This window comes from Rattus norvegicus, chromosome 2, assembly GCF_021556685.1.
Source record: "Rattus norvegicus strain SHRSP/BbbUtx chromosome 2, alternate assembly SHRSP_T2T, whole genome shotgun sequence".
NCBI lineage: Eukaryota > Metazoa > Chordata > Mammalia > Rodentia > Muridae > Rattus > Rattus norvegicus.
This window is the reverse complement of record NC_141535.1, coordinates 63,875,208-64,163,565: the sequence shown is the minus strand read 5'-3', so window position 1 is coordinate 64,163,565 and position 288,358 is coordinate 63,875,208. Positions and strand designations below refer to the sequence as shown.

The 288,358-nt window shown below is 41.2% G+C and overlaps 1 protein-coding gene and 1 long non-coding RNA gene across 2 annotated transcripts; one reads left to right on the top strand and one right to left on the bottom strand.

The window, feature by feature from the left end:
• Positions 1-136,361: 136,361 nt before the first annotated feature.
• Positions 136,362-282,561, top strand: Cdh6 (cadherin 6). The gene is given in 12 exon segments (NM_012927.2): positions 136,362-136,478; positions 216,843-217,206; positions 251,341-251,635; positions 255,486-255,605; positions 258,088-258,255; positions 261,121-261,308; positions 263,558-263,811; positions 270,768-270,904; positions 273,285-273,406; positions 274,456-274,573; positions 274,714-274,965; positions 281,058-282,561. Coding segments are annotated over 11 exon segments (2,373 nt in total). The 5' UTR covers positions 136,362-136,478; positions 216,843-216,978; the 3' UTR covers positions 281,549-282,561.
• On the bottom strand, positions 276,139-288,044 carry LOC103695100 (uncharacterized). Its single transcript, XR_015674235.1, has 3 exons — positions 287,948-288,044; positions 278,922-279,002; positions 276,139-276,437 (listed from the first exon to the last, which is right to left on the bottom strand). It is a non-coding gene; the product is annotated as an uncharacterized LOC103695100 (long non-coding RNA).
• Positions 288,045-288,358: the final 314 nt, after the last annotated feature.

The window sequence follows — 288,358 nt, the reverse complement described above, 5'->3', positions numbered from 1 at the left end:
TGTTATCACTGTTCCTAAGGGATGGGTGGTACCGGGCTTTATATGTTTAAGTGGGCAATTATATCTTATCAATTGGGTCAAAGATTATTGTGTTGTGTTTTCTTTTATGTGAGGGTTTGAGTGTAGGAAAGTGTGCGGCTGGGATGTGTTTCCACCAAGATATCTAGCAGATATATTGGGGCACCGAGATGCGGACCTAGCAGGGTAAAAGACCATCATTACTTTTTATTTTTATATTTTTACAACAACAACAACACACACACCTACTGTAAAGTGATATTATCCAATTTCTTCCTCATCAGAGTCTGCTCCATGTTACTTAGACTCCTCTTGACTATCCTCTACAAGTAAGTGTGCAGTGAGCTATGTAGAGCTGTTTCCTTTGTTAATACCCTACCTTAAGAATTTCATTATGATGAAAAAGTCAACTGATTTTAAAGTCATGTTTCTATATAAAAAGTATGAAAATACAGCATAGAGGGGCTTTATCTGGATTTTGAAATATTACTGGAAACTCTTAACACAACTGGGAAAGTGGTATCTATTAATAAATACCTACTACTTTGAACTACTGCTGACTAGATTCTGGTTTTTCCCAAGTGTCTGAGAGACAACGACAAATTCAGTCCATTTCAGTTTGGACAACATCACAGATTTTTTCCTGAATAACTACTCTAGTAATTTTAGTGAAAGTGTTTGATTTGCTTTATACACAAAGCATCAACATTTATCCAACCAAATGGAAGAAAAAATTGGGCCATTGTTTGAGCATTATATATTCATAGACAGTGTGATTAAAGCGCCTTTATCTTCTAAGAATAACAGCTCCTTATCTGTTTATTTTAAACAGTCAACTTTCTGTCATTGAGGGGAAATAGGAATGGGAATATCTTTATGATTGAAATCTACAAACAATCTAAAATTTCACTCTAAAAAAAAATGTTTGGCCTCAATGCCAGGAATCAAAAGGGACAGATTTGAACTTCCCCATGGAATCCTTCAGTATCTCCATGACCCTTGTTGTTATGGTTCCCATTAGCACAGGTAATTGAGAAATATGTGTACCTTGCCATTAAGTGATGAAATCTCATTCTTTACTCCCCTCCCCCAGGACAAACTGCTGAATATTCTTCCATATATAGCTGAGTATCCAGCTATTTACAGAAATGACTACATATAATGGTAGCATCCAATTTTAAGATCAGTATTATGAAACTGCTCCCCATAAAAGCTGTCTTGAGTAGGGAGGCTAATATTTTAAGGGAGATGTTCTCCACAAAACATGCCAGTGAATTTTGTTCCATAGGGCACAGTTACACATAATGAGTGAGATAATAAGGACCAAGAAGCAAAAAAGCACTTATGTTTAAGCGGGTCAAAGGCAGAAAAGGACAAAAGAAGGAAACAGCTAATTAGGAAGTGCTCACTTACCTGTTTCATAACCCTGTCTGGTTTGCCCTAAAAACTAGCCATGCTACCTAGGCTTAGCACTCTGCAGAAGCCAGGAACTAAGAAAGAGATTTGGTGGGAAGGCGGAGAACATCTTAAAAAGCCTGCCTGAAAACAGCCATGTCCAAAGAAAACTGTGACAGGGGAAAAGAGTCACAGCTCTTGCTGGCTTCTAGGAGACTTAGCTCCAAGCAGAAGCAGATGGAGACATCATTTCGGTTTTAGCCTTGGGAATAATTAAGGATCCCGGTGTGTTGATACAAAACATAAGGCGGAGGCAGGAAGATGGCAGAAGGAGTGTTTCCAAGAAATCCACAAAACAGTAGAAATAGTGGAGTGAGTCCTTTGCCAGGATTAAGTGAAAGAATCTATCTTAAAAATCCCTCATATTTCAGGATCTCATCCATGCACATTCTTATTCCTGACTCACTCTTCTTTGAGCCATGTCACGGTCACGTTTACCTTTTCTTGACATATTCAGTTGGCAATAGCTCGGCAGTCCAGTGGCCTGGAACCTTTCTCTCTCATATCTAGCATGTTACGTCCTCTGTCCTTACAGAGAGCCTCACTGCCATCCTGTATTAAGGGGTATGTTGCATCCACCTCACAGGGTTATCAGTAGAATCTAATGACACTTATAAGTTCCCCATCAATAGCAGAGGATATAAGAACTTTTCCTTCTTTCCTCTGTAGATTATCTTTTCTGAGGTCTTCCGTCCATGGTGGTATGAATGAGAAGAACCTCATGGACTCATACATTTGAATGTAGTTTCCCACACAGTGGACTGTTTAGTGAGTATTAAAAGGTATGGCATTGTGGAAGGAGGTGTGTCATCAGTGTTCTGAAACCTCAAGGCCCAGTCTCACCTACCCCCCCGCCCCACTCTGCCTGCCACATCTGGATTGAACATGAGCTCTCAGCAGCCCCTTCAGCACCATGCCTATCTTCCTGCCATCATGGTTTCTACTTGGATGATCACAGACAAACCTTCTGATACTGTGAATAAGCCCCAACCAAATGTTTTCCTTTATAAATTGCCTTGGTCATAGTGTCTCTTCACAGCAACTGAATAATAATGGCGACCCCATTGTTATAGTCACCAGACCTTTCTAATATCTCCCTCTAAAGCCCTCCAGGACTTGCCTTCCCATCTTTAAAACAATGCCCCAAAAGCACTCAGTAAGTTCCACAAACCTTTATGTGATTACTAGATCAGAATCCAGAGGCACAAATGCCTACTCCTTTATAAAACTGAATCTCCAGCCTAGAATGGGGATGGGTGGACCGTCTTTCCTTTAGATGCCTGGACTTGGGCCCTGCAAACAAGAGCATCTGAGAAGGCGTTAAATGTAGCAGACAAAGTCTAGCCAAGATGGTTTCTTATCTCTCCTCCATCTGCTTCCAGTTGATGCCAGGAGATGTTGAAGATTTTACAGGTTAAAATCAGGAAGACATGGCTTTTCTCTTATTGAGTTAAATTTGTGTTTTTTTTTTCAGATCATTTAGCATTTTAACCCTTCTAGGAAGAACTCTCTGCTGTTAAAGGTTTCTGTCCAGAATGGCAGGTTTCTTAAATGAAATTTCTTGTGAATTGGGTTTTGAGAAAGTGCTTGTATAGATTTAAGACTTACAATTTCCCATTCAAATGTTGTGCTAGTTTTAACCTGTCAGGCTATAAATACCCAAGACAGCTCTTCTCTATTTTTAAGTAGAATTATTTTCAATCAGTTGCCCCAAAAATAAAGTCAGGATACAAAGCCAGCAAACCTAGTAAATTCTTCTGACTTTTTTTTTACAATAATGAATCTGTAGATTATATATTCATTGTGAATAAAAAGTAATAACAAGCTCATACAATTACTATAACCAATGCTGGAAATTAATTAGATTCATTTACTTATTCACTCAGCAGCATATAGAAAACCTTTGTAATAAATACTAATTACCTCTAGGATGTTCTCTGAGGGTAAATGTCAAAGGCATGGGTAAAGGTCCTTTCCATGTCAATTTCAGTCCTGTGCTCCAAGACTATGCTTCTTGGAATGCAGTCCTGGACCCAGGTGTCTGCATCATCTGGAAACCTGTTAGAAATGCAAATTCTGAGGACCTGGGGCAGATCTGCCAAATCAGAAAAACTAGGGCAATGTCCAGCCATCTGCTTTAACAAGACTTCCTGGTGACTCTGATGGACACTAGAATTTGAGGATTTCTCTAAGACACCTTCTTTAGTAAATGATGTTCTGTTCATTTTCCTAAATAACCCCATAGCCGGGTGATAAAAACACTTTGAACATTTATCGTAACTGAGTTATATAACACTTGAAATATTGTTTTTCTGGCCTCAGATGGGACTAACACAATTGTTCTTCATGTAATCCCATGACACAGATAACCCATGCCTACCTTTGATGGCACAAAGGTCTCCTCAAACTTTTCAGTTGTTGTTTTTCCCACAGTAGGAATTGCTAAATTTTTTGGTAACTTCTCAGAGAATGCAAACTCTGCTTTTCTCTCCAAAGGATGTTGGAGGCCAATATTCTGCTAAATGTATTATTACACTTGATCTACAGATAATGATTGAAAAGCACTTTCTCTGATCAGACAGATTTTGTCATGAGGTTCACAACTCAGGCACAATACCAATTTTATAATCTGTTTTCTAGAAGTATAGGATAAAGAAAGCCTTCATTTAAGAAGGAATAGGAATCTACCATTTTCCCTCCATCGGGACGCCATTCTGCTATATGACTTTTATAAGGCCAACAACTCAAAGATATATTTATCTGAGTCCAACTTTTGATCCTAAGGAAGTCAGTTTTTCCTGTGAATCTTCAATAATAATTTAAACTGGTGCACAGTTTGATTTTATCAACATCAAAAAGCTAGTGGGAGCAGTAGATGAATGATAGAGAAAAAGAACACTGACAGATTTCCGTCTGCTCTAATGCTAATAATCCGTCTTATTAGTCAGAAGTCAACTCACCTCGATTATTTTATATGCAAGATAGGATTTAATGAGGTAGGTGAAATTCTCAAGGTAAATAGTACATATGGAATTATTCCCAGAGTTTAGAAACACTGTGTAAGCATGGCGTGACATCATCAGCTACCATTGCAAAAATGTTCCAGTTCAGGCAGATAAATCTTAAACAGCTTGATCTGTGAAAATGAAGTCAAAGCCCCAGAAAGACACAGGCAGGCTCTCTCTGTGTCTTGTGAAAGGAACATTTGGCCTATTTATGCAAAAGATCTAGAACTTCCCTGACTAATCTAGTCTTTTACAAAATGACTATTTTTTCTCAACTTCCAGCCCTAATATCTTTTAAACCTTTCTAATAGTCTTTGATTAGTAACCATGAGCCCCTGCAGAGATTTTAATGAGAATTCTAAACTAAACTAAATAACTGAGTTTTTGTTATACTCCATTTTTTCAAAAATATCAAATAGAGTAAATAGAATGTGAATGTGAAAGTTATAAAGAAGTTACAAAATATTCCGGAATTATGCTATAGTCTAATCATATTTTAAGCAAAAAAAAAAATAACTGGATTCTTCTTTTTTAATATCTAAATTCTGTATGTATGTCAAATTTATTATGAATCTCTTTTTACCATAATGTTTCCTCCCTACACACTCTACCATCCCATAATAACATCTTCTTTACATTCTATTATCTTTGCTCTGTGGTGGAGATAGTTACGGTTCACTCAACAATGATATTCAGACATGTTATTTCCAAACGCTCCGCAAAGGTAGATGGGGATCCCAAGAGCATCGCTGGGCAGTGGACTTTAGAGAAAATGTCACCCATCTTCTTTTTCTCCTTTCCCCTGAATCAGAACTCCAGGGGCCATTTCCTTAAACCACATATACAAACTATACCCCAAAATCCATTATACTCTGAGAACTACTCTCAGCAGATACTGTCTTTCTGTGTTTGAGATATATACTTGAATAATCTATGGCCACCAAATCCAGTAATGAATTCATTGCGGTAACGTAAGCTGCCTCAACAATGGAGATACATAAGAGCAGGTTCTGCAAAATGTTGCTATTCACTGTGTCATCCTGAAGTACACCCAAGTTCAGACACACACACACACAAAAAGAATAGCAGTCATCTCTATTGTAAAGAAAGAGAAACCTATAAATAAATGGTAACTAACAAATTATTGTACAGACCCATGAGTGTGTACAGGGGATTAGAAAAGATGTACAATGGAAGGGTCTTTAATTCTCCATGTAATAAAGAAATGAGAGAAATTCACAAAACAAATCAATTCTAAGTTTCCATTCCTGTGATAAAATATGGTGAATACTTGCTTCATACCAAGCCATGAGCTAATTGGAAAATTTTCAAGGACAAGTTTTCACAGAAAAGAGAAACATTCTTAAGCACCAGACATAAAATATACAAAACCGTAGAGAAGAGACACAAGCAGGTCTATAGTGTGTAACACGGTTGATTTTGTCATGCGTGAAATACAACAATGATAGGAAACTAATATGGAGATGACTTGCACTTAAGAAGGGCCTCACACCCGACAGGAACCAGATGTAGATCTCTCCTGAGAGACACAGCCAGAATACAGCAAATATATAAACAAATGCCAGCAGCAAACCACTGAACTGAGAATGGGACCCCCGTTGAAGGAATTAGAAAAAGGACTGGAAGAGCTTGAAGGGGCTCAAGACCCCATATGAACAACAATGCCAAGCAACCAGAGCTTCCAGGGACTAAGCCACTACCCAAAGACTATACATGGACTGACCCTGGGCTCCAACTGCAAACGTAACAATGAATATCCTAGAAAGAGCACCAGTGGAAGGGGAAGCCCTTGGTCCTGCCAAGACTGAACCCCCAGTGAATGTGATTGTTGGGGGGGGGAGGACGGTAATGGGGGAAGGATGGGGAGGGGAACACCCATATAGAAGGGGAGGGGGAGGGTTAGGGGGATGTTGGCCCGGAAACTGGAAAGGGGAATAACAATCGAAATGTAAAAAAGAAATACTCAAGTTAATAAAGATGGAAAAAAATTTTTAAAAAAAGGGCCTCACACAACATAGCATGAAATTGTGAATTTAATGTTTATTTTTATTTTTAGGATATGTGTGTACGGAAATGTGTGCATATGCACCCGTGCACACATGCACACACACATATGCTGGGTATGTGCACAGGAATGTCTGTACCCAGGGAGGCCAAAAGTGGTCAGTAGATATTCTACAGCTGGACTTAAAGGCAGCTGTAAGCTTCCTTCTGCAGACTGCTCAGCCACCTCTTCAGTCCCCTCAGGTATAAACAATAGAAAGAAAGCAGAAGATAAATAACGTATTTGTTTTAGAGGATCATAGTCATCATTTTTGTCTATGATGCGCACTCATGACAAAGATGCAAATCCAGAAGCCGGTTCGAGCTGGGAACCTACAGCCAGTTTCCCAGTACACTGTGCAGTTAAACCATGAGATCTGAGAGGACTTGGGTTAAAAAAAAAGTCAGGATAGAAACATCCAGAAAGTAAAGCTTCATGATGCATTCCATGTGCAGGGTAAGAGAAGGGGCCTGCTTCTAATTAGAGAGGGAGGCACAGTATCAGTGAGAATGCTTGGGAAGGATGTAGGTAAGGGTATATAAAGGCTTATTTTTGAACTTGTTTTCATAGATGCTCAGAAGCCAAGCTCAGGAAGTCTAAAGCTCTTATAAAAAGCTCCTATAAAAAGTTCTTCCTACCCTGTGTCTCCTTCACACAATGACTTCGGCGAGCTTTTCACGACTATTTGACATCAACCCCTAAGTTCATTGTCAAGGATCACAAGAGAGCATCAGAGGTCGCTGGAAAGAGGGGGAGAGGTGGACAGAAATGAGTGTGTATTTCCACCACGAGAGAAAATGGCTTTCTCTGTGTGCTGAGGTGAATTTACAAAGATTTAAAAGACAATGTCCTAGAGTGTTTCTTTACTTTTCTCTTCTTCAATTCTAATCCTACCTTTGGAGGAGACGAAGGGAACCTTGTCCATGTCCGTCTTCACATAGACCAGATCCAGCCTTACAGATAATAGTTTCCTGGGCAGCTGTTCAAAACCAGAAAGTGGGACAGTAGAGATCGAAGAGGGACCATTTTTAAAGCATGCTTATTATAGCCCACCAGGCATATCATCTGGAATGGCAACACAAAGTCTTTACAGAGAAATGTTCATTGCTTATTTTATAAACCTCCCCAAAGCACCTGAAGCCTAATTCTATTCTCACCCGGAGTTCAAAGCCAGACTACCAGACAGGATGGTTTGAAGTGGCAAAGTAGAATGGAACAATTTCTCTACTTTGAAGTGCAGGGAAAGGAGGATCATTTCAGGGGCTTGAAGCATGCTCACAGGGCCTTCTCTTTCTGAGCACCACTACAATCAAAGGGCAAGAGTGAATGGAGCAATAAAAACCTTAGGTAAAAATTAATTTGCTTCCTCTCAAATTATAATTCTTTCTCAATGTGGAAGGTCCATCTCCACTGTATGAAAACATACCTAAATTATTTTTAAAGCAAAGCAAAACATTGTTATTTCATATATCTGGAGTGGCTGAATTTTTTTTTTTTTTGCAGTAGCTCTGTTTCCAGAGGAAAGTAAATATGTCTATTTTAAGCCCTAGAGATATACAAGCTACATGTTTTGTTACAAAGGACCACCATAGCAGCATCATTCAGCAGCTGCTCCTTTACCCAGGCCACAGTTCCTTGTCTGTGCTCCTAACCCACTCGAGGCATGGGGTTGTTAAATGAGTCTCCCATTTTCTGGTTTCCATTCTGCGGTCTGTCTTTTCACAAGGAACCTTGATTTGAACTGAGCACCTTTATCACTAATGGCTATAAACCAACTCTCGAGAAGTTGCAGCCTCTCTAGAAATGATGTAACCATGGTAGTGTCAAGACAATAAGATGTATTTGACTACTGAATCTAGTAATGTCAATGTAAACTCTCTCTCTCTCTCTCTCTCTCTCTCTCTCTCTCTCTCTCTCTCTCTCTCTGTGTGTGTGTGTGTGTGTGTGTGTGTGTACTTGTTTGTGTATGTATATGGGTGCAAGTGTGTGTTCCCATGTATGTGGAAGCATTCCTCAATTACTTTCATCACATTTTTTTTCTCTCACTAAATCTGGAGGTCACTGATTTTGCTAGACTGCCATGGCATGGCAGCAAACACCAAGATCCTCCCGCCACAGCCATTCCAGTTCTGGGATCCCAAGCATGGGATTGATGGCTTCAGGTGGCTTTTACAAGAATTCTGGGGACTCGGCCCAGATCTTCATGCTTGCCCAAGAAGCACTTTACCCGCTGAGCTATCTCCTGGCCCTCGGTGTAAATTGATTGATGTCGCGAATCTGAGTGCAGTTTCTTGGGTCCACATAATCAAAAAGCCTAGTCTCTTGCACATACCTGACACTAAATCATATAAAGAGACAAGCAATCCCATTTAAAACCTGTCCGTGCATCTCAATGAGCCATTATGTGGCATCCTCGAGTCTCTCTTCTTTCAACAGAAAAGGTTTAAAAAGAAAACCATGTTTCTGGCTTTGGCATTTCTAGTTGCCAAACCCAGAAAAAACAAGACTGGCATTAACTGGGTGGATGGCTAAGCTAGGAGAAAAGTGAAGCAAAGGGAGCTGTGAGATCAAGTGGCCATTAGCACAAAACTTTAAAGGGAGAATGCAACTTTAAAGCAGCATGTGAGTGAGCTGTAAGTCTCTTGTGATGCCTGCCTCTGGATGCCCACTGATCTCAGCGTGATTGACATTCACGAGAATGACCTTAAGGCAAGTGTGAGGTTGGTGGGGTGTTTTTTTTGTTGTTGTTGTTGCTGCTTGCTGTTTCCATGACTTAAAGGGAAGTAGTTTGAGGTGTCAGTTGCTGCCCTGCTAATCTTCTCGAGGCCAGCGGGAACTGAGCACTAAACTGGAATTCCTACCTGTATTTGACAAGTTACTAGAATAGCTGGCTGCCCTCAGAGCGTGGTGCTTTCGGGTGTAGCTTATTCATTTGCTGCTTCCTCCACAGCCCTCCCCAGATCTGCCAGTTTTCTCATCGGGGCCACTGCCAGAATGTTAGCATCAGATCTGCTTAATGTCATTCTGCTGAAAATGGACCACAGCAAACATATTGGGCAGTCTACAAGAAGTGGTGGAGATGAACAATTTAGGCTTAATATCTGTCAGGGAGAGTCAGGACCATCTGGAAAAGGCAGTTAATGACCTCCATTAGAGCAGCATGCATTGCTGGGCTTAACTGTAATCTCCCGGCCTCAGTTTAACAGATACGAGTGAACCAAGAAGGGATTTGAGCAATGTTGCCAAGTAGTCCCTGTGGTCCTGATGGGATAAGATTGAGTCTCACCTGGCGGTAACTAAAGTATCCACACATTGTCACTCTCGGACAACCATCTAGTGAGTGGCAAACATGGGAGAAGATTAAAGTAGCTGCTTCAAAAATAAGTGTGTTCTGTCTTTCTCTCCCTCTGGCAAAAGAGGGTTTTTGCCTGAGTTACTGAGACACAAGAAATCCGCTCTTGACCAGAGAGAGCTGATGAATTCTTACAGGACTCCTGTGGAGCAGAATGTCAGAAAAGAGCCCCTATTAATTCATTAGTGTTTGCCTGTGGATCAGCCGCTCGAAGAAGGGTGCGGGAAGATGGAGGTTTTTACCCAGATAGAGTTCAAAGACTGAAATTCACTGTCAGTAGCTCTAAGGGTCAAAGGAAAATGACCCCAAATCATGAAAATCATTTTCTAAGGCATGCAGTAATGCATCAAAAAAAAAAAAAAGAAAAGAAAAAAAGTAACACTAACATGGTGTTTAGTCATTGGTCATTTTCCTCATTATGCTACAATGGAGTTTCAAACGCATTTGTCCATTTGGTTTTGCAGATGGAAAACTGTCGAATGGAGGAAGGGAGATGGTGTGTGTGCTGAAGAACAGACATCGTGCTGTTCATCCTGTTGTAGGTACTGACAACTATTGGCTGACTATTATCATGGTTTTGTCCGGTTTGTTCTTCGATTTCTTTTTTTTACAACAGAATCATTGGTCTAAGCAGCAACAGAAACACAACTTTATATATACATATACAATACACACACACACACACACACACACACACACACAGACCTTAAGCTTTTATGGTCTGTGTATTTAACAGAATGTTGCCCTGTACCATTTCAGGAACATTGGCACAAAATAAAGAGCCACGTGTCCTCTACATACATCAAGGATGGAAAGCACATTGCTTGCCTGCTGTCACTGCACATAGCATTTCCATTAATTGACTACAGAACCCTTTTCCTGAGACATAACATGGTTCTCAACCCAGACAATCATAATCATTGTTTTGTATGAAGAATAAACCCTAGTACCCTAGTATGTCGCATTTTTATCAGAGACACTTTATTGGAAACAGAACTCAAAATAGTTTTATTCTTATATAAACAGTAAAAGATGCCCAGAAAGATGAGTTCTGAAACCCTGACACATCTCTAGTAATAATACCAGATTACAACAATTGCCACTAAGTCATAAAAGTCTTCCAAAAATATACATTCCTGAGGAAAAATTCAGCCAAGATAGAACAAGCTACAGGATTTGGGGGTGGCCATGAAAATATGGCCATCCTCGGTGGTGAAACCAAGAATAAGGAGCTAAACATAGAAAAGAAGAAAGTCATTTAGTCAACGTGCAGCCATACGAGTCTCCCATGCTTTCTGCAGATTGACAGTCCCGTAGATTGCAGGTTTGGTGAGAAGACAGACTGTGTCAACACTAATCACCAACCTAACGTCAATGACACACAATCACAGCCTGGGACAGCTGGAGTAACATCTGAAAACACTTCCGTAGAGCCCTAAGTGTACTGAGCCCGCTTCATTTCACACACAAATCAATACCCCTCCTGTCTTTTAAATTTGCTAGTTTTGCCCACTAAAACAGTAAGACTTCACAACAATGATGCTTTCTGTTAGGCTGAAACCAGGGCTGTTGTGTTTTACTAAAAGATAGGAGTATGTTTGGTAGAGGTGCCTTGGCCAGTTCATGCTGAGGCATCCCTTCCAGGGAGGGGAGCTGAGAGGGTAGTAGAGACAAAGAGAAACACAGTAGAGAAGTAGAGGCTGGCCGTGGAAAGAGAGGGGGGAGGAGAGAGGGAAAAGAGGAGAGAGGGACTAGAGGACAGAGCGGGAGCAAGAAGGCAAGAGAACAAGAGAGAGTGAGTCAGGCATACCTGGCTGTTGCCAGGTAATTGTGGGGCAGAGCTTAGACAAAATGTTAACAGGGACAAAGACCAGCATGTTTAGGCCTGGGAAGACCCATTCTCCTGATTGCTATATCCCTGCCTGCACTGTGAAGCCCTTTATTTAGACGGTGCTGAAACTGAGTTTCGGATGGCACTAACCACCCCCCAAACCCCAACGCCCCAACACTACCACCACCAGGCACCAGAACCGGTATCTTACATGGAAAAGAGCCATCTCTTACCTGATATGTCACCCTTTCCCTTGCCTGGGACTATAAGAACTGGTTATTTTGAGTCCCAGGCATGTCTACTCAGTACCTGTACCCTGGGACCAATGAAACTCACACTAAAGCTGCACCAGTAAACAGGAGCTTGTTTGGCACCAATTCTGTCCTCTCTGGCCACCTCACTTTCCACCCAAGTCTCACACTTTTCACTCCAGAGCCTTGCAAATCTTCACTGGTGAATTGGTTTTTTTCTTTTCTTTTCTTTTCTTTTTTCTTTCTTTCTTTCTTTCTTTTTTTTTCTGGAGCTGAGTACCAAACCCAGGGCCTTGTACTTGCTAGGCAAGCGCTCTACCGCTGAGCTAAATCCCCAACCCCGGTGAATTGGTTTTATAGAAGTGGGAAATAGACTCCTAGAGGAGAGGAGGAAAAAAACCCAACCAAATCTGGTCTCTATAAAGGTGGAACATCTATGGAAGCAATGCTGATATGGTTACTGTTCCCCATTTGATACAGGATGTTGTGTCTATAATCATAGTTACATGCTTCCGGAAAAGGGTTATAGAACATGCAAACCAGGCCATGTCTCTAAAAGTAGAGCATCTTTGGGGAGAGGGGTTATATGTCTCCATGAATATGGGCATGCCCCTGACACAGCTGATAGATAAAAGAATGTACTGCATTCCCCTTGAGTGGAATGTATCATGGGATTGATTGTTGGCAGACTATGGTATCAGGTGTCTAGTCTTTGTTCTCGGTGCTAGGTCATACACCTGAGGGTCAGTCCCCAAAAGGACCTGCCCTGTGATGGAGGAATTATAATGAGAAAACTAGACTGCTAGGGCCCTCCCTGTTAGCCTCTCTTTGGCAAGTAAGTTGAATAAACAAGAGAGCAAGATGGAGATCTGAGCTTGCAATTTCTTATGGCTGACATGGCATCCGAGGAGGGGGTGGGGGGCAGGAGATAGAAAAGGAAAGAGAGAACAAATTAGATCATGTTAAGGCCACATGAGAAGAGTCAGATAGTGAAGAAGGAAGTGAGATGGAGGTGATAGAAGATGCCCTCAGACCTGACCTTTAACACAGAGGAAAGGAAAGATCCACGATTCCACGTGCAGATACAGACCTTAATAATGGCCCAGAGTACGAAACTCTTAGAGTCAGAAAGCTGTCAGCTTCTGAACCACTTGAGTTGAAAAAGATTTAACCAAGAAGTGAAAGGTTTATCATAATGCTGCCTTCCCAGGCAAATGGTCAAATGGAGCCAGTCTGTGGCTGTAGATGCAGTATCACAGTAGCTGAGTAACACAACTACACCTTTCCTGTCTGAGGCAAAGTCTGCTTAACCTAAGGCAGGAGGAGGAAAATGAGTACCTAATGGATCAGCTTATATGAGCCGTCAGCAGCACTGTTATTGTCAGGTGAGGGCCCCATGCATATCAAGGACTAGAAGACAATGCAGGAAGGGTAGGCATCACTTGGAGAACTGGGGATAAGATGGGTGGTGGTTGGTGCTCATCCCCCAGGCTAGATGGGACTATATTCATGGTATCTGAGTTCCTGTTGATTCAGCAAGGACCCGAGGGATAGTGTGGAGCTTTAGTAGCTTTGCTGAGCTCCAAGTAATCTTTATTAGGCAGAAGCCTTGACATTTCTGAATGGCTTTGATCAGCCTGTGAATAGTGTTCATAAAACGCAAACATAATCAAGAGATGAGAGAAGAGAAAAGCAGACAAAGAGGTCTGTCCAAGTCCCTAAAAGACAAGTGTGGCAAGATTTATATTGAACTGGAGTATCTAGGAGGAAAATGTTAACGTAGAGTCAAATAGTGCGCTGTGGAGCCTTCTGGAAGACTTTAAGCCTGAACAGTAGCTCAGAGAAGAAATTACTGAGCCTGCCCTAAGGGCAAACAATTAGGCATACGGTAAGTACATGGAGAATTGAGAACATTCACATAGGCCAGGGCTCTTTCTGTAGCAGTTATGCCAATGAAAAGACAAGGGACCACAGTGCTGGCCCAGAGCACATCAGGACCCCGGAGACAGCCACAATGACAAACACAGCAATTAAGAGCATGGCTTTGTTCCCCCGTGGGCTTGAGTCACATCAAGCAGGGGCAAGAAAATATGCAGTATCTCAGTAGCAATAGCAGCAGTACCCCCTGGATGAGGCTCTCAGAGATTTGTAAAAGTACATGAAAAAGTAGACAGTACGGTAGTTCAGCAAGTTAAAACGAAAGCACCCTGTGTGAGTGACAAAAAGGAAAGCCATTGATTGAGTCTTGAGTGAGAATTCTCAGGGCAAAGGTGACTTACTTTCTTATAGGTTGTTGGATATGGAGCTAGTGGCCCTAAAGCCCACAACTCATAAAGGCTATTGCCCCTGCTGTTGGTCGTGTGCCAGAGCTAGAGAGCAAGTCTCTGTTAGTGAACATGCCACACATGCTGGCTGTGGAATATGGAGAAAACGGACTGAGAATGAACCAGAAATTCCTTCCCTGTTCATTTGCTTTTATAATGCTAAGAGAAACCCTGCAGGTTTCTGAGGGAGATTTACACTGATCTCTCCAGATGCTGGCCAGTCATCTGGAAGTCTACAATGTTTGTGAGGCATTGTCCTTGATAGGGTAAGCTCTATGCTAATGCTGCTGCCACTGAGTCAACCACGTTGCTGTGAGTACCCCCCACACACACACACCAGAAAGCCTACTGGATCACTAAGTTAGACTTGTGTGGAATCATTTCTTCAGTCTGTCGTTGATGCCCTAGATGTGCTGACAGATGCTCCTTCACTTCCCTCCAGGAAAGGTCATCGGACATATAGAGAAAGTCAAGACTTTCACCTGAATAATAACAGTAGAGAGGACAAAATCTAGAATCAGTTGTTGGAGGAAAAACAATAGCTTACTAATATACCACCACTTGAATTATCTTAAAGAAAAGAAAATATATTTTAACATGTACATAGAGACAGGAAAGAATATCAGGTAAAAAGTAGAGGAAATCAAAAATGTTAATGTACTTCAGAAAGGCTGTTAATAACTGTCAGTCTACAGCGTCCTTCCTATGATGGCGCTGGGTGGAAAATTAACAAAATAAAGTTTGTGACAGATTATGAAGGGGAGTATACCATGCCAAGAAATGTTGACATTTTTTGTAAAGGATTTTAAAAATAAAACTATAATAAGTGGTTTTACGTTTGAGGAAAATGCCTTACTTGTGGAAATAAAATGCCTATGTGGATGATACAGTACAATGAGCCTCTGTGGCTACTAATACAATAAATGCAATATTAATACAATAAAATATTAGATGAGTCTGAGATGAACCACGGGCCTTTTGAGAGTACAAAACTAAGGGACATGAGGACAAGAGTAAAGATAAGGACCCTGAAGTCCACGGTTATCAAAGTAATGATGAGGTGATTATGTACAGGGGTGTGGGCAAGTTAAGGCATAGAAGTAAGCACCGAGTCGATGCTTTTATCCAGATAGGTTTGGGTGATATGGAACCCAGAGCCCATAGAACCAAAGAAATGCATATGAATTCTGGAAAAATTACTTGGATATTATATACAGATTGCAAAAACTAGTATTTGACACTAAAGATCATATACAAATGAGGGGGCTTCGGGGGTGGTAATGTAGCTAACAATGTAATGAATGCAAGGGAGTTCTTTAGGCAAAGGATTTTTATAATAGTGAACCTCAGACTGTTAACCCCCAAACCTTAAACAAATGTCTGAGGTGTTATTTAACATATCAAAGTGGACATGGTTGCCAGTCTCTCCCAGCGTCCTTCAGTCAGTCCCCTACCTGTTACAGGGTATGGCTTGTATATCCTGCTCCCTACCCTGAACTCTCCAGCCCAGGGGCTGGGCTGCCCTTTCCCTAGATGCCCTTGTCAGTATAATCTAGCCATTTGGATTACCTGATCCTTTTTATCCTCCTGGCATCCTGGCCTCATGGCCTCATGGCTTCCCTTCTCCCCTCTCTCCCTCTCCTCACACAGCCTAGCTTAGGATCATGTTCATTCTGGACTCTCCCAGATATCCCTGCCTTGAGATATGTTCTCCCTTAATCTACAATAAGCCTTCTCCTCCACCATACCTGGGAGCAACATGTCCTCTTTTGTATTAATTTTTTATTTATTACTTATTTTTTATTCTTTATTCACAGCTATGTATTTGGTTGGGAAGACCTGAAGTCAATCCAGCACTGAGAACTAAGGAGAAGGTGGGTCCGGGCGTATTCTGGGAGCATGCCTATTAAAAACAAGTACAGAAGGTGTCCTGGCTGCTGGCCCATGTGCAGCCTGTGCATTCACTCTCCTCCCTCATAATAACAGCACTCAGCCTCACGGCACGGCACGTTTTCATTCTTGGAAAGAAGTTAATTTCCAAAATTAGATTGTTCTTCTAAAAGGTTTCTGAGTCCTAGAAGATAATTAGGAAGCCAAACCTCCAAACAGAGTCTGATGTCACCCACTCTGTCTTCCCTCACAAAGAGACAGAGACTGAATCTATGAAATGGACTAAGATCACTGGTTTTACATTTCAAGGGACGGGGGTGGGGGGGAGATCAGTAGAATATTTTATTTCTCATGGGACCTAGCTCAAAACGGTTGAGAAATAAATTAAAGAGAAGACCAAATCTTGATCGTTTCAAAATTAAACCTTATTGGCAGATTATGCTGAGGGATGAGGATCTTGAGAGACTAAGTTTGGACAGGACAACTACATAGTTAGAGAACAGCTCTAACATGGGTTTTGTTGATACTGCAAAGTGTCCAATTGCTGCAACTTTTTTTTTTTTGTCTATTTGGAGCAAATGCTAAGCTCGAAGTGACAGGATTCTGTGCCTTCAGGAAAAGTCTGTGCCTGTTAGAGAAGAGTGTTCTGTTACCACCAAAGCACACGTCACCAGCTGGTGACTAGCACTGAGGAGGAAAAGCCGAGCCCCACCTGGAAGCAGAAGGTGTTTCTCCTTAGAATCCTGAAGTAAAGAGAAACACTGCAGGGAGCTGCCCTTACATTGTGTTCTGGCTGCACGCTTTCAGGAGCCTAACATGGGATTCCTGTCATTGTCTGAAACTCAACATGTTTATAACTGCTGTAGCTGAGATCCCTCGGTCTCATGCCTTCCCCAAGCCCTTCCTCTATTCACTCAATTCTTCCCTGACCTCGGACACCACTTTCCCCGGGGACATTAGCTGTAACTTCTCTCCCTTCTCTCTGCCTTCTTCTGCTCCTCTCTATCTCATTTTTCACTACATCTGAAGCCATATTCTGCTTTCTCCACTCAGCTTTCTCAGTAGTCCCCCCCCCACGCCCAGCAAACTTTGAAGCTGCTTGAGGAAGAGTGTGGGATCCCGTCTTGCTTTGTAGAAAACCAACAGTCGTCCAAGCGCCAGGAACTAACGTTCCTAATCTTCTTCCTGAGATGATAACTCACAGACTTAGCAGCAGTGTGAGGATAAACCACTTTCTGAGGAACAGTTAAGTCGTATAATGACATTCCAAAGTGGATGTTTTCTCAAATTAGGTAAGGAGGGGAAACAAGGCAAGTCCCCAGTGGGCGGTGGGAGGACCATGCACGAAACCGAACACTCCTTGGTGTCTGCGTTATAAACTCAGTGGTAGTCGGTGTTTTAGAAAAAAAAAATTAAATTCCTTCTGCGTTTTATGACAAATGAGACCAGCTACGTACATATCACCACAACCACAAGACCTGTGGGCTAACTATACAACAGCAATGTGGAGGGTTGTATTCCCTCTCCAAGACCATTTGAGTTTCATTATTAAAAGTAGCAGAACATTCACGCGTATAGTATCTTCAAAATTCTTTGTATCTTGACCCTGGCCATATGTTTAAAAATACGCTAGACTGTAGTACACAGTGTTTTGTTCTGTTTCTAACAACTGGAGTTCCCAGTCCACTGGAGGAAAGAGGAAGGGTAGGGTTCCTTCTCCCCTTATCCTCACTTCCAATTAACCTATAACAGGAGGGTTTTGTTTCCCTGGCTGTGCTTCAGCCCCTGGCCCCACCTCAGGCAATGCAAGCAGTGGCCCTGGAAAAAGTAGGGACACTTTCTCTGCTTAATTGGAAGCGAAAAGTCCACATGCCCACTCCTCCCCTTCTCTCGAAGCTGCAGGAGCCCGGCAATAGGGCAGCTTCCGCTCTCCCTGCAGTGTTGAACTTCAGAGAAAGCAAGAAGAAAATACAAGAGGACAAAAATAAACCACCGAGCAAATGTAATAAAGATGTGGCTAGGACAAGCATCGTCTCTAAGCACTCACCATTATCCTAACGGAGGAAACAGTAAATGACCCGAAGCACATTGATGTTTCATTAAGGCAGACGGCTGCTGTTTTGAATCAAAAGCTGGGTTATCTTTCTGTGGGTTTTCATTATAAATTTATACTTACCAGGCCTCCTTGAGAACCCTGGGAGGCAACCTCAGTTTCTTATTGCTGCTATAGCAAACTACCACGGGCTTAGCACTTTAAAACACACAAAAAAAATGTACCTTTACTGTTCTGGAGGTCAAAAAATTAAACTGAAGGCATTTACAGAGTTGCGCTGTGCCCCTTCCTGTGTTTCAGGGAAGAATCCGTTCCTTGATTTTTTCCAGCTTCTAGCTGCTACCTGCTTTCCTTGCCTCATGGTTTCTACTGCTGTCCTCGATGCATATTATTCTAACCTCTGGCTTCATAGCCATGTCTCCTTTGTCTCCTTGATTCTAACTCTTTGGCCTTGTACTTACAATGACCCTTAGGATGAGGACATGCCCACATGCACAGTGCAGGTGAATTGTCCCTCCCCTCCCCCCAAGTCCATAGCCACGCCCCTCAAAGTCCCTTCTGAGATGTAAGATAGCATATTAATGAGATGCACAGATTCAAACCCAGACATCATTTGAAGGTAATTATTCAGACCACCAGATTCAGCCTTAAGGATCTGTGTAGAGAATTCAAGTCCTATAGAAGTAATCCAGGGTTGGCTGCCATCAACTCTACAGTTCATGGATGTGTCAGGATGCTGTCACAAAGTACGCCAGATGGGACCTTACTTCCCAGCACTGAGGCTGGACATCTGAAGTCAAGGTGTAAGCATGTTGCCGTCTCCAAATTGCCAATTGCCAAACTTTCATTATGTCTTCACCTGATTGGACGAAGGTCACAGGAATCATTTCTATGGGGACTTTAACCATTTTTCTGAGGGCTCCAGTTTCAGGACTCCATCACTTCTAAAAAGCTCAGTCTATAACACCACCACACTAGAGATTAGGGGCTTGCATGCCAATGCGAAAGGGGATAACAGAGACATTCTTTCCCTAACATGAGGTCTATAAATCACATGATGTTTAAAACTGCAAGATAACACAGAAAAATGTTGCCAAATGTGGTCTCCTTTCTGCCCCAATGTTGTAGACAAAGAATCAGTAATAGTGGGGGGAAAAAAGAAAAATGGCCATCCAATTGATTTTGTATGTAGAAACTTTAGTATAACCTAATCCACATTTTTAAAGGAAGGAAAACTAGAAAAAAACGAATTTTGATGGATTGTCTAAAGCTAATTGTGAAGCCTCCTCATTTTTACAGAACAGAATTTTCCTACCTTTATTTACATCCTGGGTAATTCTGTTCCTGAATACACAGTTACAGTGGACGTATAAGCTCAGGGAAAAAAAAATAAGAAAAATACAGCAGATTAACCAAGGTGATTTAGATATATTATGTTGATTGAAGTAACAATGCACCCTCAGAGATCGCTTCCACTGATCACAGCAGCTAAGGAGAGACGGTAGGTATTCATCAGCTTGTGTCTGAGGCTCTTGGGGGGAGGGGCGGACAGAGGTAGTAGATAGAAACTGAAAATTATAAAGAGAACAAAGGGAGCATTAGTCAGACAGGTAGGAATAAGTAAACATCATAAATTAGGTTAATAGCAGGGCTCTACATCTTCCTTTCCCTCCTACCAAAAAAAATTAAATAAATAAATACCTTAAACCAAATGTAAAGCTGTATGTGTAAGGCCACATACATTCACTTTAACATAATCATTCTACAGCCATTCTGCAAAGTTGTTGTCTGGGATAAGGTCTGAATAAAGTCTTTACATTTTCAACCCATTTAACTCTTGGCCTAATCTATCTGGACTTGTTCTATTCATTTGGAAGTCAGTGCATGATAATAGACAGGAGACTTAGGTGTGTGGGTGACGAAGGGTGCAGCCTACCTCTTTGGCAAGCTGCCTTTAGCCAAACCTCTTGCTTCGGTGTGCTTCAGTGGTCTCACTGTTAAGGAAACGTGTTTAAATGAATTAAAAGTCATATTGTGGTCTCACTGTTAAGGAAATGTGTTTAAATGAATTAAAAGTCATACTATTAAGTCAGAAACTATGCATCTCTCTCTTTTTATAGTAGATATAATTTCTCCACTGCTGATTATATGTGCTTGGTCTGCCTAGGAAAATGCAAAAGATGCCAGTAGTGTGAAGTTAATACTACTAGGTCTTGTAGATGCATGATCTAATAACAGAAATTGGCAAACTACAGTCAGCAATCCATATTAGCCTACCAACCACTTTATAAATAAAGTGTTACTGGAATGCGGCCATGCCCGTTTGTTTACATATTGTCTGGGACTCATTTGGGGTTACACAGGCAGACTTAAATAGTTGTGAAAGAGGCCATATGGCCTACAAACCCGAGAATATTTACTGCCTCTCCGAGCACAGAAAATGTTTCCTGTCCCCATGTAATAAAATGAGATTATATAGAACAAGGGATAAGTTCTAAATCAAATAAAAATTCACAGCATGGTTTAACTGATCAGTGCTTTCACAGATGAATATTGTTGTGTGTTGTAGATAAAGAGAGAGCTCGCCAGCAAATAGTTCTTTATACAACTCTTCTAGTTGATAGTATCTTCTGTAGCCATAGGTAATCTGTTATTGCTTCTAATAGTAAGGTAAATCAGGATAGACAATGTGCTGTAATAATAAACAAACTCGTGTGTGTGTGTGTGTGTGTGTGTGTGTGTGTGTGTGTGTGTGTGTGTGTGAAAGAGAGAGAGAGAGAGGGAGGGAGAGGGAGAGGGAGAGGGAGAGGGAGAGGGAGAGGGAGAGGGAGAGAGACAGGGACAGAGACAGAGACAGAGACAGAGAGAGACTGGGGGAAATCAGGCACAGTCTGGAAAAGCAGCCCAGGCTGTTGTTTACCATGTAGTAGTCCTCCTACAAGTATAGGAATCTAAGTATATAAGAACCATAGATGCACACTTGGGTCAGTTTCTCAACTTTTAATGAGTTGCAACAACAGAACATTTTTGTCATATCTAGTGGGTCATCCTCCTCGGCCTTCTCTTTGCCTCCTCTTTGGGAACCAAGTTAGTCAAGACTATTCCAATGGAGAATCAACCATCACATGAAGAGAAAAACAACCTAGCAAGATACACTGATTTTCCAAGCTTGCAGTCAGAGAAATACATCCAAGCATCTCATTACTCGGAGCAAGTCACACAGTTGCGTCCAAGTTTACAGTGAGCGAGGTGATTCTACCACATGCCCAAGGGGAGGAGAGCCAGAACATCTAAGACAGGCTTGTACCACAGTTCCTGTCACCCTGCCAAGAACAATGAGATGTAGCTAAATGCCTCTACTTGCAAAGGCTATGCACCAAATATGGTGCCCTACGCAAAGTACAGCACCATAATTCACTAACATCCAGACTCTCTGACTCCACATCCATTGAACACTGGCAAAACTGCTCAACCCGGACAGCAAGGCTTGGAATGAAGAGTTCTTCAAAAGTATGGAGAAGAACTCCTTCAACTAGTATGCTACTTCTCACTTCCCGAACTCTTGAACATCTCCAAATTCCATTTATTTAATATTCAAAGTGACTGCTTAGTCCCTTGCAATTCTAAAACATAGTAGCTGAAGGTTGACCAGGGGTTGTTTTTTTAATTAATGTCTATAGAAATTTATTTGCCACATGGAGCAAAATGTACTTTTCTAAAAATCATTTTTAAATGCATTGAAATCATGGTCTATTTTAGTTTCTAAAATTACTTTCTTGCATTTTTTTTAAAAAAGCAAACAATCAAAATAGAACTCACAAATGATGTGCCATACTCTTTTCATTTAAAAACCTATTAAAATAGAATGAACTTGGCTTTACTTAACATATTCCATTTACATATTAGTTACTTAACATAATTTCACCTTATTGGAATGGTCAAACACAATCAAGACATTTATGCTGAGGCTCCCGTTGGAAAGTTACATCTTTAAGGTATGACTAGTCATCAGCATGACCTATCAAAGTTAGAGACCAGCTCCAATTTTTTAAAAAGAAAGATCTCTTTAAGCCTAGCCAGACATAATGACACTCTGTATCTACAGAAAAAAAATTCTTTCTATTTAATTTAAACTCTAATTACAATTAACATTTAACATAGTTTTGGAACAACTCTAGAACATCAGTATGCAGCATTTTCTGTAATGGGAATTAAGAAAAACAATTCAGCAATAAAACAAACATCGCCTTCTCGGTCAAATAGCAGTGGGTTTTATTTAATGCAAGATTATTTTCAGTCTGGGTGTCTTCACTATTGATAAAATAGACTGTAGATAGAATCCTCTAGCTAGAGGGACCATATGCATAAGAAACTGCTTGCAGGGAAGATGACATATGTCATCCCATGTGCCAAATACCATGCTAGATCTGGAAGTGACAATTTCTCATATACACTGGCACTTGGAGCTCGGTAGCTATGGATTTATTCTTCTCCACAAGCACTCAAATGCCATTATGTGTGTTTATATGAAAAGCTTGGTAAGCGATGCTCTGAAAATTTTCTCCATTAGCTACATTTTCTTCTTTATATGATATTTTTTATTAAGATGTTTGTGAGCTGATTCCATTGTATATCACAAATGGATCTTATACATTCCAATCTGCTATAGTCTCCAAATTTCCAAGGAACGTATACCCATAATGCATATATACTTAAGACACATATGCATTTTGCTGTTTTGTGATCAAACTTAGTCCATCATTTGAAAAATCGAGCGTACCTAATACATATATATGTTACACAAATACACATACACATATACATATACAACCATTCTAGTTATTTCACATCCACATCCACACAAACACACACACACACACACACACACACACACACACACACACAGACAACATGCTGTTAGCTAGCTGCTGTGTTTATTAGTGAGTCTATTTGTCAAATATTTACCATTTAAAATAGCCAATTCTCAAGCATATGGTAATATTACATTGAAAGAAATGGCTTCCGACATACTGAGGATTCCTAAGTTTAGTTGACTGTAGTTGGTTTTCACTGTAGAATTCCCAAGGAAATTGTGCGGCTTATGCTGATATCACCCTGATTCTCTTCTGTGTGACTTACACTTTTCTAAAATCTGAAGATTCATTTGCTAATATTCAAATGGCATATGAGCACATCCTAAACACACACACACACACACACACACACACACACACACACACACACACACATCACTAGTCCAGATCATAGCTAGTCTCAGCATCAACCTCCAATGGAAATTTCCAGACCAAGGTCTTTCAATATGAGTTTTTCTTTGAAGATAACACAGAGCAAACATTTCTCCATGGAAGCCCTGCTCCTCCAAAGTTACAAAGAACTGCAACATAGGAAATATAAATGTCACACAGGGCAATAAAGCTGAACTGTGCATAATTACTAATATTAAAATAGGACGAAGTGAGCCCTTCGGAAGGAGCTGTCTCTGACACTGTTCAGTGCCTGCTTGGCTCATCTTCTAGCCCCAGTCAAATCCCTAGAATTTCATGCCATCTTCCTTACAGGTAGTTCACTTGCTTGCTCCCTGTCCAGCATTCTTTTGTTCTACTGCAAATCCGCAACAGAGCACTGACATCCAGGTCCAGGTCTGCATCTAGATCAACTGGAGAGGTTTTTTTTTTTTTTTTTTTTAAGTGTCAGAATTTGAGCTTTAGCCAAAAATTATCATTTTTGATCTGTGGACCTAGAAATGGTTTTTGCTCATTTAAAACTCCCCAGGTAATCCTAAATAAAGTTTATCAAGATGTAAAAATTCCTGTCCAGACATGGTTTCTTGACATATCTACATCACCTCACATAGGATGATGGGAATATCCTGGAGACAATGGGCTCAGTGTAAACAGTTGCTAGACAGCTGAGATGCTGAGGTGGTGGGAAGTTCAAAGAGACATAACCATCAGAAACACCAATCAGATCAAACCCGAACTACCAACAAAGCCAACAGGCTTGAGATATTCTTGGTTAATTGTGAGACAAGTTTGAGTGTTGCTGTCTCTAAGAAAAATCATGGGACTTCTGTACATTGATCATGAGTGTTTATTTATACTTCAAGTGCTATAGCACTGTCTAGCCCAGGTCTTTCTAGATTGTTCCATTTGGAGATATTTACTGGTATGATAGCCATGTACCATTTTTCAAATATGCATGGGTTTACGATAAAATATACACACACTTATAAGGCAAGAAGTGCTTCCTATTTCCAGGCCTAAAGAAGTATTTACTAGTCACACACACACACACACACACACACACACACACACACAAACACACACATACAAACACACAGGGAGAGTGGGGGAAGAGAGAGAGAGAAAGTAATACATTAATACACACACATACACACACACACACACACAGGGAGAGAGAGGGGTAAGAGAGAGAGAGAAAGTAATACATTAATATATATACACACACACAAACACACACACACAGGGAGAGGGGGTAAGAGAGAGAGAGAAAGTAATACATTAATATACACACACACAAAGAGAGAGAAGCTGATACATTAATACAGAGAGAGAGAGAGAGAGAGAGAGAGAGAGAGAGAGAGATACATTCCTCATCCAGGAAGGTTGCTGACTAGGGTTTGAGCAGTTTCAGACATTGGCGTTGTCTACCTTAAGGTGGTTTTTCAGACATACAAAATGAAAGAACTATGTGATAATAAAGGCATCCATCCAGAGTTCAAAAGAAAATCCATGAGGCTGTGCTATGTGTGCTCAAGTCTCCACAGGAAGCCCCTGAGAAGGTCATGCATGAAGTAATTGGCAGTGAATCATAAGACACAGTGAAGACCTAGGGAACTAACTTCCCTAATGCTAAAGATGCCAAGTGCATTGGACTTGCCATGGAAAGATGCAAGATGCAAGAGAACCAGCCCAAGAGAGAGACCGTGCATAGCTGGGCAAGCTACGGGGCTGAGGCTACCACAACCCTTCCTAACTTACTTCACAACACCAAATGCTCCAGACGCCAGCCATGGAGACACCATATGCATCATGTGCCCTGTCTGCTTTTGGACTTTATTTGGTCATACATTTTCTCTGTAAGCATAGTTTTCTAACTTTTAGAAGAAGAATGGTTACTCTTTACCCTTATATGTTTAAAACCCTGTAACTTGCTTTTTAATATGATCCTAATCAAAGTCTAGTTGGGAAGCCCAAAGCTAAGGTGTTTGTTTCTTTGTTTCTTTGTTTGTTTTGGTTTTGGATGCTCAAGAAGGCTTTGAACTAGGGCTTTTGAGCAATTTTGAAACTATTAAGAGAGTGAGGTCTCAGAGAGATGGATTGTTTGCATTTGACATTATGTAAAAGGTATGATTCCACTAAAGCCAGGAGTGGAATGCTATGGCTTACAATGATACGTCTAATACCAAGATGACAAAGGCTAGGCTTGGTTTCATTGAAAAGTGCCTAGGAAACTAGTAAAGAATACTGCTATGTGTATCTGTGAGGGTATCTCTGGAGAGACTTGACCACAGAGGCAAGACCTAGCCTGTGAATAGGATACAGTATCCCATAGGCTAGAGGTCCAAAGTACATAAGAGGAGGAAAACATGGAAGCTTGCTAGTCCAAGTTCCCACTTGCCCCCCACCACTGTCCCCATGCTGCTGTGGTGTGGGTTTCTCTCCTTTTCTACACCCTCCACACCATGGCAAACTAAAGTGAGCTGAGAGAGAGACAGGCACATGGAGAGATGGAGAGAAGAGGGAAGTAGGAAGACTAACTAGGCTATAGCCTGATGAGTTTCTACAACAGAAGTGGGTTGAAGAAACGGAAGGGCAAAGATTAAAAGTTCAGATGTCACTATGTCACCCTCTAGTATTGTGAACTAAGAGCCTTAGGAGGAATCAGTGGCAGATTGTACAGGATTTAAATAAATTGCTTCATGGAGAGTGGATGCAACACATGTTCACCCATGGCTATGCCAGTTAGCACAGCAAGATACACAGCTTAAGCAAGAAATAATGTCATCTCTCTGTGATATCTCTTTACCTTGACCAATGCAGATGACCTTTTTGTCCTTATATATTGTATTAGATCCTTCAATATGGTTTAGACATTAACACAAGCTACCAGTTTAATTACAATTCAAATCCTTTGGCTAAAACTGTCTTGACATTATCTGGTGATTTTCTTTTCTTTGTTTGTTTGTTTGTTTGTTTTTGCTTTTTTTCATTTATTGTTGGGGATTTGGGGGTCTCTGGTCCATCTTTCCACAGATGAGCTTTATAGTCTCTGTAAGCTTTCCTATTACAATGGAGAATTGTGAGACTTACTGCGAGTGATAGTTTCGGGAGTAAACACGTTACATGGCTTGTAGGAGCATCACTCTACACAGGCCCTCATCCCTGTGTGTCTGTTTCTTCAAATATCTCTCTGTATAGAAGTTCTTATGTAGGAAGATTTGAACACATGTCCTAAAAGAACAAAAAAAAAAAAAGAAAAAAAGATTGGCAATTTGGGAATTAATACTTTCAACAAAGACTATTCATCAACAGGAAACAAGTTTGTCTTTCTATGACAAATTCAAATCTCTGTGTCCAGATAGCATAATCTACATGTAACCCCAACTCCCAAGGAAAGAAATATGCAGAGCTGGCATTTGCTGATAAAAGTTCATAGAAAGAGTGTAATTGACTTGAAGTAGGCAGCACCACCTTTCAGCTTCCTCATTTCCAATATTATATAGTTTATTGAAAGTTAAAGTTGCTATGCGTCTTGTTCAATCAAAGTATTGATCCAAGGAATTGATCTTCATTGTTTGTTAATGTTGAACGTCACCCTATTTTCTCTAATGAAACTAATGTGGCACATGTTAAAATAACTGTGAGCTATTGGATAGATGGTGAGAAAATGATTACTTGGATGAAAGTATGGGATTCCATGTAGGAAGGCTGTTGGCTACACAACATGACCTCATAAGGGTCAGACACAAATTCATCTCAAGTAGAACAAACTGAGTCCATGCACCCTGCCTTAGGCTATTCCCCCCAAACTTCCTCAGAGCCCAGTGAGGGCAATAGTATCCAAATCTTTCCCCAGTTCAAAGGAACTCAGATTGCAAGAAAAGAAAAAACTGGACCTGTTACTGTCTAGACATGAAAGGCCAATTCAGAAGGATGGGAACAGTCTTATGAAGTGAGAGTTGAGCACTCCACTGGTCCTTAGTCCCTGCTTTGAGCAGTTGTGAGTTTTTGAGTTACCCATCATCCACTGCACACACGCAAAAATTATTTCATATGGTCTGAGAGCTGAAAATAATCGATGGGTCTAGCAAGACAAGTTTGAAAAACAGTTTGATACCATGTCCATTTAAGTCCAGTTAGAAAAATAATAAAAGTAGGTTCATGCCTGAGGCCCATGAGTTCCCCAGTCATGGGTTCTTGGCCAGATTTACAATGCCAGGCATGACTTTCCTCCTTTGGGCTGGACCTTACTAATCAGAATTCAATTGGTTACTCCTATCACATTCACACCATTATTTGCCCATGGATATGTCTTGCCAGACTGGTAATTGTTGGATCTCACAGACCTCACACCTAGTTAAAAGTTGTCACATTTCTCCCCTAGAAACTTACATAGTGCCTTCTGGTACTATGAAATCTAGCCAGTGGGGTGTGAAAGGAACACCCTGGTCTGTATTAATTTGATTTCACCATGTCCTATGAGCAAAGTATATGATGTCTTTTGTAATAGGGTCTTCCCATCAAATTTGGGTGGACAACAAAGAGTAGTAGTAATAGCCTGTGTTGTTTGAGGGAATTTCTGGGACACCTGGCCAATGTATGGCTTCTGGGAAGAACATTAGCCTGTATAGGGTAATTTCAATAAAACTGTTAAGTGTGTGTGTGTGTGTGTGTGTGTGTGTGTGTGTGTGTGTGTGCGCGCGCGCGCGTGTGTGTGTGTGTGTGTGTGTGTTCTAAACAGTGGCTGACACAGCATCACAGAAAAAGAGGTGGAACTGAAGAGCCAAAGGTAAGAGAGTTCCCAGCATTAGTCTAAACGTGACAGGACAGCAGTACTCATGACAGTTAGCTGACAGTAACCCAACTTGACTGCACAAGACCTGCATAAGATGAAAGCAGTCAGCTTTCCAGGATGGAGATGGGAGGGCCTCATGAGCTTCTGTCTCTAGCTGAGAAGCAGTTAACAGTTGATAACTTCTAAAAAGAAGAGATTGGGTTTTCCTTAAGGATGTAGGCCTTGGTAGATTAATCACGTTCTAATGGATAAATGAGCCCACACCCATGAGTTTATAAGCAGCACAAATTGGACTCAGAAGTTATAAAAACACACAGACAGACAGATAAGACACAGAAATAGCATATGACATTGGAAAGGCTGGGAAAGTGGAGGTGGATCTGAGAGATGCTAGTGGTAAATATCCAAATATATTATATGCATGTATGAAAATTCTCAAAAAAAACAAATCTTTCAAAAGACAAGAGCTGTCATGCTTATCCCAAACAGTCCCAATTCCATTGAAAAAATACAAAATTGCATTATTAGCATTTTATGTTTACTCAATTGTTACAAAGTAGTTGACTGAGTTGTGAAAATGATTCCTATTATTCCATAGAGAAATGAGCCAAGGGCAAACAAGGGGATAACATGTAGCACCATTCCGAGTGTCTGTGTGTGGCGGAGATTGCAATTGCATCGGAAGAAGGAGCAGCCTGTTTTATAGAAAGTGGCAAAGATGCTCAGAAATGTCAAACCTCTGATTGTTGCAGGAGCTTGCAATGCCTGTATGCGAAAGACCCCACCAAAAAGCCGCTCTTTGTAGAAAGACAGGAGCAATTTTCTCCACACTCTGAGTGGAAGGTAAATTAGATGGTAGACTATGGAAAGAACATTCCAGAAATCAGCTACTACAGGATCAGAACAAATGCACAAATAAAGAAGATTTCTATTCCAGTTGTACCACTGGACTCCTTCTTGCCTAGTTCTGAAATGAGCTACAGTAGAATGAAATGGAGACAGGGACATTGCCATTGGGTATCTACACAATAAGAAGCAAGAACATTTCATTTTTAGAGGAACATATACAACTAACAGTACACAAGAAACAGAGAAGAGACCAGGCCCATGTGCACAAGGAGATAGATACAGAAATATCCATTAAAGCATTGTCTATTATAACTCAAAGCTGGAAACAAACTAAATGTCCATCAACCCGCTGAGTACGTTGCATGAATATTCAATAGAACATGATATGGGAGTCGAAATAAATAAAGTTGAGCCATGTGTCTCAAACTCATAATATTGAGAAGAGGGAAAATACAGTTATAGAATTGAGCTTCATAAAATGTCACTTGAGGAAAATGGCAATATTTTAATTCAAGAGTATTTATGAGATGTTGCCTATCTTTGGAGGGCCAGCGAGGTGTCAGCGGATAGAGAAAGGGATGGATGGTCAGGTGACAAAGCTTGTTTTTTCAGTGTTTCTTTCCTTTGAAATAACTGAAGTAAGTTTGGGAAGATGTAATGGTTTGATTGAACTCGGTAAGCGAGTCCTCATGGTTACTTCTGATAGTGCTCTGCGTATTGAGATATGGTATAAAAGCATAAGAAAACTGCATGTTAGGGGATTGGCAAGAGGACACGGAAGACAGCAACACTTAAAAAAAATGAAGAAGATTTGTGATGCTCAGAGACTGGGTTTAGCAATTATATCTAGTAGAAAGGATCTTTTTTTTTTTCTTTTTTTTTTTTGATTTTTTTTTTGATTTTTTTTTTATTAACTTGAGTATTTCTTATATACATTTCGAGTGTTATTCCCTTTCCCGGTTTCCGGGCAAACATCCCCCTCCCCCCTCCCCTTCCTTATGGGTGTTCCCCTCCCAACCCTCCCCCCATTGCCGCCCTCCCCCCATAGACTAGTTCACTGGGGGTTCAGTCTTAGCAGGACCCAGGGCTTCCCCTTCCACTGGTGCTCTTTCTAGGATATTCATTGCTACCTATGGGGTCAGAGTCCAGGGTCAGTCCATGTATAGTCTTTAGGTAGTGGCTTAGTCCCTGGAAGCTCTGGTTGCTTGGCATTGTTGTACTTTTGGGGTCTCGAGCCCCTTCAAGCTCTTCCAGTTCTTTCTCTGATTCCTTCAATAGGGGACCTATTCTCAGTTCAGTGGTTTGCTGCTGGCATTCGCCTCTATATTTGCTGTATTCTGGCTGTGTCTCTCAGGAGCGATCTACATCCGGCTCCTGTCGGTCTGCACTTCTTTGCTTCATCCATCTTGTCTAATTGGGTGGCTGTATATGTATGGGCCACATGTGGGGCAGGCTCTGAATGGGTGTTCCTTCAGTCTCTGTTTTAATCTTTGCCTCTCCCTTCCCTGCCAAGGGTATTCTTTTTCCTCATTTAAAGAAGGAGTGAAGCATTCACATTTTGATCATCCGTCTTGAGTTTCGTTTGTTCTAGGGATCTAGGGTAATTCAAGCATTTGGGCTAATAGCCACTAGAAAGGATCTTTCATAGAGAAAAAGATTGGAAAAATTATAGTGTCATAATAAATGGCCACAATGTTTTAGTATGATATTTTAAAGAACATTATGATATAAGGAAACAGTGACTAACCAAAAATATGTCATAAAAAGAGTCCTTTTAGTAGGGCAATAAAGCTGGGGAGATACATAAGTTAGCTGTTCTAGGGCAGACTAATCAAAGAGGAAATTTAAACCAGACAGGAAAACATATGAGAATTATTATAAGTATGAGCCTAGTGAACTTATGGAAGCCTTGACTTTCTGCACCAAAAAAGAAGGAAGGAAGGAAGGAAGGAAGGAAGGAAGGAAGGAAGGAAGGAAGGAAGGAAAGAAGGAGGCAGGGAGGGAGGGAGGGAAGGAAGGAAGGGGGAGGAGGTGGAGAAAGATACAGACAGACAGACAGACAGACAGACAGACAGACAGACAGAAAGACAGACCGACTGACAGGGTTTAGAAAGTTGAGAAACCTCAGGTTCCAGTTCTCCTTAAAGGCTTTTTGCAGCCTGCCTGCATCCCTCCTGTTGGCCTTGGCTGGGCTTCTCGGTTTTTCCATGCTGTTTTACAAAAAGGCAGAAAAGAACAGTCATAATTCTTTCAGAGGTGGAAGCCCTTGCTCACCATGGCTGCACCTGGCAGGGCAGTTGGACAAGCCCTTGGCAAGCACATGTGGTGAAACAGCGGGTCAAGCAGAGGACAAATGAGAAGGATGTCCAGGCTGGGGATGCAGCTTGGCCCGCTGTGCCTCCAGACCCATTCCTGTGAAGAACTCAACCTGGACAGCTGTGATTCAAGCTCCCGGTGTCTCATGACACAGCAATGTAAATGTAAACCAGCCACTGGCAAGAAGTGAAAATCCAGAGGACAGAAGGTGTCAACATCAGCCTTCCCACAAGATCCCACCCCATAGCATCCAAACAGACACAGACTTTCACAGACTGGGAGGGAGGAGCAGCCTGGAGAGAAAATCTGTTCACTTCCTCATCTTCCAAGGAAATGGGTTCCTCTTCTACCCACTGGATCCTTATTGCTTTTCCCTAAATGGCAAAGGGCAGCCATTTATCTCTTCCCATCAATTCCCTTGTGCATCTCAGGCCCAAGAAAGTTGAGGGACTTGATCAAATGCCACAGGAGTTCATGGCGGCTCTCTTGTTAGACTTCCCATTTACATGGTCCTACCTATAAAAATAACATGGCTCTATTTCTAGCACAAATTGGTACATAACTTATTGTCTCCTTCTTAAGTTAATTTGGCTAATTAAACAAAACAGAATTACAGGTTGTTGTTTGCCTGCCTGGCTCCCCTGTTTATTAAATTGGCAATGAGTCTTTATAGGCTTTATATTCTTGCTCTGGTAAATCGTGTGAAACAGGGGGAAAAAAATCAAAGGAATTTTTCTAGACTATAAATTTTGTATCAAATGTATTTTGAAAATTGTAAATGCCTCCTTTAAAATGGTCAGAATGCTGTAATTGCATTCAGTCTGCGAAGCCCATATGTTATTGCACAAGGAAGAGCAGACTGGCACTGAACAAGACACTGTGCTTTTAACAGAAGATCCGTCCACACCGAGAGACCTTGAAAGAATAGAAGCTGTTAGGTGCCATTCTGCTCTATCATTTATTTACCAGTCCTTCTCAGTGCTGGCTATACACACAAAGCAGCCAAAGAGCTTTTAAATGTTCTGATGTCGGGGTACCACCTTCAACCAATTAGAGTAGTCTCTCTGGGGGTAGAAACTAGGCGTTGGAAATTTTTTTAAGTCTCCCTGGTGATTCTAATACGCAGTCAAGGCTGAAAATCTCTGATTTAGACATTGCTGTCCCAATTAATATTTAAATAGTCAGAGCCTGTTGGCTCCACTAATCCAGCTGCATTACCCCAGCTATATAAAAGATTATTTTTTAAATACCATATGAAAAGGAAGATCAATGAGCTCGTGAAGTACAAGTTACTTTGTAATCCTTCTGATGAACTGTCCATTCTGGTAGCTCCTCTGTTCGAATCTGTTGGCTGGGCCCTTGTAGAACCGAAAGCGTTAATCCCTTTTCAGAGACTCCCAGTGCAAACTCTGATATTGAATAATCCACTAAGTTGTGTGTTTAAGATCTTTGCTTCATTAAGTCACCAGATATTCCTGGCAGCCAGAAGAGTGGCAAGATGTCAACCTGAGCTTTGCTGAGCCAAAAGAATTAGCTTTTACCGTATTTCTAAAGATGAATGTGCTCTTAGAGAATGTCCATTAGCCCCACTGCTCTAATGAATGTATGGCTTGACAGACACAATAATTGGCATAGTTCAGAGAGTAAGCGTATCAATTTGATGAATCGGAATAAGGTCAAGTGAAAGAAGAAACAAGGATTGAGTTTGCACATACTTCTAACTATAGCAACAAGAAAGGTGAAACAGTCAAAACAAGATTAGGTGGACTCTGATAATCCATCAGTGTGGGCCCCTCTCATCTCATTAACACTAATCAATTGAGAGGCTCCTGCACACTAAAACAGTGACACTTAAGTTCCACTGGTGTCCCAGTGTATCCTAGCAATGCCTTTTCTTTACCAAGTCTGGGAATCTTATCTGGTGTAGCTAATCTCTGGAATTTCTAACTTTATCTCTTCAATGCTGCCCAGAGAGATACCTAGTGAGTGAAATGCTTTAAGAGGTGTAGGATTTCATTTCCCCATGGGTTGACCATCTTTTTTTTTTCTCTCTCTCTCTCACTCTTAAAACACCAGCCCTGACCTTAAATGTACCAGGGCTTTCTCTGTGGGTCTGGAAACATTCATTGTGTTCAGACATAATTCTGATTGAAATATGTTTTGCTTGCAGTCTCCAGTGGAGCAATAAAGGTAGATTGCAGAGCAAGCCCTTTCTTTCTTCCTTGGGAGGACCTGCTGTGAAACACAAAGAAGAATACAAAAGTAAATAGCCTCAAAACTAACAGGAGACTTGCTTGCTCCTGCTGGGTCCTATGTACTAACAGATTCTCCCCCTTCCTGGCAATAGAGAGTGGGAGTCTAATTTTTAACCAAGCTTGACATGTATCTGAGACAAGACTTTAGTCATGCTTGGGTTCATCTTCTCAGGAATCTCTTGTTTAATTTTAACTCAGTGACTTGGGAATGTGAAGGAGGAGCTGATCTTAAATCTGAGGGAGATAAAAGGAATCTAAACAGAAACCTAAAACCAAGTCTGCTGCCCTCTTTGGTATGGACCTTCCCATAATGAAGACAAACAAATCAAGCTGGGTTAGAGTGTGATCTCTTTCTCTGATAGAATCACAGATTTGAGGGATGAAAAAGTAGATTGATATTTGGTTAACTGTCTCAGGCCCTTTTTTTTTCATAAGTTTAAAACAGAATTCTATTAAGAACACAGGCAGGAATGAAGGGGTGGGGAAAGTCTGGGACACAAGATGCCAGCAGATAAAAGAGTACAGTCTTGCTTGATATTCTTTAATTTTTTTAATCAGCATATTAACAAAGAAAATGTTTTAGAAGAGTGCTGTGTGTTCAGAATTATGAAATACTGCAAAGAATTATATACCACTCTACCTCAAGAGACTTAACATCTGAAAGATCAAAAGGACATCCCCCACACACACAAAAAAATTCACAAATTATCAATGGGCAAAGAACATGATGCTTCATTGTGGAAGAGGACACCTACACACAGGCAACTCGTTGAACATAGAGAAGTAGAGCTGGGGCTTGCATTTAACCTTCATGCCTACCACCTTCACCCCTACATTCTACACACTACCAAAAGAGAAATGTAATCACCAAGCTATCCACAAACCCTTGGATCTACAAGGGCTTCCTACCTGAAAGATATGCTAGAGCAAATGGGATTAACCTTGTGGGACTAACCATCCAATATCTGATTTGATGTAAGGCCCATGCCACGGGATGGAGCTTATATCAAATGCTGCTTGGATGACCAAGAACCAAAGACTAGACAGCTCAGGGAAAATAAACACTACCAGTCTGAAAAGAAGAACAACAACCTGGTGATAAAATGACTCCTAGTGGTATTCTGCCACGTTCATAGATCAGGGCTGCCTTGCTCAGCCATCATCAGAGAAGCTTCCTCCTGCAGCAAATGAGAAAAAATACAGAGGAGCACAGCCAGACAACATGCAGAGAGTGAGAAACCTTAAAACACTAAGTACTAAATGGGATGTCTCCAAATCCCTCCCCTTGGGGCCCAGGGAACACCAAGGAAGAGCCATAGAAAAGAGTCTATGAGCCAGAGAGGATAGAAGGCACCAAGCAAACAAGGTTCTACAAATCAGCATGATCAACGCTCATATGAACTCAGAGAATGAGGATATTCACAGGGCCTGAGCAGGTCTCTCTAGATATTATGGCTTTCCAGTTTAGTGTTCTGATGGGATTCCTCAATGTGAGAATAAGTAAGTCTCTGACTTTTGTGATTTCTGTTGGGCTCTTTTCCTTCTGTTTGTTTGTCTTGTCCAACTTAAATGTGATAGTTTTTATTTTATATTATATGTAATATAAATAATTTAATATATATGTATCATCCCTTAGAAATCTGGGGTTTTTTTTAATTATGAGATACAGAAAGGAAATGAATCCAGATGGGAAGGGGGATGGGGAGGTACTGGGAGGAGTAGAGGGAGAAGAAACCATAATCAGGATATATTATGTGAGAAAAGAATGTATTTTTAATAGAGGAGAAGAGTGTGGGCTTTCAGGAAATTTTGAACTTGGAATCTAACACTTTTATCATTATTTCATTAGTTTGCTATGCTACTTTATTATTAATTGAGAGATAATAAGTATATATACTTACAGGCTTGCAATATGATACTTTGGATAGACATTTACAGCATAAAATGAATGACTGGCTCCAACTTACATATTAAAGTCTTTAGATTTTAGATTTGTATCTTTATAACTATGTGTGTTTGTGTGAATGTGTATACATGTGCATGAATTTGCATGTGTGTGCATATGCGTACAGCAAACACTTAAAGTCTACTCTGTGGTCTCAAAATACACAAGGAATTATGATTTGTTAGAATCACCATTCCATGTAACAGTTTACTAAGAATGATTTTTGAGCTAATTAATGCATCGTGCCCTTTTGTCCATCCCTCCCCTACCTCATCTGTCCATCTCCTAGTAATTTCTAATTTGTAAGAGTTCAGGGACAATCCAAACTGCTCCTATTTGGGGACTGATCTTTCTACCCTTGGAGAAAAAAAGTCTTCTGTGAATCTTTTTTCTTCATGTCAGATAAACAAACCCAAGACTGTCCAATATCGTGGCTTTCACAGAATCTTGACCCCACTTACAGTAAGAAATGTATTTAACATCATAACACCAAACATACTACCATCATACGACTGAGGGGAAATTGCAATGATATTGTTTAAGTTTTCCAGTGTGTAGTATCCTCTGATACTCTCTATTTGATTCAATTCTATTATATTAAAAAAAAAACTGATCACGGCCCACTGAATTGATTTTGTGACTCACTAATGGGTCATTCTGTTATAGTTTGAAAAATATTACCTTGGAATCTAGAACTATACTGTAATAAACTGTGTAAAATGAGTCATGGCTTTAAGGACTGCACACCCCTGAAATAAATTACAACTGGTTTTCCAGAGGGGACTTTGGATTAGTCACCTTTTATTGCTATGAGAAAATGCTTGACAAAAACACCTTGCAATGTAAAAGCTTTCTTTCAGATAACAGTTTCTACCAGGGAAGATATGGCGGAGTGAGAAGCTCATATTATGGTAATGAGAAAGCAGAAAGGGCACGAGGTAGGAAATAAGACTAAGATCTAGCCCCTAAGAATGTGCTTCGAGTGCCCACTTCCTTCACATAGACCTCACCTCCCAAGTACCCAGAACCTCCAAAAATAGCATATCTACTTGAGGGTAACACTCCTGACACATGATCCCGAAGGGAAAACATTGAAACTCACGTCCTAACTTTCTGTTCCTGACTCCCAAAAGTTCATAATGCAGATATATTTCATCTCCCACTAAGAACAGTCAAAGACTAATGGCTCCTGAGTTGCCCAAACACTCAAGTCCAGAATATCCTCAAAGACTACAGACAAGAAGCACTTAGTTGTGAACCCCAGTAAAATTCAAAACACAAGATACATACTTCTAGGATCCCATGGGCAAAGTACAACAGACATATTCCTAATGCAAAATGAAGGAATGGGGGCGAAGAAAGGAAAGATGGGACCAAAGCAAGACCAACTTGGAAGAGGCAAATGTGAAATTCTGCAGTTCCATGTCTCATATCCATGGCAAGTGGTGAGTCCTCCTGTGAGTTCCAAAGGGTTTAGGCAGTTCTACCCCTATGGTCTTGCCAGGGGCAAATCCCATGTCCTTTCTCTTGCTATCCACAACATTCCTTGAGAGTTATTCCACGTTGCTGGCAGCCTAACTTCCTTACATCTCCACTGCAGCTTAGAACTCCCTGTCAAGCTTCACTTGTTGCCTATCACGATCCCAACCTTTCTACAGATTGCCTGGCCTCCCCAGTATTCATTTGAAATCTGTACGGAAGTTCCCCTGTCACTATAGTCATTGTGATCCACATGCCTATGAGGTTGGTTTTGTGTGGATATCTCTAAGGTCTGCTGCCAGCTCAAGTCACAGCTAGACTCTCTTGGACCATGGAACATTTGGACTCAAGGGAATGCTTTCCTGGGCACCTATGCAAGTGAGGTATCAGGGAAGTATTTGTCTCCAGGGAAAGTCTTTCAAAGGAGCTTACTTTCACGCCCTTGCATCTGCACTGGCGAATGTACCACTTCCTGGGGTGCCTACAAGGCATTGTTCTTATTGTCTCATTACAACACACTGAGTTTCTTCTTAATTATGGCAATACCCCAGCAGCCATGTTGTCCTTGATGCCAACTTTAAACACAATTCTTTTCTGGTAAGTTTCCTGTGTAGTCAAACTGAAAGCTTTTTGTTGTTTTTTGTTTCACTTTGTTTTGTTGCTTTCTGAGTCAGGGTTTCTCTGTGTAGTCTTAGCATCCTGGAACTCACTCGGTAGACCAAGCTGGACTCGAACTCAGAAATCCACTTGCCTCTGTCTTTAATTCCTAGTACTGGGATTAAAGGAGCACACCACTCCCACCCTGCCCTGAAAGTCTTTAAAAACAAAACAAAGCAAAACAAAAACAACAAAACAAAAACCCTTTGGTTCTGCCTTTGCTTATGATTGACTCTCACTATGAATCTATCTAAATGTAATAACCAATATTATCCAACAACTTGAATTGTGAACTGCCTTGGTATTTCTTCCAACATTAATTCATCACTTTTACATTTAATCTCACACAAAATCTCAGATCATTGATAAAATGCAGACAAGTTCTTTTTCAGAACGCATCATCCTGACCTCTAGTCCAGTTTCCAAGAGAGTATGCATTCCCGCTGAGCCTTCGTGGATGTAATCCTATTGATCACTTTCCTATGCACAGCCAGATCTGACTTTCCACCACAGTGACCAATTCATCTCTGCTTGTGGAATTCTAGTGCTTCTCCAAACCTTTCCAAATTCTACCCACAAGCCAGTTCCAAAGGCTTCAAAACTGTGGCAAGGACAGCTCCTACACCAGTGTTCTGTGTTCATCAGGCATTTCATTACAATGACAAGACACCTGTCAGACACAAGAGAGAAACTTATTTGAGCTCCCAGTTTCAGAGATTTCAATCCACCATGGCAGAAAAGTTATGGAGTAGCAGAGTAGCACACATACATCATGATGAGTTAGAAGCAGAGACAGAAGCAGTGGGGAGGAAGGGGCCGGGAACAAGGCACAGCTGCCAAGAATACATCCATCAGCCTCCAGTAAGACTTCACCTGGTAAAGTTTCCAGAACTTCCTAAGACAGTCCCACCAGCTAAGATCCAAGCCCTCAACACATACAGTAATACAAGCTATAAAACACGAGTGGCCTTCTCCAGCACACAAGGGTACGGGTCACAGATAAGGCCTTGACGCGGTCTGTATTTCCCATGTCCTTCCAAGTTGTCAATCAGAAGTTTGTTCCCAGCTTCTGAGAACTACTTTCAAAGTCTAGTATTAAAAACGGAAGCTTTATTAAACAAAATCGCCTTCCTGTTGTTTCTTAAGGTCAGGGAAAAGAAACTGCCCGTGGGCATGAACAATGTACTGGCTTCCTTACCAGACATCACAAACTCACAAGCAGGTTCTTCAGTGCGCTTATTAGAGGAAAGAGAGCTTTAAGATGCCTGGCCTTGTGAATCTAAAGTTGCAGCTGCATCTGATTAAAACTAAAAACTGGGAGGTAGAACGGAAGCATAGAGGGATCTATTTTGATGCTAATGGATAAATAGGATATTTCAATTAAATACATACATGCACAATGAAAAATATCAAAGTACTTTGAATTCAAGAATGGCAGACACTCATGGTTTAATGGAAGTACATTAGAAGTATTCTATATAATTACAGCAATAAAATATTTTCTCTCACTATTTTTTTAACTTTAAACAAAGTTTTATTCCACAAAGTTTGCCACATCATTGGACACTTCGAACTTTGTATATAATCATTCCTATCCACCACAGAAAGGCTGCTTCTGAACTTCTTATGTGGTGACACAGCGCTGCAGTCCTGATACTAACCGAAAAGTAGAGATGCCTCAGTGATTTAAGTTGAAAGCAGGACACTGGTATATGGCTCTTGCACCCAGCATCAGGAATGTACAAATGTCTTTATTCAAAAGTACAAAACAAATTATCTTAGGCATTGACAATGACAGCAATAAACCATTATATATTATCAAAGGAAAACAGTAACTGATGGTTACAGTGATCAGACAGCCGTCTCTTCAGCCATTTTCTTCAGGTGTCATCTCTGAAGTTATCAGTGAAGAACCTGCCTTGAGCTTCCTGCTACAGTTCATTGATAAGGGCAAAGCACTATTCTAGGAGTTAGAACATGCCACCTCCCATAGCCCCTCCTCTCCCATTCCACTCATTGCACCCACTCCAGGGTCCTTCTCTTCTTTAGGAATTTCTGTCACAACAGCTCCTGATGTAGTTAGCAAGGAGGCCACCCCAGTAGCATCCAGTGAAGCAGTTCTTACAACCTTTTGTGGATCAATGATTCCCTTTTCCACCATGTTCACAAAATCTCCAAGCATGGCCTCATAACCAACCTCGGAGGAACTCTGAAGAATCAACTATCAAAGATCTTTCAGCACACACAAAAAATCTGTAGCATCTATTGTATGTGGGTTGATTCCTCCTTATTGACCTGGACATTTGGCTTGTCCTGGAGCGGTTGATATACCCAGGGTCACTCTATTGGAGCAAACTGATTTTCCATCTCTCAGCAAGTATAAAGGAGAGTTCAATTGTTAGCCTTATCCTAGAGGCTAAGTTTTCATTCATTTTTTATATATAAAAGAATAAAATATAATAGGATAAACAAAAACTATCTCATCAAAGTTAAACAAGACAAAGAAACAGAAAGAAAAGAGCCCAAAAGGCACAAAAATCAGAGACCTACTCATTCTCACACTGAGAAAACCCATTAAAAAAAAATCACTAAATTGGAAGCCATAGCATAGACACAGAAAACCTGGTACTGGCTCATTCAGGCTCTGTGCCTGCTGCTTCAATCTCTTTGAGTCCATATGAGCTTTATTCATGTTGATTTAGAAGGCTCTGTGTTCTTGGTGTCCTCCATAACCTCTGTCTCTTATACTCTTTCTGCCTCCTTTTCTTCGGAGTGCCCTGAGTTCTGAAGGGAGGGATTTGTGAAGGTGTCCCATTCAGAGCTGAATGTTTCAAGGTATCTCACTCTGTGTACTGCCTGGCTATGGATGGATCTCTCTGATTGTTCCCATCACTGCTGGAAGAGCCTTCTCTGATGATAGCTGAATAAGGCACTGAACTATAAATTCTGCAAAATATCATTAGTAGTCATTTTATTGTTTTTAATACTAGTATTACTTATTTTACTTAGCCTAGGTGCCTGGGCTATCTAATCTCAGCTTTGTGGTCACTAAACCATCATGGGATACAGGTTCCATTTCATAGAGTAAGCCTTGCGTCAAATCAGATATTGGGTGGTTACTCCCACAAGTTCTGTGCCACCATTACCCTAGCATATTTTGCAGGCATGATGACTCTGTAAATCAAAGAGATTGTAGATGGCTTGGTGTTGAGAGAGTGCAGAGTATGTTACTCTACCAAAGAACATAGGGATGAAGGCTCTAAGTGGGCACTGACTCAACATCTCCATTTTCAAAGGCTTACGTAGGAGTCTTCAGCAATGGGACTTTTGCTGTCAGTCTGTAAAGAGCAACCTATAGTTTTGGTAATAACCTAGGTTTTATTTCTTTTGTGGATTCCCATGGGGCCCCTTTGGCCAACAAGGCAGTACAAAGAGAATGAATAGATGACCACTGCATCATTGTCAATAACATTGGATTTAAAAATCACCCAGAAGATTTGGGAGTTACATCTCTGGTTGTATCTGTGAGGGTATTTTCAGAAAGACTTAATGGGGAGTTTGTAAGACCCATTCTGAATATAGGTGACACCATTTCATGGATTAGAGGTGAGGATGAAATGAAAGAGTTAAAGAGGGGTCCAGTAAAGACTGGTATCCCCTTCTCTGGTTTTTCTGGAAGAGACATAAACAGCTGTGCTTTGCCATGCTTTCTCAGCCACAAGGGGCTGAATCCTCTGACATGGAAGTTAAAACAAAACTTCCTCTGTTAAGTTATATCTCAGGCATTTGATCACAGTGATACTGAAGTATTTAATACAACAATAGGCTTTTGGGAAATACTAGGAGGTATCCATCCAGCTGTATGACATCAGTGAGTTGTCATAGGATGAGTAGAGAGGAGAGTACTTATTTTCCATCAAGACATGGTACAGGAACACACAGAAAGCTGCTAGCTCATCTTGGAGTGTGATAAGGGTTAAAGGAACATTATGAGGTAAGAGGTCTGGGGTGGATAAACATGTATGGATTTTGAATACTATAGAAGGCCCTTGTAATATTTCAGACAAATCTATCTAAATGCTTTTTTAAAAGACTATTTTAATCACTGCTTGAGTTGTGACTTGCAGGGAGAAGGCAGTAGCAGGGGACCCATCAGAATACTGTTTTGTTAGTCATCAGAAAGTTGATGTTGGCTCAGAAGAGGGTGGTACTGGTGATAGCTTTATTGCCTGGTGATAATAGATGTTGCAGACAGACTGAAGGTAAAATAATGTCACATAAAACGTGATATGTGCAGTGTATCCTTGTGAAAATGCCTCTGGAAACAGGCAGACCACAAACACAGGCAATAGGGAAGATGTCACCTCTCATTCCTACATACAATTTCAGGTTGGAAACATTGAAAAGCAATTCTGTCTTTATAATGAAAAGTTCAGACACTACCATTGTTCTCTGAATCCCTGTTCAAATGGGATTTCATGCATGACATGACCCAGAAAGGATAAAAGGGATGAGCCTCCTTCATGAAAGACACTCAAGTCTATAAATGAATAAATAAACAATAAATAAATAAACAAACAAATCTCCTCACCCATACAAATGTATACATACATGTGCACACAACTCTCTCTCTCTCTCTCTCTCTCTCTCTCTCTCTCTCTCTCTCTCTCTCTCTCTCTCTCTCTCTCTCTGCTTGACCAAACAGGGAACAGCAGCATTAATGTATGGCATCTACAAAGTAGGATGGTATTTTTGAAGCCCCTCAAAACAATCCAGACTTTGAAAAAAGTAGGAGAATTGAAGTGATTTAAATTAAAATAAACTTTACAGTAAAAAGTATTTGTGTTTGTCTCATTAAGGTAACTTTTAGTGGTAACATCAAGTTCATAGTAACCACAAAAATGTAAAGAATTAAAATAATCCACTTTCAAACGTACCTGTGAGCATTGCTTGCCATCCACCTCTAAGGATGTATGCTCTAGAAATATTGTCTATGGTTTTCTTTTGTTGGTCAGAATATGAGGTTACACTTTCTTGTTCTAAATTAAAATTCATTGAGTTAAATTTCTACAGTGATTGGAGAGCTCTACACCATAGGTTACTATAGTGACCATTACTTAGATTAGCTTTTAGCTTCCCTACAAAGTTAAATAAATCATCCCCACTCCCTCTCCTTTCAGACTCAGTTTGGTTTTCTAAAAGCACTCTTCCCTGACATATATTCTTAGTTGCCCCTATTTTGGCTCACTGCCTTTTACCTTCATGATAACGTGAATTAATCAGAATTTTGCTTCTGTGAGTTTCTGTAACATCAGTGTGGTAGTAATAGGTTTCTTTTATTCCAAAAGGAATTTAGTTAGGGATCCTTATGCCACATGTACATAATTTCCTTAAAAGATGCTTTTATAAAAGCATGACCCCCTCACACCTTTTTTAAAAATCATTTTTAAAAATTTAGGGATGTAGTGCCATGGCTACTCAATGACAATGTCATCTAGCTCATGGATAGTAGGCTATTATTTTTACACTTGACTGTAGTAGTCAAAACACAAATGAAGAGATTTTCTCCTTTTTTAGCCAAGTAATGTAAAACAAATAAAATCTAAAAATTAAAACATCGACTTTCGATGAGCAACTGATTCCAAAGTTATAGCTCATAAAAGGGAAAATAATATGTCTTTAGAAAAAGAAAAGCTTAAATAGACTCTCTCCCCTCTAGGGGAAGTTAACAAATCCTATCAGAGGAGGGATGATGTGCAGAGAGAAGTTGGTAAGAACCATATACGTGGCCTCCAAGAGTCTAAATATACAGATCCAGGTTTCGGGAAGTCCAAGATGCTCCACTTAATAGAAGAGGTCAGTTGGAAGAGGTGATGGGTTCAGGGTTCAGGAGAGTGAGAGAGAAGCAAATTGTGTTAGAGGATTGCAAACCTGAGTTTCTCAATGAATTTAGAAATTATAGTAATCTGCCTAATGATCGCAACACTTCCAGCTGTCAATAAAGTCCAATATACAATTGGACTTTTACACAGGGAAATGAGAAGATGAAAGACCTATTTGGGGCACGGAGGCACACACTAGGAGAGCACACTGGGCATAGGGATCCAACAGTGAAGTCAAGGCTACATACAGTCAATGCTACAGATAGAAGCCTGAGAAACGGGGATGGAGATACACAATGTGAAGTTCACCAAGGCAAAGTCACTTCAGCCCATAGATAAGACAGAAGTGAAGAAGGAAGGGAGAAGGAAACAGAAAAAGAGAAGTCTCACAAAATCAGGGCTTTTGTCCGAAGGATAAAGCTGTCCCCTGTTTAAAATGTCAACCTCCTGGCACAACCATATGACTGGTTTAATCATCTAGGCTTTCAAAATTGGCCTCACTATGATGAGGATTATTTAGACTAGTATTATAATTATGTCTTCTAAGCCATTTTCTATATACATTACCCTATATATTACTTGTTTTGTTCAAATATTCATTGATCTCATAAACTGTAATTCCCCCTCATTTAGTTTTTCTCACTCACTAGAAAAGCGTTCTACTGTGCTTTAAAACTATGTTGAATGGCAAGACATTCTCTTCATTCAGCCCATGGTTGTAATAATACACTGAAATAACCAAAATGTTTAATGTAGAAATATTCCTTCTAAGCCTACACAGAGGGTTGTGGGATGTGAGAGTCATAAAGGTGAATGCAGAGTATAGAATAGGGTGTGGAGTATAGAATAAGGTGTTTCCTCCCCATGTCACTTCTTGTCTTGCAGCTTTGAATTGGCTGCTCCTTTCCAGGTTCCTGTGCAGTGATCCTTCCAGGAATAACAAGGATGGCTGGGTTACAATAACTGCCCCACTTCCATGACTCCCTCAGACCCAGGATAAAGTCAGGTAGCTCTTGTGGGGAAAATTTAGCATTCCTTGTCCCCATCTTCCAATGGAAATATGCCCTTTTCTTCCAGAAGCCCTGACTGAAATGATAAAACATCCAAAGCCTGTGCCCAGGACTCCAGCTCCATGTCAGTGACCAGGACATGACCTTGAATGAGATGCTTTGCTTCTTTAACCCTTCTCTTAAAGAGAAAGAACTCACCATCTGCAAAGAGATGCTAAGGAGACAAGTCAGGATGCTTCTTGCAAAAGGGCTAAACACGAAGTCCAACCTCAGAATTCTCTCAATCAGTGGTATGAATAGCAACCATACAACTGAATTTCTATCATAGCCGCACATTTAAAGAAGTGCTCAGGCACTAAGTAGAAAATGCACCAAAATGTTAGTATTGTTTTTAGGTCAAGTCTGCTGACATTCTTCCCTCCAAGCATTTCATTTCAAATGACCACATTACAGCAGTGATTCTCAAAGTATACCAATCCCTTCCTGTCCTGTCACCCAGGGGGCATGCTCAACATCTGGAAGTATTTAAATTGAGGTTGGGTGGTAGGGAGGATGTGCTGCAGGCACCTGTGTAACTGCATGCTTTTCCCAGATCCCGAATAACAAATCAGAGGGTAATTTTTATTTCTAATGCACGTGGCCTTATGCTAAGCTTGTTCCAAGATTAGCTAATAACTTATTTAACCCATGTAAACAATTCTATGTCTACCACAAGGATAGCTGCTCTCCTCCGTTTTATATTTCCAGGTTCCTCAGACTCCAGGGCTAATCGTCCCACCTCTGACTATCTCCCAGAGCTCCTATCTCTCTGCTGGGATTCCCACTCCCATTTCCTGCCTTTTGGGTATAGGCCACCAGCTTTTTATTGACATATGATGCTTCCACACAGTACCTGAGAGGTTGCCCCTCCCATGCTGTGTACACCCCACAGATGCCTCCAAACATCAGGGAATGCACAAGACAGTCCTCTGAAAGCAAAGAATTTCTGATCCAAAGTATTGAAAGCGTCAACATTAGAGGTTATTTCTAAACATATTTTGCAGGTGACTCAGGAAAATAAGGAATCCAACCAATCTTATACTCTACGCGCTATTAAATTCCTAATAAATATTTTCGCTCTTTGTGGGAAGAATATGTTCCTATTATTCCAATACATCCAGGAAGGATTGGTCATAAGCAATCAAATCTCTAAGAATAATATCTGCTTTAAAATGTTGGACAGATAAAGTGTCTTTTCAAGAGTATTTTTTTATCCATTAGTTGGACTTGAGGTTATATGCCCCACCCTGACATTCCAAGATGTGGAAGCAGGAGATTTTTGAGCTTACAGAGAGCCTAAGCTAAGAAGTAAGTCCCTGTTTCAAAACCCCAAAAAACAAATGTTGATGGTATGCGCCTGCACTCAGAAGACAGTCCTGGAGATCACCACAAGTTGAGGGCTTGCCAATTCTACATTCACGTTGCAGGTCAATCATGACTTATACTGAGACTATGCCTCAAAACACAAAATAAAATGGAAAAAAATCACAAAATAAACAAAAACCCAAAGAAAATCAATCTATCACCCATTACATATTAAAGTGAGTCCATTTTAAACTTATTAAGCCATCACTTATTTTAATGGTAAGATGGACAAAAGCAACCACACTTAGTCCTAGGAAGAATCCTCATGCCACAGGTGGACCTCGGTTATTCATTCTGTGGTCTTCAGATCCTCCTCCTGTTCAGTGCCTGCTTCTCCTCCCAGTCAGTGATGCATTTTTCACATGCTCTGGGTGCCCAAGCCTTTCACCTGTCAATAAAAGCAAGACTATTTTATTGATCTAGGAGTGGTGCTAGATTTGTATGTGGTTTGCAGGGGAGCAGGAAGTTACTTCTTGAAGAGTGGACAGATAGATGTTCCTTTTAGCACTTTCCATGTTATGTCTGTTAGCATCACCACCCATGCAGTGTGAGAGAGAATCCCTAGTCAGTCCCCTCCTTTAGTTTTTATTATTTATTTCCTTCATACTTACCCCCTACACACACACACACACACACACACACACACACACACACACACACACACACACACCTCAGAATTCACTGGAAGTAATTCACAGACAGAAGATTGTGAGACAGTTAACTAGGCTGGGAGACAATCACTTGCAAGTAACAAGACCCTATAGTGGTAAAAAAATAAATCTGTTTATTTCTGAGGGTTAAGTCCTTCTGAAAGAGCCAAGCTCGCTTGCTTTCCTCTGCCTCTCCTAGGAAGGTATTCTTTGCTAGAAAAATCTCCTGCCTCTGTCCTTTTTCCACAGTCAGTGTGCAATACCTTGTGTGCAATGACTTTAGACAAAGCCAGACCTGTGTATACTCAAGGTACGATATGTGACTGAAGCATGACTCTACCTGTAACAATATCCTTGTATATTTACTCTTCTTGTCATCACAACCAATAACTATCATGTCACCTGACTTGATAAAATTGGTTACGAGAGCAAAAATTGATTTTACTTTTTTGAAGTTACATTTTAATTCTAATTTTGGTTTGAAGATCCAAATCTTTAAGTTTGATTTAAATTTACCCTAGCATAGAAATCACCCAAGTGAACAGTTCAATGAACACTATATAGTACACTATAGAAAGTCAAGAACTTGCATGTTTCTCCAGGTAACTGTTTTCATGGGAGCTGATATTTATTATGCAACTTTAGGGGGAAATACAATAAAGCCTTATTATGACTTGCTTTCCTTATACCACTAATCCAATTATGCTGTGACACAAAATTGTATTTCTATGTTGAGATGAAATATACTTTATTTCTTCCTCTATGATATAGAAAGTATATAGAGTTATTTTCCTTGGTAAAAGTGACTTTATGGTGATGAATCACACTTGACTACCTTAAAATTAATTCCTGATATATTGCATTATTTTAAATATATGGAATAAAAATATGTGGGAAAAACTCTAGTTTTCATATTGAGAAAGTCCTATTTCCTATAACTGGGTTAATGTGCAGAGCAAGGGCAGTTCATGTATTATAATTACATCTTTTTCTCTCTAGATTCAGCAGAGGATATGTTAAATTTTAGACGCTCAAATAGAAAGATTTTTGAATAGGTTTAGAACTGCACAGATGAAATGCAGGAACGAATATATAAAGGAGTAATACTCCGGGTCGTCCTTGGGCTTTGTCTCCTGAGAGTCACTTCCTATGGCACCAGAGAGGGTGTGTATGAAGCAGCACACTGCACACAACAGCAGGGTGGCTGCCTATGATCATGAAATCTTGGAGATAGTATGCCTCAAAGTACAAAGAATACAGAAAGAATTATCCAATGGCCCATATTCTAACAATAAATCTGCGTGGAAAGAGAAGTGTTTTACTGAGTCTATGAGCATGTCAAATACATAGTAAACTAAGGCTCTGCCCTTCTCAGGGTCAGCTAATGTGATTCCAAACCTATTCTGTTCCAAACCCATTCTGCTCAGTTCAACATACATGAATAAGTTATATTTTGTATAAGTGCACTCCCCAATTTGAGAGTTCTCTCAAGGAGATATCTTATTGAATAGCTTTTTCAACTTCACATGTTCTCGTTCTTGAAAGACTAATGGATCCTTCATTAGAGAGATCACAGCTTTTCAGGTGTCATGCTCGAAGACACAGAATGAATTGGCCATTAAGGAGATTCAGTCACGCAGAAAGGACAGGAGAACAACTGGTCTACCCTTCCAATGACTCAGGCAGTGTTGGCAGAACAGCTTTTATTTGCAGCCTGGTTTATAGTTTCGGGACAAGCATTAATTTCTCAGACATAACAAATAGATGAAGGAATTCGTCATGTCAGGATCAAGTGTCCATCTTCCAGGAAAACAATTATAAGTTGGTGTTTCCAGTCAGAGCATAGATACGAACCCTGTTTCTTTGGGAGACATACAAATAATATGTGTTTTAAACACAGCTAAAGTAAACTTACTGAGGTAAAGAATTGCTTTCTCATTAAATCAGATGCATTCAAGACAGCACACCTCCATGATTATTATAATACGTTGAAATAGAAATGCGTGTTGTGCTCCCTTAATTGCTTCGTGTGGATTTGTTTACCCTAGGCTGAATCAGCTTTGATTTCCTAACTCATAATGAAAGACACTTTACTTGTGCATTGTGTTCCATTAATCATGCCTTACAATGAAACTCTCAGGAAAGTGTCCATCTGTATTCCTTTAGCTGATACTGTCTACATATTTAAACTCAAGATTTTTCAATGCCTTGGTTAAAAAGGAACAAAAATTAAGAAGGAAACACTGGCAATAATCTTAAAGGCATCCTCTGACCTTTCACCATCATTGTGGGAAGCAAGATTCTGATGGTGGCTGTTCTCTGAGGGAGAAACTGACAATTTGCCAAGCCTGTGTGAGTGTATTCTACTAACTTGATTAATTGTAAGATTTTTCATTCACCTTGTAGGGCGTCAAGGCCAAATGAGCCTTCAAGAAGGTCACAGGAATGTAGGAACATAGGAAATGCCATAATGGGTCAAATTAATGAGCCGTTTAGCCTACTACGCCTTTTCTGAGAGTGGCATCAAGGTACACTCTGTGCATATCATCAACATCAAAATGTTTGAGGCTATAAACTAGAATGTTTCCTACATCAAATATCTATTTTAAATTTCCATGACTTCTTTCATTAAGGTATAACACTTCTTTACCCAAAAATTCATTTAAACCTATATAATATTAAATCATGTGCTGGTTTTATATCAAGTTTTAAAAATCTACTACCTCTAATTTTATCTGTATTCCCTGTTTCACAGTCAGGGTTTCCTGAAGTAGTCTAGGAACCAACAAACTATTAACAGTGGTTATATATGCCTTTTCCAATTAAGTCCTGGGTATTAGGATTAAATGTTTAAATTCTCAAAGAGGTGATTACATATTGTCCACCTACAACTCCTGGCTTTTTATCATTATGCCATGGATCAATAAGTTCAGCCTCACAGTCTACTCAAATTCTTTCCATTCATTACTGTCAGTTTGCTTGGGATGTTGTAATAAAGTACAATAGGCTAAGTAGTTTAAATATTATACATTTTGTTCACACAGTTCTAGAAGCTAGAGAGACCAAGATCAAAGAGACAATTCATTTGGCTGCCAGTGTGGCAGGTTCAAATCCTGGTTAGGATATAGATGACTTTTCATTGTATTCTCACAGGGAAGGGGAAAGGAAGGGAAAAAAGAGGAAGGGGGAAGGGAGAGAGGGAGGGAGGGAGGAAGGAGGGAACAAGGAAGGAAGGAAAAAACAGAAAGAGAGATTGGAGAGATAGATAACACATAAGAATGCCACTCTGGTCTCTATTCCTTTTTTGATCAAGATATTAATTCCCCATGGTAGAGACTCCATACCCATGATGTAAACAAAATTGACTTCCCTATGGTCTTTTCATAAGTACCATCAAATTTGGTGTTAGAGGCACAGCAAATGAAATTAGGAAGGCTATAAACATCTAGTTTCTTTAAATCCTGTTTTCTTCTTTTTACAGAAAGGAGCAAATGATCAAGGTTGTTCTTCGCAAATAGGTAAATAAGTAAATAGAGATTTTTCAAGGCTTAACAACAGAATCAGGGTGTATAGCAAACGTTGGTCTCTGAGCAGGTGTGCCGTGGAGATGTATTTTTGATTGAAAACAATGAAAGCAAGAATTCAAAGTCACACTGAAGGCAAGAATAAGGAAGAAAACTCTGTATTGCATACTTTCATCTACAACAACAAAATGACTTTGGTACAAGATCTGGGTTGCATGTTTCCCATGAATGAAAACCCAAGAAAACTAAATGATATCTGACCAGACCAGTTTGAATGGAAGTAATTGATACACAAAAGGAGGAAAGAAGCATGGAATGCTGGAGATATAAAGTCCTCTTGATGATTTCCCATGACTCTGCTAAAGCACCTTGTATCTTGTCCCATTGCCATAATCATGGCCTTCCCACGGTCCAGAGGTTTGTTTTTTCCCAAAGTAGGTCTCAACTGTAAGCATGCTGCCACCCGGTAGTCATGGGTCACAGTTGCCTTCCCCCTCCATAGGTACAGAAATGATCTGGTCCTCATTATATCACAAAGGTCAGTATCTGAATAGCATCTTCTTTTCAATAAAACTTTGTCTTCTTCTAAACTCATACAGCATAAGCACTTATTTAGTGAGTAATTAAAAAGAAAAAGATAAAACAAATACACCTAAATCCTACCTTCATTTCTCAATCTACTGAGTAATCCAGCAAATTATTTACTTTAGGATTACTGGGGTTAAACAGCATTCACTGCATACTATATGAGATGTCTTTGATTTCAAGCTTGTTTTAAATAAATAGCTCTATCAGAATAGAATGGCCTTAACTTTCAGCCCTGGGAATAAACAAATAGTTTCAATCAATGATGCTGAGACAACCATTTAACATTTTTCAAGGGGCTAAGAAAAGAAATATTTCATGCCTACAACATTAAGTCAGAAATAGCCTTTGGCACACAGTTAGCTTAGTCTTTTCAAAGGTTGTGGGAAAATATGAAGGAAAAAATATAAGCAAAATTAGCAAGGCTACCATGACAACAGCAACTACTCAGAGGCAGAATTAAAGTTCTAGAAATCTCAAAGGAAAGGAGAGGAGGGTCCCTAGGACAGTTCATCAAGGAAGAGTTATCAAGCGTAAAGAGAATTATTGCTAAATGGACAGATACTGGAACAGATATTTATTGTAATGGATTTCCTGTGGTGTAAAATTTTATCAAAAGGGCACTGTTACTGGGGAGAGAGCATTTGCTTGAAATTATAAGTGTTTTTTGCTGAATTGAACTCAGTGTGGAAATATATGTTCCACATTTTTATTTCTGTGGGTTGTCATTTGTTTGGGCTTAATGGACACGAAGCTGCATGTTTGAGAGTTAGGGGAAAATATGGCTGACAAATCTCTTAACTAAGTTAGCCTACAGGAGCATATGAGGATTCAGCAGCAGATATCCACTAAGACTCAGAGCTTGGCACTGGTATTTTATTTAAATTGTTAAGTGTTAAATAGTTGGGATTATTTCATTTTATCACAAAATATTTATAGGTGATTGTCATGTATTTATCTTTCAGAGCTACTGAGAACACAAGTAAACAGTAAGAGAGTATGCATCATATCCAAGTTTAGGAGAAAAAAACAAGTAATGCTATAAAACATAAATAAGAAAACATTAAGACAGAAGGACCTTCAAAAACAAAGACCTTGAGTCAAGAGGAAGGTATTGCAATTCAAGGTAATATCTGGGCTAAAGGAAGTATCAGATCATTGGATGGATGCAGGGCCAAGCTTCCATTCTCATCTTGAAACGTGGAATTTTTGTATACCTAGCAGTATGATATAAAAATGTTCCTTTGGTTGTTGTAGAAATTGTAATAAATATTGAAGATAAATCTGACAGGACATGATGCTGGCTTGGAAGTAGAATGTAAAAGGAAAAGGGGCACCAGCAGACCCCCAGATTGTCAAGTCAAGGAAGTGACTGCCATTTACAAAGATGAGCAAGACAAAAAATACAGGTGAGAGAAAACTTCCTGAAAGATGCATTAGCCTGAGTGTTAACTCAACACCCACACTATGATCAGGTCCCAGACACATTACCCTATAGGCAACATAAAACGATGTGTCCAGATGAGTTCTCCTGCTTAGCCTAGGGAAAGAACAGAGTTCAGAGTATAGCCTTGTACCCATTTGATGTTTAAGAAGCCCAGATGTGCCTACCCATGGAAATGTTTTGGGGACCCAAAGCTAAACAGCTTAGAACCCTGCCCAACCACCCATCCTTGTTGCATTTGCCCACCATCACAGCTGGTCAGCCTGGAACAGCCAGCAGAAGAGTTGGTCCGACCCACCACTCCATCTAGGTCTGACTGGGATACAACCTGCAGAGTAGAGTCTTCCCAGGACACAGCCCACAGAGTGGGGTCTGCCTGAGGCACAGCCAGCAGAATAAAGGAGCCTGTTCTCTATTGTCTGGCCGCACAGTTTACCACACCTTCTCAAGAAGTCCTGCTGCCATCAGGATTATCAAGCTAACTCCATGTACTTAAAAGACAACATAAGAATACAATCAACAAGACTGAAGGCAATGTGGCACCATCGGAGGCTAGCTATCCTACAACAAACAATGGATTTTCTAATGAAACAAGAAGAGGTTCTTAAATACAATCTTATAGAAATGATAGAAGCCTTTAAAGAGGACATGAATAAATCCCTTAAGGAAATACAGAAAAATACATTCAAACAGGTAGAGGTATTAAAATATAAGCAAATAAATATAAAGAAATATAGGAAAATACAATTAAACAAGTGAAGGATATGCATAAAACTGTTTAAAACTGAAAAAGAAATTTGAAGCACTAAAGAAAACACAAACTGAGAAAATCCTGGAGCTGGAAAACCTAGGAGAAAACAGGAACTACAAATGAAAACATCACCAACAAAATACAGGAGATACAAGAAAGAATCTCACTTGCAGAAGATACAATAGAAAAAATCAATATATTAGTCAAAGAAAATGCAAAATATAAAAAGTCTATAACACAAAAATTCAGGAAATCTGGGACATTTTGAAATAACCAAACCTAAGAATAATGGTCTTCTAAGAAGTAGAACATTCCCAGTGCAGAGACCCAGAAAATATTTTCAACAAAATCACAGAAGAAAATTTTCCTAACCTAAAGAAAGAGATGCCTATAAAGGTACAAGAAGATTACAGAACACCAAACAGATTGAATCAGAAAAAGAAAATCCTCCCATCACACAATTATCAAAACGGCAGATCTATCAGAATTACACCTGATTTCTCAGGGGAGACTCTAGAAGTTAGAAGATCCTGGACAGATGTCTGCAGACTCTAAGAGACCACAGATGTCAGTCCAGACTACTATATCCAGCAAAACTTTCAATCAACATAGACAGAGAAATCAAGATATTTCATAGCAAAGCCAAATCAAACAATACCTATCCACTAACCTAGCCCTACAGAGGATAGTAGAAGGAAAATTCCAACCCAACAAGATACCTATACTCATGAAAATACAAGAAATAAATACTTTCAACAATTAAAACAAGTAGATGAGAAACACACTCTCTCTCAACCAACACCCACATCAAAATAACAGGAAGCAACAATCATTGGTCAGTAACATCTCTCAACATCAATGGACTCAATTCCTCCCCCCCCCCCAGAAGACATAGACTAACAGAATGGGTGCATAAGCCAAATTTATCATTCTGTTGTGTGCAAGAAAACCATCTCAACAACAAAAATAGTCATTATCTCAGTATAGAGTTCTGAAAAAAAGGGTTTCCAAGCAAATGAACTCAAGAAACAAGCCGAAATAGCCATTCTAATATCGAACAAAATAGACTTCCTACCAAAAGTTATCAAATGAAATAGGAAAGGACACTTCATAATCATCAGAGGAAAAATCCACCAAAGGAACATCTCAATTCTGATCATCTATGCCCCAAATGCAAGGGCACTCACATTTGTAAAAGGAACATCACTTAAAGTCACACATCAAACCCCACACATTTCCCCAATGAGCAGATCATCAAGACAGAAACTAAACAGAGAAGCAATGAAACTAACAGATTTTTAATCAAATGGATTTAACATGTATCTATAGAATATTTCACCCAATCACAAAAGCATATACCTTCCTCTCAGAACCTCACAGAACCTTTTCCCAAATTGACAACATAAGCAGTCACAAAGTAAACCTCTACAGACACAAGAAAATTGAAATAAATCTTATACATCTTATCAAATTACCATGATTAAAGATGAACTTCAACAACAGAAACAACAAAAAGCCTACATATTCATGGAAACTGAACAACTCTGTACTCAGTGATCATTGGGTCGGGGAAGAAATAAAGGAATTAAAGACTTTCTAGAATTCAATGATAATTAGAGCACAACACTCAAGTTTATGGGACACTATTAAAACAGCGCTGAGAGGAACGTTCATAGCACTAAGTGCCTTGATAAAGAAATTGGAGAGTTCTCCTACTAATGAAATAAAAGTACACCTGATGGCTCTAGAAAAATAAAAGAAGCAAATATTCCCAGAAGGAGTGGATGGCAGGAAATAATCAAACTGGGGGCTGAGATTAATCAATTAGAAACAAAGAGAACAGTACAAAGAATCAACAAAACTAAGAGCTGATTCTTTGAGAAAAACAACAAGATAGACAAACTCTTAGCCAAACTAAAAGGCAGAGAGGCAGTACCCAAATTAGCAAAATCAGAAATAAAAAGGGAGACATAACAATGGACACTGAGGAAATTCAAAGAGTCATTAGGTTTTACTTCAAAAGCCTGTACACCATAAAATTGGAAAAATCTAAATGAAATGGATGATTTTCTAGACAGATACCAATTACCAAAGCTAAATCAAAGTCAAGTAAACCATCCGAATAGCCATGTAACCCCTAAGGAAGTAGAACCAGTCATTAAAAATCTCACAACCAAAAAATAGATGGTTTTAATGCTGAATTCTACCAGATTAAAAAAAAAAGAAAAACTATTCCACAAATAGACTTTTGAAAGTCTCTTTCTTTCTTGAGTCTTTGCATAGTTTACATATCAGGGTAACTGTGGCTCTGGTAGGATGAGCTTGGCAGTGTTCCTTCTGCTTCTATTACTTTTGTTAACTAATGTTCGTTCTTTTTCCCTTTTAGTAAGAACAATCATGTTCCTTGTAAGCCTTACCTGAGAAAAGCAATAACAGAAAGCCTTAATGAAATGAAACTGTGCCCAACATAGCTTCCCTCTCCTCTGCCTCTCCCTCCTCCTGTCCTTTGTCCCCTTGGTGCCAGTGCTTAGAGAAGGTGCTGCATGTAACTTGCAGGAAACACTGCAGGCCTCTCGGATGGTCACACTGTACACTGACTTAAACAGTGGGTGATCAAACATGTCATTTTGTCTTCTCCAGCAAGAGTATTTAAACCCACCTCCATCTCGCCCCATCTGTGTGGGATCCCATAGAACTCCATGGGAGGTTCTTGTTGGGAAAGAACAGTTTGAGAAGCAGCCACAGCAGCTGTCCCCACAGCCTCTTCTTCCTGGGAAGAAGTGTACAGTTGGTACAGTCCACCACATGATGTGGTGACAGTCATGTGTATTTATGAAACATAGTCATCTTTAGGACAACTGAACAAAAGCCAGAAAAAGAAAGAAAACAAGCAGACTTGAACACTGAAGCAGCCTCAAACATCTCCTTATTTTGATGATATATTTTTGTAAGGAAAGTAAATATTCGTGTGATCGGGAATGTATATAACTAAATAAAATCAAGAAAAATAACAATATGCACTTTAAAAGAATAATGAAATTATCGGTGCTTGGAATGGGGCTAAGGGAAGTGCTGAAATATAACAAAAAATTTAGAAAATAATGTAGGTTGTCCCACTGTAAATGTTCACAAGCAGCTATGTTTTACATAAACAGGATTATTACAGGTGAATGTACAAAGGTCAGCGCCTTCCTTCCGTATCCGCACCACGAGTATGGAAAGAGGTCTGGCAAGCATGGGGTCAGCAGACCCCAAAACTCACATGTTTGATGAGTTGTGTTTTAAAAGTAGGCCTTGTTTTTCAGCTTTCCTTGCAGTTCTATGTGAAGATTGGTAAATCAGTTTTTACTAGGTTTATTAATAAAACTTAATTTAGATGTCCTAATTTCATGGTTTTGTGATTTAGCTGGGTAAACTATCTTTAAACAGATAAGCTATTTATAGAAATCAAAAAAACTTATATTCTAAAATAAAAAAGAAAGAGGATTTCAGACGAATTTCCCTTATGAACATTGATGCAAAAATACTTCATAATACACTTGCAAACCAAATCCAAGAGTATAACAAAGACATCATCTACCATGACCAAGTAGGATTCATTCCAGGGATGCAGGGGTATTTCAATACATGAAAATCCGACAACCTAAACAAACTGGAAGAAAACAAAACCACATGATCATCACACAAGATGCCAAAAAAGCATTTGATAAAATCCAACACCCATTCATGATAAAAAGTCTTGGAGACAGCAGAGATACTGAGGACATACCTAGACATAACAAAGGCAATACCTAAACGCAGCAAGCCAATACCCAGCATCAAATTAAATGGAAAGAAACTTAAAGCATTTCCACTAAAATTAGGAACAAGGCAAGGCTGCCCAGTCCCCCCAAATCTCTTCAACATAGTACTTGAAGTTCTGGCTAGAGCAATAAGAATACAAAGGGAAGGATATCAAGGGGATACAAATTGCAAAAGAAGTCAATGTATCACTATTCACAGCCGATATGATAGTATACATAAGTGGCCCAAAAAAATTCTACCAGAGAACTCCTACCACTGAAAAACACCTTCAGATGAGTAGCTGGATACAAAAATTAACTCAAAGAAATCAGTAGTTATCTTCTACACAACTCATGAACAGGAGGAGAAAAAAGGTAAAGAAACAACAGTTCCCTTCATAATAGCCACAGATAACATAAAATACATTGCTGTAATTGTAGCCAAGCAAGTAAAAGACATATATGACAAGGATTTCAATCCATGAAGAATAAAATTGAAGAAGATATCAGAAGAGGGTTAATCTCTCTAGGTAGGATTAATCTAGTAAAAATGACCATCTTACCAAAAGCGATCTACAAACGCAAAGCAATCCCCAGCAAAATTCAACACAATTCTTCACAGATCTTAAAAGAAAAATTCTTAACTTCATATGGATAAACAAAAAAAAAAAATACAAGATAGCCAAAATAATCCCGAATGGTAAAAGAATGTCTGGAAGAATCATCACCCCTGGCCTAAAGTTGTACTACCAAACAATGGTAATAAAACCTGCATGGTATTGGTATAGAAACAGACAGGTGGGTCAAAGCCCAGAATAAAGCCACACACCTATGGACACTTGATTTTTGACAAAGAAACCAAAACCATACAATGGAACAGAGAGCACATCTTCAACTAATATTAATGGTTTAACTAGGAGTCGTCATGTAGAAGGATGCAAATAGAATCATATTTATCATCCCAAACAAAACTCAAGCCCAAATGGATCAAAGACTTCGACAGAAAATGAAACACATTGAATCTAAAAGAAGAGAAAGTGGGAAACAGCCTTGAACACATTGATACAGGACAAAATTTCATGTACATAAATCCAATGGCTCAGACACTAAGATTGAGAACTAATAAATGGGACCTTGTAAAACAGAAGAGCTTCTGCAAGGAAAAAGACACTGTCAATAGGACAAAATTGGGAAAAGAGCTTTGCTAACTCTTCATCTGATAGAGAGTTAATATCCAAAATATGTAAAGAACTCAAGAAGTTAGACTCCAAAAAAAAATTCAGATAATCCAATCAAAAATGGGGTATAGTACTAAATAGAGAATTCTTTGCAAAATTCTTGAATGACTGAGAAGCACTTAAAGAGATGCTCATCATTCTTAGTGATCAGGGAAATGCAAATCAAAATGACCCTGAATTTCCACCTTACACCAATCAGAATAGCTAAGATAAAAAAAAAAACTTTTCCATTGCTGGTGGGATTGCAAACTAGTACAACCACTCTGGAATCAATCTGGTGATTTCTCAGAAAAAAAAATGGAAATAGTTCTACCTGAAGATCCAGCTATTCTGTTCCTGGGCATATACCCAAAGGACTCTACCATACCACAAGGACAAAGTGCTTCACTATGTTGCAGCAGCTTTATTCATATTAGCCAGAAATTGGAAGCAATCCAGATGTCCCTCAACCAAAGAATGAATACAGAAAATGTGGTACATTTACACAATGGGATACCATTCAGTTATTAAAACCAAGTACATGATAAATTTTTCAGGCAAATGAACTAGAAAAATACCATCCTGAGTAAGATAGCCCAGTCCCAAAAGGACATGCATGATATATACTCACTGACAAGTGGAAATTAGCCAAAAAGTTAAGAATATCCACAATATACTCTATGGGCCCAAAGAAGTTAAACAAGAAGGAAGGTCCAAGTAATCTCATTTAGAAGGGAAACAAAATAATCGTGGGAGGCAGAGAAAGTGAGGAACCTGTGTGGGTGAGGGGAGAAGTAGAAAAATGGGGGCGGGGGGCCAGGATCAGGCATGAGGAGAGACAGGATTCTCTAGGAAGTCCCAGAGACCAGGGATGAGGGAGATTCCCAGGAGTCAATGCAGATGTCCTCAATAGAAATGCCCAGTTGAAATATGGATCTGTAGAGAACATCTCCAGTAGCCAGACAAGACAGGGAGGGGGACACCAACCTCCATACAAAACTTTAACCTAAAATTGGTCCTGTCTAAAAGAAATGCAGGGAAAAAGATGAAGCAGGCTGAAGGATGACTGACCTGACTGGTTCATTTTGAGACCCATCCCACGGGCAGGCATCAATCCCTCATACTATTAGTTATGACACTATGTTGTACTTGCAGACAAGAGGCTAGCATAGCAGCCCTCTGAGAAACTCTACCTAACAGCTGACTGAGACAAATACATATGCTCACAGACAAACATAGGATGGAGGTCAGGGACCCCTGTGGAAGAGTTAGGGGAATAATTAAAGGCCTTCAAGAAGATGACAACCCCACAGGAATACTAACAAAGTCAACTAGTCAGAAACCCTGGGCGCTCCCAGAGTCTGAGCCACCAACCAAAGAGCATACACAGGCTGGTTGGAGACCCCCAACTCATGTGTGGCAGAGGGCTGCCTTGTCCAGACTCACTGGAAGAGTTTGGCCTAATCCTACAAAGACAAAGACTTAATGCACCAGTGAGGGAGAATACAGGGTTGGGGGAAGGAGGAACTCTGCAAAGGGCAACTAGGAAAAGAGACATCTGAGATGTAGGGAGGTAGGGAGATAGGTGGGTGGATGGATAGATAGATAGATAGATAGATAGATAGATAGATAGATAGATAGATAGATAGATAAAAGTAAGCCCAGATGTAGAAGTGTCAACAGGAGCCTGAGAAAAGGACTCAAAAAGAAATTAAGGGCTAGAGGGAATCTAGCACTTATAAAGGATACAGCCACGCAAAGTACTGCAGAAATATCTAAGAAGGACATAAAAAAGGAGTGTGTTGGTTTTGGTGGCAAGACGGTCACTGGGGATATGTAAAAGCCAGTTTTCTGGAAGCAACAGGGATGATCATAGACTTGAGGGGAATAGAGGACATGTTTGTGTGGATGAAAAACAGTTGAGTATAGGTCACTCCCTGTTCAGTAAGGAAACAGAGTCTCACTGTACAAGCAAACAACAACAACTAAAACAACAACCACAAAAGATTGAGCATCCATTGGAAGAAAATAGAGGCAAGATGTAAAATCCAAAACTGTTAAGATGATTTTAAAAAGATGTAGGATAGGACGATGTGTCCCCTCCCCTTTTCATGCAGAGACTTTGTGTAACTGGAGCAGGTTTTATGCATGCTGCACAACCACTGTGAATTCATACATGTAACTGTTCCACTCTGTTTGCAAAACACTGTTTTCTCATGCTCATGAACCACCAGTGGCTCTTAGGAGCTTCCTACCTCATCTCCCATACGGAGCTGTTGATAATTGACAGCTTTGGGAGAGGAAGTGTGGATTTTAATTAAGAGTGTAACCCCTGGTAGGTCAACCATGCTCCTGCGGATGGTCACAGACTGAACAGTATATAGGCAGCACTAATTGGATTAGTTGGGATTTTAAAGTAATAAATGAGGAAGCACAGTTGGGTGGGTATGGAAGGAAGGTTGGATCTGGAAAAATACTAGAAGGGGGGTAAATATAGTCAAAAACAATGCATAAAATTCACAAGGAATTAATAAAAAATTAAGACAGGATATAATGTGGTGGCAATTTTGGACTTTTGATTTCTTTTTAAACAACATTGAAATATTATAACTGTGTTTGTGTTTTAATCCCAGGTATGCAATGTGGGGCTGCTTCAGATTGTCCACAGCAGTTGATTACAATTTGCCTTGTGCTCTAGGAGGGGAATGATTTTGCCAACCGCAGATAGTTTCTGCGATTGTGTGACGCTTGGAATTCTGGGGATTTTTCAGAGGGTATATAAATGCTAGAGCCCCATAGGTTAGTTGGTGGGTTGGTGGTTGGTTGTTGTTCGTTGCTGTTGGTTACTGTTGGTTACTGTTGGTCATGGTTTGTTAGGTGATTGTGTGCAAAGAAGAAACAGAAGTTGGATACTTTGACAGTGAAGATCAAACTTGCCCCAAAGACCTTGAATCCCCTAATCAGCAAGAGGTGATCTAATGATAACATTGCCCCTTTTCTGACCCCTGACTTTATTCAAGGATCTCTTTCCTTTTTTTCCTCTATCCCTCTCCCTCCCTCTCTCTCTCTCTCTCTCTCTCTCTCTCTCTCTCTCTCTCTCTCTCATCTAATGTTAGGGGATTGAAAGAGTGGAAGAAAATGGGTGGAGAATGGACTGAGAAAGAAGAGTTCAAAAGTAGAAAAAAAAAATCCAGCTACAATATATAACCGTGGTCAGACTTATTTCTACCTCTAGACCGCTTTCTTCTTCCCCTGGCCAGAAACTTGCAGACTTTGTTGTACAGTTGCAAATTTCTGCAGTGAGCTGAAGTCACACAATGTGATGAGAGTAGCTTGAAGACTACAGCGTCCATTTAGGACTCAATGTTCCAATTTCATTAAAGGCCTTATGCATAAATTATTGTTTCATTTAAAAATGCATACAGAGGTCAAAACTTAGATCCAGTAGCATTCATAGAAGTGGCCCTCCTAAACGCTGTGTGATTCAGAAATGTTCAAAATCACAGTGAGTGCATTCTCTTTGAGTTCCAATCCTCTCCCATGACTAGTGGTTCATTTCTACCGAAACTGTAGTTAGCAGGAAGAGGACCACATCAGCAGGAGCTGAGGAGAATCAGGAGTGTGGGAAGCAGCGGCAGTATCGGTACTTTGTAAGCTGGCTGTGTGTTCTTCAGCTTGGTGGATGCTAACATTTGATATGGTGGTTTCTTCATGAGTCTTTCAGAGACCCACAACAGTTGTCTGGTAGCTTTTTCCTCTGCCCCCACCCCTACCCCTAGATAAATGACTATGCTGTGTCCTAATAGTTCCTTGGTGCCTCCTAAAGTCAACCTCAGCTTCTGTCCCAAATCCTTTCAGTCTTTTAGTGATGAACTTGTTAAGTTTAATCAACAATGATGCCCACCCCGACCCCCAATGGCCTTTTCTCACCTCCTTGATATACCAAGAAGAAACATCCATGCATTCTTTGCCCAACAAGCTACTGGGAATACACTTAGACCTTAGACAAGATCAATATTGCTGCATTTTGCTTTTCACAACCACTCAGTCTGTGCCTCTTGAGCGTTCCAATAATAGGTTACAGAGCTGAATTCATTAGTTGTCATCATCTCTCAAGTTGGATCCTGAAAAACTCTCATATCTGTGAGATGAGAGGCAGGGGCGAAAGGAAGGACACTCCCCTCCAGCAGCTGCAATGTTCAAAAAGAATCTTCTCCAAATGCTGGTTTTTAAGCTGACCCTCTTCTACCCACAGAATGTGTAGAGCATTCAAAAGTTGTAGTTGCAGCTATTCCAAAATATTTTGAAAATTCTATGTGTGATTTCTCACCTACTCTGGAATGCAGCATGTTTTTATAATGGAACACATCTAGCATTGTTCATTTAAGTCTTATTTCAGATTTAACAATTGTGTGTGTGTGTGTGTGTGTGTGTGTGTGTGTGTGTGTGTCCTCATGCATGCTCACCACAGCAAACTTGTAGATGCCGACAGACAGACAATCTGTGGAGTCCTTCTCCCCTCCACTCTAGGTGTTCCAGGCATGGAACTCAAGTCCTCAGTCATTCCCCTTCCCACTGAGCTGTCCTTTTAGATCCTTATTTCACTTCTGTTTTTTTAACATGATGATTTATCCCAAGACCATAATTTGATGTAAATGGTCAAGAGGAGGAAACTGATGACCCAAGATCGGAGTAGCTTCAGAAGGACCATTTCTAGGATACAACCAAGAAGTGTAATTAAGGAACCTGGGAGATAGAGATAGTTATGTATATTTCAAATACCCAGGTGCTCATAGTTTCTAATGATATTTTTCAAAACTGGAATAAGTAACTTGATCTTATTCTTTTAACTGTAAAACAAAGGCAGATTCTTGTATATAATAAACTCATTATTAGTAATATTTTATTGTCTTTATGCCAACACTGTAATGACAGAGTGATTCTAAATTTTTTTAAAGATTTTACAAAAGATTGAATAGTTTAACACTTTAAAATAACAATACTATGCTTCCCTTTAGTGAAGCATATTTTGTTGCCTAGGGTATGCAAGTCCCTGGGTTCAAAACCAAGCCCTACAAATAGAAAAATAAACAACTGTTTTAAAATGTCACAGATTTACCAAGTTATGACAGAAAAGCAAAATTAGTACAGACTAATAATACCTTATCAAAAATTCCAAACTTTAAAAATGCTCTAGAATGACTAACATTTCTCAGAAACTGTGCTGACAGAACCTGGTTTGAACATTGGGTGGATATTTGTGGCCTCGTTCTCCTTATTGGAGGTGGTGAGACATTTGCTGGTAAACTGCTAAATGCCGGTTCCCAGTTCTTGGCCTAGACATTGCTGACAGGATTGTATCATCTAAACACATTCTCGTTCTTCTAAAGTCTGAGGAAAAGAAAATCTGATTTCTTAGAGCTTTTGGCCACCAAGTTTTAGAACTATTTTAAAACTCTCATCAAAACCGAAAGGTAACAACATTTTTGTAACGTAGGATTATTAAGGCATTTGAGGAAATAATGTGTGGACTCTGATATCAAACAGGGACTGCGTTGGTACAATTGGAGAAAGGCCTTTGCACAATCCTGCCTTCCCTGCATCACCAACGGCATGCATAGACTCCACGGAGTAACTTAAAGTGGGCTACAGAGCAGTGTCTCTGATGAGAACTGGGTTTTCCAGCCAGCTTCCTTATTTCATCTGGCTTACAACATTAAGCATGTTAATAACCAGAACATTCTTCGAAGTCATTTGACCAAGCCAGTGTCAGATCCCTGGAGTTCATGTGGTACTGCACAGTAAATCTGTTGTAGCAATTTGGAATATGTATTACAAACACAAAGGGAATCTGCACCTAATCTTACTCTAAAATCATGTCTTAAAATCACTGGAAAGGATTAGATAGTTTACTGTGCATAACCATGGACTTCCTCATGGAATTAAAGCTACTGTGGAGATTCCTTGGTTTCACAAATCTCTCTTACTCTGTAAGACGTGCTGCAGCAGACAGAAAAGGCTTCCGAGAGCACTGGTGTTCAAATTCAAACGTGTGCTGTCAACTATTGTATGGACTCCTGCGATCACGCCCCGGACTCTCACCGAAGGAAATCAGAGTCATGACCACACCGTTGTCTCACTCCTGGGGTGTCAGTCTGACTCACATTCAAATTTAAGTGTAAACAGAGACAGAGTAAATACTAGGCAATATTTCACAAACTGAGTTTTGGGAAACATTTTTTAAAACAAATCATGAAAAATAACTAACAAAAGAGGTTTCTAAACATCACAGCTGGACACCCCTCTGAAAGCTTGGCTATGTGCAAACAGGATATGAAAAAAAAAGATGCAAAAAAATAAAAAGACCTGAACAAATAAACAAGCAAAAACCTTTTTTTTTAAATTGGAGTTTTGGTTAGACATTGGCTTTCTTTAATTTCTAAATTTTAGTGGGACCTATATCTCACTGTCCCATGTACAGTGATCAGTGTGACACCTCAAATATTTTAAGTTCAAAGAGCGTTTTCTGACACATGCTGGTAGTCATCCACCCTGAGACGATGCCTCTGGTGGCTCCATCCCTACACTGTCCCCAAATAGCAGCTCCTATGGAGATGGCTAATATTGGGGTTACTTCTCAGATTCCTTTTCTGCTCCAATTTCTGACAATGATCATTCCGAGGAATAGGGAAGGAAAGATAAACAGTGCGGGAATCTCTCGGACTCTGATCAGCTGATAAGCGCTAATGATTGACTTATCCTGAGGTATGGAGCATCCTTCGTTTGTCTCCTTCAGTTCACATCCAGTTTTCCTTTGTGAGGCTGTTGTTCGCTATACATTTTGATTTTACTTTAGATCCTGCACCTTCCCGGGGGTGAGCACAGCATTCTGGCTTGGCTTGGTTTCTTTCAATTCCAAGACTCAGAACAAATGAAAGCAAATATTCGAGAAGCCAATGACTTTCTAAACACCCTCTCCCCCAAATCGGTAAGAGCACTCTGGAGTTTATCAAATGAGAGGATATGAAGTTGTTATGTTGGGTTTCCAACCTCTCAGCTCTGACAGATGCCTCTCAGAAGATCAAGCACCGTGTGTTGCGGCAACATGGAGTCCGATAGAATGGCATTTGCAAGTACTTTTTCGTTCTGTTTTGTTTTGTTTCTTTTCTGGGCAATGAAACTGGCCTTTTTGCCTTCCTTCCTATTGTTACGATAAAATAAATTGATTTAAGGACATAAAATCTCCACCCCAATTGTACTGAGGAGTTCCCGTGTCCCAGCGTTGCGTGGAGTTGCCCTGGTTTGCACTGGGCACTGTAAAGGACAGTGCCTCTGAGATCAGACCTACTATTGTGGGTTTATTTGCCAGACTTTCAAGTGGGAAATGTGTGTTTCAGTCAAGGTCACTAACTCTGACTTTCCTGTCCACTCTACTTTCATAACTGAAAAAAAATTTTTTAAGAAAAATGTAAAAAGGCAGAACCAGTAGAAATAACAGGCACTATTATTGAGTGGAGAGTCCCAGGTCCCATTAACACAAGGGACAAGAAAACTAGAGCTGGGTTAGACGCTCTCCTCCTGTAAGTGTATCTCAGGTCCCAGATGAAAAGAAAGCAACCTCTCTCACTGTCTCCTTTTTCTCAGACAACAGTGTCACCCCAGCCTATTTAGGAGCGTGTCTAATTCATTTTTCCAGTTAGCAAAGGTTGCCCTGACTCATTTCCTCTTTCCCTCTTGCTATAAGCAGAGACACACCTCTATAGATGTGTCATTTCAGTCATTGTGTCTTGGGACAGAGCTCACTGAGGCCCAGCCCTGAGCAGTCAGGAGGATGTCTGCTCTGCCCAGAACTGGCCCTCACACAGTGCTGATTGGGGAGCATCTTCATGCTCTGGAAGGTTCAAAGTTTCTGAAAAGAAAGGGCAGCAGTTAAACCACACCGGTTAAAACTCCTTCTGAAGCTGCTTGATGACATTCATAGAACAGAAGGGTCACCTCATTTATGTCACTCCAGTCCAATGCACAAAAATTTACTGTCGAAATTAAAAGAATTGGTGAATACAAGCCTTTTTCTTAAGAAAACAATTAAGAGTACACCCTCTGTGTGATGTTAATGCTCATGGTGTTTCCATTAAGAACAGTACTTTCTGGGTGGCGTGTTGGTCACTTGAATGCCAAACCTCTATTCACAAGGAATGGTGCTTTGTGAATTTTATTTATCTACCTATTTGCTTTTGTTTCTTTGATGCTGGGAATCAGACTCAGGCCCTCATACATGCTAGATAAACACTCTACCACAGAGCTATTCCCCCAGTTGTAGCCCATGGTATCTAAGGGTTTTTTTTAAGTTTTTATTGGTTCTTTGTGACTTTCATATCACGCACCCCAATCCCACTCATCTCCTCTTCCCCTTGTACCTGCCCTCCACCCTTGCAACCTCCCCGTCAACAAGAAGAGAATCTCATTATGGAAGCTCTAGTCCTTCAGAATGTGTCCCACAGAACACACTTCTGCCCACTCTTCTTTGCTTGCACATGTTTGTTGCAATGGCTAGTTGGTCTGATACAAGGCAATTGACACTAAGTGAAAATTATTTTACGTTGGCTCCCTTAAACTAAACCAGGAGCTAGGTTTTGAGGCTACCTAGTAGTTTGAGACTATGCACTACACAATTGGGGGTCATTCTGATCCCCAGTCTCATTTAATGCAACCATTTGAATATCGGGGTTTCTGCTTCTCATCCCTCCTTTTCCTCTTGACCATCTTCCTTCTCCTCTTGGCCACCCTTCCCCCCTCTTTCCCACTCCCTCTTTTTCCTCCTACTTCTTCTATCCCACGTCTCTCTCTCCCTCTACTTCAAAATCATCTGTCAGTGGAATACAGATTGACTAATTAAAAAAATGTGAAAGTTTTGGCGAATTATTAAAATCACGTTTAGTTTCACTGTTGTTTCTTTTCGATGTACTTTTGGTTCAGGTGAAGGAAGTTTTATTTTATTAGTTTATTCTTCTTGGGGTGTTGCTGCTGCTGCTGTTGCTGCTGCTGCTGCTGCTGCTGCTGCTGCTGATGATGATGATGATGATGATGATGATGATGATGATGATGATGACAATGATGTTGTTTGTGGTCCTATATATTCAATCCAAGACCTTGGACATGTTAGACAAGCATTCTACCAGTGCTACAGCAAGGGGGAGTTTTACTTGTTCTATTTATTTTAAATTGTGCTTGTGTATAGTTATGTGCATGTGAGTGCAGGAGCCCTTGGAGAGCAGAGAGTTGGGTCCCCTGAAACTAGAGGCACATGGAGTGATAACCCACCCAAAATGAGTCCTAGCAAACAAAATGGGTCCTCTGGAAGAGCCATGTGCACTCTTAACCACTGAACTATTTGTCCCTCGACCTTTGGTTTAATGAGGCAGTTTCGCCTATGTAGTTTAGGCTGATCCTGTTGATATACCCCTGGGATTATAGGTGTGCATCACTGTGCCCAGAGATAACTTTCTTTCTTCCTTCCCCTCTTTCTTTCTTTTTACTTTTTCTTTTCATTTCTTTCTTTTTTTTTTCATTTTTTTGAGACAGGATTTCTACGTGTAGTCCTGGATGTCCTAGAACGCTATACATAAGGCTGTCCTGGAACTCAGAGATCCACCTGCCTCTGCCTCCTGAGTTCTGGGATTAAAGCTGTGTAGCACCACCACCCAATTAATATAGACTTTCTTAAAAGCAGTCAAGAGACTGTACAGGGGAGCTGTCACAAGTAAGTGAAATCTCCTCCTGCATACAATGGTTCATTTATAGTTTTATCCACTGAGTTTGCGGTGTTAGGACAAAGACAGCTTGTCATAAATGGAGCTTTACTCTTACTCACTCTGTCAATCACAGTTAAAACACACACACACACACACACACACACACACACACACACCACACCACATCACATCACATCACATCACATCACAGAAACAAAGGAGCAAGTGGTGTCTATGTGTTGTAAACACAGCTTCAAGGAGAAGATTCTAACCAAGTCAATCATCACGCACAAAGGAGACAAAGATCTTAGTGCTTAGGCTCCGGAGAATGGAGCACATCCTGTCATTTCACGTTGCATCATTTACTGTGGCCAGTGAAAGAGAAAGACAGGGAAACACATTGTTTCTCAGGATTTTTATTCTATACTCCCTCATCTCTGGGTTCACAGTGAACCGGTGAACATAAGCACATCATCACAAGGAAGAGCTTCTGTGCTATCGATACACGGATTTTCCAATTTGCTTTGCTTTGTTCCTGTTTTATAATGTTCATTAATTCTTTGAGAAAGTCTCATATTGTATTCTGACCATGTTCACATTCCTCCCCCAAATCCTCAGTCTGAATCTGTTTGTTTAACTGCAGCTCTGTTTAGCCCACCCTAAGACACCCTCTCCTATGGAAATGGGAGAGCTACTACAAGAGACAGCAAAAGTTAGCAAACATTGTACTACCTTCATTCAAAAGAGCATAAGTAGATTACCACTAAAATCTATATTTAAACAAAAGGCTAGTTCTTTAATTTTAAAATATGAGGCTCAATTACTTTCTATTAAAATGATTTTTAATTATGGAGATGTTTTCAACAGTCCAGAGTTAGAATAATATCGAAAAATAAAAACAACATCCGAATATCCTGAAATGGTTTTAAAGGTGCGCTAACATCTCTGTTACTAAGGGAATTGTGTCTAGAGGGCCATGCGTGTCCTGAATAAAAAGAAATGACAATTCCCATCTGTCACCAGCTGAAATGCAGTTTGAAAAGTAATAAATGAGGAAATGAAAATATTATGCTTGTGTTTAAGAGAAGATTAAATACTATTTCTGCTGAAGAGAGTAAATGGTTGACTTTAGATGCTCACATGCATTCTCTAAGGGGAAAATCAACTCTCTGAGGGGCTCCCTGACAAAAAGATCCTCGAACTGCCCCTAAGAAATCATGTGGAAGTTAGGCACATTCACTCAAGGTCTCAGAGTGTGTTTACACAAAATGACTGGGTTGTACATCTTTGCCAAGTGGCATAGCTTCACAAGCCTCCGAGGAAACTCAATCACAAAGTCACTAATTGCTATCACCTATAAAGCAGTAGCTGTGACAGTGACTTAAAGTGACTGATCCTTCTACAAAGCCTGAGAAACAACACATCTCAGAATACAGAGAATTCTGAACTCAGGCAATATAATTAACAGAGCAATGTGTGAACCCGAGGAAATAATAAGACATAGGGTCACGTAATACTATTTGAAAACTTGAAGGAGAAAAGAATTGAATACAGTGGTGACAAATATTAGTCTTCTGAAACTGTGGAGCCTGTATATGTTTACATATGTGTGCTTGAGTGTGCATGTATATATGCAAGTGTTTGCACATATTTGAATGTGTATGAGTGTGTGCATGCATATGTGACTGTGTGAACATTCATGTGTATGAATGTATGTGAGGGTGCACATATGAATGTGTGTGTGCCCACATATTTGTATGTGTGTGCTCTACACAGCAGTAATGGGCCATTACGTGTCCTCAGTAGAAAAAAAACATTTCTGAACTTCACAACACAGATAGTACTAGAGGTAGGAGAAACAACATCACACAGGCTCGAAAACTTTATAGCCAAATCCACAGATAAGTATAATGCCCAGGCATTGTAGAACACATTCAGCAGGAGCCCTTTGTAATATGGTCCACAACGACTTGAATAAGTATTGATAAAACAGTGGTTGGCAACATCTTCAACTTATGTCACTATGAATGCATGAAAACTTCATCTTCTAGAAACATGTCCATCTTCCCTTGAGAAATTCACAAAACCCCTTGTAAAGTGGTTCCTCTTATCATGACAAATTTATTTTAGAAATATTGTGATGATTTTCCAATTGTGCCATTGCCATTTAACATATCCAACCAATTCCTTATATAATGATAATTAAAAACAAAACACTTGACTTACTAGAGATTGCTCTAGTTTGCTTCCTGTTGCTCTGATAAAACACCTTGACTAAAACCAACTTGGGAAGGAAAAAGTTTTTTAGACTTATACTTCTAAGTCACAGACTACAACAAAGGGACGTCAGGATGGAACCCAAGCAATAACTTGAGAAAAAGAGCCATGGAGGAGTGCTGCCTGCTGGCTCCCCATAGATGAGGCTTAGCTAGCTTTCTTAAATAGCCCAGAATCATCTGCCTAGGGATGGCACCACCCACAGTGGGCTGGACCCTCCTTCAGCAATCGATAAGCAAGACATTATTAATTTTATTAATTTTACAAACATAATAATATTTTAATAATCAAGGCATGCCCAAAGATCTGTCTGATAATAACAATTACTCAGCTAAGACTTCTTATATTTCTGGTGACTCTAGGCTGTGTCAATTTGACAGTTAATGCTAACTAGAAATGGATGAAGGCATCAAAGACATAATGATTTTAAGTAAAAGTATGAACTAAAATATCCTATATGGCTTTATGTCAAATCATGCTCATTTTCTTGTTAGTTGAAAACAATGATGACAAATATTTAGCAGTTTCACATTTAATGTATACAGTCTTTATATACTTAGACAGACAAGGAAGTCATGCCTGCCAGGAAGTTGCCATAAACATACACAGTGTGTATATGTGCATATTTATGTTTTTTCCTCACTTATTCCCAACAAACATATATATAAAAAATAAAGCACGCTATCCAGGTATTTCTAGTTACAAATAATTATGAAACAAAACTTACTCAAACAGGCATAAAAATTTATCTCAACGGTCAAGAAAGCTTTAGTGATTAATTTGATTTCTTATCGTGTCCTTATGAACCTCACCTCTGTATTGCCATATAGTTTCAGAGACCGCTTCTGTTGTCTGCTGTTCAACATAGGAGCAGAGTCTTTCTGGGGAAAAGAGGAGGAAGGTCTCTACTGGATGTCTTTTCTCAGCAATATGATAGCAAGGACTGGAGAGATGGCTCTGTGGTTAAAAGTACTGTCTGCTCTTCCAGATGGCCTGGGTTCAATCCCAGCACCCACCTGGCCACTCAAAACTGTCTGTAACTCCAGTTCCAGAAGATTTGACACCCTTACACAGACATACATACAAGTATACCACCAATGCACATGAAATAAAAATAAATAAATTTCTAAAAATGTCCCTCCCAGGACTTTTTTTAAAAAGCCATGTTGTCAGTGTACACCTTTAATACCAGCACTGGAAAGGTAGAGGCAGGTGGATGTTCTGGTTTACAGACCTAGTTCCAGAACATCCAGGGCTACACGAAGAAATCATAAAACCAAAATGAGAATAAAAAGTGAGAAGATAGAAATCTCTTCCTCTCCTTCTCTTCCCTTCCCCTAACTAGACAGAAACACACACCCATCTGGTCCTTTGACTAGAAAAGAAGGAAGAGTTCTCATGAGTGATTTAAGTGTTTGTACATTCTCAGGAGTCCACTGCTTTCCCTCTGAACTCATGGTTATCCATTAACAGTGGATTCAATTCCTTCAAACTCAGAGCTTGGCCAACAAAGTAGACAAGGTGACAGAAAATCAAAAATGTCTGCTGTAGACATTCCTTTTCATTATGTCAGTCTTATTATTAATAGATTCTAGATTTTCAAGTTTACGTAAGTGCTGAAAGTTATGCTTAACCTCGGGATGAATACCATAATTTCCAGTCACTCAGACAATGTAGGTAATGAAAAGCCTGAGTCACCCAGCATGCACACCTTTGTTCTCAACTGAAGGTGAACCAGGGAACTCTGAGCTTCTTCTCCTGTATCTCACACTAGGCAGTGTTTCACAGTCTGTTTAGAGCCATCTTTGTAAAATAGTTGTGCTGTTTTTGTGTGATTTTACCTTTTATAACGTTCTATTTGACATGCTGAAATACAATCTCATGTCTTTAAGTACAAGAAGGCTGTGATGAGGTGCCTGGGGACAATGTATATATTAACTAAGCCACATCTGAACAGTGCTGTTGACCGCAAGTTCAACCGTAAAGAATCCAGGGTGCGTTAGTCAGGCACTTTTCAGCAGAAGCAACACATACACACAAGCATATGTATTCTTCTGTTGACAAAGTACTGTGGTGGGAGGCTCACAGAAACCTGCTTCCTTGAGGAGTAATGGCTTGGTACCCACTAAGACAGCGCACACGAGAACTTTACAGACCATAACAGCAGCAAATGATGAGAGTCAGAGGTGTAATGAAACTGAAATGTGGCTAAGTCAAGTCGCACAGCCGTAAATTGATGCCAGACCACAAATCCAGATTCGATGACCTTGTTTGGGACTCAGGAATTCATTCTGAGAGCAAAGAGAAGACAACGAAACTGCTCTAAGGAAGAAGAAATAGGAACAGACCTGCCTTTCTGGAACATCGTTCAGGGTGACATTGGAGAATAACTCAAGATAAAGAAAGAATGAAATTAGCAAGAGGAAGCCAAGAAGGGATTACACTCCAGACAAAAGGCGATGTGGTGTAAAAGAAGCTATGGACCTGGGCTTCAGATTATCTTCCTCTTTGACAACAGGAAACAGAGCTCTGCAAAGATGTAGGTGCTGGCTATCAGGAAAGGGTGGAAGAGGGACACAATGTGAAAGAGCGGCCAAGCGTAGGATAAGAGTCATGTACAGAGATGAAAAGAGGAAAAGGGGTGCAATTTCAAAACAGTGCCAAGCAACCAGCCAAGTCTGTCCAATTTTCAGATCCTCTTCTGAAAAATCTTGGCAAGGACCTAGTTCACAGCCTCTATTAATATTAGAACATTAAATTTTAATAAGTGGAAAAATGGAATTCATAAGGTTTCTCAGTTGCACCCAGTGGGGAATTGGCCAGTCATTTGTGATTTTGCACATCTCCTGGCTGAAAGAGACTTACAAATACAGATCTGAGCACTGGAATACATCATGTAAATATGTCACTCTCCCTCGAGGACCTTCTGTCCCCCAAGTAATGATTGAATTACAATTGACTTATAAATATGATATTCCCACCTGTGATCAACACCACAGTTTTCTTGATATAGTATCGAAAGTATAAATATATCCTAAGCTCCACAAAGACTTCAGAGCCATTTCCCATTTGGACGCAGGTAAGTAAAGTGAGAATTAGGATTCTTAATTATTTTCACTATCGTGTCACATTTCAGTTGGCACATTTCAGAGTTTGAGGTTTCCTCACTTCCCCCATGGAATTGTGTGAGAAAAAAAAAGGAAGGAGAGGGAGAAAACTGTCTGTCTTAAAGGATCACAAACTACAAAATGGTGGGCACAAAATCTCCAGCAAGGGAAGTCCAGTACATTGTTATTCCTAGTTCTATGTGAGCAATTCTGATCACCTTAGGATGAGACTATTATAATACACTGCACACTAGCTATAAAACACATGCCAGTACACAGCCATATGCAATCCTTTCAATATCCTTCCTTTCACTCATGTTCTGAATTACAGAAGCACACACATGGGTGACCAACTATACTGCAATATTCTCAAGTAAGTGGCTCTTTGAAACACTCGAACTTTTTTTTTTTTATTAACTTGAGTATTTCTTATATACATTTCAAGTGTTATTCCCTTTCCCGGTATCCGGGCAAACATCCCCCTCCCCCCTCTCCTTCCTTATGGGTGTTCCCCTCCCAACCCTCCCCCCATTGCCGCCCTTCCCCCACCAGTCTAGTTCACTGGGGGTTCAGTCTTAGCAGGACCCAGGGCTTCCCCTTCCACTGGTGCTCTTAGAACTTTTAGTAGATTAAAAACAAAATCCTTCGAGATCTCACACACACACACACACACACACGCACAAGGAAATCAGAAATAAGGGAACAATTTCTGAGTGTATTTCATGTATTGACATTTGTTGGTGGCACATGGTGAAGTGTGCCTTCACCTTGATTCCTGAGTTGACACTTCATGATGTCCAGGCTGAGTAATGCAAAACTAGAGAATGTAATTTATTTATTTACTTACTTACTCACTTCTATTTGTTAGGTTGTATTTATCGCAATAAAGTTTAGCTATTCTAACACTTAGGGTCCAACTTTACTACTGCTTTTCACATCTGAATCAATGACTACTGTCTGAATTACATGGTTCTGCTTAATCACACAGACTTCATCTACTTCTTTCTCAAAGTTCTCCTCATTCATCTGGTGGATGGTAGAAGAAACCACAGCCAGGGCACACTGGTTTCTTATTGACACTGGTCAATTGTCTTCATCTTCCATATATGGGAATAAGTCATACAACCTAACCTAAGGGCAGCAATAGAAGCAGAGACAGTCTATTGCTGGATAGTCATTAACACCCCAAAAAAGTCCCTTCATTGGATGGGTCCCACAAGTGTCTTTCCTCCTTCATTATTTGAATCTCTAGTTAGTAACTTTTGCTTTTAAAGATCTAAAGCTGTTACAGAGAGAGTCAAGTCACTGCACACAATCCATACGCAATTAGCCTTTTCTGTAACAGGACAGAAAAATCTGTTGTGCCTTCTCCACAATGCTAGACTGAATCACTGTATAAATCTCTATATAGAGCAGTGCTGCTATTACAAACACTACTACTAATAGGAATTTAGGGTAAAAGCCTAACAATTTCGCTATATATGAAGAAGAGCCTTCTCTCCAATCCCATTCTTCCCTCTTCTTAAATTTCTTAAGTTCATGATAAAATATATCACCCTGTTTTCTAAGCAGCTATACAAAAATATTAGGTAGCACTGAAAAAGACCTTCAGACTGTCAGCTAACACTTTAGTGACCGTGGTCCAATCTTTCTAATCTAGATTTTCTCATGTCGCAGCGGACGGCTAGTCAAGATGCACCTTACCTTGCCAGGCCTCACTAATCAAAATAACACCATTCACTGTGAATATGACTTTAAGGAGTTGTATGTACTGAGACTGGTGAAACTGATACGTTAGAGATCATGCGCTTGAACTGGAAAGAAAATTAAAATGTACTGAACTACAGCTATAGAATCAAAAAGAAAAGGATGATGCAAAAGAGCGGTGGTCATACTGGTGTTAATGGTGTTCTTGCTCTGGAAGGACAACTTAATTAACATTACAATACTTAGAATATTTTTATTATTTTCTATTTTGCTGTGTGTGTGGGGAGGGGACTCATATGCACCATACACGTGCGGAGGCCCAGAGGAAAGCCTCGGGTCCTCAGGAACTAGAGTTACAGACAGTTGTAGCCACCAGAAGTAGGTGTTGGGGACTAAACCTCAGTCCTCTGCAAAATTATCAAGGGCTCTTAACTGCTGAGCCATCTCTCTAACCCTTACTGTTTCTTCTGAAAGGATAGTCATGAGGCAATAAAGTAAGAGAGGTTTGTTATGAGTTTAATGTCGCATCACCTTAAAGTGATACAAATCTCAACTAGAAAACCAAAGCCAAGAAGCCATCTTAAAATAGAGTCCTCCTGCCTGATCCTCTCTTTCACCATCATGAATGTCTATCTCACTGCCTCCCCATTACTGTTCACCACGAACTGAACAGAATGCTCTCAGATTTAAAAAAAAAAAATGGTATTTATTGTCAAGATAACCCTCTCTCTAACACCTTAATTTGGCATGCATTTGCTTCTAATTTAAATTATATAAAATTTAATTTTGTCTTATGGTCTTCGTGTCTCTTTCTGAGATGACTGGAAATACTCTAGAGGGTGATGATACTGAAGGTGGGGATCCCAGGGTTGGTATTTGCAGAGAAAGAGGCAATTTCCATAATTTTAAAGTAATTTCAATGGTACGTGTGGTTTGTATTTTCAAATCTAAGGAGCATATGTTCCCTCTACTCTGAAAGAAACCGTGGCAAATTGCCATCATCAAACACAGGCAGAGCTTGTCTAGCAACAAGGAATTAGGAGGATGCACACACGGGTATCTCCTTTGCATATTACTTAAAATAAATGTGAGGCGCAGTGTTTTCTTTCCCAAAAGCTATAAAGCAATGTCCCTGGGATGTTACCAATGGGTCAGCCAGGACCCGACCCTGAAGGCAATAGTTGAAAAAGGAAATTGCAGTGTAAAGTAGACACTCCAGTCTCCTGGAGTGGCCTCACTCTGCTGCAGCAGCGTGACCTGTGATTTCCTTCTGTTCTGTGGCTGGTTTGTAGGACCTCAGGATCCAATGGTTGCAATGTTTACTGGGCACTAGATACACTCCGTAGGTTCAAATTAACAGCCAAATTTTACAGATTTCTCAAGAAATGTCTGTGTGTGTGTGTGTGTGTGTGGTGTGTGTGTGGTGTGTGTGTGTGTGTGTGTGTGCGTGCGTGTGCATGTGTGTGTATACATAGCACTGTCAAAATGCAACATATTGTTGAATCACGTGTTAAAAAATGAGATCCAGAAGTCATGGGGGGGGGGATTAAATTGTAATTGTGCAATGGAAATATTGTTTCTTTAAAAACACATTGTTTTCCAAAACAAAATATGTTTTCTATTTAGCATCTTGGTATTAAGATATTTTAAAGGCATGCTCGTGTGGAATTCAGGAAACCCAAAGCAGGTTTCACACCTGATCTGAGAGCTCACGGCATCCCTGGAAGATAAGAAAGGTAAAAATCATATTCTTTTTACTATTTTATAAAGAAAGAGTCAGGGAGCAGATAGATTATGTGGCCTCTCCAAAGCCACAAAGCAAAAAAAAAAAAAAAAAAAAAAAAAAAAAAAAAAAAAAAAAAATTGCAGACCCAGAAACAAAGCCTATGACGGTCAATTCAGACCTTGAAAGTGTCTGTCACGCGAGTATGTGGTCTAGTGTCCTCTTTTGCCTTTTAACATATAGGTAGCTCAGGGGAGGAAAAAAAACCCTAATTCATTCTTAAATTTTCTAGGTAATAAACCTAAAATGAATTAAAAGGCGTATCATGCCATGGCCTTGGGAAAAAACATCCTCTCTCATTGCCATTACAGAGAGAGACGAAATCATATCAAAGTAAGCCAGACAGTTAAAAGGGAATAGGAAATAAAAAGGAAGTGGCCAAGCAGAGCTGGTGGCAGCTGTCTGAAAGGGAACATCAGCCGGATCAAATAACAGAGCTTTCTTAGTTGATTCTTGAAAGCATAAACTGAAAAGAGAGAGAGAAAGAGAGAAAGAGAGAGACATGCACACTATTATACAGAATCTAAATACACATCCGTACACACAGTTTTGTTTGAGAAGGTGTAATGCCAAGCCTCTCACAGGCGGACCAGATTAAGCACCCAAACAGACGTCTTTGAAGTTGTCCTAGACAGGCTTACATGGCCTAGTTTGAGCTGAGCGGAGAGCCCCTGTCTCCTCACACCTAGCATGGGGCCTGAAAGCCCCTCCATTGAAGATGTTTCTGAAGGTTCAGGCTCAAATGTAAATGTGGGACATGGATCGAGTCGTTTTTAATCCTGAGACTTTTCTACTATTACACCAGTTTGTCAAGAAGCCTGGGAATAACGGCAGCATTTTAAAAAGTAAAGAAGAGAATATTAAAGAGGGGTCTGGAGGAATTTGCGTAGCCTCGGAGGGGGAGCCCTACTGTTAGGGAACTCTGAAACGGCTTCAACAAACTAGTTTAAGAACTGTCACTTCACAGTCCTGGAAAGCAGATTCAATGCAGTCGGTGTGGTAAGGAGGTCCAGGATCTCAATGGGCTCCGATGCATCTCAGTAAGAGTTTGGTCTGTGTGCAGTTGAGAACCTGGCTGTCAGTGCCCCACGCTCCCATCTCTGTGCGCCCCTTGACCCTCACTTCCACCGTCACGGGCATTTTCCATCTGGACCCTGCCAACCTGATGGACAGACTGTATCTCATGTCTTTCTTCCCTGTGTGTATCCACCACACATACCCCACATTTCCAACATGGACTCTTACAAATCCGCCATCTTTTCTTGTCTCTGAGAACGCCTGCATAGTTCTTTTTGTACGTTTGCTTGCTTGTTTGCTTCTTTGTGTTGTGTTTGCTTTGTTTCTCTCAGACAGGGCTTCTCTGTGAACTCTGTAGACCAGGCTAGCCTTGAACTCAGAGAGATCCATCTGCCTCTGCTTTCAGAGGACTGGGATTAAAGACGTGCACCACGTATATTTTTCCTGCCTGGATAAATACATGGGCAACAGAACAAACATATTTTAAGTTTTTTATACTAATTGTTCCAGATACAACCCAAGTCATTCTTCCAACACGTTATTGTCCACAGTAAATAAAGCACCTCTTTTATATGTTCCAGGGGCACGGTGTACAGACAGTCTGGGTTAAAGCCCTTGTTGTGGGAGCACGTCAGAAAACTTGATAGAACAGCCGGCGGCTCTTCACCTGACCACGGAAACTCAGCAAGCATGGATGGTGCCCAGAGGGCTTCAGAGCAGCATTCCTTAACTCACAGAGCCAAGGGAGCAGAGTTTGCCCTTATAAAGAGAACCTGGTGGATGGCACTCCTGATGCCCCATCCCTAGTGGAGGACAGGAGAGGAGAGTACTTTTCATTGGGGCAGATGCAGGGGAGAGATCAATGATAGGTTGGCAAGACCGCAGTGAGTGACCCCATACTGAGCAGCACCAACTGGACCCAAGTTAAGAAAACACGACAGAGAGAATGTAGAGTTGAGAGGGAGATGTGACGCTAGGGAGATGTGACACACAGGAGATCAGCGGTAGAGTTGGAAGGAAAGAGATAGGGATAGACATGACCAAGATACAATATCGTGGAATTTTCAAAAATTAACGTCTTCAAAAGCCATACCACAAAGAATAAGAACTATTTCACTTCCGAATAACCAAACGAGCAGGGCTATCGTAATCGCCTGTCCTCCAGAAATTGTAGCTTTAATTCACTAAATGATCATTGGAGGTAGGCGATTCTTGTTTGGTTTTGTTTTTACTTGAAATTTTTAACATCCGTGAGGGAGCCCGGACTTGTACATTCTGTGGAGTGCTTGGGATACAGAGGGAGAGGTCAGTACCGGGATACTGAGAACCCGTTCATTACAGTTGACTCTGATTCCAGAGGACCGTGGGGTGACAAAGGGCAGCAGTGCAATGACCAGCCTCATTTCCACTCTGAAGCTGACCGCGCATGGTTATTTGAGTGAAGGGGCAATTCGATTTGTTAAGGTCTTGAATATGGAATGGGTAGATCATAAACTGAACTGAAATAACTCAAACACCAAGATAGAATTGGGTCAGGTAAAGACATCAGAAGATACATTACTGGTGGTCCCAACGTTTTGAAACACACATGTAAGCTCTGTCTATTTTATAAGGACCTACGTGTTCTTCAATCAAACGAGCATCTTATCCCCGCCCCATCTGATAGCAGAAGAAACTACTAATGAATCCAGTCAGAGTATCCACAACCTGAAATTTCGGACTTCAAAATCCTCCAGTAGCTATGTGTCTGAGTGGCAGCACGATGTCACAAGTAGAAACTTTCACACCTGACCAAATGTGACAAGTCACAGTCAAAACACAGGGACACTAAAAATATTGTATGAAATCACCACTGGGTTATGCATACAAGGCATACACGAAACAAATAAATTCAGTATTTAGACTTGGCTCTCATTCCCCCTAAGGTATCTTATATTTATGCAAACATTCCAAAATCCAAAAATACCCAAACTTCAAAACTCTTCAGGTCTCAGGCACTTAGGATAAGAGATATTCAACCAGTGTGTAAAGAAAACATCTCTCAAATTTTTGTTATAATGCCAGAGAGGGAAGCTATTGGCAGGATGACCTTCACGAGTCGGGAACTCTGAATATCTCTGCTTTTCCTATGATTTTCTGTATGTACAGACACCATCCAAGCTGGAATTAATAGCCTGGACGTAGGCACATTTAATCAAAACGTCTCCCATGCCTACTCCAGCATTGCAACTTAAGAATTGAAATCCAGTGTCTGCATTTTCAAAATCAAATCTATTCTCTGTGGGTTTTTTTTTTCCCTTTCTTTTTACAAAACATCTTGGCACCTGCACTGCTGAAAATAGAACCAATCCTACTTAAGAAAAAGTAACAGTGAATCGGGGATTTGAACAATGGCAATAAAATGCAGTTAAGTGTAGTAGTGCCAGGTTTTAGCCTAGAGACTGGAGTTTTTATGGCGCATTATAAACTCCCCGATCGGGAGGTTAGGGGAAGATCACTTCTATAACGGTGTGGTTCTAGCAGGCTTGGCTCCGGTGCACCTTTTATTCTCCTGCTGGGAGATCGGTCTTCCAAGGTACGGGAACATCCATCAGCCACTTTTTGGCTGTTGAGGCACTTCATTTGTCCAAGCATTCTCTTCATCTTATTCCCTTGCTCCTGCCCCTGCGGACCTGGGAGATCTACGGTCCTCTCCGGCCTCCTAACCGCCATAATGGATCACCACCTGAAGCATCATCACACCGCACTTCTTGCCAGGAAATTATTCTCTCCTGCCTCATTCTCCCTCCCCCCGCCCCCCCTTCCTCTTGGTGTTCCTTACTTTCCTATAATTCTTGCTGTGTAGTTGCCTAAACGCAAAGTGATGGAAGTTGGTGGGAAAAAAGACTGGCTTGTTTCGGAAGCTATCTCTTCAACAACTGGCCTTTCCGTTTTTCTGACAGTAGATATATTGTATATCGAAAGTGAAACTTTTGAGAAAGGGTCAATGTCATCACAATGCATCTGGTTGTGTGGGTGCATGTACCTCAAGGATGATTGTTCAATTATTTGAATGCTAATATCTATTATTAAACAGTAGAGTCCTCCCAAGTGGGAAGACTCTTTCCTAAAGACAATTTTCCACTTTAAATAAAAAGAAAGGTAAGTTTTATGAGCGACTAAGGAAAACATGAAGTACCAAAAATCTACAAGGAAGGAGGAAAGAATATACCAAGGCTGGGAAGACGGACAGTGGATAAAATACTTGCCGTGAAAGTATAAGGTTAAGAGTTAGCGAACACATGGGCACTGGAAAAAATTTCCTGAACAAAACACCAATGGCTTGTGCTCTAAGATCAAGAATCGACAAATGGGATCTCATAAAACTGCAAAGCTTCTGTAAGGCAAAGGACACTGTGGTTAGAACAAAACAGCAACCAACATATTGGGAAAAGATCTTTACCAATCCTACAACAGATAGAGGCCTTATATCCAAAATATACAAAGAACTCAAGAAGTTAGACCGCAGGGAGACAAATAACCCTATTAAAAAATGGGGTTCAGAGCTAAACAAAGAATTCACAGCTGAGGAATGCCAAATGGCTGAGAAACACCTAAAGAAATGTTCAACATCTTTAGTCATAAGGGAAATGCAAATCAAAACAACCCTGAGATTTCACCTCACACCAGTGAGAATGGCTAAGTTCAAAAACTCAGATGACAGCAGATGCTGGCAAGGATGCAGAGAAAGAGGAACACTCCTCCATTGTTGGTGGGATTGCAGACTGGTACAACCATTCTGGAAATCAGTCTGGAGGTTCCTCAGAAAATTGGACATTGAACTACCTGAGGACCCAGCTATACCTCTCTTGGGCATATACCCAAAAGATGCTCCAGCATATAAAAAAGACATGTGCTCCACTATGTTCATAGCAGCCTTATTTATAATAGCCAGAAGCTGGAAAGAACCCAGATGCCCTTCAACAGAGGAATGGATACAGAAAATGTGGTACATCTATATAATGGAATATTACTCAGCTATCAAAAACAACGAGTTTATGAAATTCGTAGGCAAATGGTTGGAACTGGAAAATATCATCCTGAGTGAGGTAACCCAATCGCAGAAAAACACACATGGTACACACTCATTGATAAGTGGCTATTAGCCCAAATGCTTGAATTACCCTAGATGCCTAGAACACATGAAACTCAAGACAGATGATCAAAATGTGAATGCTTCACTCCTTCTTTAAAAGGGGAACAAGAGGGTTGGGGATTTAGCTCAGCAGTAGAGTGCTTGCCTAGCGAGCACAAGGCCCTGGGTTCGGTCCCCAGCTCTGAAAAAAAGAAAAAAGAAAAAAAAAGCCTTTAAAAGGGGAACAAGAATACCCTTGGCAGGGAATAGAGTGGCAAAGATTAAAACAGACACAGAAGGAACACCCATTCAGAGCCTGCCCCACATGTGGCCCATACATATACAGCCACCCAATTAGACAAGATGGATGAAGCAAAGAAGTGCAGGCAGACAGGAGCCGGATGTAGATCTCTCCTGAGAGACACAGCCAGAATACAGCAAATACAGAGGCGAATGCCAGCAGCAAACCACTGAACTGAGAACAGGACCCCCGTTGAAAGAATCAGAGAAAGAACTGGAAAGCTTGAAGGGGCTCGAGACACCATATGAACAACAATGCCAAGCAACCAGAGCTTCCAGGGACTAAGCCACTACCTAAAGACTATACATGGACTGATCCTGGGCTCCAACTGCATAGGTAGCAATGAATATCCTAGTAAGATCACCAGTGGAAGGGGAAGCCCTTCGTCCTGCTAAGACTGAACCCCCAGTGAACGTGATGAAAACCTATGGACAATAAATGACTGCTAGGAGACAGAGAATCTGTTTCTCCAGGAACGAGACCCATGATAGGTTATCAAGTCTCAAGGGGTCAGGCCTAAACCTGTGTGCATATTAGCCATACTAAACATTCAGTAGGCTGTCTGTGTGTGTGTGTGTGTGTGTGTGTGTGTGTGTGTGTGTCTGTGTCTGTGTCTGTGTCTGTGTCTGTGTCTGTGTGTGTATCTGTATGTGCGTGCATGTATGTATATCTGTGTGTCTGTGTGTGTGTCTGTGTGTGTTTGTCTGTGTGTCTGTGTGTGTCTGTGTGTATCTGTGTGTGTCTGTGTGTGTTTGTGTGTGTGTGTAACATTAATAGTTATAGGAGTGGTCATGATTTTAGGAGAGAGTTGGGGAAGAAGTTGAAGGAGAAAGAGAAGAAGTGGTGTAAATATAGTATGCTAAAGTATGAAATTCTCAAAAAAAATAACAACAAAATTAAAATCCCAACTAGACCATGCCACACCTCAATCCTTGACACTGTTTAGTGCTAGGCAATGGAGAAAATAAGGAAAGAAGCAGTAAGCCAATTCCTACCATTCACCTGGGGCTCAGTAACCTCTAGAAGAGGTCTCCTTCTTTGGAAAAGTCTCCTGAAGATCCTCTTTCATTCAAAGATGACCTCACCACCTCCTGCACCAAAATAAAGAGAACAAATGACCTTTGAGGTAGTATTTTGTTATCCTGCTCCCTGAAATAGATGGAGGAAAAGTTACATAAGGTAGCTTAGGGAGAAGAAATTTTTTACTGCCAATCCACTTTTAAGAAATACCTAGGGGTTGGGGATTTAGCTCAGTGGTAGAGTGCTTGCCTAGGAAGCTCAAGGCCCTGGGTTCGGTCCCCAGCTCCAAAAAAAAGAACCAAAAAAAAAAAAAAAAGAAAGAAAAGAAAAAGAAAAAAAGAAATACCTAGACCTCATATGGAACATGTAAGGATCCATCCACTGCAGTGTCCCCAGTTTCTGCTGTTATATACAGCAAATATATGCTGCCTGTAGTAGAATTATATTGGGACTATCTTGTTTTATATTTTATTTTTGCCTTTTCAAAACAGGGTTTCTCTGTGTAGCCCTGACTGTCCTGGAACTCACTCTGTGGACAAGGCTGATCTTGAACTCAGAGATCCACCTGCATCCCAAATGCTGAGACAGAAGGCATGGGCCACCATATTCTGCCTGTTGAGATTATTTTTGGCAGAAAAGGAAGATGGTGTCCATTTGGGGAAGAGTAGCAAAGGGATCCTGGGATCCAAGCATGAGAGAACAAGTGGCATCGGAGTGGCAGGGAGCTGTGGATCTTAACTCTCCTCGGCACAGCCAGCCTAGCCACAGCCTGCACACACTAGGTGGCTTCCTGGTCCCTATGAATCCACCACTGGTTCCAGTGACACTTTGAAAATTAAAATCAAGTGCATTTCCTGAAACCTGAGGGCAAGAACTCTTCCAGGTGACTCTGCCTTTTCCCCAAGTCCTTGAGCCTTCTCAATGGCCTTTCCCCAGTGCCTCATTTTTTTATCTATATCAGTCTATTGATCTGTTCAAAATTGAATTGATCTCCAGGGTATAACTGTTCAAGCCTGTGACCAGGGAGAACGTTGTCTATCTATGGCTGGTATCTGCTACTCTGCCAGTTCTCATGTCTTCCTTGTAGACTACAGGGAAAAAGAACAGGCGACTACAGGTGAGCTGTGTTCTTCTGGATCAGACAACTACAAATCCGGGCATAGGATGTGGATGTGCTCCCAGTGCAAAACAGAGTCAGGTGACACTTGCTCCCTCTGCAGTTACCAAACACAAGTTAGACTGAGTGGCTACACTCCTTTCTCTTCTGCTTCTGCCGCTTTTTATTGTCGTGTCCACACAAACGCAAACACACACAGTTGCTTATCCTAAAAACCTAGTCTTCATGTGCTGTGCAGTGATGAATTACATACTCTATTTCATTTCTCCAAATAGACGTCAGTGTTTTTCCTTATTGTTGCACAGCATAAACACCATAAATTACAGAAAGAGATAGGTAAAATGTAAAGGTCTTTCAAAATACGGCTAGTCACAGAACAAGCATGGTTTGTGTTTTAGTCCATCATCTTGAGAGTTTGTTCTAAATATGTTGCCTTTAGTAAAATAACTGCTTTAATATAAATAATAATATAAAATTATAAAATATAAATAATATAAAATATAAATAATATAAAATATAAATAATAAAAGCATGCCTTGTCACTGAAACCATATTATGATAACAATACATACCACCATCTGGCTAAGTCATAGTCCCCTTTATAAATGTACATAAATTATTTAGCGATCCTTGGGCTATGAATAGTTAGCCATACTTTGTCAATATTTCCTATTATGAAATGCAGTGTTTGTCTTTATGTGATCTATGTGTTTATTATATCCTGAAAAGAATTTCCTAAAAGTTAAAGGTTGGTATATAATACCAAATAATGCTACAAAAAAAATGAAATTTTGACGATGACTAGAAGAATATGAAATAAAGATTAACCCCATACCCTCTTTGCCTTCCTTGATATTGTTAGTTGATAAATGTCTTCAAACTTTAAATTTATTTGCTCACTAATAAGAATTAGATCAGACAGTCTTTTATGTATTAGTTATTTTTACCTCTTCCGGGTATGTGTTCTCATACTAAAAATATCAATTCATTTATTCTGTGTGTTTTGAAATATTTTTCCTGGTGATTAATTGTCTATTAATTGTCACAAAAAGCTTCCTTCATCTTTACATGCTTCTTGATATTTCTGCCTTTAACATGAAACATGCTTATAAATGTTATACATTGATCAAACTTATAAAAATATTCTATATTTTCTGCTATTTTCGGTTCCCTTGCAACATTTAGTATATTGAAATTTAGTCTATGATATAATTTTCCATCTATTATTAAAATATGCGCACTGGTAAAATGACATAGCTCACATGTATGCAGATCAACTGCAGGAAGTCCTAATCCACAGTGTTAATCTGTGTATGCCTCTACAATTTCAACTACTACAGCATCCTATTATGCTTTAATGCCGGAGAGCATTCCTCTCACTCTTTTCTCTTCTTTTTTTTTTCTTTTTTATAGTTTTCTCATATATTTCTTCATCCAAGTCGATTTTTAGAATCATTTACAACTTTTTTTTTTTAAAAATCCAATGGTTTCAGGATAAAAAGAAGCCAGTAAAGTAGAAATCAGATTGAATTGTCTGAAAGAAAAGAGACAGATTTTGACAGAATTGAAAGAACCAAAACCTGCACTTGAGGGCTGATTCCCTGCTAAGGCAGTAAATTTGGCAAGGTTTTAAGCAGCTCTGAACCTCAAATCCTTGTCTGAAAATGGAGCTAATAAAACCCACATGGAGTAGATATCTCCGTGCCCTTTGTCCAACTACCGCTGGGACGACATCCCTAAATGTGGACAGTTCTTCATCTAAAATTCTTCTAAGAGGCACTGCTCTATGTGGAGAGCTCATGAGACCAGGATCTTAATACTTCTTCCCTTTGCAGTGACCAGGGGAGTCCTAGATTCTGCCAGCCACGGGAAAAGGACAGGCACAGGACAGGTCACATGACTTTGAGTGAGCAGGCAGGAAAACATGGAGAGGGATTCTTCCAGAAGGAAATGGGAAAGCAATCCCTCTTGAAGTTGCTTGAAGTTGAGGGGCATCGTATTTGCATTGTAAAACCTTTAGAATCCTGAACCTCCATATCTTCTCTCAATGCCTGTGATACCTCAGTATTGTGTGACAGTATTGCTGGAGATATGTGAGCAAATATCTACTCACCTCATATAAGAAACTAAAAAGACTACGGTAAGGAGACCTGGGTTAATCAGGTGTTATTTACATAGTGTGGTTAGGGGTCATAAGAACAGATATGAATCAAAAAATTGCTACATCACCAAAAGCCCACACTAGTAAGAATGGCCAACCACAAAAGCTTGAACAATGAGGCTCACATTGTACAACTTGCAGGGAGTTCAACAGGTCAGGGAGCATCTCTTCCTGGTAGCTCAGTTGGGCTTCATCTTTTCAAAGCAACTCAACAGATCTCTGCTTCTTTCAGGAAGTTCTGCTGTTCTCTGTCTTCTAGAAAACTTAGTTTGTCTATTTTTCAAGAATTTCGGCTGATTTGCTTCTTCTAGGCAACTTGGTTGGTCTTTTCCTCTCTAGGCAGCTCAGCATATTCGAGAATATTTTTCAGAAGTCCTTACTGCTTGTATAAATTTGGGCAAGGAGAAGCCTAGTACACCTTGTCAGTTTCAGGAACTCCCTAAAGCTTCTAAGTTGATCACATCCTGAATCTTAGCGAGTCACCCTCTTGACCATCCTGAGACTTAACTATTCGCTCCTAGATGGAATGTTTTATCTCAGTGGAAATTGTTACACAACACTCAGTGGTCCCATAAGGACATCAACAATCCTTCACTTAACCTAACCAGCCATACATAGTTCATTCTATGGTTGCAGCTATAAAGCTTGCCTTATATTGTGTACAGAGGGCTCCTCAGGGAGAAATGAGATAAAGAATGCATTCTTACACCTCTTTTTTTTTAACATAATTCCTTATTTTCTGCCCTGATCCTTCCACTCAAAAGTTGATGTACATTGGACTGAGCTAAGGAGCTTGCCTTCCTCCAGCTTCTAGTTCCATTCAGCCTATAGAAATCTACCACATAGTGTGTCACGCAGGAAGGAGATGTGTGGGAAAGCATGGTTCCTTTGAAGGGGCACTGTTCACTGACTGGTTTCCATTCAGTTCAAGTTTCTCACAGCCAACATCTCCCTCTGAGTTCCATTTGCCCTGAAGACCTAGAAGACAGGAATAAGAACCTCTCCCACAAACTCTGGAGAAAAACATAATCCGTGTGGCTGTTTCAGCACATGACCTTTGCCTCTTTAATGATCTTATTTTTCTATTGTTCCCAAATTTTCTATCTTTTATGTGCTTTCTGTTTCTTATTGGATCTCAGCATGTAGGTGGAAACTTTTGTCTGCTGCCTGGCTTATCAGAGAGCTTGAAAACACATTTACAGGTAGAAGATATGGAATATGCTTTTGTTTTCCAGATTCCGATGATGTAGTGATACAAGAGAGTCATAAAAGAGATACGAAAGGGAGACAGAAGGATCAGGAGCTCAAATCATCCTGGGCCACATAACATGATCCAGGCCATCTCAGGCTACACAAGACACTGTGTAAGGGTTAATAAACAGTGTAAGGGTTAAATTTTTTATACTTGTAGCCATTTTCCAAACAAATACATCTGGAGTGTTCTTTCTGAGACTTGGAGAAGACATTCTAGGAGGATGGTCCTGATACACAAATTTGCACAGTTGAGCATTTCCAGTGAACTCTCACACTAATGTTTCTGGAATCTTTGTTCCTCTCTATTTAGGTATACCCCAGGTGTGACACTCTCTGTCTCTCTGTCTCGTTCTCTCTCTGTCTCTCTGTGTCTCTGTCTCTGTCTCTCTCTCTGTCTCTGTCGAGAGAGAGAGAGAGAGAGAGATTCTAGCACCACTTTCATATGACCACTGTTCCTCTGCTCCATTTAACCCTCAAATTTAATAGACACTGTTCTTAAGGCGCCAAGATCCCTACCCCTGTTCCATTCACCCGTGTTAAAGTCTAGTTTTGAATGGATCACAGCATTCTATCAAACTGTGTGCAAATTGTTGCAGACTCTTTAGAACAGCAAAACTTTCCTTCAAGTGTTCTCTCTACATTCATATTATAAATGATCATTGATGCTTCTCAACTGTCCGGTTTTTGTATCAATATATGAGTACGAAGTGCAATTAGCTATTAAAATAAAATTGGTAATGAATGCTAGTTACTTCCTTCTATGGGCTTGGGGGTAATGTATTCCAAGTCTTCTCTCATTACTTTGAGAAATTGAGAGGTGGCTCTATAGCGATCCTACAGATATTCTGAAAAGTACTTAAAAGCGTCAGACATTAGCTGGAGTTCTGTATAATTGGATCTGCTCTGCACCCCTTGCATATAAGTTTTCTTGATGTGGAGCACTGAATGCATAAAGAAAAGAGAATGTGAGGAGAGGAGCAGCTTCAATCCGCTCCACTGTCATTTGGATCTTTGAGTTCTGAATTCTTTTGGCAGCTCTAATATAACAGAAGAGCTTTTCCTTCAGTGACTATAAAACCCCCATTTGGAATGTTTTTCTCACACTTTTATGTGAACATTGCCAATGGCTACTTTTCTCAAAATTAATTCTCACCCTCGATAATGATTTACAGAAGTTTGCTGACTTGCTGATAGTAAATACGAAGGACTATAAAATGGATCTTTGGTTTTTCTCTGTGTACTCAAGTGTTCAAAGCTCATACAGGAATGGTTTCATGAGACACTAAAATCAATTTGAAGAAATGGAAAATGGCACGCCTTGTAATATACTCCAGTGGAATACATGGAAAAACAACTGTGTTGTTATTCGAATCATCATAATAAGAGCAAAATCAAATGATTCTGTAAAGATGGAACGATCCTGATAGAGGAAGGTGTTTTTCACTGGAAAATTACTTTGAAAACAGAACAATATTATCCTATGAGACATCTTCCACTCTTGAAGTAAAGTCCTGCCATGAGCCGATTGGTCCCGCACAAGTTTCCTGGATTCTACTTACCTCCCTGGTCTGGAAAATGAATGTTAATTTAACTTATCCCAAAGGACCCTCCTAGCAGTATGAACTCTTGTTTGCTTTGTGTTTTCCCAAAACCATCCAGAAAACTTCACCAGGGCAGAATCCTACTAAGTGAAATTTAATCCTTCTTCCTCTTTAGCAGTGTGAACTTGAAAAATGTATTTGACTTGAGGATTTAAGAACTTTGAAGATAATAATAACAAGGATTATATTTTAAACTCTTCATCAGAAATTGAAGTTTGCACCAATTCATGATTCACTTCTACTACACCTGAGGCATCGCTTGTAGAATGAACAGTGCGGAGGCGTTTCTCACTGGATAGTAACCCTCCCTGCTATGTACAATCTCCAGCAGGGATAGCCTAGAAAAAGCTCACGTTTTTTTTACATCCTCCTCTGATTCTAGGATATTAAAGATAGATTCTCATCATCTCCATTGGAGGCTATAAAATTCTCATGGTTCTTTACTGACCATAAAGTGGAAGAAGGAATGATGCCAACACCCTCACCAGGGCCCCCTTCTCCTTATTAGAATGTTCTAGAAAACTCCAGGCTTATGGATAAGAGAGAGAATGTAACATATGCCCAGACTGCAGTCTGTAACACCCACACTCAGCCATTTGCTCAGGTCTTCAGGATTGCCAGACCATGAATGTGGACTTGGATTCTGTTCTATTCTTGTCCACTTATTTCTGAAAATCTTGGGAACAAGTGGGTTGAATACATAAAGGTCAGCCAACACCATGATGGGGTGAGAGAGACGAGAGAACCAGACTTTCAGCTCCCAGAACTAACAGGGCTAAATAAAACCCAAAGAGATGGGAAACGGTTTACAATGAATGGTCACCCACTACACACTAATATATAGATGTTTTCTTTTCTTTCTTTTCCCACTACTGCTATAGATAAAATACTTTGAATGAACCCATCAGTTCATTAATTTGCCTTTCCTGGAGCCAAAACATATAAAATGTCCATTTATTCATATTCTCTCTCTCTCTCTCTCTCTCTCTCTCTCTCTCTCTCTCTCTCTCTCTCTCTCTCTCTCTCTCTCTCCCACTCCACCCACTTCCCCTTGGTCCCTTGAAAACAGACAATGTTGCCAATGTTGCTGGCAACAGCAACAAAAGAAAGGCAAGGGAAATCTAGTCCAGAATAAATTGATTGTACTGAAACATTTGTAATTAAGCATGATAACCAATTACAGAAATACCTGGGGTAGTTCAGTGATTCACTCTCCCACATCACAGGTCTCCTAATCAATTTGAAATAACCAGACACCGCTACAGAAAATAAGCAAGATCACAGCGTTTGCTAATGAGTCTCAAAAACGGATTTCACTGCATGAAAATGTTCATTGTCAGGACAAAGACTGTTTTCACAATCTTGTGGGTCATTTGCATTTGCATTTGATTGGAGAAAAGCCTTTTGTTCTTTTCTCCCTTCTCACATCCCTTACAACACTACTGATTCTTTTTTTTCTGATGATTTAGTACTTTTACATCACTGTATTGTATCAAGTGCTAAAAATACACCAAAATAAAACCTTTTGTGCTGAAGTAGCTAGTATCCGCTTCAATTATTACTTAATTTCACTGTGTTGAATGGGTTTCCTGGAATTTAAATGTACAGGTGTATGACACGGAGAGAAATGGCTTGACAGAAGCTGCAGTCGTGGATCCTGGAATGCAGTGTGAAAGCCAGTGCTTCATGTTCAATGCCATTTCAACATTCCTGAGCCTTGAAGCCCAGCAACAATCTCCACAGAGATGTGAGCTACAGTGGGCAAGCATTTGAGGTCTACCAGTTGGTGAAAAAAAAAAAGACCAAGTTCTTCTGAAATAAGCAATAGCCCATCACAAGCCTGCTGCGTTCCTGCCAGTCTTCATAAAAGGGACATGGGAGAAGAGCCATGTACTTGGACAAGAAGACAGCGTGACACTGTTTTCTGAAAGTCACATTAAGGAAGACATCTGTAGCTTTGTGTTGGCATCACTAGATCGTGTGACACAGTGACTCTCTTACACAAACCATCACAAACCTATTATTACAGTCTCTTAAAGTTGTAGCTTAAATATTCTTTCCAAAACTGTATCACAAAAGACTCAATCTGCCCTCCTTTCTAGTCTGCCCCGTCTCTTCTAGTATAGCACACTCAGCTAGCCCTCTCTTCTCTCACCCTCAGCCTGTTCTCTCACTTTTCTTTGCTCTTAGCTGTTCTAGCCCTCTCCATTAAGTTTGCAAAATCATCATGACTGGACCTGTGTTTATCTCTTCACATCACCTTTGGGACTGAGAAGACAGGCACACCAACATGCACATGGCTAGGCTGTTTGCACAGCACACTTCACCAAGCCTTTCTGCTGTCTCTCTTAACAAAAGAACTGTGGCTTTTCTAAATAAAAGCTTCACTCAGTGGCTTGTGTATTAACCTCCTGAGTGTTCTGTTGTTCTGTTTTTGAATGCAAGAAATTTCTGTAGTACTCAAACTTTACTAAGTGAGTTGGGAAACTACTTTCCAGATCCATTGCAAGAAGAAAGAAAAAAGATCTAGTTTCTTTCTTTCTTTCTTTCTTTCTTTTTTTTTTTTTTTTTGCCAATACGAAAACCCCATGTCTTTTCTAAGAATTCTTTGCAGATTTCTTGGACCCAAGCCTTAGAATGATTTTGGTTCTTATATAGACAGTGCCTGACTTACGATAGCACAACTGATGATTCTCGCAACTTATGATCGTACAAGTGTGATACTCATTCAATAGCAACTGTATTTCAAACATCAAATTTGAGCCTTTTCCAAGGCTGGTGATATGTGGTAGAGTCCTTATTGAAGATAGTTGGGAACAGAAGTGAGCCCAGCTATACCAGGGTGATCAAGTCAGAGGACAGTCATGCTACAGTATTGTGCTGCTAACTAGAATGTTCGGTGGTTGTGTAAATACATTATCAACTTATGAAAAGAGCTTGTATGGACATAATCTCAGGCTAAGTCAAGGAGTATCTGTAATTACCTAGATTTCCTCTTTTGTTTTGTAAGAATCACTGTGCTCTCGTCCGCATTACTTTCCATGACAAATCAATGCACTTGCAGACACACAAGCAAAAGGAGTAAACTGAATAACAACAGTTAACTGTAAAAATGCCACCTATTCTTGTAATCTGACTTCTTTAGCTCTTCTTTGCATCAGTTTCTTTCCATCCTTCATATGCCCATGCAATTCTCTCTCTGACCATGCTGGGTAGTTTTCCTCCCTTTATTTTGCTCTGCTTTCCAGTTATTTATTTGTTTAGTTATTTCTATATATGAGCATCTGAATTATATCCCCACACGTGAGTGCACTGACCTGCGCATGCGTGTGGAGGCCAGATGCCATTCCATAGCGCTCCAGCTTGTTCCCTTAAGACAAAGTCTCTAACTGAACCTAGAGTCAGGCTGGTGCTACACAAGCCCCCACCCAACTTCTTAGCTCCATCTCCCAAACCACTGGAGATGCAAGTACATACCAACCATATTCGTTTTTTTAAGTGAGTTTTTGCCCTTGGTACTCATGTCCTCATGCCTGAATAGTAAACAAACACTCTTATCCTCTAAGCTGCCGCCACCAAATGCTTTATATTCTTAATTGTGCTCTTGAACGTATGTAAAATAATATTTATTTATTTGCATGTATGTGATTTTACGATAGATAGATAGATAGATAGATAGATAGATAGATAGATAGCACATATGTGAGTAAGTATGTAGGTATACATAGCATTTATACTCAAGTATATATACAAATGGGTGTCTATGTGTGTGTGTGTGTGTGTGTGTGTGTGTGTGTGTGTATGTGTTGTGTGTGTGTCATCCTAGAAGGTTATCTCCTCAGTAGAGATAGGAAAGTTAAAAGCAGACAGACCCCCTCATGCCTTTGAATCTGCTGTCCACACCACAGGCCTATAGCTATAGCAACTAAGGAAGCATTCATTCTCCATCATGAAAGCTTTATGTTCGTGTAGCCTTGTGCTCCAACCTGCAAAGTCCTCTCAGAGACATGCAGCTACTGTCTATGATGTCCCACTGTTCTTTGGAGTTAATGCTCAGCACTTCTCTAGTGATGTGGAAGTCAGCCTTTGCCTTATTGAAGCTTTTCTTCCTCTGGAATAAACCTGGCCTGCTCAATGTTTTAGGAGCCTACAGCTTAAGTAGGAGACAGCCATTCAAACTTTTTCCCTTAGAGTTAGTCAAAGTCGTTGTCCTTAAAATTTCTCAGATCTAATGTCAGTCTATGTAAGGTTGAGACAGTGTAGTACCAGACCTTTGATGTACTACCTCCTTTCGATAATGTGTTCTCTTAAAAAAAAGTAATAATAAATAATTAAATAAAGAATGTATTTCCTCTAAGCTGTCTCTTAGAAGAGAAAATTATTCTATGCATAAATTTAAATAGAACCTAGACTCTATGTGGACTTTGGGTGGGGTTGGCAAATACCAAGGGGGAGACTTTTGCCTTCTTCTTTACATTCCCCAAATAAATTTGAGATTGTGTGGCTGCAGTAACATGGCAGCCTTTGCTGAGGACTGTCTCCACTCAGTTTCCAGGCAGGAAAAAGTTTGGTTTTTGTTTTAAGGTTTTACATTCATCCCTATTAAATTTCATCGTGTTCAAGGCAACTTGTCAAAACGCTTCCAGATTCTGATCCTGCCATCTAATAATTTGTTCTCCATTCCAGCCTCAGGTCATCCACAAATCTAATAAATATATATTCTACACATGCATACACATCATTGATACATGAATTTCACAAGACGTGCCAAAAGCTGCGCTCAGCATCAACTGTGAGAATTACCTTCCAGCTGACACCTTCTTGTTAATCAGCATCCATCAAGCAGACTGTGCAAGGCACCATGGGAGACACTGTAGGGATATAAATTGGCCCACTGTACACCTTCCTAATGGGTAGATTGCAAAGGGTCCCAAGCAAAGATATAGCAAACATATGTGTATATTTCTGATAACATGCCTGACTATGACATCCACTAAGAACTGAAGTAGAAGAACCTTGGAACATTATCATAACAGTACAGGTGAAGAAAATCTGTATTTAAGATAGTAAATTATTCATAGAGAAAGAGGAGGACATTATATCAGTTTATCTTAACCCTATTAAGTTTTCAGATAATATTAGGATTGACTTTTCTTCAACTCAACTCACAAAGAATAATGCACTTTCTTTGTGTCAGGTGTGTTTCCAGGCAATTGATAACCAAAGGTAAATGTAGATTTCCTCTTCCTGTCCCGTCAAAGCCAGATGTACACTTAACATATGTGAAGGAACTCTGGCCAGCTCGAGCATGGCTGGCATGACTCTGGCAAGTCTGGTCCTTCTCTCCCAATCCATCTGCCTTGATAAAAACCATTGGATTACATTCCTAAAGCTAGCCACCAAGGTCTATCCCCTTATTTAATTCCTTCTGAGGCTTGACCAGCAAGGTCCAGCTATCAAAGTACTGAAGTCCAGCAATCAAAAACACTCTTATAACTACCCTAGCTAACATGCCCACTCAAAATTAAACACCACCTCATCCTAACATGGGGTTTCCCCTTGTACCTTTATAAACTGCCATTTTTCTATGTGCCAAATCTGTCTTCTCTATATCTAGAGGCAGTCCCTGTCCTCCAGCACAAATACACCTCCTCTCCCTTGTTCTCTTGTTCCTCCTGCCCCCTTCTCTCATCCTCTGTCTCCAGTCTTTGTTTCTTATTCCTTGCCCTTTGACCCTCTGTGGCAAATAAACATCCTTTGTACTAAGAACTTGGGTCTTGGTGGTCCTGAGTCAACACAGTTCCTTATAATATACACTGTCAACCATAGTATATGTAGCCTGTGATCCCAATAACGTGTCTGCAGTTGAAAAGCTCTTCCCTTAAAAAGACTACTGAATCAGAAACAGGATAGACCATTATTTGCTTAAAGAAGTAGAGGTTTTTTTCACACTTTGGATACTTTAATCAAGGACAATTTGGAGGAACTATAACATCTGAAATTTGCTTCCAATTTTAGATAAAAATCTGAAGCAGACACATTGATATTGTTTCTTATGATGTGTTAAGGGATCTTTGGCCATAAAATAAAGAATGCTTAAAATCTTTAGAAAATAGTCAGAAGAACTTTTACACACACACACACTGAAATAAAGCAGTCATTATCATTCTTTGGGGGAATTAAATGTGAAAATGAATAAAGTTGGGCTACAAATAGAAGTTGGGCTAAGTAGCATGAGGCAGTATGCCCTTTCCTGTGCTAAGTGTCCTTCTTGGAATCCTATCCTTTCAAAGATTTGCCCTAGGCTAATTTGTCTGGAGCAAAGTTCACTTAAGATGCTCACAAAAGAACAAAAGATGTGATCACCACCAGGCAGGAAGCTTCTGAATACATCCCCTGTGTCCATAAAGTGAAAGGCTTTGGAATGTCTGTTGAGGCAAATTGTAACTTTCACTTCCTGGGGCTTGCATTCAAAAGACAGAAGAAAAAAAAAAAAAAAAAAAAAGGAAGGTGAGCCATAGAGACTCGAAATAAGGCAGTAACTCAACTTAAAAACTAGCAGGAAAGCATGCCATCCAGTCACCAAGGATTCAGAGACACTTCCTCATTACCCATGCCAGTCCGCCATTCTCAGCTTGTGACCAGCCCCTTTCATCTGCTTCTGTCTTTATAGAATTAGCGGGCAGAGCTTCTGCAAATATAAGCACTTAATCTAGAATATCAGGGTGTTGGCTACTCTGCCACCTGAATTCGTATCTGAACAAAGGTTAAGGAAACATAATGCTTTTAAGAGTGTTTGACTCTTGTTCTCTAGTTTTGCTGTCATTACTCATCCCAAGGCAGCTCTTGGAAGTTTAGCCTGATTTTTTAATGAAATAATTTGATAAGCATCATTAAGACCAAAAAATGTAATATAATCCAATCAAATAATTCTATAGATAGCTATTAATGTCAAAACATTGCTAAATAGTTTAATATTGTTGGAGGGGGGCAAACACAAGGAACATACATTAATCTCCTAAACTCTTATTGAATTTTTCTGAAGTAATACACAACTATTGTATTTTGAAGAAATATATAATATTTATCTCCAAACCTATTGTTTCCTCTACATATAAGTAATCAATAATCATTTCCTTTCAACTAGATTCTGTGGTTTTTTTTTTTTACAAAATTCACAGTTCATTTTAATAGTATTACCATAACCATATTTCACTATTGAGTTCTAGTTTAAAAAAAAATTAAAGCATTTATGGCCCTCAATATTCTTTAGGTCTTTACAGACCTTAGTATGCAGAGTACCCACAGGGGCCTACAAAGCCAAAAGTTAAAATTCCTCGATTTAATAACCTATCGTTCATTTGGGAAAATAAGCATAGACTATTCAGTATGAAAAATAGAATACTGGAATAAAATAATTGCATTATATCATGATCGGGATAATTTTAGTAGATTTCTTAAAGGACTATGTTGACATTCCAAAGTCTAGCCTGGTTCTTCTTAAATTGGATATGTAAGGCTGGAAGTGAGTCTTAACTACCAGGAGACTGCCCAAGTGAGACAGAAGAACTGAATTCAATGCAAACACAAAAGGTTTATTTTCCAGGTGCGTCGGGGTCAATCCTCAATCGGCCCCTCATAGAGAGTGACTAGAAGGCAACCCCGAATAGCTATAAAGAGCAGATTTTATACTTTTTAGGGGTACAGGTTACATCAACAAGGTTACAGTTTTAACTTATTGGCTAAGCATATTGACCTTTGAATCTATTGGCTAGAAAGCATATGGCATGCATTCGAACTCTATTGGGACCAGAGAGTCAAGTGACTGTCAGTCAGTACACTCTGTGGTTTTTCAAGAATGTTCTTGCTCCTCCAGAGAACTGTGAGTGGAGAATGGAACTTGGCCTAGCCTTGACCCAAGGCAGGAAGCTGGTGCTTGGCATAGTCTTGACCTGAGGCAGTAGGTGTAGGCTGGCGAAACCCCTCGGGTTTTTCAGATACATCTTCCCCTTTCCTGACTCTAGGTTAGCCTGGTTCCTAGGCTCTCTGGGTGACATATGAGATGATTCAATTCAATTCTAGCTCAGTTCTCTTGTTATATTGTTATGGCCTTACACCACAAAGACAATGACCATTGTAGGTTAATGATCTTAGACCATAAGAATACTGACCCTACAGGGATTCAGTGGGCTAAGGCTGGGACGATAACAATGTTCTTTCCTCTTTCCTGCTTACAACTACATTTCTAGAAAAAGGGTTTAAAACTATATAGGAAGACTGAAGTAAAGTTATCACTGTTTGAACAAAAACAAAACAGTACAAGTTCATAAAATTGAGGGAGAACAATCAAGGCACTAGAAAGAAGACATCTTACAACCTGGAAGGTTCAAGAGAAGAATGAGCCTAACACTAGACCCTCCTCTCAAAGGGAAACACCTCCAGTGCAGTGCTCCCCAGCAGCTACAAGCCCCTCAACCTACACAACCTGTTGTCACTTGCTAGATGGCTCTGTACACAATTTATTCACCATTACTTTTTCAAGAAACGCAAGTGTGTTTGTGTGTGTGTGTGTGTGTGTGTGTGTGTGTGTGTGTGTGTGTGTGTAGGGTGTGTGTGTGTGTGTGTGTGTGTGTGTGTTGTTGTTGTTGCTGCTGCTGCTGCTGTTAGGTATTGGCTCATAGTCACACACTGAGGCTCATGAATCCTATAACTTGCCATTTGCAAATGGGAGAACTAGGTGCAGTTCAAAGATCTGCTAGAGAGTCAGCGATGATGAGAGCCAATGAGGCAGATTCTGGTCCAGGCCTGAAGGCCTGAGAACTAGGAACACCATGTGCAGATGAGCAGTCTCTTAACTCATACAGATAATGACTCAACACCCCTCTGCCTCTCTGTTCGGTTCCCACCCTTGGCAAGTGCATGATGAGCCATCACACTGAGGAGCACTGTTTGCTTTACTCAGTTCTCCACATCCTCAGACACAACCCCAAGACAATATTTAAACAGATATCCGGGCATCCTGTTACACGGTCAAGTTGAAGCGCATAGTTAGCCACTGAAGCATAGCCATGGGAAGACTGGTCAGAATCGAAACAGTATAGAAACAAGATGTAGATCTTTCTTGTGTGTATGAGAAAAATGTTCTGGGGTCTGTCATGTTTCTGCATGAGTCATGTGCAGAGGTAAAGACACTTTTCTTCTTTATCATCTTTTAAATGATGTTTCCAGCCTTGGAGAACAACAATAATGTGTCTCTGTATAGCAGATGTTTCATTTGCTATCCAACACGCTGTGCTCTAAATACTTATATTCCTACAAAGGCTATGTCGGAGTCCTAACTACCAAGATGATGTCAATAGAGGGTGACACTTTTAGGAGCTAGATGGGTCATGAGAAAGAGTCCTCATGAATGGGATGATAGCTTTCATAAAAGTAGGCCAAGGAAGGTCATTTGTTCTGCTCTCCATATAAGGGCAGAGTAGATACAGATGCCTCTGGACAGGTAAATGGACACTAGCCAGACACCAGCTTGATTGTAGCCTCCCAGATGTATAATAATGAATACATTATACACATAATAAATATGATATCATAATATCTGTTTCTGTTCTGTAAGGCATCTAGACCATGAAATTGTGTCACTGCAAATGAACTAAAACATGGTATTACAAAGGTAATGTTTCCCTTGGAGAATCTTAGCTATTAAAAACAATGACTTCATGAAATTCTTAGGCAAATAGATAGAACTAGAAAATATCATCCTGAGTGAGGTAACCCAGTCACAAAAGAACACACATGGTATGCACTCACTGATAAGTGGATATTAGCCCAAAAGCTCAGAATATCCAAGATATAATTCACAGACCATATGAAGCTCAAAAGAAAAAAAAGAAGACCAAAGTGTGGATGCTTCAGTCCTTCTTAGAAGAGGGAACAAAATACTCACCAGAGGTAGAGGGTGGGAGGAACTTGGGAGAAACAGAGGTACAAGGGGAAAAGGGGGCAGACCAGGTATGAGAGGTGACTAGATAATATACAGAGGGTCAAAAATTTAAACAGAGGTGTGTAGCAATGGGGGACGGGGAATCGGGGATAGCCACCAGCAAGTCCCAGATGCCAAGAAAACAAGAAGCTCCCAAGACACAACGGGGATGACATTAGCTGAAATACCCAATAAAAGTGGGGAGAACCTATAGAGACCATATCCAGAGGTTAGGCAAGATTCCCAGTTGGGGGATGGGGCCACTCACCCTTCTCAAAATTTTAACCCAGAATTGCTCCTGTCTTAAGGAAATACAGGCATAAAGAGTAGAGCAGAGACTGAAGGAAAGGCTGTCTGGAGACTGCCTCACCTGGGGATCCTTCACATATGCAGTCACCAAACCCAGTCACTATTGCTGATGCCAAGAAGTGCTTGCTGACAGGAGCCTGATATAGCTATCCCCTGAAAGGCTTTGCCAGAGACTTGTGGATTCAGATGCAGATGCTTGCAGCTAACCATCTAACTGAGCACAGTGACTGCAATGGAGGCATTAGAGAAAGGACTGAAGGAATCCCACTAAAATCAGGGACTAGACAAGGCTGCTCACTCTCTCCCTACTTATTCAATATAGTTCTTGAAGTTCTAGCCAGAGCAATCAGACAACAAAAGGAGGTCAAGGGGATACAGATCGGAAAAGAAGAAGTCAAAATATCACTATTTGCAGATGATATGATAGTATATTTAAGTGATCCCAAAAGTTCCACCAGAGAACTACTAAAGCTGATAAACAACTTCAGCAAAGTGGCTGGGTATAAAATTAACTCAAATAAATCAGTAGCCTTCCTCTACACAAAAGAGAAACAAGCCGAGAAAGAAATTAGGGAAACGACACCCTTCATAATAGACCCAAATAATATAAAGTACCTCGGTGTGACTTTAACTAAGCAAGTAAAAGATTTGTACAATAAGAACTTCAAGACACTGAAGAAAGAAATTGAAGAAGACCTCAGAAGATGGAAAGATCTCCCATGCTCATGGATTGGCAGGATTAATATAGTAAAAATGGCCATTTTACCAAAAGCGATCTACAGATTCAATGCAATCCCCATCAAAATACCAATCCAATTCTTCAAAGAGTTAGACAGAACAATTTGCAAATTCATCTGGAATAACAAAAAACCCAGGATAGCTAAAACTATCCTCAACAATAAAAGGACTTCAGGGGGAATCACTATCCCTGAACTCAAGCAGTATTACAGAGCAATAGTGATAAAAACTGCATGGTATTGGTACAGAGACAGACAGATAGACCAATGGAATAGAATTGAAGACCCAGAAATGAACCCACACACCTATGGTCACTTGATTTTTGACAAAGGAGCCAAAACCATCCAATGGAAAAAAAAATAGCATTTTCAGCAAATGGTGCTGGTTCAACTGGAGGGCAACATGTAGAAGAATGCAGATCGATCCATCCTTATCACCCTGTACAAAGCTTAAGTCCAAGTGGATCAAGGACCTCCACATCAAACCAGACACACTCAAACTAATAGAAGAAAAACTAGGGAAGCATCTGAAACACATGGGCACTGGAAAAAATTTCCTGAACAAAACACCAATGGCTTATGCTCTAAGATCAAGAATCGACAAATGGGATCTCATAAAACTGCAAAGCTTCTGTAAGGTAAAGGACACTGTGGTTAGGACAAAACGGCAACCAACAGATTGGGAAAAGATCTTTACCAATCCTACAACAGATAGAGGCCTTATATCCAAAATATACAAAGAACTCAAGAAGTTAGACCGCAGGGAGACAAATAACCCTATTAAAAAATGGGGTTCAGAGCTAAACAAAGAATTCACAGCTGAGGAATGCCGAATGGCTGAGAAACACCTAAAGAAATGTTCAACATCTTTAGTCATAAGGGAAATGCAAATCAAAACAACCCTGAGATTTCACCTCACACCAGTGAGAATGGCTAAGATCAAAAACTCAGGTGACAGCAAATGCTGGCGAGGATGTGGAGAAAGAGGAACACTCCTCCATTGTTGGTGGGGTTGCAGACTGGTACAACCATTCTGGAAATCAGTCTGGAGGTTCCTCAGAAAATTGGACATTGAACTGCCTGAGGATCCAGCTATACCTCTCTTGGGCATATACCCAAAAGATGCCCCAACATATAAAAAAGACACGTGCTCCACTATGTTCATCGCAGCCTTATTTATAATAGCCAGAAGCTGGAAAGAACCCAGATGCCCTTCAACAGAGGAATGGATACAGAAAATGTGGTACATCTACACAATGGAATATTACTCAGCTATCAAAAACAATGACTTTATGAAATTCGTGGGCAAATGGTTGGAACTGGAAAATATCATCCTGAGTGAGCTAACCCAATCACAGAAAGACATACATGGTATGCACTCATTGATAAGTGGCTATTAGCCCAAATGCTTGAATTACCCTAGATGCCTAGAACAAATAAAACTCAAGACGGATGATCAAAATGTGAATGCTTCACTCCTTCTTTAAAAGGGGAACAAGAATACCCTTGGCAGGGAAGAGAGAGGCAAAGATTAAAACAGAGACTGAAGGAACACCCATTCAGAGCCTGTCCCACATGTGGCCCATACATATACAGCCACCCAATTAGACAAGATGGATGAAGCAAAGAAGTGCAGACCGACAGGAGCTGAATGTAGATCGCTTCTGAGAGACACAGCCAGAATATGGCAAATACATAGGAGAATGCCAGCAGCAAACCACTGAACTGAGGATGGGACCCCCGTTGAAGGAATCAGAGAAAGAACTGGAAGAGCTTGAAGGGGCTCGAGACCCCATATGTACAACAATGCCAAGCAACCAGAGCTTCCAGGGACTAAGCCACTACCTAAAGACTATACATGGACTGACCCTGGACTCTGACCTCATAGGTAGCAATGAATATCCTAGTAAGAGCACCAGTGGAAGGGGAAGCCCTGGGTCCTGCTAAGACTGAACCCCCAGTGAACTAGACTGTTGGGGGGAGGGCGGCAATGGGGGGAGGATTGGGAGGGGAACACCCATAAGGAAGGGGAGGGGGGAGGAGGATGTTTGGCCTGAAACCGGGAAAGGGAATAACACTTGAAATGTATATAAGAAATACTCAAGTTAATAAAAAAAAATAAAAAAAAAGAAAGGACTGAAGGAGCTGAAGGGGTTTGCAACCCATAGGAAAAACAACAATATCAACCAACCAGACCCCTCCGGAGTTCCCAGGGACTAAACCACCAACCAAAGAGGTACACATGGAGTGATCCATGACTCCAGCAGCATATGTGGCAGAAAGTGGTATTGTTGGGCATCAATACAAGGAGAAGCCCTTGGTCTTGTGAAGGCTCGATTCCCCAGTGTAGGGGAATGCCAGGATGGTGAGGTGGGAGTGCGTGAGTGGGAGAAGGAACATCCTCATAGAAGCAGTGGAAGGGGGGATGGGAGAGGGGGGAACTGGGGAAGTGGGAATGGGAGAGGGGGGAACTGGGGAAGGGGATAACATTTGAAATGTAAATATATAAAATATCCAATTTTTTAAAAAAGAAAGTGTTGAATAAAACATTAATATAAAAATGCAAAAAAAAAAAAAAAGTAGATGAACGTGTTGCTTATCCTGTAGGTTAGGATTTTTGAGTACTGGGTTCCTCTCCTGCAATGCAAAACATTGTAACTTCCAGGCAGAGTGTCATTTTATAGACATCATGCCCTGGCAATTGTTACTTGGGAAGAGGATATGAGAAAGTTACAATATACTGGCTACAGAATCATAAAGTGCCTCTTATTTCTGATACAGAAGTCTCATATCTTCTTTGAACATCCCTGACATTGAAGGACCCTAACTTGTTACTTCTTAAGTGGGGAACAACAGAGGCCGTTCACAGTTCTTGGTAAGGGGCAGTTTTCATCGTAGAAGCACTGGTGGAAACAGGTATTAGAGCAGGACAACTCAGTCGGCAGAAAGCTCTATTAAGAAGCTTCTCTAACCTAACTGCCTTATATACATAAATTTGCTTAATCTGTCTAAAACAAACCTAAGAGGTTGTAACTACCACTCTCCTGCCCATTCAATAATTAATGATCCCGAGAAACATAACTTAACTTGCTCAAAGTCTTGTAACTACTGAGTAACAGAGACAGGGTATAGGGGCCTTTTGCTCAGAGCTCCAAGGCTCCTACCTCCCACACCACCAAACCTTACCTTTGTTCACTGACTCATGATGCCTTTGCCAGTCCCCTGGCCTCTGTCAGGCACTGCTCAGGGGCAGGGAGTGGGGAGGGGCTGAAAATCCAAATGTAGGACAAGTACTCACTTGTGATCTCTGGAGCTTATGCTCTGGTCTTAGGTGTTAATGAAAAGAGTGACCAACTCTTTCTCTAATTGTAAATTCAGTACAGTCGTGTGCAGGGGAGGAACACAGTGACAGAGGAAAATGGCAAGGGCTGGAGCCTGCACTGGATCTGGAGGAACTCTTTGGTGAGGTAGCACTGAAATGAAGATTTTAAAATTATATTTAATGATTTAAGATCCTATTCATATACGAGCACTGTTACATCAGTCATAACAACCTGCTTCTTATGAATAAGTATTAAGAAAGTCTATTTAGCAATGTTATTTTCAAAATCATTTCAAAAATTGCCACTGACTACCCATGACACACAGAAGGAGAAATCGTCCACATTCTAACTTCCTCCTCCTCCTCTTTCTCTCTTTTCTTTGCAATGATGATCATCCGTGAAGATGTTCATACACTTTCTTTCCTACCGCACAGAGAGCACAGACCAACCACTCACTCACTCACTCACTCCTCCCCTACCCAGTGACACATCCCTTGTTACCAAATGTGAATATTGGATATTATTGTCCCCCAAAGAACAAAAGGGAAGCTTTGCATAAAGCCACCACCCACAAAAGACATTTGATCTCCTTCCCAGCCACAAAAAATTTGATTTGTAAATATATGAAAACAAGCCCCAAATAATCTTTTATTTTATGATACTCATTAACTGGAGGATTAAAGGGGGTCTAATGTGCTTGATTCTTTTGTCAAAACATGGAGGAGATGGTGAGTTTTTAATGAATCTTAGTTCAGTGATCCTTAAAACAAAAATACGGGGATGGGGAGATAGTGTTACGTGCTTGTGCTTGCTTCCACATGCGTACCTGTTGTGTGTACAGACACACATATACTTACACATGCTTACAATTGTGCACATTGTGTGTAAGTGTGTATTGCTTTGTCTTATACATCATTCCATGATGATGTAATGAAAACCAGGCAAAGAATGGTGAATGGAAGTTTTTCTTATTTCTGCTCTATTTATCGTTACAAAAAAATTGTTTCTCATTGTCTTAGCAGACTTGAGAGAACACTGTTGTATTCAGTGCCGGTAACTTTGTTGTAAAGGGAGGTGCTGGGGAGACACCACAAGCATGAGGGTGGTAGTGGTTCACATAGAAAATGGCTTCGATATAATTACACATATGCATTAGTATAAAATATATATAGAAGATATGAAATTACATGATATATCTAATACATCCATACAGCTGGGTTATATACACATATACAGGCAGTCTCCAACTTACAATGATTCAAGTTATAAGTGTTCAGCTTCACCATGGTATATAGAAACGATGAACACTGGTGAGAATCCATGCATCACGATTTGACTTTTGTTCTCTTCCTGGATTAGCGATGTGTGTGGCTCAGTGCCCTTGCTGCTGAGTGGTGAAAACAAGGCATAAGTGCCGGTCAGCCAAAGGATTACCTGCCAGAGCAAATCAAATGTTCTGCAGTGTGCTGTGGTTAACCTATAGTGCCTCATAGGCTGCCTGGGTCTAATGCAGTGACACTTGTGACATCCTCCACTTGTGATCAGCTTATAAGGGCACAGCTCTGTTTAAGCCTGGGAGCATCGGCAGGCCCATACAGCAACACGCTGCAAAGTGACAGGGATATGTTCTGAGAAATGCAGCTAGGTAATTTCACTGCTGCCCCAACACCATTGAGTATACTTAACAAAACAGTCTGACTGGGACTTCACTAGGTGACATACTTTTAGGGGTCCTGTCTCATGTACAGCTCATCATTGATGGAAATGTCACCAGGTAGCACACGACTGTTCAGGTGACAATTGAAGAAGCACACAGTGCTGCTTCCATTTTTCCATGGAGTGGCGTAAGATCATTGCCCATACTGGCCAAAAGTTTCTACTGAAAGGCTTAACTGCAAAGAGTGATTTTTTTTTAAGTAATATACTATGGTTGGGACAATCAATGGGGTTCAGGACATGCTACCCTAATATGGCATCTTAGCATTTGAAAATATATCAGAAACAGCAAGGTCCCCTGGCTGTCTTCTACTCTTTTCCCCCTGAAACAGGGCAGAAGTAGAATCTCAGTGCTGCTTCTAAAGTTAGACTGAGACCCTCATTTTAGAGGCAGGCATCTGTCACATGCACACAGGAAAGCCTTACTACATACTTTCCAGAAGCAATCTGTACAAACAGGACTAATCCTGTTCCTCACAGCTTCATAGCATCAGGACCACCCTTTGTCCTCTAATCACACTTCTGGGTGACTGACCATAGGAATATAGCTTTTCCTATTCCTTTGGGTCCTTGATTCCAGAATCTTCTGTGTCATAAAACTTAGGTTAAATAAACCCGCATGCTTTTCACTTATTAACCTGCCTATTATTGCAGGATTCTCAGTGGTGACTACTATCACAATGATACAGAGTAGCTCACTGTCCTAAATCCCTTGTGTGCTGGTTTGAATATGCTTGCCCCAAGGAGTGGCACCAAGAGGTAGGGCATTATTGGAGTAGGTGTGTCACTGTGTGTGTGGGCTTTAAGACCCTCATCTTAGCTGCCTGGAAGCCAGTCCTCTCCCAGCAGCCTTCAGATGAAGATGTAGAACTCTGACCTCCTCCTGCACCATGCCTGCCTGGATGCTGTCATGCTCCTTCCTTGATGATAATGGACTGAACCTCTGAACCTGTAAGCCAGTCCCAGTTAAATGCTGTCCTTAGAAGAGTTGCCTTTGACCCGGTGTCTATTCACAGCGGTAAACCCTACCTAAGGCCCCTTGCATTCGGTCTTCCACCTTACTCTACTGCCTTGCAGCCTCTGAATGCTACTGACACGTTTCTCTCTCTACACTCATGCCTTTTTCAGTACAGCACCCAGTTGGCGTCACATAGCACTCTCATGGTTGGTTTTCATGTCAACTTGCCATAAGTTAGAATCATAAATTAGAATCACCACAGTCAGGAAACTCAGCTGAAGAATCATCCTGGCTCCCTAACTGATATGGAAAGATCCTCTACAAGTATCGCAGGCACCTTCCGGTAGCAAGTCAGATGAACCGAGGCGGAGCAGAAGAAAGATGGCTTTCCGCTCATCTGGCCTTCCCCCCGGCCAGCTAGACACGAGGTCTAGTGGATTTAACCTGTTGATGCTGGTGTTGATTCCTTTGCTTCCATCATTCTGAACAACTCTCCAGTCCTTGGCCTCTCCAGGATGAGACAGTCACTGTGGGTCCCTACCCTGACTACAAGGGTACCAGCCTAAAGAACTAAATAACTATCAGGATCTCAGATATGAGAAAACTGGTTTTACTACTTTAATGAAAGTTGAATAAATTACACGATAATAATATATGACTTATTACATATTAATATAGAATTTATTGTGTTATATATAATTTATTAAATTGACTTCGGTCTGATTCTCTGGAGAATAAAAGCTGTTGGCCTTTCAGACTGACTGCTTTCACACAGCAACACGCACTTCAGACTCCTCTAAGTATTTTCCTGGCTTGATAGCTCAATTCTATCACTAAGTAATATTCACGGTGAGGGCCTACCGAATCCATCCATTCACCTGCTGTAGAACATCACAGCTGCTTACAAATTGTAGACATTATGAATAATGCTTCACAAGAGAGATTGTTAAAAGTCTATCTCTACATCTTCCTTTTAAAGAAGCCTAATTTTCCAAGAAAAAAAATACCTTACCTAAAAATCTGAACCATCAGAAGGAAAAGAGAAAAACCAGACCATTTATCAGTGACTTTCAGAACACACATACAAGAAATTGTCTGGGGTCAGTATCTGCCCCCCATGTCCATGTGCTAGACTACCTCTAGCTCAAGAACCACTGTTGCCAGGTGAGTTTCTGGTTTCCACCCATGTCCATGTTTTCTCCACACTTGCAGGCCATTGCAAAAACCCAGGTCAAAATGGAGAAAAGAATTGACCATGCTGTGCCCCAGTCCCAGGTGATGCTTGCGACTGTATCACAATCTGTTCACCTAAGCCTCAGGGAACAGTGGAGAAGAAGAAGGGGAGGAACAGAAGGAGATGGAGCAAGAGGAGGAGGAGGGGGAAAAGGGGGAGAAGGAGGAGGAAAAGGAAGAGGAAGAGGAGGAGGAAGAGGAAGAGGAGGGGGAAGAGGGGGAGAAGGAGGAAGACAAGGATGAGGAAGGGGAGGAGGAAGAAGAGGAGGAGGAAGAAGGGGAGGAGGGAGAGGAAGAGGAGGAGGAAGAAGAAGAGGAGGAGGGAGAGAGAGAGAGAGAGAGAGAGAGAGAGAGAGAGAGAGAATTGTTAGAGCCTGAGAACCTGAAAGTCTGTCGCAAAATAGTATCTTCTAAATAAGATAGGAAAGTTACACCCGCAAAATCTCACTATGTGGTCACCTATACAATGACAATACCCATTGCCCTGCCAACATGGATGGGGAAAATCTCACAAGGCCCTAGATAAAGATCAGCAGGACAAGTAATAACTTCTTAAAAGAGACTCAGATATCCTCAGGAATAAACTCCCTGATAGATTACCCAACCCCAAATGGTCAGCTGCACACACATGTTAAATGACCTCAGCAGATTGTGTTTATAAATTGTGGAATAAGAATAATTAAAGAATAAGAGACTATGAACTTGAGAAGAAGTGAAGGATTCTGGAGGAAGTTAAAAGGAGGAAGAAATCATAAAAATGTAATGTACAAAATTCTCAAAAATTAAAAATGTTTTAATTTTGAAAATGTTGACTAGAAACTCACTTATATTTAAATATTATCACATTGCCCCAGGAACTTAATTTTTCTTTTTTGTCCCATGAAATTTATAGTGATGTCCCATAAAATCTAAAGACGTTCTGTATTTATACATGTGTTCATGTTAAATGTATGTAATTTTACTATAAATGCAAAGTTTTCTGTTTGTAAAAACAGAAAGGTATTTTTCTGTACCACCCTATCTGGATTTTTTTAGGGAGGTAGTAATTAAATGTACTTGATTTCACACAAATTGCCATTTTTTTCACAGCTTACATCAATCCCTAAAATTGGAATTGAAGCTAACAACTCTATGTAATTAAAGTTTCACTTACACCTATTGATGGCCTCCATTTCTTGTAGCTCAAAGAAGTTCAAACTAAGGTCTCATGATCTATTATTGATAGCTGTCAATAAGATAACATAATTTTATCTTGTAAGTCTGATATTGATTTTTTGACCTGGTATCAGCTGCATTCTAAACAAAAGCTCTAAGTGAAGCTGGCAGATCGTGTCCTCCCCAATAAACACAGAAATAAAACAAGAGAAACATACACAGGGACGTGGCTGGCATACGTGGGCTTGCCATTGGACTACAGCAGGCACTGGAACGCCTCTCTGGGTGCCTCATTGAGCAGCTAAAGCCTTCCTCTGTGTTGTGCAAACCCAGGTCACAGGTTAGCCCTGTGGACCACTGAGAATTCTCCAGGCTCCCACAATAACTAGTTGCTGGCCTCTGCTTGCACACGTCATTGTGCTGTTCTGAGCATATATCCCCTGAGCACAGATCTAAATGCCTCCAGAAGCTTTATATCACAGTGCTTCTTCCTCAAAGCCTGGGTAACTTTATTAATAAATCACCTAGAAATTGTAATTGTCCCAAGCCCACCCAGTGGTATCCCTTGAATATTATTCCAATAATTCTGTGCTTTTGCCCCCTCTTGATTTCAAGCGAAACCCAGAAATCTGTCACTGTCCTACACCCACAGCTGGTACAGAGGTTTTGCTGCGTAGAGTCTGAAGGACTGCTTCTAAACCACAGGAACTTATTCAGGACTGGCTTTAAAGTAGATTCCTTTTCATTCCTATGTATAAAATTCTTGCAAGCATTCATTGTGGTCATGTCTTTTGAAATAGGCACTGTTTTTTGTTTTTTTTTTTAACTTTAGAATTTTTATTTTCAATCTGTATATTCCATCCACCCTACAAAATTTAATTCTCTCTCTCTCTCTCTCTCTCTCTCTCTCTCTCTGTGTGTGTGTGTGTGTGTGTGTGTGTGTGTGTGTGTGTGTGTGTGTTGTCACATAACAGTTAGTAGACTCTTACAGGACTTAGTTCGCCCCTTTCACAGTATGAGCTCCAGAGACCAAATTCAGGCCTTTAGGCCTGCAAACAAGTTCCTTTGCTTGGTGAGTCATGTTGCTAGTCCTTTGTGAATTTTTTTTGAAGACTGTGTGTGTGTATAGGTACCCACAGAGTGACAGGCAGTTGTGAGTCACTTGATGTGGGTACGGATATTGAACCCTGGACCACTATGAGAGCAATGAGTACCCCTAACCTCTGAGTCACACCTCAAGCTCTGCCCCTTGGTAGCTTTTTATGCTGCTTGTCTCTTCCTAAAGGAAATATCAAATCTATTACTGTCATGGGAATAATTTCCCTTGTGATTTCTCCTTAGACAATAAATGTGATTTTTAAAAACCTGTCTTGGCACTAGTGGATGTTGCCTCTTATCAGTCTCCACCCTTTTGGGGTACATAGCAAAGTTACCAGAGTTAGAGAAGGACAATGCAATGTTTCATTTTGTTTTATGGAGCTCAGGAGGTACTAAGGAATTAAAACATTCAATAACATTGAGTAACAGATTGGCACGTCAAAAGCAATGCTCGGAGAAATGGATTTTCATAATTTCTTCTCTCTGAAGTTTTATTACAAGCTTAGTCTTGGGTAAACACTATGTTCACGCGCCATCGCTAATCCCTTAAATTAAGATTTTACTTAGGATTTTTCCTCATACACGAACAAAAGTATTTCTCAGAAGAAATGACAACAGAAAACTGTGATATTAACAAAAGAGAAATTCACACACTCTGCCAAGGAAGCATCTCTTATATGAAAGACACGTTGATGTCATAACTATAGATTAAGCTGCCAGTTGTGCTACAAATATTGTTGAAATATGAAAGTGTGATAAGCAAGTTTGTGTATCGGCACAAAAACAGGGAGCAAACCCATTCTGGAAACCTACGACTAAGAAGATGTTACTGGGAAACAGAAGGAAGAACTGGAGTGTTGGGAGGAAATGAGTTCCAGTGTTCCATTGCGGTTTCATACTTTGGAAATGAACCCCTTACTCAGGAAATCAGAAGACAGATGCCCATTCTAAATCATAAAAACAGTAAATGGGAAGAAGTTTTGCGTCTTGGTGATTGAATTTTTTTCCCCACATGTCTTCATATTGCTGCTTCTGGGTGGGGAGCAGAAAGTCTGTCCTTGATTCAAATTCTGGTTTACGACATAAATTAATAACATCATTTACAGAAGAAATTTGAATATATACATACACACATACACATACACACATACACACACACACACACACACACACACACACACATTTAAGAAAAAGGAAAAAGGATATTTTTTGTATCTAAAGCCTTGACGAATTATTAACACACTGAATACTAAAATCCTACAGTTTTTCAGTCCATAATTATCTCACAGAATTGGCATCTACTGAGTTATTTTATGGTCAGTACTATGTGTTAACAAGAGAAGGAGTCAAAGCAAACTTCTCTTAAATTAGACATAAGCAACAGGAAGGCAGAAATGGTCCCAGGAGACACTGAATGATCACAATCTCCTCAAACATGCTTCTCAATACGGGGCCTCCTACACAGTGTCACGGTGCTAGAAGACTCTTGACACTTAGGTCTGAACTGTTCTTCAGCAAGCAGCCTGTGAGTAAGCAGTCAGACATTGCTCCCTCAGCCTTATCAGACAAAGAGAAAACTATCCACAGCCCTATCCCTTCCAGTGGTGTCATTTTAAAAAGGGAGAGCTTCGCCCTTTGGCTAGTTTCAACTTCCAGCTACTTTTAGCCAACTGTGTTAAGATTTTTCTGAATGTAAGTAAACAGACACACACAAATATAAAAGCCTTACAGCACACTACACCTTTTCCCATTCCACAATATGGTCCTGATGCCTACGCACATAATTACGCATGACTCCAAGTCCTGGTTTGCTTCTCCCTGACTATGGTAAACACCAAGACCGAAAGCAATTTAGGCAAGGAAAAGAAATGGGAAGGTCATTTCCCCGCCACAGACTATAGCCCAAGCACAGGATGCTTTCAATTTTCTTTGTATTGTCCCAGTCTGGTAGTCAAAAGAGAGTTCTTTTCATATCTCAATTCCTTTAATTAATGTTTAGACCAAGCAATGCTTTCTGGGTATCAGTCATTCGAAACTTGTTAGCTAACATATCTATTTGTATTACTTGTTTACTCTAAGACATTAAAGAATTTAGTGTATTAGAGAAGCTTAAAATATAACAACTACATGTTAACAAGCATGATATGTGATAGGAGTATTTTCACATTAGCTGTTTGTGTTTAACATTGTATCTGTGGTCTTCCATAGAATTTAGAACTGTAATGTGTTCATTCTGCCTATGGGTCTTTCCATATGGGTCCTGTCTGATCTTTCTTAGGAATACCACAGCAAGCTTATGTAGACTTTCATCAAATATTTTATAGATTTTATATTTAGCATTGTGTGTGTGTGAAAAATGTGTGTGTGTAGAATGTTTGCATGGTTGAAAATGTGTGTGTGCATGTGTGTGAAATATGTGCATGTGTGAAAAATATGTGTGTGTGAAAAATAGGTATGTGTATGAAGAATGCATTGTGTTTTCATGTATGGATAAAAAGTAGATATGTGTGTGGATTACAAATATCTGTGCATTTTGTGTTGTGAATGAAGACTCTGTGTGTGTGTGTGTGTTGTGAATGAAGAGTTTGTGTGTTTTGTGTTGTGAATGAAGACTCTGTGTGTGTGTGTGTGTGTGTGTGTGTATGAGTGTGCGTACACGTGTGTTTTGGGAATGTGTTTGAATCCAGGGCTTCTTGTTTCCACAGTAAGTGTTCATATATGCAGCCCTTGATTTAGCCTAGAAGTTTTATCTTTAACTACTTCTAGATATAGTGTGAAGGAATAATCTAATTTCATGTTCTGCTTTTAAAAACCCAATTGTCCAAATACCACAAGGACTTGAAATATGCAACTCAAAAAATGCCAAGTGCCTTATATTGAGATGTATTTGTCTAGTTAATTACGTAGGTTTCATCCAGCCCATTATTTTTTTATTCCTTTTTTATTTTTTATTGGATATATTTCTTTATTTGCATTTCAAATGTTATTCCCTTTCCTGGTTTCCTATCCATAAGCCTCCTATTCCCTCCCCCTCAAGGGTGTTCCTCCCCCCCCCCATCCACACCCCCTTAAGGCCTCCACTGCAATATTCCCCTGCACTGGGGATCCAACCTTGGAAGAACCAAGGGCTTCCCCTTGCACTGGTGCCCCAACAAGGCTATTCTCTGCTACATATGCGTTTGGAGCCCTGGGTCAGTCCATGTATAGTCTTCTGGTAGTGGTTTAGTCCCTAGAAGCTCTGGTTGTTTGGCATTGTTGTTCTTATGGGGTTGCAAGCTCCTTAAGCTCTTTCAATCCTTCCTCCAAAGGGGGTCCCTTCTTAGTTCAGTGGTTTGTTGCTAGCATTTACATCTGTATTGGACATGCTCTGGTTATGTCTCTCAGGAGTGATCTATATCCGGTCCCTTTCAGCATGCACTTCTTAGCTTCATCAATCTTATCTAGTTTTGGTGGTTGTATATATATGGACCACATGTGGGGCAGGCTCTGAATGGCCATTCCTTCAGTCTCTGCTCTAAACTTTGCCTCCATATCCCCTCCTATGGATATTTTTGTTCCCCCTTTTAAGAAGGAATGGAAGCATCCACATTTTGCTCATTCTTCTTGAGTTCCCTGTGGTCTGTGGATTGCACCTTGGGTAATTCGAGCTTTTGAGCTAATATCCACTTATCAATGAGTGCATACCATGTTTGTTTTTCTGTGATTGAGTTACCTCACTCAGGATGATATTTTCTAGTTCACTCCATTTGCCTATGAATTTCATGAAGTCATTGTTTTTGATAGCTGAGTAGTACTCCATTGTGTAGATATACCAAATTTTTTTAATTCATTCCTCTGTTGAAGCACATCTGAGTTCTTTCCAGCTTCTGCCAGCCCATTATTCTTAATACAATAAATCTTCTATCTCTTTCACTATGGATGTGTATACTTACTAATAAATAAATAATAATTAATATTTACAATACCTGTTTTAATATAACCTTTCTGAACATTGGTTAGTATTGAATTATATTTCTCTATTCAGTAAAGAAGAGCATCTTCATATATGAGTTCTGCCCAATTCATTCTGTCAAAATTTTCTCTACATAATCTCTACAAAGAACAAAAATATTTGCTGTAGGTGCAGAGGTGTGGGGGTAGGGGTGAGGGTGTGTGCTTCTGAGTTCCCATGTACATTTGTACATAGGTCACAGGACAATATTGAGTTTCCTTCCTGAATAGGGGTGTATGTTTGTGTGTGTGTGTGCATGTGTGTGTGTATGCATGTGTGTGTGCTTGTGTGTGTATGGCCCTCATGCATGTGTGTATGTGTGTGTATGGTGTGTGTGTGTCTGTATGTTTGTGCATGTGTGTACGTGTGTATATGTGTGCATGTTATGTGCGTGCATGTGCATGTGTGTGTATAGCACACATGCATGAGCGTGTGTCCCACATGCATGTGTATATGTGTGTGTATGTGTGTGTATGTGTGTATATGTGTGCATGTTATGTGCATCCATGTGCATGTGTGTATAGCACATATGCATGAGTGTGTATCCCACATGCATGTGTATATGTATGTGTATGTGTGACTATGTGTGTGTGTTCGTGTGTGTACGTGTCTGTATGTGTGTGCATGCATGTGTGTATGGCCCACATGCATGCATGTATGTGTATATGTGTATGCATATATGTGTACATGCATGTGCATATGTGCATGTGTGTATGTATGCATGTTATGTGTTTGTGTGTATGTGTATGTGTTTGTATGTGTGCATGTGTGTGTGTTTGTATGTGTATGGTCCACATGCATGTGTGTATGTGTGTTGTGTGTGTGTGTATGTGCTGTATGTGTGTGCATGTATGCATGTGTTTGTGTGTGTATGTGTGTATGTGTGTGTGCATGCATGTGCATGTGTGTATAGCCCACATGCATGTGTGTATGTGTATGTTTGTGTGTGTGTATGTGTGTATGTGTGTGTGTGTGTGTGGCCTACATGCATGTGTATATAAGTCATAGAACAATCTCAAGTCTCCTTCCCGAGGCACCTTCCACCTTTTGTTTGAGAGAATTTTAGAAATCTGCCAGTTTCTGCCTCCCATCTCACCATTGCTGGGGTTACATGCACAAACCACCACACCAATATTTTATATGGCTTCCTCAGGTTGAACTTGGATACTTATGCTTCCGTAGTAAATTCTTTACCAACTAAGCCACCCCAGCCCAAGGACGAAAGTGTTTTGTTTTTTAAGCATTCATATAAATCCTAAGAGCATGCACACTGATTAAAGCCACTTTGAAGTTAACTCTTGCACACAGCAGAACATAATTATAACAAACATTGGCACTGGCCCCACAAGTCTTTCAACTCCAGACTTTGCTCTAATGAGGAAATGCCTATACCCTCTTCAGGACTAGTTTTTTTTTTTATGCTACTCTTACTTTTGTCCCCCAAGGGTGAAAGTGCTATACTAAATTCTATGTGAATCAAGAAACGGTCATAGAAGCAATCAAGAGAACTGAAGACTTGACAGTTAAGACGGGCTCGTTTTAACGTGGGTCACTGAGAGAAATAGTTTCCTCCTCTCTGCCTAGTTGATGAGGTGACCTGTACAATAAGCTCAACGAATGAACAACAGTACAAAAAAGGCAGAGCATTTTGCCCCGTTTTGTTTGACCTCTTCAACCTTGTTTCTGAGACTATCAGCCAGGGAGACAATTAGTACCAGTTGCATTCTAGTCTTGGGATGTGGACAACTACTCACGAGGAAAGAGACCGATACATCTCATCCAGGCCACTGAGCAATCACTGGATCATAAAGACTTTTAGTCACTGCCAAAGTGAACTCCATTTGAACCACCAGACCTGATCATGTGAGTCCATCTGTCACTGCCAGGCCAAGCGGTCACCCATGCAGACATTCCGCTACTTGCAGTGGCCCCAGAGATGATTTATAGGTTCCATTCCAAACACAGATCTCTGTCTTGGATATGGAGAACACATTACAGAAAAGGGAGGTGTAGATATTTTTTTATGTCTCCTACCTCTTCGTTCTAATTTGTCTTATTAAGTGTATCATTAGTTACTGGGTGCAGTTATTAAGCTGAAGTCACAGATAATTTTTATTTCTCTCCTATCTCAATTTTTCTTAGACTTTATACCAGATTTTACTTCACATAAATAGAAGATAGTGGGAGGAAAACAAATTCAGAGCTTAAACAGTAGGTCTTCAGTGTCACCTAAAAGACAAAAGACGGAGCTTTGGCCTATCCGAAGGCTCTAGTTACAAAGACTTCTACAATTGGTCTGTTTTATCTTCTTCAGGCCTAGATAAAAAGATCAGTGAATAGTACCCATCTAAAGCAGACACCTAAACCTGAAGTCTCAGATGCTATGCAGACTTGGCAGAGGGCTATAGGCTGGATATTGGCCATGCTTCTAAATAAGAGATGAGATCCAAATGGAATAAATTTTTCACTCCATTCCTGAGATTTATCTGTCAGTGTTTCATCTTCATGGGCACTGGCTTTTATTGGCCAAGCAACACAAATGAAACTAAACTAGGCCTCTGGGCATAGGAAGGAAAATTTGGTGTTCTGTTTTGTTTTGTTTTGTTGTTAGCCAGTAATCTCAGAGAACAATCTCTGTAGTTGGGTATAAATGCTTATCATGAATCTTTATCAGTACCCCCTCAAAATAATTTTATTTTTAAGATGAAAATTAATTTTAAGGGAGGAGACATGGCTCAGAAGTTAAGAGAATTTGCTGCTTTTGCAGAGGAAAAGGAATTCAGTTCCCAGCACCCCCATCTGGCAGTTCTTTTTTTAAGAGTGTGTGTGTGTGTGCGCGCGCGCTCGCACGCGTGCGCGTTGTGGCCTCACATTTTTTTCTTTTATTGGATAATTTTCATTTACATTTCAAATGTTATCCCCTTTCCCGTTTCCCTTCCAGAAACCCACTATCTCCCCCTGCTTCTATGAGGGAGCTCACCCACTCACCCACCACTCCCTCCTACCTCTCCACCCTGATATTCCCCTACACTAGGGCATCTAGCCTTGACAGGACCAGAGGTCTCTCCTCCCATTGATGCCTGACAAGGCCATCCTCAACTACATATGCAGATGGAGTCGTAAGTCCATCCCTGTGTATTCTTGGGATAGTGGTTTATTCCCTGGGTGCTTTGGGGGGTCTGTTTGGTCGATATTGTTGTCCTTCTTATGGGGTTGCAAACCCCTTCAGCTCTTTCAGTCTTTCTCTAACTCCTCCACTGCGGACCCTATTCTCAGTTCAATGGTTGGCAGAGCATCTCAGGAGACAGCTCCATCATCTATGTCAACATGCACTCCTTGCCATCCACAATGTTGTCTGGGTTTGGTAGCTGTTCTAACTACAGCTTCAGGGAATGCACCACCTCTGGCCACTGGGACACTGTACCCTCATACTTGCACATGCATGCACGCACACGCACACACACACACAGACACACAGAGAGAGACAGAGACAGAGACAGAGACAGAGAGACAGAGATTTTGAAGATGTTAGATCGGGAATTACAAGAGACCCCTGTACTTGGTGAAAGCACCAAGAGAATTCCCACTTGGTTTTCTGACAGCCCTCTATGGATGGATGGATGGATGGATGCTCCAGGAGGAACAAACAAGGACCCTATGTATCAGATGACAGTGCGTCCTCAAAAAAGCCAAAGGATGCATGAAAAGATGCTGTTTTCAAAATCTCCTCCTTAGCATGCAGAACTATAACAATTAAAGCACATAAAGGAGCAGAGCAGGGTCTCTCGGCTCCCCCAGCCAGAAGCCCTGTGATGAATCCAGTGTGTAGCCAGAGATGATCATCCGAGACCTCATTTCCTCCGATAGATTCTCTCAGTTCTATAACAAATCACCCATTTATTATGTTTATTTTTTCATTAGCTCATCTCAATGGACTCCTCTGAGATAACTGTTATAACCCAATTCATCTTCCAGGAGAAAAATAAATAAATAGTCAGTCAGCCACAAGAAAGCCTAAATGTGAGATTAGACTCATGAAATCCAACCCAGCCGTGCTGTATTTAAAAAAAAAGAAGAAGAAGAAGAAAAATAGGTTCGAAGACACTGCTACAAGTTTCCCTGTGTGAGGAGTGCATTTTTAAAGACGGCACAAATAAACAGCACCGTGGCTCCCAAAGTTTTAAAATACTGCCCGGCACTGCAGCTGTGAAAGGCACGAGCGAGTTAGCAGAAAGCAAGCCTGTGGTTGCATATCAGGACCGCATTACGGTGGGGAGTGAAACGTAAGTCTTTTGTAACCATCGCTCAGATCACGAAGCAGCACCTACTGAAAAAAGCCCAGGATTTATATTATAAATAAAATGCAAGGCCTCAGATACAAAGCTTTGAGAGCCTCGGAATCATTTTACCTGTTTAATGGGAAGAATACGCAGGTCGTTTATAGTTTTTACTCTTCCTTCCTCTCCACAGAATATATTTCGAGAGCTTGTGTTCCTGCCCTAAGAGAGGGAGAGATGATCATCCTCTCTGTGCCTCCTCAGACAGTTTTCCCCCTCTGTGGTGTAAGAGTAAATGCATAATGGACTTGAATAGGACACACGTGCGGTTGAGAGGGATGATTTGTAACAGCCAGGCAAAAGAGCAAAACCATGCTGATATGCCAAATTAACTTCGCACCCCACATCAGGTGCCTCGGTTTCAGGACCTAGGTTTTCAAATAAAAATTAAAGAGGTTTGAGAAATTACAACTAACCCCAGGAATTGAAAACAGCATCTGAAAATTAATTTCAGTTATAAAAATAGTGTATAGGGTCAGGACAAGACGCAAATTGTGGATTAAAACAAGTTTTTTGTCAGGCAAGAATAAACTAGAGTGGAACTTATTATTAGATGTTTATTAACACTAAAGGAAGGTCATGGGACTTCATTCAGCACCAGGTTCATAAGATGGGGGCCAGGACAAGAGGACAAAGTTGGCATGCTCAGAACAATGCGAAGGAAGGCTTGGGTCGTCTTCCTTTACAAACCCCAATGGGGTTGATATTCAGCTATGATGTGCTCAGAACACACTAATGTCTTATTTCTCAGAAGTTCTGAGAAATCTGAAACAATGTTCTCTTGGCCCGTTTTCCCCAGCACAAACCTGGATTCACTCAGTAAAGGCTGGCTTTATCAAATGCTAATGAAGTGAGCAGAGTCTTGATACACGTGAAGAATCAAGGCGTGTGACATTTCAAGTGTTAAAAGTGGACCAGCAGGAGTTTGAGCCACCTCAGTGCAGGACACGACTTCTGTTCAGCTGTAGAGGACATGGCACACTATGCCCAGTGCTAAACAGAATCTATAAGGACAGCCTACCCTCCAGAAAGAGAACAATGTGAGGCACATTTCATTTTTCTTAGCTCTAAAGGGACACTGTTGCTTTAAGACCCAGTGACAGTCCTCAGCAGAACACTTAGGTTCTGTCCAGAATTGTCCTATTGGATGTGGGTCACTCTCTCTTGGCACTTTTGTTTTCTTTGGCCCAGGGGAGAATTGGGAATTCAAGCCAGTTAGTTGACAATCGATGTTGTGCTATAAAGAAATACTGCTGGTGTTATGTGGCCGCATTGCTGTGGGTCCTGTCAGCTAAGTCCTTCCTGCCTCAGCAAATGTTGCCCTATACCACAGATAGCTGTAGGGAGAGGATCATGCCAGAAGCCAGCATCCAATGTTTGCTGAGAGAGCTGCTGAATTAACTGCATGCTCAAAAATGTTCCTTCAGACTTTCTGATCTCCTTGCATTGGCTGATCCAAGCACTCCTTAAATCTGCTCTATTGGGTGGACACTGTCATTCTCTCATGTTGATGATGAAGAAAGTTAGGCAAAGAATCGTTAAGGAATTTTCTGGAGGGAGTGCAGGAGACGGGGAGGGATGACCAAGAGGTATGAGGTTACTGTTAGCAGAGAGAAGTCCGTTTTGTTTAGCTCTGTTCCATCACACAGGATGGCTAGCATAGTAAATAGCTGTATGCGATACATTGCTCGAAGGTAAAGAGGGGGCTATGTCTGGGGACACAAGTTTGTTTATGACGATGGAGATACTGCATGCCACATGTGTTGGAATGTCACGTAGTTGCCTGGTGCCGTGTCAGCATCTACAATTTATATGCTTTGTGTACTTCTTTAAAAATAAATTAAAGGAGAGGAAGCACGCACACAAACAATGAGGGGTGGCACATTGAGAGTACAATATAAGCGAGTGTCTACACCACCCATGCTACTTCTGGCTTCAGAGATGGCTGTCGCTGCATGACTGGTGCTCCTGACCTCCCTCCTGGCTCTGAGGACCTCTGGTCTCTCAGCTAGCCAGCTGTTCTCATGCCTGCTAGACAGTATCAGAGGTGCTCAAGACTATACCCCTTGTGTCTTAATCTTTCTGTTGCCAAGGATACAGTTCTACAGACTGGGTAATTCTTAAAGTAAGGGACCTCATTCTGGCTCATGATGAGCCCTCTGAAGGGCTCAGATCAAAGGCCACATCTGGTGACGGCCTTCTTCCTGGCAGAGTCTCAAGGCAGCACAGGTTATCACAAGGTAAGGGACAAGCAAAGTAGATGTGTATGTATTGCTCTGTCTCTCTCCCTCCCTCTCTTCTTTTCTCCCTCTCTCCCTCCCTAATATTCATGGGAGTTATTCCCTGATGGTTTTATCTAACTCCAGTCACCTCCCTCATCACTTCATAATGGAGTTTGAACTCCAATATGAGCTTGTGAGAAAAATAAACCATATTCAAAACCTAGAACCCAATTCCACTCTCCTCATCTACAGTCCTGTTTCTCACATCATCCCATACCCACGGGTCCATTTTACAACAACCTCCACTAGCAGATTGTTTCTATGCCCCACGGAATCCCCTGTTTAATCTTCCAAGATTTCCTCAGGGACACTTTCATGGGAAGAAAAAAATGAAGGAGAGTCCAGACAAAGAAAGCACTAGGCAGATGTCAAAACTGCAGGAAGGTTTTGTGTGGTAAGGCAAACACAATATTCCGAAACTTCTTAATTGCCTTCATCCAGAGTCGCATAGCTGTATACTAACACATTCCAAGGTCTGCTGGAAAGAGGATGCCAACGTTACACAGAGCAGTGCAAAGAAAATAAGTAACTCGGGATTTTTAACAGCGGAAACAACATAAAAGCAGGTCTGTGTGGGTGCTGAGGGACAAGCATTTATGTGTTTGATGTTGCTGAGGGTATGTCCCTGGTATAGGGTCTATTACCCCCAAAAGAAACTTTCGAAAATTCCAAAAGTGCTTTCTAGACTCATTCATAAAGAGTATAAAATTTTTACTGTCCACTGAAGTCGGTGACAACGTCCACCGAAGGATAAATAAATTCTTCCTAATGATCTCCCAGGCTAATGACATTGGATGGGCTGCCAGGGGAGGAACTGTACTAGGGGTAGACATAGAGGCTGACACTTTGGGGATATTCACATTTCTCCAGATAGATCTTTGGACTTTACTTTCCTCTTTCCTGTTCCTGGCCGATGCTCCTTGCGGTACGAAGTCGGCCATGGAGCTTTGCTTATTCCTACATTTCTCATCTGAAATGTTAGTCATTGTCTCGTTATTGTCAGTTCCGCAGCAAGCACGGATGCTCTGTAAAATGCAAAGGCGGGAGGGGAGAGGGTTGAAGTCGCTGTGGGGTTTCATGTCATTTCCTTACTAGGTAGGAAACCAGACTCACAACTGCCAAGTATGCCTCCATTGTTTTACGCGTAAGAAGACAAGCAGGTATAAAAAAAAAAGTTACCTGTGAAAGATCAGATCCAGTGTGGACTTGATATTCTTCTCTCCTGTTTCAGGCAAATTGAGCAGGATGTCTATATATTTACTTATTTTCTAAGCCAGAGCAAGTTTGACGGTAAAGACTTTACTGATAATTAAGTCAGTGTAGTCAATAAGTACTGAAACTATCCCAGAAACGCTGGGTGAGTGGATGGTCTAAAATAAAACAGAGTTTCTAAAATGTCTTCCCATCTAGGATCGAGGTAGAATTACCATGAACATTCTCCAAACAGAGATAGCCAACTGGCCATTGTCTGACTTGATTTGTACCCCAGGGACAACCCCAGGGACAACCCCAGTGTCCCCTTCCACCTGACTCTAGCCTCCATTCTGTCTCTTATTACCCCTTCTCAGAAGCATGGTTGCCAGGAAAGGCATAAACCAGCTGAAATTAAACATATTTATCATTTTCCCTGATGAATTCAGGCAACACTGCCAATCACCTTTTGAGTTCTCTGGGCAGGAAACTAAAAGCTGTTTAACTGCACAGGTTACTTTGCAATTGTAGAGTCATTAACTCAGCAAGTGTGTCGTATGGCCAAAAGAGTGACCGACCAATTAATCAGTGACAACAAGCTCTATGAAGGGAAGTTTCCGGGGCACCAAGCTTGAGAGTATCTCTATTCCCCAGAGAGGTAAAAATTTGGGTGACTTAAAGAACTGAAGCAAGCTAGGTTATTTTTGCCCTCTTTAACCTCCTGCCTAGCCTCCAAAGCACAGAGATGATTACACTTTAAGAAATGAACGTGAGTACATCCTGTATTGATATCTCACAGTGTCTAGTCACTAGAACAATCTGGCGAATGTATACCCACAGATTACCGGGTGTTGGGTAGCAGTTTCCTCTGAGATTAAAACCATCCATCTTGGAGGGAAATTTCTTATGACTTTCTTAAGACAAAAGGGTGTGTGTGTGTGTGTGTGTGTGTGTGTGTGTGTGTGTGTGTGTGCAATGACAACATTCCAAGCCTAGACAGTTACAGGGAAGTGAAATAAAATGGTTGAAGAGGAGGTAAAAACAGACCATCCTACAGGGGCGCTAGTTAAGACAGGAAGTACACAACTCAAAATAGCTTCAAGAAGTCCCTGGAACTGGCTGGATTCACTAGACACTGCCCTCCCCCAAGACTGTATAAACAGTTAAGGTTACTGAGAATCACTCTCAGATAAGCCAAGCCACCTAGAGGAAACAAAGAGCAAGGGAACTCAGAAGAAACAAAAACAACTGAGCGACCTGCAAGAGACACTCTGCAGCCCAGTGTACTAGCTGCCTGCAGACTATGCCATATGATTCAGGTTTCCAGTATTTGTGACCTGTCACCCATGTGCTAGGGTTGGCTTCGGTGATGCAGCTGTTTGAGTTATGCCTGCCCCTATAAGTGATATCTCACTCATATTCCTATAAGCAACCCCAAGAAATCTCATTGGTTCACCAAGTTAGACTTTCGTAGTTTTCTTATTTCTGTCTGTCACTGGGCTCCTGTCTAGGGTAAGTAGACGTTTGCTCACATCTCCATAGGACTAGTGTCACACAACATCAGCATATCATTATTTTACCAGTAGGATTTTTTGTTTTTTAATTTTCAAGAGTCCAAAGGAATGGTCCTGCAAAAGTACAGTTTCAGATATTTCAACCACTCCAGTAGTTGTAGGTCATTATTCCTCAAAGGAAGATGAAAAGCTAAATTAGATATAACCCAGCTGTAAATACAATGTCATCAAATCATTGAACCACCGAGAACCAACCACACACCACACACACACAGACACACACGCACACGCACACACACACAGACACACACACACACACACACACAGGTATAAATTATCAAAGCATGCCTATTCATAAGATTAAGTTTATCATCAAATCCTTCCCCAGCTTCCTATAGAAATTATAACAGCCTGGGAACCTCTAGTCTGAAGAATCCAAAGTCTAGGGGACACTGCATAAGGGTTACAGTCAAAATCTAAGTAAAAATATTCTGTAAAATTACCTTTAGAGTGTGAGTATAATTGTTTCTGAAACATAAAGCTATTCTAGGTTGAGAGTTAGGTCCTCTTCCCCAAGATCTCTTGTTTGACATATGAGAATATGAAAAAAATCCAAAATCTTTCTGATCACAAACATTTTGGGTGACAGACCCAACTTGCCAGATTTCTGAAGGGAAGTGGCCATATCTTGCCTTTTCTCTAACTTGAGAGTTATCTCTGAGGAGTCATCATGGTGGTATTGCTGTAACACCTTCCGTACCTACCTCTTCTGTCTTGACTCTTGTTCCCTTTCCATTCAAGGTCAGCAGTCACTTCGGTTGTCATTAAACTTCCATCTAACGTCATGTGTCACCTCTTGTCCTTCTAATTTATTGCTGCAAAACCACTAAGTGGTCAAAAAGTGGATGTTGAAAATAATTAAGAGATGCTTTACTGAGAAGCAGTTGCTTGGATACCAAACCCTTGTTTGTCCTGATTTAGATTCACAATGAAATGACAAGAGTTCAAAACGAACCTTCCAAGGAACAGGGGACTTCGAGTGCTTTGCTGCATGCTTCTGCTAGCCCTTCCTGTCAGAGACGAGGGGGTTTCCCCCCTTCTCTTACTCATTTGCCGTTTTAGAATTGTCTTCTCTCTTATTGGTTGACTCAATCTAACATACAGCCGCTTTCCCTCTCATAAAAAATACATTTCAAAGATTTCACAGAAGTAAGAATTCTACATACCAACCAAGAAAACCATCGAGCCATTTTCTTTCTTTCTTTTTTTAAATTTTATTTAATCTTTTCTTTTCACACTCCAGATTATACTCACCTCCTGGTCCGCCCTCTGACTGTTCGGAACCCTATACTTCTTCCACTCGCTAGTCTCCACAAGGATGTCCCCACCCTCCAACAACCCACCCCACCAGACCTTTCCACTCCCTGGGACCTCTAATCTCTTGAGGGTTAGGTGCATCTTCTCTGACTGAACTCAGACCTAACAGTTCTTGGTTGTATATGTGTTGGGGGCCTCATCTCAGCTGGCGGATGCTGCCTGGTTGGTGATCCAGTGTCTGAGAGATCTCAGGGGTCCAGGTTAACTGAGAATGCTGGTCCTCCTACAGGGTCGCCCTCCTCCTCAGCTTCCTTCAGCTTTTCCCCAATTCAACCAGAGGGGTCGGCAGTTTCTGTACATTGGTTGGGTGTAAATATCTGCATCTCTTTCAGCTGCTTCCAACCAGCCATTTTCAAACTTGGATCCTCTTAAAATAACAACAATGAAACAAAACGAAAACTGGAGATCACAAATCATGACTGCTCGTATTGGACTTGGAGAATGAAAGAGGAACAGGCCATCAGTGGTGCCAGGGACTGCCATCATACCCCTTGCGGTACGAATTTTAGACTACTTATGCTTGAAACAAAGTCATCTCAGTTCCCTAATATCTCACATTGGGCATTCCTGAATTATCCTTCCCTGTGAATTATCGTGAAAATGGCATCAACTGAAAGTCCAGAACACTGACCAAAACAAAATACTGATTGGCACTTCTCCTGGCTGAATTACACAGATCACAGGATTCATCCAGATAAACTTGCCTGTTGCAGTCATTTCTCCCAACCTCCACAGACCTCAATGTCATCAGCAAAACAAAACAGAGCGCAGAAGTAATTACCTGGCTAATTCAAACAGAAATAAATGTCTCTGGTTTGGGCTACATTATTGGAAGAATCCAGGCGGAAGTCTCTGCTACCTGGAGTAGCTAAGCAATTACCTCAAACTTCCACTCCATTCCGAACCCTGTCAGAGCACATCCCCTCATCAAATTTATAAACAATAGTATCTCTAAGCAAATTACTGAGGTAACATTTAAATCCAGCTGCCAACCCCTCCAAGGAGAAATTCATAGCATTTTATTCTACGGCTAGCTATGCAGAGAAAGCAAATGGCTGAGAGAAACACTAAAATCCCAAGCACAAATTTGCTATAGAATTAATATCACAATTTGTCACTGATAATGAAAGTGTATAAAACAGGTCCTGACAGCATGTTATTTCTGTAGCAGATCATTCTTTGTAAAAATCCAAGTGAGGGCTTTTTTTTCCCTTGCAACTGTGGAAATTATTTTCCCTAAATTCATAAAGCAAAATAATATTAATATTGTGGTTAGTAGCCATCTGCTTCATGAGAATTCTGTGCAATCATTAGTCTAAACTGATGGCATGGTGGCAAGCTGCCATGTCCCAAGACGCCAGCCTCTGAAACCCATTGACATCTTTGAATCAGTCTCCTGTCCAACAGGGTGAACCACAAAATAGGAGATTATATTGGGAAACTGTTTATGGATATTGAACCCCCAAAATTCTATCCTACCCTAGCCTACAGCCAATGCCATGCATCTGACAGGCAGTCAGATGGAATTGCCAGGCAGCAAAGAATAAACATTTAGGTAGCCCGCCAGGTCCAACAGAGCAACCAGCAACCTGTGTTCCACTCAACCACAGCAGTTTTCACTACAAAGTCAGGAAAGGATCAAGCTGTGAGGAGTTGGACTTATCACAAAATCACACTGAAGTCACTGTAACTTTTTAAAGTAGGAGGGAAAAAAAAAAAAGGCCACAGATGCAGCCTCACGCAGAGGGATCCAAAGGAGGTGTGAGCTAAGTAATATTTCTCATGCCGTTGTCAACACAAAACCTTGCACTAACATTTTCTGGATTTAAGCGCCTCAAATCTGATAAGCTATGAACTCTGCTGCCATTTTTAATAGGCTGTTCATTTAGAAATGCAAAAGAGTGCTGCATTTCTAATGTCTAATCAGTCCTTGAGAACGCTATTTGTAATCGTGGCATATATATATATATATATATATATATATATGCGCAGAATAAGGTACATGCCCAGAAATGACTTAGCAAGATCCACACTATTTCAGTCTGGCATATTATCATCACATCATAAGTTTCCTTTGGGGGTGCCTAGATGTTCCAGGCAGGGAGTTAATAGACGGAAGAAAAAGTAAAGAACAGAAGATCGGGGTCAAAGGTAGACCTGGAGTCCTCGTTCACATCACGGACATTCCAGTAATCATTTTTGCTTCCCTGAAAACTGTATGGGAAACTTGGCAGGAGAACAACGTATGATAGGTTTGTGCTCCACACGTACACAGGAGAGAAGTCACACTTCTAAATACCTACCAGTTTTCAGTGAAAAAAAAAAAGGTGCTTTTTAAAATAAGTTAGGTGATGGGTGCATACATTTGTAAACAAATGCAGAAATAAACAACTTAAACTACTATATTTAAGCGCACAGTGAGACTTAGGTGTCCTCATCCAAACGTTCACAAATTTTAAAAAAAAAATGGACAGAAAAGAACAAAAGGCAGCGGAGGCGGCACAGAACTTCGACTCATCGCTTGGGATAATGTTATTGTGCACGTCGTCGGTTATTTAAAATGATACCCGGAAAAAGAGAGTCGCCGATTTCATTCTGAGCCGCCCTGTACTCTTGTGAGCCGCCATGTGCTCTCTTCTCTGTTCCGTGGTATCTCAGAGACACTGACAGAGACAGAGAAGAGCCGATAGGCTTCGGGTTTCCTCCTCCATGCTGAAGAAATATTATATTGTAATGAGAAGGAAGGAGAGCAAAAACTGAGAAAAGCTAAACTCCCAGGGTCAGGCAGGAGACGAGAATATTCCACCTCCACCGCTGTGAGGAAGCGACTCCCGAACTGAACAGCTGCGTCTTCCCCTCTCTGTGGTCAGTGGGGCCAATCTTTTGAGCCCCATTTTATTCTACCACAGGAGAGCTACGCGCTTATTCTTGACCGCAGAAACATCATATTTTACAAAAGGAACAGCAGGACAGCAGAAACTTACCCTCTCTTTTATTGGCCCTGATTTCTCACCTCCACATCAAGCCACAGGGCCCCCTGCCTGCCCAGCTGAAGTTTGGTTCTTACACATATGTAAGAACAGAACTTGTCATCGCAGCCATTTCAAAACAATGTGACACCCTGAGCCTCATTAAATTCAAGTTTTACTTAAGATCTGAGTTGTCTCTGGCCAATTACTGACTGTGTGACTTTAAAGATGTAATTGAATCTCCCCCGAGGTGCAACTCCTCATCAATAAAATGAGATGCGTGTTGACCTTAGAATGTTGTTGCGGAGATGGAGCAAGGCAGCTTACAACATGCTGATGATGGCTCTGAGTCTGTAACAGGTACCTAATAAACAGGGTTTGCTGTCATTCAAAACCTTGAAGTTACAACTTTTGACATTTTAATGTTGCAGGCTACCAGACCTCCTATTTGAAAAGGCCTGGTGAGACTTTCAAAAACAAGAAGTCAATATGGAGAAACTTTTACCCCCATCTCCAGATTTCTCTGTTTTGACCTCTTGGTTTTGAAAAGTAAGACATTAATACTTCTGGGACTATTCTGTCTAATTCCAGACTGCACTTGATCTTAGCCTACAGGTCAAGATGTGACATTCCGCTTCCTCTTGTGGAATGGGCTCTACATTCAAATGCAGTTGCTTACCCTGAAGACTCTCGTTCTACTCTTGAACCAATAAGCATATTTTCTAGTTCTTTACAGTAGTCCAGAGAATTCTCAGCAGACTCATACTCTTTCTCCCCCTCCACAGCAGCCTCTGGTACTAACCAGAAGTGAGGAACCTTCCCAGTCAGTATGAGCTTCATTTTTCTGTGTCCTGTGAGGAATGTATGTGGTGTCTTCAGCAAAAGGTTTCTACCATCAATTTCTGGTGCTCTTGGTCAACCAAGAGCAATGCCAACAACGTCTGTTGTTTGTGCGGGGTGCCTCTAGGATATTGCTGACCAGCAATGTGAATGGAAGTGCACCACTTCTGACACTGATTTTTTTTTTTAATTAGGCAATCTATGGCTTCTGAAAGAAGCCTTCTGCAATCCCTTATTTATCTCCATTCTTAAAGCACTGTGGTTCGTGATATCTTTTAAAGAGTCCTGCTGACCCATATTCTTATTGGCTTATTGGACTCTCTCCCCCGTAGCAATTCTCTTGGAGACACAAGATTGTGCTTTCCAAAGACTTTACTACTCACAAAGATAATAATAATCACTTTCCTCAAATTCTCTAATTTTACAAAGGTGCCAGTTCATATCAGAGTTTAATGCCGGTTAATAAAAAGCCACTTAAAATATTCACTATCTCATTAAGAAAAATCGGCTTTCCCTGCAGATGTTCTTTGACACAATCATTCTGAATCAGTAATGGGCTCCAACAACCGAAGTGGAAGGAACGTGCCTTTGTCCCCCTAGTGGCCACATGAAAAATAGCAAGCACAGATAAAATTGAACAAATGACCACTAGGATGAAAACTTATTCCACAGCATTATAGGTAAAGAGATTGGGCCAAAACATGAAGGTTTGGACAATATAACACAATTTCTTAGCAAGTCACTACATTCCATTATCAGAATTATCTGGATAAGTACGAAGAATTGGACATAAGACTTTTATAACTAACACTCAAGTGTATTTCTATTTTCTTCTTACTTCTAGAGGGATCTTCTTTTAAACAGTTTCTTCTGAATTGAAACATTCCCTCCAGGAAAGGACCAGGAAGACTCATAAGAACCAGAGAGTAAACAAAATTCACATGTCTGGGGAAAGCTGGCCCTCAAAAGATTCATGGTGGATCCATACCAAACTTGTTTAAGCAGTGAACAGGCTGGTCTGGGAGGCTCTGAGCAGTCCACTTGCCCACAGGAGCTCTCCAGGCCCATTCCACTGGCAGCAAGTCATGCAGTGAACTCCAGGGTTCCAGCTTTGGTGAGCTGTCACTCGTGCTGTCTTTGAATCATTTCTTCTCCTGTAAGTAAGTTGTCACCACTACTCCTGTAAGTAACTAAAAAAAAGTGAACCTTGGTGGCACTCATACTTTGCTCTGTAGTAGGCTTTCTATCTGGGGTGATAGGTGTATGTGTCATGCTTCCCCGGGGGAAGAAGTAGATTTCCAAGGAGCATAGAGAGGACCTCAGCTGTGACTCAGAACTCTAATTGAACCCTCCAGGAAGGGTTCCTTTCTGAGGAATCAAGACTGACCCTGAAAGTCAAGAAGTTCTCAAAGGCAGCTCTGGAGAAAAGCAAGTGAAAGTCAACACACCTTTGTAGATGTCAAACACACACAGTAAAAAGGAAGTGGGGTTCAAGACGAGATTCTAATTCAACTTAAAATGAAAAGAAATGAGCTGCCTACTGGCTTTTCTCAGTTTTAGGGTGCCCTTAGATGGGAAGCATTGGGAGCAGGTGCTATATATCAAACATAAAATAAAGATGAATTTTCTTGCTTTGAAAGAAAAAAATCATTGCACTTATTTACTGGCCCCTAAATTTAGCTAAAATATGACTCGGACATAATTTTTTTTTTGGTCAGCGGAAATTTGCCTTGGAAATAAATCCGTTAGAGAGCAGAGACCATTATCCAGATATTTTTGCAGTGAATGATATAGAAGATAGTCATGTAATGTTCAAAATATGTTTACCTTAGAGGCAGAAATCTCAGGCTTCGGCAGGTTATAATTTTCACACCATGGCACATATGCTCCGCGGTAAGCCCTGTGGGCCTGAAAGCAACTGCAGGCGCTCCCTTCAAGGTATGTGCTTTTCTCTCAGCTGCTGCTCTTCCCTAGCATGTGTGACCTCGAGCAAACTGCCTCCCATCCCTCGCTTCCCTGGTCAGAAAATGAGGATCTTGTGCAGAGACTGTCAAGAAGACTAAATAAGATCCTCTACATAAAGAACCGGAGCCTGGTGGGCTGGACAGGCGGCTCTGCAGTTGAGAGCATTCACTGCTCTCTTGTAAAGGACCTGAGTTCAGTTCCTAGCACCCACCTTGGTTGACGTGCACCGCAACCGGACCTCCTTGTGCATTTGCATACACATGTGCACATGCAACACACATGTAAACATTAAAAATAAAAAGAGCAGGCTCCTGACTCATCCTATGAATCCACTGCAAGTTATTGAGCTTATTGAACTATTGGAGTGCCCATTCTCTGTGCTTTAAGCCAAAACTGGAAGCAAGAATAAACAGCGAGTGAAAGCAGTTCAAGACTGAGAAATGGGAGTCATTGGTCTCCAGTCCCCCTAACTCTAGCAAAATATTGCACTGGATTTGACCTGGGTGATCCTTGACCTGGGTGATCCTTGTATCCGTATATGGAGAGAAAGGGGGGGGGGTTGGATCTTCATTCATTGACATCATGTTCGATATAAATGTGTGAGATCATTCACGACAAGGGGTCATCTAGAATGTGATGAAATGTCTTCAGTGGTAGGACTCATCTCTACTTAAAGTCACCGGCACCTCTCATTATGAACCACTCAGAATCTGAAAGTCCTTCTTCTTCATGTTGAGCTAAAATCAACCAAGCACTTTCATCACTTGACCGGTTCTAAGCTACCAATGGTAGGACTCCATATCGTTATCTTATGTGTCACTGAAAAAAGAAAGGACCAGCCAATTATACTATGATGCCATGTTTTCTTATCTCGTTAATTACCACAGTTCTCCAAGGACAAGAAGCCTTTTTTTTTTTTTAGTCTTATTACCATTATCGTATAAGCATGACCATAAGCCACGAACTATCTCTACTTTCCACCCACTGAATCGACTCCCATTCATCTAAATTTCTCCTTATTCATTCCTACAAACACCAGGCATTTTCTCTAGTGTCAGAAATTTAAAAAAAATTATCACTAAAACAAACAAATGCTGTGACTTTAATACTTCAGAGTAAATACAAGTAGCAGAGGAAACGAGTAAGTGAACGGTGAAGCCTAGGCAGAGCATGAGGGGCATCTTCTGTGTGCAGAAGAAAGTTAGAAACCAGGACCAAAAGGGATTCTAAGTAGGGGACCCAGAGAGGTATGGACGGCCAAGGTGAAGGTGGGTCCCCTCCACACAGAGCATTTACACTTACAGATAAAATGCCTTCTCCACCCTCCCATCTTCACCTCTGTCTTCTTTTTGACAGCCGTGATACTCTGTGAAATCTGATGTTCTCACTATCTATAAAATCCCAAAATATTTTTGAACATACGCTATTATATCGTCTTCCCCCACTTCAGCCTGTCATTCTTGCTATCGGGTGTTTCTAAAATTGGGAGGTGGGTTGGTGTGAGAGGAGAATTATGTTTTTAAAAAAATGTGGGATTTTGTGTTTATTTTGGTATAGTCTACTTATTTAAAAGAGCACACCAAGTAGGGCAGTGGTGGCACACACTTTTCATGCTAGCACTTAGGAGGCAAAGGCAAGTGGATCTCTGAGTTTGAGGCTAGCCTGGTCTACAGAATTTGAAGAAAGCCAGGGGCAGAGCTCCTGCCTAGCACTAGCAAAGGCATGAGTTTTTCTCCAAACACTGCAAACGATATTAAAGTAAGAGGACATACTGTCACGTTAGATTTCTTCCCACTAGTCTGTCTGTCCTAAACAGAAGCCTATCCTTTCATTATAATAGCACAATTTTGGTTACCAGTCTACCAAACTTGGGTTGTGCATATAAAAACAGGCAAATGCATATTCTACAACAGGGCCGTGAATAAAAAGTAAAAAGAAAAGAAAAGAAATCAAATAAGAAATATATCCATTTTATCTACCCTGAAACGCTCTTAATATTAAAAATATCTTGTGTAGGTCAATGACATTACTGCTATACAGCTGTCTCATTTGTAAGTCTCCTGGCTTACTGTAATCTACCAATAGTAATGAGTCAAATATAATGATCAAGAGGGAACTATCTTAATGCAACAGGATCTAACTTTAGCTACAGTGTTGGAAGCTCTCCCAGGGCTGGGGATCTATAGAAGCACATGCAGTTTGGGTGAATCTGTTTGACCTCCTATTGAGATGTCTATGGTGCTTCCAAAAAAAAAAAAAAAAAGGGAGGGGGAGAATTCCATGGAGAGGTCCTGTCTCTTTTGTTTTGCTTCAATAGTACTTAGAAGTCACTAAAGTCCCCTCTCACCCTTTAATCATGTTCCCAGCTTTTAATGACACATGTGAGTGTGTGTGCACTCAAACATAGAAATCAGATGTGGGAGAGGGGTATTTGGGCCTCAATGAACTCTCCCCAGTAGTGTCTACCATAATGATGACATCGCAAGCAAAGCAAACATGCTTTTCCTAACATAGCACATTTAGGATATGTTTTATACCAAAGGGGCAGCTCTCCTCTGCAACTACAGTTACAGATGGTTGTAAGCCAACACATGGGGCATAAAGAATCAGACCTGCAAGACCCTGGGAGTACTCAGTGCTCCTCGAAACCACTGAGCCATCTGTTCAGCCCTTGTGGTTATTTGTTGACACGTATCCGCATTACAAGGATGACATAGTCTGTTAGTCATCTGAAGACAGACTTAAGAGAAAGTGGATTGTTCTTCATCAAAATTAATATCCTGGGCTGAAGAGATGGGTCAGGTCAGCAGGTAAAGTACTTGATGCAGAAGCACGGGGTCCTGAGTTCGGATCCTTAGAATCCGAGTAAAAGCTGACTCTTGAGGCATACAAGTAATCTCCGTGCTGAGGGGCATAGACAGGCAGATCTGGGGATATCCCTGGCCAGCCAGATTACCCAACTCTTGAGCTTCACGTTCAGTAGGGGCTACTGTCAAAACTAAGTGGAGAGCAATAGAGGAAGATACTAGACATTCACCTCTGGCCTACAGACACATAAGGACACACACACACACACACACACACACACACACACACACACACATGCACACACTCATCTCTGAAGGAAGTTTGGGTTTTTTCCAGTTTTGTTGTTGTTATTGTTGTTTGGGTATTTTGTTGTTGTTTTTTATGAACCAACTAAAATAAGATGGGATGTAATATCAGCTCAGTATATAAAATAATGTTATGCCCTGGCACTGATAAACTATTTCAAGGTTACCAACCTACTAAAGAAAACACAGGGACCGGGAAATGCAAGCTTTTGTATCCAAGGACACTCCCTAAGTGTGCCTATTCACTTGGGTCCTAGAATAGCCAGGATGGCTCTATGAGGGTGCTAGCCACTCCTTTCCCAGCCCCAGCTTCTTACCCCACCCCTTGGAGGAATCTGACCAATCAAAACTGTTCTCAAGCAATTATATGGGGAGTGGAGACAAAATGGGAAATGGGAAATTTGCCAAGACTTTCCAACTGGCAAACTTAGGTGGTCGGTGCTGTTTGCCTTGTGGACTTATAGGTGGGGGAGAGGGGAGGAGCAGGTGTGAAGAGAGGCAAAGCAACTGCAGAAGTGAGGGAGATAATATCTAAAAGCGAGATACCCATACCTTCTCAGCACCTGCTCCTAGATCTTTCCATAAGCCCTGCAGAATCTCACTCTCCGGACTCGTTACAAAAATGCTATGCTGATGAGGACTGCCACCTTTGTTCAGCTCCCTCAGAGTGGCTTCTATGACTTCCCAAGGGGTTCCAGTGTGCCAGAGATCAACTTACGACAGGACTTAGCAGTAAGGAGCAATGCTCAGTTCCCTAGCTCTGAAAGAAGGATGAAATACTTCTGGATATTTTTTATCGATATCATAATTGAGCATGAATAGTCATTGTGGTAAATGTCAGTAGGGAGCCTCAGAGAATCACATCAAGTCTTTTAGAATAATATCCTGGGGTTGCAGACGCCTTCATGTCACTTACTGCTGCCGCAGTAAAACTGCTCTGGAGCGAGCTGATTGTCCACTCTTAATAAAATGAGGTTGTTTAACCACCTTTGATATGTCGCTTAATGGAGTTTGAAGGGTAATACATCACAAACAATTTAGAGATTTCCTTTGTGAGTTATTAACTGGTTCGATGGATAGAAAATCTACTTCACTATCAGTCTTCATATAGCATAAAATCTGTTAATTTATACATCTGTCTGCTAGAGGCAATCTTACAAAATGTGTTTTTGTTAACATACTCGCACATGTTCCTTTATTAATTTATCATCACACATGTCAGTAAATTATATCTGCATGCGTAGTTCGTGGATACCCCAATTGGCATATACACATCTGGGGGTTTCACCTTGTGATCCTTCCTAGTTTTATTACCTCAGACACAGTCCTTAACCTTCACTGTGCCTTTATCAATCTATTTCCTCTGCCCTTTTTTGGCAAAAAAAAAAAAAAATCACATTGGCAGAAGAATTCCATCAAATGGTCTATAAGAATACTTTGTGAGCTGTAAAGTACTAAACAGACACACCAAGGTAATCTTTCAAATTATGCAGTCTATAACCTGAGGAATGAGTGAATGTGAAGCAACTGTCCACTCCCCCATCCCTCCTCCACTGCAGTGCAAATGTCCACATGAAGAGAACATGTTCAGCCTCCCTTCTGCAAGCTGAAGGCATCTATCTCCTCATCCCAAGGATGCCTTTTCAAATCTTGCCACCATCCCATGTGTAGAACATCTGTGCTAAGACTGCTCCACATACAGTTCTTTGAAGCACCGGCTGCCTGGAAGAAATACTTTGATTTGGGCTTCATTAAAATGCCTGAACTTCTATTAGGGACACAAAGGATGTTCTAGTAAGGGCTCTCTTGGGAAGAAGACCAACCTCTAGCTAGTTAAGTCACTCAGAAGCCAAGTGGTTGGAATGTCATTAGAGCACCATGCCATGGAAATCTTGCTGCGAGCTGGTAACATGCAGAAACAGCTGGCTTGGGTCTGTGAGTGACCCCGGGTGAAACCATTGTGGTAATTAGATTTAATTTTCTTAACCCAACAGTGCTTGACTGAATGCAACGCGTCTGCATCTCCTATGCAGAAAAGCCGTGATTCTCTTTTAACAATGCTTTGACGTATTTAAGACTTCAGCAGCTTAGCCCCTTCATGGAAGTCACTTCTTGTCAAGTCTAAGGACACCCATCCAGACAGCTATGTGTGTCAAGGAGTTTAACATAGACGTTATCTTGCTTCAGTAAGTCCCCAAAAAGATCTCAAAACATTAAATACGTCTTAAATATCAATATACACCCTAATCTGCTAGTTCAGGGTATCCTGGTATCAGCTCTTTTAGAAAGAAGGATCAGCCACGAAAACATTGATGAGCCTGGGGCATTTGGATTTGAACTGCTTCTACACTCTCGGGGCGTATGGCTTCATGCTACAGCACTCTGGGGTTACCCACTCTGCAACAGCGCCAGAGCTCCCGAAGCTACAAGGGGAAAAAAGTGTTCTTGAAATGAGAGAAGCAAAGACAGACATTCATGAATCTGTCTGCTCGCGTCTGTTCATGTTATACAGAACAGCCGTCGGTATTGTTACCTCAGAAGACCGGGGTTATTTTATCCGAGTGCAGGTCGTGCGTTCTGTCTCCCCCAAACTGGCTCACAGCGCCACGCGGTACCGTGTCGTGTCCCCAGGAATCTTAATTGCCTGGGCTATTAGAAAAGAACATCCGACCGTTGCTGGTAATTGAACACGGTGCATTTTGATAGCTTAAAAAGAAAGATCAGATAGAGTCACACAAGTTCTCAGTATGTCTTAAGCCGTCCCCCCTGAAAATATATAAGAAAAAAAGAGGAAGGGAAAGCCTGGGGCTGCGGGAGTGTTCCAGAGAGCGAACTGCTCCGGACTTCAAACACTGGGAGTCATTCTGTCAAGGGGAGGGGGCGGGCGGGGGCAGGCACTGGGCCTCTGTAACAAAGTCCTCCTCTCTTTGCTCCCTCCCACTTCATTCACTTGCAAATCAGTGTGTGCCCACAAGAGCCAGCTCTCTGGAGCCGTAACCTTCCCATCCCGAGAGCTGCAGTTCCAGGCACAGCAGCAAGAAGCACAGAGCCGGCGACCGTGGCGGAGGCAGGAGCATCCTGGGCGAGTGGCAGGGTGTCCCCAGGAGCCGGAAGGCAAACAGAGGTGGGTTCGGTCTCTGTTGCCAATGCGGGAGCTTGTGCGTGCGTTTCCTCTCTTCCTTTCCTTCTCTTTCCTCTTTATACATGTATATTATTTTAATTCCGTAGCGTTGATGGAAGCCAATCAGAGAAAGAGAGCGGTCCTCTGCGCCGGGTGTGTGCGGTGCACGGAGTTGGGAGGGATGCTCAGCTGCGAGCTGGGGTGCGGGCGGGCGCGCGGGTCCGGTTGCATTGGTGGCGCTGCTGCCCCTGCCCAGGACCGGCGCCGCTTCCCGGGGAGCCTGGGCGCCGCTCCTCCGCCGCCTGGTAAGACCGAGCCGCCTAGGGGTCTGCAGGGGGTGGCAGGGAACGGTGCGGACGAGGGAAAGCTGCCTGCCGACGTCCACTCCGTGGGGCTGGCGGAGGAGGCCAGTGAAGCTCTCGCTTTGCAAAGTTGGCTGGTCAATTACCAAGGGCGCTAGTGAGATTGATTTCCACCTACCCAACAATACAAGGGTCCGTGTGGTGACTGCTTGGGCTGAGTTACGGCTGTCTTTTTGGCTTTGAGAGTAACGCAGAAATTAATTCAGGTTGTCGGGAAACTCTGGAATGCTCCCAATAAGGAAAACTTACAGAGATGGTTGGGCTGAGAGAACGAGCTAAAGAAAACTGTTAGCCCGCATGTTCCTAGCAATGCCTTGAGGCTTCTAGAGAGCAGAAATGCTTAGGTTGCAAGGCAAGTCCGACACTGGACTTCGAAAATGGAGCACACTGTCCAGGGAAAAGTCATGTGGAAGACGCAGCTCGCTGGTGCTCTTCCAAGGCGAGACACACACACACACACACACACACACACACACACACACACACACACACACATCTGAGGGAGAATGCCTTCCTCCCTGAGAGCAGGTCTGGTGCGTCTGATGTGAGGTGTCAGATGCTAGAGTGGAGTCCCAAGGCGTTCGTGTGGAATTTAATGAAGGTGGGTTGTTGCAGCGTCCTGTAGTGCTGCAGAACTAGGGTCACTTCCTTGGTGTAGTTATTCGCCTGCCAAGAGTTATGGTCCATCTCGAGATGGGAGATGCTGGCGAGGTCAATGTGGTACTGAGGAATGTCGCCGCTACAATAAAAATCCATATTTTATGGGAAGTTACGTGAGGGTCTTGGTGTGTGCAAGGGGCTGGTTGCCTAACTTCACTGCTACTGGGAACATTGAGGAACCAAGAAGTTCAATCACGTGGAACATTCACACATTTCTCTCTCACACTCATTTTTTTTCCTATAAAGACACTTTAAAAAAAAATAATAGTCCTACAAGCTCTATCGGTCTGTGTCTCCTCACTTTCATTTATTGAAGTCACACAGTACGAACCGGAAAAGATATTTCCTTTAACAGTGTGTCTGGGGTGTACTTCTGCGTGTGGAAGGGGATGCTAATTGTGAGCTTTCCCGGTGGTTAATTATGGGGGGGGCGACGGCGTGGGGGTGCAAACTCCTCCCTGTGATTCTAACAGAGTCAGAGATGTGGCCGGTTAATGCACAACTCCTCAGAGAATGAGTAACAGCCATGTGAATGCGGGCCAAAGCTGGCTTATTTTCTTTCTGTTCTTGCTGATAGTTTTACCTGAAAGGAGAAAATCCTCCAGATTCTTTCTGCTTGGGGGGAGAGTGGGGGCAGAGGAGTGTTTGTCCCCCACTCCTCCCAATTTAGCTTGAGCACAGTCCTTTGTGTAAGAGCACTTGCGTGACTCTGTGTTTGGTGTTTTGGAGAATCTGAAAACCAGTTGTGCCCAGAAAGGCAATATGCTAAACTAGATAGCTTCATGACGTCATGAAGAGGGCAAAGTGCACAGCAGAGGCCATATTTTTAATGCAAAGCTCAGAAACTTAAAAGAAATCCAATAGAGAGCAACTGTGTCTCACCCCTCTCCCTTTCCTCTTGCCTGAATTTTTATTAACGAAGTGAAATAAAAGGTGGACCCCTTCTTACCTGGCTTTATGGTTTGTGCCTTACTTTAGAAGCAGAGGAAGTAATCCCTTTCTTCAGAAAGATACAAGGTAACAGTACATTGCTGAGAGAAAAATGCATCGCAATGCCGTGACTCTACTATATTTGTCCACAGTTATCTTTTGCTGCCATTAGGAGAAAGTGACAGGCTGGTGTCTCCAGGGGGACTTTCTACTAGTCTTTCTACTAGTTGGCTTTTACACCAATTTATCGCAATTACATTTCTCAGTGCTAAATCTGCAAGGACCATACATGGAACAAAAGCATTTTCTATCAGGTGGTCTACTATAAAAAAAAATCTGTGTCTCCTGTCCTCCACCCACCACTGCTACCAGTTTTGCAAGGAAAAACTTGCCGTGAAGCGTCCTCTTCTCTTAGGAACAAGACTGCCGTGTGCAGAATGTCTGAGACACTTGCAAACAGCTGACATTTCTAGAAAGCACATTGGGAGGGATCACATGCCCCTTCTTTACTGCAGCAACAAGTTAGAACAATGACTTCTGAATGTCTAATTAGTGGTAATTGGGTGAGTGCCCCATCCCAGGATCAAAACAGAGATAAACTGTGGCAAGCATCCTCCTCCCTTGGGAAGTCTTGTGTGGGCTTCCTTTCTGGTTCTACCTGCTTTGTATTTGCAGGTGACAATATATTATTAAGACTGTGTCTTTCCCGCTGCCTCACTTTTCCTGTTTAGTGTGGAGGGGCCTGTAGGGAACCACTCCAGACCTCTGTCGTGAAGTTCAATTAGAACCCAGATTTTGCCATGATGATAAGGGCCCATCTGCTTTTTCTTCATAGACAAGTTAGCACTAGCCAAGCAGAACCTTAATATGTGTAGCAGATCAAAGCCATTGGCTATCATTTCTACAGTTCCTCTCATTTAAGGGACATCTGAGGTATATTCAAAATTTTCTAAGTATGTAGACTGTTGGTTATTCAAAAAAGTCTACATATAGTTCCAAATCAAAGCCAGTTTATCATGAATCTACCATTATCAAAATTATACAAGGTTTTCCTTTATATTTTCCTAGAACCTTACTAGGACTCTACTTCCTACCTGATTTTACCAACTAATCTCTCATTTATCTTAAATTTACCAACTAATAAGAATGAGCTTACAGTTACGACTCCAACCACTAGAGAATTCTTACCACCAAAGAAATGTTTGGAGAGAAGAAATATCAATAACTCTTTCAGGGATCATAAACATGCAGGCCCTGTGTTGAAAATAGAGAAGTCTAACAGTAGCAAGTTCCCATTCAAGTAAGTGTAAGTCCAAAAGCAACTAAGATATACATGGTGCCCTTGTTCTGATCATTATGAATTGTAATTTTTCTGTATGATGCATAACAACACCTTTTGGGTGACCTTTTCTGAAAAAGTATCTATTGCATTTTTTTCTTTTATTTGTGGCTATGTGTGTGCTTGTGTATACATGTGTTGTGAGTGTGTGTCCACACGTGTATCTGTGTGTTACATCTGTGCTATGTGTGTGTGTACAGGTGTACATGCTATGGCACCTGTGTGGAGCTCAGACCACTTGCAGGAGTAGGTTCTCTACTTTGCCTTGTGTCAAACACGTGTCCTTAGACCTCTCAAAAAGTGCCTTTACCAACCGAGCCATCTCACCGGCCCTAGATAACCTCCATCTTTAAAAGCTCCTCCTGGAACTTGGAGCAATATAAGTTCCGGAAGGTGAATCAGCCTTTTCTGCTGCCAATCTTCAGCTCGCAACTTCCAATTTGAAAATCCGTTCTGAAGTTTGAAATGTGTTGCAAATGAGATAACACCCTGCCGAAGCCAGTGTCCTTGTCCTTGCTTAGTCGCTTAGTCACAACGGACATTCATGGGGTCCATAGGAATTAGGGTCTCATTTGTGAAAGTAACAAGCAAAGAGTCCATTAGAATTGCATTTTTCATCCTGTCAGAGCCTAACCAGCGTCTACTGAGCCTACCTCATTTGCTTCACAGAAAGGTGAGAACGTAGAAAATCAAACGTTCTGTGGCTTCACTTCACTGAATAATGTTTCTTTAATACAAAGACTCAAGAACATTATGGAAATAAGAGAACTATAGACAAAAAGAAAGTTAAATGTATGCACACAAGGCGAGGGGAAGAATACGTTGATTTGTGAAAATGTTCTACAAAACTAAGGAAGAAATCTGGAAATCCAGAAATGTTGAGTTGACCTTGTTTTATTTTATCTTCATATTCCCATTGGGATTTCCATTTTAATTTTAAGATAAATGAGAGATTTTTTTGGCACATTCTTGGGTATCAACAGTAATGGTTTGACCTTGCGCTTATAAAAAAAAATTCATTTGCCTGTAGTTTTAAAATTCCTCTCTAGGGCAATTCTCCAATTTTCAAAGCAGTCATTTAAGAATCCTTGGGTTTTCCCTAACTGAGTACAGCCTTTAGAACACCATCAACCACAAAGCAGGAACAACAGAAACATGGGAGAAAGTGCAAGTGATCCTTCAAAAGGGTCCTCCCTTTTCTAGATGGGAAACAGTCACATTGCTTAAGCCAAAACTGTTTGGCCCAAGGGAAGCCACTTCAGCCAGTAGTCTAGCTGTTCGAGACTAGACTATTAAGGGAAGTTCCAAGACTTCCAGTAAAAACACCTGGTATATGATAATTATCATCAGAGCATCTTTGTAATGATTAGTGGATGTGTGTGCAGTGGGTCCCTTCTCCCATCCTCATGGATTTCTAGAAATCATTCCACTTTGTTTCTTCAATATCTTGACATGACCCCTGCTGAGTGACAAACTTCTCTAGCAGTCACACCACCTTTCTGAGAGGTATGAGGAGAGTTTAATCAAAGTTAGGTTGTTACTATTAAAAGTTGATTTGTGGTATTTGGCAGCATAGGTCAAATGCTTCTCCTAGGGAATAGGTAGTGTTCTTGTGGAAGAGAACAATTTTTGAAGATGAAGACCACATGCTGTGATGTCTAATTTGTCTTTACAGCTCATCGCTTGAGAGTGCAGTGTCTTTCTATAATTCCCTAAGTCAGTAGGTCCGACTAAAGATTTTCAATATAACTAATAAATTACAGAAATGAAAAATGGCAATAAAAATGTTAAGCTGAGTGGATGGCCAAGACAGTGACATACACAGAGATAAATTTTATGTACAAAGCAACACAAGCATCAAAACAGAACACAACATGCTTTCCACATAGGATCTATTTCTTCTTCATAAGCCTTGTACTTTAAGTACAATGGAGCACTTAGCGTGTTCACGGACACTACTGGCCTTTGCTGTGGAATGCAAACTTGAAAATCAACTAAAAAAAATTACCACTTAAAGGAGATAACCAAGACTTAGTTATAAATTAACCCAGTGAGTATTTCAATGTGGTCAGAAATTCATCGAAATCTTGGAAGTGTTTTCTTAGCACTTTAAAGACTAGCAACTCTTTCCTTCTCTTCTCTTTATTATCCTAAAACCCAAACAGATAATTCTGTACTCTTTGGAGGCCTGCAGCCCAAGTATAATATAGTGATTCAGACAAAACATCTTACTCATCACCCATCGTACATGGTAAAGTGAATAAAAGACCCACCTACTAAGGTAGCACCCCACAATACCGCCACACATGGTACAGAGACCTTTTACACCTATAGTATTATTATTTATATAGAGAGAGCTTGGGATTTAAACACCCACATACACATGAGAGAGAGGGAGAGAGAGGGGGAGAGGGAGAGAGACTCAGAATATTTATTTTATGTATCTGAATGTTTTTGCCTGTATGTATGCATGTGTAACACAAACATGCCTGCTGCATACAGAGGTCAAATAAAGGCATCGGAACTTCTGGAACTGGAGTTAGAGATGGTCATGAGCTGCCGTGGAGTCTGAGCTTGGGTTCTCTGAGCACAGCGTTGAGTGCTCTCAACTGTTGAGCCATCTCTTCAGTCATTAAGTTCAGGATTTATATACGTCCAGATAACAGTGCTAATGAATTAAGCTTTAATGGACTTTTCTATAACGTTATGCCATGTCCTAACCATTTTTACTTTGGCTTTGTTTGTTTGGCTGCTTGGTCTTTGTGAGACAGGGTGTCATTCTGTAGTCCAGGCTATACTGGAACTCCTAATAAAGCCCAGGATGGCCTTCCATTTACAGCAACCCTGCAAACTTGTCCTATCTCGTACTAGGATTACAAGCAGGAGCCAGTGTGCCTTGGTAAAGTATCAGTTGAGATGACTTTTGGTATTGTGTGTTTAAACCTTAAGTCTTATCTACCAGGCTGGTCTACCGCTGAGATGTCTCCCAAGTGTCTGTGCATTTTGCATCATAAAAACCCCCAGGTAAATCAAGAGGGGACTCTAATACTGTTTTCCTTTTTAAAAAGGCTTTACTCAGCCCTTTTTTAGTTTGATTTCCAGGGAATTTCCCTTTGAGCCAAGCACTTAATGAATGTGCTGTTAGCAAATACTTGTGATGTCTTAAAGTTAAAGTGTGACTCTCTCTGAGAAATACTGAACAACAGAGGGCATGGGAATGGTTTGATTATTTTGACCAGAGCAAGGCAAGATATAAGGCTAAGGAAAATGTTTCTAGGTTACTCAATTTTTAGATTGCATTTGTAACCACTCATTAGAGATTATAAACGGTAGAAAAAAGAAGCATATGTGGGCTATTTGTCTGAACATAATTATCTCCTCCTGCCATCAGAGACAGCATCACTGATGGAGGAAGCACATTGAGAAAGTAGCTAAATTTGCAAACCATTCATTTCACTGATGGGAACCAACTACCCAGCCTCCTAGCACCTAACCACATCAATAACATCCCAAGGCAATGGGGATGCTGACTAGAGCTGAGTAAGAGATATTCTATCAGGATTGGGATAATCTGTTGGTCAAGAAAGTGCTTGCTGTGTGCCCGTGGGGGCTTCAGTTCAATCTCCGGTGTCCTGTAAACAGCTGTGCATGGTCTGCACTGCGGTCCCAACATCAGGGAGCAAACACGTAGATCCTGATATCTCACTGGCCAGCCAACCAAGTGTAATCAGAGAGCTGCGGTCCCAGCATAAGGACACAGCATCTGGAAAAACAAGATGGGTGATGTCTGAGGGATTGACCTCTATCTGCAACATGTACACACCCTAAAACAATGTATTTCAATCTTTCCCTTCGTATTAAGTTCTTTGCTTCTTTTATAACCAGGATTTTGTTATTTTGTAACCATCACGGTATAGTATTTTCTCTCAATGACTTAAGAAAAACAAACAAAAAAGCAAAGTCTTCTATAGCCCAGGCTGGACTCAAAATCCTCACATCTGAGGATTGCCTTGAACTCCTTCTCACCCGTCCCTACCTCCCACGTGATGGGATTACAGAAGGCATGTGCCCCAGCGTCTATCTTGGAACAGATTCCTTTAGAAGTAACATTTCCTACGCATACACATAGTGCACAAATAGTAAAGAAAGAGGAAGGTGGTGAGAGTGGGAGGAGGAAGCTCCCTTAACAACATGGCCGTTGTCTGTGACTGACATGGAAGGGACACCATTATTCTCTGTTCTCCCGATTCCCACTTTTAAAAAGTCATGTAGTACATCCAGCCTCTGAAACCAGCTGGGTAATTAGATATATAATTAGATGGTGTGAGGCATGAGAAGGAGCTTAAAGGCTTCATCCCATACAGGCCATTTACATCGGAGATAACTGATAACCAGGGAATGGGAGGGGCTTATCTGCTGATGGACCACATTCATTTTGTTCTTCAGCCTGGCCCTTCATAGCTTGATTTCTAGACACTGGGTATCATTTCTCTTTGCCATTTCTACTTAATTCTGGCATTAGAGAGAGAGAGAGAGAGAGAGAGAGAGAGAGAGAGAGAGAAACACATCTGTTGCTGTTTGTGTTCTGCAGAGGTACAGGCATGACAACTTAATGATAAAAAATAAGATTTTTGTGTTCCTACCTTTTTTCGAACTCCCATTACCAAGAAAAAAATTTTAATATCTCCTTCAGAGTTTGGTTCTGTGTTTCGGTGACTTGCTTGAGACTTGGTTTATTTGAAGCAACGTGATGGCAGTTTTGAATGATCCTTATCCAGATAAATGACTCTTCCAGATATTCAAAATCAAGTGTTCATCTTTCAAAAGTAAATTTACTGCTTATGATCAGATATGAAAAATAATGGCAACCTTTTCCGTATTTCATAAACCTCCATTTATTCTATTTTAAAAACTCATACAGTGGCCTTCCTTTGAAGTTAAAATGTCAGTTCTGTCATGAAAGTGTATGGATAAATTATGCTAGGTTTTGCCTTGGCAAGATTAAAATCTGGCAAGCAACTCAATGTCAACTCTTCCCCCTTTTTAAAAAAATAAAACTGTTAATGTCCCATGAAATCCAAAAGCCTTATGACCAATGGGTTGTATAATGGGTGTCTTCATATTGAAAAATGAAGCCTCATTCACTTCCTTCTTATGCGAATGAGCAAAATATAAAAGCAACTTGTAATTATAGGTGAGACGAAGACGAACTGTACAAAGCCATTCAACTAACAGGTATCCTCTGGTCCTGGAATCGCAGCACATGGAGCTGCACTTCAGAGCTAGCGGTCTTGCCTAACATGAACAGAACCCTACGTTCAGTCTCTAGTACTGAAAAACAACCCTATTATTAAAAAACCCTAATATTAATTCTAATATTTGGAACCAAAGTGATCTTTGGCTATATTAACGTGTCCTCTAAAAATATGATTTTCCAAGCTGATGGCTAGGATGTGTCACAAACAATTAATTTTCCCACTTGATTGTATAATGGATTATTCAGCAAGTAATGACAAGTTTTAAATTTATGTCTAATCTGATACGCAAGAGCAAACACAGCTCATCTTAACCAAATGCATAATAAAAGAGATGTCTTCTTTTTTCCACGAAAATAAGCTTCAGATACTCGTGAACAAACAAACAAACAAACAAACAAACAAACAAAAAACCAATCTCCAAAGTGTTGAGTTGCATTTCAATGTATGCATTTTTTACTTTAAAAACTGATGGCCCTCCAGGGTATAATATAGCTTTCATCCAAGAAAGCAAGTGTATCATGCTTTTAACCACAAGACTGAAAAAGAATTTTATTAATCTATCATCCATCTTGTCAAATGTTTGGAACTGCTCAATTTCACATTCAAATGAAATGTTCTGAGTTCTCCTTAGCAACATGGACTAATTTAACACCGATCAGGGCAGTGTGTGGTCAGACTAAGAAATCATCAATGCAAAAAGACAGAGCTCACCATGACTGCTATGTCGTTGATGAACCCTAATATGGACCACATCAGGCTACTGTATCTCCTAGCAATTATCCGCAAATTAGACTACTTGCTTAAAAGTACCTAGTTGGGATTTTGCCAGTGTTTCATAAAGAATTGATTCTACAAGGGAGCCTTCTGATACACCGATGCAGCCAGCTTCACTCGATGACTTCACTCTTTTTATCAAAACAAGAGATGTTTGGAGCTGGTCCCAATTAAACCAGCCGAAATGAAGTAGGATCACTTAGTTACTGCCCTCAAGAGAAAGAGACTCTATTCCATCGCCTGCATATACCAAAATGCCAGCTGTGCAGCAAGCTTCATAGGAGGCCTACTGACCAACCCGTGAGCTGGTTTTGAAAGGAAACAGAAGCCTGCCGGACACAGCTCCTGGATCTACATTTTAAAGAAATGTATAGGATACATCTCCATCATGTTTTCCCTCTCCCAGTTCCTCCCAGATCATCCCCACCTCTCTACTTACCCATCCAGCCTTATCCCTAGGTTCTTTCTCTCTTTCTCTTTAGAAAGCAAACCAAAGACAAAAATGCAAGAAGCACACAAGCCAAGAAACTCTTCAAAGACACAAAACCAAAATTCAAAATAAACAAGCAAAAGACCTATAAAACGAAAACAAGGCAAGATAAAACAACAACTTCACAAGAACACCATTGAATCTGTTCTGCATTGACCAGCTTCTCCCAGAGATGAGTCTTGCCCTCAGGTCTGATTAATATACCCAGGACTGTCTCCAAGACAATCCTTGGAGAAAACTTATTTTTCTTTTGCCAGCAGGTATAACATCGCTGATAGTTTACTCCAAAATATTTTTAGATGGAGCACTGTAGTTTATAAAACAAATAAACACACACATACACACCCATTTGGAATTGAATTTAAATGGACACATATTTTATGCCCTGAAAAATAATGAAATCATTCTACAGATGGCCACATGAGAGGACTGGGCAGTGTGTAGCATGGCCAAGATTGCCAGTTTCTCTCCTTAAAGAGCATATTCAATGGGCAGTGGCTTTATTTAACATACATAGTTTGGAGATGCATAGGAAAATAAAGTGCTCTCGAGCAACTAAACTTAATGCAATCTAGTGAAAGAGTTTAATGTGATGGACAGGAAGAGAAGACACTGTTGAGAGGCAGAGGGAGATTAACTGAGCCAAAGGTGGATTTGCACCCTGATGTTCTGAGCACTCATAGATCATATGTTTGCTTCCCTATTTGCCACTACGCTGAAAAGAGATTTTTAAGTAGCTTACTTTCTCCTTCTTTCTCTATGGCATGATCTTTCCATCGTGGTTGATTAGGAATAGCAGTCACAGAAGACAAGGGGCAAAGTTTCCCTGGTTAATAATTACGAAACCTGTTCTAACATCCATGGCATTATGAGAAGGTACTTTAAAACCAGGAGTGAAATTTTAGACTGTGCTAAGCTCAACAATTCAGAGAAGAAACCAGGAGGCTCCCCGTGCTAAGGAGATGCTCTGCTTGTCAAATGCTTTCCAATTTAAGTTTCACCTGATTGACAAGTGTTCCTAAGAATGATATTCAGCTGAGAGGTTTGGGAAAATTCATTATTTGACTCTTTCCACAGCCAAAGCCCTTCTGATACAAATAGGAGATGCTTTATGGAAGAGATAAATCTAGGTTAGGGGGATATGAGAAAATGGTTTTAAAATATCACCTCGCAGTCATGGGATCAGAATTTTAGGACCAGGGCAACACTAGGGACAGAGCACATAAGGGCTCAGGAACTTCTTGCTGGGTGAAATTCTCTCACAACCTACAAGAAAATTCTGATTTGTTTTCTTTAAAGCTCATCGATACTAGTGAAAATGTCATTTTTCTAGCCTGTGCTAATGACTTAATTTTTAATAACAGACTCCTCTTTAAGAGAGTCTATTTCAAAAGGAACTCTGTCAATGATATCTTGAGAGCCTAAGGTTAACAGACTGCCCTGCCTTCAGAACGAAGCCTCCTGACCCTCTCCTTCCTGTTGGCAGACTTCTTATTAAAGTTGGTATTAAGTGTTGTTGCCTGAAGCCTGATTAACAATTTATGCTTTCCTAAGCAGATTATGGGAGTCTGTCATTCTGATTTTTTTAATTCTTAATTTGTGTTTGGAAACAGTACATATCTCTAAATTTCTGCTTTAATACATAAGTATGTATTTGAGCAGGCAGAATTAATGTAAGCAGTGCCTTCCTAAGGATATTTACCTTTAGAGTTCTAGTGTCCATGGGTAGACTATTGTTTCTCCCTCTAATAACTAATTCAATTGCTTACTTGGTTAGGACATGACTTTTGGCCTCTCATTGAAATTGCTTCTTAAGAGAAAGATGATTGGAAGGAAAACAAAAACTAGCACTCAGAGAGCATTAACCCTCTCAAGATCAGTCTAGAAATTAAACTCAAGGCTCTGCTGTAAATACTGTCCGGCTTCCTGGCTTACAAGATGAACCTGGGAAGAAAGCGCTTGTTTGCTTTGCTCCAAAGTCCCACTGCTCGTACTCACAAGGTAAAACTTATAGCCTGTGCTATTTAACTATCTCCCCCATTGTGCTTAATATGCAAGAATACATACATACATATCTATATATATATATATATATGCACACATCTGTGTATATGTATTCATATAATGAATGGGTGTATAATAAAGTAGATAAATGATTAAATGATAGGTAATAGTGATAAACATAGGCAGGTGAATTTACATGTGTATATCTCAAATACAAAGGTAAAAGCTATATATGTTGCACACAGACAGAGAGAGAGAGAGAACTCAAAATAATAAAATTAATAAATAAATATTTATTCCCCCCCTTCTTTTCATCCCTCAGTCAGTTCACTGGTCTGCTCTGTAGTAAGTTAGGCCAACAAGTCATAACACAAATCAGCATAGTTCAGCTTCACAAAGGCCCTTTTGCTTTAGGCCCAGCTCTTCAGTTTAATTTGAATCCACCTTTTGATCACTTATTGTTGTTCCCAAGGGAAAGTCGGCAAGAGCATTTGGAAGGTTCCGATTCATTGTTCGTTAGTTAACTCTTTCCATAAGATTTACCAAGAGCCTCTTTACTCAATTCTGGAAGGACGAGCAGAGGTTAGACCACCCACACCGGCCATGTTGGGGAAGTGGGTTTTATCCCTCACTCTCACTATAAGGTCCACAGTATGTGCTTTCAATAGAAAGCCTCACATGGTATGGGTTATATTGTCTACTCTCTTATGTTTACATCCTACAGGAATACACAACCAGCCTTTCGACTTGAGTAGCATTGTGATTAGCACTGCTTCTGTTTGTTTTCAAGTTTGTCTTTTGACATCCTGCCCAGCTTCAAAAATAGCATCATCTCCGTCCTCACCACCAAGAACCCAACATGGTTTTAGGTTTTGGATGGTATGTCTCAGAATATTTTCATGGTCTTTCTTAAATCTCTACCATTTCTCCAATTAATGATTTTTCCGTAAAAAGAGAGAAATACATTTCATCAAGAAGTTATTTTACCCAAAAAACCAGGTGAAACTGGAAATGTATGATGATTGCTTTTTCATTTAATTCAATATCTATTTAATAAACACTTTATTCAAAGGGTGGAGGCACCATATGCTTTGACATTAGGTTGGTTTCGGTAGGTATTCCATATTTAATATGACTTAAAAGACTTTTGGAAATTATGTAGGAAATAAATGGATCACTTTGTCCTTTGGAGTCATATAATGGGGAGATGGTTTTACTGTGTACAAAGGCCGACCCAGTACTAATATGCAGCCCATGCTAGTCTTGAATTCATCATCATCATCATCATCATCATCATCATCATCATCATCATCATCATCATCTTCCTGCTTTCGCCTCTTGAGTACACCTGGCTTGAATTAGGTCTTTTAGTCATGAACTAGATCTGGACGGCCATTGCTAAATGTGGAGTTGAGTATGCTGAGTACGAACCCAGCGAATGTTCACCCAGCGTGCACTGGTGCCGATGTTCTTAACTGCTGACGCCCCGTGCCCTCAGTCATCTTCATTTGGTTGGATTCCTCACCCGGGGAAAGGACGTGTGTCTGTTTCTTCTCCGGTGTTTTCAACCCCTCCGCACTCCCATTTCTCTCTGCACGTTCTCTTCATTGTCTATCCTTCCTCTCAGTGCAGCTGTCCCGCCCCCTCTTCAGGAGCCTCTGCAGGCCTGTCTGTCTCACCTACTGCATCTTGAGAATAAGGGCACCAAGTCTTATTTCTAGCTCTTAAGATCTAGCAGGGCTTTTGACAAACAGCAAGAACTCATTAAATCTTGGTTGAAAGAACAAATGGGAACTGCTCATTATGCAACTTTGGGCTACATTTATACACTTTTACATTATTCATGTTGGATGTTAGCTTCTTTTCTAGTAATCTGATTTCCTTCAGATGGATTGAGAGACTGGTCCGTGCCTGTCTCCTGAGCTGTCCACAGAGGCAATCCCCTCCTCTCCCTCTCTCCCTATTCCCCTCTCTCCCTTTCTCTATCCATTCATCCCTCCTTCCCTCCCTCTCTCTCTGCCCCCAGCTCTCATTCTCTCTCTTCCCTGATATGTTATTGGTGCCTTTGACCAAATATCTGAAAAGCAGTTACAGATCCTAACTGAACCATCTGCTAGCAGAATAATTGAACATCTTATCTGAAAGTTATTTCTTTAGTAAGCCTACCCCAAGGTGTAAAGTTGTTGCGTTCTTGATTTCTGTGCTCCTGTGGGAAACTGGTTATATGGTGTTTTTTTCCTCATAGGCACAGATTAGTCTGATAAACCTTGGTTATCTTTTGGTTTATTATCCACCCACAGCCATACATCAAACCAAATCTTCAAAAGCATCTGTGGAAGACTCTTCTGTATGTGTTTTATGACCACGATCATTTTTCCTTCCAATTCCCACCCGGTAAATAACTCTTGAGTTACTGTAGGAGGTCAAATACCAGATCCTACATGGCTTTGCTGTAACCTTGAATGGAGCTGTGCAAAAGACCCCCAATCAAACTTGACTGATTATGCAGTCCTGTTTCGTTCCTTAAGTGGTAGTCAGTGCAAAGAATAGGATCCTCACGAATGCTGCTGGGCACTGAATACACAGCTCAGCCCTGGCTGCATCCTGGCCTATCAAATGGTTCATAAGGTTATGAAATGAAATGAATGGGACTTGGGTGGTGTTCCTTTATTCATCCGTTAAATGTGCTATCCATCAACCCAAAGGCAAAGGTACACAAGCAATTTTAAACTTACTAAACATTTAAGGAGAGAAATTAGTTTTATTTTGTACCTATAGATTTCTTGGACTAAATTAGGTACTATATTTTCTTCAAGCAATTATTTTGGTTGCATATGACAGCTATGGTAAATCGTAACTTTCAAGAAAAAGGCATAGAAACCTTGGTGCACAGACCTTGGGGCAGGCATTCCCGGTGTGGTTTTGCCAAGGGTACATTTCTTTTGAGTGGCACTTTCAATCAGTAATATTAGTCATTAGCACAAGTCATCTAAACTGGCTTAGTGAACTCCCCTCCCATACCTGACTTCCCAATGTCAGATAAATACAGAAATTAAACGATGTTTGGAAGTGACTAAGTTAGTGGAAGCAAAGAGGAAACCAGTGTGTGACAGTATTCACAGAGACAGCATCAGAAAACAGGGCTAACTTGTGTCCCAGCCCCTTCATGCTTGGTGCTTTCAATCTGTGTATTAAGATGCTGTGGACCCCGAAAAGAGAAAATCTTGTCTCAAATTTAAGAATAAGTGAAATTATGATTTTTACACAAGAAAGTTCTAGTGAAGTCGGCTTCAAGATGAGTGACAGAAGGAAAAACTCAGGGTCACTCTGTCCACATCCTGCTCTGAACAGCATCAAAGTCATCCATCCAGTGATTTCCTTCAGAGTTTAAAATGTTTGCCGCTGGCAGCTGAAGTTATAAGCTTCCTTATTCCTGTCTAGCTGGAGGGAGTGGGGAAGAGATACATTTCACAATTAAAGATTAAGGGTAATGCCCCTTGGTTCTATTGAACCAACTCAGGTCACGTGCCGACAACTCTCCAACACAGTAATAATTTCTGGGATTTTCTAGGTGCTATTTGGCTTCGGAACTAAAGATTCTACATTTGGAATCAAGTCCTCCATGAGGTGTGCCTGTGTGTGTGTGTGTGTCCGTGTGTCTGTCTGTATCGAAAGAGCACACTTGAATAAAACTAGTATTCTATTAGCAAGGAAGAAGAGGTGAAAGGGGACTGCTGGGTAGCCAAGCTAATTAGCCTGCCACAATTCAGAGTCCATGTTGCCGTGTGTGAAATACAAACATTAGGCAAGTGGGGGATTCAATGGCATAGGTTTGACAAACCACAGCTTCTGAGGTAAAGAGCCAGCCCACCTACCCTTTTCCACGAGTGACAGTCACCTGCAAAATGGCAATTTATAGCAACACCTCCCCACTTGAGTGATCTCTGCTTCTATCTTTTATTTTAGTCGGTGCCTGAAATGGGTTTTTGCTCTGTTTGTTTTGGGAATAGACTGACTAGAAATACATCACTGTCCAAAAAGAAAACATTTTTTTTCATCTAGGGATTTGAGGCTTAACTAGCTGGAAGGGAAATATAATTTCAGTTTGTTCTCATAGTCTCATCGAGAAAATAACCTAAAGAGATTCAAAGGACACCCAGCCATGTGAGCCCTTTCTCCTCTCAGAGGCTTGCACCTGAGCTTCAGCTTTTTCTAGCATGTTCTGTGGGGTTTTCTTAAGCAATGTTCTTGCCTTGAGCTCAGTCCTGACCACTGAAGCTTTGAGAAACTTTAAAAAGGTGTCCTTTAAAAATAGCACCAGCAAACAGTATTTTTTTCTCACACTATAAATATCCCAAATCCGTCTCGAGAAAGCTTTTTTGTTTAACCCTTTTGGGGCTTTATTTGAAAGACAAATGGGTTGAAATGAAGACGTTTGTCTGAATCTAAGTCAAAAACCCTGTGAAAATAATCACAAAAGATAAAACAGAAGGGCAGTGAGTCCTGTCCTTTTTGTACTGGGTCATTCCTGGCACTAGTGGAATTCTTGAGTAGCTTTTAGCAAATGTGTTTGTACGGATGTGATGTGTGCCACACAAAAGGGTGTTCTCGAGATGAGCGAAATCGAAAGGGAAATTCTTGCTCTTGTTTGAATTCCTTCGAGCCTCTGCAACTCCTAAGATTCTGCAACACGGTGAGTTTGCCTCTGTGCAAACATGGTCAAAACAGAATGTTTGGGCTTGGGTTTTTCAGCAAATTCTATTGCAGAATGAGAAAACTATGTCCATCAATGGTTCCAAAAGATGAGCTGTCCGCAAAATCCGGAGGTGGGGAGGGGGCATCTTTGTCATAGTACTTTGTGTGACAAAGCAAGTCCCAGAGGGACTCTATAGGAACAGTAACTACCCTGTAGATAGGTACTCTATATTGTGCAGTATAACTAAGTTAGTGTCAGGAAGGATTTTAGCTTAGCCAACGAAGAAAGCAGGAGGATCTGAGTTCAGAGCCTCAGAAACCATGTAAAAACCCTGCAAACCCCATGTTGGGGAAGGAAAGGCAGGGGGATACCAAGGGCTTGCTGACAAGCCAGTCTAGCCAAATTGGCTAACCCAGATTGATGCCTCCCTCTTTCAAGAATAAGGTGGAGGGCTATTGAGGAGAATACGAAATGAACCCTGACCTGCATGTGCACACACATGGACATGCATGCACACACAAACGTGCACATGTGTGTGGGTACACACATGCATGTGCTCATGCGCGCGCGCACACAAACACACACACATGCACACATGCAAACACACACATGCACACACTCACACACACACATGCACACAAGAATTTCGGCATCGTACCTAACATCTAAGAAACACCCCTGCCCAAAGTTAGCTTTTTATTTGCTAAAACTGTTACCATTAGTTTGGGTTTTTTTCCAATTTTCCAATCAACATGGGGCATTTTTAAGTCATCTTTTGGGCTTTTAAAAGTATTCTACTCACTGGAGTGCACCACCACTTTTTTTTTTCCCTTTTTTTTTTTTTTTTTTTTTTTATTAACTTGAGTATTTCTTATATACATTTCGAGTGTTATTCCCTTTCCCGGTTTCCGGGCAAACATCCCCCTCCCCCCTCCCCTTCCTTATGGGTGTTCCCCTCCCAACCCTCCCCCCATTGCCGCCCTCCCCCCATAGACTAGTTCACTGTGGGTTCAGTCTTAGCAGGACCCAGGGCTTCCCCTTCCACTGGTGCTCTTACTAGGATATTCATTGCTACCTATGGGGTCAGAGTCCAGGGTCAGTCCATGTATAGTCTTTAGGTAGTGGCTTAGTCCCTGGAAGCTCTGGTTGCTTGGCATTACAACTGAAGTGTTCTTCAACTCAGGGGCAAGATGCCCACAATTCTGCTCCCTGAAATGTGTTTGGGCTGACACAGCCATGTGCCAAACACAGCTTAAATTCAGAGTTTCCTCAGAGCATCTTCTGCCCTGTTCCCTGGAAATCGACTACACAAGCTGGGCTTCTCATCTGGACTCTCGGAGGTGTGAACTAACCACAGCCAACATGAAGTAAGAACAGGAGCTGCATTCCGTTGTGGAGTTCGTTATCTTGGCCTGTGGTCGTACTCTGGCCTGTTTCTCAGGCAAGCAATCACGTGATGGTATCTAAAGTGCATAGCACTCACTGTGAATAGAACACACACATCATACACACAGGCGCATGCGTGCGCGCGCACACACACACACACACACACACACACACACACACACGCACACACACACACAAGAGAGAGAGAGAGAGACCAGCTTCACTATCAAAAACTGCCCCCAACAAAGTGAAGCGAGTGCTGTCATTCTAGAGATGACTACTATAACATAGCCCTGTGCCCCCAGATACCCCCTACACTCCCCATAACTCTAATTTTTCCCATAGCCACTCATTCTTTTATGATTCCTTCCTCCTTAATTCTCGTTTTTAGGTGGTACTTGTTGCTTGCTCACTGTGAGGTAATAAAGATGGATTCAGCAATGAGCCTGAGTTCATTTCCTCCCACAAGAGCTTTATTTCTCCAGGAGAAATTCTCAAAAGGAATAAGCATTCTGAATGCATCGCCCTCAAATCAGAAAACACAGGAGATAACGGCTGAAGGGAAAGGACGTTAGAACACAAACAGCGAAACCGCAGAACGAAGGCTGAGATGAGCCGATCAGAAAATCTCCCCCAAGAAGCCCAAGTTGCAAACTTCCAAACATGAGGCAGAGTGCGTCAAGGGCCTAAAGTTAAATGTGTGGAGATATATATATCTCCCCAGTACACCCTCCAGGGAACTAGCTGTGGATGTCTCTGTCCTACCTGGAGTTCAGTTAGAAAACATGTCCTGCTCAGCTCAGGACCTGAGGAGGGCTGTGGGGGAGGGGGTGGTGTTGGTACTGATAAGGAAAACCAGCAGACTGTTAAAGAAGCAGTTGGGTGTGTGCACCAATAAATAAATAATAAATAATAAATAAATATTAAATGCTGCGTAAGCTGGTTTACACGGGATACGAGTGTAAGACTCTTCAACAGCCTCTACAAGTCTCAGTTGAAAACCATTTAAGAGGTACTTTCTTTTTTCCTGCTGGACTATCAGTTGGCAGATGCCTCTGGAAAAGGGGTCTTCTTTCTAAAACATTCCTAAATAATGTCGGTCAAGAAAAAAATACCTTTAAAATGATGTGCTGAATGACACCTCGCTCTCTGCACCTCGCCCTCCCCAGCCCTATCTGATTTGCCAATTACTTCCTGCAGGAATCTCCCGAATTCCCTGACACCCGTGCTGACATAACATCCCATCCTGGCAGGCAACTGCCAATTCTCATTGAAAAATGATTACTAAACAGTTCAGCACCAGCTCCGGGGAAGAGCTCCCTCCTCTGCCCACAGCCCTACCGAAAATGCCATTGTTTCTCTTCCACAAGGACCCAGTCTCTCTGCTTCAAATCTCTGCCCGAGTGGCCATCGTGGGTTCTGGAACAGCACACAGGAGGGATGGGTATTGTTAAAAATCTATGGCTTTGGGGATCCGAAAGATGCATAGAAAAGAATCTTTGCCCAAGGGGCGATGGGGGAGGGAAACCTGGCCAGCAGGCTGGGAAAAAGGCAAACACACAGTACAGCCAATTCAGAATGAGGTCATGGGAGCATGTCAAACAACACAGCCATTCTTGTGTTAAACATTTTTTTTCAGGATTCAATTCTGCAGGCTGTTCTCATACATCCTAAGGAGAACAAAATATTATCTACATATTTTTTTAAAGGCATTAATTAAGTTTAGGCCTGACACTAAAGAGCAACGGTCTCTGACCTTAGCCCCAGCCTCCAACTAGAGAATTCGGATAAAGCTAATGGCTGTCGTACAACCAGATCTGTGTCACATATTGAATATAGGTCAAAGGATGACTGCTCCCTGCAGAAAACAAAAATAACCTTTCGAAGACACCGTTTTATATTAGCATAAGCCCATATGCTTAGGCTCAGAAAGACATTATGCTGTATCTAAGAGGAAATCAAATCAGGAGAAAAGCACATTCGGAGCCAAGGTATTCCAGCAGTACAAGTGCACTTCAGTAAGCTTTTATTTACTGATTGGAGATAAATCCTGACCTGAAATTAATGAAAAACGGTGAGCACATCCTGATAAAGTTATGGAAACTCATGTGAATTTGAATCATTCTTTTGGCCACTATCAAAATGTTTAGCTTCAAAATGTTTTTAAACACTCTAGTCCCTCCAGGAAATCCAATTGAATTGGTCACAGATCTGAATGGTTAGATTTAATTTCTTTTACCCATTTGATACTGTAGTGCTGCCGTTCAGGAGGTCTCTTACCCCATCTGAGACAAACCAGCAAATCTTTCCCACTGAGTAGTCTCTAGTATGGTGAGAATCATCAACGTTAATATATTTTCAACCATAATTGCAAGCGAAGTCCTCTTATAAACACCTGTCAGCTGCTCACTGATGCTGTGTATATCCTTTCTCTCATTGTGAAAATGGCTAATGATTTTTAAATCCTTTAAATACTGTATCACATAGCATCAGATCCTCACTGAAATATAATAAACTTGTATGGTTATAAACTCTTCATTCAACCAGTGTTCCAGTCTGGTTAAAAGTTGAAGCCTTGAAATAACTCGTAACATTTCCATCATTGTTTGGACTAGCCGTGCCTTTAAGGATGCAGTGCAGACTGTCGGTTATGTGGTACCATATCTACTCGGGGAAAATGTTAGCTTGGGTACAATTTAGTTCTAGTAGGTAAGATAAATGCTGATTAGATCACATCAGTGCTTCAACAGAAATGCCCAATCCATTCAACTTCTGACAAAGTTCCATAAATTGAATCTCTGTATGGTATGCAGAAGACTCTTCACTTCTCCCACAGTGGAGGTCTCAGCGTTTGTATGTGTAAACTAAAGGGATGTGTTGTAGGCTCAGTGGCAACTAAGTTTTGGAATCGGTGACCTCATCTGCACACTCACTAGCAGCTTAGTTTGATGAAATCATTCAAATCCTTTCTCTTCAGAGCCCTCCATCTTTAAATTATTTTGAGTGTTAAATGAGATTGGGGCTAAAGCCTTCATATAGTTTATGGCTCATGGCTGACCATCAGTATCTCTTAGCCACTTTGATTATTATTCCCAAACTAAATATATGTACAAGCAAAAATGTGATCCTCCCAGAATACAACATACTATATCATGAAGACAAAAAGAGAGAAAAGGGGAGGAGTGCGGGGAATAGGAAGAAGAGGAAGAGGAGACAGAGAAACTTATAGGAAAATTAACCAGCTTGTTCATAAAATCAAATCTGTTCACCTGGCTCGACACTGGTTAGAGATGTTCTGTAAGGTGACAGAAAGATCTACAAAGTGTATTTCCTGACAGCAGAGGAATGCTGGAAGACACAGATGTTATTTTAAAGCAGGAAGAGGGCTCTGACTTCTTCAAAGCCTATGCCCTCTTATACCATAAGCAGAAGGAGTCTTTACATGTCTTCACGTTTCACCAGATAGACTCTTGTGCAGTTTAAATTATCCAGTAATTCTCACATTCAGTATGCTTTTAGAACTTCTAATATATCCAACTTTAAAAAAAACTTGAATTTTTAAAAAGTAATAATTTCTGGGCTTAAGGAATTGGTTTGCAATATTATGTTGGCCTTATCAATTAGGATGTGCAAAAAGATCATGTTATACTTCTTTGGGGAAAATTCTAATATAGAGATCCAAAGTCTATGTCAGTAAAGCCAGATCCAGCTACTACTAATCTTTGTATGACCTTCAAGTTAAGAATGTGTTTTACATCTCTGTGTGTGTTTGTGTGTGCACATGCGTGCATGTACATGAGGAGTTGAGAGGACAACTTCAGGTGTTGATCCTCAAGAACTGTCTACCTTTATTCTAAGGAATGGTCTCTCACTACCCTGGAACTCGCTAAGTAGAATAGGTTGGCTAATTAGGAAGTTGCTGGAACTTATTTCTCTCTGCTTCCTCAGCATCATGCCCCACCTTTTTAAAAAAATGAATATTAGACACCTCGATTCCTCTCTTTATACTTGCACAGCAAGCATTTTCCAGTGGAGACATCTCTCCAGCCCCTGCTTCTTACAATTAATGATTGAGAAAAATAATAAAAATATTACTTAATGATATTATTTAATAAATATTACTTAATGAAGCTACATATATTATCTCACATGCTACATAAAATGCAAACTTTAGTCCTTATAAATAAAGTTATGTTGAAACAAAGCATGTATATATTACAAGACGGAACCAATGGCCAACACTGCTTGAGTAACCAAGAACCAGAGACTACACAGCCCAGAGACCTAGGATAAAACTAATCACTACTGGTCAAAAGAAGTAATTATAAAATGACTCACAATGATATTCTCCTATACTCATAGATATATAATGAGTATATAGATTATATATCCATATGTTACTCATAGATTGGTACCTTGTTGAGCCATCTTCATAAGCAGTTCCTCCTGCAGTAGATGAGAAGAGCAGAGACCCACAGCCATACATTATGTAGTGAAGGAGACCTTGGGACATACAAGGTCTAAATAGGATGTCTCCATCAAATCCCTCCCCACAGGGCTCAGGGAACCCTACAGAAGAGAAGGTGGAAAGAGTATAAGAGCCAGAGGGAATGGTGGGCACCAAGAAAACAAGGCTCACTAAATCAACGCATGCAAAGCTCATACGACCTCACAGAAACTAAAGCATCAAGTGCCGTTTCTGCATCGGTCTACACCAGGTCCTCTGCATACATACTATGTTGTCCAGTTTAGTACTTTTATTGAGTGTATTAATGAGTGGATCTCTAATCTGCCTGCCTTTTCTTGGGTTGTTTTTCTTCTGTTTTTTTTTTTTTTTTCTTGCCCAACTTTGAAGTGATAGGTTTTTGTTTGTTTGCTTTATCATATTCTATTTTGTTATATTACTATCTCTTAGAAGCCTGTTCCTTTATAATAAGAGACAAAAGTGGAATAAATCCAGATAATAGGGAAGGTGGAGAGCAATTTGGAGGAATAGATGGAAAGGAAACCATAATCAGGATATATTATGTGAGAAATTAATCTATTTTCAAAAAAGGAAAAATCAATTAAGTAGCTACATCTCAGATTTTACATGAGTTATGGAGCTTAAGGTCTCTTCTGTCTGGCCCCCAGAAAAGGAGTCTACTGCTGTGTGATAATATAGAAAACGAGAGAGAGAGAGAGAGAGAGAGAGAGAGAGAGAGAGAGAGAGAGAGAATGAGCAACATCCAACTTAGAATCAGGTTTTATTCAAAAAGTCAGATATTCATAGAAACCAGATTAACATCTTGATCTCTGGGCTAGCCCACAGTCTGTTATGATTTATTGTGATGTAGTAATAAAAGCCTGAAACATAAAGTGCTAGACTTTGAGTGTCCCCACTCGTAGTAGAAATTCTAGAAGGTGGGCCTAGTGGAAGGATGTTAGGCCACTGGGGACATGCTCTTGGAGAGTTTGGAATACTGGTTTCTTCTTCTTTCTTTTTCCTTCCAGTTTCCATGAGGTCAACAGCTTGGTTGTACCATGGGATGCTGGCCATGATGTTCTACTTCACACAGGCCAAAAGCATCAGGCCAAGCAACATGAAGGGAGATCTCTGAAACCATGAGCCAAAATAAAGCTTCCATCATATCATGTTGATTGAACTCAGGCATTTGTCACGGTGATAGAAAGCTAGCAGTTGGTGCATATAAGTTAAAGAGGAGAGAAAAGAGTATTTCCATAACTCTTTCTGGGTAGAACGACTATAGACATGTGTGGGACCTTGGGACGTTTTCCATAAATAATTGTGTGTTCTTTGAGCAGCAGAAAGCATTTTTGTTTACCTATCAATACTTAGCCAAGGTCTTTGTAAGTACATAACTTAAACTTATGAGAAGTAGCATCTTGTTGGTTCTGTGTTATGTCTGAAATGTTTAGTGTGGCCTCAGTTTTATCTCATTATGAGAATTTTTCCAGACATTTAGATTCTTTTTTCAACTAGATAGATAGATAGATAGATAGATAGATAGATAGATAGATAGATAGATAAGATCAGATCAAAGGACCTCCCAGCCACAGAGAAAGAATGTAAGAGTCCAAAAGAAGTCAACAATCAGACCCAGCTACTTTCAGTCTTGGTCAGACAAGCTTCTATTTGCAGTGGGCAGCAGTTAGTGCAAAGACTCATACATGGTCAGAGTGCTGCAAATAAGTATTAATAAGTGCTCACCCCAAATAGGACATCATATCAGCCCTTCCAATGTGCAAGGGACAGCACAGAAAGGAGGTAGAAAGAGTGTAACCAACCAGAGCTTCCAGGGGCTAAGCCACTACCTAAAGACTATACATGGACTGACCCTGGACTCTGACCTCATAGGTAGCAATGAATATCCTAGTAAGAGCACCAGTGGAAGGGGAAGCCCTGGGTCCTGCTAAGACTGAACCCCCAGTGAACATGATTGTTGGGGGGAGGGCGGCAATGGGGGGAGGATGGGGAGGGGAACAGCCATATAGAAGGGGAGGGGAGGGGTTAGGGGGATGTTGGCCTGGAAACCGGGAAGGGGAATAACAATCAAAATGTAAATAAGAAATACTCAAGTTAATAAAGATTAAAAAAAAAGAGTGTAAGAGCCACAAGAAGATGGGACAATGCTGCAAACCACTGTCTTTTGGACAGGACATGGCTGCTGCACCCATGAATTCACAGCATTAAGACTGGGCTCATCTCCATTCTGTTGTGAATGAGGGAAAGGATCACAAGGCTGAACCCTTCCCCAAGGAGCTATAAACAACTAATGGCTGTAGGAATGAAGAGAGTCAAATTCTTCAGTGATGTAACCACTGGTAAATTATCCTTCTTCAAGTAAAGTAACCCCTCACCCATGTCCGTGCAAGCAACAAAAGCAATGGGCCACACAAAACATCTGGGATGGAAGTAGGAGGGAGGTTGGGATAGAAGAAGGGACTGGTAGGAAGGCTGGTGGGAAGACGTCATCAGAGTACACTGTGTGTGTGTTTGTGTGTGGGAGATTGTGAAAGAGAGAAAGCTTAAATAAAAATAAATTTTAAAAAATTCACAAACTAAGAAAAGAAGGTAATTTTAACCTTAAAACCTAGAACAGTAGTTTTTAACTATTTTGAACACAAATTATTCTAAAAGATATACTTTACCTTACCATCTAATGGATATGTCTACAGGTATTTATAACTAAAACAAAATTTTAAGCAAAAAAAAAGAAAAAAAAAAGAAAAAACCACAAAGCTTTCTCCATGTAAAATTCTCTGTTCTGTTCTGTTGTATCCCACGGAATGATCTCTAAGTTTATATCAGAATTGCTGATTTAGTCACAGACAAAGGGGTCCACACTTTGAAAAACTGGATGTATAATGTTTCAAGATAAACATCTGTGTACTCACAAGTAAGCTGATCGGGCAGGCTATGTCAGAATTATCAATTGAACAAGTTAGAAAGGCCTGTCTCAGTCCTGATACCAGAGGCTGAGGTGCTGAGAGATTCAAAGGGCCCTCCCTAGGAGCTAAGGGATGAAGGCTTTGGAAGAGAGGTAAGAAAGAGGCAGCCAGTCAAGGCCACTCAGCTCTGCCTAAGGTGTGCACAGGAAGCAAAACCAAGTTCCAGACTTGGTTTGCTCCCATTTAACTAAGTTTCATTAGCCTCGTGATTAACATATGACTTCTGGTCTACTATCTGGATCTAACTATCACCCTGCACCACCACCAAAAAAAGAAGAAGAAGGAGAAAAAGAAGGAGAAGAAGAAGAAGAAGAAGAAGAAGAAGAAGAAGAAGAAGAAGAAGAAGAAGAAGAAGAAGAAGAAGAAGAAGAAGAAGAAGAAAGTGAGTTTTTGAGAGTTTAAAGTACTTTAAGCCATACTCAGCTTAAATGAAAAGATGATTTGAGCCTAAGTATAGTTGAAGCTAGATGCAAGTATTTAGAAATTTATTTAAGTAGAAAAGGCATTTTTTTATTTTCAACAGTTTACGCTTTAGTTCATTTGATAACTAAATTATGAAATAATAGCATTATTACTATAATATATTTGAAATTGAAGAGCATAAATAACCAGGTAAATACCTGCTTGAAATATACCTGCAATATCTCCTTGCAAACCATTACTATTTTAAACTCAATTATAATATATTATCCAATGAAGCAATTAGACACTTTATAAGCAGAGAAATTCACAAGGACAACACAAAGGGACACAATGCTCAAATTGTTGTATTTAAAATTATAGCCAGAAGAAAACTGTGCCTGAACGAGGTTTATCTCACGTGTCTCCAAGATTTATAGTTAATTAAAGTAAAACATGGGTAGGTAATTCCAGCCACACTGCAATTTCATCCATTTAACAAAGAACTTATGTTAGCAGTATAAATTACAGATGCGAGAAACCCTGGGGATTTTGCAGGTTTTGGGTTTTTTTTCTTTTAAGAAATCATACCTATGCCCACTTATTCTCATAGAAAATCCCTACGTGTGTTCTTCCCACTCGCAACTGTCTTTCTTAGCATGAGGAGCACACTCAAGTCCCCTGCTATCAGAACCCAAGGACCCAGTGGAATCTGCTTCCTAGACAACCCTGCTGTCCCTCCCCTCTCTCCTCTCTCCACTTTCAGACTCAGAACCCAGACCCCAGTTGCCTCTTGCCCACGGTCCCACAGACACCTGGCGGGGCTCCCCGTTTCCCAGGCTCTCTATACGGAAAACATCGGTACAGAGATTTATCTAAATCAGAGCACGTTTCTCAGAAGGATCCCTCAACGCCTCAGCAATGCGTTACCCTCCCTTCTACCAGCCCTCCTCTCCTGGTGTTCTCACAGCTGCGCAGCCTATAGCTAATTTTGCATGTCAGGCCAGTGGCACCAAGGTGCCCAGACACCAGACAAACATTATTATGAATGTCTCCATGAAGGGGAAATTGTAGATGAGATTAATATCTGATGGATTTTGAGTGAAACAGACTACCTTCTGTTTGGAAGGGCCTCTTCCAAAAGATTGACGAGATCAATATTAATAGAGCAAGCACACACAAACACACACAGAGAGAGAGAGAGAGAGAGAGAGAGAGAGAGAGAGAGAGAGAGAGAGAGAGAGAGAGAGAGAGAGAGAGAGAGAGATAGGAAAATGAACCTTATAAAAGTTTCTTAGGACTTGATCCCGCCTGTACTTAGTTCTTCAGGCTGTCTTAGTGTCTCTCTCATTCTCTCTCTCTCTCCCTCTTTCTCCCTCTCTCTCTCCCTCTCTCTCTCTGACACTAATTCACTCTGCAGCCCACTAACTCCTGCCTCAGCCATGAGCTAAATTACTCTTGAATTCCTTCAGATGTATGTGTAAGGCCATTTCTTACAATTCTCCTCTGTCTCTCTATATTCACATGTATAGGTGCATATGTGTATACATTTATAGACTTATTTAATCTATGTACTTACTCCCAAATTAATATAAAATATCTATTCATTCATAATTATTATATCTCTACATATAAAGAGCCACAGAGAAGGAAGGAGGGAGATACTGTGGCAGATACTGTTCAGTGTCAGACACTCCAAACCTCCTCTCCAATAACACCTCGGTGCTCGCTCTCACCTGTTTCTTGATCCTCCTCCCAGGATCCTCAGAAACTCACCCTCCTTCATGTCCAGGCTTACAGTAGCTCCCTGCAGATTCTTCACACCTCCTTCTCACCCTGAGTGACTCCTCTTCAGTGGCTATCCTTTTGTCCTGATGGGTTAAAAGATCTAGTAGGTAAAGATCCAAGGTATGTGAAACAATTCCTAATTAATCATTTTAATAAATGAATTAAAATCATTTTTAAATGTGTTTGCTAAAATTTGGGTGAGTTCCTGTGTGCTGTCCATACATAGTCAGCCTACTTATTCAGTCTAGTATGCTATTCCTCATCTTGAATCCACACAAGGAAAAGGCAGTTACATGATTTATGAGGATGGTAATGCCCTCTTCATTCCCCTACACAACCATGGTAATGAAGCCTTAACTGGGAAAATCTATACCAAAAAAAAAAAGTCTTCCAAAACTCTTTTCCCCCTTAGTTTATTCTAGCCAATCTCTGCAGAGATCAAAGCAAGGGTCTTAGTGTTTCCTAGTAAACTATCATGATTTAAAAACTGTTCTTGATATCTTCCCGGAAGGAATCTTCCTCACCAGGGGACCTCCAAAGGGTCTTGTCAGCATGTGGACCTACATTCAAAGAGTCTTCTTACTAACCAGTTTCTCTTTGAATTAACAAGATGATATTGTCTGTATTGCCAAAATCAAAGCAAAATGCTTTTCTTTTTTAATGTGAGAACTCAGGAAGCGTGACTCACTCCAACAGATATGCTAAATCCATCTACAGGGTGTTTGGAATATTTTTACTTCATATGCACATTATATCACACTGCTTGGATTACCCCATATTCTTGTTGTTGTTGTTGTTGTTGTTATTGTTGTTGTTGTTGATGATGTTGATGTTGTTACTATTATTATTATTAAGAGTGAGTGTCAATTATTAAAGTGGGAAGGGGTCAAATTTTCAGTGCATCTGCATACCTACTCATCTGTTCATTTATTTCATTAAGACGCTATCAACGGACAGAGGACTGAGCTAAGTGGCAGGTACACCCTAGGGGACAGAATAAAGAGGGAGATAAAGGGAGAATAAGCCCACAGTCAACAGCTGGGTACACTGTCTTGGAGCTAAAAGGAATGATATAAAGAGATGGGCCTGAGTATAAAAAGGAAGATAAGAGGAAGAGTATCCAGGGGGAGTCTTGAAAGACCTCTGTGAAGGAATATTTTGTCCCACACTGAAGGATGGAAAAAAGGAAGCCAAGAGAAGGAGTGGATTGGAATGCAGGTCGAAGCACTTGTAACGGCTAAAGGAAGGAAAACGTATCACTCAGTCCATAATGCAAAAGGTCATTCCCCCAAATCTGTCCTCCCTAACATCTGGATTTTGCCTTTCCTTCAGCCGTTGACTTCAATCTTGCTCTTCTGTTTGAATTCCCACTGTATCCTGGGGAGGGATTTTAATAAAAAACACATATTGAGTTTCCTGAGTAGAATTCAGTTTAATAGCTATACCAGTTAGTTGTTCACTGTGCAAGCTCAACCTAGTGGCACATCGTCAACTGCAGCCACTCCACTATTTCCCATCACTCCTTGATGCCAAGCCTCTAGCTCATGGCTAGAACCCTTAAGAAAGAAAAACACTTCCGATTGGATACATGGGATTGACCATCCATTGCCTCACATCCCTAAGGTACTGGTTTTGAAAGCCAAAGTCAAAGCTACGATGGCTTTACACTTAAGCCCATGAATTTAAGGCACTTCAAGGCTGTTTAATTCTGCCCTCAATATGTTAGTACTGCCATCTCTATGCCAGAGAATCTTAGCATTGGGTGGGGGAATGGCTCTCCAGAGTTTAAGCATTATTCTTCAATGCTGTTCAGTCAGCATTTTATTGAATATACTTCAAAGAAGACTGTCATCGAGGCTTGATGACTCATGGGGAAGGAACTGGAAGGAATCAGAAAATCTGACTTAAAATCCCAATAGAGCTTAGTGACTGTGAGCTCGGTGCGAAGGCTCGTGTGATTTGCAATTAATTTCTCTCATTCGTCGTTTGCATGTCATGGTGAAATAATGGAGTACTGTCTCTCTAATGAAAGGCATGTGTCAACAGAGTTAGACATGTTACCCAGTTAATCACCACAAACGCTGGCTGAAATATAAATGTTGGGTAAGGTGTTAAAGGGAAAGTTGTCAAAGAAAGGGAGTGCTCAGGGTTTGGTTAGGCAAGCTTGGGTTGCGGAAAGTTATCATTGAAGTTTCTGTAATTTCCAATTTGGCCATTGCTGCTCGTGAACTCCTTGGGTAGCCAGCGCCTCCAGTTCCTTGAAGTTCAGTTTCTCATCTATTAAAACACAGAGAGAAATTCGTAGCTGTGCCTCATAATTAAGGATACGGCTGCTGGGATGAAATCACAGCCAAAAGCAACTTGAGGAGGAAAGGGTTTCTTTTTTTTTTTTTTTTTTTTGGTTCTTTTTTTCGGAGCTGGGGACCAAACCCAGGGCCTTGCGCTTCCTAGGTAAGCGCTCTACCACTGAGCTAAATCCCCAGCCCCGAGGAAAGGGTTTCTTTGACTTACATATCCCTAGTCACAGTTCACTGGAGGAAGCCAAGGCAGGAACTCAAACCAGGCAAGAACCAGGAGGTAGAAGCAGAAGGCATGGAGGGTGCTGCTTACTGGCTTGCTTCATGTGGCATGCTCAGCCTGCCTTCTTACAGAGCTCATGACCACCAACCCAGGGATGGCGCCACCCACAATGGCAGTGATCTCCCTACTAATCACTAATTAAGAAAACACCCTATAAGCTTGCCTGAAGCCCAATCTTATGGAGGCATTTTTCTCAATTGTAGCTCCCCTTTCTTAAATGACTGTAGCTCGTGTCTAGTTAATATAAAAATAGCCAGGGCACTGTGTTACACAGCTTATGTGAAAAAAAGCTTGGGTAAAAATCTGAGGGACGCTCTCTCCAGCAGTGGGCCTTCCGTCTACATTAGCCTTTCTTTGACTTACTAGCAATTTCAATAAAACTATACAGATACCTTTCTTCCATTGGGGTTGTAAGAATAGAAAAGACTTCCCAAACTGGATTGTCTATAAAACTCCTATCACAGAAATAAATCTTAAAGTGACCCAAGGAACATAACACTCTTCGGATGAAAATCTTCACTACCTCTAGGGAAGTATTTCTATTTGGAATATATAGCTCCTAACACATGGTATACAGTAACTGGACTCAGACAATCATGCGAACATTCTTCAGTGCCAATTTTTCTTTACTCTAAGAATCTAATCCTGCCATCTTGTAAAAGTGATTGATACAGATATAAAAGTTAGTCCTGCATATAAATCAGAAAGAATGAGTTATACAGAGCTATGCTAAGTCCCTTATTTTTCTATTTGTTACCCACATCAAAGTTTATGCGTTTTTGCCTGGGATAATTCTACAGAAAGTTTTTAATTAAAAAACAAACTTTCCAAAAGGATATATCAGGTTGAGCTTAAGATAGAAGTGTTTTCTTCTGATGATTCATATACCAGCATAAGAAGTCACATACCAGAAGCTAAGATCAATTCTAAGACTTCAGATCACTTTAGCTCGCTTAAACCTCTCAATATTTGGAACATTTACATGTATAGGTAGGCTCGTTATACAGATGGGACTATTGAGATTCAGAGAAAGAAGAAAATATTCAAGTTGGCAAAAGTCATTGCTAGTGATCTTATAACCTAAATCACACAGAGTAGTGCTGCATGTTCTTGATTCATACATTGCAGGGGGGGGGGACAAAAACAAAAACAAAAAAACACAACATAAAACCAATCTAATATAAATTGTATTTATTTGTTGTCTTTATTATTTTGTGCATTATCAATAAATGGTTGTTAGCTTGATATTTTCTTGCAAACTCATTTTATGGATGATAGATTTGTCTGCTTTTACAAAACATACCTCCCCCTCCTCCTTCCCTACCCACCCTCTCTCTTCCCCACTCCCTCCCCCCAACCCCGGCACACACAAATACAGGGTTTTATATTTAGCCACAGCTTTTCTACCTCTGCTTATAAAATATCTTTCAATGTCTAACAACATTGCCTCCCAGTTTCTTTCCCAGTTGACTCATCGGCAAGCCTGTTGATGCTGCCTTGATCTTTTGAGCAGTCAAGCTTTGCTTAGAAACTCTTTTGAAAATGAGCCAGATTTTAAGGACGTAGTTTGGTGGTGAAAAATAAGCTTCCCTCTTAATGCTCGCTCAATGGGTTTCCATGTGTCTTTCTTTAACTGCTCTGCTCACATCGCTCTAGCTGAGGATTTATTTTCCCCTCAAAGAATTTGTTGTCTCAAAAATTAATTACTTCGCTGCTAATAAAATTAGGGTTTCAGAAAAACTGAGGCTAGGTAACATTATCCCTCCTTCTGGGAAGTGTACCTCTGCTCTCGAATGTGGGATGTAGGATTTCTATAAACCAACTTCTTTGCTTAAAGAGTTTAATAAGATCCTTAGTTTGTTCTTTTTCAGCAGTTATTTGTAGAATATGTGGCTCTCCATGTTTTAATTCTTAAAAAAATAATTAGTGAGCTGATGGGGTGATTTGTCTTTTGTGTCTGTGAACATGCACTTGGTTGTGGTGCTGGATGCTGCTGTGGTCTCCCTGTGGGCTTCGGTACATGGACTCCATTTTAACTGGCCCAATGCAATCACTACTACTGTAGGAAGGTGTTGAAAGGAAGAAAAGAGTGAATATTTTGATGGGCCTGTCACTGGAAAAGGCCTAAGTGTCAAATCCCACGCAAGAAAGACAAAACGTTTTTACTCAAATAGTTACCCTTTTAAAGGTGCCTTTTAATGGTGGGAGCTGCCCTGCTACATGGGGTAGGCGAGAGCCCTGGGTGATGACTGTGAAGAACATGAGTTGTGTAGTCAACAATGAGGAAGAGATTAGTATTTGCTCTGTGTACCCAATACCGTGATGGCATTGTCTCCTTCAGCCTTCAGACTCTACAGGCATGTGTGGTTTTCATCCCCAAGCTCCTCACAAGGAGAAAATTTAAATGTTGTGGGATTAAACAAGTGATTTCAAGTCAAATGACAATAGACAAACTCAAAACGTTCGGAGACAAATGGTTAGCCACTGGCCTCTCAATTTCAGTGTCCAAATATTTATGTCTCTGTCTAAACTTGGGCACTGTCTTGTTTTCTGTTTACTTTTGTTTGGGTTTTTTGAAGGGCGTGTGTGTGTGTGTGTGTGTGTGTGTGTGTGTGTGTGTGTGTGTGTTGGGGTTATTCTTACTGTTATTGCTATTGTTTTGTTTGTATACCGAAGGGAACTTGAACCCAGGGTGTCATGCATGCTGGGCAAATGCAGTACAACTATGTCAGCAGTCCCTCAAAACAATTTAAGTTATACTTTCAAGAGAGTGACTCTCAACAGGGAAGCATTGCCCCTGCCCAGAAAACATTTGACAATATTTGGAGGTATCAGGAGCTGTTACACATGGTAGGTGCTACTGGCATCTAAGTGGGCAGCGGCCAGACATGCTGTGAGATGCCACACAGTGCAAGGGGAAACAGGATCCAGAGGGCAGCAGGGCTGATGGAAGCCCTGCTTACGTGGCTGTCCAATGAAGGGCTTTTCTGGCGAGCATTCCTTTATATGGCTTTATTTCAATTCTAAGTGCTTTGTTTGGTGCATAAATGACTCCAGGCTTTGTATCTGTCAAAGAGACTGCACAGAAGCAGAAAGTTAATATCATCCCTCAGAGCCTCTGGGAGTGTAGGTCATGCATCCTTTGGCCATGAGACATGACAAGGAGAGTGGTACATGCCATAAGAAAGCACATGCTGGACTTACACTACCCATCCATGCCACGTATGTGAATATTCGCAACATTGTGTGCAGGGGCTGTTTTCCTCAAATTGTGCGTTACCTGAGGTTAAATGACGTTCCTAAAATTGCATGGGTAATAAATACATTCGATTCCGGCGCAGACTCTATTCAACCCACCCTAGATATAATTAGTGAGAGGGAAATATGGAGCCCCAGTTCTACCTTAATCCTTTCCTGAACTAAAATTGGGTTTTTCCTGGTGCAAATGAAGCATTTTTCTGCTTAATTTTTTATTTTAAATCAGCATAGATTTAATTGAGTAGCCCATTTAGGAAGAGATGCTTCCAGCCCACAGAAAAACAGACCCCAGGATCTCACAACGGGTGTGTATAAGCAATGATGATGTTGAGTTGCGGGGGCGGGGGGGTGTGTGGATGATAACTTCTAATTTGCTGCTGTCTTTTCTCGGAAGAGGGAAGCCAGGCACAGAGATGTTGTACAGCTCAGCCATGTTCGCACAGCGAGTTAGGGGATGTCTAAGCAGTGAGGAGCAGTTGCTCCTTCCCACGGTGCCCACCTACTCCCGACTGCCTAGAAGAGGAAAGCAGCTACCTCATCCTTCTCTTGAATGAGGTGCTTTTACAAATTATGTACAGAAAATTCATTATCTTTGTTATCCTCAGAAATTGTTTAGGACCAAAAAATACGTTGTGAAAAATTAGGCTTTTGAGGAAGAAGGAAGATGAGCCGATGAAATCCCACAATCCTCATTATTATGCAATCAAATCACTCTGTGAAACTAATTAAGGATGTGGAGGTTTTTTATGCCGCTCAGAATCAAATGGAAAGAAACGTGATCTTACGACTTTCATAAGAAACTGGTGAGGCTATTCACACTGTGCAGCCTAGTGCCTTGGAGGTGCTCCTCAAAACAGCGACCCCTCCCCAGCAGAAAGGCCACGTTAACGTGGGCCAGCTCCCTGGGAGTAGTTGCAACACGCATTTAACAGTGGGAGACTGAGCTTCAGCTCCCAATGCCAAGAAGGAAGAAAGGAGTGAAGAGACAGACGGAGGGAGGCAGAGACTGACTTCCTGAATTCCAAAGCACAGTGCCCCATTCTTTCCACTTTACCTTGCTCTAGTTTCATTCTTCTTGACCCTGACCAGAATCTGTAGGAGAGGGAAGGATTTATTTGGCTTCCATCACTGAGGTGAAGTGAATGAAAACAGAACTCAAGCAGATTGTTGTATCACATCCACAGTCGGGAACAGAGAGAAATGAATGAATCCTTCCCCCGTCTTATCTAGTCAGGACCATATGCCTAGGGAATGCTGCCACTCACGGTGGGCTGGGTCTTCCTAAATCAATTAACACTCATGGCAACCCTCCACAGATCAACATGATCTAGATAATTCCTCATTAAGACTCTCAAGTGATTCTAGCTTGTGGCAAGTTGATAATAAGCAACCAGCACATCTCCCTTTGTGGAATTTAATTGGAAAAAATATAATAAAATAGAGGGGCATCACATTTTCCAGAACCTTCCTCACTTTCTTCAGCACTCTGTCATCCCACACATTTGGCAGCACTAGGGTTTGCAGAAGTTTCGTAGACATATTAAGCATTCATGATTTGAAAACCTGAATCCACAAGTTTCAACACACCACAAGTAGGAAATAGCACACTGTAGAACTGTTTCATATACAGAATTAAAATAACTTCCCATCTCCTACCCTTCCCATTGTATATCTTAGCCACCCTACATATGAGCAAGCAAGACTGAAGGGCCTTAGAAAAGACAAAGATCCATTTGTTTGCTTTTTCCCTCTCTAATCCAAGCTTAGTGACTTAAAATAACACAAGTTTATTCTTATAAACATTTATAAATCAGACTCAGAAGGAGTTGGAGGATTAGAGAGAGGGATGGAAATGACAAAAATATAGTACTCGTATATGAAATTCCTAAAAAGGTAAACTAGAACAAAAAAATTGAAACAAAAGTAAGTCTATGTGAGTATAATCTACCTGTCATTCTCTTGTCTTTCCCTGCCACTGTAGGCTATCTTCGTGTCTTGGCTTATGCCCCCTTCAAGAACAATAGCATAACATCTCTCGAACCTTGTCAGGCCCCATCCCCTCAGGAGGACCTTGGTGACTAAGGAGATCGTCCATGTGATTCAGGGCGATATCTCTTGTCTCAGTCTCGTCCTCAGAGTCCCCTGATACGTGGATGCTGCTGGCACAGGTTCTGGAAACTGAGACTGACTTATTGGAGAAATCATTATTCCATCAACCACAGATCCCAGAGGCCAAAGCTTGGGAGATGAATCAAACCCTGGGGGATAAAATTAAAGGCTGATCCCAGACACAGACACGGGAGATCTGTTCCAGCTCAGCCAGAAACACAATTATATGATTCTTAGGTATTTGTTTTATTTAATCTTCCCGATGTCATTTCTTCTTCTGTAGCATAGAGAAATATTGCCTCTCTAGAATGTATTAAGAATGGAAGGCCACCTAGCATAATTCCTAGCATAATTCCTAGCATCTTTCCCACCCTATGCTCCTCCTCAACCTCACGTGATTCTAACTAGAACTGTGCTAGTTTACCAGCTGCCCCATCTCTTGACCTATGCAGCATCCTAAGGTCCATCTGTCTTCCAAAACATTGAATCTGATCAAGCTAGAGGAATTTAGTAAGCAGTGGGATGGGGTGGTGTAGGTACTGGAGGTTGAGTGTTTCATCTCTAAATGCCATGCATATTTTGTTCCCTTGAGATCCCTTGTGCGGCTCTGGTTGCCACACTGGCTAGATGTTAACTGTCTGGCCAAAACAGGCTGGTGTGTAGGAAATGGAGCGCACACCACCCTCTATCTTTTGTGAAGTTTGCAGATGAGCAAAACAGGATACGGAGCTGTAGAGTGGGGAAAATATTTTCTCTCTGGAGCTGGGAGGCACTTGTAACAAGTTGTGAAAGCAATTTGGCTGTTGCAACTGCGTGGCTGCTGCCAATTTGGAAGCCCTTACAGGTCTCTAGTTCCCCGGATATCATTGGTGAAACCAATAACTGTGGTTAATTTTTTATGCGAGAAGAATTATAATTCTGAAAGAACGTGTGTGAAACACCTGACTCCCACCTAAGGATTTCTTAGTTAAAGAATTTACTAGGGCGAAGCGGTCCTTTTGTCTGCAACCGCAGCAACTACATAAATGGTTTCCGGGCCTTAAATCTGCAGAAGATAGGAAGAGGCTTCTTTTGTGTTTCTGTTGTGGGTCCTGATTCAGATTATTAAGGAGCAGCGTAATTATGGCCTGAGGCTTTTGCCCTTGGTGACTGATGTATGGGACCCTGCTATCCATTCTTCTGGCTGGTGATTAGCAGGCCAATGAGCTGGATCCTGGCATGACAATTAAGATTGAGTGGTGTCATCTGTTTCATAATTAAATTCTATCTTCCATATCCTTTGAACACTGTATTGGTGTTTAATTGGCTGATCTGTTTCCTCCACTTTTACTGCTGGCCCCCACAATGATGTCAAAATAATCACGATCCTACACAGCATAAAATACCCCCATGGAAGAACATTTGCTTTCTCTTTGGCACAGAAAGAGCCCTGAGGTCCTAATTTAGAAGCAGGACTTAAAGCAGCCTGGGGCCTTTCTGCTCCTCCAGGTTCTCGGGATGTTGTTTAGAGTTTAAAATTAAAAGATAAACTCAGCACATACAGAAAAAATATAATCCCTGTCCAGGTTATAAGTCCTCCGTAGACACGTGGAACTCACTAAGGTATGGTGGATACTATATGAACAGATTGTTCACGAGCTTGTCTGGACAGCATCACAATTTTCTCCAAAAGAAAAAAAAAGAAAGAAAGCCAAACAGCCTCTGTGATTATATTCAACTTGCACATTAAATGCCATAAAAGAAGTTTCCAATGTGCTTCTTAGCAGAGACTATTGGAAGCATTGGGCTTCCCCACTGCTACTGACTCACCCTCCTGCGTTATCTTTAAGCCACTGGCAGCCAGGGATATTAGCTCTGTGGTAAAGTACTTGCCTAGAATGGGCAAGGTCTTAGGGTCGATCCCTAGCCCAGAAAAAAATGAGGATAGAGAGAAGTCACTACAGGTGTTTAATCCCACAAAGTGATGTGCCTTATAAAAATGGAAGGAAGAAATGAATTGGGGAAACAAGAAATATATCCTACGTGAGGAAAATGGAATTTTAGAGATAGACAGACAGCTAGATAAGTTATGCGAGCATGAGAAACCCACAGAAAGCTGAGCATAGTTCCACCAGTCTGTGGTCCCTGCGCTCCGGCAGCATAATGGGAAGAGAGACAGAAGAGTCCCTGACGGTTGAAGGCCAGCTAACCCAATGTACAGAGCAGCAAACAAAAGTCCCTATACTGAACAAAAGAGGTCAGGACCTACAATAATGACTGTTCTCTAATCAGATCTCTACCCACCTACTGTACCATGCACTCATGGGAACTCACCCACACCAGGAGGACACACACAAAGCCTGAACAAGAAAAGAAAGGAGAAAAATGGATTTTTTTTCAAAAAGAAAGAAAATCTGATTTGTTCTATTCACTTGTAGACAAACAGCCTCTGTGATTTTGTATTGAATTCTTCATGTTAAGTACTGTTAGCATGCAGTCCCAACTTGTTCCTTAGCAGAACATCACACACACACACACACACACACACACACACACACACACACACACACACACACACTTTTTCAAAAGAAGTAGATTTTTTCCTCAAAAGAAAAGTAAAAAAATAAAATAGCATTTGCAAGATAATCCTGAGTCTGTTCTCAGTAGAACAACACATCCATTCAGCCTAGTCAAAATCAAAATAATGCTGAAGAGAAACTGGAGATCCATACAAAAGACACATACCAGCACAATTTCTCATCCAGGATCCGAAGTATGTAAATTGATAAACAATACTTGAGAGAGATCTCCTGAGCTAGGAGTTGAAGGACAAGAAAGAATCTTGGGCAAAAACCTAGAAGCTGTGTTAAAATGAAGACCTTAAAATTTAAGAGCTGAGTACATGAAGACTACACAGGAAGCCCAGTACGCACATTTTTAATTTCTCTTACTCATGTGATTGTCTTAATTACACTTCATTCGTTGATGGCGTCTTCATTTATAGAGCTTCCCTCTCCTGGCCCAAAGCCTCTGTCACCTTATTTCATCTCCAGATGATGCAGTCTGCTGTGATTCGGGGGCCAAATGTTAATTAAACTAAAACGCATTCACAAAATTGATATTTTAATCAAATTGACATGTATCTGCATGTTGACTTGGAAACAGAGAAAGAGTGGCCTACGAGCCCCAGGGCTGTGTCCACTTGGCCCTTGGAATCTTCTTCCCTGTTGGAACCTTCCCTAGACGGTTGTTGGAGGAGGAGGATATAGAATTCCATCGAAGAGTTTGAAATGATTCAAGCTTATTTTGAATATTGAGTGGATTTTCTCTTCAGTGGCTTAGATACTGACATAAAGGGACAAAGGATTTTAATGTCCAGTTCTAGAACTTGTTGGGGGAAAAATGTTCACTTCGGAAGGAGCACAACCCACTTGTCCTTGTCACACCCCCTCCTATGATGACTGCGACTTGTCCTCTGGTGCACTGGGGTCTCTGTGTCTTCGCAGAGTTGGCCCTCCAAGTCAAATGCCTTTTTCACATTTTGCGACTTAGTCATTAGCATTTAACTTCTGCTTCTGCTCAGCAGCTCTGTTGCTTGCAACTCTTTAATTAGAAATGGTTAATTTGACTTCTTGTCTTAAGGCAAGGAGAAAATGAGTCTTAAACAGTATTAAGCTCCCATAAATATTTCACTTCATGCTAATTCCCAAGCTTCCAGCTGAGCTGTTTGAAGTTCTCAGAAAAGTGTTGATGTTCCCCTCGATTAGATACATAACTGGAAAACACTAAAATAATGATCAAATTTGTGGCGCCATACTTTTTCTCCAAAATTTCTATTCTGGACATATTGAACTTTTCTTCCATGGTTGCTGTAATTCAAAACAAGCACCTGGTGCCCATCCTGGAGTTGGGCAGCCACTGAACCAGGGTTTTGAAGAAATCTTAGAGTGCCCTCAAGTGGGCAGATGTTTAACTCACCCTTAACCTCTAGAAAGGGATATTGGCTGCCCTGTCAATCCAGAACAGAAACATTTAGTTGGCCCAGTCTACAAGCAGAAAAGTTTTCCCTTTGAGTTAGAAATACTCAAAAACACAGTAAAAGTTGTTTAACCAAATGAATTTGTGACCAGTGGGGGTAAATCTGATTATAGTGGTTTTTTCCCTTGAAAATAAGTTACAATAAATAATTATAATATATTGTATTAATTTACACAAAAAATACATTTGTATAATGTATTTGTTGAATACATTAGAAAAGCAAGCACATTTAATTATTGAGCTATATGCCACAGTGTTTGAGAGTTTTATTTATATTGATTCATTTCATCCTCACAACATAGGTGTTCTGGGGTTCAGAGAAAGTTATGGAGACACAGGCGTGAACCACCTTTTCAAATATCAAAGAGCTAGAACAAGAAAAATCAACCATGCATGGCTGTATCTATACAGGGACACCTCATCACACACACACACACACACACACACACACACACACACACACACACACACACGTATATTACAAGGACCATGTGATAGTATGTATCATAAGGTACATATCATATTTAGGGTCTAGAGACATGGCTCAATGGTTGAGAGAACTTGCTGCTTTTCTAGAGCCTCCTTCCATTCCCAACACCCACATGGCAGCTCACAACCAACTGTAACTCCAGTCCCAAGGATGGGAGTCCCTCGTGTGGCCTCTGGAGACACTGAACTCACATGGTACACAGACATTCAGGCAGGCAAACATTCATGCACATAAAGTAAAAATAAATTTCAACAAAATTAAACATGTTTTTTAAGAAAAAGAATTTATGGCATAAAAACTATACCATAAAAGAGAAGAAATGTAAGCTGTAGACACCTTAACCACCAAACTTTCCTAATGACTTGCCTTTCTTATTTACTATTACCCATTATGGTTAGGAGTCGTCTTGCCTTGAAGTCTTGCCTAGCTACTCTGTTCTTGCTCTACTCAAATCACTGAAAGCTCATTTTCCTGTGCCTCTTTACTTACTGTTCCCTCCGCTCTACACACCTCCACTAATTGTCCACTCATTGATATGGTCCTAGTGTCTTCACAGACACTTTCTTGACCATTTGTTAAATACCACTTCACTTCCTGCTATCCCAGAATGCCTTTACCTGTCCATTCATTTTGCATGGATCTTATCTGATCCAAACAAGCATGGCCTCCTTGTTCTTCATTTTCCTGTGGTCTCCTTGTTACCTTCTTCATTACTCTGACAAAATACTGTGACAAGAACAACTTGAGGAAGTTGCTTGCTTGACTTACAATTTAAGGTGCAGTCCACCATAATCAAGTCAGTGTAGAGTAAATTTAAAGCAGTTACCCGCATCTCATTCACCCTCAGAAAGTACAAAGAAAGATGAACAATGTACTCAACTCACTTACTCCTTTTTATATAGTCTGTGGTCCCAGTCTAGGGAATGATGCCACCCATGGTGGGAGGGTCTCACAACCTCAGTTAACCTAGTCAAAATAATCCCCACAGGCATGTTCAAAGGTCCATCCAGGTAGTTCTAGAGCTGATCATGTTGACAAGTGAGATTAACCCTTATACTCTTCTTTTAAGAGTATAAACCATAGCAGGCAAGAATTAGTATTCTTGGTGAATGATTTGAATTTTTATACTTTTCATTCTGATGGATTTTGGATGAATTGAGATGGTGTTAAGATCATAAATTACCTCTCTCCCAACACTATTCACTTTAAAGTATATTCTTAAATATTCTATGTCATATTTATATCTCTGGCACACTAATAAACACATTTCAGAGTCTATTTTTATTCACCATAAGTATGTTATTCTTGCCTTAATTACTAGAGTTCAAGACACACTAATTTTCAAACACATGTTAAAAAATAGTATGCTACTGTTAAAAGATGTTTTGGGAATTTCTGTGGATGAGAGTAGAACTCAAAGGTAATCTTCCTATTGATAGGAATGGACTGATTCCTGATTTTAAAGTCTTATCCTCTAGATGTGTCCCTGGTGATGCAAATCTGTCATAGGTTGGACATAGGAAAGCAGGCCCGGGAGACTGAAAGAAAGTTGCAAATAACTAGATGCTATTTTCCTAAGGCTTGGCATGCGGACTCCTAAAGATCAGGAAGATAGGGGAATATAGATGGGGAGACCCATTCTGACTGCACTCCTGAGTTCTCATAGAGAGTCCCTGACCATTCGTATCTGTTAATATCACACACACGCACGCACACACACACGCACACACACACTACACTACACTTTATGTGTAATGCCCTCCTTCTAATGCATGTAACTAGAGAGAATATAATTCTGTCTTCTAGGATACAGGTCTTTTTTCCAAAGTCTCTGTCATTATAATAATGGTCAGCTCAAATTATGTACAGATGCAGAATTGTGAGTGCCTGTGTGCGTGCATATAGACATCTATGTATATAACTTTGCATATATGTATTTCCTCTTATGTATCGGAACTTCTTTAAAAAGTTATGAACTTGCTCTTTTAGCCTATCTCAAGCATCTTGAATTCTAGTGTCAATTACCCACAAATCTGCAGTGTGAGGGCATCAGTCTTTTAGTGTCGACAGTGGGAGACTAGACCTGTGGTAGGAAGGTTTCTCTGAGGCCATTGTAAGGCAAGTCTGACTGCCACAGTCAGGATGCAACTTCCTCCATTTGATTTCCATTCCTCTCCCTCATCTGTCTCTGGTGTTTTTTCAATTAGGGTTTCATTTTTACCTACAGCAATGTTTTGCCTGCATGTATGCCTCTGTGAGGATATCAGATCCCCGAGCACTGGAGATACAAGCAGTTGTGAGCTGTTATGTAAGTGCTGGGAATTGAACCCAGGTCCTTTGGAAAAGCAGCCAGTGCTCTTAGCCACTGAGCCGTCTTTCCAGCCCCCATATCTCCAGTGTTTTTAATGACAGTGAAAAACTAACCACTCATCTCATTTCTCTGCAACCAGACTAAGTGGAGCAGGGAGGGAGAGCGAAGCTTATGCATGGCTGGCTGCATAAACCCTTATTTTAGGGACACAAGCCCCAAATGAGTAAGTTATTTATAGCAATGAAACCTAAATGGATAATGTCTTCTTTATAAGAAGCAAATGAAAGACAAGCTCATCATCGGATGTGCTGCCTAGGATTTTTTTTTAAACTCAAACGAAAGGTCAAAAGCAGAATATATTTCAATGCATGCAAAAAGCAATACTCTTGTCACATTTCAGAATGTGAATCAAGAAAATTATGAAATTCAAATGTATTATAAAATAACTTTTGTGGCTTTTTGTGTTCTGTTGATCAACAGGGAATTAGAGGCATTTTGAGACATTGGTTGGCTTATTCGTATAATTTATGCCTACTGTTTGTACTAACATGACTGACGTGACTGATATTTGCAATTTTATTTGCTTTTAATTGCTAGGAATTTACCCCTTTTGCCATTATATTTTTTGAGTGTGTGAGTGATGAAAAAAAGACATTTGTCAGCTTTTTTGAATAAGAACCAGATGTCTTCCAGTATGTAACAATTTATTACGAAGTATAAGTTTTTATTGATGGATTGCGTGTAAATAGCAATTTTATACTTTGCCAAGTGACTTTCTTACATCCTCTATATTCAGTTGGCTAAATGTAAGTAATTTTGTTTAATCACTGGGAAATTAATGGGGAAATCTGAAGACTTCCCTAAATAACGAGAGTGCTTCCTCCAATTATCCCCATTGTACTTTCCCGCTTACTAATAAGCACCTCAATCAAGGTGTCTTTCACCGAAACCAATCACTCAACTTTATTTCAGTTGTAGCTTCTAATGACCCATTGAAGTATCATAAAATACTCCCCTAATTAGGAAGTGACAGGACCACAATATGAATGTAGGTAACGTGAAGGAAACAGGAGGCGCATTTCTATGTGATCTACGAGCTTCTCAGAGGGACACAGCCCTCCCCGGGCGAAACCATGTTGCAAACCCTGACTGTCTTCATTACCGCATGTTCCATCCTGCCACATATACTATTAGACACTAGCCTGTCTTCCCTGGTACTCCTGTGTCAATCTAGTGGGACTCTAGAGAGGATTAAAAGAAAGGCTCTGCTCAGGGCCAAGATTCTCAACCTGTGGGTCGCGACCCCTTCGGAGGTCGCATATCAGCTATCTTGCACATCATATATTTGCGTTACAACCCATAACAGTGGCAACACTATAGTTATGAAATAGCAGCAAAAAAATATAATTTTATGGTTGGGAGTCACCACGCTGTGAGAAACTGTATTAAAAGGTCAGTAGCATTAGGAAGGTAGAGAACCACTAGCTTAGAGGGATCGCTACGTCACACCCCCACCTCCATCTTCCCTCTCCCTGTCTTTTGTCCCCTAGCTGAATCTGAGCGTGCTGGCTCTGAACCTACTTTGATCAGCAAATTTTTTTTTTAAATATTGGCTCCCTTGTGCAGGAACTTAATGTCAATATGTGTGCCCAACATCTGAGCAGAGAGTGGGTCCCCGCACACTGCTTCTCCTCAGAGTATCTTTCATCCCCGTTAGCGCCTTATTTGATGTGATTTGTGATGTTTGGAGAATACTGTGGAATCATGCTGATAAGATGGCAAAGAGCAAAATGTATCTCCTTTCAGTGGGAAATCCACATAGATTTGTACATTTAAGAATACATTGCATTTAGCTGTCTTACATTTTTTAACGTGCAGAGGGGAAAAACAGCTTTCGGAAGAGAGTGTGTTTAAGAATGAATGAACCCAGTTTGTTTATTTAAAGCTTTGCCATGTTCCAGGGAGGATTTAAGATAGTTGAACAAGACAGGTTAGCATACGGGATGATGTCTAATAAATGGTTAGCCACCAGAGACAAGTTATCTAGAGAGAGATGTACCAGGCACTGAGTACAAGATTCATACAATCACAAAGCCTGAATGAGTCCTCTGTGGTCCTTAAAGATGCTGAAGTGCCTGAACTCATCTGTGCCCCCAATGGATGGAGATGTCAGAAGATGATGTGGGCCTCATGATTTCCCACCAGCCATGAGCACACTACATTATAAGGTGTGTACTCTGAACCATGTTCTCCACTGTTATGTATTTACTGTCCAGAGCTATCATGCCTTACATTGGCTTATATCCAGGATGGGGTAGATTTAATGCAAGGAGATTCTAGTCCTTTGTGTCTGAACAAGAGGGGGATCATTCCTTCCAAACAGTAATAAATCCGAGAGCCTCTCCATATTTAATCTCCAACCCTCAAGTCAGCATTTTTGATAGGGTAGCTCCTGGGTAATCTTACCTACATGATTAAAAATTGACTTTTCAGTTTTAACGCAGAGAGAAGAGAATCAAGTTGACCTTATCCCCCACAGGATGCCTTTGTGTGTGAAATTGGTTTCCCATTCGCAATTCTTTGTCTCTCTGCCATGTTCTTCCTCTCAAGTTTTCTTCTGGAAGACCAAACGGGAGACACAGCAGGGCAAACTGAGCTTCTCAGCTGAAGATACAAAATCCATTTCTGACCCTTGTACACTCCTGGGACAGCTTCTTGGAACTGTGGAGTCTTGGTTTCTGCATCAGCCAACAGAAATCACAGTGTTCAACCCCAGACAAGACTATGTGATAGCTTAGCATCCGGAGGTCCCCTGACAGTTCTAAAATTGCCAATGCACAGGCCATGCTGAGTGAATCGTAATCCTTTTTCTTTCTTAGACTCATTGAAAATTTGGATAGAGAAGGGTGTGCAATACGAAGTAAAGGCTTCAGTTCTTGTATTTTTGTGTTTGGTTATTTGTGGGTAACAAATTAATTTCTTATATTTTCTGAACTTTACCCAAGGTTTTTGTGTTTGTTTGTTTGTTTGTGTGTGTGTTTGTTTGTTTGTTTTGGATATAATTATCAGACAATGGCGGTTGGAAAACATCCAAATGGGAGAAGTTTTTGAAGCTTGAAAGTAGGGCCCAGTGCTGTGTGGCTGAGAACTGATATGTGCCTATTGCAAAGTCCTCTTTCAAAGACAGGAAGGGCATGTCTGGGAGGGGCCTTCACTCCCCTCACACTCCAAGCCCAAGTTGAGCTCTTTCTGTTCATCTGTCCCCTTAAAAGTACACAGGATGAACTGTCTTTTAAGTTTGTCTTTTCCTTGTCTATATTTCTGTCATTCCAGACAGCTATAGAAAACAAAGTAGTAAGAAATTGGGACTCAATTTTGGACCGTAAAGACTATGAGAAGCATACATTTAAAAGTAAAATTAGATATAAAGAAGAAGTTTTGAAATATTTGCAAATGACCATGAAGTTTCCATTCACCAATGTTAGGCCTCTGGTTTGCAGAATCAAAAGCATGAGTAGTTGAAAGAAACCATCAGACCCATTCCTTCCTCTTTGTTTTGCTAAATTGTATTCCTTCGTCAGTGTTCTTTTCTAATATTTACATTTTATGCGACAAATGAGCTAGGAATGGTGGCCCAGGCCTGAAACCAGCACTTCAGGGGCTGATGCAAGAGAACAGTCACAAGTTCAAGACTAGCCTAGGCCACATAGGAAATACCAGCTTTACTAGAGGGAAGTAGCAAAGTTTAACCTCAAAAGAGGAAGGAGGGAAGGAAGGAAGGAAAGAAGGAAGGGAGGAAGGAAGGAAGGAAGGAAGGAAGGAAGGAAGGAAGGAAGGGAGGAAGGGAGGAAGGAAGGAAGGAAGGAGAAGATGGAAGGATTAATGAGCTTTAATATTTATCTGGAAACATAATTATTTATACTTGTTCGATATAGAATTTTCAGGTTGATTTTATGTAAAAAATAAAATAGGAGCTGAGACCTCTGGATGCTTACCAATCACACAGTCCTATCTGGGGTTGATCATCCTGATTTTCTATTTTATGGCACACTTGCCTGGCAATTACACACACACACACACACACACAGAGAGAGAGAGAGAGAGAGAGAGAGAGAGAGAGAGAGAGAGAGAGAGAGAGAGTAATTGAGAGAAATAAAAACTTGGGCCAGAACTTAGACATTACTCACATTGATTGGATTTATTTGGAATAAATTAGAATACAGTGTTAATACCTAACACATCTACTTTCCCTATTTCTATAAACTCCTTTATTATAACAGTACTGCCCTCAAGAAATACAATATTGTAGATGTAATTATACATTTTCCAGCAGCCACGTGTTAGAAAGCAAAAGAAATAACCAATATTAATTTTAATAATATGCTTTATTTAACTCAACATATACAAATTCCTTCCACATGTAATCAGCATTTTTACCACTAGGAATTACTAATGAGATATTTTGGTCTTTTTATATGGTGTGCATTTCACAAACATCTTGATCCATGCTGGCAACTGTTCATGTTCTCGATGGACATATAAAGTCGATGGCTGCTGGACCAGCCAGCACAGCTCTGACAATTTGGCCTCTTTTCTATGTTACATGCATACAACCTTTTTCCTGACCTTGTGCTGAACTTCACTGTAGTACAGGCAGTACACTAAAGGCCAGTCTGTGGTCTGCGCTGTGTATTTACTTCCTATATAGGTGTGAGGGAGGGAAATGACACACTTAAGTAGCCAAATGCCCAAATACAATTTCGACCAGTAGCTAGAACGATGTTCGCTCATCCTTTAGAAAATAATGGGGGCTGTTAGGTCATCTATTTCCGTGTGCCACAGATGTGCAGTTCGGGGAATCATAGCCATTCCTCTGCAGGGCATCACAATGATAGATATATATTGAAATCTGCTAAATGTGGAAATTGGCGGAGAAACAGAATGAGAAGTGTGGACTTTTATAGCTTGAAAGGCCCCTAGAGGAGATCATCCCAGCCACTTATTTTACAGCTGAAGAAACTGAGGCCTGGAGAGCTAAGGAATCTGCCAAGGGCCACAGAACTTTATTAAGATGCAGAAGGGAGGGAAAGTGGATTGCTCACCTCCAAGTTCAGACTCGTTTCACAAGTCACGGGAAGCGGTTTGGTTATTGCCTGCACACTTCAGCTTGTTACCAAACCCACGTCCCAAGTCTGTGCTATTTCAGTAGTCTGTGTCTTCAGTTATGCTCAGAAGCACTTAAAAAATAAAATTTAGCTTGTTAAAGAAAGGGCTTGATATAAAAATATAAAATAATGTAAAAGATCACTCCTGGGTATACATAGGAGAGCATATTTACAAATGAATGGTAGATTAAAAAACCAACTTTAAAATCTCCGTGAACTAAGGGGTCGGCATGCCCGTTACAGAGTACGTGACTCGCAGGCCCTTCTGTGAGCCTCGTGGGCAGGTGTCTGGTGGGGCAAGCAAGGAAAAGTGAAGAATCTGCTAAGGCAACTGCACAGTGTTCATTTAAAACCTCCTTGCACCGAGGTTATATATTAGAAGCACCACAGAGGAGCCCACAGCTCTTCGTCGCCAGATGAAATGTGCTACCGCCCCTTCAGCCTTAGCTTTATCAAGGGTGCTCTGTGGCTTGCATCGCTAGTCCAAGGCGGCAAAGGCACATAACTTTAACAGAGACAATCCTTCAAGTGGCCTTTTAGATGGATGAACAGGATCTCACTGTCTCTGTCTTCTTATTCACACCAATTCATTTTCTGTGAACCTGTCTGCAAATTGGAGGAATGAATTGGGCCAGCAGGTCTCGAAGTGTGAGCTGACAAGCACTCACTCCTCCGGGACAACCGAAGGTAAAAAAAGGAAGTCCCTGGACTTAGAAGTGTGTAAAGGTCTGCTCTCTGCATCGCTGTTGTGAGAGCTGCCACAGGCTTTAGCATATTGAAGGCTTGGAGAGTGGAGGTTTTAAAAAAAAAAAAAGACTCTTCTTTTAATACAGATGTATCCACTATTGGACCATAATGGTTTCTGCTCCCACCTTTCACAGCCTTTGTTAACACGCGCGCGCACGCGCACGCGAGCACACACACACAGACCATGGGGTTGACAGTGAGTCCTGTGGGGTGCAAGGGCGTGCTAACCTTGCATATTTATATCTTCAATTGCTCCTCACCAGATGCATGGGCTCCTGCAGCAGGTGAGGGAGCACTCCCCCTCACGCTCCAAGCACCTTGAACATCACTTAGAGATGGTCATTTAGAGCCTTCCTAGAGACGGGAGCACGGTGATGAATAAGTGACACTGTCAGCTTATATCCTGAGAGCCGTGGGTCACCTTATCAGAAACGTCTTCTCTCTTATGAAATACTCATTTGCTCGGCCCACCAACTGCAAGAAGACAGCAGTGCTCATTTCCTGATATGCACTCACGTTTCCCACAGTCGGGAACACGGTGCCAGACCTCATTCCAGTTACTCCCCGTGCTAATGTGGCAACACAGAACACAAAGGACGCAAAGGGGTGTGCGCTAGCAGCTCTCTGGTGTGTGGGACAGAGTTAAGGGGTAAAGCATGTGCTTTCAACTGGAAGATCTTGAAGGGGCTCGAGACCCCATATGTACAACAATGCTAAGCAACCAGAGCTTCCAGGGACTAAGCCACTACCTAAAGACTATACATGGACTGACCCTGGACTCTGACCTCATAGGTAGCAATGAATATCCTAGTAAGAGCACCAGTGGAAGGGGAAGCCCTGGGTCCTGCTAAGACTGAACCCCCAGTGAACTAGACTGGTGGGGGGAGGGCGGCAATGGGGGGAGGGTCGGGAGGGGAACACCCATAAGGAAGGGGAGGGGGGAGGGGGATGTTTGCCCGGATACCGGGAAAGGGAATAACACTCAAAATGTATATAAGAAATACTCAAGTTAATAATAATAAAAAAAAAGCATGTGCTTTCGAGCTATCTCGAATATTTCCTTCATGCCCTATAAATCACATCTGGAGTAAATTCTTTACCTTTCTGGTTGCTTCATTGTTTTGTAGTCTGGCTCTGAGCAGTTGGACATCCCAATTCACCTCTGGTTCAAGTCTCTTTGGCATCCTTGGCCTTTACCAGCTCAAGGGACATGGATGGGGGGAAGGGGTCTCCCTCCCGTCTCTTTTCTGTAGCCTCTATTCCTAAGACTTCACCAACCAGGTCCAGAGAATAGGGAAATGGACAATGACAGTGTCCCTTGTTCTCAGTGTGGTGACTTCTAAGATACCATCACTGGCCAGAGCTGTGAATCCCATTCACATGTGAATAAAGTGTGAGGTTTCAGGCATGCGAGAGCCACCACTCACACAGCTTCCCAGGACGATAATCCCAGCTCTCCCTCCACCCTATCTTTGTGTATCTTTGTGGTCTCTGGCTATTTGAACATTGAATACATGCATAATGACCATGGCCAGGTGCTCTTCAGAAATATTTCATCCACCCATAGGAAAATCTTACCTTTACGATGTTTACAGTTAGGGATTACTGGCTTTTAGAGAAATTTGAATTAGAGTGGTTCGATCCACCTCAAGTTTATCTTTAAGAAAAATTCAAAATAATCTGCTTTTGGCCAGATGTGAATGAACTTCAGAACGCTACTCTTCTGTCCTATAGCTTTCTCCTTCTCTGTAGCCTTGAGTTTATAACCTCTGGCCTCTGAGGAAAAGACTGCAAAGGATAGCATGGGAGAGTTGTGAGGAGATGTCTTAGTCACTGTTCTGTTACTGTCGAGAGACACCATAACCAAGGCAACTCTTATAAAAGAAAGCATTTAATTAAGGGCTTACTATCGTTTCAGAGGCTTAGTCCATTATCATGGTGGGGCCATGACAGTACTTCTGGTACTGGAACAGTAGCTGAGAGTTACATCCTGATCCACAAGCAGAGAAAGAGGGAAACAGGGCCTAACATGGGCTTTTGAAACCTCGAAGGTGTCAAAAGTGTGTCTCGAAGGGCACACTTCCTCCAACAAGACCACGCCTACTCAAGCAAGGGCCACACCCACTCCTAATGATCTTATCAAAGAGCTCCACTCCCTGCTGACTAAGCATATAAACGTATGAGCCAATGGGGGCCATTCTTACCCAAGCCACCACAGGAGATACCGTAAATGCATCCCTTGAAGCTCATTAACAGACATTTGTCATGCGGCCACACCTAGCTGCAAAGTCCACTGAGAATTTTAGTTTAGCTAAGCATCCAGAGGGTGAAGGCAGTGTAGTCCGGTGATATACTGCAGTCATTGTCATGGGGTGGCGCCACTCCTCCACCTTATGTGCAGCATGCAGGGTCATCTTAAAGGTTCCCTCACATCTCCCTTACCCATTTCCCAGTCACCCACTTTATTTCCTCCTTGATGATCATAAATGAATGATCAGTCATCCCACAGCCCATGGCAAATTGACTTGTGATGTGTAATAGTTGCACTCTCAACACGTAATTAAATGGACCTGGCATTATGTCTCCCTATAGAAGCCATTTTCCTTTGCCTGTGGAGATAGTTAAGCCAGCAAAGTCCAAATCTGTGGAACTGAAGAATAAAATCACTTACATATAATACCTGGACATAATAATGAGAGGTGACATTATACCCATGAGCCCCACTTATGGGAAAACTGCACCCCATGTTATTCTGTAGATCAAAACATTGTGTAGGACGAGAACACAGCTTCCCAATTCTGTCTCTCAACTACTCTTACACCTCAGTTCACAACAGGTCAGTGCATTTTTGTTCAGGGACCTGTGCTGTAACAGGATGGATGGTAGATACAAGATAATCACATGCACGTTTGGTAGTGACGCTGGCCATCTAAGCTCAAGCATGTGACACTGTCAGAATCAAGGCATATGTGGAAGGTGCTATTGTCTGTGTCCAGGACTGGTGTCTATTCTGGAAGGAAAGAGTTGATAGACATGACTGCTATCCAAAGTCCTTCCAAGTCGTTCCCAAAGAATGATAGTATCTTTGGGTTTAAGAGCCAGTCTACACCATATTTGAACATGATTCCCTAGTTCATTCTCTGCTTAAATAGATGTCTCCCAATCCCTAATTTGAATACAGAACTGCTTTCTGTGTCTGGCTGATTTTACTTAGTGTGAGGTCTCTGTTTTACCTATTTTTCTTCATATGATGGAATTTCATTCTAAATAATATTTCTCTGTGCATTTGTTTTATTTACCAATTCATGTGTTGGTTGGTGGTGGGCATCCGAGCTCACTTTCTAGGAACTATGGTGAGTCTTAAAGCTAGTTAGAACCTTAGTCTTAATATTAGTTAGCACTTGGTCCTTTGCCAAATTTGGAATTTTTTATTGTTTCAGGGTAAGTAGATACTTGGTAGACTTCTTAAGTTCTAGAATTCCCAGGTGAGGAAACTGACTAAAGAAGTCATGGGGTAGCCTCTTTTTGACCACAACTATGGCTTGGGCACTTGTTATGATGCCTTTGGCCTCTTGAGGTCACCTGTACACCTTTCCTTTGCCGTCCTGTTGTATGCAGTCTCTAAGACAACTAAGATGCTCATTTCAGCAGCAGGATTTCCATATCCATCATCAGCCTTGCAGGAACAAATCTTCAGCACTTTTCAAGGGTGCTGGTATGAGATACAGATACAGATATAGATATAAATATATTCCCTAGTGCACCTAGCAGATGTAAAAAAAAAGACTAATGGGGGTAAGTGAACAGTAAAATAATAAAAAGGTAAGTGCACTTACGTTTTCTATACAGCAAAGTCTAAGAATTCCTTCTATTGTGAATACCTAGACTCTTGATTCACAGTGGACCACTGCTATGGATACTTTTCAATCAATCAACGGAGCCAAAGAAGTTAAGGTTAGGTTGGAAGTATGTTCCATCTAAACTTTTGTTCCCCTCTGCCTGGCGTAAGTGTTCAAATCCTTTGCCGTACATTCCTCAAGTTTGCAATTCATTCGTGTAAGTGGTTTATGCTCCTAGGCCTGACTATACTCATCCCCACAGGGCTGTGGGGTCTGTCCCTAAATATAGACCCAGTGGTGATGAGGGTTGGTGACATGGGGACACAAGGATAACCAGCCCCACCCTTGCAAACTGACTATATCCACTGAGGTAGTGAGACCCTCTTCAACTCAGGTCACGTGCACCTCACCAGTGAGGGCTGCTTTTGCCAGCAAGTGAATACAATGAGAAATTGGACTGTCAGGTATTCAGGTCGTCTGAAACTTCAGTGTCTCCAAATAATTTAGTGAAAAATAGCTCTTGCAGTTCATACCTGCACCCTCCCCTCTCTCAGACTGGCATCTGAGTCTCAGGAGGGGCAGATCCAAATAGCAGCACCATGCTGTGCTCAACTGTCCTTCCCTTACAATGGCTGAGGCTTCATTCCTCCTTCAAGCTTGCCCGCTTCCCCCCTGAGGACGAGTCTCTCCTGAGAGGCATCATAGTGTCACAGGCTCAGACAATTTGGGCAGGCCATCCCCAAGAGTCTGCCAGACACATCTAGACCTGCTGGATCCCAGAGGTAAACACAGCTCATGCTCCAACAGGGAGCCATGCTGCCTGAGTCTCTAAAGCAAACCTGCACTTCTTCCCACCCTGCTACACAGTCCAGGATTATCGCAGGAAACACTGGCTCCCAGTCTCAATTATAGCCACCAAGCCTATAAATGCTACTTTTAAAGGAAAAGTGCCCGATGTGAATTTCACACACTTTTTAAAGCTCATTTCTTTTTATGACAATTTCAGACCGATTTTGTGCTGACTTGTTTTATGGTCAACTGAAACCCTAAGTGTTGGATCACCAGCACAGAGAAACTAAACACGCCGCTGTGACTTTTTCCGACACCTGTAGGGTTTTTGTTTTATTACGTAGAGTTAGGCTATTTCTCTGGTTAAATCAGATTTGTGCATGACAAGCTGCAGATTCCACCGAAACTGGCTTAACAGATCTGGTAGCCGATGTTCTCATTGTGGCAGAATTCTTGAATGGAATGAAGGCTCTAAAGCCACCAGGTCAAAAGCTAGAAAGGAGGCACAGTTGGGGATTCTGAAATGAGATTAGTAAGAAAATTCCTTTGGCAGGCTTGGTGTTGCAAGGCTTTCCTCTCCTTTCTAAGAGGGCCGAGTTTAGATGTGATCCCAGCATATACCTGACACAGCCTAATTTTTGAACTGAGATGGTAGTCCGACTATTGAATGAAAAATGGCTAACTCTTATAGTCCAGGAATAAATAAATACCATTCCCAGAAAATTTTAACTGACTATGGAAAAATAACTTTGAAATTTTATTTCAATCGTTTTCCTGCTGGAAATATATCACCAGCTTTGACTGGGTTATTTCTCGTTCTCCTTCCCTCCTTACCTCCCCACTCTCTCTTTGCCTCTCTCCCAGACACTTCAACCAGACGTTTTAGATATGAAAGGTAACAAGGCACCGTCCTCTCACTGTGATCCCCTGAAAGCATATGGGGGGTCAGGAAGGCTGCTGGCTGGCAGAGGGAGCTACCAGGTTTTGAGTTTTAAGTGGAATCGTTATTTAACTCAGCAGGATGGCAGAAAGTTTAAAAGTGATACAAACCACCATTGTCTTTTATTATAGACTCTGTGTGTATGTGTGTTTGTGTGTGTGCGTGTGTGTGTGTGTGTGTTGTGTGTCAGGGTGTGTCTGTGTGTCTGTGTATGTCTGTCTGTAGGGGTATATGTGTGTGTGTCGGGTGTGTGTGTCAGGGTGTGTCTCTTGTCTGTGTATGTCTGTCTGTAGGGGTATGTGTGTGTGTGTGTCAGGGTGTGTGTGTCAGTGTGTGTGTGTATCAGGGTGTGTGTGTGTCAGTGTGTGTCAGGGTGTGTCTGTGTGTCTGTGTATGTCTGTCTGTAGGGGTATGTGTGTGTGTCGGGTGTGTGTGTCAGGGTGTGTGTGTGTGTGTCAGGGTGTGTGTGTGTCAGGGTGTGTGTGTGTGTCAGGGTGTGTGTGTGTTGTGTGTCAGGGTGTGTCTGTGTGTCTGTGTATGTCTGTAGGGGTATGTGTGTGTGTGTCGGGTGTGTGTGTCAGGGTGTGTGTGTGTGTGTCAGGGTGTGTGTGTGTCAGGGTGTGTGTGTGTCAGGGTGTGTGTGTGTCAGGGTGTGTGTGTGTGTCAGGGTGTGTGTGTGTCAGTGTGTGTGTGTGTCAGGGTGTGTGTGTGTGTCAGGGTGTGTGTGTGCGTGTGTGTGCACGCTCACGAGCACACGCCATTATGTACATATGGAGATCAGAGGACAGCTGTATGAAGTTAATTCTCTCCTTCCACCTTTGGGTGGGTTCCAGGGATCAAACTTGGGTCATCAGACTTACTAGCAAGCATTTATACCTGCTGGGCCATCTTCCCATGGCCCTGGATTTTTATTGACAGGAAATGCTGCCTCACTGAAAACCCTGCTCAGTGTATAATCAGCTTACCCAAATCCTGCGTCCGTCTTCAGTCTTGCTTAAGCTTAGCCATCCACACATTCCCCAGCACCCTTAGGATGTGATCTGATCTCTACAAAGCATACACCATTGTTCTGAAGGTAAATTCCCCTGACTGCCATAATGTCTTCTCAGGGGACTGCAAAGTAAGGATGCTGCAAACCAGTGTGCATATGCTTCACTATTTAATATCGACCTTTTGCCCTTTTCTGAATAAAAATGCGGCCTCTCCATCCCCCTCCTCCATCTGGCCACAGTCCATTTCTCAGCCAGTCAATGTGGAAACACAAAAGATGATGTCTATCTGTAAATGAAAACCTACTCCGACTACAGTTCAGTTTGGGACCAGGTGGGGCAGTAAGATCATTAGGCAATATTTTTTCCACTGAATCTCAAAGGCTTTGGGGAAGCTAGGGGAGTGGACAGACATCTAAGTCTTCTGATATGATGGTGGATTTGAAACAGAGTTTTGTGTAGTCCAGATAAACCAGAAGGTGACACTAGACAGGAGGATGATATTGGATTTCCGATCCTCCTGCTGTGATCACAGACCTCTGTGCTAATATCCTAGTTAAGAAGGTGCTGGGGAACCAAACCCAGGTTCTTTGCTCTGTTAGAACCACAGTCTAACCACAAAACTATTAGCTCCAACCTGTAGCCTCAGGACTCCTGAACTTTCTATTGGGGCCCCAGGAGATGCTGAGGATTTGAACCCAGGTCCTTTGATGTGCTGAGTCAGCATTCTCCCCACAGAGCTACAGCAGTTTATGGAGATCTGAGTTGTCTTTTCAAGACCTCTTTATCCCAATATTGAGCCAGAAGCCAGGCAAAGCCACACTTTAAAGGCTAACACTGAATGTGACAAGAGAACATGACAGGTAGAGATGATCTGAGTATAAAATCATTTGGTTATTGTACAGAGTATAAGGCAAGATATGCACAGGTGTTTGCAATAAACTTGGATTCTCTGAAAATTTCATATTTTGCATTCTGTTGTTGGACCTCCTGAGTATCTTCACTCAATATAGCCATGCAATTGGATCTGGCTAATATAAAATTCAAAAGCTAGCAAGGTCCAAAAGTCAAAAAAAAAAAAAAAAAAGCCTGCTAATAGCTACTGTGTATCAACTCTTCTGCCTACTTTGTCATTGTCATCTACAACACAGCTACTGTGCGTCAATGTTTTGTCTCCTTTGCCATTTTGACTCCATATTAATATTCCAACACAGAAACACTATCACCACCAGTCAAGTGAAAATCCTGAAACTTCAAAGGGTTAACGATGGGTGCAAAGCCACACAGTAAAAATGCCAACCCGTGTCTGGCTGGTTCCCTAGCACATTCCCTTGACTGGAATGTTCGCCTGCCTCTGTGTGGTGGCATATTGGCTTATTCTCTTTGCACCGTTGAGGGAGGACCATCATGCATTAGAAGGCAGTCAGGATGCTGCAGCTGGTGTGTTGATGTTCACAGGAGCAACTAAGGTCTCATCAAATAGCTGAAGTGCCGGCGTGATTTCTTTTTCGTTCTAAGCAGTGGGAAATGCTGGTCATTGCAGGCAGCACACTTTAAAGGCTATAAATCTGTTGAGCTATAAATAGTGGCATTTCACTGTAGTTTTTAAAAACTCTGACACACAAACCTTTTAATTTTACTTTAAATTAAAACAAATATTTTTGTTAATTAGAGCATTTAAAGACAGCAAATTCAAAGGACTGGTGTCAAATTGATGAGCAAAGTTTTGCAATGCCCCTGATCTTGTTCTAAGCAATTTGTCGGAATTATACAGAGTGTGGCTTATACTAATTGTGTTATCAAAATAAAAGGTCTCTGTAAACTGCTCTGCAGAATCTACAAAAAATGGTGGGGGGTAAACAACAAAGAATTGTGAGACATTGTTTATTTGTTAAAATATTATTCTAGGGATTTTTTTCCCCACATTGTTCACAGTAATGTAGTTTTAAACACTAAAAACCTATCATATAAATGAAGGTGTCTAAGCCAACATAAGAAATCTGTTTTAAAGGCTTTTATTAAATATGTGTGGTTTTTTTTTCTTTTAAGCAATTAAAATATTCACTCTGGCCAAGAAAGCTTTCTTCCTAATGATATTAAAACAAGAAAAAGGATTCATTGGCATGAATATGATATTTAACTGTTCAAATTAAAAGCAGACCTCAAAGCAATCTTTCAAAGTATGTATTTGATATAACTTCTGTGAACTAAAGCCATTAATGACTTTGGGGGGGGGGCATGGAGGAACACCTCCCTGTCCTTTTCCCACTCGTTCCCAACGATTCTATTTCCTGCTAATCATACATATTTTATTTTCAACCTTACTAGGCACCTTAATTTCAAAAAGAAACCCACAGCAGACTACTTAGCTCACCGCGATGAAAGTCACCATTGCTGCTTCATGAGAGCATCCTCTCTGCACGGCTCTTATTCATCTCTCTCCTTTAAGGGCTTGTTTTAGACTATAATTATTCTTGAGACTCCAGGTTAACACTGCCATTAAATCTTGTATAGGTGGATGATAAATTGGAGGCTAACAGGTTGTACTGATCTTTTTCTCGGAATTTGCCTTGTTTGAACTCAACTGCCATGAAACACGAAGAAATATCTCCATTCCAGAACTTTCCCACGGCCATGATGTGCACGCACAATGCTGCCCCATCAACCAGATATGATTAAAAAAATCATAGAGCCTGTCCTGAAAATAATTTCTCTTGGCCCCATGGCAGGTGATCTGTAGAAATTTTCTAAAGGGGGTTGTCATAGTTGAGGAATTTTATGTTTGGTGGGCGTAACCATTTCCAAATGATCTCAGTCTTCCTGCTGTCTCCTAATGGAAACCCACTGAATTAGGCCCCCTGAGAGAAAGAATAGAAAGTGGCTGTGCCCTAAAAATAAAAAACGTTTTCAAAAATTATTTTTTAAAAAATTGATAATTATGTGAAGTAACATGTATGCTAATTTTCTAGACTTAACCATTCTACAATGTGTGTATTATCAGATACATCAAAATACCTAATGTTGTACATCATAAATGCTCTCTCACACAAGCTCCCACACATGCATACACACGCACGTGGACACACACACACATATGCACACCCGCTTGTTCTGTGATAATCTCATGCATGTATTAAGCACATTCTGTTTACTCCCATCTCTCCATCTCCTCTATCTCTTGCCGTCCCTCTCATTTCCCCTCCACAGGTCTCTTCACCACACTCATGTGGGGTTTTGATTGCTTGTTTTGTGGCACACTAATTAGAACCAAGATCCTCTATGTAACTACAGGTTTGGAACCAACCTTTGGAGGGATCTCCTCTGTGAACACAAATGCAGGCAATGGCTATCCCTCCTGTGAAATCAGCTGCCAGTAGCTCATCAAGGAAGAGTAGGGTCCCATGAGCTTCTCCCTAACCCATTATTGGCTATTGACTTCTTGTGCAGGCACAAACAGACAGCCATAGAGAGCATTTGTGCAATGGCTGTATCCTGCCTTCATAACAATATTTTGCATCATTTATTTCTGTCCTTTAAGCCTTTCTTTATTTTCCTTTGACTTCTAAGAGGGTCTTACATAATAAACAAAAGGCTAACATTGTAAGGTTTAAGACAAGTGAGAACCCTAATAAGACCTGAGGGTCCTGTGCTTCCCAAGGCTGCCCACTTGGCCAGCAGTCTCTATGGAAGCCATACTTGCCTGAACCAAAGGAGCACTGAAATAGCTGTCTAGCAGGAAAATTCAAGTCAAGTATCACTATATTGAGCCCTAAAGAATGACCCACTTCTTTATAGACAGAATCTCAGAGGCATGGCCATAGTGGTCAATGGTCCAAGGTCAAGAATACAGATTTAATTTCAATGTCAAAGATCACAACTTGGAGTGGAGTGGAGTACTGTTGCTTCTAAGGAGAACAGCAACACTGGAGACAGGAACTTTCTCAGCTTTGGACTCCATTATGAACCCAAAGGGAGAGAAAGTGAGTGTTCACCATTGAGTCAAAACTGGCTTTTTATTCAAACATTCACAAAGAATGAGTACCCTGGAATTCTACCAGTGAATAAACGTCTAAATAAATAGGCCTGCTAGAATCTGGAATTGGAGATGATTTTTTTAAAAGATCCTGACATACATCAGAACAGAGGTGAAGCCATGAGTCACTTGGCAAGAGGCCCAACTTGAAAAATCTTCTGCGCTTTAACAAAGAAACCAATGCACTGCTCCAAACAGCTCCTTTCCCAGTTTTCCTCAGTTCTGCAAACCCCCTTGATTTCTGGGATCCCTATGGCCTCTGCATAAGCCAGGCCCAGTGGACGATGACACTCCCGTCTACTCAGGCTATGCCAAAAAGAGTAATTCCCCATCCCTCCTCTGACATTGATGAGTTGGATGTCAACAGCACCCATCCTAGGAGTAGGGCTACCATATTTTGGCTCCTTTTCTGCTTTCATACCAAGAATGCAACTGGAATGAGCACACGTAAGCCCGCCAGTTCTGCCTTCAAAGGACTCTCAGTGTCAAAGTGCCCGTCCCACAAAAAAAAAAATTGCGGGCACTGGACCAACAAAACACTCAACTTAATGACATGGTGAGCAAAGGAGCTCCAAGGTGGGCTAGATGGTCCAAGGGAGACGGGAGAAGGGACTCTTCAGCCTGCATAGCCTCAGACATCTGCAGCGACTGCGGGAACTACCAGCAGAAGGCCTGTCAGCTGCTTGAGCAATTGTGCCAGCACTTTGCAGAAGCCTCAAGCCATTCGGGTCAACTGCTGTCAACCGAGTTTCAGAAATATTCAATAGCATCTTTAGGGAGAGCACCCTTCACATCACAAGCCACCAACTTCAGAAGGAGTAAGACATCATCCTCACACCTCCATCCAGGTGTCCTTTCACAACATGGCAGGTCAGTGCACAACACAGGGTGATGGACAATGACTGAAACTAAAAGAAACACCTACTACTTGGAAACTCAAAGTGATATTTTGTCCTTGGTTCCCTGGGCAGAGCTGAATGGTTTCCGGGTTCCATCCTGTCCCAGCAGGCATCATAGACACCAGACCAAGTGAATCAGAAAGAACCAAAGCATTATCATGGCAAATCTCATGTAACCATCACCTACTGGGCGGTCTGGACCATACAGGAACCGGAATTAAGACAAGGCACTGAAAATGTGTGGACGGGGGCACACGTAGGTTTCTATACCTTCTGACAAGTTCAGAAGTTAAATGTGAAGGCAAGTAGGTGGGTAGAAAATGGGAGGTGCTGTAGTTCTTGTCCTGTGAGTTCTTACTGAGAAATCGTCCACAATTCTGAGAACACTACTTGTATGGTATTCCCATTGAACATGAAACAGAGAAAGCCAACAGAATTGTAGACAGTAATTCACAAAGTCACTGAGGCAAGTGTATGAACCTTAGATCTTCCGCGGTGTTATCATCCTGGTGTATTGATGACTTAGATACCCATGAAGCAGTCCTATTTACCTATAAGTAAATTCTGTGTCATTCTTCTTAAATGCAAGTAAAACCCCAGAACTGATCTTTTCATTTTTGAAAATGAAAGCTTCAGAACTATCAAAAACTCCAAGTCAAATAAAATAAAGATTGTACCTAATTTTCTCGGTCTAAAGTAGCTGAAGCTACATTTCTAGATACTTTAGTCATATCCATCACACACACACACACACACACACACACACACACACACACACACACACACAAACAAAATAATTAATAATTTTGGGACAAAGTCTGCATTACAGGTCTTTACTGCCGATCCTCTGCATCTTAATGAATGTCCATGACCCGAAGCACCAGGCACTGCTCTCCAGGCATTATTCGTGGTTGGCTGTGATTCAATTAATTGGAATTTTTTGCTGTGGCTAAAGAAAATGTGAAATGGGAATTTATAACCATGGATACCCGATTTTTATTTACTGTCACCTGACAGAAATTCTACATTAGTGATGGAGCTGCAGCAGATTTTTAATTTAGAGTGTCAGAAACACTTGACTCTCGGAGACACTTTTAAGGGTATCTATTGGGGGTGGGGGTGGGGGGCTGAGGTTCTGAGTCATGAAAAAAGTGCTCATTTAACAAAAAAAATACTTTTTACTGTGTTGTGGGGAAAAAAAAACCTAGAAGCTTCACTGGAGTCCATTAAACAATTACTAATCAAATAATAATACTGGATGCTCCAAGTGGAGCCAAAGCTGGGTTTGACAGTAGCTTACAGGGCTAAATTATATCTTGGCTGAGTTTTCATACTCAGGAAACTCATTTTATAATTGGTAGGTGTGCAAATGCGCTGGCACTCAAGGTTCTTATTTTGTACCAAAAGAAAGTACATTAGGAAAGTCCTGGTTTCCCCTGTCAGCTGAAATTAATAAAAGCATGAAAGTTGGTGGTGGGCTTAGGTCTTGAACCATGTCTTTGGGCATGGCCTAGGGTTTGTTTTTATAAGTGAAATAATCATATAAGAAGGTTTTCTGCTCTTTTATTTTTTTTTAAGAGGGCTACCTTTTGTGGAACTGTGGCCTTCTGTTCTTTACACCAAGCTCCGGGGGCTTTTCCTAGGCCATGATCTCTAAAGCAGTCCTGAGTAATGTTTATTTGCTACTTTTGTGGCAATGTGCTAAGAGTTTACATACTGTGTACCCGGACTGCTGCAGCTGCCTTAACAATGCTGCTATAAACTCAGTGGCTTATAACGGCAGAAATTTATAACTCAGGGGTCTAGAGGCTAGAAATTCAAGAGTGAACCCCAGCAGGATTGTCTGCTAGTAAGGGCTGTCTTGCTGGTTTATATGCTCTCTCTCTCTCTCTCTCTTGGCCTCCTCCTCACCCAGCGGAAGCAGGTTAGGGAGCTATCTGGGATTTCCTCTTATTGGGCACTAACCTCACTCATGAAGGCTCTGCCCTCATGACTTAACTACCTCCCAGATCCTCACCTCAAACACTGTCACACTGGGGATTACGCATGAACTTTGCAGAGTCACAAGACATTTAGACGATAGCACTGTTTGTCTATAATACCACAGAGGCTTAGCAGAAGCTCGTTCTCCTGTCTCAACTGGAACAGAATTTCAAGTCGGCGTTGTTTAGTAAATCCATGTGGGATCTGACCAAACTGGTGGGTTGTAGAAGTGCAGAAATTGGTTTCAGCAACATGAGAACAAACTTTATCAAACCTGATACAGAAAGCCACCCCAGAAATGCTTGTGGACAAAACTGGCGTTAGACTAGTTTATACTAAAAGAACCATCGTGGTCTTGGGTCTTGACAAAATGACTTGCTGTTTAGAGACAGGAACACTGGTTGTGAGTAGGTAAATCTTTCTGAGAATGACAGGGAGAATTAACGTGTGCCTTTCTCTGAAATGGTCAAAAATTAGTTCAGAAGAGGTTGGGGATTTAGCTCAGTGGTAGAGCGCTTGCCTAGCAAGCGCAAGGCCCTGGGTTCAGTCCCCAACTCCAGAAAAAAAAAATTTAGTTCAGAGTACTTTTTCTCCTGACTTTAAATAAAGCTACTAAGATATGTCCGAGCCCAGAAAGATTGGTACCCCTGAGTGTTTTAATAGCACCTCAACTCCTGCCGTACTAATCTTTCTACTGGCTTAGAGATAAGCAGTGTGGGAGATCCGTATAAAGCCAAAAGCAGGTAACAGATTAAAACAAAAATAGGGGCTAACAAGATGACTCACCCACCAAAGGTGCTTGATGCCAAGTCTGCAGATCTGAGTTCGATCCCTGGAACCCACATAATAAAAGGAGAGAATGAACTCACTAACATTGTCCTCTGGCCTCTACCCACAATATGCCCACACTCCCGCATTTAATTTATTTTTTCTTTTTTTTTTAATTTTTTATTATATATTTCTTTACTTACATTTCAAAGGTTATTCCCCTTCCCGGTTTCCTGTCCATAAGCCCCCATTCCTTCCCCTCTCCCTCCCCCTCCCCCACACAGGTATTTCCCCCTATAAATACCCCTTTTGCCCTCCCCCATATTCCCTGGCACTGGGGGAGCCAACCTTAGCAAGACCAAGGGCTTCCCCTTCCACTGGTGCCCGAACAAGGCTATTCTCTGCTACATACACAGTTGGAGCCCCGGGTCAGTCCGTGCATAGTCTTTCGGTAGTGGTTTAGTCCCTGGAAGCTCTGGTTGGTTGGCATTGTTGTTTTTATGGGGTTGCAAGTTCCTTCAACTCTTTCAATATTTCCTCTAATTCCCCCCAAGGGGATCCTATTATCAGTTCAGTGGTTTGCTGCTAGCATTGACCCCTGTATTGGACATGCCCTGGATGTGTCTCTTAGGAGAGATCTATATCCAGTCCCTTTCCACATGCATTTTTTAGCTTCATCAGTCTTATCTCATTTTGGTGGCTGTATATATATGGGCCACATGTGTGTCAGGCTCTGAATGGACATTCCTTGAGTCACTGCTCTAAACTTTGCATGCATATCCCCTCCTATGAATATGTTCCCCCTTTTAAGAAGGAGTGGGAGCATCTGCATTTTGGTCATCCTTCTTCTTGAGCTTCCTGTGGTCTTGGATTGCATCTTGGGTAATTTGAGCTTTTTAGCTTATATCCACTTATCAATGAGTGTATACCAAGTGTGTATTTCTGTGATTGAGTAACCTCACTCAGGATGCTATTTTCTAGTTCATTCCATTTGCCTATGAATTTCATGAAGTCATTGTTTTTGATAGCTCAGTAGTACTCCATTGTGTAGCTGTACCACATTTTTTGAATCCATTCCTTCATTGAAGGGCATCTGGGTTCTTTCCAGCTTCTGTCTATTATAAATAAGGCTGCTTTGAACATAGTGGAGCATGTGTCTTTGTTGTATGTTGGAGCATCTTTTGGGTATATGCCCAAGAGAGGTATAGCTGGGTCCTCAGGTAGTGGAATGTCCAATTTTCTGAGGAACCTCCAGACTGATTTCCAGAATGGTTGTACCAGTCTGCAATCTCACCAACAATGGAGGAGTGTTCCTCTTTCTCCACATCCTTACCAGTATCTACTGTCTCCTGAGTTTTTTATCTTAGCCATTCTCACTGGTGTGAGGTGGACTCTCAGTGTTGTTTTGATTTGCATTTCCAAGATGACTAAGGATGTTGGTCATTTCTTTAGGTGCTTTTTGGCCATTTGTTAATCCTCAGCTGAGAATGTTTGGTTTAGCTCTGTACTCCATTTTTTAATAGGGTGACTCGGCTCTCTGGAGTCTGACTTGTTGAGTTCCTTGTATATTTTGAATATTAGCCCTCTATGAGATGTAGGATTGGTAAAGATCTTTTCCCAATCTGTTGGTTGCTGTTTTGTCATAATGACAGTGTCTTTTGCTTTACAAAAGCTTTGTAGTTTTGTGAGATCCCATTTGTCAATTCTTGATCTTAGAGCATAAGCCATTGGTGTTTTGTTCAGGAAATTTTCCCCAGTGTCCATGTGTTTGAGACTCTTCCCCACTTTTTCTTCTATTAGTTTGAGTGTATCTGATTTGATGTGGAGGTCCTTGATCCACTTGGACTTTAGCTTTGTACATGGTGATAAGAATGAATCATTTTGGATTCTTCTACATGCTGAACTCCAGTTGAACAGCACCATTTGTTGAAAATGCTATCTTTCTTCCATTGGTTGGTTTTAGCTCCTTTGTCAAAGATCAAGTGACTATAGGTGGGTGGGTTCATTTCTGGGTCTTCAGTTCTGTTCCACAGATCTACCTGCCTGTCTCTGAACCAATATCATACAGTTTTAATGACTATTGCTCTGTAATACTGCTTGAAGTCAGGAATGGTGATTTCCCCCAGAAGTTCTTTTATTGTTGAGTATAGTTTACACTATGCTGGGTTTTTTGTTATTCCAAATGAATTTTGCAAATTGCTCTTTCTATCTCTATAAAGAATTGAGTAGGAATTTTGATGGGGATTGCATTGAATCTGTAGATTGCTTTTGGCAAAATGACCATCTTTACTATATTAATCCTGCCAATCCATTAGCATGGAAGATCTTTCCATCTTCTGAGATCTTCTTCAATTTCTTTCTTCAGAGACTTGAAGTTCTTGTCATACAGATCTTTTACTTGCTTGGTTAAAGTCACACCAAGATATTTTATGTTATTTGGGACTATTGTGAAGGGTTTCATTTCCTTAATTTCTTTCTCAGCCTCTTTAACCTTTGAGTAGAGTAAGGTTACTGATTTGTTTGAGTTAATTTTGTACCCCAACACTTTGCTGAAGTTGTTTATCAGGTTAAGTAGTTCTCTGGTGGAACTTTTGGGGTAGCTTAACTACACTATCAAATCATCTGCAAATAGTGATATTTTGATTTCTTCCCTTCCAATTTGTATCCCTTTCATGGTCTGGTTGCTCTGGCTAGGACTTTGAGTACTATATTGAATAAGTAGGGAGAGAGTGGGCAGCCTTGTCTAGTCCCTGATTTTAGTGAGATTGCTTCAAGTTTCTCTCCATTAAGTTTGATGTTAGCTACTGGTTTGCTGTATATGGCTTTTACTATGTTTAGATATGGGCCTTGAATTCCTGATCTTTCCAGGACTTTTATCGTGAAGGGGTGTTCAATTTTGTCAGATGCTTTCTCAGCATCTAATGGAATGACCATGTGGTTCTTATCTTTGAGTTTGTTTATATAGTGGATTACATTGATGGATTTTTGTATATTAAACCATCCCTGCATCCCTGGGATGAAGCCTACTTGATCATGATGGATGATCATTTTGATGTGTTCTTGGATTCAGTTTGCAAGAATTTTATTGAGTATTTTTGCCTCGATATTCATAAGGGAAATTGGTGTGAAGTTCTCGTTCTTTGTTGGGTCTTTGTGTGGTTTAGGTATAAGAGTAATTGTGGCTTCATGGAAGGAATTCGGTAGTGCTCCATCTGTTTCAATTTTGTGGAATAGTTTGGACAGTATTGGTATGAGGTCTTCTATGAAGGTCCGATAGAATTCTGCATTGAACCCATCTGGACCTGGGCTCTTTTTGGTTGGGAGACTTTTAGTAACTGCTTCTATTTCTTTAGGAGTTATGGGGTTGTTTATATGTTTATATTTATTTGTTCCTGATTTAACTTGGTACCTGGTCTAGAAAATTGTCCATTTCCTCCAGATTTTCCAGTTTTGTTGAATATAGGCTTTTGTAGTAGGAGCTGATGATTTTTTGAATTTCCTCTGATTCTGTAGTTATCTCTCCCTTCTCATTTCTGATTTTGTTAATTTGGACACACTCTCTTTGACCTCTAGTAAGTCTGGCTAAGGGTTTATCTATCTTGTTGATTTTCTCAAAGAACCAACTTTTGGTTCTGTTGATTCTTTGTATAGTCCTTTTCATTTCTACTTGGTTGTTTTCAGCTCTGAGTTTGATCATTTCCTGCCTTCTACTCATCTTTGGTTTATTTATTTCTTTTTGTTCTAGAGCTTTAAGGTGTGCTCTCTCCTGTTTCTTTTGCAGGCACTCAGAGCTATGAGTTTTCCTCTTAGTACTGCTTTCATTGTGTCCTATAAGTTTGGAAATGTTGTATCTTCATTTTCTTTAAATTCTAAGAAGTCTTTAATTTCTTTATTTATTTCTTCCTTTACTAAGTTGTCATTGAGTAGAGCATTGTTCAACTTCCATGTGTATGTGGGCTTTCTGTCATTATTGTTGTTATTGAAGACCAGTTTTAGTGCGTGGTGATCTGATAAGATGCATGGGATTATTTCTATCTTCCTGTATCTGTTGAGGTCTGTTTTGTGACCAATTATATGGTCAATTTTGGAGAAGGTTCCATGAGGTGCTGAGAAGAAAGTATATCCTTTTGTTCTAGGAGTGAATGTTCTATAAATATCTGTTAAATCCAATTGGTTCATAACTTCTGTTAGTTTCTCTATATCTCTGTTTAATTTCTGTTTCCATGATCTATCCATTGATGAGAGTGGGGTGTTGAAATCTCCAACCATTATTGTGTGAGGTGCAATGTGTGCTTTGAGCTTTAGTGAGGTTTCTTTTATGAGTGTATGTGCCCTTGCATTTGGAGCAAAGATATTTAGGATTGAGAGTTCATGTTGGTGGATTTTTCCTTTGATGAATATAAAGTGTCCTTCCTTATCTTTTTTAACAACTCTTGGTTGAAAGTCAATTTTATTTGATATTAGAGTGGCAGCTCCAGCTTGTTTCTTTGGGCCATTTGCTTGGAAAATTGTTTTCCGGTCATCTACTCTGAAGTATTGTCTGTCTTTGTCTCTGAGGTGTGTTTCCTGAATGCAGCAAAATGCTGGGTCCTCTTTACGTATCCGGTCTGTTAGTCTATGTCTTTTTATTGGGGAATTGAGTCCGTTGATGTTGAGAGGTATTAAGGAATAGTGATTGTCGCTTCCTGTTATTTTCATTGTTAGAGGAGGAATTATGTTTGTTTGTCTCTCTTTTGGTTTCATTGCAAGGAAATTATATTCTTGCTTTCTGTACGATGTAGTTTCTTTCCTTGTGTTGGAGTTTTCCATCTATTATTCTTTGTAGGGCTGGATTTGTAGAAAGATATTGCGTAAATTTGGTTTTGTCATGGAATATCTTGGTTTCTCCATCTATGTTAATTGAAAGTTTTGCAGGATACAGTAACTTGGGCTGGCATTTGTGTTCTCTTAGGGTCTGTATGACAACTATCCAGGATCTTCTGGCTTTCATAGTCTCTGGTGAGAAGTCTGGTATAATTCTGATAGGTCTGCCTTTATATGTTACTTAACCTTTTTCCCTTACTGCTTTTCATATTCTTTCTTTGTTTTGTGCATGTGGTGTTTTGACTATTATGTGACGGGAGGAGTTTCTTTTCTGGTCCAATCTATTTGGAGTTCCGTAAGCTTCTTGTATGTTTATGGGCATCTCTTTCTTTAGGTTAGGGAAGTTTTCTTCTATAATTTTGTTGAATATATTTAATGGCCCCTTAAGTTGGGAGTCTTCACTTTCTTCTGTACCTATTATCCTTAGGTTTGATCTTCTCATTATGTCCTGGATTTCCTGTATGTTTTGGGCCAGGACCATTTTGCGTTTTACATTATCTTTGACAGTTTTGTCAATGTTTTCTATGGTATCTTCTGCCCCTTGTATTCTGTTGGTGATGCTTATATCTACGGCTTCTTGTGTCTTCCTTTGGTTTTCTATATCCAGGGTTGTCTCCCTTTGTGCTTTCTTTATTGTTTCTATTTCCATTTTCAATTCCTTCACCTGTTAGGTTGTGTTTTCCTGTAATTCTTTCAGTGATTTTTGTGTTTCCTCTCTAAGGGCTTCTACTTGTTTACTTGTGCTTTCTTGCATTTCTCTAGGGGCATTCTTTATGTCTTTCTTAAAGTCCTCCATCATTATCAAAAAAATGTGATTTCAAATCTAAATCTCGCTGGTGTGTTTGGATATCCAGTATTTTCTTTGGTGGGAGAACCGGGCTCTGATGATACCAAGTAATCTTGGTTTCTGTTGATTAGGTTCCTGTGATTGCCTCTAGCCATTGGGTTGTCTCTGGTGTTTGCTTGTCTTGCTGTTTCTGAGAGTGACTTGACCCTGCTGTAGGTCTCTGTGTCAGCACTCCTGTACAACTGTTTTCCTGTTTTCTTTCAGCCTTTCCTGAGAACAGGTGCTCTGCTCTCAGGTGTGTCAGCGCTCCTGGAGACTGTTTTCCAGCTCTAGGCACGGGCAGGAATCAAAGGCTCCTGCCCTTGATTGCTCCTGTAGGTCCTTACACCCCTCGGGCACAGTTGGCACTATGTGATTCCCTCTTGGGTCTGGACTGTGGGCAGAGGGTATTCTCCTCTGACTTCTCAGGAGGATCCACACTTCTGAGGTTCCAGCTCTCTCACCCACGGGATCTGGGTGCAGGGAGCTGTTTGGCAGGATTAGTTTGGTCCTGGGCGCAGACCAGAACTGCAGGTACCGGCAGCTGTCTGTTCCTATATCCCTCTGTCCCACGGCACTGTGCAGTTTCCCCTTGGACCAGGGATATGGGCCAAGGTGTGCAGAGGTGACAGTCTGTCCTGTAGCCTCGGGATGTCTGCACTCCTGGGTAGTCTGCTCTCTTCCCCACGGGATTTGGGTGCGGGGAACCCATTTAATTTATTTATAAATAAAGAATTGAAATTAGAAATTTAAAACTCAGTTTTTACCCAAACTTTTCTTTCTCTACATATGTGGTCTTTTTTTATTTAAAACTCTTTTTCTATAGTTTTAAAGATTTAAAAAGTCATATTCTTGACCTATTTGAGGAAGGAAGGAACTGAGCATTCTGATAGGATACCACTAAGATGAAGGGACAAGTGCTTAGCTGGACAACCATGGAGCAGACAGCAGCACTGAGCAATTGCTCAAAACAAGGGCTTCCAGGGGGGATGCGCTCTCCAATGGCCTGTGCAGGGTTCTGGCGTCCTGTTGTTTGTAATTACACATGTGAACTGTGATAGACAGTTGTTAAAACTCCGGTGACAACTGCAGCAAACCTTGACAAAAGATAAATGTGATTTTTTTTCTCTCTCTCTCTCTTCCCCTTGTTTCTCTTTCACTTATTTAAGCATGTATTAATTAACTTGTTCTGGCAAGTGTTTAGTAAACATTGAACAGGGGCATTTCTTTAGTGGTATAATTAAAATTCTCTTTTAAAATGTTTTTGTGTGATATTTTATGCACAATTTGACTCAAGTAAACAGGGGTTCTAATTAAAGTTTTCAAATGAAGGCAATCAAAATTGATTCTGCACCCAGTATCCCATTCAAGCACATTGTCTTGCTGTCTAGGGTGAGTTTAATTTGATGGTCAGCTAACATCTCCAATTAGTTAAAATGTCTTCACCTTCATAGTCCCCTTCATTTTTTTAACCCCAGGGAGCTCTTTGAATGCTATACTGCCCCTTTAAATTGTCATACATTATATATTATAATAAATCTCTTCCAAATTATTACACCAAGATATTCTAAGAAGCATCTAATTTGGGGTATGAGTCCTCTGCAAATAATGTTACATAAAACACACTGAAGGCACAAAGCTATCCAGACAGCAGTGACACTTTGACTGTTTCCTCCCTACACCTCTAAAAATACTGTTTTCCTCTTGGGTTGATAATAGCCTCAGTAGCTTTATAGTATTAACAGACGAGTGTTTGAACCACATCATCTAGATGATTGTGTGTATGTGTGTGTGTGTGTGTGTGTGTGTGTGTGTGTGTGTGTGTGTGTTAAGGTGGGGCAAGATGGAAAAGAATTTATTTCGTCTAGAAAGCATTGATTGACCTGAAGCAAAAGATATTTTTAGGGAATCTTTAAGCTCTCTCTATCTTTAAATTATTCATATTTTTTTCCTTTTAGTGATGTTGTGAACAACTCCGAAGGGCAAACCTGTAAATTCAAGAATTATCAATAAATAAGTGATTTACCCACTTTTGGGATTGGGTTTCTAATGATGTTTTTAATTAGCGAGGGTTAGGGGTCAGAATCTTACCTACCCATCACTTTCTTCATCCCTTTGCTGAACTGGCCAGACAAGGGAAGCCCATCTGCTCAGGCCCTGAATTGTGCAATCAGAACTTGCAATCCAGAGGTACAAACCATTTCTTCCTTCAGTTTTTTTAAAGGCAAAATAAAGGGTAACCTAGGCTCCTTGGGAGCCAGCCTAATTCTAGAGTTAACCTAGAAATCCTACTTGACTTTTACACTAAGCCATCTTTTTCCACATTTTTTAAGTAAAGAGTGAATCTTTTATTTTATCAACTACTCCTCTATTTCTTCATTCCTTTGAGATTTAAAAGAGAACAAGAGATGTTTTAATCGGCACCTCCACTGAAACTCCAACTTTACTATTCTTGAGTTTAAAGTTAGAAAACAGAGGCTCAATGTGTCCAGCCACTTCGCAACATCATATGCCTTTTAAGTATTGGTGAAGAGACACATGTGGGTAATCTGGGTCTAATATACTTCTCCTAGTGTTAATGTAGCCCCCTTATTCCATACTTGAGAAACAAAAGCCTACAGACACACAGAAGCTTACACAAGAACTATCTTGTAGATACTACTATAACATCTTGTGCAGTCACCCTAACATTCTGTGCATTGATGCTTTCTCGTGCCAAATATTCAGGAGATCGTGAACCTTCCCTAGGCTGTTTAAGGTCATCGTTGTGTGTATCCAAGTGTTGTGTTTGCACCATAGTGATGCCTTCAAGCCCTCCAAAATCCCCATATGCTCATGCTTAGTCCTTAGTCAGGTCATATTAACTCATGAAGCTGGTTCTACATGCATGACAGCTTATGTTCTGCACGCATGCTTTCATGCCTACGGCCACTTGTTTTATTTGGTGTTACTATATTCCAGGCTCAGCGCTCAGCACTGGATCATAAGTCTTTGTGGCCTCCCATGGCCAGGCTCTGATTCTCTCCTTCATCTCCTCTGCCTGCCTTTGTGACTACTCTCTGAGCTTCGGTTGTTCCCTGCCTTGAATGTGAATAGCCCAGACAACAGTACACTCGCTTCATCTTTCAACATTGTGGGGATTTAGAAAGCTCATGATGAATTTGTACAAATTTTGTCTGCAATGAGAGTAAATGAAAATCAAGGTGCTGCTTCCATAAGCAAGATACACATAGGATGGTAGATATCTTGGTTAAGAAGAAATCTGTAGATGACAGCCAGTTATTTACTGTGTGCCCCTGAGCACAGAGTCCAGATCCTCTAAACCTGTGTTTCTCAACTATCAAACAAGAGGGCATCCCAGAAAATGGCTACAGAACTTAAATTTATTCTACTACCTGGTGCAGACCAAATATTTGTTTGCTGTTCTTATTTAGCTAATACTCTTTACGATGATTATTTTTGCCCCTTGGAGACCCAAGATGGTGCTAGTTTTGAGGTGAGTCATGAAGAATCAACTCTAAGGTCACAGCTATTTTAAGCCTGGCCCGTGACTCCCTCATGAGGGGTCAAGGTAAGGCCACCCTCACCTGATGGCTCTCTTAGGGTGTAGCTCATTATGTGCTCACCGAATGATCTTAACAAGCTGCTCTACCTCTCTGAGCTTCTACTCCTACTAGCTATTCACAGGATGATCATGATGTACTTGACATGGTCCAGAAGCAAGATATACTAATTGATAGCCAGAATAGTGTGGATAAGCTAGATGACTCTGATAAAAAATAAAATAATCAGTAAAAGATTTGACATAAGAAGTGATGAATTACATCACCAAAAATAAATAACAACTGCACTCCTATTATGCTTTGTGCAAGTTTAAGCCTTGAATGCACCATGCCCAGTCATGTGACCCTCTTTGTAACTTAATAAGGGTAGACCTGTTTTAAATTTCTCATACAGACAAAAATACCCTGTCCTCTGCCTGCCCATAGCTACAGCAGATTCTCCCAAGTAGCCCTTTCATTAAGTACTGAAAAAAGGTACAAACTCATTGAAATCTGGAGGCTATTTATGCTAACTGATTAGTGAGTTTTGACATCTCCCAGTTATATTTAAGCTGCATGGTCTTAAGTGGCAACATGTCCAAAAATATATAAAATAATGTCACTGCTGGAGAAACCAAACATATAAACAGAATAATATGAAACCAAGTCTTTCATACATTTCTGTAGCCTACGCATATGGTCTGCTACAGAAACGTTTAAAATTCACACCATGAACATCTAATTAAAATACTTTTCCCTTTCTCTCTCTTTGCATGAGTAAATCTTTGTAGAGAAAGACAGGGCTCACATGCCTGAAGGCCCCTAAGAGCCAGGCAAGATACATGAGGGAATGTTGCAAGTGGATCCATGAAAAGAAGGTGACAAGTGACAGTTGGGTGTAAGCTGTCACAAGGGGATACAATAAGGAACAGGGCAGAGTGTGGCAAGGCAGGAAGTGCTGTACAGGGCAGATCTACAACAACATAAATAAAAGTGAGAAGCGCTGAGGTTCACATTTAGTCCAGAAATGGGGATCTGTTCATTTTTGAAGGTTAACATGATTTAAAACTTTCCTTTATTTCTTAAACTGATTAAATCTATTTGACAATTTCCCACACATATAGTATATTCTGTTTACTCTCCTCTCCCATCCACCTATCCCTACCATCTCCCTCCTCTCCCCAGGTCCTCTCCTCATGCCTTTTCATTTTGTTTCATTGTCCCCACTGATGTTAGCCAGGACCAGATGGGTGCCCACAGGTTTGCAATCATCCACTGGAGTCTGGTGGGCTACCTTTAAGTATATAAATTAAGGCAATGGCTATTCCATAATCCATCATTTGTGGATAGTTCATTAGAGGCCCACATCAATCCATGATTGGCTGTTCACAGACCTAATCTCTGCAGGCCCAGAGCAAACAATTTTAGCTGCTGTGAGATCCTTTTTTCAAGAGCTTGGTAATGTCGTAAAGATGGCATTTCACAGTCCAACTTCCTTCAGGCTCACGCATGTGTTCTGTTTTCTCTACCATGGTATCACCTGACCCATAGACAGGGAGAGATAAATGTCCTGCTTAGGGCTGAGCACTCATCTATTATTTATTCTAAACATCTTGAGCAGCCATGAGCATCTACATTCACCACTGTTCACTGCAAAGAGATGCTTCTCTCGTTAGGGATGAGAGTAGATTTGACTATGGGTATAAACAGTCTTTTGATTGCAATTCAGTACAATCTCAATGTTGCTAAACAACAGTAATGAATTCAACCCTAGGAATTACGACCTCTCTAGTTAGAGGTTTTTAACTGGGTGTACAGTACTAGGTTTATATTCTCTCCTATTGAGCAGGTCTCAAATCCAATCTGAGAACAGTTGGTGACACCCATAATACTCATGCCCTATTACATCAGTGGGCATATCTTGTCCTATGAGTTAGCTTATGGTCTGTGTTTATAACTATGATACCATTGATGTTTCATTTTTAAAGGACAAAATAGAAATACTTGAAGCAGTATATGTCCCAAAGATGGCATACATGTACTCTCTGCTAAGTCATTCTCTCTGACTTCGAAGTCATGGTAGGCATATGAGCATAAAAGCCAAACCACACATATTCAATTGTTTAATTTCATCTCCACAGGCATCTGAGAGATAGCTACTAGAACAAAGAAAACTGGGGTCCCCTATTTGTCCAACTATTGTTGGGCAGACAGGGGTTTCAACCCAGATATATGGCATGCAGAGTCTGGTTTTACCCACATTGCAATGATGTCTCTGACAGTAACATCATGTAGGCAGATGCCTACATGATGCGGAACAAGAAGTGGTCTTTAATTCACATGTGTTTGTGAATCTCAAACCAAATCCTACTTCAGCCCCAACTCCACATAAAACCCCGTTTTATGTGCTGTACAGCATTTGATTTTTATCTTCATTAACCTAATGTGTGGGATATGATTTTAGAATGAGAGGAATATTGCTGAAATGGCTTCATCTGGAAAAGCATTCGTTTGCAAACAGCTTGGCGTGTTATTCACAAATATAAACATTTACGAAAAAAAATCGAGCATCATTTGATGGCTGCTGCCATGATGATTCATTGGCACAGGAGAAGTGCTACATGGTGAGAGGTGCCAGAGCGGCTTGACACATTTCACTGGAGTTCATTACACACATGAAACGGAACCAATTTTACTCAACAGTGACTTTGACATTTACAGAAAAATGGAATGGGGGTTTAGAAATGAAGACTTCAAGTGAAATCCCTACCAAATATTTTGTGATGGTGCTACCCTCCTGTCACCATTTCCAGAAGATCCCCCATGTCCAACAGATGCGTTTTTAGCCACATCCCATAGCAACCTACTCACCAAAGTTTGTTCAGTGATTAAAAAATAATCTCAACAGACTTAATTGGCTATTAACTCTTTTTTTAATGTGTCTCCTTAGCATCAGTTTACTTCATTCCCGCATATTTTCTGCTTCTTTAACTGGCTAGATTTTAATTCACTAAATGACATCCCCATTACCCTCAGAGTAGGCCTAGAGAACATGATCAGAGGAAGCAGGAGGAATATATGAGCTAGCATATGAAGTGTTGAGCAATATGGAGTCTTCTAGGTGTGGCAAAGCAGCTATGCTCCTGCAGCTCCTGCAGCTGTGGTATACAAGACCCACACAAGCCTGGCCCTGTCCCCACCTCATTGTGAACAGCAGAGGGCCCATGAGGTCCCTCCCCAACCTGTAGGACTATTGACAGTTAAGGGCTGTTAGAGGAGGCCTTATCTCTTATTCAGTGGTGTTGACCACTAATAGTTGCCCTTGCTCTGATAAATAACCTTCCACCCATATCCAAGCAAGAAACTCTCAATGCAACTGAGTGTATCACACAGAAAGAACTTTAAAAGGAGATGGGTTTCAATGGGAGAGGCAGAGGGATGGGCCAAGAATGAGGGAAAAAAACAACTAAAATTCATTATATTAATGTATGACACTGCCTAACAATTTTTAAAAAGAACATCGTACTCATGGTTAGAGTGCAATGGGGTCAGGAATAAAGCTAAGTAGTTATAAACTACTAGCTGTCTTCTACTTCATTCATTATAAAATGGAAAAGGAAAGACACTAAAGGTTAATACAAGCTATACTTATGGGTTAGATGACTTAGCATAGAGGACACTTACAGTAATGTTTTCTGTGGGTAGCCTCATGTAAAATAGTATGCTATTATATAGATATATATATTCAACATCCTTTATCTAAAGAAATAATTTCATAATAAATTTTAAACTCTTTTACTATGGTCAGTAGTTGAAGCATATCAACAACAACATTGCTTTATGGAATGTTTGTATTGCTTTCAATAGCAAGCTAAAGACCCCACATATGAAACAATGGGTTTGTAAATGAGGTAGAATGTAATACCATTGTATGATTAGAATTAATCAAGAACACTAGGTCAAATGTATGCTGAACTTTAAAGCATTAGTGTAATTATATCTTTCAATATATCTAATACTATTTGTCTGCAAATAGTGTAATGGAATCAGCATCAAAAATAGATAATACAGTTGAGTCATTCAAACTGTTAGCAAACATAAGTCACCAGAGAAGCAATTCCAATCAATGGAGGCATTTTCTAATTAGCATATTAATGATTTGTGAGTGAAAGGTGATTCCAAAGTGCTCTAGGGAACTTGAAGACCTTGTAATTCTTCTTCTTGTTCCACATAACCAATGAAACATTTTTCTATTATTAAAGTTTGACAGTTTAAAGGAAAGGCTTTGTTAATCAATGGGAGACATCAACTCCGTTTCTGGATTAATCATTACATGTTGGAAATTGATAGAACCTGAACTGATGTGTCCAACGTTCTAAATGGCAAAGTGTGAGTAAAACCTGGACTTGACAAAGAATTCTTATGAAGATTAAAGTTTATACCATCTTCTATGCAAACACGGTCTCCACATATGCACATTACTCAAGTTTTGGGGGTGGGGGACTTGCCCCTCTATACATAAACACCTTAATTAGATTTTTGCATATCACTAAAGTGAACGCTTCTATAAGACTCAAACTGTTTGTCTGGATTAAGCACTTTTACAAACCATCTTCCAGAGCTTACGATAATCGCCTTTAAGAAAAATCAAGTTTGCTCCCAAAAGAAAGAGAGTCAGAGTCTTCCAAAACTGCCATTAGACTGTAATTAGTTCAATTTGAGTTTGTATAGAGTTGTTTGTGAGTCTAACAGTTATACACATAGCTGATTTGCTCTTGGTGCCAATAGGTATAAAAGGAGGGGACACACAAGGGAGGCCTCTCCCTCTCCCTCTATCTGTCTTCTGCCTCTTGGGCACCATGCCTGCTATTTTTAAACCCAGTATGTGTGCATGGCCTCAGCTCTTTGTCCTACCACTTGGGAAGCCCACAGTGTGAGCCACATGCACCTCTCCCAGCTCCAGTGCTCAGGAATGCCCAGCCTTCCACATTCCTCAAATCTCTGATGACTTTCAGCACCTCCTCAGTCCCTGACCTCCAACACCTTGAACCCTGGGGAAGTGTTTGCTGTTGTTACTGTTGTTGAACCTTACAGACACATGCTTGGAGTGTGTTGATTTTTTTCCCCACTCTGTTATGTTGAATTAAGCAAAATCTAAAATATAAATAGTATCCATTCTTGCTACATGAAATTCTTCTCTAACACTACGTGTGAATCCTCTCAGCGTGCTAATTGCCAGGACCATTTGTACAAAGCCAAAACTACTAAATTGACGCAGGCATTGTTATATTTTTTTTACACCTGAATACAGTAAAGATTTATTCTCAATCTCAGCATTGTAAAATGGACTGGAAGAAAAACACACAGGTTTTGTGAGTGCTTTGCTCTTTAAGTGTGCTTTGCTTTTTTGTCTGTGTTCCTGTCCTTGGTGTGTGCAGTGGTCACAGGGATAAGGGTTTGCTTTCTCTGTAACTGTCAGAGCTTAGTTGAATGCCACGAAAAGGTGACCAATTAGCAGATGAATCTACCCTGATTCTAAAGTCTTTCTATTCTTGAAAGAACTTTGACTTGGTTAGAGGTGTATTCCTGACCATCTTCAGACCCTCCGAGTGTGCCATATTTGGATCTGTGATTGCACCTCAAATACTAATAACAAGAATACTGATATCTAGTACTTATTTAGCCAGACACTTTTAAGTGTCAGGCACTACTTTAGGTTCTGTGCATGGAATGCAAACTCATTTACTCCTCAAACTGCCCCTCTCTGAGATAGATTCTAAAATAACTCTGCCAACAAAAGAAAAATCCGAGGTCAAATGGAATTAGGTAGCTCTTCCAAATTCATAGAGATAACAGAGAAATGCACCCTTCTGAAACATTAGCATCAAATATGAGCAGATCGATGTCGTTCTGTTTTACAGACTGAGGTTTTTTTCATTAGGTCTCAGCCTGTCAGACTGATATAGGAACTGGGTTGTAGCAAAACTAATGTTACAGTGAACAGTGGAAACTCTGCTTAAATTTGCATCGTTTTAAAAGCTCATTACCAACTAAGAAAAAAATGAAATACTTGACATTTTGGTATCTGTGGTATTAAAAAAGAACTAATATTTAATATTCAAGTGGCAACAGCTTGTAGAGTTTGCATACAACGCCCACAGGGATCGATTTTTCTTTAAAATGGCCTTTAGGAGTCAGGCTTTTCAGCAGCTGACACCACACCGCCATTCTCTGCATCCCTCTCTCCTGCCAGCACCATGGGGCACACACGGAGCAGAGCAGCAGACGTGTAATTCTTCACTGCAGGATTTGTCTTTGCAAATAATGGTGAATGTGGGAAATTAGGGAAAATGTCATTTTCACTGAATCAACCTCAGTGTAATCTCTATTTCTAAAAATGAGTAAGTGTCGCTGGAGAGCTTTCTCCACAGGCGCGCTCAGGCCCCTCACTGCTCTAACCCACAAGAGAAGGAAGAATCATCCCACACCAGGGCTGGGCCCGAGGACCTACGCATGTGCTGTTGCCTGGCGTTTTCCTAACCTGACTAATAAGTAACGGTGCAAGCTCAGTCACCTGTGGAGCTTCCCGCCTCCCCAGCCTGCTGTCAGGAAGGTGCAGAAGAATCGAATAAAGGTTTGAAAGTGCTAAATATGATGGAATATTTCACTTCCACCCTAGAGAATGTTTTCAGTACCGTGTTAAATGTCTATAATTACTCACTGCTGGGATTGAAGGAAACAAAAGTTAAGATCCTTGTCGACTGTACGTTTGCGTGATAGAATGGTAAGGATCGAGTAGATCCGTCTCTTATGATTGAGAGAAGGAAAGATACTGAACAGAGCACCTAAGGCGTGCTTATCCCTGTGGTTTAAGGAAGACATTCCCATCCAGTTCACATGGTGTTCTCATCCCAAAGCTCTTGTGCTTATGGGTGCAATACTCAAGAAAATATTCAAGTGGCATGATAAATATGTCATTTATTAGATCCACTGTATTCTTTTTTTCTGGGAAACTTAGGCCAGATGTGGTGGGACTGGACTATAATGCCAGTGTTCTTGGAATGTGAGGCGAGGGAAAGTGTAGGTAGGTAATATGGCATGGGAGGCCTTAATTATGTAAGCCATGGAATCAAACAGGCCATGTGTACCAAGAGTCTGGCCCTGGGATATTTTTTTTAAAAAATAGATTGGTTTCTTGAAAATTAATATTCGCCATAAAAATAATTACATTGTTTAATGGCTGACTTTTCTGAAAATCACACAGTCAGCAGTTCCTGCTGTGATACTGGGGGTTGCTTAATTCATTCATAAAAATCAGAAACTATTTGACCAATCTGATTGTTGATAGCACACATGAATTCTAAAGATACAATTCAAGGATTTCCTGGGGAAATTGAAATACTGTTTATTTAACTCTTGCATGTTTATTCCATATGATCTGGGAGATGATCTATCCCTTCGGTTTCTGATGAGTGGGTTCACTAAATATATCACAAACAGAAGTAAATTGATATGTAGAAAGTACCTGACAGGTAGTTTCAACAGAAAGGGTTAGAAGTGTTATCAAATCAGGAACTTACAACCTCGGCTGCAGTTCCCAACTGAGCTTTCTTTCAACAGATGAGCTTCTCCTGGCTGAACTTCCAACTTCCTGTTTCCACAGTAGGCACTTTCCTGGCGCGGGGCAGACAGACGATAGTCCCCTCGGGTAGAAAGGGCTCACCTCTTAGCTACTCTCTAGGACACAATGCTTTTGCTCTCGGCCTGCTTTCTGCTATTTTTCCTCCCTGTCAGAGTTCAGGAGACAACCCATCCCCAGACAAGGGATCTTGGGTGACATTCTGAGCCAGTTTCTCAGTGAACTGAAACAGTGCATGGCAAGGGACCAACATGAAGTACATTGCAAGGTTCTTAAAAAATATAAATTCTGTGTAAATAGTTCTCATGGGGTGGGGGGTGATAAAGTTTGCAAAGTTTGGATTAAATACAAGCCTACTACCACCACTGCTATATATATATTATATATATATATATTATATATATATATATATGACTTCAAAAACTTCCCTCTGCAAATCTGCATTATGAAGAGAAGGCGTATGGTGTTTTCCAACCTTATTTGACCTAGCTGATCCATCATAGCACATCTCCTCAGCCAAGAGTCTGCAGAATAAGTTCTGCCTCGCCTCATGCCTGGCACATCCCAGGTGCTCAGAATATTCCAGTGAAATTTCAAAATGATCCACTTGCGATTGCATTTAAATTGTCTGCGGTATTCTTTGCCTTGGACTTGTCCATGGAGATAAATATGCAAATGGAATCAGAAACACAAACTCGTTTCCTCTAACCAGATCTCAGCCCACATATTCCAAAGCAAACGAGTAGTGAAATTATCCATCGTGGCGCGTTGAACTCTGGCAAAGCTATTACTTAACGTCGGATTTGCAAGAGATACAAAGGGGGAAAACAGAAAGAGCAGTTCCTGCTGGGCATGTGCCTCCTGTCCCGCACATCCCCTTCCGTGTACCTAAAAGACTGCTGTCCTCGTTTCAAAATTGATAGCCAACGTTTCTTGTTGCTATTTTGCCATTCAACTTTCTCCATTCTTGCTCCTGCCTATTTGCTCTAACGCTGAATTTTAAGCATCTCTAAAGTGCTTGGTATGTTATTATTCTTTCCAGATACCCTCTGAAAGCCAAGCAGAGAACATTAAGGAAGAAAGGAGGAATGAGCCTGGGTCTGGTGCGGTGAAAAGAGACGCATTAAGGAAAGGGGAACTCACTACCCAGACGCTCCACTGCCAGCCTTGCCATCAGCATGAGAACTTACCGGTACTTCCTGCTGCTCTTTTGGGTCGGCCAGCCCTACCCAACTTTCTCAAACCCGTTATCTAAAAGGACTAGTGGCTTCCCAGCAAAGAGGAGGGCCCTGGAGCTCTCTGCCAACAGCAGGAATGAGCTGAGCCGTTCAAAAAGGAGTTGGATGTGGAATCAGTTCTTCCTCCTGGAGGAATACACGGGATCAGATTATCAGTACGTCGGCAAGGTAGGACTCCTTTGGGTGTTTTGACAGTCTAGGCTTAAAAGCCTGAAGAAGTTACTGCTAAGAAATAGACAGGGAGAGTGTGAACTATTCCCCAGTACAGTATGAATTGTTGCTTATCTGGTAAGACTCTTTTTCTCCTCGCTTGAGTAGTCGCGGGATGAAAGTGTAGCAAGAAGCTGAGAAATGTTTGCGGTGTAAGAGAGAGAAGGCTCCGGTGGAAAACGAACCGCCCACAACTATCCACGGAGGATTATCATAAATCCTTTAATTTTTTTTTTACTTTAGCTGGAAAAATGGGGTCCAGCTAGTCTGTAAAGTGGTGTCTATTAAAAAATAGAAATAGAACAATTGTGCTGTGAGGAGAGCAAGTCCTTTTCTCATTTTGAAAGCAAACAGTCCGAGCTTGGGTCACATTAACTATTTCTTAGCCTTGCTTCTTCCGGCACCCTTGGCTCTCAGAGCAAACAGCGCCTTTTCTGGGCAAAACTCAGCCCCGGGGGTTAAATGTAGTAGTTACTGCTGCGAGTGGTAGTGGGGTTAGTCTTATCCCAGATAATTGGCAGGAACCAAGCATTTTAAAGTCTTAGGATTTAACTGTAGCGAGGTTGATGAAAGATTCATGTTACACGAAGGTGCTATTTCTAGATAACATCTGACCATTTTATTGACTGGAAAGTAGAGTGAGGTGTTCATCCTTCACCTGTCATGATGAATGTCGCCTAATTGTATCATCAGCTATCTTGCTGAAGAAAAAACTGACCTGGGCAATAATGTAGAAGACAAACCAAGGGTGCCAGTTTATAGCGTGTAAGATTCTGCATTTCATTAAGTGGTGTGGATAAGAAAAATAATTGTCGCGCATCTCTTAAACTCAGAATGAACATAAAAGAAATATAGATGATAAAATGCCTTTTCCTATGATTGATTTTAAAATACCTTCATCGGCATATCAGGCAAATAGCATAAATTTTGCAGATTCCAAAGGCACATGTTCACATTTCAATCTGTGATCAAATATCCCTGAGTAACTCTGTGCAAACATTCTCCTTAAGTATTTACCACCATAAATGAAGGAGGCTTAGGTTGAGATAGTCAGGCAATGTTCCAGGAAGGTGAATTATTAATGTGGAATAAAGTAAAAGAGGAAACATCCAGAGACCTGGGGACAGTGACACTGATGCCCAAGGATCTTGTAACCAACTTGCTTTGCAACTCACTCCTGGCGGGACCCCCAGGACACAGGCTTCCCTTGCTTGTTCTTCACTTCCTCTGTGCAACTTGATGGTACAGTGTTAATGGAGTAATGGTTTTTTTTTCTTTTCATCTTTAAAGCACTTTTACAATGCAAATAGCATTATTACCATAGAAGATTAAGCTTTTTTAAAAGGCTCTTTGTCAAAATGATTGAAATCCCCTCCCCCGCTTCTTTTCTCTTTCCAAATTGTGATACTGTTTTATTTCTATAATACCACAGACAGATTTCTGACACCCAGGATAGTAGCAGCAGCAGTGGGCCTAAATGCACAACCATCAGTTTAATACTTAAGATTCTGCTAGGGGAAATAGCCGTGGGGATAAGTTGGAAACTATGGATGTACAGGTCCAAAACCCGCTCACTGAACCACCAGTTTCCACGACCCTGATGTGGTAATGAACCTTCCAGGCTTCCGTTTCTCCAGGTGGGAAGCGCAGCCTCATCCTCCTGTTGGAGTTACAGGGTAGCATCAGTGAGACAGGCACCCAGTGGCCAATCCACTTGAAATCTGTAAACCTGTTGAAAAACTCATTGCACATGCTCCACCAACTCTATGGGCGACAAAGTAAAGTGGAATATTGAGTCTTAGAACCCTGCAGAAGCAAAACACGGTCATCTGCAAATCTCAGTCTAAAATATATGGCAATAAATAGCGGAGTGGATCCACAGCCACGGCTTTACCCACACTGATTGGCTCTGGGTAGTCTGTTGGCAACGCTGTAGTTCCCTTCTTCACCCTCACAGTCCTCTGCTTTTTCCTGTTGCCCTCCTCCTTGAAGGCATAACGCAAGAGGAATATTAGCGGGAGAAACAAGATCAAAAGTGAGAACTGAAGTTGTCCTCACCCTGCCCGTGCCACTCTAGGGGACATGAGCGTCGTTCTCACACTGTCGAGATGGCTGTTTCCCAAATCCATCTCTGCAGAAATATGATACCAACAGACAACCGTCTATTATTATTCTAATTAAAAGCAGAAGAAAATAAGAAAAAGAAAAAGGAAACGCTGGGTGGGAACCGAGGGGTAGAGTGCTTGCCTAACTGGTCAAGGCCCCAGGTTCAGTCTTGTCCACCTTTAAAAAAAAAGAGAGAGAGAGAGAGAAGTGGAGCGGACCTGCACTGTGAGGACACATGTGAAACTTTTAACTTCAACTCGCTTGGAAGAAAAGACAACTAATGAGACTTCAGGGTAGCCGTGTCTGGAAACCTTGGAAGGAAAACACTAGACTAAAGGTTCCAGAGTTCTCTAGAGTCACAGGCCTGTTTCTCAGGCTGGCCTTAGGCAGAAAGAAATACCTAATGGTCTCATGTAGTAAATAGTTAGACTAAAATAGCTCCATAATTTCTCTTCTGAGAGCTCAATAACCCTTTGAAATGATAATACATGTAAAGTAACAAAAACCGGTATTTTTATCTCAATCCTAATCACCATCTCTTCTAGGGCTTTGAACACGTTTTCAAACAGTTTGGACCCCATTCCCTAGCTGCCCTGTCCACCATGAAGTCTACACCTTAGATGCTTCCCAGCCATGAAGGGGAAATCCAGGCACTGAGTATGACATCATCAAAAGGAACATAGCGCCACCTTCTGTAAAATCTGTGAACTGCCCTGAGCTAGCAATGGCAAATTGATGGGCAGAAAAGTCAGGTGTTGCTGTGAGGCCATGACATTCTACCACCTCTCCTGCTAAGTTGCCTGAAGCACCCAGACTACCTCTGTGCAAGCTCTGGGAGCCACGGACTATAGTTAGCTTGGTGGATCCACACAGAGACTGTAAGATAACCTTTAGTAGTGTGGTCAGTACTCCAAATAGTAACTACTCAGAGCCTAGCACAGTTTCACCTAAGATTAAAGAGAGGGGTACAATCTATGCATGGAAGGACAGAAGCGCTCACAAAGCAAAGTCGTGGAATTGAATGAACAAACAGTACTTAAAGTCTAAGGAAAACACTTAGCAGATAGACAAGACCTCTGCTTGTATTTGTGCTGGTCTGTTCAAAGCGAGTCAAAGGGAGAGTAGGGGGAGGAAGGAAAATGTAAGGGTGAAAGGGGAGGGTGAAGGGGGCAGGAGTCACTCAAGGTTACAAGAGCCTGCAAGGAAAGAGAGCAGGGCTGGGGCAGCCATGAAGGGAGCCATATGATCGGAACTGGGACATGACTGGGCAGCAGTGGCCCCTTTGTTCTTGTCCTCGCATCCGTTAAGCTCTTCCACTGTGCTGTGTCCCGGAAGAGATTAACATAGACACAGGAAGGAGGCAGAGCTGGGATGCACTTATGAGAAAGCCTAAAATCACAGTAGCAGATAGAGCTAGCATGGTGGGAAGGAGTGGTCCTAGGTGCTACAACAGTGTGAGCGTCAGATAGAAACATAGATAGGGGTACAAGTAAGACTGTTGATTGGAGGAGACAATTTTGAGGTGTCTCAGCAAAGTAACCTTGCTGGGAAGGCACACTCTTGGTTCTCAACCTTCCTAATGCTACAACCCCTGCAAAAGGGTCATTTGACCCCCAAAAGGTGGCGGCCCACAGCTTGAGAACCACTTCTCTACTCCTCCTTACTGAATCTGAATCTCCCGTTCAAAGGGATCCACAGGTGAGCAGTTTGCAGATTAAAAATCGAGGACTGCTATGTTTAAAGACACCTTGCCTGGGTCTCACCTCTCTGGAGATCCGGATTTAGTTGGTTTTTAATTAAGTACTAATGATTCTGACAGTGTTGTCAATTTCCAGAACCCCAGCCCTAGAGGATACAACTGTCAGTCATGATAGCAAAACCATCAGTGATAAAGTGACATCCATAAAGGATTATGGAAAAGTAAGGAAGTGGGGGGCAGCCAGGTTTTAAAGTTCTACAGATCACCCGACCCCACCCCAGAGACAGTGATGGTGTCTGGACCCCATCTTCAAGGCAGAGCGAGTGCTGGTAGTCAGTGCAGAGGGAGAATCACCCAGCCCTCTAAGATAATTGCCTCCAGACACGAAAAGGGCAGAAGTCACAAATCCAAGAGTCCAAACTTCAGAGATCCGACAACCGAGAGAGCAAGAGTGGCACTTGTGACCCAGAAAACACGAAGCGCATGTTTTCTGTTAGTGGATGGAGAGTGATCGCCTTTATCTAACATTCCTTTGTATGATATCTGGCTTATTAAAATTAATAGGAAATGGGAAAGAAAGTGTTTCTATCTTCCTTCCCAGACACCCCCACACCCACTCGACCAGCTTCACAGAATATAGCATTTCCCTGTCCGTAGCTGGTATCCATTTTTGACTGTTTCATACCAGAAGGGACTACAGAGCCACAGAGAGAGGTCAGATTTTAAAAATGGAGGCACCCCGTAGTCAAAGATGAAGGTTGTGGGGTGTTTAGCTTAGCTTAGTTTTGTTTCGTTTCGTTTTCATCTCAGAATTTGGCCCACCTTCCTACAAGAGCCTCTTACATCATTTTACACCACACGTGACAAATCTCATCCACTGGATCTTCTGGGCTATTCTTTAACCCCCTCCCTCCACACAAGAGATGGACTGCCAGACGTATCTGAAGTACAGTTCCTTTCAGTGTCGTGCCGGGAGGGCTACTCTATGGGATTTAGTGTGCTGTACTTTAGAAGTATTTTCTGTTACCTTTTGGGAAATTCATGACAGTTTTCTTGGTGGAGGGAGGGGATGATCAGCTGAGTATTTCAGTATCATGAAATTTTAGGTTCTATTTGAGGCCTTAATGGTCCTGATGGAGCTGTCTCTTGAGTCTTTAAAATTAATGTCTACCCAATTCTAGAAGCCATTCTTCTCCTGGTAATTAGACAGCACTGCTTTAACAACTCATAAAAATAAACGCCCTCAGCCATATACACCTTTAAAATTAAGGATGAGCAATTATTTACTCCTATAATTATATGGTCCGTGTTTAGTCAACACCAAGCAATACTTTACCGATAGTTTAGGATGCCCATATCTGTCATTCCTGTGTTGATGCCGCTTTCAGAGAGAGCATAAGCCAAAGAGGAAACCTCCTGGCACTAACTCAGTGGGTAATTCACAGCATCGCCCAGCCACATGTTGCCTCAAATAGCAGCAGCGTCAGATCAGAATGAAGCCAGAGCTGGCATTTTCAGAAGGTCACTTTGGCTCAGATTCTCTGCCCAGCACTTCAAGTGTGTTACTTCACTGGGCCCTGAAGTGGTCGGTGTCCACCAGAACTCACGCCAAAGTGTACCAATGGAACGGTATGGAGAGCTGCTGGAGTCTCTAAGTATGGCTTGGGTTGTGGCATCTCTAACCTCACAAGGGAATTGATGTAGCTCACGGGAAAGTGAGTTAGCAATCACAAACAGGTTCTGATTAGATGGCTATCACCATGTGCCTTCCTCTTCCACACAAAGCTGCAAGTTGAAGCATCACAAGGTCCTCATCAGAGCCACACAGAATCTCTAGTTGTCTTTCCTTGGTTTCCCCATCCCCCAGAAATATAAGACAAATAAACTTCTCTTCTTTATAAGCTTCCCAGTTTTAGGCATTCTGTTACAGCATCTGAAGGCAGACTAAGACTGGTGTATACAATAACACTGATGTATTACTCATCGTCGTCGTTGACGTTGTTGTTGTTGTTGTTTACAAGTCAGCCAAGGCTCAAGGAAGTCAAACGTTCAGCTCAGGGTCTCACACTGCCAGGACCCTAGCGGTCAGAATCCACTGCTGGACCACCAGAGTATTACATTATCCCTCCCTTCCTGAATGCTCACCATTCTGAAGACCTATTTTGAAGTCTAAATAAAAAGAGTAAAAATAGCCACGAATAAGGAGGAGGACGAAGAGAAGGAGAAGGAGGAGGAGGAGGAGGAAGAGGAAGAGAAGGAGGAGGAGGAAGAGGAAGAAGAAGGAGGAGGAGAAGAAAGAACAAGCCTTGGCATAGTCGTTTCTTAGCGCCCTGAGAACTAACTGTATAAAATCCAAGTACGGAGAGAAAGGGATGTAGTAAAGACTACTTTTTGAAGTGCTATGCAAATAAAAGCTCACATCCATCTTTCTTGATGGTCGTTTCTGGAACACACCAGTGATATTTAAAACGGTTACAGCATGTGAGCATTTACAGTTAGACACAATTAGTGATCTTTCTGGTCACCGTGATTTTTTTTCAAGGTCTTTTCTTTCCCTTGATAACCTCTAAACTTCTGTTCTGGTTCAGTAACCTGTGACAATCTTCCCACTCTGACTCAGGGCAAGTGCCTTGGGCACATCTTTCTTCTCCATCATTTAAATTTAATGCTCAGCCATTTAACATTTTTATATCTCGACTCGGTGTATTTAAGATAGAGTGGCTGCACACACTCTCTCATTGATTACTCTTCAGGAACTTTCATGGGGTCGCGTCCCAGCTGCCAATATTGTCAGTCATTGTTTCCACCGTCTAGCAACTGATTTCACATTAGTAATAAAATTTTTTTAAAAGCTTCCATCTGCTATTTGACTCTGAGAAGCTCCCCTGCGCGGCAGCAGTCCTCTGACTTTTAAAATCTCCTCTGTGCTTGGCAGCCCAAGTAGAGAGCAGAAAAGTTTCAATATGTGACCTTGACCGTGAACCCCAAAGCGGCTGTTCAGCCGTGCAGGCTGCAGAACGAGCCGAGCAACGCATAGAAAGCAAACGGAGACACGGCCCTCACTCCTCCACCTTCCTTTCCGACCATGATGCGGAATCCTAGAGCTTCCTGTATGAATCCAATCTGCTGTTCAGAATGAGGGGATCAAGGAGAATAGAGGAGAGTTAAGAGCTCAGATCCTAGGGGCTGGGGATTTAGCTCAGTGGTAGAGCGCTTACCTAGGAAGCGCAAGGCCCTGGGTTCGGTCCCCAGCTCCGAAAAAAAAGAACCAAAAAAAAAAAAAAAAAAAAAGAGCTCAGATCCTTCTGTGGTAGCTATTTTACCTTTGTGGTCCGTAAGCTAAGCAGCTGGAGGTCAGTGGAGGCCACAGACGCCCCTGCCCCACCCCCAACATCCCCCCCTGGCGGGGCTCATAATGCAAACCCTCTGCTCTCTATTTGTAAACACTGACAAGCATTTCTTTATTCATCGCCTTAATGTGGGATTGTTATTACAACATGAAAATTTGTGGCTTGCATCGGTTCATTTTCTGCCACACTGTGGGCCCTCCACATTAGATGGGAATATTAGTATGCAGAACGCCAACAGCTTGGCTTACGTTTCTTTTCAAATCAGAATTCCTAATTATGATTTTGAGTTTCATTTCAAAAATTGAATAATGAATTCCTAGTGTAATCAGTTGTCAGTATACTCTTAAACAACTGTTGTGGTAACACTGGTTTTCTTCATTTCCCCTGATATGAAGAGCCAGTGGTGTGTGCACTCCAGTCAGAAGTGTAAATTGAGAGAGCCTTCAATTCTCTAGTGAAAAGTAGATTCTAATTGCCCTTTGCAAAAAAAAAACAAAAAACAAAAACAAAAAACAAAACAAAACAACAACAACAAAAAACAGGCTTAGGCGAGAGAAGCTATGCTTACATTTCATGTGCCACCATAACTTTAAAGAGGATGACTTTTGTTTAAGTGTATATTGCTGGTAGCAAACTTCATCTTCCTTTAGATTTCATGTTGTGACAAACCAAAGTGAAGAGTAGTATAATCGCTTGAGCATAGTAAAGGTTTCGGAGTTACTTAAAAACTTCATCAAGAACCAAAGAAGAGGTTTAAAATGGAATGCCAATGCCATCAAAAGAGAAGAAGAGGGTTTTTTCTTTAGTTGTCACTATTTTGTTTAATTATTTTTATTTCATTTTGCGTATGGGTGTTTTGTCAGCATGTATGTCGGGACAACACTTGTATGCAGTACCGCTGATGGCCAAAAGGGGGCATCGGATTTTTTTTTTCTTAAGTTGAAGTTACAGATGGTTGTGAGCCTCCATGTGGGTGGTGGGAATTGAACCCAGGTCCTCTGCAAAAGCAGCCAGTAGCCTTACCTGCTGGGCTATCTCTCCAGTCCCTTAAGTACCATTATTGATAAGTAAGGAAAAGTAACAGGTTTTTTCAAAAGCAGGTGTAGAAAATCAAATTGGAAATCACATCCTGGAATAAGGAAGAAAAAGCCACATAACAAAGCCCTTTTCAGGAAATATACAGGTTCTTTCAATCAGAGAGTGTGAGTGTGAGACTGAAAATATATGTAGAGAGACCATTTAAGAAGATTAAACCACGTGTATGTGTGAAGTGTATCAATAAGTATTATGGATGAGTTTGTGTCTTTCAAAAAACTTGAAAGCATTATTGGGACTGTGGCAAAAAAAAAAAAAGCCACTTTAGATGCAGGATTTAATGCTGACCAAAAGAAATGCTGATGAGAGGTAAGGAAGCAGTTGAAAAAGATAACTCTGCTGCAGCTTTTTAAAAATAAGTTTAAGGTGAGAACTGTTTCAGCTCATCCAACGTCATTCCATTTCAGCCATTCAGCAGTGTGTGTGAATGCCGCGTCTCGCTGCAGTTGAGCCCAGCTGCCTCCCTGATTGTGTGTACAATGCACACTGTGGTATTTAACCTCTTTCTGGTCCCTTATTCTCTCAAGTGTTAAATGATAGGACTAACAAAATAATTGAGGTAAGGATTAAATAAATTCGACACAGAAAGACTTGGGAAGGACTGGGCACATCCTGCTAATAAAAGCTTAGGGGAGATCACTAAGCCTGCTGTCCAGAAACAGGCTAAATGAGAGCAAAGAGAAACAAAGGTGGTGGCGCCCAGGGTTGTCCTGGGAGGTCAAATACCGTGGGCGAGAAGCTGGAAGCAGATAGAGCAGCAAGGCAAGGCACGTGCAACTTGACAACAGCAATGCCAGCATCCTAAACCCATAAGTCGGCATGAAGTTTTGGGAAATGCTTTCCCAGAGGAGACTTAAATATACATCTATGCTGACCTTAGAGGGCACCAACGACAAGCCGCAATGTGATTCCACCTAAGTGTTGCTGAGGGAAATGACGAGTTTACCGAGCTTACCTTCAAAGGCTGGATGAGGTCTTGCTGACAGGACAGGGAGTGACCCCAAAGCACCACAGTAGAGTGCGACCTTAGCATGGAGTTCACAGTGCTACCAACGCTCTAGAGCCTGACCCTTAAGAGTACTTATAGTTTGATTCAAAAACCATCAGTTTACATTGTCATTCTGAGTTTCCACTATTTCAGTTGTCATGAAATGTTAAGACACGTCCAGGCCTTCCTTCTTGTTAGTATAAATGTTTAAGACATCCAACTCCTAGTAAAAATGATTCCCACACTTGAGGCATCATAATGTAGATTGAGTTTTTATATATTATAATCTACTTATTACTGAGTCAGGGTTTTATTGTGAAAACTTGATGTTGATTTAATCTTTTAATTATCTGAATGCTTCACTTCTTAAGAGCAAAATAATTGACGCCTTGTGTAAGATGAACTTTGACCCTAAGTTTATGGAGCAGCGTTCCCTGCTCAGTCACAGGGCTGTTCTCTCAATTTTATCTCCGATATTGAATTTATTCTTTTGAAACTTATATCTTTATAAACTCTGCAAAACCTCAGACTGAACGGCTTATTAATTTTTCGGTTCCCAGTGGTGTGTAGCACAGATCTGTGTATTGGAGAAAGCCAAATATTGGTTGAATTAAACCATGATGTCCCCAAAAGATAAAGATCCACCACGTTCTCTCGAGAATGCCTCCCATAGGCTTAGTGCTTCTCTTAAATATAAGGGTTCTTTTGATGCATTGTGATTCAAATTTTAAATGTTTGTTAAAAGAAAAACTGACTCCCAACTTTTCCAATTTTAATGAAATAATATTAATCAAAGAAAGGTGTAGAGAGGGACTGAGGTGACCAAGCAGGGCTAGAACACTTGCTATGTAAGGAGTGTATGTCTCTAACGGCAGGATTCCTGCAGCTATGAAGGGCAGAGACAGGACCCTCAGGTCACTCAGTAACAAACAAGAAACTCTGCTTCACACACAGTCAGATGAGGATGCCCTCTGACCTCCACATACATGCTACAACACACACACACACACACACACACACACACACACACACACTTTTAGGAAAGTCCTTCTATGGAAACTGCCCCCGTGTATTTCACATCAAAGCAGTCCACATATGTTATGGTACCGTAGGAGAAAACTCGAGCTCCCTCTGAGAGAACTAGAAGAACAGCAGAGTCAGACGTGAATATACAAAACAAATAAAAAGAATGTACAACCAGTGATGTTGCATCATTAAAGTCTTTCTTTAAGACTGACCAACAAAAAATCAGACAATATTTAGAGCCTTAGTAGAAGAAAGTTCAAAACAAAACCAAAAAAAGTCCGAGTGTTCTTTAAAATTCCTAAGAAGCATGTTGGAAGACAGCTTAGTCAGTAACGTGCTTGCCTTACAAGCATGAGGGCCTGAAAATTGATCCCCTAGAGCCTATAACAAAAAAGAAAAAGAAAGAAAAATAAGCAAAGCTTGGTGATACGTGCTTGTAATCGCGGCTCTGGAAGCAGGTCCTTAGGGTTTACTGGCCAGCCAGTTTCATGAGAGACTATCTCAGAAGAAAAATAAGACTGGGCCGGAGAGATGGCTCAGCGAGCGGGTAAGAGCCCTCGCTGCACAGGCATAAGGACCTCCATTCAGATGCCAGCACCCACGTGAAAGCCAGGCACAGCCATGTGCCTGGAACCCCAGGATTGGAAGAGGTCAGAGACTAGAGGATCTCTGGGGCTCTGCCCAGCCAGCTAGAGCCAGGTTCACTGAGAGATGTGTCTCAAGGGAATAAGACAAGGTGGAGAGTGAAGGAGCAAGACCCTAGTCTCCATCCTCTGAGAACATGCATGCTTACACTCACATGCACACACACACACACACACACACACACACTTACACAAGTACAAAGGTGAATAAATGACACTCAAGATTATCCTATGACTTCCGCATGCATAAACACACCCACATACATACACATGCCTGCAAACACGTACTCACAGAGACTCCTCAGAAGCTACATTGTGCAGACAGTTCAAGAGACGTTCCCAGAGAACACATGCTAGAACGGAGGATATTGATGACGATATTTCGCCCAAAGTGCCAGCTATGGAGAGCAATGTGCTTGTGCAGGAATAGAAAATGTCTACATGAGTGACACCAACCACATCTTGTAAGTAATATATTTAGAGTTCTCACAGAAAAAAAATAATTGTTTCTAGACAGCTGCATCTTAAATCATCCCTCTACTTGGGAATACAATTACAGTAAGGAACAGTAAGGAAGACAGGCAGAGAAAACTCCGGCCTTAAAATACAGCGATGTAGGAAGTCCCACACCCGCAGATCCCGGCCCGCAGCAGCTCTCTGCCCCCAGACCCTGTGAGAGAGAGACCTAACCTCCTGGTCAGGTGGGCACTCCTGAGGCTGCAGAGCGGAAGAGACCACCAACACTGCTCACCCCTGCCCACATCCCTGGCCCAAGAGGAAACTGTATAAGGCCTCTGGGCTCCTGTGGGGGAGGGCCCAGGAGCGGCAGGACCCCTGTGCCTGAGACACCGCCGGAACCTGAAGGAAACAGACCAGATAAACAGTTCTCTGCACCCAAATCCCGTGGGAGGGAGAGCTGAACCTTCAGAGAGGCAGACAAGCCTGGGAAACCAGAAGAGACTGCTCTCTGCACACACATCTCAGACGCCAGAGGAAAAAGCCAAAGACCATCTGGAACCCTGGTGCACTGAAGCTCCCGGAAGGGGCGGCACAGGTCTGCCTGGTTGCAGCCGCTGCAGAGAGCCCGTGGGCAGCACCCCACGAGCGAACTTGAGCCCCGGGACCACAGGTAAGACCAACTTTTCTGCTGCAAGAAAGCTGCCTGGTGAACTCAAGACACAGGCCCACAGGAACAGCTGAAGACCTGTAGAGAGGAAAAACTACACGCCGGAAAGCAGAACACTCTGTCCCCATAACTGACTGAAAGAGAGGAAAACAGGTCTACAGCACTCCTGACACACAGGCTTATAGGACAGTCTAGCCACTGTCAGAAATAGCAGAACAAAGTAACACTAGAGATAATCTGATGGCGAGAGGCAAGCGCAGGAACCCAAGCAACAGAAACCAAGACTACATGGCACCATCGGAGCCCAATTCTCCCATCAAAACAAACATGGAATATCCAAACACACCAGAAAAGCAAGATCTAGTTTCAAAATCATTTTTGATCATGATGCTGGAGGACTTCAAGAAAGACGTGAAGAACTCCCTTAGAGAACAAGTAGAAGCCTACAGAGAGGAATCGCAAAAATGCCTGAAAGAATCGCAAAAATCCCTGAAAGAATTCCAGGAAAACATAAATAAACAAGTAGAAGCCCATAGAGAGGAGACACAAAAATCCCTGAAAGAATTCCAGGAAAACATAAATAAACAAGTAGAAGCCCATAGAGAGGAGACACAAAAATCCCTGAAAGAATTCCAGGAAAACACAATCAAACAGTTGAAGGAATTAAAAATGGAAATAGAAGCAATCAAGAAAGAACACATGGAAACAACCCTGGATATAGAAAACCAAAAGAAGAGACAAGGAGCTGTAGATACAAGCTTCACCAACAGAATACAAGAGATGGAAGAGAGAATCTCGGGAGCAGAAGATTCCATAGAAATCATTGACTCAACTGTCAAAGATAATGTAAAGCGGAAAAAGCTACTGGTCCAAAACATACAGGAAATCCAGGACTCAATGAGAAGATCAAACCTAAGGATAATAGGTATAGAAGAGAGTGAAGACTCCCAGCTCAAAGGACCAGTAAATATCTTCAACAAAATCATAGAAGAAAACTTCCCTAACCTAAAAAAAGAGATACCCATAGACATACAAGAAGCCTACAGAACTCCAAATAGATTGGACCAGAAAAGAAACACCTCCCGTCACATAATTGTGAAAACACCAAACGCACAAAATAAAGAAAGAATATTAAAAGCAGTAGGGGAAAAAGGTCAAGTAACATATAAAGGGAGACCTATCAGAATCACACCAGACTTCTCGCCAGAAACTATGAAGGCCAGAAGATCCTGGACTGATGTCATACAGACCCTAAGAGAACACAAATGCCAGCCCAGGTTACTGTATCCAGCAAAACTCTCAATTAACATTGATGGAGAAACCAAGATATTCCATGACAAAACCAAATTTACACAATATCTTTCTACAAATCCAGCACTACAAAGGATAATAAGTGGTAAAGCCCAACATAAGGAGGCAAGCTATACCCTAGAAGAAGCAAGAAACTAATTGTCTTGGCAACAAAACAAAGAGAATGAAAGCACACAAACATAACCTCACATCCAAATATGAATATAACGGGAAGCAATAATCACTATTCCTTAATATCTCTCAATATCAATGGCCTCAACTCCCCAATAAAAAGACATAGATTAACAAACTGGATACGCAACGAGGACCCTGCATTCTGCTGCCTACAGGAAACACACCTCAGAGACAAAGACAGACACTACCTCAGAGTGAAAGGCTGGAAAACAACTTTCCAAGCAAATGGTCAGAAGAAGCAAGCTGGAGTAGCCATTCTAATATCAAATAAAATCAATTTCCAACTAAAAGTCATCAAAAAAGATAAGGAAGGACACTTCATATTCATCAAAGGAAAAATCCACCAAGATGAACTCTCAATCCTAAATATCTATGCCCCAAATACAAGGGCACCTACATACGTAAAAGAAACCTTACTAAAGCTCAAAACACACATTACACCTCACACAATAATAGTGGGAGATTTCAACACCCCACTCTCATCAATGGACAGATCATGGAAACAGAAATTAAACAGTGATGTCGACAGACTAAGAGAAGTCATGAGCCAAATGGACTTAACGGATATTTATAGAACATTCTATCCTAAAGCAAAAGGATAAACCTTCTTCTCAGCTCCTCATGGTACTTTCTCCAAAATTGACCATATAATTGGTCAAAAAACGGGCCTCAACAGGTACAGAAAGATAGAAATAATCCCATGCGTGCTATCGGACCACCACGGCCTAAAACTGGTCTTCAATAACAATAAGGGAAGAATGCCCACATATACGTGGAAATTGAACAATGCTCTACTCAATGATAACCTGGTCAAGGAAGAAATAAAGAAAGAAATTAAAAACTTTTTAGAATTTAATGAAAATGAAGATACAACATACCCAAACTTATGGGACACAATGAAAGCTGTGCTAAGAGGAAAACTCATAGCGCTGAGTGCCTGCAGAAAGAAACAGGAAAGAGCATATGTCAGCAGCTTGACAGCACACCTAAAAGCTCTAGAACAAAAAGAAGCAAATACACCCAGGAGGAGTAGAAGGCAGGAAAAATCAAACTCAGAGCTGAAATCAACCAAGTAGAAACAAAAAGGACCATAGAAAGAATCAACAGAACCAAAAGTTGGTTCTTTGAGAAAATCAACAAGATAGATAAACCCTTAGCCAGACTAACGAGAGGACACAGAGAGTGCGTCCAAATTAACAAAATCAGAAATGAAAAGGGAGACATAACTACAGATTCAGAGAAAATTCAAAAAATCATCAGATCTTACTATAAAAACCTATATTCAACAAAATTTGAAAATCTTCAGGAAATGGTCAATTTCCTAGACAGATACCAGGTATCGAAGTTAAATCAGGAACAGATAAACCAGTTAAACAACCCCATAACTCCTAAGGAAATAGAAGCAGTCATTAAAGGTCTCCCAACCAAAAAGAGTCCAGGTCCAGACGGGTTTAGTGCAGAATTCTATCAAACCTTCATAGAAGACTTCATACCAATATTATCCAAACTATTCCACAAAATTGAAACAGATGGAGCCCTACCGAATTCCTTCTACGAAGCCACAATTACTCTTATACCTAAACCACACAAAGACACAACAAAGAAAGAGAACTTCAGACCAATTTCCCTTATGAATATCGACGCAAAAATACTCAATAAAATTCTGGCAAACCGAATTCAAGAGCACATCAAAACAATCATCCACCATGATCAAGTAGGCTTCATCCCAGGCATGCAGGGATGGTTTAATATACGGAAAACCATCAACGTGATCCATTATATAAACAAACTGAAAGAACAGAACCACATGATCATTTCATTAGATGCTGAGAAAGCATTTGACAAAATTCAACACCCCTTCATGATAAAAGTCCTGGAAAGAATAGGAATTCAAGGCCCATACCTAAACATAGTAAAAGCCATATACAGCAAACCAGTTGCTAACATTAAACTAAATGGAGAGAAACTTGAAGCAATCCCACTAAAATCAGGGACTAGACAAGGCTGCCCACTCTCTCCCTACTTATTCAATATAGTTCTTGAAGTTCTAGCCAGAGCAATCAGACAACAAAAGGAGATCAAGGGGATACAGATCGGAAAAGAAGAAGTCAAAATATCACTATTTGCAGATGACATGATAGTATATTTAAGTGATCCCAAAAGTTCCACCAGAGAACTACTAAAGCTGATAAACAACTTCAGCAAAGTGGCTGGGTATAAAATTAACTCAAATAAATCCGTTGCCTTCCTCTATACAAAAGAGAAACAAGCCGAGAAAGAAATTAGAGAAATGACACCCTTCATAATAGACCCAAATAATATAAAGTACCTCGGGGTTGGGGATTTAGCTCAGTGGTAGAGCGCTTGCCTAGGAAGCGCAAGGCCCTGGGTTCGGTCCCCAGCTCCGAAAAAAAAAAATATATAAAGTACCTCGGTGTGACTTTAACCAAGCAAGTAAAAGATCTGTACAATAAGAACTTCAAGACACTGAGGAAAGAAATTGAAGAAGACCTCAGAAGATGGAAAGATCTCCCATGCTCATGGATTGGCAGGATTAATATAGTAAAAATGGCCATTTTACCAAAAGCAATCTACAGATTCAATGCAATCCCCATCAAAATACCAATCCAATTCTTCAAAGAGTTAGACAGAACAATTTGCAAATTCATCTGGAATAACAAAAAACCCAGGATAGCTAAAGCTATCCTCAACAATAAAAGGACTTCAGGGGGAATCACTATCCCTGAACTCAAGCAGTATTACAGAGCAATAGTGATAAAAACTGCATGGTATTGGTACAGAGACAGACAGATAGACCAATGGAATAGAATTGAAGACCCAGAAATGAACCCACACACCTATGGTCACTTGATTTTTGACAAAGGAGCCAAAACTATCCAATGGAAAAAAGATAGCATTTTCAGCAAATGGTGCTGGTTCAACTGGAGGGCAACATGTAGAAGAATGCAGATCCATCCATCCTTATCACCCTGTACAAAGCTTAAGTCCAAGTGGATCAAGGACCTCCACATCAAACCAGACACACTCAAACTAATAGAAGAAAAACTAGGGAAGCATCTGGAACACATGGGCACTGAAAAAAATTTCCTGAACAAAACACCAATGGCTTACGCTCTAAGATCAAGAATCGACAAATGGGATCTCATAAAACTGCAAAGCTTCTGTAAGGCAAAGGACACTGTGGTTAGGACAAAACGGCAACCAACAGATTGGGAAAAGATCTTTCCCAATCCTACAACAGATAGAGGCCTTATATCCAAAATATACAAAGAACTGAAGAAGTTAGACCGCAGGGAAACAAATAACCCTATTAAAAATGGGGTTCAGAGCTAAACAAAGAATTCACAGCTGAGGAATGCCGAATGGCTGAGAAACACCTAAAGAAATGTTCAACATCTTTAGTCATAAGGGAAATGCAAATCAAAACAACCTTGAGATTTCACCTCACACCAGTGAGAATGGCTAAGATCAAAAACTCAGGTGACAGCAGATGCTGGCGAGGATGTGGAGAAAGAGGAACACTCCTCCATTGTTGGTGGGATTGCAGACTGGTAAAACCATTCTGGAAATCAGTCTGGAGGTTCCTCAGAAAATTGGACATTGAACTGCCTGAGGATCCAGCTATACCTCTCTTGGGCATACACCCAAAAGATGCCTCAACATATGAAAGAGACACGTGCTCCAATATGTTCATCGCAGCCTTATTTATAATAGCCAGAAACTGGAAAGAACCCAGATGCCCTTCAACAGAGGAATGGATACAGAAAATGTGGTACATCTACACAATGGAATATTACTCAGCTATCAAAAACAACGAGTTTATGAAATTCGTAGGCAAATGGTTGGAACTGGAAAATATCATCCTGAGTGAGCTAACCCAATCACAGAAAGACATACATGGTATGCACTCATTGATAAGTGGCTTTTAGCCCAAATGCTTGAATTACCCTAGATCCCTAGAACAAACGAAACTCAAGACGGATGATCAAAATGTGAATGCTTCACTCCTTCTTTAAATGAGGAAAAAGAATACCCTTGGCAGGGAAGGGAGAGGCAAAGATTAAAACAGAGACTGAAGGAACACCCATTCGGAGCCTGTCCCACATGTGGCCCATACATATACAGCCACCCAATTAGACAAGATGGATGAAGCAAAGAAGTGCAGACCGACAGGAGCCGGATGTAGATCGCTCCTGAGAGACACAGCCAGAATACAGCAAATACAGAGGCGAATGCCAGCAGCAAACCACTGAACTGAGAATAGGTCCCCCGTTGAAGGAATCAGAGAAAGAACTGGAAGAGCTTGAAGGGGCTCGAGACCCCAAAAGTACAACAATGTCAAGCAACCAGAGCTTCCAGGGACTAAGCCACTACCTAAATACTATACATGGACTGACCCTGGACTCTGACCCCATAGGTAGCAATGAATATCCTAGTAAGAGCACCAGTGGAAGGGGAAGCCCTGGGTCCTGCTAAGACTGAACCCCCAGTGAACTAGACTATGGGGGGAGGGCGGCAATGGGGGGAGGGTTGGGAGGGGAACACCCATAAGGAAGGGGAGGGGGGAGGGGGATGTTTGCCGGGAAACCGGGAAAGGGAATAACACTTGAAATGTATATAAGAAATACTCAAGTTAATAAAAAAAAAGAAGTAGCAAAAATAAATAGATAAATAAATAAATAAATAAATAAATAAATAAATAAATAAATAAAAATACAGCGATGTAAAGCATCAACATACTTCATGTATTGTAAGATGTAAGGATCTGGCTTGTTTCCTTTCTTAATAAAGTGCCTCACGTAGGACTGGTTTGGTTTGGTTTGGTTTGGTGTGATTTTGGCATTCGTGACAATGGTTGATGGTGGTGACTGTGGTGGTAGTGGTGGTGGTAGTGGTGGTGGTTGTGGTGGTAGTAGTGGTGGTGGTGGTGGTGGTGGTGGTGGTGGTAGTGGTGGTGGTAGTGGTGGTGGTAGTGGTGGTGGTAGTGGTAGAAGCAGGACTGGTAATTGTGGCCAGGAGATGGACAGAGGTGAGAACCGATAAGTTATATATCCTGTAGAAAGTTAACTTCCCCTCTAAAAACAGATAAAATACAACATTCTAATCTAGCCTCTACCTTGCATTTTCTAGCTATTCCCCCAACCATGTACTATATAAAGGGGCCCGGGGAGAGCTGTTCACATTGCATTAAAGCTATGATCTTGGCAATGGTGATGGCCTATCCACTGCCCCTTACAGGAAAGAAAATCAAATGATGCCAGCACACGTGAGTGGCAGCACTTTATTCACACTTAGCCTTGTCAGGGGTTGAACTATTACCTGCTTGAGATGTGAAACGGTCATGTGACAGCCATAGTTTTGACCTCAGTGCAAACCATCAAATTACACCTAAAGAAGTGCCAAGTGCTAGATGAGAAGTAGAAAAGAGATTTCAATGAACGAAACCTCATCCCCTGACAGAGTAGGAGGCATCTGGATTATTTTTGAGCACAGCTTTCTTTCAGAAAAAAAATATTGTAGCAAGAATGAGGACCACAGAAGATAGCTCTTCTCGTGGTAAGAGTCTCAGACGTTTGTGAGACACTCTCATGTGTATGAGCATCCCTTAAGTGCCCATGTCAACACGCAGTTAGTTGAGAATGATTCAGCCCTCTCTCGTGTGAGGAGATAGAGTCTTGGTAAGATGTGGGTTTTACTAACACTGGGCCAGAGTCCACCTGTTATCACAGAGTCATATAGATGCTCTTTGCTTATTGAACATGGTTGAGAAGATGGCAGTGTAGTAAAAATAATTGTAGGTGTGTGGTGAGCTAAACAAGACCACAAATGCTGAGAAGTTGGAGATCAATAAGAAAAGCATCCAAGCTCAGGACACCAGAAAGACAGGAGACTTGACAGCATGACCATCAGCTACCATTGCTCTTCACTGATCTGTCACAGTTAGTCCCCTTGAAGGGGACAGGACTTACATGCTCCCTTCCTTCCTTCCTTCCTTCCTCCCTTCCTTCCTTCCTTCCTTTCTCCCTTCCTTCCTTCCTTCCTTTCTCCCTCCCTTCCTTCCTTCCTTTCTCCCTTCCTTCCTTCCTTCCTCCCTCCCTTCCTTCCTTCCTTCCTTTCTCCCTTCCTTCCTTCCTTCCTCCCTCCCTTCCTTCCTTCCTTCCTCCCTTCCTTCCTTCCTCCCTTCCTTCCTCCCTTCCTTCCTTCCTCCCTTCCTTCCTTCCTTCCTCCCTCCCTTCCTTCCTTCCTTTCTCCCTTCCTTCCTTCCTTCCTTTCTCCCTTCCTTCCTTCCTTTCTCCCTTCCTTCCTTCCTTCCTTTCTCCCTTCCTTCCTTCCTCCCTTCCTTCCTCCCTCCCTTCCTTCCTTCCTTTCTCCCTCCCTTCCTTCCATCCTTCCTCTCTCCCTCCCTTCCTTCCTTTCTCCCTTCCTTCCTTCCATCCTTCCTTCCTTTCTCCCTTCCTTCCTTCCTTTCTCCCTTCCTTCCTTCCTTTCTCCCTTCCTTCCTTCCTCCCTCCCTCCCTTCCTTCCTTCCTTCCTTCCTCCCTCCCTTCCTTCCTTCCTTTCTCCCTTCCTTCCTTCCTTCCTCCCTCCCTCCCTTCCTTCCTTTCTCCCTTCCTTCCTTCCTTCCTCCCTCCCTTCCTTCCTTTCTCCCTTCTTTCCTTCTTTTCATTATTTGTTCTTCTCTCCTATATCACATCCCAACAGCAGTTTCCCCTCCCTCCTCCCAGCATCCACTCTTCCTGTTGCCTCGGAAAAGGTAAGGGCTCCCAGGGAAATCAACCAAACATGGCATATCAAGTTGCAGTAAGACTAGGCACCTCTCCTGGTATTAAGGCTGGACAAGGCAACCCAGTAGGAAGAAAAGAGTCCTGAAATGAGGCAAAAGAATCAGTGACAGCCCCCTTCGTCTATTAGGATTTCTTCAAGAAGACCAAGCTACAAACCATAATATTTAAACAGGGGGTCTAGGTTAGACCCATGTAGGAGCCCTGATTGTCAGGTCAGCCTCTGTGAACCCCTATGAGCCCAAGTTAGTTGATTCTGTGCGTTTTCTTGTGGTGTCCTTGACCCCTCTGGCTCCTCCCTCTCCTTCTTCAGCAAGATTTCCTGGACTTTGCCTAATTTTTGGCTGTGGGTCTCTATATCTGTTTCTATCTGTTGCTGTATGAAGTCTCTTTGATGATTGTTATGCTAGGCTTCTGTCTGTCAGTATAGCAGAGTATCATTAGGAATCATTTCATAGACTTGGTTGGTCAGTTGGTGGTTGATTGGTTGCTTTTGTTTATGCTGGTCATGTTAGGTTCTATCCTAGGTCTCCGGGTTATCCAGCCTCTGGATTCTGGCCCTCCAGAAAGTGTCAGGGGTGGGCTCCCTCACAGGGCATGCAGAGATCAATCACTAGTTAACCATTCTCAGTAGGTCTTGTAGGCAGGACAAATTGAAGGTTGAAGGTTTTGTGGCTTGGTTGGTATCCCAATCTCTCCAGCTCCTTATGGGGGTGGGGCTTCCTAATCATTTACCAACTCATACCTTGTTCCAAAGCAAGAAAACCTAGGAGAGTGCTCAGAATCTTTTCTTCCTAGAACTGCACCCCCATTACCTCCTTGACTGCACGAGCAAGTTGTGAGATTCAATTTAAAGAGCATTTACAGAGCACATTCAGGATGCTCGAGAGCTATGAATTTGAGGAAGAAATGATCCCTCCCTCTGGCAAACTACTGCTTTTATAAAGATGGGGCTTTAACGTTTTAGGTACTAAGTCAGGGCTGGCAAAGAAGAATACAATACCCAGCTTATTTTGTGCCTTTCAAAAACAATACATTTTCAGGAAAGTCCATTAGTTTCAAATATCTGTATTTTATCTATTTATATTTTCCTATAAGGCACGTGTGCCCGACAGAAGGAAAAATAGAGGGCAGGGGCAGGTGTGTGTGTGTGTGTGTGTGTGTGTGTGTGTGTGTGTGTGTGTGTGTGTGTCCTTAGATTTGGCAAATAGCTGAAGAGATTACACTTTGAAGCCAAAAGATAGGATTATAGCTGGTGAGGTGCAGTGCCTTCCTAAATCAATTTTTGACTGGGTATCTGGCTCTCAGCATGATTTACCACTGGCTTTTGAAAATGAAAATGTTAGACTGAGCAGAAGCTGAGACTAATGTTGCAGTCTGCCAAGACAAGGAAAGACCTTGACTTCAGAAGCCAAGCAAAAAGCAATAAACAATGCCTTTTTGGGGAAATAACTTCATGTGGTTAATAAACCAAGCAGGCATTTGTTTAATTGATAAATCCCAAGTGTACAATAACATCTATTACAGTCTGTATCATTTGTGCCAATAAAATTTACAAATCCCTTAGCCTGGGGCCTAATATATGAAATGAATCCAGAATGTTCCAAGTCATCGTGGGTGCTGCTTTGGCAATGTGGTCTAATGAAAACGCACGTAGACTTTGGAGCCAGCCGTGTATGACCTGATAACATTCCTGGCACTCTCTGTAACTTTGAGTAAATCACTTAACTCCTATGTCCTCAGTTACCAATTCTAGACAAAAAGGAGAAATAGCGGGAAAAATGAAGGTTGTCCCCTAAAAGTGCTACAGGAATTAAATGATGTATCACCCAAAGACCCCTGCCATGCTTGATACATGGCAAGTGTTCAGTGAGAGCAAAGGGCTTCTAGCCCTTCCCACTGAGATTCTCAAAGGGCTATGTTCCCATTAGTTCCTCGTGAATTCCAAAAATAGGGAATTCTTTTCTTTGTTTTTATTGCTGCTGTTACAAATTATAATGTAAATTTCTTGACTTCGAGCCGTGCAATGGTGTCACCTTGCAGTCTTGGAGTTCAGAAGTCTGAAGTGAGTTTCAGTAGACTAAAGGAATGATGATTGAAGGTTGTTCTTCCAGAGCTTGGTGTGGTAGCCCATGTCTGTAATCTCAGCACTCGATAGGCTGAAGCAGGAGGATTACCATGAGTTAGAGGCCAGCTTGGGCTACATAGTGTGCCCTCAGCCAACCTAGGATATAGATTTTTTTAGAAAGACCTTCTGGAGGGTCCAGAAGAGACTGTTACCCTGCCACTTCTGGACCTTGAATTTCTTCGTTTCCAGCTCCCTCCTCCTTCAAAGTCAGCAGAATGTCTACCATCAAATTCTCCCACCCTCCACCTCTCTACCATTGTAGAGTTTACTGGCCTGACTCCAGCTTTCTGCTCCTTCCTCCCCAGGGCTCTTCTCTGTGCCTGACTTGGTAATCTAAGATGACAACCCCTACCTCCCCGCCTCCCCATCTTCACACCCCGTGTGAAGATCCTCATCTTAATCACCTACACAAAGTGCTTTTGCTACGCAGAGCAACATGTGATGGGTCCTGGGAATTAGGACAAGGAAGGCCAATATCCTGCCTACCACAACCGTTATAACACGAAAGTTTTGTTCATTTAAAATTGCTTGGTACTTTTGACATTAAATTCACGGTATTGGGTGTAAAAGAGAAATGTCAAGGGAATTAATAAATTTCTCCTGCCTTTACTTAAAATTCTTTTGCTTTTAGCACTTTGTCAGAAATTCTCTTCCACATAACACAAGACCTGTTTGGGTGGTTATTAAATCTAACAGAAGATGGAATATTGAATTGGGTGGGGTCATGCAGACTCTCAGCCAATGTAGGGCCCTTACTGGGTTTTATAACTGTTGAAATTCACAGTACACAATGAGAAGAAATTTGGAAAGATAGAGAGATAGGGAAATAGATATATCCATAAATGACAATAGATGGTAGATTGATGGAAGGGTAAATGAATGGATAGGATGATATCTCAATAGATGAAAGATCGGTAGAAGATAAATAGTCAGGTAAGATAGAAAAGATAGAATAGGTAAGTAGATAGATGGATAGATAGCTATAGATGATAGATATAAATGATAGATAGATAGATAGATAGATAGATAGATAGATAGATAGATAGATAGATAGATAGATAATCTCAGTTTTATACTTTGGTGGAACATCTGCTTAGACATCTCCAGACACTTTTGGTCCTCATAACTTGAGAAGGTGCTACTGGATGTCAGAGATGAGAACCAGGGATACAGCTGCTAAGCATCCTTCATGGACAGGTCAACACCCCACACTTTTGTATACAGAGCAAGGCGACAATAGTATTGTTGGTTTGAGAAACAAGAAATTCGGTTCTTGCAACTCAGCATTTAAAATATTGTTTGCCTCACCAGTGTCCTCAATGAACATCAATACAACTGAATTTTAATATCCACAAGAAAAAAAGCTAGCAACCTCCCCTTTCCCAAAAGAACCAGTATGGTATGAACTTGGTATCATTTTCCCAAATTGCAGCCAGAATAAGTGCAAAAAATGAGTCATATCAGACAATGCTTCAAAGGTGAGCAATCCACTGTTATGGATGCTAATTAAATTATATAGGAAACACATTTTTTCAGGTCAGGAAGGGAACATGATTTAACAGAACAAAGGAACATAGGAAGTGCAGGCAGCTCCATCCTAAACTTTATCAGAAAAAAAAAATATGTGTCAGAATGTTCTAGATTCTCTCAATTGTTTTACAGTTCAAGAGGTGAACCCAAGAGCTGAAGACAGCTCGGATAAGAGTGCATGCCATTCTTCCAGGGGGTCTGAGTTTGGACACCCACGTGGAGCAGTTCCCAAAGGCTTGTAACTCCAGCTCCAGGGGATTAGACCCCCTTTTCTGTCCCATAAACAGCACCAGGCACATACATGATGCACAAACATGCATGCCAACAAAACATTCATAGACATAAAACAAAAACAAATAAATGGTCTTAAAAGAAAAGGGAGATTTTTAAAAGAACTAGAAGAAATCTGACAGCCAGGAATTTCCCTAGAAGAGTAGTCTAAGGAGACTACACTATTGAATCAGACAGACGTTGTTGTATTGCACCAAATTTTTGACCCCATGCTCAACCTATATTGAGTTTCTAATATTCAATGAGACTAGGGCTTGAGGTATAAGCTATAAAAAAATAATAAAGACGCCACATCTTCCCTTGTATGACTGAGTGCAGCATGAGAAAGTATGTGACCCTGAAATACAGGAGAAGGAGTGTTGCTATTTTTGCTGACTTTATGGGTTTTATTACCCGAGGCGCATATGCAAAGCCTCCGCTGATTTCTCCCACACTCAGCCTTAAAACCATGCCATGCTCTCACATGAGAGTGAAGTCATTTCCCTCCCCTCTGTAACCTAAGCTCTCCAAGAAGCCATCCCAAGAGTTTACGAAGTCTCTCGTTCCACCCTACCTATTTATAGGTTCTGTGCTACCTTGTCATTTCCAACTAATAATAGTGGAACTCAGGTGTCCTGTTTCTGCTTTTATTCCCTGTCTTTTACCTCTGAGTCAGTGTTCCTAAGCCTAAATTGCAAGCTTATAAAAAGACATGTATAAGATGATTTTATGTATTGCCTGATGTAACCCTCTAGGCCGATAAATGTTTTAAAATGGACTTGGTTGACAACATTAAATTAGTTTATGATGGAGCAATATCTCTGTGATTTGGAGCACTTTTTTATTCCCTTCTACAACAGGGTGATACTTGAAAAAAGTTCACCAAGTGGGGCTGCTTCTTTGCCACTGACAGGAGACCCCTGAACAACACCAAATCTATTCAACACGATCAGTGATCTCAATGCATTTGTAACTGCTCTGCTATTGTCAAAAAGTCTAAAGCAAATTAGTCTTATTGCTTTCTAATATTTGGTGTTTTATTGAGGTCTAATTGATTATTGAAGGAAACAGATCCAAGGCAGCAACTTGGATTGCTCAGACCAGACTATGTGTCTGGTATGTGGTGGTAATTCCCATATTATCTGGTAATTTCCAGAATGTGTGCATATTCTTCATATACGGAGTTTAAGAAAGAAATCAGACAGGGCACTATGATTTAATGACTGTCAGCCATGTGCCAGAGACATTGTTCATCATCAATATCTAATCTAAGGTGACCTTTGCAACATTCACTCAGTGTTTACAACCACTACTTATTAACGATGTCTCAGGTGCCAGTATGCTGGGTCCTGTGCCTGCTGAACTGAAGGCAGCAGAGCGTTTTCACGGCGTCTTCCATGATGTTGTGGTCTAGTTAAGAACACAGCTACACAGTTAGAGAAAGGATCGAAGGAGCTGAAGGGGTTTGCAACCCCATAAGAACAGCCATACCAACCAAACAGAGCTCCCAGGGACTAAACCACCATCCAAAAAGTACACATGGGGACCCATGGCTCCAGCTGCATATGTAGCAGAGGATGGCCTTGTTGGCCACCAATGGGAGAAGAAGCCCTTGGTCCTGCCAAGGCTCAATATCCCAGTGTAAGGGAATGTCAGGATGGGGAGGCAGGAGGGGGGTGGTTTGAGAGGGGGGAAACCCTTATAGAAGAAGAGGGAGGGGATGGGATAGGGGGCTTATGGACAGAAAAAAGAATAACATTTGAAATGTAAATAAAAACATATCCATTTTTTTAAAAAACATAGCTATAAAATGAGTCATTAGAAAAAGAATATGCTGATAGTTCAGTGGGAAATAAGTTGAGGGCACATGAGGAGAATCTTAGACTAGCAACACGAGGAAGGAGGGCATCCCTGGGAGGGTGAGATGAAGCAGTCCTGGTATATGAGTTAGGTTAGCCAGTTAAAGATTCTAAGTGGGATTTATGCCAAGGAGACTACTACCTGGAGAAAGACTTAGCCTTGGAAGAGACGAGTATGCTCTCAAAAACTGCATGACATTAGAGTGTGATGAGAGTAAAGCCTTGTTCAAGAAGGACCGTGGCAAAGGGAGCTACCAAGAAAAGCAAACGCTGCCATGGCAAAGGGTTTTGTCCCAAGGAAGGATTTAAATAGAATAATGGCTTCTTCTGTGTCAATGTGATCATAAGGTTGGTCTAGTGATAGGAAAATAGAAAGAAGAAAGCATGCATGTGTGTGCCTGGGGGGCCAAAATATATCAAAGGGCAATGGTGAAATTAAGTGAGTCAAGATATATACAAGAGATAGGAAGACAGCAGCAGAATTATCCTGTGTTCCAGGATGGCCCTAGTGTTCTAGGATGGCCCTTACAGATATCGAACACACAAGAGGAGGAAAGTGTGGGGTTGGTCATGAAGTCAGTTGGGATATACTAGTTATAAGTGGGCTAAGAGACTTGCCTGGCATCCTTGAAATCAGTTCTTCCTTGAAATGCATCTCAAGGAAATCATTGGACACCCTGAGCATTGATGGCATTGGCACATAGGTAGATGCATGCGGGGGGGGGGGGATGCTCTCACTTAGAGATAGTCCATGAAATATGGAAGGGAAGGACCTGACTTGAGACGCAAGGCTGAAGCCTACAGTATCTAAGGGGCAGGTAGGGGAAGAATCGCTGACCAAGCGTGATTTTGAAGACTCTGTTGCAGGGGACAGATGGGATCTGGCATGGTGGCTTAATTAATTTTCTAACTAATAGGAAAGTCAAAGTCCAAACCCAGATCTTTCCATTTTTCAAAATCCACCTTCAGAGTCCTACACAGTAAGTAGGAGCTTGGAGAAGCTTCCTCCAAGCTAGGCCCTCCTCCATCGAACATTTGCACCCCTCCTCCATCGAACATTTGCACACATTGTTTTAGTAATTTTCAGAGCGACCTAACTTGTAAATGAAAATTATTATTATTCCCACCACAAATGAAGAAATGGTCTTCAAGAAGTTGAGTACGGTCCCCAAGGTCACAAGACGAGTACACAGCGTGACTTTGTACCCACCTCTCCCATTTGTGCAGGTCCGTCCTTGCAACCACTGTGATTTACTGGTTAAGACAACAGTTCAGACTTCAGCAGCCAGCAGCGTTATTCAGAGGGCTTCGATTCTCCATTATAAAATGTACAGCATCTACACAAATACAGAGAAGTGACAGACTTTACGAAATACTTCAACCAAAATGTAGCTGTCCTTGCCTAATTTTATAAATACTTTCCAAGGGGGAATAGAGTTAAATACAGGATTGTGCTATTAAGAAATTTTCTCTGTATATATTTGTTTAATTTCTGATCTTAAGTCTTCGTGTACACCCTCCCTCCATTTTACCTGAATGAATACCAATCTGTGTATGTAAATCCTGCACAAGGTTTGTTTCAGTCTTATACATACAACACATAAAACCCCTCATTTAGATTCTGTATATATAACCTAACAAGTGGCACCCAGGGCAACTTTAATCAAGTTGAACTAGTCCACATTGTTAACATGTTACATTGATCATGATCAGAAACCTTTCTTGGTCAGGATACACAATGAAGATGTAGCAAACAAGGCTGGAGAGGTCTCAGCACCTCGAGCTATGCTGCTCTTGAAGAGGCATTGGGCACTGAGCACCCACAGTGGACAGCTCAGAACTGCATATAACTCTAATCCCAAGAGATCTGACGCCCTCTTCTGGCCTCCTTGGGCACCAGCACACGCATACATACACTCAAACATCAATACACACACACACACACACACACACACACACACACACACATATGTCATTAAAAATAAAAACAATAAATAAATATTTTTTTTAAAAAAGTGGATCCTTAGAGGGCTTCTTCAAACACAAGTCGTTGGGTGACACCCCTGAGTTCCAGATTCTAGAGACAGGTAGGCAGAAGATGTGTGCCTCTAGGTAGGCTCCAGGTCATCCCTGCCCACTTTGAGAACCAATGAGACATTACAGCAGCGACAGACTAAAAAACAAAAACAAAAACAAAAGCAGACGTGTAATGGCTGCAGTTAAGATGCCTTCTACTATGATAATATTAGAGACTAGTCAGATAAGCGATGGCTCTGTAGTCCAGGATCCCATCCCTCTGTATTCTGCTGCCCCCTCCAGGGCTCATCATCCCTCAGAAAACCCGGCTCAGCCTGAGAGAAAAGTTCTATAACGAGCCAGTTCCTATTAAGCAGTGGGCATTGAAGAATTACACACACATACATTCCACTATGAAAAGGCAATCAGGAGCTAAGAAGCCATGTGTCCCCCAGAACAACTAACTATGAAAGAGTCAGAGGAAAGGACTATGGCTCAGATACTGTCTCCCAAAGGCTTAGGTACTAAAGCCCTCATGGCTACCATGTGCTTGTAGCTCATGTACATCCCAGGGTAGCCAGGAAAGGGCCCAAAATGTTTGGAAATGGCATCGCACCACACACAAAAGATGGCACACTTTGTTACAGGCCTGTGGTAGAGCCTCCATGAGAAGGGGGTGTAGTTTGAGTAACTCAGATTGTTGGTGGCTTGCCTCCATTTGGAAGGTCTATGACTGACAGCTCCTTCCCCTCACCCTGTGTGCTTCCTGACAGCTAGAAGGGGAACAACTTCCTCTTCCTACATGCCACAGATCCAAAGCAATAGAGTCAAGAAAACATGACCTCTCCAAAACCTTGAACCAAAATAAACCCTCCATCTTTATAAGCTTATCTCAGGTAGTTTGTTACAGAAATGCAAAGTTAGCAGCCGCTTGAAGAACAATTAGCACCCTGCCACAATTATGCAAGTCTCAAATTTTGTCATCTGTGAAATAATTATCAGATGTAAATGAGCTAAGTCATGCAAAATCATTAACATTCACGTAGTAAAATGTACGGCATGAAATTTTTACCGTATTTTTATTTATCCAATCCTATAGTCACTAAAGCAGAAACAATTTTTAAGTCTTGCCATCCAGCAGGGTTCAATTTCTTCAGAAGCTACCCATCGAGCTTCCCTCTATTGTGAGAACTTACTTACATTATATATAGATACATGCCTTGATTGCTTCCCTATTGCTATGATGAGACGCCATGACCAAGGCAGCTTACGAAGAGAAGGCACCTAACTGGGGACTTGCTTAAGTATCGGAGGGTGAGTTCACGACCATCACACTGGGCAGCAAGTGGGAAGGTGTGGTGCTAGAGGAAAGGCTCAGAACTTATATCTGGTCCACCGTCACTAGGCCCAGAGATAGTGAGACTGGGCCTGACATGGACATCTGAAACCCTAAACTTGATGCTCCAGTGACAGCCTCCTCCAACAAATTCGCACCTCCTAATCCTTCCAAAACGGTTCCACCAACTAGGGACTCAGCATGCAAATATACAAGTCTATGGGGACTATTCTCATTCAAACTGCCACAACACATGATCGAGAGAGATGTATACATATATACAAATACGAATAGTAAAATCAAATAAGCCTTGATTTTGGCAGATGTTGAGGACAAGACTCATTTCCTAGTTCAAAACAATACTCAACCCTTCTCAGCCTTTTGGTTAAGATCAAATGGGAAATGAGGTGTAATTTGCTGTGAGAACCAAGGTGACGTTCTCTCTCTCCCCATTAGCTACTTTTTTCTACCCCAATTCCAGGGGCAGCACCTATTTTCTATAGCTGGTCTCTAATTTGCCTAGGACAAATCAGGCGAGAAACTCTTCCTTTCCTGAAAGACCCCACCATATTCTCCCTATGTTCTATAAACACATTAACCATAACTCAATGCATGGTTTCCACCAACTATTACATCCTTCCTTCCAGAAAGTCCCTTCAGGGTTTTGAAGGCACCTATGTGGGTCATGTAGGACACCTTGGGCTTAGAGTCTAAGATTAGGTCTGGACACTGACTCGGAGATCCACTAAATGACGCACAGGAATGGACCTAACATGCAGCATTGGTTAGCTTCAGAGATTACTAAAAATCTATACAATTAATGTTATGCCCTTGAATTTAATTCAAAATTAAGCTGCAAGTTGGTACATGTGGCAGATAAAAGGATGTTGTGTTCCCAGGGACAGCCCCTCAGGCAACGATGTTGCCACTGCCTGGTGACACTCTCCATGGGGCCATGCAACAAACAGAGATCCCTGTATTTATTTTCCAAGACACTACACTTGTCGTTCTAAAAAAAAATAGAAAAAGAAAAGTAAGCAGAGAAATGGAATCACAGCGCCTTCTGGGTACGGCAGTGAGAAACCCTGCCCGCCACAGGTGAGAGGAGACTTCTGGGGGACATGGCTAATTCTTACTTGATGGTGAACCGTTAAAAGTGAACCGGATTATTAAACCTAATGGAACAGGCACATTAAACTGAAATTAGTAAAAAAATATGCCGCAGGCAACCTACAACCTTTTATTTGTTGCTGTTCAACTCCTGTCTCTTCCAGTGGCCTTGATGAATGACATCACAAAAGAAAAAAAATCCAATTAAAATCTAAGTGCTCAATAAACCCCTAATGTCTGCTTGTTGCCACTGCTTTCACGGGCACCGGAGGCTTCTGTTTTCTTTCTTTCCCAAGAATAGAGAAGAGCTGGCCCCAGGGGTGTTCAGTGGATGGGAGGAGAGTGGGGTGAGATGAGGGGCTGGTGGGGGTTTCTGCTGTGTGCACTTGGCTTGTCAGACCCAGAAAGCTCGTGCTGGGGGTGAGAGGAGGGAGGAGGTTAAATTGTTTTATGATCAGCACACGCCCGAGTGAAGAGATGCATTTTTCCACCGGTTTTCAAATATTGATAAATCAGAGCTGTGATCTGCAACACGGTCCCTGCTTGCACTTCCTGGCGTCTCCCCCCCTACCTCTCTATCGCCTCAGGTGTTTGTAGTATAATTCATGGAAATGGCTGCTTGTGACAGCTAAAAATAAGTTTCTGATTACTTTTACCTGCATAAATCTTGTGACCGGATGTGGTATTCGCCGACTAAGTGTGCAACAATTACGCATCGCAAGATGATGAAAGAAGCAGCCGAGGAGAGTCTATAATCTAGTGGGATAAAAAAATATCATAAATCACATGTAAAGACAGCAGTTGCCACCGGGCAGAAGAACACTGGCTTTTCATAACCGATTTTACCTCAGAGATAGGAAGTGTTTACAAAAATTGGGTTTCCAGGGTCCTCGAAGTTCTCAAAGTCAGGAAAAGTGTGGAGTCACGCTCATGATGAATTCACAGCTAATGTTAGCAGAATCTCCCATTTAGATGGCGCTTTCTAATTTATAAAACACATACCGTGCTTTTATTGCGTGTTTATGTGGCAATTAATGAGGTATTTGTATATGGCTTCTAATTAGTTCTTTACAGCCGATGGTCCTGCAGCTCTTATTAACCTCATCTTGCGAATAAGGGTCCTGGCTTGGGAGGTTAATTGGCTCTGCTGTGGTCTTACACCTGATGAGGGACAGAGTGAACGTGACCTGTACTTAAGACTCAAATGTACACCCGAGTGCTTCACCCAGCTGCTAACCACAGCTGCTGACCACGGCTGCCCAGGAACACGCATCCAAAGGGCAAGAGCGGTGCTTACTTAACTCATGAGTTAATGAAATGGCTCTTTTAAGACTGTTCTTCAGTCATTAGAATCTGTCAATGGAGACTTAACGTTTCCCTAGTGGCTCTTTCTCTGTCGTGGTGGTTTCAGTATTTCCTTAGCATATCGAGTTACACAAATCATAGAGTATTCTTGTTTTACATTTCTCATTGCATTTGTCTCACTTCTAACCAGTTTCCTCCCTGTTCACATTTATCTTCCATTATTTCTGCCAAATTGCTTTCACAGCTACTAATTGTACGAATAATATTCTCCTTCTCAAATTCCGTGATTAACTCGGTGTAGCTGTGTGGCCCTGGACCCAGTCTTTCCTCCTCTAGAAAGGAGGACATTGCACCAAGTACTCTACAGGGCTCCTACCTACTGCCAGGTTCTCCTCGCCATTGGCACACTTGAGCCAGGTGTGATTGTGAAACACGACATAAATTGGAACTTTGGGCCTCCCATTTCTACAGTGATGGGTAAAAGATACTCAGGATCACAAAAGAGGCTTTCTGGGAAGGCTGTCACAGGTCAGAGCCAAAATACTGCATTGAGCACTAAAACTTCAGACAGCCACGTTAAACAAAGCCATGCCACACAAAGTCTGAAATGCAAACCCCTGGAACTTTTCATCTGTTAGTAGGGGATTCCAAGAGAGAGGCAGATTAAGTATCTCCCAAATATACAGGACCACAGAGCCCTTTCCCCTCTGTCCTTTGTGTAGTACATATTCCACAGAACACACCTTCAGGAAACTGGTTAGCCCATCATCTCGGATCCTCTTTGCTTTGACTGTCCCTCTGCAGGTGGTCTAGAGCAGAGCTTCTCAACCTGTGGGTCACAACCACATTGAAGTTCAAACAACCCTTTCACAGGGGACACCTAAGACCATCAGAAAATACAGAGATATTTATATTACTATACATAACAGCAGAAAAATACAGTTATTAAGTAGTAATGAAAATAATTTTGTGGTTGGGCAGGTCACCATAACTCAAGGAACTATTTATTAAAGGGTCACAGCATTAGGAGGGTTGAAAACCACTGGTCTGGAAGCCACCCGGAACATCTTATGCAGTGTGAATCAGAGCCCATGGGTGCTTATCCATTGTGGTTACAGTTGTCACCCAGCTCTTCTGTTTGAAAGACTGTACGGATGCTCTGCTGTAACTAACTTGTCTGTGATCACTGATGCCTGTGACTCGAGCTGCTAGATGGTCCTCCTCCTCCTTAACAACAACAAGCCACCTTTTGGAAATCTGTGAATAGAGTTAGAATTCTGGGAGACCCAAACTCTTGCTAGATAGGGGGGAAAGAATGTAGGAACTCAACCCTAAAAGGGAATCTTTGGATTAGGAAACAGAAACTACTTTTCCAACTTAGAGTCATCACCTTTCACTCTTAATTCTATGCTCTTCTCTGGACCATTCCACTGAGCTCTGTCAGCGATTGATGGATCACTGGTTTCAATGGGTCTCCATCACCTACTGCTTGATTACTGTCAGGAACCAGTGGGCGGGGACAGCCAGGTCTCTTAAGGCTGTCTGTGCACATCAGAAGAGCCTTGCCTATTCCCTACTAAAATCTGAATGCCGGAGGCCGTTGTTGCAAGGAACGGACAGGCTTGCCAGTGAGGTGGTCTCTGGGCACTCTTGCAAGCAGCTCTCTGAAGAAGCCTCTTGGATGCTTTAAATTAAACTAAACAGTCAATCGAACATGTAACGCTTCTTCCCAGAAAAGGGATCGTAATCTCCATCACGCAAGGTGATCACCTAGACTCTTTAACTCACCCAAAGGCAGACTAAACTCAGATGCCTCTCATGCAAACTCCAAAGTCCTTTCAAGCAGTAGAACCCTTGGAGAATGTTTGCGTATGCACAGCGAGCAGTGCTCGCAGAATCTGACATCCGTTGTGAAATGATGCATCCGGTCAAACTTGCATGTTCTGGGGCATTTCAATTTTCTTCTATCTTTAGTTTTCTGTTATTCAAAATAAGAAAGACTGTGAAATTTTCTATTTCATTCTAGAAAATTCTATGGTAAAGAAACGCGTTCATTGAATGGTGTTCTCTGTTGAAGGGTTATGTAAGTAGTTTAGAAAAGCCAGCTATTGAATGTGGAATAATGAAGTTAACTTAGGCTGCATGGTGAAGACAAAGCAGTTCAGGATCACGTGCTTGACTTTTACTCTCTTTAATTTTTTTTTCCCCTACACTAGTTACATTCAGACCAGGATAGAGGAGATGGATCACTTAAATATATCCTTTCAGGAGATGGAGCGGGAGATCTCTTCATTATCAATGAAAACACAGGCGACATACAAGCCACCAAGAGGCTGGACAGGGAAGAGAAACCCGTTTACATCCTTCGAGCCCAAGCTATCAACAGAAGGACAGGGAGACCCGTCGAGCCTGAGTCTGAATTCATCATCAAGATCCATGACATCAATGATAATGAGCCAATATTCACCAAGGATGTTTACACAGCCACAGTCCCCGAGATGGCAGATGTCGGTGAGTGAGATGCAAGGTCAGCAGAGTGGGGGCTCCACTCCCACCAGGGGAAGAACCTTGAGCCAAGTGTAATGAACTGAAAGAATTTAGAAGCCAAATCGCAAAACTACCACATGTCCTTTTCATAAGTACACGCCATTGTCTAATGTCCCCCTAGTCTTATCTTGGGACTCCTGTAAGAAAACACTATTTCCTCTCATGATAAGGGTATGGAAGCATGGGAAGCCGCTGGGATGAGCAAGACAGCCTCATCTGCTTTCTCTCCCATTGTTCCTTGGACTGAAAGACTCAGGCTCCTCTATTGCTCTCAGGCAACATCATTATTAGTCTGGGGAATCTTCCCAGTTGAAAATAAAAGTCTGCATTTATAGCCCAGCCTCAAAAATGTTGACAGGGCCAGAAAGATGACTCAGCAGGTAAAGGCACTTACCTCAAAGCCTGATGACCTGAGTTCAATACCAAACCCACATAAAAGTGTGAGAGAACTGACTCCATAAACATGCCCTCTGACCTCTGACCTCTGACCTCCACAGCCTTTCTGTGGCGCACAGACACACACACAAGGCATTTGTTTAACAAACAAAACAACAGAAAGAAAGTACTGGCAGTCGCATCAAATAACTGAATTTGAGAGAAAGACTCTAAGGCAGCTTTCTGTTTTGATCCACAAACAATACCCAGATGGTAGAGGCGTCCGTGAGATTTAACACAGAGGATTAATATTTTATGCACAAGTTCACTAGCAATTTTGACTTTAATTTGTGTGGATTAAATTTGTTTAAGCTAGAAGAAGGTAAACAGGGTTTAAAGGCAGGAGTAAGTTCTGCTGATACCCCTCTTAGAAGCTCTAAAATATTTCACGGAAGACAGCTACTCCCTCCAAACTCCTCAAGTGAAAGGTTGTTTTTGTTTTCTCTGCCAACTTCAAAAAGGCTAAAGTTACAGAATAACTTTTCTGTGGTTGCATTAATTAAATATGAGGGATATTAGAGCTTGGTGCTCCAAGATTGGGAAAATACTCAATCTGGGGAAGTGACTGTGACCCCAACCCCCACCCCCAGCCAAACCCCCACCCCAACCTCAACCCCAACCCAACCCCAACTCTGACCCCAACCCCCACCCCAAGAAGAAATTGTCACATTATTTGAAGTTACTTTGTTCTGTTAGAAAAATCTGAAGCCATCATCAGAGCAAAGAAGGGGTTTGGGATTATTTTTTCCCCCATGGGCTGGAGGATATTTTTCTTGTAGGTAAGGTTTTTTTTTTTTTTTTTTTTGGTTTTGTTTTTGCTTTTTTAAGGAAGAATTAAAGAAAGATGGTTACCTTTGTCATGGGCACCACCCAGAGCAACTGCATTGAGATCTGCAGGCCCATGCCCTTGCACTGCTCTTGGGAACTCTCACTCAGTTTTGAAGCCAGGGAAGAATTAAATATACATTACAAATATTTGGAGAAAAGCCCCAAATCCATGTCTAGAGAATGTGCACACATGCAAAGTAATATTGATATCCATCATTACTGCAATTATGTCATTATTGGCATAGACAAAGGAGTCTTGGAAAAACTGTATATGAAGGTGATGGGACAACAGCGAAGGGATAGAGAAAACTTCTATCCTAAGTACCTAATTTGAAACTGTCTCCACTAATAGCCAGCGGTGTAGCCCTGGGCAAATTATTTGATTTATCTGATCCTGATTTCTTTGATCCTCCAATTCTGCGTCTACAAAAATAAATAATAAATGTCTACTCTGAAGGATAATCATGAGGATTAAATGAGAAAACAGACGCAGAGCCCTTCCTGCGGTAGCTGCCTAGAACACCAGAAAATCACATTCCAAAGGCAAGCAGAACTTCTATTAATGCAAATAAGGACTTGGGTGTTTGCTAACTTCCATTAAGTCTCCCTCAGAAATCACAGGACACTCTCACCCTGGCCACTTAACCTGCCAAATTGCAAGGGTGGGGACTATGTCTCAAGTCCCAGCATGATACAATGAGAGTCAGCACATCCAACCCTCTCACAGCGCAATTTGTTTAATAAAGGAAATGGTTAGATATTACAAAGGCAATTTTTAAATTCTCTTATTCTCTGCATGGAACTTTTCTGCCCTTTTCAAAGATCAGACAGCCACTGCTTATCAGATAGGAATACCAAAAGGCAGCCATAGTGTGCCCTTAACCAGTGGGTTCTTTGGAAATTCTCACCCATATAACCAATGTGCGAATACACACATGAAATTTACATGGCCTTTAGGGAGGGTAGTGATATTTCTAAAGTTCTTAGGTAAGGGTCCCCAAAGTAAGAATACCAGCCTAATACACTATAGCTTCCTTTGCACATTCAATTTTAATAATTTAAAATTAATGTATCAGATGTTTATAGTGAAATATTACAATCAACTAATTTTTTTGCTTTGTTTTTTGTGTTTTGAAATGTGCAGCCAAGGCTAACTTTGAACTCAAATTGTAGCATAGGTTGACCCTGAACTTCTGATCCACTGACCTCCACCATCATGAAGGCTGAGATTAGAGGTGCATGTCATACACCTGGTCTATTTGAAGCTGGACGGTTGAACCTGGAACTTCTACATGCACTCTACCTAACTAACTAACTAACTCTTTACATGGTCTAAGCTACCATTTTAAAGGTTCAAAATCTTTCAATCTCTTGGAATGATCAGATATTTGAAGAGCCCATATTAGGAGACCTGACTTGAACTAGTTTAAGCAATGAAACTATTTGCTGGTCAGGATATTTAAAGCAGAGTGAGCTTTGTACAAATTTGACCTGGATCATAGCTTCCTGGAGGGTTTCTGTCCTATTCCTTTGTCCCCGGACTGGCATATATAACATCACAACAGCTGCTACATTTGTGGCTTCATGTGCCACATTGCTGTTCAGGAGAAAAAGTATATAGGATTTCTAGCAAAATCTCAAGCAGCCACCCACTAGGCAACACCTAACAGAAGTCCTGTGGACCATGTAATTCAAGAGGCTGATTGCCTCTGGGAACCTACCTTCATCCTAGGTAACTTGCAAGGACCCTTGCAGCAAGAGTCCAGTCATATCCCAGACCATCACAGAAGACAGGTAGGGCTCACCTCCACCCAAGGCTGCTCTTCTCTTTAACCTAGTCCATACAGCATCCATTGATGTTACTCTCATCCCTTTCAATTCAAGGATCAGTAGCTTCCTGGCAACATATATTGTACTGTGGTTCTCCCCTCCTTTGTCATGAAAGCTGGTATTCTAGTTAGACTTTATATCGCTGTGATAAAAGACTGTGACTTTCAGGTTACTGTCTGTCATCAAAGGAAACCAAGATGGGAACCCGGTGGCAGGGACTGGAGCAGAGACCATGGAGGAGTGAAGCTCATTGGCTTGCCCTCCATGGCTTGCTCAGCTTGCTCTCTTAGACAAATGCAAAATCTCTTGCCCAGGGTTGGCACAGTCCACGGTGGCTGTGCCTTTCCATATCAACCACCAATGAAGTATATTCCCTGTAGACGTACCTCGGGCCAATCCAACAGAGGCAATTAAATTAAGGTTCCCACTTCCCTGTAATTCTAGGTTGTGTGAGGTTGACAAAACACTAACCAGCATAACACCCTATCTCAGTGCATAAAGACATTTGCTTCCAAGACTGACGACCTAAATTCGATCTTTAGAAATCATATGATGGAAAGAAAGAAATGATGTCTACATGTTGCCCTCTAGCACCCATGCACAGTGGCAAGGGTGAGCCATCACACACACACACACACACACACACACACACACACACACACACACGAATGCAATTGAATAATGAACCTTTGTTGTTTTCATTGCACCTTTGTTATTACAGGAACATTTGTAGTCCAAGTCACAGCAACTGATGCCGATGACCCGACGTACGGGAACAGTGCTAAAGTCGTGTACAGCATCCTGCAGGGACAGCCCTACTTTTCAGTGGAGTCGGAAACAGGTGAGAATCCTTTCTTCGTCTCCTCGTCTACGTTCTGTAATTTTAACTGACGAGCTCAGCTGAGCTAGCCTGTTGTTTAATAAAAATAATCGCCATGACTGGATTCTCCTTGTTCCTCTGCCAAAAGCTAATGATTTATTTGTAAGCGTGACATCCAGATCATTTTTAAAGTAAATATGACAATGAGTCTTTCACACCATACGTATAGGAGAGAATCATTCCTTTCTCTTTTGTTCTGTCCAGTTTGGCATGAAGGTGAGAAAGAATGACCCTTTCTGAGAGCGACCAAACTTATTCACGGACATCCTGAGTCCTTCCTTCTCTTTTTCTAATCACTTGATGGCACCACAGCTCTCTTCTGTTCTGAAGCTAGGTACAGCCATGGGACACATTTGCACAAATAAAATGTAGCAGTGAGACAAGTCACCTCTAACCGGAGTTGTGCACAATCTGTCACACTCTCTTCCCCTGGACATAGTGATCATGGAAACCCTTGTTGACATCTCAGCCCAGATGCCAGAGTCTTACTCTGAACAGAGACCCCTGCTTGCCTGCTTAGAACATGAGCAAGAATTGAACCATAGCTCTGTCACACCATTGAGATTTTGTACTACTCTTTCTGATGTCATGGTCTACCCTATCCTGTCCAATGCATCCCGGTCCAATAAATCAGCTTGCCTTATGGAATCTTATTTACATCATCTTATTTAAAAAAATTTTTTTGGCCCTGTGAAGTCTAACTGGAATGCTGGACTCGTTGCTGCCTGTCACGGATGCCAATGAGAAGAGACAGGAACTGAATCTTTAAAACTGCTTTATTCAGAGAGCTGGCAATCTGAGAAGACAGTTGATTAACATCCAAAAAAAAAAAAAAAAGTCATCCATCTCATCTCCAACCCACAGATTGCAGGGCAGAGAAGGCGCATGACAAAGGCATACTGTCATTCTGGGGCTCAGTCCTGCCCTCTGGTCAGGTGGCCAGACTATGTCTCTGGGAGCTGTAATGTCTATGTTTCTCTCATTATTATCTCTTGCTGTCTTCTCTCATTTTGTGGATATTTGGGGTTCAGGCACTTTTTTTGAAATGCTTAGTCAAGTTAGTTGGTATCAACCTTGTTCCCCAGGGCCATCTGGGCTGAGAGGGGGTTAACTCAGAACAAACCAACCCTTGACAGTGTGTGCTCGCTAAGCTATAAATAGCACATAGGTGCTGAGGCCTCTCCACAATATGGAGCACGAGTGTGTCATCTCATGCGGAACACAAAAGCACCTCTGTCAAAAGAACCACGACATCTGGTGGTTTATTTTCCAGTACAAAGTATTTGTATCCTATGGTAGATTCTATACATATTTTGAATCAGGTTCCTTTCATATTTTTTTCGAACATCCTTTATTTTAAGTCGGAGCTTTTCTGGGTTACTACATCCAGCTAGAATTTATGTGTTAAAAGGTGAATGAACCTGGAAAGAATCCCAAGGCGAGAGAAAATGGAGGGTCGAAAACAATGAGAAAGAAAAATTAGAATTATTCTACTTACAGGACAAAAGGCTAAGGTGATTTCCTGTGTTTAAAGGGAGAACAACTATTATTTGGAGAAGAGAAAGCTGCTGCTGCTGCTCCTTGAAGCCAAGACTATGGGAATAAAATTGACCTGTTGTCTGAGGCACTCTTGTTAAAAAGGGAAGAAAAGATATTTTCAGCTTCATTAGTGGTTAAGCTTGAGAGTGTGAGAGCGGAGAGGGCTACAGAGCCTACTCTGGTGATTTTTTAAAAAGAAAGTTAATTTAAGCATAAACACTCTACAGAGATTAGGCAAACTTTGAGAAATTCTTTCAAGTCATTATCAAACTGCCTAACGGTAGAGATAGCTTTAACCTATCTTTAAAATGTTGGTTTCTGTAGGGATTGACTGAATTGATGTTCTCATTCTCTGTAAGAAAACCCAGACTCTCAGGGACCACACAAGATCATAACTGGGAGGGACCTAAGGCCATTTTCCTTAGCACATAGTTTTGTGGTTTATAAAACCCACAGAACATTCATCACAGTGCATACTGCTGAGGAGTAATTAGCCAAGTTGATAATGTGAAACTCTGGTGTCAGCTCAGGCATACGGGCTTCTGATCTGCTCAGGGTACACGTGCGGTTCGTCCTCTTATGCCACATGCCAGTTCACTTTACAATGTCATCCTGTGACACCTACATCGCATTCCTCGCAGTCTCTCTTGCTTGGGCTTCGACTTGTACTTGTTTTCATTCTCCCTGTAATACAGGCTTTTTAATGAGTATCTCTCCCCCTGTGTGATTGTAATTTCCTTCAGTAGAAAGGCTGCGTATAATCATCTTTATATCACGGTGACATCTGCATAGTGTTTTGCATATTGTGGATGACAGTCTACATTTGTTTGCATAAATAAATGATTCCATAAAATACTGTTAATGCCTCTCCTTCCACTCCTGAATTTCAATTTCACCTCCGTAGGTATCATCAAGACAGCGTTGCTCAACATGGATCGAGAAAACAGAGAGCAGTACCAAGTGGTGATTCAGGCCAAGGACATGGGCGGCCAGATGGGAGGACTGTCGGGGACCACGACCGTGAACATCACACTGACAGATGTCAATGACAATCCTCCTCGCTTCCCCCAGAGTAGGGACATTTGATTGAACGGCTTTCTCCAATATGCTTTTGTAAAATTTTAACTCTAAGAACATTTCCATTGTTGGCACTGCTGTCAAAAATCAGTGGACTTAGGAGGAACTGGCACTTTTATTAAAATTATTTAAATGAGTTGAAAACACCACTTATGCTCAGGAAGTGTGAACGCTTCCGCTCTGCCATTGGTAATTAGTGGAGTGATTTCTGATCTGGCCACCATTATAAAAGTAACATCGTTGCTTTCTCTTTCCTTATTCATTTGCTTGGGCAAAGCGTATGTGTACAAGCATGCTGCTATTTGTCGGGGACGTGGACTATATGCTTCTGTGAACTTAATCAGGCATGTAATCCCTGTTGAAAGCTCACAAGGCTTTGCAAGGAAAGGATTTATCAGTTTCCTGTTCCTAAAACTATAGCTGCAGAAGTTGCTATGTACCTACTCCATAAAGGGTTTTCTAGATTGTGGTTAATTTAGATACTGAATAGCATCTCAGATACCATTAACTTTCATGATCAGGTGAGAAGGGAAAAGCAACATCCATGAATACCTCCTTCCTTTCAAGCATCATGCTGGACAACCCAAGCGGGAAGTGGCTGTGATACAATTTTTCCTTCAAAAATAGATGTCTTCGTGACCATGTTCCCCTAAAAGGTTATCTGAATCATTAAGTAGAAAATGTAGCTGGGATGGTGACTCACACGTATAATCTCAGCACGTGGGTACTGTGGTTGCTTCTAGACTCTGGCTCTATAAAGAGTTCCAGGTCAGCCTAACAAGACACCATTTTTCAAAAGGAGGGAACTTATGTGATATCTTAGCAATTGGCTAAGAGTACTTGATGCTCTTCCAGAGAATCCAGGTTTAGTTGGATCTTCACAACTGCCTGTAAGTTCAGCACCAAGGGATACAACACCCTCTTGTGGCCCATCGCCATCTGCACACACATAGCAGCATACAGACACTCGGGCGTATACACATGCAGACAAATAAAAATAATAATAAATAATAAGTCTTTCAAAATACGTAGAAAGAAGGGAGGGGAATAGAGAAGGGGAGAGAGGAGGAGAAAGAAGGAACAGAGGTCAGGAGGAAGAAGAAAACCCATTTACTCTATCTACTGAGGCATCCTTTAAGAGATAACCAGCTAATCTCCCTTACATGGGAGATCCAAATGATCAACAGGAAATGGTTTCATCTTTTTATTCTCCAAGTATATAATCAGCTGGCTACAAAAGCAGAATAGCTAACAGTTTATGACAGAGGCAGAAGGAAAGGTTTCTGCCCTAAAACTCCTCCACAAAGTCCTAAAGTGAAAACAGGTTGCCTGTGTTTTGCCCTGGAAAGGATAACACAAGGGTCTTTGGTGCTTGGCCCCATGAGGTTTTGTCCTTTTCTTTCCTAACATAGCTTGTTACCTGCTATAAGATCATGGGCCAAAGTAAAGGGGAAGAGAAGGCAGAACAACTAGATAACTACTTGATCTATTTTGTTATTTTACCAACCAGGAGCCCAACACTCAGGGAATTTGCTCCACTAAAGACCTACACTTCAATGGTTCCATAGTCCAGGGCCTTCTTTTTGTTGCTTTTCCAAAATCATGTGTGAATAATTGGCAAATTATAACAGATCGCACGCACACACACACACACACACACACACACACACACACACACACCCTCTAAGTGTATAACCTATAAGAATGTCAAATCTAAGCTGAAACTCACATCTTTGCCTTTAAACTAATTATGCAACTTGAGGATATTAAAAACAAGTATCATCTACAAAGTATTAGAATTAAATATATAAGTATGCAGACAAGGAGGTGGTGAACACCCTTAATCACAGAACTCTGGAGGCAGAGGCAAGCTGATTTCCGTGAGTTCCAGGCCAGCCTCATCTACATAGTGAGAATGTCTCAAAAACGAAATTATATGTGCCAAAATGTATGTGTGTATATGGATGTCTGTTAAAAGTCTGTGTGACAGAAAATGCTATACTGAAATTAATCGTGAGTTAACCAAAGGGGAAAGTAGAGGACTCCGTCCGTTGCCATCTCCCTACCTCTGCATCTAGCCCAGTTCTGATTATGAATGAAAACATGACTAGCTGGGTAGTTTTTCAAATTGCTGTAATTTGCTTCCCCCTTTGGCTGGTGTCAGCAAGGTCAAGAGAAAGCCCCCATTAAGAACACATAGCAATCGACTGCAAGTTTATCCAGGTTAAGTTTTCTGCTCTTTGTGCTATTTTACCTTCTTGGGGCTTTGGAAACTCTCCTCTCCCATTCAGTCTCGAAATGACACCATGAATTTGGAAGCTTGTTTACAGAACAAGAAGAAAACAGTCCATTTGCAAGGAGACAGGCCATGAAATAAAAGGAGGATCTCATTATCATGATAGTAAAGACATAAGGAGATTAGGGTACCATTCATTACTTTGAAGAAAGCCTAGGTCTGTCTCCATCCACAGTGAGATCATAAAGCCAGCTCCCTTCAGCCACTGCTGGGCTTTCTGTGGCTCCACTTGCTGTCAACCACGGTCCAGAAATATTATTTAAAATACATTTATTGTCATATATTGTTATACTTGCTCTCTTTTCTTAGTAAGAAATAAGCTATTGCTGATAGTCTATTTTTATGCTCATTTTATATGTAAAATTTTTATCAAAGATATGTATGTATTAAAAATCAATACAGGAAAAAATAGAGTACTTAACCTGAACTAAACCCTGTATTTAGTATTTAGACCTAGTTTCAGTTAGGATCTTGGAATTCGCCCCTTCTGGGTAAGAGTGGACTGCTTATTCTGGTAGAGAATCTCCTGGTCTCTGCCTCACTCGTCTGTTTGGTGATTGACAGGTACCTATCAGTTTAAGACTCCCGAGTCTTCTCCACCAGGAACACCAATTGGCAGGATCAAAGCCAGTGATGCTGATGTGGGAGAAAATGCAGAGATCGAGTACAGCATCACAGACGGTGAGGGACATGATATGTTTGACGTCATCACCGACCAGGAAACCCAGGAAGGGATTATAACTGTCAAAAAGGTAATGCTGTTGATGTGAATATTGGATACAACTCCTGGAACTGGGGAAATGGTACCCATGGGCAAGCATGAAGAGCTGAGTGAGTCTAGGTCCCCAGCACCCACATGAAGTCTGTGCCACATGGTGGCACTTGCTGATGACTCAGGTGATGGAGGAGAGGTAGATAAAGGCGGAGTTTGGAGGCTCCCTGGCTAGATGGTCAAGTAGAAATAAGGTTCACAGTGTCAAGAGACATGATGTTGATTTCTGTCCTCCACACACAAAAGAAGAATACACGAGTACACTTGCAAACATGCATGCACGCACACACACACATACACACAAGCAAGCACATATAGATAAAGAGAGAAGGGGGAATGTAAACACAGCTCTTTATTAGGTTTATCCAACTCTAAATACTATTGTTTACATGGGAAAAGAAGACTATTTGTCTGTGCCTGTACAACTTACAGAGATATCGAACAAGATAAAATTCTTAATGTCTTACCATGAAGTACTCTCCTCTGGCTCTCAAGTTACCAAGGACAATGACCATCTTCTATAAACATTTATTTGGATTCTTCTTTTACTCACTTTTTATAAGCCTTTTCACAGGCAAAAGTATTTTTATATATTTATTACATCTATACTTTCAATAAATTTCTACTAAAAACTCTACATGGAAAACAGAAACAAATGAGATATATAAAAATGATGGCATAAACGACATAAATAATAAAATACAGAATGAGACACATTACTGTGGCTACTGGCCTTGCTATAGGGCTTCCAATACACGATCTCTGCTGTCCTAGAACCTATAAGCCAGGGGTGAACATCACCAAAGAGCGAAGAAGCCAATAAATGAGTGCGCACCTGCAAATTGTGAGCCGTGCTTGGAAGGAAAGCCTAGTACTAGCAGGGAGTGAGGTGACAGGAATTAGAGAGGGTACACGGAGACTACACGCTTAGACAAATGAGGGATTTTCTGGAACATAAGGACAACAAGTGTCGGGTCCAGAACTCCCCCTCTCCACCAGCACACTTGTGTGCTATTTCACTTCTCAAAACTGTCTGGCACCAAAGTGTAGTCATGGTTAAAAACCAACAAATTGTGAGCTTCAGGGCTAAAAGTATTGACTTAGATTAATTTTCATTGATTTCTCTTTTGTCATGTATTTTAGAATGCCTTCTTCCTCCCTTAGCCCACTGTGGCTTACTGGTATACCTAAGCATGATAGATGTAAATAACAAGAAAAATTTCCCTCTTACGAACATGTCTGAATCTCTGGAAACACAATAAAACATGCCTAAATGACACTTCAGACCGATGCTTTAGACCCTGATATGATTAGGAAGCCCATTAGTGCACATTAACCTTTTTAATTTTCTTGGTGCTTTATCAGATTCAAACTGAAATTTTGCCTAGCTGACTAAATCGCATTCACAGACGACTTGATTAATAGTGCTTCCAGTGAGCCTTGTCATGATATCATCTGAAACTACAAGTCAGCAATATGCACTTGGGTTCACTGTGTCTCCGATGCAAAATCTTTTCCTAAAGGTCTTTAACAAAGGGGATCATTGCCTTCTTTGGCAAGTAATTAGCCCAGTGCCCTTGTGGGGATGTCAGGGAAAGATTTTTACTAACTCCTGCAAAAACTATTTTGTCTGAATGGGCAAGAGAGACTCACAGATCTAATCTGTAGTCACAATTCTGACTACACTCAGACTTGCCTGAAGATGTTTCAAACTATACATGACCAAGTCTACCAGAGAAGCTTTAGTAGGCAAGAGTGGATTCACAGGCATTGGCAAGTTCTAAACACTGAACAGATAAAGCCAGAAGTGAGAATCCCTGGCAACATCTACTACGCGTTGCCAGCCTGCCTCTAGCAACCCGCTCTGTTCAAACACGAAGTAATTTAAAGGAGAGGGGGAAGCTGAGAAAGATCCCTACATCCCATTCCATTCCTCCCCATACTCCTGGCAACTGAAAACCCACTTTTCAGTGGTGGTAGACATTCAGGCCATATTTCTATCATGGTCAAAAATTGGTTCTTCACAACCTATGTAATAGCTTTCCTCTTAATGAACTATGCTAATGTAGGGGTTGGAGGGGTAAATCTCCTCTTTGCTGCCTCTGCTCACCATTGCATTGGTATGTGATGATTTCCCTAAGCAGACTGTTCACATCCATTTGTTAGAGATTTGCACTAAAACGGTTTGCCTTGCCTCTCTGTTGTGTCTTGCCTCCCTTTCTTCTGAAGCTCTTGGATTTTGAAAAGAAGAGAGTGTACACCCTCAAGGTGGAAGCCTCCAATCCCCACATCGAACCCCGATTTCTCTACCTGGGTCCGTTCAAAGACTCGGCCACAGTGAGAATCGTGGTAGATGACGTAGATGAACCTCCTGTCTTCAGCAAACTGGCCTACATCCTACAGATACGAGAGGATGCTCAGATAAACACAACCATAGGCTCTGTCGCAGCTCAGGATCCTGACGCTGCCAGGAATCCTGTCAAGTAAGTGCACCTCAGCGCCATCTCTTTCATAAGTTAAGTCAATTTTTTTATATCCAAATACCCACCGGCTCCTTAGAAAGGAGAAATCTTTTTTTTCCCAGTTAGACAGTTCTATGTTGCTGAAAAACTATTCCAAATAGCACCTTTAACTGCCCTTGCTCACCCCATAAATACTATTTTAGCAACAGCATAAACCTCAAGCACACAAAAGTTGAAAGCAAACCAACAGTTGGATGAGAGGTCCAGGAGCTCGCTGTTTAAGTGAGGTGATACTAGGTGGAGTGGCTGATTGGCCTGGGCCTCTTCGTAAGGTTTAAGATGGTTTACCATAAAGAATGGAAGACAGAAATAAACCAGCCTCTGAGCTTGATAGCCAGCTTGCTTTTCAAGTGCTGGAGGACCTATCATGTGACACTTAGAGGCAGAATTATGCTCCATTTTCGATGACTAATTTTCCTCTTGCATATGTAAATAAAAACAAGAAGTGTTTCGTGATATGTCTGGGAAATGCCGGGGAAATTAATAGGGTAGGATCCAAATTAATGCTATGTAAACAAGCTTCGTCTTCCCTGTGCTGTGCTGGCTCCTTAGTTATAAATCATGTGGCAAGGAAGCCTCATTGCTCTTGGAGGCCACTGACAACTTGGGGATTCTAGAATCACATGCAAATCCCGGAATCAGCCAACTGCCAACCTTCAGCTCAGTAGAATAAATGAAAACGGTGCTAAATCAGAATTCTATCATGTAAATCATTCTCCTTAGATAAAGTACACAGGGGGGAAAAATAAAATCTGTAGAGATTCTTGCCAGTGAGTCCACAGACATACTCTGATCAGGGTACCTGCCAGACACCAAGCACATTCTATGCATAAGGGAACGCACCAGACAATTAGACTAAGTCTGCAACACAGAGAGCTTACAGAGAAAAATAAACAAAGGGTAGATATGCAGTAGGTCAGGTGAAAAATTCGAAAAATCATATTAACGGGGATCCTGTTTAAGATGGTGTGACTGGGCTTAGCCTTCTTAGGAGGAAATCTTTGCAGTAAAGATTTGAAGAAATGGAGGGATGAGCTACGTAGAATCCTGGTGGGAGACCTGCAGAAGAGGTAAAGGAAGGAGAGGCAGTGGCTGAGAGGTCTGCACATCAAGGAGAAAGGAGAGGAGTGGAGATAGGGAAAGAAAGGAGGGAGATGAAGAGAGAGAAGGGGAGGAATGAATAAGAGATAGTGGAAGAAAGAGGTCGGCAAGGTCAACTGAGAGGCAGCAGGGAGATTTGCCATCACGGTCCTACTGGGCTTCACAGTTCACAGCAAAGCCTGAATTTTATCTAAATGTGGTGAGAAGCCATCTGGAAGTCTCGAATAGAAGAGCTACCTAATCCCACACTCCACTCTTAAATGGCCATTCTGTATGTTGTGTGAAGAATATTACTAGAGATAAAAGAACATGTAGCTCTAAGTGCATGTGCTCTAATTTCCAGTCCCTTTTTTTCTGGTCAAATCTCATGATACCTTTGCATCTAAAATGCACGATGTCTGCTCCACTCTCAGGGCAGACAGAACCATGTCTCATTTATCTACTGGAAGATCTTTGACACATTGAAGAGGGATACGAGCCACCAGTGCAGCCACATGTTAGCTCCAGGGACCCAGTATTTCCCCATGTGATTTAATATGCTTAGTCGGGGAAGTGAAGAATGGCTTTCATTTCCATAGCATATGCCCCATAGGTACTTTCACAACTACTCTGACTTGGAGCTCGTTCTGATTACATAAAGTGGAGGAGGGGCCTTAACAAGTCAGTGTCAAGTTCCAGTGAAAAGTGTGAATGCTAGAAGTTAACCAATATAAGCTTATGTTAACTCTCTGATAGTTCAATGTGCTTTTAACTTGAAGGGAAATGTCTTCTGGAAATTTAGGCTAAATACTTTTATACTGGTTTTTAAACCAGTTGCCAGTTTTACTCACTGTTCTCTGCGTTATGAACGGAAGTACTTAGCTTGTCGAGCTGGGTTGGCTGTTGGTTTCATGCTAAAGACTTTCACTGCCTCAGAACATGTAGATTTGATATATAAATTTAGATTTAAGTCTAGGAACACACATAGATTACATTGATGTCTCAGTGCATACTCCAGTGATTTCCCTGATAGGAAAAAATTATTCTTATATTAAGAAACTATGTCTATACATAGTCTGGAGTTTGTCTAGACACACATTTTTGAATAACTGTAAGACTATGTTAGGTGAACAAATAATTCTCCAAATGTTGAGGATTTTTTTATGTAGTCACCATCTTTAACTCTTTTTTTTTTTTTCAGAGCTGGGGACCAAACCCAGGGCCTTGCGCTTGCTAGGCGAGCGCTCTACCACTGAGCTAAATCCCCAACCCCATCTTTAACTCTTTTATCACAAAACAATGTCCTACTTTTAACTTTATCACAATGTCTTTGGATACATACAAGAAAAAACATGTCACTATCAGTATCTGCCATGTACAATGTCTAAGTGAGGACTAAAAAGGTAGCTTAGTAGTTGCTGCTCTGACAAAGGACACTCGTTTGGTTCCTGATGCTCGTATGAGGTGGTTTATAACTGCCTAACACTCCAGCTCCTAGGGATCTGATGTCCCCTTCTGACCTCCTTAGGTACGCAGGCTGATGTGCGCCTACACACACAGAGACACTCACTCGTCCACATGAGTAAAAATAAAGTGAATCTTATTACTAATCTACAGGCAAATATGGCCTCTGTCCCACCACACAAGTCGCCCTCACTTGAAGACATATTACAAGCCAAATCATTCAATCACAAAATGCAGTGATGTCTCAGAGGAGAAGGTCGAATCAGTCACGGCCACCATGCAGAGGCTGGCTGCCTTACTTCCTGTTGTCAATGGTGACAGTTGATGTTTCTGGACAATAAATATCGCTGATATAAACTGAAATTACTTTAGAGGAAAGAAAATAACAAAAAGAAAATACAGCTTTATCTATAATCATCTTTCCTAAACAATATAGGCATTTTAGGGCTTCCATTAATTTTTAATTCCAATTAGGGAAGACAATATAAATTTCAGTATTTCCTAACTAGTTAATCTTCTCTCTTTAAAATTTTAAGCTGCCTTAAAGTTTCAACTCAAAGTTTCCTACTACTTCCTGTATATTTCAAGGCTTGATAGAGAAACATGATTATTTGTAAAACTTAAAACTATATCAGGAGGCAGAGACAGAGAAGGAACAATGGCCGTTGTATCTGATTGTGGCAGCTTGTAAGAGCAGGAAGCAGGACTTCCTAGGCTTGGCATTTTTCATGAGGGAAAAACATGTTCATAGATAACTATAAGGTTTCTCATAGCCGATGAGTACAGTAATTTCCTTTTTCAGAAGTAGCAATGTGTTACAAATATTTGTCATCTGTCTTCTAAAGTGAAAAAAATAAAGATGATCAAGTAAGTTCAGTGTTCTCGCCTAAGTGTTTTAATGACTGTTGGCAGAAATGTCAAAACTAGTAGATAACTTTCTAAATACGTCTGAGCACTTCTGAGGATGAAAGGTCCATGTTCAGTACCCGGAGGCTACAATGAAGGATCAGTGACGACATGGACATTGCGAGGTCATTTATTCTTTTCTGAGATGAGTTCGACTGGCAAGCAATAAGTAAATGCCTGTTTCATTCAGACAACCGCTAAGCAACAAGTATCAACATAAAAACATTGCTCTACCTGGTGACTTACATTTTAAATAAAAATAGTTCATTGATATAGAATATTGAGCACTGGGCATTACTGCAAATGACTTATATCTTGTTGTAGAGCCTTCGTAACTCTAAATACACCGGGTACTTGGATGATTTATTTAAATGGTATTTCAACTAAGCCAATTTATAGCCAACATTTTTTGATCCTTACGTGCTTCATTGTTTTGCCCCCTTTCCAGGTCCCCCTCCCCATCTCTCCTTCCCTTTGCCTCTAAGGAGGTGCTCCCCCACCCCATGCATCCCCCTTCCCTGGGGCATCAGGTCTCTACAGGGTTAGGTGTATCCTCTCCCACAGGGCAGCCCTCTGCTACGTATGTGCTGGGGCCTCGCGCCAGCCCATGGATGCTCTTTGGTTGGTGGCTTAGTCTCTGGGAGCTCCCAGGTTAAGCCATCATTTTAAACTCCCTTCCATGACATAAGTTGTGAAAATGCAGTGGACATGGGAGTTCTTTTTTTCATGACAAACCTTAACATAACCTCAGCAACTTTTCACTCATAAACATACATACATACATACTTGTTCCCTTTACATGGCTATCCTAAAAATCAGTTACAAAATTAAATAAATTTAAAAGTAGGTTAAAACTAGTTAAAAAAAGTTTATTTTAAAAAGATACGATTTCTCCATTTTCTTCATCTGCTGTCAGTGTTGGGGTTGCTGTTCATCTTTGGTTTCTACGATGCCATTCTGGGCCCTCTGTGACTCTCCACACGCTCTCTGTAAATAGTCTCTGTCACTTACTCTGCCCTAGCACCGTTCTTGCCTTGTTGAACAACTCCTGCTCCTATTGGGTATTTAGGGACGCCGTCCTCAGCACTCCCATTCCCATGCTCACTGAATAAGAACTCATTAGACCTCTCCACCCACTGTCCCTCAGGCCCACAATCTCTACCTTCCAAAACCGGGCCTCGCATCTTTCCCCAAGCCCTGTTTTCCACTCCTCTTCCAACATCTTGTGAGAGTGCCAGCCAACATTCCTCCTCAATTCAACCAGTCATCTTTCTGTCAACATGGTTTAGATTATGATGCTGTCCTGCATGGAGCCCATGGAGAGATTCCCATGGCATTTAGAATAGACCCCAATTCTTTCCTACGGCAACACATGCTTCTGCTTAGACTCTGCATTCCTCTAATCCTGTCCCCTACCTCCCTCTCCTACCTTACCATCCTTGCCCACACTAGGCATCTTTTGTTTTCCAAAACCAGATGATCTTAAAATATAATGGATGATATAAAAAGTAACCCGTCCCTATATAAGCATGTGTATTAACATTCTGACAATCTAAAAACTTTCTTTCCTTTTCACTTATTCCTCTTTCTTATACCCTGACTAGTTTCTCCTCCTGCCCCTCCCCCATTTCTTTCCACCCACTTCCCCTTTCTTCTCATCCACCCCCCAATCCTGCTTTACCTCCCCTCAGAAAAGAGCAGACCTTCCAGGGACATCAACCAAATATAGCATAAAAGGCTATAATAAGACCAGGCACATATTGGCATATCAAGGCTGAACAAGGCAACCCAGTAAAAACACTTCCAAAGGACAAGCATAAGAATTAGACACAGCCTCCACTCCCAACTGTTAGGAATACCATAAGAACACCAAGTTATAGAACCATTCCTAGGACCTAGGTCAGACCCACACAAGCTTCCTGATCTCCGTGAGCCTACTTGAGTCCCAGTCAGATGAGTCTGTGTGCTGTGTTCTCTTCTTTTCTTTTTCTTTTTTTTTTCTTTTTTTCGGAGCTGGGGACCGAACCCAGGGCCTTGCGCTTGCTAGGCAAGAACTCTACCACTGAGCTAAATCCCCAACCCCGTGTGCTGTGTTCTCAAGGAGTCTTTGATCCCTCTGGCTTCCCCAATTCTTCCTCCGTCTCCTCCGCAGGACTCCTGGAGCTCCGCCCAATGTTTAGTTGAGGGATTCTGCATCTGCTCACATCAGTTGCTGGATGAAGTTCCTCTCTGGTCTCTCTGATGACAATTATGTTAGACTCCTGTCCCAGCATATTCTGAAAGCATGAAAAAGTGTGTGTCCTAGGTTTTGCGGCTGGGTTTATGTCCCAGTCCCTCCACTTGAGGCCCTCACCCAGTTACAAGAGGTGGCTGGTTCAGGCTCCGTGTTTCCCATTATGAATCTTGGCTAGTGTAACCCTCATAGATTCCATGGAGTCTCCATTGCACTAGGATTCTACCTTGCTCCCAAAATGCCCCCCAATTCCAATCATCTCCCCCAGTATTCTCTCCCTCTCTTCCCAAAACCTGATCCCTCCTGTTCTCAACCCCACCTACTCCCAGTCTAAAAATTTAATTAAAAATAGAATATATCCTAGGAAATTATGCATGAAATGGTCTATGAAATTAGGATTGGAGTTTGAACCCCAGAGCCTACATAAAGGACAGGTTTACATAGCTGCCTGGTTAGAATTCCAGGACTCTAAAGGCAAAAACTGGGGATCCCTGCAGCAAGCTGGCTAGCCAGAGCAGTAGTCTCTGGGTTCAAGTGAGAGACCCTATCTTAGTGAATAAAGAGGAAAGTAATTGAGAAAAACTCAACATCAACCTCTGATGTGTGAACACATAAACACGTACACCTACACATTCACACACATACACATATACACACCATACCACACCACACCACACACACACACCTACACACCACACACACACCTACACACCACACACACACACACCACACCACACACTCACACCTACACACCACACACTCACACACACCACACACACACCTACACACCACTCACTCACACCTACACACCACACACTCACACACACCACACCACACACACACACCTACACACCACAAACTCACACACACACACACACACACACCTGCACACACACACACCCCATACATACACATACATACACACACCACATATGAAGCCATAAGAAATTAAATAATTACTATATGAACTTGATCTAAATTGCATATTAAAATAAACCTGGTCTAATTGCACATTAAAGAGAAATTAGTAGAATCATACAACTTGCCTGGTGAGTGTACTATTCAAGCTGATTGTAAAGATATAATTTATCAAAATATTTTGCTTAAGTTACAGTTGCAGATGCTTAAAAGCACTACACATAGAAAGAATTAATAAATGAGATATCCTTGGAGTGGGTTTATGTTGTGAAAAGAGCAAGTCAAGGAAAGTCAAAATTCTACTCTGCGTTTTCAGGTACTCGGTGGATAGACACACAGATATGGACAGGATATTCAACATTGATTCTGGAAATGGCTCCATTTTTACATCAAAACTTCTCGACCGGGAAACGCTGTTGTGGCATAACATCACAGTGATAGCAACGGAGATTAGTAAGTCCACCCTCACCAGTGCTGTCCCCACTGATGGAATGAGTGGGTAGGGGACAGCTTGTTCAAGCATAGCCAAAGCTATTTATCTCAGATCCAGCGTCCTGCTCCGGTGTTGGTTGAGTGAAAGCCACTGGGGAGATACCTGCAACAATGTTTCTTCTAAATGTGTGTTGATTGACTGGAGAAACTGGAAAAAAAACAGAAGTTCTGCAATTTGGAGATTAAAAATCCATCTCTCCAGGCTGGTGAGATGGCCCAGCAGGAAAGTGTCCATCCCCAAGGTCCACATAAAAGCTGGGTAGATGTGGTGGCTGCCTGTTATCCCAGCATTCAGGAGGCAGAGATAGGGGGCAAGTTGGCTATCTAGACTAGGAAAGCATTCAGCAATCAGTAAGGTGGATAGTGATAAAGGAAGACATCCAACATAAATTTGGGGTCTACACACACACACACACACACACACACACACACACACACACACACACAAGAATATATTGAGCTGCATGATGGCGTGGTGATGATGAATGCCTTTAATCCCAGCACTCAGGAGGCAGAAGTAGGTGGATCTCTCTGAGTTCAAGGACTGCCAGGTCTACAAAGAGAAACCCTGGATAGATAGATGATAGATAGATAGATAGATAGATAGATAGATAGATAGATAGATAGATAGATAGATAGATTACATTATATAGAAATCTTTCAAGTGAAATAGAGTAAGTACATGGCGGCAGATATGGTTTCCCAAAGATTGTAAGCTCGAAAGTCACAAAAACATCTGAAAAAAAAAGTGAATTCTCAGATATTGTGTGAGGAAGCAAGGGAATAGGTAGAGTCATATATCTTCAAAATGTAGGCATTGGCCAACACATTTTAGATAGTCTTTCTAACCTTCTATAGAATTTCCATTTCAAAATCTTTACAAATTAAGAGCTTCAAATCATCACATTCCTATAGTCTATCAAATCGAATAATATAAAATACCAAATAATCAATAAAATATTTGGAATGAATTTTATGGCACTCCACATGAAATCTAACCCAAAGAAAATAATGGCAAAAAATAAATTTCAAATGAAATGATTTTACTCAATGGAAGTTAATGTGAACTGTGAGGGCTGTTAAACAGAAGCACGTAAAAAATGAATAATCTTTAAAATAATATTTTAGTGTTTAAAATAGGCTTCCAGAGGGATATAGCTCTTTTAGATTTTGTTTTTAATTTCTGAAGTTCTAAACACTTATAGCTCAGCCGACATCTGCTGTGAGAGATTCCATATCAAATGGTTTGTTACGGTTCCGTTTTGTCAACATAACTCACAAATGTGGAGTCTGTGAAGGAGAGAGAGTAGAATAATAAACGCCAATGTGAGCAAAGGAGGTGCTGGCACGACACTGGTGATGAGGGCACCATTAGACATTTGTGAGATAGGAATTTGGATTTTGGAACTTGTGCCAAGGGACTGGCAGGGACACCAACAACAGTACACTCAAAGCTTTAAAAGTACAAAATAATCGTCCACTGAAAATGACAATTTTTCAAGACGTGAAATTTAGTTTTTTTACAAAAGTCATTTTATGTTTATTTTAGGTTTCTGCCCAAAGTTTCCCATTTTTAGTATTTTAATGTTTTTCTAATATATTTTAAAATATGCGTGGTTGAGACATATCACAATTTCTGCGCAGCCGCTTTCTCTCTGGGAGGATAGTGTGAGAAAAGTAGATAGAGATCTCAAGAATACTATTGCCAGAACTTGCTAACCACCTTCAGTAAGTGAAAATCTGAGCTCTTGTAGAAAATCAGCTCTCACTTACTCCAAAGCCTTTTGACTCACAGTTTCATTTCCTTGAGAATCTAGAAGTTTCTACCTGACTTACTCCTTCTCTTCGGTCACATCTGTACCTGGTGCCTCTGAGACACCACTCAAAATAGCGGCTCCGTCTCTCTCCATCCCTTTTCTCTGCTTCATTTCACCCTCCGGTGCAGCGTATGTTCCTGCTTATCGCCACATTAGAAAGACAACCCAGAACTCACTATATTTGTTTAGCTCCTTTTCTGGCCCAGCACCCCAAATAATTACCAGCTCAAAATTAGGTGTCAGATGTTTCAGTAAGGTCTTATTAAATGAACGTTCAAATAGATGTGGGTTAAGGGGATGAGAGAGGAAGCGTAAACACCAAACTTCTGCCCCTCACACCGGAAGTCCGTCCTGCCCCTCAACCCGGAAGTCCATGCTGCCCCTCAGACTGGAAGTCGGTCCTTCAGCAGACCAGGGGATTAGCATGGAAGGATGAGAATGAAAGAGTAGGTGGCTGCTGTTGTCTAAGGAGAAATGGTGACAGACACAAAAATGCCTGTTTCTTTCTTTTTGGTGTGCATCAGATAATCCAAAGCAAAGCAGCCGCGTGCCTCTATATATTAAAGTTCTCGACGTCAATGACAATGCCCCAGAATTTGCTGAGTTCTATGAAACTTTTGTCTGTGAAAAAGCAAAGGCGGATCAGGTGAGTTGTATTTTAAAAAGCACCTTCAGCTTGGAAGTCAGATTAATTTAGATCTCATAATTGAGATGATACACACAGTGGAGGGCCCCTCTTGAATTATCTATGAAGTAGATGCCAAGGATATTAATACCATAAATAATAACCAAGACGAATGTTTAACTTGCATAAGAGAACAAATAGTTTTTAAGAACTGGAAGTTCATCAGTCTCCGGCGCTGACGCGGATTCCAAATCAGTCTTAAGTTTTCATTAAAATAGATTAGTCATAGTGTTGCTGGAATAAAACCTTTATTGGTGACAGATAGCTTAATTTGCATATGTACTTGAAAATAATAACTAGAACATATTATCCAATTGCCTATAATTCACAGTTTTACTTATTTACATTGCCCATCTGTAGAGTAATACAAATTCATGAATGTTTTACTGCTTAGCCCATTTGCCACCCACCTGAGGTAGGTCTTTGCAGCCTGTGACGGAGAAATTATGCTGCACTTCCTCAAAACAGAAATGCACTATGAGAGTGCAGGGGGAGAGCAGAACACTCAAGTTATTGTAGGTTTTTGACATTAATTTTCTTTATAATTTTTTCCTAAGTTGCTGACCTAGGAGCATAAGAAGATAGTGCTTTAGCATAGGCTGCCCAGGATACATCCACTTCCTTACGTTGCAACACTGTCAATAACCATTGAGACATTTTGGAGTTCTGTATTACTCTCCAGCAGAACTTCTCAGCCAGGGTGATTTTTGCCCCCCGTGGGAATTTCTGGCAAGGTCTGGAGATCATTCAGATTGCCACAACCTAGGAAGAGGCTCTGGTGTATAGTGAAGTGAGGCCCAGGTGAATACCACACTGTTTGCAGAGTGGATCCCACAGCAAAGAAGTAGTCCTTTGAATGGAATGCATTGATAGATGGTTTTGGTTTTGGTTTTAAAGAGCTGTTATTTTCATTAAATTACAAACTGTAAAATTAAGCAATTTCCTAATAAACTGTAAGGAACACTTGTGGGCCGTAAACCTTTATGACAACCTTCTGGCTTCTTTTTCAGCTGATTCAGACCCTGCACGCTGTTGACAAGGATGATCCTTACAGTGGACACCAATTCTCCTTCTCTTTGGCCCCAGAAGCAGCCAGTGGCTCTAATTTTACCATACAAGACAACAAAGGTGAGTGATCCCCTGACCTTCCCTTTATTCAAGTCCCTACAGGACTGGATCTCAGTCTCCATTCATATCTGTCTCCATCGCAGCCTGTTCGATGAATGACGTAACATCCACACACTTACCATTTTGCTTTCTGCTTCCAGACAACACTGCAGGGATCCTAACTCGGAAAAATGGCTATAACAGACACGAGATGAGCACTTATCTCCTGCCGGTGGTCATTTCAGACAACGACTACCCAGTCCAAAGCAGCACTGGGACAGTGACTGTCCGGGTCTGTGCATGTGACCACCATGGAAACATGCAGTCCTGCCACGCCGAGGCCCTCATCCACCCCACAGGGCTGAGCACAGGGGCTCTGGTGGCCATCCTTCTGTGCATCGTGATCCTACTAGGTAAACTGCTTCTCCCTGCATCCTATCTCCCCTTGGTGAGGGGCACACACTGTTACTGTGACACTCTAGATTTTTCCGCCTCCCCCAGTAAGGCATACAGCCTGATCTAGGTGAGTAGAGTTATATGCTGAGAATCTGTGTTATTCAAACATGAACTCGTTTTTTTTTTTTGTTTTTTTTTGTTTTTTTTTTTTTTTTGCTTTAAAAGAATTAATGGCCTTGAAGAATGAACAGCTGTGATATGTGCCCATGTCTTTGCTTGCCCAGGGTGTCACTTCCCCCAAAGAATATGTTGCCTATCACACTGAAATGCATCACGGGGGAATTGGAAAGCAATACCGATATATACCCTGTTTGTTCTGTTTGTTGTCAATATTTAACTTGGCAAATACTGGTAGATTTTGAAGAGTGCAAGTCATCCAACCTGGAGCATCTGACAGAAGCCCCTTCTACAAGGTAATTTTTAAGATCAACAGAAAACTGGAAAAGGATGATGGAGACTTTTCCTTCTCACACACAGGAAAAAATAAAAGTACGGCATTTTTCTTTAACAAAACAAAGTTAATTTGAGCTGCACAATGGACTAACTGCCCACTTAGTGTTGCTTTCTGGTTACCACATATACAATGGCTATAATTTTCAGATTGTTAATCAACAACTCCCATCATTAGGAAGCAAATCTGGATCCCAAAGAAACAAATGTAATAAAAGTGAAAACCAAGACCAGTTAGGCCCTGGATATGAAGTCTTTGCCCAAAGAGCTCATGTGTTGGAGATAGCGTCTCCAGTTGGTGGTGCAACTGCGAGGGAACTGGGTCAGGAATTGATAACATCATTAAATGATCGATGTGCTGATGAGTTCAGAGCTGAATGGGCTGTTAGGATGTGGGGCCCAGTTGAAGAAATGATGACACCTGGCATCCCTTTGAAATGTATATCTGGTCCCTGGACCCTTTTGATCATTCTGTCCCTTACCCATCATGAGATGAGCTGCCTCTTCTGCCACATGTTGCTGCCACAATGACTCTTTGCCTCATCAGAGTCTCAAAAGTAGATCAAGTGACCATGGACCGAACCCTCCGAATCCCTACGGCAAGATCTGTCTTTCTTCCATTAAGTTGTTTCTCAAATGTTTAAGAATTTTCTCAAAGAAGTAAAAACCAACACAAGGTCTAACAAAGATACAAGTGATTGTTTTTAATTTCCAATCAAAAGAAAACTGAGTTCAAAAAGCTTAACAAGCCTTTGACTGTTACTCAAGTAAGAAATCAAATCTCAGCTAATGAATCCTTTCCAGAACTGAGAGTAAGGGGCTAGAGAGATGGCTCAGCTTTAAGAGCACTGGCTGTTCTTCAGAGGACCCAGGTTGGATTCCCAGCATCTATATGCCAGATCTCACAGTCATCTTTAGTGGTAGTTCCAGGGGGTCCAGGCATACATGTGGTGTGTGGACATGCATGGAGACAACACACCTATGGACATAAAAAACACAATTAAATTTTTAAAAATAAAAAAATGGTTTGGTTTTACAATCTTGCCTATACAGTTTAAAACAAAAGATCCACGTTCTACACACACCTGTAATCACAGCACTGAAAAGGTGGAAAAATAAAGATGAGAAATTGAAAGTCATCCTTAGCTCCATGGTAAGTTTGTACCAGTCAAAGATTCATGAGACCCCTCTCTACAAAGCAAGCAAGAAAGCATTAACAGGAGGGAGCCTCTTCCAAGAGTGACACTTGAATAACAGTGGAGAAGCATAGAAAGGGGCCTGCATTTCTACAAGAAAGAAGTTTCTCATTACTCAACAGTGCTGTCACCTACAACAAAGACTGGAAACCTGACTTCAGAGCCACAATCCTCTTCTCAAGATCTGAGCAAAGCATTTTATACTTGGAAGGTCTACAGCATGGACAGTGTACAAAGGCATATCAGTGTCCCTAATTCTGTGCGTCTGTAAAACCTGGAGGACTTTATCGTTGTTCTTGGTGGAAAGGGAGTGTCCAAATGACCTCGGGTAAGGGTGGGGGCTGAGCTGGTGGAAGGATGAGTGACCTTTACCTACTAACCCTTGACCTTACTATCTCTAGTTTGCCTGTCCTCCTATGTTTACATGTTAGTTGTTTTTTTATGGTTAACATGCAAAGCAATGTATCTCTCACACATGAAACTGATCTTCATACACATGTGTCCTCATACTTGGTCCCACCCTCTCTCTTCCCTGCTGCCCTATCCCTTCCCCAACTGGCCCCCTTCTGCTTTCTTTCATATATTCACTTCATTCCCTACTCTCCTCCCCCCTCATTAGACCCTTTCTACTTTTGTAACCTATAATCCTACACATATTTAAACATGCGCACAGATATAAATACATACACATTGTATATATACAAACACGTAATGTTAATCTAGGTTCTTCGTGTAGAATACAGGATTCGTTCTGAATTTGACTTATTTCAAGTAATGTAATGATCTCTATTTCATTTTTGTTTGTAGCTGCATGAAATTCCATTGTGTCTGTATCACGTTTTCTTTATCCATCTACTTAGACATCTGGGCTAGCTCCATTTCCTGAAAATTGTGTGTAGAGAAGCCATAATCACAGATGTGTAAGCATCTCTGTGGCATGTTGACTTCAGGCATCGGTCCGTTTTCTCTTATCTACCCTCTTCTTACTCCCTAACTCATCTTCCCCTTTCACTTCTTTTCCTGCAATAAACTCACTGTCTCTTCATTATTCTTAATTGGCTTCAGTACCTTCCACACCTTGGCTAGTGTTTGGGGGACTCTGTGCATTTTTTTAAGAAGAAAATGAGTTTTAGCTTAACTAAGCTCCTACCATAGACTAGATGCTGTGCAAGATGCTTTACAAATGTTTTTTCTTGCTCCTCAGAACTTCCTGGGGTGTATGTGTCTGCATCTTCAACATGACAGCTGAGGCAGCGAGATATGAAATAAGGCATGTGACCAAGGCACACATGGGAGAGGTGATAGCACTCAGTGCTACACCCAGGCTTTCATTCCAGGCTGATGTGGTCCTCCCATCCCAATCCCTAGGTTCTCTGTGAGCGTCTGGAGTACAGTGCAAGTTCCAGGCTCAAAGAGACGTTAGACTTAGATTGGGATCATTGGAGAGATTAAAGGCAAACAAGAGGTTCCCAGAGAAGGGAAGCCACACTGGCTCAGGAGAAAATCTCATACAAAAATCTGTAGTTCTGGGATAAGGCACTTGCCCACTGCAAAGAAGTCCCTGGGGGAAGAGCATGGCATCTAGTATTTTACTAAAGAAAACAGTAGGAACATTCAAACAGAAGTTACAAAGTGTGCAGGGAAGGAGTTGGAGGGGACAGAGATTTGGGGAGGATTTGACCTAACACATTATATACATGTAGGAATATTAAATGAAATATTTTAAGCATCCCAACAATTACATCGAATCTATATAGCAATTTAGAGTTTTGCAGATTTTTACATCTAACCCATTCCTCTTGATAGCCCCAGACATTATATTATTGCTTCCCTTTTACAGAGAAATATATGGGCTCTGAGAGGTCAAATTACTTCTATAATCGAATTGGAGCATGAATTTGACCACATTTTTCCCCTCCCTTCCCCCACCCCTAAAATCCTGCTGCTGTCTTCCTGCCCCAGGAGGCCAGGGAGAGAAGAGACCAATCCCTACCTCTCAGATGAATCCTAAATGCTTCTGTCCCAGCCCAGTCTCCCATTTATAAAAGTCAGTTTTCAAGGTGTCAGGTGTACACTAAGCTAACAGAAGACATAGACAGTCACCTTCACCATAGAATTAAACTGTGGATGAGCACTGGGCACCTGTGGCTTTTGGTTATTCCCTCTCTCACTGTGGCTACAATTTCAGATGAACACAGAACTGAGATCTTAAAATCTGAGTACTTTAATCTGGAATATGATAGAATGATAAATGCTTGTTGTCTCACCTTTAAAGATGGAAAGAATTCATGTACATTGCCGTTGAATGGCTTAAAGGCAGATGGCTGGCAAATCCATACCACTTTACCCTGGAAAGCATCATGAAAGGAAGATTAGACCTAAGCCCTGAAGGTCTCCAACCCCCACCAAGGTGGAGCTGAAAGCTCACCAAAACCACCAGGGTCCCTTGCAATAGAGCTCTTTCCGTATTCTTTCCTTGGCTCCTTCTGGCCCAGCGTCGGTCCCCAAACACTACAAGCACAGACCTACCTAGGGGCTGCATCTGTTTCCCCTTTGCCAGGGAGCACCTTGGATAGCTCCTGTCGCTGCTGAAATGGTACAAACCTGCACAGCCCATGGAACAGGGAAGTTCTCCCCAACCTCCTTGCCCTCTCCGCCTTTTCATATTCACATTTCACTTAGCAGCCTCTAATAATTCCCTGACTTGCTATACGTGTTGTTTATTTTCTGTCTCCATCCAATGGTCCCCACACATCTGTCCATGCTCTGAAGCAGGGCTTTCCATCCCTGTGTTTTACTGGTGGTACCTAGAACTGCGCCTTACATAAAGCAGACACTCCATAAAGAATGAATGGATACCCTGGGTGGATGAGCCGGTAGAGGCACCGGGACAGTCTCTGACAAGAACAGGGAGTATGGACTATTACACGGACAAATACTTGAGAATGGGAAAACTATTTCCTTAGGAAAGAGACAGTCATCCTAATATGCTTCCAGTGTGGCAGGTAAGAGTGTAACCTTTTTAGTCTGGTGGACCTGGATTTGAATTCCCGCTGCATGTGACATCTCTGGACCTCAGCATCCTCGTCAGTAAACCGGGGGTCTTAACCATGGTTAGTAGTCATAGGACTATCACAGTGACTAAGTGCGGCCAAGTAGGAAATGCACTTAGCACAACGACTGGTCTGGAGAACTCTCTAGGCAGCCAAGTAGTAATACTGTTAGTAGAAAGGATGAGATATATATTTTTTTTCAAGTGAGCGTGTAAATCTATTCCCTGGGAGCAAGATGTAATCGCCTCCTAAACATAGTTGCAAGAATTCAGTTTTCAGGGCATAAAAACTGAACTGGACCAGTAATGGGGGAAACGGTAAAGAGACACTGCTATTGTGTCCTGTAGTAAATGCCACCGGACAGACACAGACTAGAAATGCATTTCCCGTGTTGGATTCCGTACCACCTTCTCTTTAAGCTGTTGCTGTTTTTATTTTCTACCCATAGGTCCATTTGTAGGTAGATGTGTGTCTCTCTACAGGCAGACAGCTTTGCTCTACCAACCAGCCATGAAGAAAGATCAGAAGCCATTTAAACATCATTCTTGCTTTGCCTCTAATTTGAGCTAGAAGAAAAAAAAACCCAGTATGTCTGTAAACCAGGCATTATGGCCAATGAACATGTGGGATAGAAGTCTTTGAAAGTGCAATCTCAAATAAATATGCTTATTTAACTCAAATACCAATCATAGGGAAAGTGTGTCACTATCTGCCCTATTTAATTGACTGAGCTTGAGGCCCAGACTAGCTTTTGGAATCTGGGTCTCTCTGGGTTTTATCTGTACTAATATTTTTTGGTATGTGGGAAGGTATGCAAACATTCACCTCTCTGCTTGGGATTTTAAACTAATTTTATACTTTTCTCAGGGGGCTGGGGGTGCAGGAAGGCATGGTGCAATAGTTATTTTAGATGTGGAGTTACATGAAGCCTTCAACACATCTCCTAGGTGCCAGCCTTTTCTTTATACCAGCTTTAGAGCGTCTTAGCTGCTTGGCATAATTTGCACTTTTATCACAGTACTTTCTCTGCGGCTCCCATTCTTTTATTATTATTTTTTCCTACCTTGAAAGTAGTTGACATTTTCAAAGGGGGAAGAAGAAGGAAATCCTGACAAAATATGATAGTATTTTATCCCCTGGTTAAAAGTATAGCCTTCTTTAAAATACTATATTAGAAGGTCCTGATCTGATTATGGATGGAGACAAAGGCCTCCTAAACTCTGGGGAAAAGTTGAGCCTGCATTTTCAAGTGTACTTTTAAAGCTGTAGGTTGGAGCAGTGTTTCTTCCCCGACGTTAATTGGGTGGCAAATTAACTTTCCTTCCCTTCTGTTTTGCTTTCCGCTTCCAGTGACAGTGGTGCTGTTCGCAGCTCTGAGGCGGCAGCGAAAGAAAGAGCCTTTGATCATTTCCAAAGAGGACATCAGAGACAACATTGTCAGTTACAACGACGAAGGTGGCGGAGAGGAAGACACCCAGGCCTTTGATATCGGAACCCTGAGGAACCCTGAAGCCATGGAGGACAGCAAATCGCGCAGGGACATTGTGCCTGAAGCTCTTTTTCTACCACGGCGGACTCCAACAGCTCGTGACAACACGGATGTCAGAGATTTCATTAGCCAAAGGTTAAAGGAAAATGACACGGACCCAACAGCCCCTCCCTACGACTCCTTGGCCACCTATGCCTACGAAGGCACTGGCTCGGTGGCCGACTCCCTGAGCTCACTAGAATCAGTGACCACAGATGGAGACCAAGATTATGACTATTTGAGTGACTGGGGCCCTCGGTTCAAAAAGCTGGCAGATATGTACGGAGGGATGGACAGTGACAAAGACTCCTAATCTGTTGCCTTTTCATTTTCCAATATGACACTGGAATATGTGACGTGGCTATTCCTTTCTATTTATCCACTATTCCGTGAGGGGTTCTCCGTTGTACCCGTTCCAAAAGTCAATGGCTGCAGTCCGTGTGGATCCAATGTTAGAGACTTTTTTCTAGTACACTTTTATGAGCTTCTAAGAGGCAAATTTTTATTTTTTAGTTCATGCAGTTAACCAAGTTAGCCCAGCAGGCACGCTGCGGGAGGAGAGGAAGGAACGGCGTTTTTCCCGTGTTCCCCTTAGAGCAGGTTGGCCACGCCCCTTACTGCTGGCCTAGACTCTACTTTGGTTCACGGCCTCCATTCCGCTGAATGCTCCAAATGTACATTTCACATGCTACACATGCTAATGGAAGAAGGGATCATACTTTGATGATTAAAAATATAGTTTTAGTATTTAAAAGGGGGGAGGGAACAATTGGGAAATTGTTCCTGGTCTATCAGTTGTCAAGGAGATAATTAACTATGAAGGGGTTTGTAAGGATATGCGTGTGTCAAGGAATATAAAGTGGGGCATCCTGTCTGTGCTGGAAGAGGTGTTTCTGGCATCAACAAATACTCGTAATGCTGAATCCTTCCATGTTCTAAGATGGCTTAGAAGCAAATCAAGTGGTATCATGTTCAAAGACAGTAACGAAAGACAGGGCTGTGTTCCCTGACAAGATTTTGTTGCATGTGATAAACAGATGCTTCACCATCATGCCAAACAAAGGAAAAAAGAGAAATAGCTTTACAAAAAAAAATTAACAAAGGACATATTTAGGGAATTTCAAGGTTTTGTACTACCAACAGTATCCCGGGTCCCTTCATTCTTTCAACTATCAGTAAACTAATGAGAAGTAGGTCTAATCATATAAGCGTCCTTGAGAGAATTTCCTGAGGCAAATGTTAACTCTTTGTCTGTAGTTGTTGTTACTATTATCCTACTATACCTGAGTGTAGCAGTGTGAAGTACAATAATTCATATTCTTCAAATACTTCTTATATAATTAACTTGACTTAGTATGGCTTAGTAGATTGAATATCCCACCCTAGAGTTCAAGGGGAAGGTTAGAGCCAGCCACATTTGAACCTAACCCTTGCCCTTTGCCTTCGGAGACATCTGCATCCCTACCCTGCAGCAAGGGAGAGAAATGAATGGCATTGAGATGTTGGTGAATGCCGGCACTCCATGCTCCTAAAATGCTCACAGAAGAAAAGCGAGGATTCCCTTCAGCAAGAACACTTAAGACTCATGTTACAGTGACAGCTGATTTCCAAAAGTAGCCATGTTTTCCCACTGCGTTTAAGTTGGCTTCGGTAGCAACACTGCCATCTTTATCTTTGAACTGATGATAAAGTAATGGTCTCAACTCTGACAGAAAAGTAATATAAAATCCATCCAATCCATTCTTGCTCTAATTATGCAATTAGGCCCTCTTAGTCAGTTATTATCCAGGGGACCCAACTGAACCCAGTTAATCCTCTGGCAGGTTCAAATCATTTATTTCATATGGCCGTTCTAATGACTCTCCTCATTAGAATCTCACATTGTGCAGTCGTCAGAAATTTCCAAAGTACTGTAATGAAAACATCCTCATTTGACAACCTTAAAAAAAGGCTCTGTACATACATATATAATATATACGTAAGAATGTGCTGACTTCTCTTAGTAGTCATAGGAGTTTATTTTCAATTAATGTTAATTTTATAGAGATAATCTTAGTATCATTTCCATTTCAGGGTAATGTTTTCCCAACATATTTTCTGTTTAGAAACACACTGTTGTTTAGTTGACTTTTAAATGGGTATGTTACCCAGGAAGTAAAGGTGGCACCTGGGGAACAAGAGAAATGTGGAAGTCGGAATACGTTAAAAAAAAATTTTACAACCACATTGCCCTTTGTATTTCCTGAATTGTTTCCTGCTTATGATGGGATGCCCTGAGCAGCAATGAGTATTTCATGCTTAGGCTATTCCAGCCTTTAGGTTTCGTTTTTCTAATTCTTCACGTGCACACACACACACACACACACACACACACTCACTTACACACACACACACACACACACAGGAATGCGAACAAATGCTAAAGAGGGCTTCACTGAAATGGGCCAGTATGTATCATATCCACAGGTAAGTAATGAAAAAAGATACCCAAGGAAGATTAATAAGAGTTACTAGGAATCACAAGAACCGCACCTTCCACAGTTTATTGTAAAATCAGAGTACTCCATCTTGTATCTTACATTATGTGACAAAGTGACATAGTTCTTAAAAAGAAAGGTATCATGAAAAGTTGCCCTTTTGAGCTTGTGGTGTGAAATTTGGTGTGAAAATTTCAAGGGTTGACAAGAGCAATTTCCAACCTTTCGTGATAAAGCTGATCTCTTCCTCTGAGTGTAAGTGTTCCTTGAAAGGAAGTTGAGCTGTCTGTGACGTAATGGGTCAAAGTATTTTTAATCTCCCTGAAAAATCACACATCATACCAAGAATAGATGAGTATGACTTAATATCAAAATAACTGTTTATTGTCTTATCACTAAGATTGTTGGTGAAGAAAATCCACAAGAAACTGAATTATTTGAACCCTGTAGGTGTCACCTTCAGAGAAACTCTTGCCTATGAGAGTCATCACACAGAAAATGGGATCTCCAACGTCATCTCTCTCTACAGTTCTGCTTCCCAGAAAAATACCAGGTCAAGAACCTCCCCATGAGCAGATTTCTTTCAGTGATGAGTTCTAAGTCAGCCTGAAATGCTATTCTGGGTGAGGGACATAGTTTTCAGTTCAGTTTTCCTATTTGTGTGTGTGTGTGTGTGTGTGTGTGTGTGTGTGTGTGTGTGTGTGTGTCTTCATCTACAGACACAGGCGACGAGGGTGGCAAGAGAACCAGAGGGGTCCACCTTAACATTTGCTTTGTTGAACATAAGCAGATTGGTTAGCAATACAAGGTTGTTTCAAGTGCACTGGTGCCTGTCTAACTTTTCTTTAAAGCTCTTTGACAGAAAGAGAGTCTTTAAACCTCTTATGATGCTTCCTAGAATAAGCTTGAGAGTTTAGAGAACACTGAGGCATTGTGCGTGAGGTTAAAACTCCCTCACTTCATATCTGTTCTCTTCAGAAAGTCGGGACGCATCTGTCCTCAAATAAGTAAATAAATCAAACGGGAAAAGAGGTGCAGACCATTTCATAAGACCCTCAGAGTGGAAATCCGGGCACTGTAAATACGGCTTCCCTAGTTTTACATCCTGGAGGTTCAGCTAGAGAGTCACCCTATTTTCGGATGGAACAAAGCTGGTGGTTTCATTTTAAATCAGGATAAAAATATGTGGCTTAGTTCTCATTTCCACTTCTCAAAAGTGTTATACAAGAAACTGACTCTGGATCTCAGAAGATCCAAGTTTTGAGAAGCCAAAATAACTTCCCAGTGTTTCCATTATGTAATCTGTGTGTCTTGTGAACAATATTCTACATAGAATGCTCTACCCTGAAGCAGGTATTTCCTAGAGGAAAATGACTTACAGAATATCGATGAGGCATCCTTAGACTCTGTAGCCCTGAGCACGACAGAAAGATGACAGCAAAAAAGAAAGAGCAGAGTTGGTTCCTGGGTGCAAGTTAAGTATTTGAATGAGGTGCTTGTCCTAATCAAATAAATCCCCTTTCTTCATGAATACAGCCACCAAATAAATTCTCTTAGCCCCTGATTACTATGTTTGAAGCGCAGCACAAAGACTTTGGGAAAACACTCTCAAAAAGTCAAAAATCTCTGCTATTTTAAAAGTCAGGCTCCATTTTTTTAAAAATCATTTTTGTGTACTTTTAATTTTTACTTTATCTAGATGAGATCATGTTTGAAATGTCACGTTGTAGATGGGGGCTCAGGATACAGGCAGTTCCCTGTATTTAAACTAACACTACACCCAAGCTTCTTTATCAGATTACACAAGCAGAGAGATTAACAACTGGTGTGAGATTCTTCAGGAAGATGGTTCACATCCTCCGCTCCGACAACCATGTCTTCTTTTCCAGAGAGTGGAATTACATGGTGGTCTCCTCAGAGTTTGGTGACAATCATGGTGGCAGGCCTAAATCTTCCTTTGACGTCTTTTACAGAATAATTTTCAAAAGGGATAATTCTCTACTAAAAATACTGGACCCTGACAATATTTAATGTGAAGAGCAATACCCCGTTAGGAAGCAAATACATTGGCTCGCAGGCTTGTTAAAAGTTAATAAAGAAATAGCTCATTTTTAAAGCCAGGAGTTTATGGTCTCTGCATCATCGATTTAATTTAAGCATTGCTGAGACAATCTTTAATCTCCCCATTTTGTAATACCTTATTTATGGTGCATCCTCCTTTTTTAATTTGGGGGGAACGGTAGCCTGCCAGAGCCAACAGATGAAAGTGTTAAAAGGAGGTCAAGCGGAAACAAAGGCCATTACCCGCCATATTTCAGACAGGACTGGGGCACTTAGCCGAGGAGACACTCGGTTATTAGATTAATTTCAAAAGACCTTTTACAAGTTGCTTAATTCCATTAAAAGAAAAAAAAGAAAATAAAAAAAATAAAAAAAACGTGGACCACAAACTCAAATTTCCTTTCAAATGAGGTTATTTGACAAATGAGAAATGGACTCAGTGTTGTAGAAAAAGCATCCCGCTGTAATGAGAGCTTGGTCTTTCGTGTGAGGCTATGCTATTTATGTAAATATATCTGGCACACCTTCTGTAAGCTTTTAGTTTTCTATGATCTATTAGTTTAGTGTTTATTAAAAATAAAATAAAATAAAAACCCGTATGTAGAATCACTCAGCACTCACGGGGAATGCTTGTACAACAAACGTCCAATAGATCTGCTCTGAAGAAACATAGGAACACTTCAAACACACTGTGCTGTTCTGTTTGCAATTATTCTTACTGCTTTGAAAGGAAGCTGCACCAGAATAGGCCTTGTAATAAGCGCTGTGTGCGTCTTCTCTAATACCAAGCTAAGGCAGTTTGGCGTTCTCCTACTGTGACTTGTGATTTCTAAACCAAGAAAATAAAGGCTTTCTGGTATCGACTGTACTTAATTAAAAAATAATTCAAGTATAAATTGAAGCTTATGCCACCCTTTGAAGACCCACTGGCTGGAGTCCTCTATCTGTTTGTGTCTTCAGCAAGAAGAACGAATGGGTGGACGGAAACAATCGGGCTGGCTTCCATCCACGCGCCCAGTTCGGCAACTCTTTGTAGCCTCATGCATTACATGGCAAAGTTTTCTGTATTTGAAGAATGGGGTGACTCAGAGTGGCTGGGCCTTATGTTGTAGTCAAATGACAGATAACATACTCCTTGACATGGCTTCTTTTATTTGGTTTTCTTTTCTTAGTCTTATAAATTTGAAAAGAATGCAACTTTAAAAAGTGATTTCTCACAAAGAGTAAAATATGCCTTTTGCAAATCAATTTTTGTAACATTATTTATATGATATTACTTAATAAACTGTTTTTTTTTCTAACTTGTTTTTTTTTCCAATTCTCTCAACTATTGTTTGTCACCATGGATGGTTTTTTGTTGTTTTTTGGTTTGGGGGTTGTTGGGGTTTTTTTAATGTATTTAACATATTTTCATTTTCTGAATTCAATATTTCAACTTCTTGGCTAGCTAACTAAAGCTAATTCATTATATTGGAAGTAGCTTGTAACCCATCGTTTCTCCTAGGCAGCCGTCTATAACACTGGTCCTGTGCTATGCAACACACTGCTGGGACACCAAGAATTCTACTGTTATTTATAGTGTTGGTGAAAGAAGGTTGTTTATCCCCACAGTAATTGTTTCAGATAAAAAAAAAAGCAGCAGTTCTGTATTTGTGTCCCTTCCAAACCCCCATCCTTTATTCTAGTCCTTTAAAAATAATTGTCTGTGGATCTATCAGAGAGAGAGAGAGAAAGAGAGAGAGAGAGAGAGAGAGAGAGAGAGAGAGAGAGAGAGAGATTGGAGTAAAACTGAAAAGAAAAGGCAATATCCTGATACAAGGAATAAATGGGGCGTTTTCAGCCCACTCAGAGCTGTAAGGCTTCACATCTTACTCTTTTATGAAGTCGCCTCCCCTTTATATGGAGACTGTTTGATAATTATTTTTAACTAGTAGATTTCACAGCTGTGCCTAGGAGATTTTCCTTTATTCATTTCTTTGTTTCTAGTATACTCTGTTGAGAACGCACAGCGTGTTGTGGAAAGCTCAACAGAGAAGCAGACTAAGATATCTCCCCTTCTCTCTAGGCAAAAAATGTATTCATTACTTTTGTGCTCCTGTGATTTAAAAAAAAAAAAAAAAAAAAAAACCACGACCAAAAGCAACTGAGGGAAGAATGTTGTTCTTTTGACTCACAGTTTCAGAGAAAGAGTCCACAGTAGTAGGGAGGCATGACACCAGGTAACCTGAACAGGAAGCTATGCGGTACCAACTTCAGCCGGAAACAGGAAGTGAAGAGTTAACCGGAAGTGCGGCAAGGCTATGACTCTCAAAACCTTCCCCCAATGCCATACTTCCTTCAGCAAGGCTGGCGCCATCTCTAAAGGCTCTACAACCTCCACAAACAGGGCCACCAAGCTGAGGACCAAGTGTTCAAATATGCGACCCTATTGTAGGCATTTCTCAGCCAAACCACCACAAGAGATAAGAAATCAAGCAGACCAACAGGGGAAAGCAAAAAGGAAAGGATGCTTAAGCCTTGTCCCTGAAGTGAACAGGACTTAGAAAATTCAAGTAGTATCAGAAGGTATAAATGCCGTATAAACT